The sequence below is a fragment of the Myotis yumanensis genome, unplaced genomic scaffold (genome assembly GCF_028538775.1).
Source record: "Myotis yumanensis isolate MYYU_CA2020_CCGP unplaced genomic scaffold, mMyoYum1.0.hap1 SCAF_10, whole genome shotgun sequence".
Classification (NCBI taxonomy): Eukaryota; Metazoa; Chordata; class Mammalia; order Chiroptera; family Vespertilionidae; genus Myotis; species Myotis yumanensis.
Window position 1 is genome coordinate 46,519,215 of NW_027223761.1, and position 276,290 is coordinate 46,795,504.

Genomic DNA, 276,290 nt, shown 5'->3' on the forward strand with positions numbered 1-276,290 from the left:
TTTCCCCAACACACAAGTCCCTCTGAGCCCCTCCAGGGTTCTGGGTAAGCCCTCCTCCACCCCAGCCTTGGGGATGGAGACGGACATGGAGATGGGCGCTCGCCTCTTGAGTCTTTCTGTGCCAGCCCCCTGCCGTGGTCCTTGCGGGGCTCAGTGTACGAGATGCGAGATGCGTGCCCAGCGCTCGGCGGCCTGGGTGCCTTCTGCGGGGCTGGCACGGAATCCTCGGCCACCTGCCGACCTGGGCTCGGCCCCGGGAGGCTCCCGACGATATTTCACCGCAGACAGAGCGAGGCTGGAAGGGAGGACGACAGAGCGGGGCCCGATCGAGCCCAGAGGGGTGAGGCTGAGCCGCACGGGCCCCCACACCCCTTCCTATTTCCCAGCGGGAGCTCTGCAGCCTCCTCCCAGCGGGTTCGCCCCACAGCGCGGCGCCAGTTCGCATGCGCAGCAGGCAGGGTCCTCCCGCCCCTTTGGAGACCACGCCTCTGTCCCCCGATGGGCGGAGGCCGGGGGGCGGGGCGGGGTGGGCCGCAGGCAGGGAGTCCCAGCTCCAGCCCCGGCGTTTGCCAGCCCCACCTGATCCCCGGCCGGAACCGAAGGCTACTGCCGGGGCCCGTCGAGCCTCCGCTCCGGCGCCCGCATCCCGGAGTCCGGCTCGGCCGGTGGCGGCGCTGCAGGTAGGAGGCGCTGCGCAGAGGGAGGCGTGTGCGAGCGCGCGCGTGTTCCTGTGTGTGCTCCATTGGGGTGTGTGCTTCGGTGCGCGTGCTTCGGGTGCGTGTGCTTCGGGTGCAGTGCTGGCCAGTGCGTGCCCTCTGAGCCCCGGTCGGTGGGGGTGTGCACGTTCCGCGCCGGGGAGAAGGGGGGTGAGCGCTGGCTTCCAGCCCTGAGGACCGCAGCTTGGAGGATCCGACGGGGCCCCCCAGGGTTCGTCCCCACCCAGTCCTCCACCCCGCAGCTAGGGCCCCACCCCCACCCCCACCCCCCGGAGTTCCGGAGCAAGTTTCCTAGTTCTGACGCTCTGGGGTTGAACCGGGGGCTTGACCATCCCTTCCTCACAATTCTCCTTTCAGCCCTCCACCCATCCATGCCACAACCCTCCGGGGTGCCCGCCCTCCCTCCCGCCCTCCCCCTCCCCCCAGTCCTGGGAGCTTGGGAAAGCGGGCAGAGTAGCTTCTCTTCCCGACCCTCCCTCGTTTGTGGAACTGGGGCCTTTTCCCCCCTCCCCCCTCCTCCCTCCCCCCGCTGCTGGGTTTGGGTGTGGTGTGAGGGGCGGGGGAGGGGCGGGGAGGGCTGGGAGAGAGTGGATCGTGGGCTTCTCTGGTCCTGCCTGGGCCCTTCAGGTTTGGGGGTCTGAGGAGACCCGCCTGGGGTCCAGAGATGAAGAAGGGTAGATCGTTAGCAGGTGCCAGGTTCTCTGCAGGCTTCCTTCCATGTGGAGGGATCTCCCCTCCCCCTCCACACACACACCTCACCCCACACGAATGGGGAGAGAGGGCACCGGAGGGGTGAGGTGAGCAGCTCTCAGGGGTGTTGAGCCAGAATTTGAACCGGGGTCGCCTGGCTCTCAAGCCAGAATCTTCTCCCTGCACCTGCCGCGGTGGAGAGAGAAGTGCCCGGAGCAACTCCTCCTGGGATCCTGGGGATGGAGACATCTGAGTGGACTTCCTGGGAGGCGGGGTTGGAGGGTGGGGTTCAGCCTCGCTTGGAGAGTGAGGCCCCCCGGGGAGCTACTATGTTCAGCTGCAAAGATGAACACCCCCACCCCCCACCCCCAGGGTCCTTGGGCCTGGTACTTGCTCCAGTCCCCAAAGTCCTGGGGTGGGGGTGGAGGCCTGGCTGCTGTCCCCGGCAGAGGGACTGGGCGGAGTAGGGTGGACCCAGCTGCTGCTGCTTCAGGCCAGAGCTGGGTGCCAGGACAAAGGTGCTCAGGCGGGGTTATGCCCTGAGGAGCAGCTCTGCTGACGAGTGAGTCAGATGGGGCCACAGATAAGCCCTTGCCCAGAGTTCCATCCTTGCTGGGAGCCGAGGTGGGAGGCCAGCCCCTGCCTGGGTGCTGGGGGAGATTTCCCTTTAGATACCTGGGTGTTGGGTCTCCAGGGATGAAAAGTTCACCAAGCAGAAGAGAGGGCAGGACACTGCAGGCCCAGGGGGCAGATGGGTAAGGGCCTGGAGGTGTGAAACTGAATGGTAGTCTGCAGGGAGGGCATTAGCAGTCAGATGTGTGTCTGAGAAAGGTCATCTTTGGCTGCTGTGGTGGGTGGGTCGCTATGGAGGGCAGAGCTCCCTAACTCCCCACCCCCCACTTCCCACTGGTGGGCATCTGCTACGGGTTCCGGAACGGGTGGGGTGAAGGGGGTCGCTCGGGCGCTGCACCTGTCCCTGGCTTGGGGAGGGGGGTGGGGAGCCCTTTCTGAGATGGAGTAGGCCTGGGAGATGTTGGACACTGTGGTTGTGAGAGGCCTGCGGGCTTTTGGGGGTGACACCCAGACACTGCTCCCAGACCAGTGCTGCTCTGGCTGCTTCTGCCTCTGCTTTTCCCGCGGGCTGTCAGGACAGCCCAGACGCTCTGGTCCCAGAGGGCACAGGGAAGCCCCTTACCTGTGTCTAGGTTACTCCTTGCGGAAACTGGCTCCGTGCATGACCTGGAGGCAGGGGACTTCCCTGTGAGTCCCAGTTTCTTCATGTGCGAAATGGGAATAAATGCTGCGTAGTTGCAGGGGTTCAGGGAATGACGATTAAGTTTAAAAGTGTCACTAGGGCCCAGCCTGCATGGCTCTGGTTGAGCGTCGACAGTTCAATTTACAGTCAGGGCACGTGCCTGGGCTGCTGGCTTGATCCCCAGTGTGGGGTGTGCAGAAGGCAGCTGACCAATGATTCTATCTCCTCATTGATGCTTCTATCTCTTTCTCCCTCTCCCTTCCTCTCTGAAAGTCAATAAAAACATATATTTAAAAAAGTGTCACTGAAGCCCTGGCTGATTTGCTCAGTGGTTAGAGCATCGGCTCATGGACTGAAGGGTCGTGGGTTCGATTCTTGTCAAAGGCACATACCTCAGTTGCGGGTCTGATCCCTGGGCCTGGTTGGGGTGCGTGTAGGGAGGCAGCGAATCGATGTGTCTCTCTCAGGTTTTTCTCTCCCCACCCACCCCCCGCCTTCCACTCTGAAAAATCAATGGAAAAAATATCCTCTAAAAAAAGTGTCCCTGAAGTACTTTACCAGGACATGGTGTTTGGTAGCCATTATAATTAATCGTAAGTAACAATCAGCATCACACAGTCTCTTCTTCCCGGGAGGCGGGGCAGTGCAGAGGAGGAGGGGCCACATTTGGGGGAAGAAGGGTGAAAGGAAATGGGGTCCCCCATTGAAGTGGAAGCCCCTCTTGGTGTCAGTGGGTGTGACCCCCTCAGACCCCTCGAGTGGAAGGTGTCTCTATCTGCCTGACCAAGCGCCTGCGCCTCCCTAAAGCTCCTGACCCCTAAATGTCAACATAAAGCTCAGCAGCAGGCTTGGCTCCCCGGCTGCAGGGGGCAGGTCTGCAAACCTCCCAGCCCCCTTCTGCTCCCCTGCCGTCTGGGGCCTGGGCAGATGGGGAAGTCAGTCTGTTTGTCTGTCTATAGCTGGTCTTCTCACCTGGCCCCCTGCCTTTCGTGCCCCCGTCTCCTCAAGTGTTGTGAGCACCTTTAGGAGCCCCCCCCCCCCTCCCCGCCCCTGAGACCTTTTCCTTTCTCTATGGCTCACCTTCCCTGCTCAAAACATGCCTTGGCTGGCAGTGGTCTCTCCTGCCTCTTCTGCCCCCCCCCCCCCCCCCCCCCACCCGCTTCTCCTCTCTGGCTTGATGTGACACCTGGGCTTGTCTTGCTTCGGTTCTGGCCAAGCTGCCGACTTCCCTTTGGCCTCAGGCCTTGCCTTTCCCTGCTCCCTAAAGGCAGATGGCCACGTCCCTTTGGGGTTCTAGTCCAGGAGGTTTTCAGGAGCCAGCCTCAGGCTTGGGCTGGGGAAGATGTAGAAGGCGAGCATTTGCAGTGACCCGAGTTACTGCTTCCCATTCTGATTGCTCAGGGATGTGTTTCTAGGGTTCGCTTTCCCGGGCAAGGGGTGCGAGGGTGCCCGTGGCTGAGGCTGTGGTGGCCTGTGGGTGTGGCCTATGGTCAGTTGTGGGAAGAGGGGCTGGTGGCCAGAGCAGACAAATCCCAGCATTGGTGCCTGGTGGCCATCCCCGTCGGGCATCAGGGTGTGCCCAGTAATGGCCACAGGACCTTGAGGCCTGGGGGCAACAGGCAGAGGCCTGCTCTGCCTACCCCTACCCCAGTTGCCACCCCCCTCGCCCCGCCCGCTGTGTAACTTCTGCCAGTCAGGTGAGTGGGACCCAACCAGTTTGTTACTAATAATAGCAACTAAGACACTGAACTTTGGGGTGACTTTGTTTTGCACTGGAGCAGTTCCAGGTGTGATAACTTCATCCTCACTCGCTCACCCACTTCCTTGAGCAGGAGGGAGGAGTGAGGCCGCGCTCCCACCCACCCTTCCTCACGGACAGTGGCGTTCTCCGTTGCTGCTCTGACAAATCAACACAGACTGAGTGGTTCTGAAACAACGCACGCACATCCTCTTACAGTCCTGGAGGTCAGAAGTCCAAAATGGGTCTTATGGGGCTAAAATCAAGGTGTCGCAGGCTCTTCCTCCTGGAGGCTCCGGGCAGAGCTGCTCCTCGCCTCTCCCCGCTTCTGGTGGCTGCTGGCAGCCCCGAGACCTCATCCGCCCACTCCCCTACTTCCCTCTTGTGGAGTCAAATCTCCCTGTGCCTCCTTCTGATAAGAATACTTGTGACTACCTTGAGGGCCCACCTGGGTAATCCAGGATTAGCTGCCCATCTCAGAATCCTTAATGACATCTGCAAGGCCCCTTTGGCCATATAAGGTAACACTCGCTGTTCCGGGATTAGGATGTTTATAACTTTGGGGGCCCTTATTGTACCCGCCACAGGACCCAACCGCAGTGTCATTGCAGGCTCCTTCCGCAGGACCCGCAGCTGCTGGCTTCTTCCCCATGAGGTCACTGTCCGTGTCTGTCTCCCCCCAGCCCGGGAGCTACTGTGGGCGGCCTGGGCCTGCTGCACCTCCGGCCCCAGAGCCCAGCCTGAGACTGTGGTAGCCAGAGCTCAGGGATATTCGGACGAGAGGAATGTCTCCATGGGCGGCCCCAGTGACCAGACCCAGCCTCGCATTTGACAGTTAGGCTTTAATGAGCGCAGCCCATTTCATCCATTCATTCTATAAACCTAGTGCTGGACAGGGGAGATCACCCTGTGAGGCTTGACTGGCCGGCCGGCCGGGAGCCCCTTTTTGTAGATCGGAGGCTGATGGAAGCTAAGTTCTGCCTGGGCAGAGGTGTGTGAGGGAGCAAGGTGGGGGGGCGGGGGGGGGGGGGGCAGGCTGCGCAAGTCGAGGGAAGACCTTCATTTTACAGATGAGAAGTCTGAGGCACACGGTTACTGTTCTGCCTCACCCGGGGCCTGTGCCCCCCTCTGGGGGTGAGGATGTGGGTGGGCCATTCTGAAGCTCTGAGCTGCCTGGGCTCGGGGAGGAGGCGGCATTGGCATGAAGGCCACCCCGGGCAGGAGGAGGACGTGACACCGAGCAGGGCCAGCGCCTGGGAGCTCGGCCAGCACACCCTTGCACGAAGACGTGGTTGCCATCCTGGCAGGTGACGAGCCTCCTGGGGTCGCCGAGGAAGAACCTCCAGCCCAACTTGCAAAGAGCCCCTGGCTTGCAAGCAGCAGATCCTGCCGTGTGGGTCTGCATTACCTCCCCACGACCGAGGTGATGCATGGAGCCCTGCCTCTCTCTCAGGGGCCATTTTTACAGCCGGGTCTCTGGGCCTGCGGCCTGGCCTCCTCTCCATCCCACCTTCACGAGGACCGCCCAGTAGCGCAGCAAACACTCCCGCACAGTCCCCAGTCCTTAGCCTGGCTCTCAGGCTGCTGTAACCCGGCTGTGGCAGTGTTTCTGGGGTAGCCCCCTCTCCCTTCTCTCTCCCCTGCCCCCCAGCCTTGCAGAAGTTGTTTCTTCCTTCCGGAATGTTCCGTTCATCTCCTGAAATCGCAGTCCGCCCTTTGAGATCCCGCTTAGATGCCATCTCCTCCATGCAGCCTCCTCTGCCCCATTTGAATGAATCGCTCCCCTCTGAGAGCAGATCGCTCCCTCTACCAGGCTGGCCTCCGGGGCTGAGCCCTGTCCGGCTCCTCACTGCCCTGGAGCAGGCGTGAGTGAAGGAGCAGGACCCCCAGGGGCTCGCTAGTACACGACGGTCTGTGTGAGTGGCGGGCCTGGCAGAGCAGGGGTCTGACATGAGATCGGCTCCTGGCTCTGGCCTTGATGCACCTTTTCCGTCTCTGAGCCGCCGGATCTCATCTGTGCCGTGAGAACAGTACAGCTCCTTTCTGAGGTTGTGCAGGGGCGTGGCCTAGGAATCAAGCCTCAGTTTCCCAGCCTGAGAAATGGGCACCCTTTCGCTAGATTTCCAACCTTGAGACTTAGAGGCAGGTGGTGCCAGGGGCAGAGACTGCCCATGCGGGAAGCAGGAAAAGAGGCTGTCCTGGTGACAACCCCTGCAGATGGGAAAAGAGCTGGACGTGTTCCCTTCCTCTCAGTTCCATGGGGAGAACCTACCGGCCAGAGAGGGTAGGAGGCTGCCTGGAGTCACACAGCACAATGGTGTGACCTGATCAAGTCTCATTGTGTGGGGTTGTTTTCCCTGTGGGAGTAGCAACACCTGCACCTGAAGCTCCATGCTCCGACCACTGCCCGTGAGACTGAGAAAAGCCCCCGCGGGAGGCACTCAGCTGCCCCTGCCCCTCCCTTGGCACATTCTCCGCAGGATGTGGTGGTGGGCTGGGAGCCCTGCGGCAGGCGATCGCTGCCCTGGGTTTCTGTGACACCCGGGTGTGGGGACTTTCAGTGCCCACACCAGCCAGACGGGCTGCTCACCCCACCCTGCGGGGCTGAGCCTTAGCCGCCCCCTGAGCAGGGCAGCCCCAGCCCCCAGGAACACGGCCAAGTTCCCCGCTTTTTCCTGCCTTCACTGGAGCGTGCTTGTGGAGGTCTGTCTCTCAGGTACTCCCCCGCTTCCCCCGCCTCCCCAACACGCTGGGGTGGGACCCGAATCCCAATGAAGAACAGCTGTGGGGCCGAAGCCTAGGGACTCGGCCTGGCCACACAGCAAGCTGAGCTGGAGGCTGGGTTTTCCCTCCAAGCGCTGCCAGGGGGACACCAGTGCCTCAGGACCACTGCCCCCAGCACCAGTGAGGGACCCTGCACCCCCAACCCCTGGCCCACCCTCCAGGCCCTTTGCGTCTCCCAGCAGGGGAGCTGCTGGCCGTTTCTGTTCGAGAAAGTTGACTGCAGCTGGGTGGAGAACGGATTGGATGCAGACAGAAGCGATAAGGGGAGGGGAGGTAGAAGAAAGACAGGATTTCCCAGCCCTGGTGCCAGCCTGCTCCGCGTAGGCTGGACTGACTCACTGGGCCTGGCCCCTAGCTCTGCTGGCGGAGCCCGGAGCCCAGCGCCTGGAACCCGGAATCTGGAACCCGGAACCCGGAACCCGGTGGCCCCAGCCCTGCTCTCCCTCCACCTTCTCCTCCCCAACCCTGCCATCCCTCCCTCCGTACACAGTGAGTGGGGTCCTGGGAGGCCAAAATGTACCCAACCTAGAAGAGAGGTACACATTAAGCTTGTTATTGAAATGGTGGCTTGTGGGACAAGAGGAGGGTGGGATCAAAGAGAATGAGTACATTGACAAAAACACAAACACCCAAATACCCAGGATGTCAGAGAACTCCGGGGTCTGCCCTCTCCAGGCCCCCACCCCTGGCACCTCGCCTTCCCGGCTGTTCCTCAGGGCTCTGCCTCCTCCCCTCCGTCCATTTTGTCCCCTGCCTGCTCCCCCGGGGACCCTGGTGCAGCCTTCAAGCCCGCTCAGGTTTCATCTTCAAGATCACCCCCTCTCCCCGCCGCTCTAACCTGCCTGCCACATGCCTTCCTCCTCGGAGCACTGGCCACTGGTCTGTGTCTGTCACGCTGGGCTCCTCCCCTCCTGGGACTTGACCCTTAAGGACCTGACCCCCTGTCAGCTTGGGGCCGGCCTAGAATGAGTGTCAGTGAAGACGTGCCCCCTGAATCATAAGACACAGCTACTCAGCCCTTCCCTTGTCATGTGGCAAAGAGAGGGGGTCCTGTGCCCTGGAGTGGGGTGCAGTGGAGTGCAGTGGAGTGGATTGCCAGGAATTGGTGTGCGGCATCACCGGCTCCCCCACTGTTGCTGGCTGGTACCCACTCTGCTGGTCCTGTGCTGGACGGCCGGCAGGCACCGCTGTGGGGGTGGGGAACTGCGGTCCAGAGGAGGCAGGCCTTGCTTCCTTCTCCCTTTCATTCCCACAAGGGCAGGCCACAAGCAGGGGCGAGTCTCCCGCGCACAGAGCCCTGGGCCGCGTCCGCTCACCACTCGCACGTGAGCCTCCCAGTGCCAGCTCTACAGCCTTCCTCCTGCCTTCCCGCTCCAGTCTTTCCTTTTCTAGTGCATTCTCCATGTGGCAGCAGGGGCTTCCCAAGTCCCTCCCCTGCTCAGCACCTTCCCACCTCTCCATCCCCTCGGGACCAGGCCCAATTCTTGTGCCCGCACCCCAGGATCTCTGACTGGGACCCTGTGCACCTCCCTACCCCACCTCCACTCTGTCAGCTCAGCTCCTCTCAGGGCTGAGAGTGTCTCTGGAGACGGTCCCTGGGTGGCTGGCACCCCCTCTCAGAGGCAGAGGAACTCTTGGAAGGAGGCAGGTGCCTGGGTGGAGTGAGGGGGCACCCCCTTCACCTGTGGGACCCTCTCTGGGACGTGAGCGCTCCAAGGGTGAAAGCGGCAGTGTTCTGAGAGATGGAGGTGACTTGCAGAAGGTCCCACAGCCTGTGTGAGCCAAGGCCAGGCCAGTGCTCTGACCCAGGCCAGGGCTCCTTCCCTCCGTGTGTAATGTCCGGCCAGAGCTGGTGACGTCGGGTCTCCAGGTTCAGCCAAGCTTTCTGTCCAGGGCCACTGCACGGACTTTTCAAAAACGTTTCATTGAAGCATAAAGAATAGTTCATACACCACACGTGCGCAGCTCAGTGACACGCCCGTGAGGCTACCTCCCAGATCAAGGAGCCGTGGTCCCAGAACCCAGAAGCCCTCTCATCCCCTTTTAGTCGCCGCCCCCAGAGGTGGCTGTTCCCCTGCCTTCTCTTCACCGGAGCTGGGTTCGGCCTGCTTGTCAATTTTGTATAAATGGAATCCTAGTTTAGCTTCTTTTTTAATATTGTGCTCGTGAGATCCATCCATGGAGTTTCATACAATAGTTCGTTTATTTTTGTTGCTGTATAATATTCCATGGTAACAGCATATGTAGCCTTTCTTCTCTTGCACTGTTGGGCTGTTCGCCAATTTCAGGTGTAACAAATGCTACTGTGATAAAATTCTTGTACATGTATTCTGGTGAATACATGCATGCATTTCTGTTCAATATGCACATAGGAGTAGACTCTCTGAACGATAGAGTATGTGTTTGTTCAGCTTTGGTAGATATGGTCAAATGCTTTTGCAAAGTGACTGTACCAACATACACTCTCACCACCAATGTAGATCTGTTTGTGTGTGTGTGTGTGTGTGTGCGCTCTAGGTGGGGGATGTAATGGTATCTTATCGCATTTTTTAAATTTTTATCTTAGAGGATGTTTATTAAAGTTGAGGACAATGAAACAAGGAAGGCTGGGGAAATGAGCCCAGGCTGCTCTGCTTTGGTTCACTAAGAAGTCAGAACAAAGGGGCCTGGGGAACAGGTTCAGGGAGTTTGTCTGGGATGAACTGCTGCTGCTCATTGCTGCCCTGGTTGTAAGCCTGGTCTCTCATTGCATTTTTCATGTGTATTTATTTTCTTGATGATTAGTGAAATCAAACGTGTTTTCATTTATTGGCCATCTGAACATGCTCTTTTTCTTTCTTCAGAAAGCTTCGTTGTTTTACTTTTCAGTTGGATTCACACTCTGTGTGGAGTTGTTTTGTGTATGGTGTGAGGTAGGGGTCAAGGGGCAGCTTTTCCCATATGGATAGCCACTTGACCCAGCACCTTTCATTGAAAAGACCATCTTTCCCCCAATGCCCTGTGGTGTCACCTTTGTCATAAGTCAGGTGTCTGTGTCCTAGTGGCCTCCGTCTGGGCTTTCTGTTCTGTTCCCTACCCTTCGCCAGTTTCACACTGTGTCAATTACCAGAGCTTTGTGGTAGGTCTGGTTAACTGTTAGTGTGAGTCCTCCAGCTGTTCTTCAAATGGTCTTGGCGACTCATGGTGCTCTGTGTGCTGGCTCCATTACCCCACCTCTTAGAGGAGATTCCCAAGGCTCAGAGAGGTCAGGTGACTTTCCCCTGCCACACAGCCCTTACTCCACAGCACCCTGCCCTCTGACGCTTGCTGTAATGCTAAGGTTCCCGCCTACACCACTAGGAACTCAATAGTTTTTTAAAATCAACTTCCTTTTTCCTTATTTCTTAAAGGAAACGGTGTCTACTGTAAATGGAGAGTCAGCGTTACTCTCCAGTACTGGAAGAATCTTAAAAATCAAGTAAAAACAATAGAAAAATCCACCCCTTTCCAGGCAGGTGCCGTGGCTCTGAGTCTGAGGCTGGCTTCTCCCTTGTTGGAGGAGGTGGGCAGGGGCTGTGCAGGGCTAAAGACCTGCTGGGCCACACTGAGCTCTCCTTGAGAGAGAGCTGGCAGAGGAACCACTTTCTGACGCCTTTATTGCCGTGTTCGCCCTAAATGGTAACAGTATTAACGCAGGCCCTGCTTCAGGAAGCTCTGGTGTGATGCGGAGCCTGGAAGTTGGGATCCAGCTAACAAGCCACAGATTTTTTTTTTTTTTATGTGTGCTGATTAAAAGCTTTCATAATAAAATGAGAGTAGAAAATATGGTGTATGGTATAACAAAATGTGTTTTCATAAGATATTATGGGCCAATCATGCATTCAAACACCTCAAGACATTCTGCACAAAGAACTTACAGATCCTATTTATTTAATAACACAACGTCTAGTCCTTTAAGAGCATGCTTTTAAGAACATAACTACAATGAAGTTTTCAAAACCAGAAATTAAAATAATATTTTTTTATTCATTAAAATATTGAACAAATGACTTTATGGGACAGGACGCCATAAACTTGTTTCTGTAACACAGCAGGCAGGTTGTATGCTAGAAACGGAAGAGAGGAAGCTAAGTCAAACAAAATAAGTCCAGGGAGTGGGTAGTCCTACATTTCTGGTTAACTGAGGCTTCATACTGTTAAAGGGGGGTCTTTGAGCATCAGATTTTGTTTATAAAAATAAAAACTTCGCCCTAGCCAGTTTGGCTCAGTGGATAGAGCGTTGGCCTATTGGACTGAAGGGTCCCGGGTTCGATTCCAGTCAAGGGCACATGCCTGGGTTGTGGGCTCGATCCCCAGTAGGGGGCGTGCGGGAGGCAGCCAATCGATTCTCTCTCATCATTGATGTTTCTATCTCTCCCTCTTCCTTCCTCTCTGAAATCAATAAAAATATATTTAAAAACAAAAACTTCCCCAAACATCAGAAGTATGCCTTCCTACCTCAGCAAAGATTTTTCCCCCTTTTTACAATTTAGAATTCTGCTGTTCATTTTTCAAATATATGAACAATACCTGGTTAATTTCTTAAACTACCAGTGTCACCCTTCAGATTATGGTTTTGTTGCATTTCCATATACTCCCCCCGCCCCGCCCCCCCCCCCCCCCCCCCACTCCCCTATCCCCTCGTGATGAATGTAGGGCCGGTGATAGGAAAGTTACTGAAACATGCTTAGATAAAAATTGCTCTCAGAGCCAAACCGGTTTGGCTTGGTGGATAGAGCGTCGGCCTGCGGACTGAAAGGTCCCAGGTTCGATTCCGGTCAAGGGCATGTACCTTGGTTGCGGGCACATCCCCAGTAGGAGGTGTGCTGGAGGCAGCTGGTCGATGTTTCTCTCTCATCGATGTTTCTAACTCTCTATCCCTCTCCCTTCCTCTCTGTAAAAAATCAATAAAATGTATTTTAAAAAAAAATTGCTCCCAGAAATACTTTATTCATAAATAATTCAGCAAGTGTTTTTTGAAAGCCTGCGACATTTCCAGGTCTAGGAAGAGCAGGACAGACTCGAGGCCTGCCCCAGAGAGCTCACCATCTCGAACACGGCAGATCGAGCCCTGGTTCCAAGCCACTCTGAGCCTTCATTACATTTGTAAAGATTTGCATAGATATGGATGTCCTCTGTGAGGGCAAAGAAAGCATCCCTTATGCACATCGTTCTTTAGGTTCTCATGAGGGGAATTTTGAAACCTGCATGTTGAGTGGGGACTTTGCTCCGATTGCCTTGTGCTCCTTCTGACAACGCTGAGCATCCCCTCCGCTCCCCCAGCAGCCTCCGCGAGCTGTCTGGCTGGCTGGCTTTTCCTGTGATACTTTGCTACAGCTTGCTGCTCCCCTTCGCTGTTGTTTTCTGTTTCTTTGCTTCTTACCAGAAGCCTGGTCACCTGGGCTTCCCAGCTTCCCCTCCCTGGCTTCTCATTCACTTGCTAATCTTAACGCTTCCTTAAATGTTGGGCCCTCAGTGAGTGCAGTTCACCGGCAATTCCAATGAGCATTTTCTTGAGCGCTGGTGTGAACGTCCCATCTTCTTTACAATACTCTCTTCCTGAATGCGATTTAGAAATATCATTCTCAAAAAAATAACGTTTCTTGAGAATTCCCGCTTTAAAGGCTGTATTGAAAAGAGACCGGTAAAGGAACGCATAGCTCAGCAAGGGGCGCTTCTACTTCAGCTTCGGTTCTTACCATTGCAAGTATCGGATTCTGCAAGGTCATCGTTAAAGCTCTTTGGTGGGGAATATCAATTTTACACATAAGCACTAAATCTAAAAATTTAATTTGGGGCTCCTTGATACCAAATTAAATTTTATATGAACACACGATGCTTGAAACTTAAAAAAACACACCTATGGGATAAAAAGTTAAGACAGTTAAGTATGCATTGATATGTCTATATCCTGTATCATAAATGAAATATAATTAAGAATTCAACTGTTTTTGAGTCTGCAAGTCAGATGCTGTCAAGCAAACTGTGAAGAATCCACAATCCTGTTACAATTTTAACTTACAGGCAAATAGGGAGATTCAATACATTTTCCAAATGTTCTCAGGATTATCAGAAGCGTCCTCCAGAAATAAAACACAGTTGGATGATCCACTTACTGCCCATGAACTGGCCGTGCGTGCTGTGAGGTAGCAATGAAAGACGGCATCTTCTGGGGACACGGTGCATGCCTTCCATGCATACGGGTTCCCTCTTCACATGAAATGTGGGAAGAACGAGAAGGGACCGACAGTCACCATCCACTACTTCACCAAGTATTGGTGTTTTCATAGTTTTAAATGCCTGGTTTCCGTTTTACAACACCAAGACCAATATTTATTTTGACAGGTAATCCTATCTTCCAAGTAGCAGATATGAACAACTTCCAACACAATCTTTAGGCATGATTTGCCGTCTGAGCCATGCTTTAGGGAAACATGTCCAGCCGTCTCTGGCGGATTTATTCCTTTTCCATCATTGCAGTTGGGGCTGCAGAAACTTTACCTTCTTCTACTGCAGACTTTGAAGACTGCTGTGAAAGGCGTGCACTCAGGAACACCGAGGACTTGGTACACAGCCTCGGGGCGGACGTCAGCGTGATCTTAAAGGAAACCTTCGACATGGTGGAGCTGGTCTGGACAGGGAACACCGACGAGCCGCAGGTTTTGGACACGTTTCTGGACATTCTCATCTACGACACGGGACTAGAACCCTCTCTCCTGTTTCTTCCTGGCTTTGGCGCTGCACTGTCCAGGGGAGGCTCCTGGGAGTCAGCTGCTCAGTGTGGCCTGCTGCAAGATGAGCCCTCTCTCTGCCCCGTTCTCCGTCTGGACACCTCCACAGATCCAGGGGAGAGCAGGCAGGCTGCAGCCTCCTGGGAGCGGGTGCTCCACGTTTCCACGGCGAGGACAGCGACTCCTGTAGGGCAGGCCCGTGGCTGATGCCGCCTTCTTACCCTGCCACTTGAGAAGCTGGAATCAGGCGGGGCTGATAGCAGCTCAGAGGGCTTAGTGACTTGCCCCAGGACACAGCTCTAAGTGGTGTAGGCAGGACTTGAACTCAGGTCTGACTGACCTGCTGGAGGACGGGGTTCTCTGAGCTGCCTGGCAAGCCCTTGTTCTGACCCAGCTCAGTCCACAGGGCCCCACTGTGCTAGCTGTGTCTGAATGGCTTGCACTTTCCTGTGTGAGCCTTCTCTCTCTTCTCCCTTTAAAATATATTTTTATTGATTTCAGAGAGGGAGGGAAAGGGAGAAAGAAATGGAAACATCAATGATGAGAGAGAATCATTGATTGGCTGCCTCCTGCATGCCCCACACTGGGGATGGAGCCTGCAACCTGGGCATGTGCCCCGACCTGGAATTGAACTGTGACCTCCTGGTTCACAAGTCGATGTTCAAACACGGAGCCACGCCAGCCGGGCCTTGAGCCTTCTCCTGAGTTGTTCTCTCCTAAAGGACATCTGACTCCTGGGGCCAGGCCTTTGTGTCCCTCCTGCTGGAACCTCTGAAATGACACATTTTTTCATTTTGCTTGTATTCATGAAGTTCGTCGGCGACGGAAACCCTGAATTGCTGTAACCCTCCTGCCGGAGTCTGGGAACTTTGTAGACGTCCCCAGACATTGATGCTGCCGTCCCCGGGGCGCAGTGCCTTAAAGTGTACAAAGCGCTCTTCCGTGCTGCGCATCTCATTTGATCCTCCCAGAGGCCCTGGCACATTATCTCTTCCTTCCAGACTAGGACCGTGCAGGCCAGCGAGGCCACGTGGCCTGTCCAGGATCCCACAGCTTATGGGGACACGGGGGAACGAAAGCCCCGTCTCCATCAGGAGCTGGAGAGAGGCTGGGCCGCCGCTGCGAGCACCCAGCCATCAGGAGGGGAGGGGAGGAGAGAGAGCGGTCTGGCCCAGGGAGAGGGCGGGCCCTGTCTTCAGGAGGCCTGAGAGCTGGTGCCGCTCGGACATGGAAAGCTGATCCCCCGGCGTCCCTCCACCCTGTGAGCCTGCTTCCCTGTCAGAGAAGGAATTCCTCCTGTAGCACCTGTGCTGGTTCATTCAGGGCAAAGTTACTAAATATGCCCCGAGATGTTGGGCCCTGGGGCACAGGCAGGAGCTGGGCATGGCCCCTGCCTTGCAGGTGCGCAAGCTGGGCTGGAGAGACGAACAAGCCCTACGAAGATGGGGTCCCACATAAGGAGCCTGTCACAGGGGTTCTGGGATGGCAGCAGGGGGGAGCAGTGTCGGAGGCAGGTGGGAGGTAGGTGGCTGCGTCTTTCAGGTGGCGGGTCCTCCAGGCACGCTCGTGTGTGCAGAGGCCCTGAGTGAACAGCACTGGGGGCTGGAAGGAGCTCGCACCGCTGGACGTAGGTGGGGGGTGGCAGAGGGTGGGTGAGATTGGCAGGGCGGAGGGGTGAGGGCGGGCAGGAGGAAGGGCTGCGGGGAAGCTGGGGCTGTCCTGCTAGTGCCTGGCTCACATAGAAGACAGGCCGTGCCGCGGCCCCGGCAGGTCCGGCAGGGGAGGCCTGGCTTTCCTGACTCTGGGTTATCTGTGGCCTTCAGTGCGTATGCCTGGAACTGCAGGGAGAGGGCAAAGTTCAGGGGCTGGTGGCTCAGTGACCCCAGGGGTATTGACTCCGTGGATGGAGTGGGAAATGACCCCGGGGCAAATGCAGGGGCGGGAGGGTAGTCAGCATGAGGTGCAGGCTGTGCAGAGGCCGGGCCAGAAGAGCCTGCATACGTAGGCCAGGGTCAGCCTGGCTGCCAGGGGTGAGGCAGGAGAGGTGGCTGGACTCGGTCAGACTCTCAGCAGCCAGGGGTGGCCCAGGTTCTCCCAGGCCCCGGCCCAGCTGAGCTTTCCCCTTTCCTACCCTCCCCCGCCTCCCCGCTTCCCTTCTGTCCTCCCCAGGAGCAAGCCTTCCCAGCAGTGTTGGCTATGCAGCCTGGAGGGCCGCCAGAACCCCATCCTCCAGCAGCCGGGCTGTGTGACCCCAGCCAGCTCACGCCTGCTCCCTGGGCCCTTTGGGCTCTGAGCACTGGAACTGCGAGGGCTGATATCTGGGCTCCTGCTTTTAGCTTCTTTGATCTAATTCTCGCAGCTTAAATTGCTTCCTGAGAGGCCCTGCAGAAACTGGAAGCCACGTTGCTAATGACTCTCCTGGGTGGCTGTGTGCCAGAGGCCCAGGGACTGGCGCCCCAGGCTCCCCCCTCTCTTTCCTTCAGGCCTCCGAGGCTGGGAGGCTGGGTGGGAGCTGGAAGAGTTATGGGCCTTCCTGGGAGAGGAGTGGCCAGAGAGGTGAGGTGGCCAGCCTGGGGTCACAGCAGTGGAGCAAGCCATCCCAGTAGGATGTGGGGGCAGAAGACGAAGTGGCCGTGGGTCCAGTGCCGAGGACAAACTAGTTCTCAGCCCGAAGCAGGGAAGCAGGGACACAGGCCCTCCGGCTCTCCGTGTTGTCCCTCATGTTCCACGCTCATTGTCCATTCTCACCTCCTTTCCTTCCTGCTTCTCCCTTCCCCATGGATCCCCTTTTCCCTTCCTGGGAGGCTGACGCAGCCAGGGTGTGTGTGGGGTGAGCCCTGCCCTGCCTGGGACTCAGCCCTTCCTGCTGCCTTGTGGGGTCGCCAGGCCAAGGGGGAGGCACCAAAGTCGGAGGATATGGCTTTGAGTCAGACTCTGCCATGGAACGTGGGCAAGTCACCTCCCCTCATGAGCCTCAGTTTTCTTGTCTGAAAAATGGAAACCAGGAAAGGCCTGCCCAGCATTGTTTGCAAATGCCATGCACACACCCCTGGCCCCGCAGTTTGCACATGGGAGGTGCCAGAGGAATGGGGCTCTCTCTCGGAAATGAGAGGTGGCCTGCCCACTTCCCTTCTCCTTCCTCTCCCCCCCTGGCCCACGAAGCAGTCTCCTTGGCCTTTGGTTAATTTTATCTTCCAATTATTGAAGCAATGATTGTTCCCATTGTGAAGATAGTAAGATGGGGACTCAGAGAGGTTGAGGGACTTGTTTAAAGCCATGTAGCACGTGAGTCGTACAATTGGGACTGGCACCCACATCAGTCTTGCTCTCAGAGTTGTGTTTGCCCCCGAAGCCAGCCTTCCTTGCCTCAGTTTCCCTTAGCTGCACTGGACGTTGGAAGCTGTGCCTCCGTGGGGCTGCAGTGTTGCCCTGGGCAGGTCCAGGATGGGTAGACGAGGGGAGCATGGCGCTCTGCCAGCAGCCCAGAGGGAGCCTGAGATTCCGGGACGTACCTGGGCTGTCCGTTCTGTGCCCGGCTCTCTGAGCATCTGTCAGGGTGTCTGATGTGTCGGCCCACCCGCTGGCTGTTGCTCCTCACCCTGCCCTCCCCGCCCGGAGGCCTTGCCATGTCGGTCCGGGCCGTGTCCCTCGTGTTTGGTTGGGACATGGCTACGAGGTCCAGGGTGCTGGGCTGGGTCCCCCTGGACTCTGGGGGCTGAAGGGAGGATGACGTGTGCAGCCACCTCCTGTGCCAGGCTCTGTGCCAGCGGCTGTGCGTGCACGGGGACCAGACCAAGTGCACTCTGCCCTCCGGGGGCGTCCGGTCTCGTGGGTGCTTGTGGGCCTATTCCCTGGGCTGGGGAGTTGGGGCGAGGTGCGGGGAGATGAGAGGAGTTGGGTTTGGGATTGGTACCGGGAAGGGGCCCTTGGCTTTCATAGGGAGTGGGCCAGCCGGGGGCCCAGAAAAGGCGTCCAGCCTGAACACAGGGGTCACTAGCTCGGGAGGCAGGAGTGAGCAGGCAGACCCCTGGGGTCCCTAGTCGGAGAGGAGAGGTCGGAGATGGGGGAGGGGGCCCCGAAGCCCAGGAGGAGGGGCTGCGGAGGAGTGTGAGACACTGAGGTCTGAGAGGCTGTCCTGGGAGGGTCAGACTTTGGGGACTGGAAGATCACGGGATGGGGTGGGGGGCCTCCAGGGGGAATTAGCCATTGGGATGAAGGAGCAATAATAACTGAAGACATTTATTCCAGAAGTGCTGGCGGGAGGGGCAAGAGGGAATGAATGTAAATGATGGCTGGACGGGGCCTGGGTCGAGGTTTCCCCCTCAGGGCAGAATTGTGCCGCCCCAGACCAAGGACGTGAGTCCAGAGGAGGGACTTGGAGACAGTGCTGCTGTTTTCTGAACCAGCCGGGGAGGTCTAGGGAAGGCTGGTGAAACAGGAAGTGGGGTGGGTGAGGCCTGGCAGCCCAGAGCACACGTGGTTGTGCCCTAGGCCTGTTGGCCGGCTGGTCTGGTGTCACCTCTAAGCATCAGAAATCAGTTGGCTCCTCTTCCTGCTCTGTGTGTACTTGCTGTGTGACCCTGGGCAGGTCTCTCTCCCTCTCTGAGCCTTCATTCCTGGCTAATGGGAGTGAGGATGCAGGGAGGGGCAGGTGGGGATCACCTGACTCAGGGCCTCCAGGCCTCAGAAACTAATGATCTTCTCACCTCTGTCCTCCCAGGTGCCCCAGGGGCTGCCCACGCACCCACCACCTACTCAGTCCTCTGCTGGCTTGTCTTGGCCTCCCCGCCCTGGGCAGCGGCCACCATGTTCTCCTGCGTGAAGCCCTACGAAGAACAGAACTACTCAGCCCTGAAGCGGGCCTGTCGGCGCAGGAAGGTGCTCTTTGAAGACCCCAACTTCCCAGCCACCGACGACTCGCTGTACTACAAGGGCACCCCGGGGCCTGGCGTCAGGTGGAAGCGGCCCAAGGTCAGTGTCTGGTCTGCACTGGAGCTGAGGCCAGCAGGCCAGGGCCCACCCAGGGTGCAGGGCACAGGGGGGTGGGGGTGGGGGTCATCCTGAGGCCCCAGGTGGCCGAGAAAGTGGAGGGGCTGATGCTGGGCCCTCCTGCTGTGGGGTTTGATGTGGATGGGGGGGGGTGCCAGGAGAATGGGCCCTACTCCCCACTGCCCTGCCAGGACTCACGCCCTCTCTGGGCCTCAGCTTCCTCTGCCCTGTCACCCTCCCAGGGTCCCTGTTGGGATAAAAATGAGGTGATGTGGCCTTTCTTAGTGAAATTCAAGGGTAAGTGACATTTAAGTCCCATTTAGTGACATTCAAGAGCAAGGCATAAACTTTGCTGATTATGTTCATAATGACTTTGAAATAGTCATTTGCTGTAAGTGGCAAGTACTTATTACGATGATTAATCAATAATAATAACAGTAGTAAAAACTAATAGCCCTTCATAGGGTTGTTGTGAGCAGTAAAAGAGACGGTGCCTGGGAGCCTGGCTCGGAGCCTGGCGCCCAGTCCAGGCGGCTCTTACCCTCACTCTTGGGGATGGCGAGTTATGTGGCATCTGGCCGGCTGCTCCCGGTCCTGGCCTCTAGCTGAGGCTAGAACGTGGTTCGTGGAAGTGCGTGGCCTCCTGGCTTGATTTCATCCTCTTTAACCTCGATTCCTGAGTCTGAGGGTGGGTGCCCTCGGGGCCGAGGTGATGGGGCGGCTGCTGGAGGTCACTGTGAGCGTGGGTCCCACGGGAGGGACCAGTGCAGGAGCCTGAGCCGGGACGAGGGCTTGGGCCGGGAGACTCCCGCTGCCCCATCATCAGAGAAGGCGTTTGCCAGGAAGGGCTGCGCAGGCCGGAGGCACAGTGTGAAGATACAGCTTGGGACCCTCCGGGGCATCTGGGACACGGCGGTGCCTCAGGGCTGCCTTGTGGAAGGCGGTGAGGGGAGGCGGAGGCTGGGGTCCTGGTCCTCAGGGCGGTGTGCTCTGGGGCGGCGGGGCCATCGAAGGTGAGGTGCTCTGCAGGGTGTGCGGGTCAGATTAGCACTAGAAAGTTCCCTCTGAGCACCTGCACGTTAGGGGAAATGAAGTTTAGTTTTCATGTTCCTCTCCTAGACTGTGATCTCCAGTCCATGCTAACTCAAAAAATAAACCTCTGTGTATTTCCTTAGATGGAGTAAGGAAGGGAAACTGAGGCTGGGAGGGGAAGGTGGGTGCCCGGAGTGTCCAGCGAGCCATCAGCAGAGCTGGGCAGGGACCCAGGAGTCCTGCCTTCCGGCCCCCTCCCTTCCCCCCGACAACAGAGAAAGGGTCCGTGCTGCCTTTGACCTCAGCCCCAGGAGCCACACTAGAATCTCCAGAACTCCCAGCAGCCTCCTGGCGCGGCCACAGATTCCTGCCTCTTGGGCCACCGCTCCCACGCCTTTCTCTCTCCTTTGTCCGGTTTTGGGGAAGGAGGCCGGCCTCAAAGGGCCTTTGTGAGGCCTTGGGTGAGAGGAGGAGGGGAGACACCCGAGCTCTCTGCCCTCCTCTCACTCCACCCTTTGCTGCCCCGTCCTGACCCTCTCCTGCCCTCCTGCCGTCACCCGGACATTTTCCGTCCAGGGCTGGTGAGGCCTGGCTGGGGAAGTTTGGGCTCGGTGCCCTGAAAGGAGGAGATGCCAGGCTGTGTGACCCCAGCGGAGTGTCTGCCCTCTCTGGGCCTCTTCCGTCCCTGCCACACCGCCTCCTCTTTCACCACCGTCCTCACTGGGCTTGGTGCCTGGTCCCTTCCAGACACTGGAAGAGGAGGAACAGAGACACCTGGGTGTGCAGGCACGTGGTGGTCCGTGTGGAGAGGGACATGCCTGAGCAGGCCCGGCCTCGGTGGGGGATCAGCTCCAGGCAGGCCTGGCTGAGTGGTGTTGGAGGAGGTGAGACCACAGGGACCAGGGTGTGATGGGCTGTCCCTCCGTGTGTCAGCAGGGCCTGTGTTCCGGGCAGGCTCACCCCACTGGCAGGATGGGGTTTGGTGGAGCAGGAAGTTGGGCCAGGCTTGCCTCGGGCGGGTGGGGTGAGAGGGCCCAGCAGGGTGACCATTAACTCCCTGCTGCTTGGCCCTTGGCCTGAGAGATCATTGCAGCTGCTGCATTTCTGTGGAATCCCACTTCCTGGTCCTGTGACCTGATTGTTTACAAACAGAGCAAACGCCAACTTTCCCAGCAGCCTGGGGAGGCCCTTCTTCACTCTCAGGCACCTCCCGCTCCCCCTCTGCCACCCGCCCCCGGCTTTCTCCCAGAACGGAGTGAAGAGGCTGGTTTTCAGCCAGATGGACTTGGCCTCACGGGAGGTGTCGCCTTGAGCAGTCACTTCCCCTCCCTGGGCCTCAGTTGCCTCATCTGTAAACGGGGAGAGTAATTCTCACTGATGGTGATTTCTGGGGGTTGACATGACTTGTAGCATCTGTAGGGTCTGACACCGGGGGAGGGAGGCAGATGACAAACTGGCTCCCCTCTCCCCCACCTGCCAGTCCTGTGATGGGACCCAGGGCTGGCCCTGCCCGAAAAGGCCCATCTCTAATGGGCTCTACAGGTGGGGCCTGGTCCTTTCAGTCCCCACCCAGGGTGTTCCCACCCAGGGCACCTGCCTTGGGCTCACATCCTCCGCCTCCTCCTCCACCTCCTCCTCCTCCTCCTTCTCCTCCTCCTCCTTCTCCTCCTCCTCCTCCTCTTCCCAGCTTCATTGTTTCTTTGTTCCTTCCAGTTCAGTGAACACCTGCTGGCCTCCCCGAGGGGACGGGCTGGGGAGAGGAGAAGAGGAGGTCAGCTTGTGACTCAGGGGGAATCCCCATGTGAAGGGTGTATGCTTCTTACTCTCAGGCCCAGAGCCTGTAGTAGAGGCCCCTTCTCATCCCTGAGGAGGCAGAGTGCCCCCCACTCTCTAGCCAACACTCTGCCCCCCTATCTCTACAGGGAAGCCTGCAGGCACCTGGGTGGGACCAAGAAGGGCACTGGTAGGGGTTCTACAAGCAGCTATTCGTTTTGAAACCTCCCGGAATTCTCCCAAGGTGGCCTGCTGGGGCCCAGCCCCCTGCCCGGGCTCCTGCCCATCGTACCAGCACCTGGAGAACCCCACTCCCTCGCCGTGCCGAACAGTAGTCCCTTTATGCCACGAAGTAGGCGGTTTGCACCAAGGCCAGCCACCTGGGCCTCTGCCCTGCCCAGGAACGATCTGCTTCATAGCACAGGGGCATGGGATTGCTGTGGGAGCGTGGGGTGGGGAGGCAAGTCTGTTGCAGGGATTGGGGGGGGGGGACAAGCTATAACCCCCCGAGAACACTGCCCTGGTTTCCTGCCCCAGGCAGAGGTCCCGCTTCCTTCCTCAGCCGGTTGCCCACTTGTCGGGTTGATTCCTGCTGTGTTCTCAGATTCTAGGGGGAGGTGACTGGGGAGGTGAATGCATGTGGAAGGGGAGGGAGGGGAGGTGGAGGTGCCCCCGGTCCGCTGCCTGCTGCATTCCTGTGTGCACACCGGGCCTGGAAACCGGATGTTCTTGCTGCGCCGCTGAGGGAGTGGTTATGGGCAGTGACCTGTGTTGGTGGAACTGGTCTAACGTGCTGGGAGGGGCTGAGAGGGAACCGCAGGTGCAGAAGGCGGTGCCCCAGACAGAGCCCGGCTAGCCCAGGGCTCGCAGCAGGTGCCTATCCGGTCCAGTCCTGCTCACCCTCCCTCCAGGGCTCCTGCTGAGTTCCAGTGAGGGAAGGGAACACAGGTGGCCGGGAGCCTGGGGGAAGATGGGGGCAAAGGTGGGGGCTGACTGGAGGCTGTGGCACAATTGTGTTTGGGGGGATTTGGAATCCTCATTCCCCCCGGAGCCTCCCTGCCCACCAGTGCTTTCCGTGCCTGCTCTGCGGGGGTTGCCACCTCCAGGCAGCCTCCTCCGATCTTTCTGTGTTCGGCTGTCACAGCTGTGCTCATGTGGAGGCTGATAGTCGGATTTCTCCTCGTTAAGGGCCCTGCCTGTGGGCTGGGAGCCTCCCTGTCCAGTTCTGTGCCTGTGCCCAGCTGATGACCCAGGACAGGTGGAAGGACAAACACGGGCCTTGGGAAGCCCGGCCCTGTGGTGGTGAGGGGGCAGGTCTGGGCTGCCCTGACCCCTTGGTCTCACTGTTACATAGTGAGACTCCCTAAGCTAGGCTCAGGACATGTGCAGGGGCACCAGTGAAGGAAGGGTGGCGCTGTCACTCGTAAACCCTAGCCTGCCTGCAGGCTCTGGAGCTGACTGCTTGAGTTGGAATCTCAGTTCACCCCTTCCTGTGTGGCTCTGAGCAAGTGACTTAACCTCTCTGTGCCTTGGTTTTCTCATCTGTGAAGTGGGGATGCTAACAATACCCCTCTGGCTGGGTTGTTTTGAGCAGGTTCCCAGTCATTGTGAGCACTTTCTGTGATTGTTCCATTCAGGGTGCCCGAGATGGCCTCTGGGACCCAGGTGCTGCCACCTTCAAGTGGTTTCTCTAGGTTAGAGCTGGCGAACCTGAACTCTCCCAGCAGTGGGAACACTCCCAGACCTCTGCCTCCTCTCTGCTCCCTCCCAGGCTTGTGGATTTGCCCCAGACCCATTTTCTGCTACAGCGAGTCAGGGCAATGCTGGGCCTGGAACCCAGGCCTCCTGACTCCTGAGCTCAGTCTGTCTTTCTGTCTGTCTGTCTGTCTGTCTCTCTCTCCCCGCCCCCCCACCCCTCTCCCTCCAGAAAAGTCTGGAGCCAGAGCCCTGTTCTGAGGTGGCAGGGCCAGGCTTTGTTGCTCTGTGGGGAGGAGAGTGCTGTGTGGGGAGCCCAGCAGACCGAGGTTCTGTCCCATTGGTCCACTTACTTGGCTTGTGACTTGAGCATCATCATCTCCTGGGCCTCAGTGTCCTCCTCTGTGGAATGGGCAGTCGTGTCTCTGTCCAGGGCACTGGCTGGGAGGATCTGACGGGGAGGAGCGGCTGGGAAGTCACCTCTGCTGCAGGCCCTGGAGATGCCAGGCTGCAGTTGTCTCTCCCCGGGTGGGCTGTGGCTGCGGTCATCCAGATAGGAAGCCCCCCCACCCCTGTCCTGCTGGTCCTTCTGGACCCCAGGGAGCAGGGCTCAGAGCGGGCCTGGGAGATAAGATAAGGAGGCAGCGGGAAGGGAGGTGAGACTTCTGATGGCTGCCTCACTGGTTCCTACGACCTGGGGCAGCAGTCCTGCAGTCTGTGCTCTGGGAGAGCCGCCTTGTGGCTGGCCCCTGAACTGGTCACTCTGAGGTCCTATCTGGAGCCGCCCATATCCTCAGAGGAGTGATGGCCCTCGATCTGGCCCGCAAAGCACCGCTCTTCCCAGGCAGAGGTGGCTACAGGGCTCCCCGACACCTTAGTGGGAAGGGATAGCCCTTTGCCCCATGTTCCCTACCTCCTCTGCACAGGGCAGGAAACAGAGGCTCAGAGAGGTTGAGCTACCGGCCCAAAGTTACACAGCCAATAGTAAATAAGTGGGGAGCAAGAATTGGAATTCCAACTTCTTGACTCTGGAACCCTCTGCTGGCTGCTTTCGGTAGGACCTCAGGAGCTCTGTTGTGGTTGAACTAGCTCCAGCATTCACCGGCTGAAGTGGAGGCAGGCCCATGCTGTGTGGTGGGCATTGTTCCACTTCTCTGGGCCTCAGTTTGCTCATCTGTAAAATGAGCACAATCCCTACCTCTAAGGATCATGGGGAGGACTGATTATAGTACCAGCAGGATGCCTGGCGCCAGGAAGGTGTGTCTTAGTGTGTACCTACCCTGCCCCCGCACACTGTAGCCAGCCCTCCTTGGGGAGCATGCACTCCCTTTAAGCCCTGTGGGGGTGAGGATGCTGATGGGTGAGGAGGGTGGGCCTGAGGTGAGCACTCTGGGAGCTCTGTGGGTGTCTGCTCAGCTCTTTGGCCTTTGCTTGCTGTGTGCCCTTGACAAGTCACTGCCCCTCTCTGAGCCTTCATTCCTCATCTATAAAATGGAATGACAGTGTCACACTTCTGAGGCAGAGTGAGGGTCAGATAAGATAGCCTGAGGGTATGCCCACAGGGGGCATGGGGCGTCACATCGCACCCCGCTTCTCCCGCCCTCTGCACTCATCACATGTACGTTTGGTGTGTTCCCCTCTGTGCCCTCACCCGGCTTCATGACTGTGGGCCTGTGAAGGCTGCGGTGCTGGTCAGGGAAGACCCAGGGCAGGAGGAAGGTGGTGGGTGGCCCCGAGTCCAGCCCCCCAAAGTCCTTCCACAGTGTTCATTCATTGGGGAGCCTTTGGCAGTGAAGAGTTCTCCAACCAGGGGAAGGGAGAGGGCCTCCCAGGGAGCACTGGGGGGAGCTGGTTCGGGGAAACCCACTGGCCGTGCAGGGGGCCCAGCCGGCAGGGGAGACAGACGGGCGAATCTTACACTGACACTGAGGCCTCCTCTCGGCTTCCCCGCAGGACATCTGCGAGGACCCCCGCCTCTTTGTGGACGGCATCAGCTCCCACGACCTGCACCAGGGCCAAGTGGGCAACTGCTGGTTTGTGGCAGCCTGCTCGTCGCTCGCCTCCCGAGAGTCCCTGTGGCAGAAGGTGAGCCTGGGGTGGGGGTGAGGGGGGGGTGGCGGCTGGGGAAAGGAGCTCAGCCTGGGTCCTCACTGACCTGAAGTGGGGGGTGCAGCCGGAACATGCAGGTGAGACTTCATGGGGTTTGTTCCTGGGGCTGGGTGGGAGGTGACGCCGGGCTCTCCGGCGTCGGCTGAGTGTTAGACGGCCTTCCCCTCACCTGCCAGCCTAAGGTCCCTGGGCAGCTGCTGGGAATCTGCTCCCACGGGGACTCTGGTGTGTTTCCTCCCACGATGGGCCCGCAGTGTCCCTGGGCCATTTGGCAGAACATGTCCTTGAGAAATGAGCATGGTTCCAAGATGCTGATGCTCCGGACTAGCGTCAGAGGGTTTAGGTTGGAAAACATGGGCGCTGGTCCTTACACTTCGCCCTCTGGTGGCAGCAGTCGGCGGTGCAGCCCTTCAATCCGCCTCCTCTCCAGGGGCGGCCTGGAAGCTGGAGGAGAGGCGGGGCTTGTGCTCTCTAAAGAATGATCAACAGGGATTGCATCCTGGGTTCCCATGCCAGCAAATACAAGTCACTGCCTCTCTCTCATCCCTGCCCTTTCTGCTCTTCCTGTAGGGCATAAGAAAGAGCACTGGGCATCTCAGTCTTACAAGCTCAGGTGTGAGCCTCAGGCTCACCATTTGGCTTTATAAATACCCTCATCTGAAAGTCAGGCTACCAGGCATTTCCCTGTCGGGGAGTCGTGAGGGTGAGAGGAGACGCTGTACTTGGAGGCCTTGTGCAGCGCTCTGTGAACGGTGGCTGCCTTACCCGAGTTAGGACAATTACTGTCCGTAGATGATCTGGGAATTGTTACCCATCCAATCAGGAGCAGAGTGAGTTTGTTCCCATCCCCTGCGATGTCCCTCAGCCATCAGAGGGAGCTGTGCCTGAGGCTGAGGCTGAGGCTGGGACTGGTGGGGCCCTGCTGTCGTATTTCTGAATGGAGTGTGACTTCTCACAGCCACCCCTGCTGGTCCTGTGGGGATAGGCTGGCTTCGGGCTGTAGGGCCCTTGCCAAGGCCACTGGTTCAGCTCACAGACATGGTTACACTTGGGGTGTCAGAGAGCCTCATGTGGGATCGTTGCACTATGGGCCTCAAGGCCTAGAGAGGGTTGGGCCCTGCACTGTTCTCGGGGTGGCACTATCCTCAGGGCTCCAACCACCTTTTCTGATCCCAGAACAAGGCCCCCCAGCCTCTGAGCCCCACCCTCCGCTCAGGCAGACTGGTCTGGGGGTGGAGGTGGCCTATGGGATTCCGATGGTGCTGGCCTCACACTTCCCTCCCTGCCCTGTTGTGTTGGGCCCAGCCACTGGCCTGCAGCCCCACAGTCGTCCTGCTACTGTAGGCATCCTGGGGCCTTCCGTGGGGACGGAGCCCGACCTGCTGTGTCCCCCTTGGGGAGTGGGCTGTGGTCATCTGCAGGGAGGAGCCTCAGCTTGCTCCTGCCCCGGGCTCTGGTGCAGCTGCTCATCTCAGCAGTGGGGAAGGGGCACAGAACCTGCAGGGCGTCCTGTTCTTGATGTTGTGTGACTGTGCAGACCTGTGTTTGTCTCGGGCCAGAGGTCCCTCCTGCAGAGGTTGGGGCACCTGGCCTGGCTGGAGGCACCGAGGGCCGGAGGCTGATGTCCAGGACCACGTGTCCCAGGGCTGTGGCTGGTGGGGTGTTCGGGACTAATTGATCTCTGCCTCCTGGTGCCGTGGGGCCAGCCCTGGGTCTGGGGAGGAGAGGTGAGGCCCTGGGGAGCTCATTACTGTGCCTTCCCTCCTTCCTGTCCCTGCTGACAGGGCCCTGTTTGTTGTCACCCCTCACCTCTGGGCCTGTTGCCCTGCGGAGCCTCCCCTGCCCCACCCTGTTTTCTCTACGGAATGGGTAGGGGCGGCCGCTCAGCCTGACCTGCACCCATGCTTCCCCCACCCACCTCACTCTGGGGATGCTGAGCCTCCGATGCGGGCTTGCCACACCCTTGACGCACATGCCCTTTCTCCAGGATGCTGGTCTGTTACTTCAGTTCTCGATGAAGCCTGAGGCACAATGATTGGAAGCCAGCCAGGCCTGGGTTTCATTCCGGCTGGGTCCCTTGCTAGTCATGTGACCTTGGGCGGGTCGCATTCCTTCTCTTGGCCTCAGTGAAAACCTGATCTTTCCAGTCTTCAGGGTTGTGGGGTGATTAAAGGAGCCTGTGTGTGTGTGTGGGGGGGGGGGGGGGGGGGCGGGGTAGGTCAAGCCCATGGCATAAGGGAGGGGCAATTCGCATGCGTTGAACCCCCTCCCTGTCCCTCCTCTGGGCTCTCGCCTATTTTTCTGTTCTGCGGGACAACTCTTGGTGGCGAGCCTCCCCACTATGGGATCCCTTGTGGGGGCATTATCTCCTCCCACCCTTGACTGTACATTCCTTGGGGCCAGGGCATGGACTCTGGGGGACCACAAGCAGGATGTGACAGTGGGGTGCAGCATGTACCTACCGTCACCTCCCCCAGAGCCTGGCGAAGCCCCGGGCATGAGGGCAGGCCTCGTCCCTGCTCTGAGCCATGGGGTGCCCGGGCCCAGGAGGCAGCTGTGCCCCGGCCATAGGAAGCCGCAGTGAGGGCAGTCCCAGTGCAGTGCCTGATGTCTGAGAGTGGGTGCAGGACCGGGCTGTCTTTGGTTCCATTTAAATGTTTTCCATCCCACCCCTGCCCCTGTTGGATGAGCAGTTCCCCATCAGTAGAAGCTGAACACCTGCCCCCATGCCCTGCAGGTTCAGAGAGGGGTGGGCATTCTTTGCCCTCAGTGCTGCCTCCAGACCAGACCCTCCCCACGGAAACCCCTACAGGCTCATGCTGTTTGCTCTCCCCCCAGCCCGGCCCACCTTACCGCCATCCCCTGCCAACCAGCTACCGTGGCCTCCCGCCCGGGCACCAAGGCCGTGGTACCTCTGATTTCCCAGCCTTCCCCACCCATCCACCCACAGTCCTGCTGTGTCCCCGGGATTACTGTGCCCCTGTGCTGACACCCCACCCTCGTCACCCCAGCCTCAGTTCTTGATAACCTGTCCATCAGCCTTCGCCATCAGCGCCCTTGATCTCCCGTTGCCATGGCGGCCACAGCCTGTGCCTGGACCTGTTCTCCCTGCAGGTCTTCAGCGGAAGGATCCATCTCTCTGGCCTCCCTCTCCAGGCACCCCCCTCACTCCTCCACCCTAGCGAGCGCTCCTGTCCCTAAACCACACTTTTGACCACGTACTCTCTTCCCATCTGTCCATCTCTTTTTTGTTGTCCTTGGTTTGGGGCCCTGTGGTCCATCACAGCAACTGTTCCCTCACCATCCATCCATCCATCCATTCGTTCGTCCATTCATTCAACCAGCACTTTCTGAGGGCCCTGGTCTGGGTGCTGGCCTAGAGTGATGGACAAGACAGACATGTCCCCTGCCCCCTCGGGGCTTATGGTCTAGTGGAGAGACAAAAACTAAGCAAATGTCCAACTAAAAAGCCAAGTGTAGTGCTGGAAAGGAGAAAAACGGAGGAAAGAGTAGCCCCTCCCCCATAGTAACTCCTCAGCCATGTTCCTTCTCTACTCCTCCAGCTGCAAAGTAGGAGGTGCTGTGAGGGTCGGGCTGACTCGAGTCTCCCTTTGGTGGTTCTCTCAGATACTCTTGGGGAATTGCTGCCAGCAACTCCCAGAACAGACCCCAGGGCTGACAGGACCAGGTGCTCTGTCCTCTGCTGTTCAGGTGGCCTGCGATCCCTCGGACTGACTTGGCCTCCGTCTAGCAAGGGAATGTGCTTGTGGTCCCCTAGACCCGTGGTCGGCAAACCGCGGCTCGAGAGCCACATGCGGCTCTTTGGCCCCATGAGTGTGGCTATTCCACAAAATACCACGTGCGGGCGTGCATGTACAGTGCGATTGAAACTTTGTGGCCCATGCGCAGAAGTCGGTATTTTGTGGAAGAGCCGGTATTTTGTGGAAGAGTCACACTCAAGGGGCCAAAGAGCCGCAAATGGCTCGAGAGCCGTGGTTTGCCGAGCCGCAGTTTGCCGACCACTGCTAGACCCTTCGGATCGTCTCCAAGTGTGCCACCTGGGCCCGGGCCTCTGTCCTGTCTTCTCTGTGGCATGTCATGGCAGCAGCTCGCCTCGCCCCACCCCCAGCTACTCGCACATACTCCACTTCTTCCATTTGCCCACATGTCGTGGCCAAGGCCCTGGCTCCACCTCAGGTGCAGGGGGTATGGATGTTGGTCAGATTCTTCCGCTGCCTCAGGCTTCCTGGGGAAACGGAGGATCGATACAGGTGGAACAAGAAGTGAGATTCTAGACGGAGGGAAACCTGGGCATGTGCCTGCCAGGTGGTGCAGGGCTGAGGCAGGGCCCGAGCACAGGTATCGTCTAGGTCAGTGGCTCTCCGAGCACAGGCCCCAACCAGAGGCAGCAGCCGGGAGACGTGCCAACGCCCAGGCCCCAGCAGAGATCTGTTCAATCAGAAACTCGGTCTCATGTCCTACAGTGGTCCTGATGCTCAGTAAAGTCTGAGGGCACAGGTCTCGGTGAGAGACGGTGGCTGGGCCGGGGCCCTGGCAGAGGGTATGGTGGGGGAGGGCTCTCGGGCAATCTGGGAGGCAGAATGGAGAGGCCTTGGTGACTGGGTGTGGAGGGTGAGGGCTATGCTGAGTCCAGGATGGCTCCTAGGTTTGGCTTGGATGACTTCAGATCTCAAATCAGCAGGCCCTCTGGTCCTGTTGCCCCCACCCTCCTGCTGGGGGTCGTCCATGCTTGTCTTGCATGCCTCCAGTGAGCACCTGCTCCCCCTCCGGCCCCCGCCTCCACCTTACTGCCGGGTTTCAGTGCTCCCTTCTTCACAAACAAGCCGCTCCCAGCCCATCCGTGGTAGTCAGGGTGGTTGCCACAGCAGTTGACATCAGCCATCTGGTCCCCGAGGAGCCTGTCACCCTCCCGCCTGCCTGCAGTGCCTCCATTACCGCTTCTTCAAGGAGTGGAGAGGAGGCATTTGGGGACTCCCGCCCTCATACACCCCCCATTTTGAGGACTGGGTGGAGCTGGGAGGGCCCAGTGGCCGAGAGGGGAGAGGAGGAGGGGAGGGAGGAAGGGTAGGCGGGGCCCCTCCTTGGTGGCCTCTTGCCTGGGCGGGGAGGCCCCAGCCCACTCGGCTCCTGGACCGCGGCAGAGGCAGCAGCAGCACCTGGACCATGGCGGAGGACGGGCCGAAGCAGCCGCAGATCAGCATGCCGCTGGTCCTGGATGAGACCCTGACCAAGCAGATGCGGCTGCGCGTGGAGAGCCTGAAGCAGCGCGGGGAGAAGCGCCAGGACGGGGAGAAGCTGCTGCGGCCGGCGGAGTTCGTGTACCGCCTCGACTTCATCCAGCAGCAGAAGCTGCAGTTTGAGCGCTGGGACGTCCTGCTGGACAAGCCGGGCAAGGTCACCATCACGGGCACCTCCCAGAACTGGACGCCCGACCTCACCAACCTCATGACGCGCCAGCTGCTGGAACCCGCGGCCGTCTTCTGGCGCATGGAAGGCTCGGAGGTCGTGGATTGGAACGAGGCCGACGCCCTGGAGTTCGGGGAGCGCCTGTCGGAACTGGCCAAGATCCGCAAGGTCATGTACTTCCTCATCACCTTCGGCGAGGGCATGGAGCCCGCCAACGTCAAGGCCTCCGTGGTCTTTAACCAGCTCTGAGGCAGCTGCCCACTGCTGCCCCCTGCTCTCGCCCATCTGCCCTGCCCCCTGCCCCCCGCCCCCGCCCCCAGGTGTGTATTTGGGGACCTGTTTCTAGTTGCTGTCCTGTGCTCAGCGTGGCCGGGACCCCCAGGCCTGTGTCCTCCCTCCTCTCCTCTCCTGGTGCGGGTGTTCCTGCTCAGGGAGGAAGATGCGAAGGCTCTGTAGTCTAGAAGCTGAACTGGCTGCCGCTGCTTGTGCTGTAGACCCGGAGGCCAGGCCGGGGCTAGTGCGGGAGGATGGAGCGTCCGTGGGCACCTGCCTTCTCTGTGCCTCACTGTCGGGAGAGAGACTGAGGGAGACAGACACAGACACAGACAGACAGGGATCCGAAGAACCAGCCATCGGCTTCCTCTGCAGACGGGGAGACGGAGACGGAACGGCAGAGCGGCTCCTCGGGAATCCAGCAAACAGGCATTTGCTGCCCGTCCGGCCACATCCAGGAAGGTGCTGCCCCTGGCCTGGCCTGGTGTGAGCGCCTCGGGGGCCCTCGGGACATTTGGGCAGTGAGGACTGGCTGGCACGCTGGAGGCTCTTCGGGCCAACCTTCTTGCTCTTCTGAGAATGACTGCAGGAGGGAGCGTGAAGGGGAGCATAAAAGTCATGCAGAGATGACCTGTCTATACATATGCATATACACTGAGAGAGAGCGCGCTGCCTTCACATGGATATATTCTAGAGTCTATGCCTGCCCTGTGGTCAGACCGGACCTGAGATGATCTATGATAGGATTGCCCAGTTGGCTCATGCCTGGCCCGTAGCAGGGGCTTGGTCAGCATGACCTTAGGGAGAGGGGCTTCCTGAGCTGGGAGGCTCTGAGGTTCATACTGTGAAGGGGGAACAGTGTAGTATAGGGGTTTCCCTCTGCCCGGGGGAGCTGGGTGGAGGGGTCCAGAGTCCGGGAGCTGGGACGGTAGGTTCTAGGGCCTTGGATGTCCCCGTTGGGACGTCAGCTTCCCAGCTCACTGGCCGGAGGAGGTGAGTGTGCCGCCTGTGTGCTATCTCTGGCATCTGTGTGGAGCTGAGGGGTGGGGGCGGCCTGCCGGGACAGTTGTGATGGCCGATGGTGGAAGCGGGCTGCAGGGGGCCGCGTGCTGTGATGGGAGGACACCGGCCTCAGGAGTCACTGGGCACAATCCACCCACCGAACAGGGAACCGGAGACACCGTTATCAGCAGACTCAGTTCTGCTCCCCAAGCCTCACGCCCCTGCACAGGCCCAGCAAGCTCCCTTTGAAGGAGGGGCCTGGCCCGCCTGGCATCAGCTGAGGGCACCTCAGGAAGTGGCTTTTGTCAGGGAAGTGCCCTGTCAGGGACGTGCTGTGACATTTCCCTCACAATGCAGAGCCCTCAGGGGGTCGCAGGTCCTGGGAACAGATGCACTGAGAGGTGGAGGTCAGAGCCCTCCCCACTGGCCGGGCTGCTGGCAGGCGGGCCCCCACTTTGGAGGTGTGGGTGGAAGTCTGGATTCCTCAGGTGGGAGACTGGCTGTGGTGTGGCTATGGTCCTTTGTAACACGGCTCTGGCCTGTCCAGGATGTGCTTACAGTCCTGGCATTGCCTGCTTTGCTTCCCCACTGACTATTGGGGGAGGCCAGGCCCCTGGGGCTGGCCCTGCCCCCTGCGTCTTTGCTTGCCCTCTCCCTGCAGCTCTGGGGACCCTCTTTGGCAGACTAACTGCCTGTACCCCCACCCTGCCCTGTGCGTGGCCCCAATAAAGCCAGTGAGCCCCTGCCTCCGTGGTGTGCAGTCTCTCGCCGTGAGCCACCCTCCCCTCAGGAGCTCTGCCTTAGCCCCGTCCCCTCACAGCCCAGAGCACCCCTCCCCAGGCCTCTCCCACACTCCTGACGCCCCTCCTGCTGCTTCCTGGGATGAGGCCCAGCGTGGTCAGGTGACTGGCCCATGGTCAGGCAGCAGGAAGGAGTTTAGAACCAGGTCTCCTGACACCCGCCCGGGAACCAGTGCCCCCGACAGCATTTTCTCCAGTGGCCCCAGACCAGCCTCTGTGTGGGGCCTGCAGAGCTGGGCTGAGGCCATCAGGAGGCACCTTCTAGTTCAGGAGGTGGGGCCCCAGGGGATGGGTGGGATGAACCTGGCAGGCGGGCTTGGTGGATGCAGATAGGACAGGGGCATAGCTAGGGCATGGGGTTAGGCCTGGGCCCCGGTTTCACCCGACCTCCTCACCAATTTGCTGCCTGTCCTCAGCCATCTCCCAGCCTCGGCCTTTCTGGAGGGGGCAAGCTGCTCCTGTGAGTCCTTTCCACCCTGCCCGCTGACCAGATAACACGGATATTTCACATCCCAGTGTCCCATCTGAGTCTTCCTCAGAGCTCTGGCCCTTGCCATCTCTAGCTCACTTCGTTTGGGGGCAGAGACAGAGGCCTAAAGGAGGCAGCAGCCGGCCCCACATCACGGAGGGCGGGGACCGGGCTCTGGGTCTGTGGCCTCTGACTCCATGACATGCCCCCTGGGATGAGCAGAGGCGATGCCTCCACCTACCCGAGGGCCCGGTCTCGGGCGAGGCTAGTTCCTTCCCAGAGGCCACGGTCAGACCCTGCTTCAGAGCCCACACCGCTTCGAAAGGCTCCCCACAGCCAGGTCTCACATGCCTGTTGTCCACCCAGAGCCCTCCGCAGAGCTCGGGCACACACCTGCGAGAGTCCAGGTCAGCCCTGCCCAGCCGGATTTGAGCCCAGCCACTTGGGTTGAGGTGGGAGTCCACAGGGACAATCCTGGGAGCATCCAAGGGCCGGGGACACCATGGGGCGCTGTGGAGCACCCATTAGTGGGGCCCAGAGGTCTCTGAGTGATTCTGCAGTGAGTGCTGGTTCATGGGGTCCCCTGGGTGTGAGGGGGGGGGGCTCCAAATCCCACACAGCTTCTACCTCGCTGCCTGGTGAGGCCAAGGGAGTGCCTCGACCCCTCAGGCCTCCCTTTTCCCATCTGCACAGGGGGCTGTTGGGAGGTTTGCCTTTTTCCTTTGGGGGGGAGGTTGACTGGGTCACCTAGGCTCCCTCCCACCCCCGAGGTTTGTGAATTGTGTGCGTGCACCATGCACTCCGTACACCAACAGGGATGACCCTTCACGCGTGCACAGCCCTCCACAGTTCATGCAGCACCTCCCGGGCCATGATCCGCCTTAGTGCCCACAACAGTCCTGGAGGGAGGGCAGGTAGGTGCGGGCACCAGAAAGGTGGTCCAGTCCAGACTCAGGTCCCTGCCGGGCAGCGCAGCTGGTGCTTGTCCCCGTGTGTCCCGGTCACCGTCAGCCGGGGCCTCGCAGAAGCCTGGGGATTGTCCTCTCAGGAAGACACAGCGGCTGTGGAGCTGGGCCAGGCCCTGCCCGGGTGCTGGGGTCCTGGCAGGAGCTCCCCTCAGGGGGCAGGGAAGGAGGAGGAGCTGCCCGGTGGTGCCCAAGAGGGTGTGAGATCAGGAGGCCCCTGCAAGGTGTGGCTCAGCTATCCCCGAGGGACAGGGAGCAGGGCGGGTGCCTGCAGGAGCCACCCATGCATAGCTGAGGTGGCTAATGCCTCACAGGGTGTGGATTCTGTGGGGCCCCAGGGAGGCAGTGTGCAGGGGTGAGGTTGAGAGTCAGCACAGCCGCCCCTCACAGGCTTTGAATGCCCAGCCAGGGAGCCGGTGTCCCTGGTGATGGGGCATTTCAACCGTAGACAGCCAAGAAGAGAGAGGCAGCCTAATGAGCTGCCCGTACCCATCCCTTCATTTCAACAATTGTCAACTCACGGCCCATCTCTTTTCCTCTGCCCCCCTTCCCCCAGGAGACATCTGTACGTATAAAAGTATAAAAGCCTAAGCAACCGTTATGACCAGACGATTGGCCAGTAGCTATGACATGCACTGACCACCAGGGGGCAGATGCTCAACACAGGAGCTGCCCCCTGGTGGTCAGTGTGCTCCCACAGCCAGCCAACCTCCCTCGGTCCCTACCCCTGGCTGCCCCGATTGGCCCCATCGGCCCCAATCGTCAGCCAGGCCAAGGGACCCACCCGTGCACGAATTCGTGCACCGGGCCTCTAGTATCATTATATTTCTGGATGATAACGACTTGTTTCAAATAAAACAAAGAACCCTCACAGTAATAATATAACACAACTAAATTTTACACTAACTTTTTAATATCATCAAATATCCAGGAAATCTTCTGATGTACAATCTGTGCCATAAACGTGTGTGTTACAGTTTGTTGTTCGAATGAGATCCAGGTCCGTCACCGCACCTGGCTGCTCCCCCTTCACCTTTCAGTGTTTTCCTTGCAGTCTCTTCGCTGAAGAGCCGCCGTCCTGTGCAGTTTCCCGCGGCAGCAGGGCCCCCTTGGCTGCAGTTTTGCTTTCTGCCGTTTCAGTTACCCATGGTCAACCGTGGTCCAAAAACATTAAAAGGAAAATTCCAGAAATAAACAGTTCACCAGTTTTAAATTGAACGTTGTTCTGAGTAGCGTGGTGAGCTCTTGTGCTGTCCCCTCCCTCCCACCTGGACGTGAGTCATCCCTTTGTCCCGTGTATACTCGCGGGGTAAGCGGCCCGTCTGTTAGTCGCTTAGCGGCGGTCTCGGTTTTCAGGTCAACTGTCCTAGCATCAAAGTGCTTGTCTCTTAATGGTGCCTAATGTATAAGTTGAGCTTTATCGTAGGTGTGCATGTATAGGAAAAAATGATACAGGAACAATAGAGTTTACAGTTACTAAGTATAAACTTTTCCTAAATTAATATCTCACTCTGCCTGATTTATAACTTTAGCTTTATCGTAGGTCTGTGTGTACAGGAAAAAACAGAATAGATAGGGTTTGGTACTAGCTGCGGCGTTAGACAGCCACTGGGGTCTTGGAATGTTCCCTGTGAGGAGGCTAAGGCGGGGAGGGGCTCCTCCATCTGGATTTGCTGGCTTTGTTTTCATGGCTTGATCAGGTTCAGACTCAAATTCTCTTTGGCACAACCGCTTCACAGGCGATGGTCGCTCAGGAGGCGCGTTGTGTCTGGTCGTCTCTCTGTTCTGTGATGTTAGAAGCCATGATTTCATGAATCCAGTGGTTGCAAAATAGTGGGCGTCTAAAACTCTCATGTCTTTCTCATTTCTTAGCTGGAATTCATCCCCAGATATAAAGCTCCCTTCGTGTGCTATTGGTCCCCCCGTGGGACAGTTTGTGCGTAAAAGGCGGCACAAACCTCCCATTCTTTCCCTTAATGTTCCAGGCTCACAAACATGAGTTGATTCCCTGCCATCCTCCGGTAGTGACTAATTGTTTGTGTTTCATCATGAGCTCATGGATGTGAATGTATCTGACATGTTTTCATCCATCGAGGTTGTTATCCTTATTGCTGCTCGGATTGGCCGGCCGTTGGAGCCTCTTCAAGTTGGTCCCGAATCCTTTGATGTGGCTCCAGGGGCTTTGGTTTCTCCCTTGATTTCGGGCTTGATCTGATGTTGTTAGGAAGGGAGTGGAGTTTGTGTGCCTGTGAAGTGCTCCTTCTCCCAACAGTCTTATCCCCCTGGCTTGGCACCCCAGCACACAGCGGGGGGCGTGGGGGAGGCTGGAAAGCTGGCCTGGGGCCCACCCCTGCCTGGTCCAATGGCTGTGATGCAGAAGGGGGAAGGAGGCCCAAGGGATCTCTCACTCCAGGTCTCTAGGCCCTGGAGCCTTATTAGAGCTTCTTGAGCCGCAGAGGGCTCAGAGCCAAGCCCTGGCTTTGGCTAATGATCCTCCCGCTGCCCCAGCAGGCCCTCCCTGTGCCCTGTGAGGGCTCTTCTTCCTCCCTCCTCAGCCCCCCTCCCCGTCTCCCCCTTCGTGTCCCCTCCCCCATTCCCATGCAGTCCAGGGCTTTCAGAGCGGGGAGAAGCTGAGCAGCCTGTAGTGGCCACGCCAGTGTTCTCAGCCTTGGACTCCCTGTCGCTCTGTGCCCTTGGGCAGCCCCTTGCTCCTCGGGGGGCCTCAGTCTTCCCGCCTGTGTAGTGGGGATGGCACCCTACCCTGCATGCGCCCTATTTTGTGCACAACTTTCTGTCCTGAGAGTAAAGCAGGAGAGAGTGCTGGGGGTCAGTCTGGAGCTTTTACTTAGAAAGGACACAGAGGGGCTGGAAGGGGAGGAAGGAGGCAGGAGGGATTGGCCCAGCCGGTCTCAGGCCCCGCTGGGTTCCAGACGCTGCGCCAGGCTCCGGAGCCCTGAGTGTGAGTCCTGCCTCCCTCGCCGTGCCCCTGGGCGGCTCTGCCAGCAGTGTCTGCACATTGTCCCAGAAGACAGCAGCGAGGGTCAGGGCGAGGGAGTAAACAGCGGCCCTGCGCCTGGCACCGCAGTCCTGGCACCTCCCGGGCTCCTTCATGACCGTGATGCCTCTCACTGTGCTTAGCATTTTCATTTTTTTGGTCTTGAATGTTCCACTAGGGAGCATGTCTCTTTCCCAACATCCCTGCTGATGGTATGAGGCGTATAAACAAAAACATCTTTAATGAGTGTGGGGGCTGGGGAATGGCTTCTGGCTGAAGTCTCTGTGCTCAGGCCCGCCCGGGCCCTGGGGCTTACAGCCTCCTGACACGTGTCTGGCTCCCCAGCCTGGATTCCTGCGTGTCCGCCCTGATCCTGGGAGTGGTTTTCTTCTAGAAGGAGCTGCATACGGTCCCGATGGTGGTCGGCCCCTCTAGTCTCCTGGTTAGCAGGGCCAGCAGGTCCCCCTGCCTCGGCAGGATAAAGGGTTTGCCCTTTCCTGCCCACCTCCTGATGCCCACGTTGCCACTGTTTGTCCTTGTCTGTGAGGGGACATTCACTGCCAGTTCTCAGGACACGTTCTCAGAAGCTGCTGCTGCCGCGCCCCAGGCTGGGCCCTGCACCCCTTCTCTCCAAGGTCCGAATGCACCCACTGTGCCTGCCTCTCCCACGAGCTTCCTGCGGGCAGGGCCATGTCCGATTCATCTGGGTCCTCGGTGGCAGCATGGGGCCCGGCAAAGAGCAGTCCTCCCTGATGAAGAATACGTATGTTTTCTAGCTGTGTGACCCTGGACAAGTTACTTGCCCTCTCTGAGGCTTGATTTTTTTCATCTGTAAAGTAGGGATGAATAATTGTAATCTACCCACCGGGTTATTGTGGGAGTGAAACTGACATGACTCATGGCACTCACAGGCTTGCTGCCTGACATTTCAAGATGCTCCATAATAAGAATTGTTATTAGAGTCCCCTGTAATGCCCGTGAATTTGTTCATTCAGGCAACACAAGTTTACCAAGCACCCTCTCTGGACCAGGCTCTGGGCTAGGTGCTGGGGGACAGCCTTGACCAAAGACTGGTGTGTCCCTGCCTTCAGAGAGCTGACATTCCAGGGACGGTATCAGACCTGCTCATGCCATCACATACGTGTTTAATGATAACGGGAATAAGTACCTCAGAGGAGAAGTACCTGAAGCCATGACACTGATGGACAGGGGTCCTGGCTTAGTCTGAAGGGTCTGGGAGGGCTTCCTGGAGGAGGAGGGTGGACCCTAAAGGATAAGTGAGAGTCAGCTGGAGGAAGAACAGAGAATGATCCTGGAGCAGGGAGTGAGGTGGGGGTGGGGATCGGGTCGAGAAACCAGCCTGGGAGATGGTGCAGGGGGCGGAGCACCTTAGGTGTTTTTCCAGGGATGTCGTGATCAGAAAGCTCACTCCGCTGCTGTGTGGGGTGAAGGCAGACGTGGCTGCTGATGCTGTTAGTGTCCCGGGCGGGCGAGGAGATGGGAGACTGGACCAGGGGGTGCTGGGGGAAGGACAGGAGGAGACGGGTTTTAGCAGAATGGAGGAGCTAGGATTGGCTTGATTGGATGGACAGGGGGAGGAGGCCAGCGTGGTTGCCAACTCCTGTTGCAGGCTGGGGGTGGGGGAGAGGGTGGGGGTGTGGCATTCACCAGGTAGGGACTGGGGTGGATATATGCTTCTGGGGGCGGGGGGAGGGGAGCAGATGGAGGCACGAGGACTGGAGGGGAAGCTCATAGGATCTTAGAATGACAGAGCTGGAAGGAGACTAAGGGAGCCTCCAACCACTGCAGAGAAAGGGAAGGATTTGCCCAAGTCCCACATTATTCATGGCGGAATGGGCATCGAACCCAGTATTCCTTTCCATCTGGAAGCATGCCCCCCCCCCCATTTCCTCAGGAAGCCAGATGTGACCTCAGTGTGTCCCCATCATGTCTCCCCCCTCCAGGTCATCCCAGACTGGAAGGAGCAGGAGTGGGACCCCGAGAAGCCTGATGCCTACGCGGGCATCTTCCACTTCCATTTCTGGCGCTTTGGGGAGTGGGTGGATGTGGTCATCGACGACCGGCTGCCCACCGTCAACAACCAGCTCATCTACTGCCACTCCAACTCCCCAAACGAGTTCTGGTGTGCCCTGGTGGAGAAGGCCTATGCCAAGTAGGTGCCGGCAGGGGCAGGCAGGCAGGTGGCCAGGCCGGGTGGCACAGCTGCTGGGCTCCACATGGGTTCCTTTAGCCAGGGCTCCCGGCACGGAGAGGGCAGGGGCTGGTGCAGAGTCACACAGCATGCTCAGAGCCCAGGCACCCAGGGCACAGCCAGCTGAGCCTATGCTGGGTGAGGTGGAGGCCTGGACTGAAGGCCCTCTGGGTACCTGGTTGTCAAGTCCCCCAACCACCCCACATCGGGAGGAATAGTTACTCCCACTTACACCTGAGAAGACTGAGGTCCAGGCTGGTTTCCTGCCAGTGGCCGGGGCAGAGCCAGCACCCACATTCCGGTCAGTGGTTCTTCCCCTAAGATCCTCCCTGGAGGCCTTGTTGGGGATGTGGTCTCTGAGTCTGGGCCGGCTGTGGAACCTTCCCTGCTCACTGGCCTCCCTCTTGTCCATCCATCCTTCTACCTGACTGACTGTCCATTCATTCATTCTGTCTTTGCTCCCCTCCTCCTCCTGCTGCTCTGTGCCAGACCCTGGGTCCCCAGCCCGGGCACAAGCAAGGGTTTGCTAAGCTGTTGGGGCATAGTGACCTGCCCAGGCCTCTGCAGGACAATGGTAGGCCTGGGGCAGGAGGGCCACCGCTGTGTCCCTAGCACCTGGTAGGATGCATATAGTAGATGCTCAATCGTTTTTAAATGAATGCACTGAGACATCATCGGAACCCGGCTGCATTTTTTCAAATAGCATTTCCAAGACACAGGAGCTCTTCATAGTCTTTTGTTCAGTGGCTGCTGACTGCTCCAGAGTAGAGGTGCAGTGTTAGTTTTTAAAACCAAATTCCTGTTGTTAGACCATTTGAGTGATTTCTCGTTTTACATTATTACAAATAATGTTACTCATCCAGAATCGATGTGTCAAAAGACACATGAGCTTTTAACGCTTTTGAAAAGAATTGATAGATTTCTGGACAGCTAATTTCTGAAGAGGGGCTGCTAAGTCTAAGGGGCATTGGAGTGATGAGGTGGTGTGGCTCAGTGGGACACATGTTGGCTCTGCTATGGCTGCTGTGTGACCGGAGCAGTTTGGTTGACCTCTCTGAGCCTCAGAATCTCCCCTGTAGTGTGAAGGGTTTCGAGTGGCTGGGTAGCATGAACTGGGAATTCTTTCCACGTTGCTCCCTAGGCTGGCGGGCTGTTACCAGGCCCTGGATGGAGGCAACACGGCGGATGCGCTGGTAGACTTCACAGGTGGCGTTTCTGAGCCCATCGACCTCACGGAGGGTGACTTTGCCAATGATGAGGCCAAGAGGAACGCACTCTTTGAGCGCATGCTGAAGGTGCACAGCCGGGGAGGCCTCATCAGTGCCTCCATCAAGGTGAGAACACCGAGCCGACCCCAGAGGCGGCCCCTCCCCTTTATCGACTCTAATGGGGTGGGAGGTGGCTGTGGTGTCCCAGGCAGAGCCCCTGCCCAGGTAGGTTTATAAATCCAGACCCTCAGCCCCATGGGGGAAGGGAGCAGGTGGCGGGTGCAAGCCCCTCCCCAGTGCTGGGCAGCCCAAGCCGCCTGCCCCCGCCCCCTACACTATGAAATGCCTCTCCCACACTGTTTGACCATCACCCTCTTTCCTGGCCCTCTCAGATTGGGGCGAATGGTGTCTATACATGTGAGGTCCCTCAGTCAGAATTTGGGGCATCACAAACGATGAGGTGACTTGGGGAGGGGAGGGAGCCAGCTGCCTGCTGGCACAGGCCTGGGCGCGTCGTCTCATTCCATTGACTGCTCATGCTTCCTTGGGAAAGCTGGGACTCAGTGAAGGCGGAATTTGAGTCCAGGTTTGGCTGACCCAGGGGTGTGGGGCTGCCATTCTCTCCCCGTTCTGTAGGGGGCGCTGGGACCCTGGCTCCACCTGCAGCCTAACAGGGCGCTGCCTCTCTGAGCCACCTCACCCTCACCCTCCTCTGCAGGCCGTGACAGCGGCAGACATGGAGGTCCGCCTGGCCTGCGGCCTGGTGAAAGGCCACGCCTATGCCATCACCGACGTGCGCAAGGTGCGCCTGGGCCACGGCCTGCTGGCCTTTTTCAAGTCCGAGAAGCTGGACATGATCCGCCTGCGCAACCCCTGGGGCGAGCGAGAGTGGAACGGGCCGTGGAGCGACACGTGAGGCCTGGGGCGGGAGTGCAGGCACGGGCAGACCACGGGCCGACCACGGGCGGTGGTGGGGTGGCTTGGTGTGAGGGCTTGGGCCAGGACAGGTGGGCTTCCTGGAGGAGGCTGGTCCAGGGCTGGGTCTTGAAGGATCTGGGAGTTAGATGGCCTTAGGAGACTACTTCAGAGTGGGCACCTGGGGGTGGATTCAGCATGCGCAAAGGCCTGGGGGTGGGGACGTAGAGACCAATCTGGCCAGTGAGGGGGGAGGAAAGCAGGGAGGGAGGCCACCGGGGGTGAGGGTGGGGGTGACCGCTCTGTGCTTGGTGAACAGAGACCAGGTCCCCAGTAAAGGAGCCCCTCCACTGAGGGTCTTGCCCCCCTGCTCCCCCAGCCTGCAGCTCTGCTCCCTGACCTCCAGGCCCTGCCCACGGTTACCTGTGGAAGCGGGCAGACAGGCATCTTAGAGGGGGGCTGGGCACACCCCAGGTGCCCACCCACACCCACCCTGATGGAGGCCTGGTGCACACATCCCTCGTCCTCCTTGCCCTTGCTGGGGGGCCCTGGTGGGGTCCCTCCGCTTACCCTATCCTGTTCCCTCCCCCTGTGCTCGCACCCCAGCTCAGAGGAGTGGCGGAAGGTGAGCAAGAGCGAGCGGGAGAAGATGGGTGTGACTGTGCAGGATGATGGCGAGTTCTGGTGAGTGTGCTCTTGCCCCGGGTGGAGGTCTGGGCTGAGGGAGGACCTCCTGTGTGCGGGGCAGGGACTCTGAGGGAGGTAGGAGCCAGGGCTGTAGCAAATGCCACACCCTCCACCTGCCGTGGGGCCTTGGACAAGTCACGCCGTCCCTCTGGGCCTGTTTCCTGCTCTGTAAGGTGAGTTGGGCAGCCCTGTCATCTCCTCAGTGCCCTCTGCCACCCCAGGGGCACCAGGCTGCTGGGGCACCAGGCTGAGGCCCTTAGCAACTCGACGAGGAGGCCAGTAGGTGGGGAACCGGCCAGAGGGAAGGGGCATGCTGGCAGCCTGCTTGCCCAGAGCGGACAGGGAAGAAGAGAGGCTCACAGCGAGGGGGCTGCCTCCTAAGCTGAGACTCTGCGAGCTGAGGAGCCGTTGTTGGTCAGGGAGAGAGACCCGTCCCAGAGGCAAGAGTGCACTTAGAGTTTTGGAAGAGTAAGTTTAGGGAGGCACAGGGTTGGGGGAGGGCTGGGAAGATGGCTGCAGCATCACTTAGAGTCCAATGAATCCTGCACTCATTCATCCTGCATCCACCCATCCTGCATCCACCCATCCTGCATCCACCCATCCTGCATCCACCCATCCTGCATCCACCATCCTGCATCCACCCATCCTGTATCCACCCATCCTGCATCCACCCATCCTGCATCCACTCATCCTGCATCCACCATCCTGCATCCACTCATCCTGCATCCATCATCTTGCATCCACTCATCCTCCATCCACCCATCCTGCATCCACCCATCCTGTATCCACCCATCCTGCATCCACCCATCCTGCATCCACTCATCCTGCATCCACCATCCTGCATCCACTCATCCTGCATCCACCCAGCCTGCATCCACTCATCCTGCATCCACCCATCCTGCATCCACCCAGCCTGCATCCACTCATCCTGCATCCACCCAGCCTGCATCCACCATCCTGCATCCACCTATCCTGTATCCACCCATCCTGTATCCACCCAGCCTGCATCCACTCATCCTGCAACCACCATCCTGCATCCACTCATCCTGCATCCATCATCTTGCATCCACTCATCCTCCATCCACCCAACCTGCATCCACCCATCCTGCATCCACCATCCACCCATCCTGCATCCACCATCCTGCATCCACCCATCCTGCATCCACTCATCCTGTATCCATCATCCTGCATCCACCATCCTGCATCCACCCATCCTGCATCCACTCATCCTGCATCCACCCATCCTGCATCCACCCAGCCTGCATCCATCATCCTGCATCCACTCATCCTGTATCCACTCATCCTACATCCATCCATCCTGCATCCACTCATCCTGTATCCACTCATCCTACATCCACCCATCCTGCATCCACTCATCCTGTATCCATCATCCTGCATCCACCATCCTGCATCCACCCATCCTGCATCCACCATCCACCCATCCTGCATCCACCATCCTGCATCCATCATCCTGCATCCATCCATCCTGCATCCATCATCCTGCATCCACTCATCCTGTATCCACCCATCCTGCATCCACCCATCCTGCATCCACCATCCACCCATCCTGCATCCACCATCCTGCATCCACCCATCCTGCATCCACTCATCCTGTATCCATCATCCGGCATCCACCATCCTGCATCCACCCATCCTGCATCCACTCATCCTGCATCCACCCATCCTGCATCCACCCAGCCTGCATCCATCATCCTGCATCCACTCATCCTGTATCCACTCATCCTACATCCATCCATCCTGCATCCACTCATCCTGTATCCACTCATCCTACATCCACCCATCCTGCATCCACTCATCCTGTATCCATCATCCTGCATCCACCATCCTGCATCCACCCATCCTGCATCCACCATCCACCCATCCTGCATCCACCATCCTGCATCCATCATCCTGCATCCATCCATCCTGCATCCATCATCCTGCATCCACTCATCCTGTATCCACCCATCCTGCATCCACCCATCCTGCATCCACCATCCTGCATCCACCATCCTGCATCCACCCATCCTGCATCCACTCATCCTGTATCCATCATCATGTATCCACCATCCTGCATCCACCCATCCTGCATCCACTCATCCTGCATCCACCCATCCTGCATCCACCCATCCTGCATCCACCCATCCTGCATCCACTCATCCTGCATCCATCATCCTGCATCCACCCATTCTGCATCAACCATCCTGCATCCACCCATCCTGCATCCACTCATCCTGTATCCATCATCCTGCATCCACCCATCCTGCATCCACTCATCCTGCATCCACCCATCCTGCATCCACCCATCCTGCATCCACCCAGCCTGCATCCATCATCCTGCATCCATCCATCCTGCATCCACTCATCCTGTATCCACTCATCCTACATCCATCCATTCTGCATCCACTCATCCTGCATCCACTCATCCTGCATCCAACCATCCTGCATCCACCCATCCTGCACCCATCATCCTGCATCCACTCATCCTGCATCCACCCATCCTGCATCCACTCATCCTGCATCCACCCATCCTGCATCCACCATCCTGTATCCACTCATCCTGCATCCACTCATCCTGCATCCACCATCCTGTATCCACCCATCCTGCATCCACCCATCCTGCATCCACCCATCCTACATCCATCCATTCTGCATCCACTCATCCTGCATCCACTCATCCTGCATCCACCATCCTGTATCCACCCTTCCTGCATCCACCCATCCTGCATCCACCCATCCTACATCCATCCATCCTGCATCCACTCATCCTGCATCTATCCATTCAGCATCCACTCATCCTGCATCCACTCATCCTGCATCCACTCATCCTGCATCCACCCATCCTGAATCCATCATCCTGCATCCACCCATCCTGCATCCACACATCCTACATCCACTCATCCTGCATCCACCATCCTGTATCCACCCATCCTGCATCCACTCATCCTGCATCCACCATCCTGTATCCACCCATCCTGCATCCACCCATCCTACATCCATCCATTCTGCATCCACTCATCCTGCATCCACTCATCCTGCATCCACCCATCCTGCATCCACCCATCCTGCATCCACCCATCCTGCATCCACTCATCCTGTATCCATCATCCTGCATCCACCATCCTGCATCCACCCATCCTGCATCCACCATCCACACATCCTGCATCCACCATCCTGCATCCACCCATCCTGCATCCACTCATCCTGTATCCATCATCCTGCATCCACCATCCTGCATCCACCCATCCTGCATCCACCATCCACCCATCCTGCATCCACCATCCTGCATCCATCATCCTGCATCCATCCATCCTGCATCCATCATCCTGCATCCACTCATCCTGTATCCACCCATCCTGCATCCACCCATCCTGCATCCACCATCCTGCATCCACCATCCTGCATCCACCCATCCTGCATCCACTCATCCTGTATCCATCATCCTGTATCCACCATCCTGCATCCACCCATCCTGCATCCACTCATCCTGCATCCACCCATCCTGCATCCACCCATCCTGCATCCACCCATCCTGCATCCACTCATCCTGTATCCATCATCCTGCATCCACCCATCCTGCATCCACCATCCTGCATCCACCCATCCTGCATCCACTCATCCTGTATCCATCATCCTGCATCCACCATCCTGCATCCACCCATCCTGCATCCACTCATCCTGCATCCACCCATCCTGCATCCACCCATCCTGCATCCACCAGCCTGCATCCATCATCCTGCATCCATCCATCCTGCATCCACTCATCCTGTATCCACTCATCCTACATCCATCCATTCTGCATCCACTCATCCTGCATCCACTCATCCTGCATCCACCCATCCTGCATCCACCCATCCTGCATCCATCATCCTGCATCCACTCATCCTGCATCCACCCATCCTGCATCCACTCATCCTGCATCCACCCATCCTGCATCCACCATCCTGTATCCACCCATCCTGCATCCACTCATCCTGCATCCACCATCCTGTATCCACCCATCCTGCATCCACCCATCCTGCATCACCCATCCTACATCCATCCATTCTGCATCCACTCATCCTGCATCCACTCATCCTGCATCCACCATCCTGTATCCACCCTTCCTGCATCCACCCATCCTGCATCCACCCATCCTACATCCATCCATCCTGCATCCACTCATCCTGCATCTATCCATTCAGCATCCACTCATCCTGCATCCACTCATCCTGCATCCACCCATCCTGCATCCATCATCCTGCATCCACCCATCCTGCATCCACACATCCTGCATCCACTCATCCTGCATCCACCATCCTGTATCCACCCATCCTGCATCCACTCATCCTGCATCCACCATCCTGTATCCACCCATCCTGCATCCACCCATCCTACATCCATCCATTCTGCATCCACTCATCCTGCATCCACCCATCCTGCATCCACCCATCCTGCATCCACCCATCCTGCATCCACCATCCACCCATCCTGCATCCACCATCCTGCATCCATCATCCTGCATCCACTCATCCTGCATCCACTCATCCTGCATCCACCCATCCTGCATCCACCATCCTGCATCCACCCATCCTGCATCCACTCATCCTGCATCCACCATCGTGTATCCACCCATCCTGCATCCACCCATTCTGCATCCACCCATCCTACATCCATCCATTCTGCATCCACTCATCCTGCATCCACTCATCCTGCATCCACCATCCTGTATCCACCCATCCTGCATCCACCCATCCTGCATCCACCCATCCTACATCCATCCATCCTGCATCCACTCATCCTGCATCTATCCATTCTGCATCCACTCATCCTGCATCCACTCATCCTGCATCCACACATCCTGCATCCACTCATCCTGCATCCACCATCCTGTATCCACCCATCCTGCATCCACCCATCCTGCATCCACCATCTTGCATTCACCCATCCTGCATCCACCCATCCTGCATCCACCCATCCTGCATCCACTCATCCTGCATCCACCATCCTGTATCCACCCATCCTGCATCCACTCATCCTGCATCCACCATCCTGTATCCACCCATCCTGCATCCACTCATCCTGCATCCACCAATCTGTATCCACCCATCCTGCATCCACCCATCCTACATCCATCCATCCTGCATCCACTCATCCTGCATCTATCCATTCTGCATCCACTCATCCTGCATCCACTCATCCTGCATCCACACATCCTGCATCCACTCATCCTGCATCCACCATCCTGTATCCACCCATCCTGCATCCACTCATCCTGCATCCACCATCCTGTATCCACCCATCCTGCATCCACCCATCCTGCATCCACCCATCCTACATCCATCCATTCTGCATCCACTCATCCTGCATCCACTCATCCTGCATCCACCCATCCTGCATCCACCCATCCTGCATCCACCCATCCTGCATCCACTCATCCTGCATCTATCCATTCTGCATCCACTCATCCTGCATCCACTCATCCTGCATCCACCCATCCTGCATCCACTCATCCTGCATCCACTCATCCTGCATCTATCCATTCTGCATCCACTCATCCTGCATCCACTCATCCTGCATCCACCCATCCTGCATCCACCCATCCTGCATCCACTCATCCTGCATCTATCCATTCTGCATCCACTCATCCTGCATCCACTCATCCTGCATCCACCCATCCTGCATCCACTCATCCTGCATCTATCCATTCTGCATCCACTCATCCTGCATCCACTCATCCTGCATCCATCATCCTGCATCCACCCATCCTGCATCCACCCATCCTGCATCCACTCATCCTGCATCCACCATCCTGTATCCACCCATCCTGCATCCACTCATCCTGCATCCACCATCCTGTATCCACCCATCCTGCATCCACCCATCCTGCATCCACCATCTTGCATTCACCCATCCTGCATCCACCCATCCTGCATCCACCCATCCTGCATCCACTCATCCTGCATCCACCATCCTGTATCCACCCATCCTGCATCCACTCATCCTGCATCCACCATCCTGTATCCACCCATCCTGCATCCACTCATCCTGCATCCACCAATCTGTATCCACCCATCCTGCATCCACCCATCCTACATCCATCCATCCTGCATCCACTCATCCTGCATCTATCCATTCTGCATCCACTCATCCTGCATCCACACATCCTGCATCCACTCATCCTGCATCCACCATCCTGTATCCACCCATCCTGCATCCACTCATCCTGCATCCACCATCCTGTATCCACCCATCCTGCATCCACCCATCCTGCATCCACCCATCCTACATCCATCCATTCTGCATCCACTCATCCTGCATCCACTCATCCTGCATCCACCCATCCTGCATCCACCCATCCTGCATCCACCCATCCTGCATCCACTCATCCTGCATCTATCCATTCTGCATCCACTCATCCTGCATCCACTCATCCTGCATCCACCCATCCTGCATCCACTCATCCTGCATCCACTCATCCTGCATCTATCCATCCTGCATCCATCATCCTGCATCCACCCATCCTGCATCCACCCATCCTGCATCCACTCATCCTGCATCCACCCATCCTGCATCCACTCATCCTGCATCCACTCATCCTGCATCTATCCATTCTGCATCCACTCATCCTGCATCCACTCATCCTGCATCTATCCATTCTGCATCCACTCATCCTGCATCCACTCATCCTGCATCCACCCATCCTGCATCCACCCATCCTGCATCCACTCATCCTGCATCTATCCATTCTGCATCCACTCATCCTGCATCCACTCATCCTGCATCCACCCATCCTGCATCCACTCATCCTGCATCTATCCATTCTGCATCCACTCATCCTGCATCCACTCATCCTGCATCCATCATCCTGCATCCACCCATCCTGCATCCACCCATCCTGCATCCACCATCTTGCATTCACCCATCCTGCATCTACCCATCCTGTATCCACCCATCCTGCATCCACTCATCCTGCATCCACCATCCTGTATCCACCCATCCTGCATCCACTCATCCTGCATCCACCATCCTGTATCCACCCATCCTGCATCCACTCATCCTGCATCCACCATCCTGTATCCACCCATCCTGCATCCACCCATCCTGCATCCACCATCTTGCATTCACCCATCCTGCATCCACCCATCCTGCATCCACCCATCCTACATCCATCCATTCTGCATCCACTCATCCTGCATCCACCCAGCCTGCCTCTACCATCCTGTATCCACCCATCCTGCATCTACCCATCCTGCATCCACCATCCTGCATCCACTCATCCTGCATCCACCCATCCTGCATCTACCCATCCTGCATCTACCCATCCTGCATCTACCCATCCTGCATCTACCATCCTGTATCCACTCATCCTGCATCCACCCATCCTGCATCTACCCATCCTGCATCCACCCATCCTGCATCCACCATCCTGCATCCACCCATCCTGCATCCACCCATCCTGCATCCACCCATCCTGCATCCACCCCGCCTGCATCCACCCATCCTGCATCCACCCATCCTGCATCTACTCATCCTGCATCTACCCATCCTGCATCCATCCATCCTGCATCCACTCATCCTGCATCCACTCATCCTGCATCCACTCATCCTGCATCCACCATCCTGTATCCACTCATCCTGCATCCACTCATCCTGCATCCACTCATCCTGCATCCACCCATCCTGCATCCACCATCTTGCATTCACCCATCCTGCATCCACCCATCCTGCATCCACCCATTCTGCATCCACTCATCCTGCATCCACCATCCTGTATCCACCCATCCTGCATCCACTCATCCTGCATCCACCATCCTGTATCCACCCATCCTGCATCCACCCATCCTGCATCCACCATCTTGCATTCACCCATCCTGCATCTACCCATCCTGTATCCACCCATCCTGCATCCACTCATCCTGCATCCACCATCCTGTATCCACCCATCCTGCATCCACTCATCCTGCATCCACCATCCTGTATCCACCCATCCTGCATCCACCCATCCTGCATCCACCATCTTGCATTCACCCATCCTGCATCCACCCATCCTGCGTCCACCCATCCTACATCCATCCATTCTGCATCCACTCATCCTGCATCCACCCAGCCTGCCTCTACCATCCTGTATCCACCCATCCTGCATCTACCCATCCTGCATCTACCCATCCTGCATCCACCATCCTGCATCCACTCATCCTGCATCCACCCATCCTGCATCTACCCATCCTGCATCTACCCATCCTGCATCTACCATCCTGTATCCACTCATCCTGCATCCACCATCCTGCATCTACCCATCCTGCATCCACCCATCCTGCATCCACCATCCTGCATCCACCCATCCTGCATCCACCCATCCTGCATCCACCCAGCCTGCATCCACCCAGCCTGCATCCACCCATCCTGCATCCACCCATCCTGCATCTACTCATCCTGCATCCACCCATCCTGCTTCTACCCATCCTGCATCTACCCATCCTGCATCCATCCATCCTGCATCCACTCATCCTGCATCCACTCATCCTGCATCCACTCATCCTGCATCCACCATCCTGTATCCACTCATCCTGCATCCACTCATCCTGCATCCACTCATCCTGCATCCACTCATCCTGCATCTATCCATCCTGCATCCACCCAGCCTGCATCCACCCAGCCTGCATCCACCCATCTTGCATCCACCCATCCTGCACTCACTCACCTCTGCATCCTTCAGCCTGGACTTAGTCCTGACTGTGTGCCAGACTCAGCATCACTCTTCAACAGGACCTTTGACTCAGAGACTCGGCCACTTCCTGGAGGGGTCCTGGACACCCTGTCAGTAGTGGAAGCTGTGAGGGCCCCGGCAGGCCCAGAGGCAGATGGAGTGACCGTGGTACCGCAGTGAGGACCCCTCCTGCTGGTGTCAGGGGAGCCCCTGCAGGAGGCTCCCCAGCCCCCTGGTCTGAGCGCCTATGGATGAGATCCACTGTGCCCAGTCTGGCTCAGGGCTCAGTTGAGTTAAAACATGGTAATAGAAACTCCTCATTAGTGTAAGGGGTTTCTTTCTAAGGCCTTTCTCATACATGCTCACATATGGTGCCTACATGTGCATGTTCTCATATGTGCCTACTTGAAGGGGGATGGGCACTTCCCCTCCTGCACCCAGGCTCCTGGAGGTGTGTGCAGCACCCTGTGACCATGGCAACGTCCTGGCCACAGCAGCACGTTTACCAAGGGGTTCCTGCTTCCAGTTTATTCAGGTTCAGGCCCCACAACAGCCGTGGAAGATAATGGATGGGAACATGCTTTATGGACTGTAGAGCGCTGTCCACATTAGCGATTGATCCTATTAATAACTGTGACGGCCAGCCTTTGCAATTGCCTCTGTCTGCCAGGAGTCGTACAACGTGCTTTTGTTGCCTTAGTCAATTCCTACACCAGCTCTGTGAGGTGGCAGCTGGTGTTCGATCCAGTCCCAAGTTACAAATCGGGAAACTGAGGCCAAAAGAGACGTGAAGGGTCTGTGTGATGCCATGTCCATGCTCACTGTTGTGAGAGTCGCGGTTCCGAGCAGGCAGGGCGAGCAGAGGGTGGGCCGGATGGGGGGCCTGCCTGACTCAGCCTCTTGCCATGCCAGGATGACCTTCCAGGACGTGTGCCAATACTTCACCGACATCATCAAGTGCCGCCTGCTCAACACGTCTTACCTGAGCATCCACAAGACCTGGGAGGAGGCCCGGCTGCGCGGGGCCTGGACGCGGCACGAGGACCCGTGGCAGAACCGCAGTGGGGGCTGCATCAACCACAAGGACACCTTCTTCCAGAACCCGCAGGTGAGCAGCTGCCAGGGACGCCTGCATCAGCTCGGTAGTCCCTGCCCCCTGTGGCCTCAGCACACCCATCCCTACAGTGGGGGCTGGATGGAGTGTCTGGGTGGTCGTGTAGACCCCAACCTCACAATCTGACCCACAGCTGGCAGAACCGAGGGAGAGGCTCTGAGGATGAGGGTCTTGTCCAGAGTTACAGGGACACTTAGAGGCTGAACCGGGGCTCAACCCCCTTATTTCCACACACACCGTGGGGGAGCTTGGCCAGGCCGCTCCTCCACAGGCACCTCTCCCCTGCAGCCTCCTCCAACTGCTTAGTCCTCATGCTTGGTGTGTCTTTTGTTTGTTGGTTGGTTGGTTTTTTGGTGCCGAAACCTGGGATCAAAGGTGTGTCTTTATTGAGCACCAACTGCATGCGTCTCCGCGCTGAGCATGTGTGATCTCATCAAGTCCTCCACCCCTCATGCACTGTAGGCATTCTAGGCCCATCTTGCAGGTGAGGGACTGAGGCTCAGAGAGGTGATGTGACTTGCCCACGCTCACACAGCTGAGCCTGGCTGTGGGCTGAGCTTCCGGGAGCCGGCGAGCCCATGACCAGTCTGGCCTCACCGGTGTCTCCCCTCCTCGCCGTGCCCGCAGTACATCTTTGATGTCAAGAAGGCAGAAGATGAAGTGCTGATCTCCATCCAGCAGCGGCCTAAGCAGTCCACCCGTCGGGACGGCAAGGGCGAAAACCTGGCCATCGGCTTCGACATCTACAAGGTGAGGTCAGCTCTGGGTGAGGAGAGTGAGGGAGCTGGCGTCGGGGCCGCCTGCACCAGGGGAAGAGCACCTTGGTCACCGACATCATCCCTGCCACCCTGACCACGTTGGCTGACGCCGGGGGCATGCTGTGGCATCGGCCCTGTTTGCAGGACCCACAGAGGCCCAGCCTGCCTGGGATTGGCTCCCAGGGGGGCACTCAGCCTGATTTCTTCCTGCCCCAGACCCATAGGCCTGAGCTGCTTGGTGGGTGGGGAAAGGGAGGATTTTGGTGGCTGGGGCCAGGCTCTGGGAGCCTCCTGCTGCCCCCTCCCTCAGGGCTCTGGGTCCCGCCGAATTGGAGGCTTTGCTCGGCACAGGGAGGAGGCACCCTGAGCAGAGACAGGCAGGCTCACCAGTGGCCACTCCTCCTGGCCCTGGACCCGGGTACCTTCCACATAACGTGATGCTCAGTGCGTGATGACACTCAGCGTAGAGCCAGACGCCGAGAGCCTAGTGACACCCCGTGGATATGCTGGGCGCGTGCTCTGAGTCGAGTCCCTGGCATTTGACATGCTGGTCATGACACTTTGTTCATGTCATTGTGTTGTCCATTCACTGTGTGCTGATGTGCTGTGACTTTGACGTGACGTGTCTGGCCCTCACTGACGTGACTGTAGCTTATCGATGGCACTTATTCCAGCGATGGCTAGCTTGTCCTACCGGCTGGCGATGTCCCTTCATGGACACCGGCTGTGCCCTGGGCGGATAGTGATGGTCAGAATCCCCACAGACATTGCTATCGGGGATTCCTCTTGCCCCCGACTCACATCCCGTACCATTCGGCCATTGAAAGTGTGCAGTGATGTTGTTGTGTCCATAGAGCTCTGCAACCAGCACCACATCGATTCTAGAACATTTCATCACCCCACACCCTTCAGTCACCTTCAGCCGGTCCCATGCACCCAGCCCTCCCAGCCCCAGGCAAACACTCGTCTGCTCTGTCTCTGTAGATGTGCCTGTTCTGGGCATTCCGTGTGAGTGGTTCTGTTACTCTTTTGCACGGTGGTGAGGGAGAGATGTGAGATGGGGGGTGGGGTGGGGTGGGGTGGGGCCGGGGCTCTGTGTGACCTCCGCTGCCTGCAGGTGGAGGAGAACCGCCAGTACCGCGTGCACAGCCTGCAGCACAGGGCCGCCAGCTCCATCTACATCAACTCACGCAGCGTCTTCCTGCGCACGGACCAGCGGGCGGGGCGCTACGTCATCATCCCCACCACCTTCGAGCCAGGCCACACGGGCGAGTTCCTGCTCCGAGTCTTCACTGACGTGCCCTCCAACTGCCGGTGCGCAGGGCCCGGCTCGGGCCCAGGGTGGTGGGTGGGTGGGTGGGGCCGAGGTCCACAGCAGCCTGGCCCAGAACCTGACCCAAAGATGCTCAGTGTCTGCCCGGCCGTAGAGCCCAGGCCTCCAGCCACCCCAGCGCCTGTCTCCTTCCTCTCCCTTCCCCTGCGACCTTGTTCCAGCCTCTCTCAGCCACATAATGGCACAGCTTCTCATCGGAGCATAGCTCTTCACAGTTTGCAAAGAAGCTTTCACTCGTCCCATCTGCTTCTCTCCAACCCGGACTAGGAGGCCTGACCCCTTCGTTTTATGCATCAGAATTGGGGATTGAGGTTGGGGATGTTTTCCAAGATCTCGCGTCGGGCTGGGTAGACTGCTAAGCCATCCCATCCCTACGGGGGTGCAGACCCTGTGGGCCCCACACTGCCCTCCACCGGAGTAGGCAGCCCAGATTCGGTGCTGCCTGCCCACATCCCACGCCCGGGGGCCAGCTCGTGTGGTGGGCCCAGTGGGCCTCGGTCCTGCCAGCCTGGGCTCCCCCAGCTGGCGGGCAGGTCCCTTCCCTGCTGAGCCTGATGCCTCCCAATCTGTAAAATGGGCATAATAGTCACCTACCTTCCGGGGCTTTGTGGGGATTAGAAATAATTCCTATAACATCCCAGCAGAGGGCTTGGCGCACAGTAGGTGCTCAGTAAATTGCTTTTCCCTTGGGGAAGGATGGGGCACCCTTGGGTGGGGATAGAGCAGCAGGAAGCCCAGGGAGTTTGCCCAGGACAAGCAACGCCTGGACTAAACACTGCTCCTCTCCCCTCCCCTCTTCTTGAACCCCCTTGTCCTCCATCTTCCTGACCCCCCTCCGTGACCTCCCGCCTCTTCTCCTCTGCCCTGTCCCAGGGAGCTGTGCCTGGATGAGCCGCCCCGCTCTTGCTGGAGCTCCCTGTGCGGCTACCCCCAGCTGGTGACCCAGGTGCATGTCCTGGGGGCTGCTGGTCTCAAGGACTCCCCGACAGGTGCGCTGGCTCGAGGAAAGCCCCCCACCCTCCTCCCCTGGGAGGTTGCCCATGTCTCCTCCCCTCCCCCGCTGAAGACGCCCAGCCTCCAGAGCTCCCCTGCCCTCGATCATGAATGAGCAAACGTTTCCTGACGTCCGCTCAGGCCCAGCCCCGGGAGGAAGCTGGGTGCATAGAGAGGGACACTCAGCCTCCTACTCTTGGGAGGCCTCTAGTGAGGGGGGCACTAGGGCTCGGGGACAGGCCGCTGGGAGGAAGGGCTTCCTGAAGGGAGTGGCCTTTCTCCAGGCTGAGGAGGTGTTAAGGTGGGAAGCCTGGTGAAATGGACTAGGGTGGAAGGATGCTCTGGACAGAACAACATGGGTAAAGGCCTGGAGGCCAGAGATGACCGGTGTGTCCCCTCCCGGTCTGCCTCCTCTTGAATACATGAGCCCAGGCTTCTGCTCTGGGGAGAGGACCTCACCCCCAGATATCTGTTCCATCCAGGCCCAGCCCTAGCCCCCCATCCTCACCCCATCACCCCCTCCATCTCTCTAGGGGCCAACTCTTATGTGATCATCAAGTGTGAGGGGCACAAAGTCCACTCAGCCATGCAGAAGGGTACCTCGACGCCTGAGTACGATGTAAAAGGCATCTTCTACCGCAAAAAGCCAGGCCAGCCCATCACTGTCCAGGTGAGCCTGAAGGTCCTGGGGCTCCTCCTGTGCCCCTAGCCTGACACTTCCCCGTTCAGAGAGGCTGAGCCCGGCGTGGCAGAGCCTTTGACGGGACCCAGGAATGCTCGGTGCTGGTTCCCACTCTGTCCCCGGCACAGTATGGCCTTGGGAATTCTCTCGCCTGCCCCTCCTGGTGCCCCAGAGTCCCGTCAGCGGGGTGGGGAGTTAGCTCAGCTGCTGTGATTCTGAGCCCCAGCAGGGTCTGGCCAGAGACAGTGGCCATCTCTGCCAACTTCGCCCCAGAGCCTGGGGACTGGTTCCTTAAACTCCCCTGCAGGGGGGCTCACCTGGAAACGTGGCACTGAAGTGGCACATGGCAGGTCAGAGGGCAGGGTCAGAAAGCCCGGTCCCTGTGCCTGGGCTTCCTTGTCCTCCCAGACCAAGGTGGCCAGTGGATGACCATCCTGAGCTCATTAGCAGGAAGCCCTCTGTCCCCCTGGCCCAGGCCAGCATCTCTGTGGTGAGAAACCATCTGTAAAAATGAACACTTAGGCACTCCCGCAGGGGAGGCACTGCAGGTTTTCTGAATGTTCCTAACCCCGATCCAACACAGACCTACAGATGTTGGGGCAAGAAGGACTGTAGGGGCCACTCATTTTATATATATACTAGAGGCCCAGTGCACAAAAATTTGTGCACTCGGGGAGTGGGGAGAGGGGGTTCCTCAGCCTGGCCTGTGCCCTCTTGCAGTCTGGGACCCCTCGGGAAATAACGACCTGCTGGCTTAGGCCTGCTCCCGGGTGGCAGAGGGCATGCCCAATCCCTAGGTGCAGCCCCTGGTGAGACTCAGAGCAGGGATGATTGGGGAGTTGGGGCACCGCCCCCTGTCATGCACAGAGCAGGGCGGATCGGGAGGTTGCGATGCCACCCCTAATCACGCTCAGGGTAGGGTCGATTGGGGGGTTGGGGCACCGCCCCTTGTCACACTCAAGGCAGGGTCGATGGGGAGGTTGCGGCACCACCCCGTCACGCACAGAGCAGGGCCCATCCGGGGGTTGGGGAGCTTCCCCCTGTAACGCACAGAGCAGGGCTGATCAGTGGATTGAGGAGCTCACCCCTGTCACTCACAGAGTAGGGCCGATAGAGGAGTTGGGGCACCGCCCCCTGTCATGCACAGAGTAGGGCCGATAGGGGAGTTGGGGCACCGCCCCCTGTCACACACAGAGCAGGGTGGATCAGGTAGTTGGGGCACCGCCCTCTATCACCCACAGAGCAGGGCCGATCAGGGGGTTGGGGTGCCGCCACTCTCACACTCAGAGCAGGGCCGATGGGGAAGTTATGGCTCTACCCCGTCACACACAGAGCAGGGCCCGTGGGGGGGGGGGGGGGGTTGGGGTGCCGCACCCTGTCACACACAGAGCCCCGCAGGGCGATCAGGGGGTTTGGGAGCTCCCCCCTATCAGGCACAGAGCAGGGCTGATCAGGGGGTTGGGTCGCCTTCCCCTGTCACGAACAGAGCAGTGCGGATAGGGAGGTTGTGGCCCCGCCCCCTGTCACTCACAGAGCCCCAGGGTGATCAGGGGGTTTGGGCGCTGCCCCGTGTCACGCTGATTCCGGTGCTGGGAGGCCTCATGGCTCCGCTGATCTCGGTGCTGGGAGGCATATTACCCTTTTACTATATAGGATAGAGGCCTGGTGCATGGGTGGGGCTGGCTGGTTTGCCCTGAAGGGTGTCCTGGATCAGGGTGCGGGTCCCCACTGGGGTGCCTGGCCAGCCTGGATGAGGGGATGATGGCTGTTTGCAGCTGGTCACACACCCTTCAGGGTGGGGGTCCCCACTGGGGTGCCTGGCCAGTCTGGGTGAGGGGCTGAGGGCTGTTTTCAGGCTGGTGGGTGACTGAAGCTCCCAACCACTCCTTTTTTTCTTTTTCTTTTTATTCTGGGCCAAGGCCTCTGCTGCTGAAAGCAGGTATCTGGTTTGTTTGGGTTCTATAATCGAAACACTGTATCATCTCCAGCTCTGAGATCCCTGCTGGCTGAAAGCTGGTTTCTGGGGTTTTGTTTAGCTTCTATATTTGTTACGAAGTTTCAAACTGCCAGCTCAGAGGCCGGCAGCGCAGGCGGGGCACGTTGGAGTCCTCCTTCACTGAAGCAAGCAAGCCTCATGTTCGCTTCCAGCTGCCTGGCTGCCGGCCGCCATCTTGGCTGGCAGTTAATTTGCATATCGCCCTGATTAGCCAATGGGAAGGGTAGCGGTCGTAGGCTAATTACCATGTTTCTCTTTTATTAGATAGGATATATAGATTGATTTTTACAGAGAGGAAGGGAGAGGGATAGAGAGTTAGAAACATCAATGAGAGAGAAACATCCATCAGCTGCCTCCTACACACCCCCTACTGGGGATGTGCCCGCAACTAAGGTACATGCCCTTGACTGGAATCGAACCTGGGACCCTTGAGTCTGCAGGCTGACACTCTAGCCACTGAGCCAAACTGGTTAGGGCGGGGCCACTCATTTTAAAGATGGGGCCAACAGGCAGGGGGTGTGTATATCACTCTTCAAGGTCACCCAGTCTCTAAGGTCACACAGAGCTAATAGTAACACCCTTAACATTATATGTGGAAGGGGCTTGGACAGAGGAGGAAGCCGAGGCTCTGGAAAGGGCAGGCTTCGTGGGGAGGCAGAGGCAATGAAGGGCGGGATCGAGGCCCTGCCAGAACTGCCAGCAGCCCCCACAGACCTATCCGTGGAGATGGCCCCCATGTTCCTCTGTCTCCCCCAGATCTGGAACCACCGAGTCCTGAAGGATGAGTTCCTGGGCCAGGTGCAGCTGAAGGCTGACCCCGATGACCTCCAGGCCCTGCACACCCTCCACCTCCGGGACCGAGACAGCCGGCAGCCCAGCGACCTGCCGGGCACCATTGCCGTGCGCATCCTCAGCAGCGCCACCCTCACGGCTGTCTGATGCCTGTCCGCCTACCTGGCCCCCACAGTTCTCACCACCGTCTGCATGTCCCCTGCCAGGGATTAGCCTGGGAGCTAGGACGCCGGGGTCCTTTTCCCAACTTTTCCACTGACTCGCTGTGTGACCGTGGGGGGTCTCTGGCCCTCTCTGGGCCTCAGTGTCCTGAGGACCCCACAGCATTCCTTTCTCACGGAGAAGTCTTCTTGCCTGAGATTTAAATAGCCCGCCCTTCCCCAGCTGTTCCCACTGCGAAGGGACTCTGTCCGTTGAGAATGTTTCCCCAAGGCCCTGCTGTCAGCCCACGGAGTGCCAAGATGCCACTTGTTTACACACAAACTGCCATACCCCCGAGCCCCACTTTCCCCTCCTTTCCTGCAACGGCCCCCGTGCCCCGGACATCGCTTTCTCTGTCACCAGAACTTGACTTTCTGGCCACCTTGAAAGGGCTCGTGGCCTCTGCTGGGCTCCTGCTCCGGCTGGAATTTGGGAACATGCAGGTGACATCTGTTCATTCTCGAATTCCATCCACCTGCCCATCCCTTCATTTCTTCAAGAGATTTGCCAAGTGAGTAAATGACCCCATGAGACCCCGGGGGGAGCTGGGCCCCTGCCCACAGCTCTGGGAGACCTGGCGTTCATGCTGGGCCGCAGATCTGCTCCGAGGTCCTCTCTGGCAAGTGGTTGGTTGCCCAGAGAGCTGCGGCTACCGTCTCACCCCGTGTTGATTACCTCCCCAACCTCTGGTTTAAGGCGCCCCCCCCCCCGCCCCCCGCCCCAGAGGTTTTGTCAGCGATGGAAAGGAAGGCCGTCTTCCTGTCTCCACGGCCCTGGGCCCAGAAGGCGTGTGCCCAGTTTGGTGGCCAGGGCCAGGCGGGTAGGGAGGACATGTGGACGAAAGTTGGGCGGGGGGGCATATTCTCAGGACCCCCTTTACTGCAAGCACTGGGATTTCCTGGGAGAAGGGGCTCTGGTTGTTGGCATCAGGGCTTGGCAGGAGAGAGGGAAACCCATCACCAGACCAGAGGCTCTCCGCCAACATTCCCCCAAATGCAGCCAGGGAGGCCACAGCCCTCTTCTTGCTGCCCGGACCAAAATGTTCCTTTCAGTCCTCAACATTTTATATTCTTTCTGTTTTAAAACTCTCAGTTTTAACCAGGGGTTTTAGAAGCCTGTGCACCCCTTTTCTCTTCTTCAACTCCAGTTCTTGTGGTCCTCTGGTTTTATTTTTATATGTTTTTATTGATTTTTGTGTGTGTGTTTTTTTTTAGATAGACAGGAAGGGAGAGGGATAGAGGGATAGAAACATCGATGAGAGAGAAACATTATCGATCGGCTGCCTCCTGCACGCCCCCTACTGGGGGGATCAAGCCCGCAAACTGGGCATGTGTCCTGACTAGGAATTGAACCAGTGACCTCTTGGTTCCTGGGCTGACGCTCGACCACTGAGCCACACCGGCTCAGCCGATTTTATTTTGATTCCATTTGGGGAGGGATGAGGACAAGCCATACTTTCTCAGAAGGGGTCTGGAGGTGGATGAAGAAGAGGGTGTTTGTACTCATGTTTTGCAAGTCGGCACCAATCGTGTGGGCGCTGTGACCCGCATAGGGTCTCTCTGCAACCCTTCTCGGGCGCCAGACCAGGCAACGTAAATGAAAACGTTCAGCTGGTTCCAGAACAGGAGTTCCTGTGGGCTTGCTGGCTGGGAAGTCCTTTGGAAGCCTGGATTTCCGGCTCCGTGTCCTGGCCCTTTGGTCCAGTGTCCTGGCTGGAGGCGCTGGATTCTTGACTTTGCCTCCTCACCCTGTGGCCAGCTCTGCTCCTGCGTCGGGGCCCTGGGCCACGCGAGGGCCAGGAACTGCACAACTAGGAGGACAAGATTCCTGGGCAAGCGGCGGCTTCCTCTCGAGAGCCTGGCCCGGGGCCAGGACCCTCCCGATGACCAGGAGCAAACCATTCACCCTCCTGTGCCTCGATTGCCCCTCTGCCACGTGGGGCCACTGACTCCTGTTTGCCAGCACGCTCGCTAACAAGTGCTGCATAAGGGCAACACCGTTCTCTGTGTATCTGTACGCGTGCACACTGTACACTCATGTAATCACTTCTCAATGTCTATTTCCAATGAACACTCCTGAGGCAGGGTGGAGAAGCAAGGGCCGGAGGTGCCCAGGTGGGTCTGTTCTCAGCTACATCCACCTGGGCCCTGGGTCGAACCAGGACCAACTGGCAGGCCTGTGGGCTCCAGCCCTGCCCTGCAACAGGACTGGTGCGGCAGCCCTGCCCTTGCTTTCTGCTCCTCGGGTGGGCCAGGCTGGATCCTGGATGTGTGGAGGACCCTGGTTGGGGATGGGGCAGGTGAGGTTGGAGTTCTGGGCTGGGGCTGGAGGGTGGGTGGGGAGTACTGTTGCTCCGTGTGCCTGATGCACCCTCAGTCCACAGGGGCCTGTGCGTTTGCAGATGGGCTGGGCCTCGGGTCCACACCACCCCATCTGGGCTTCACTCCCCGCAGGGCCCACCGTGGGCCAGGGAGACCTGTTCTGTTCTCATAATAAACGTTACCACAATCTCAGACCATCCTGCATCAGTCTGTCCCTCTGGGGGTTAGGGATAATGGAGAGAATATTTCTCAGGCCCTGGTGCCTGTCCTCTGGTCAGAGACAACGTGAGGGAGGACCTGGAGTTCTAGCTGACTCTGGACCCCGCTGCCTGTCCGTTGCATCTCTGAGCTGAGGTCACTGGGGTCATTCAGTTATTCCCTCAGCTGGCCTTGTCCCAAGGCACTAGGGATGCAGGGGACCAGCCACAGCCCCTGCTCTAGTGGGAAGAGCAGTAGAGACACTCTCATCTGGACCAAGGTCCCACAGAGAATTCCCGGTAAGGTGGTGTGGGAGTTGCGGGGGGAAGGAAGGTTAGTTCTGCTCCAATTGTGAGATGGAGGGAGCAGCCGCATAAAGGGCCTCAGACAGAGGAGATGGGCTTATGGGGGTGCAGGTGGATGTGGGCAGACCAGAGCGAGCAGCTTGAGCCAAGAAGCCAGGGGTGGTGGTGGCAGGGAGAAACAGGACAGATTGTGGAGGCAGAGGAGACAGAACTCAGTCCACTGGGCTGGGTTGGGGTGAAGAGTGAGAAACACAAATGTATTAAGGCCAATCCCTAGATTTCCCCCATGGGCCACGGAGAAAAGGACATTATGAATTTTGTGCCCACCTCAGCACAGCCTGGCCCTTAGCTGGTGCTGAATGCATTGTGGCTGTTGCGGCATCTGGAGATCACCCCTCCCCAGCTCCCCACCACGCCTCGCCCACCCCTCACAGCTCGCACCGTGGGCCTTAGGGGGCCCAGTTTTCCCATCTGTGCAGGGCTGACGCACTTGCCTGCCCAGCCTGGCTCAGAGGGGAGGTGATGGAAGCGTGATAGGTCCCGAGTCTAGGAGTGGGGACCGTGTTCCAGAGCAGTTCCTGCGAGGGCTGCCTGGCCAGGCACACTCAGCATCCCGGGGCCTTCGGGGGCCAGGACTGGGGGGTCAGAGGAAGTCCCCGCCTCATGTAGCTTCTCCAGGCAGAGCTGGATGCTCAGCCTGGCTCCCCAGGGGCGCCATGGGCAGCCACGCCTGTGCCCAGCAGGGGGCGCACTTGGACCACTGGATCCTGGCGGATGGGCACCCCAGCTTTGGAGTGTCCCCGCCTGCCCCAAGTACAGCGGCTGGGCATCCAAAGAGCCCTGCCTCCGCCCAGGCCGAGAGCTGCCCCTGAAGAGGCCGCACTGAGGGGGCAGCTGCCGGGTGGCTCCAGGCCAAGGGTGATGGAGAGGAAGTGCCAGGACTCAGCCGGGGTCCCCTGTTACTGTCTTTCCAGTGCTAACAATGAACACTGGGCTCCCCCTTGCTTATCTGTCCCCCCTTTCCCTCCTCTGTCCCCACCACTTTAAAATCACATGGTTCACCTTGCTCTGCATGTGCCCGGCTCATGCTGGGCTGAGGAAGTTTCCTGCGTGATCACAGCCAGCCTCCTGCCTCTCCTCCCCACCAGCTGTGGGGCGTGGTGAGGTGAGGAGCTTGGGGGGGGGGGGGGGGGGTGGGGAGGAGGGGGAAAGGGCTAGAACGTGGGGCTTGCATTCATTTCCTCTCAGAGTCTCAAACAGCCGTTTATGGAGGAGAAAACAGGCTTGGCAGAGGGAGGCGGGGGCCAGGACTCAGCAAATCCTGCCCGTGCTGAGGAAGCAGGTGTTGTTACTGCGAATGATGGGAGGCACCTGAGGCCGGATGAGTGGTCATAGCCCGGGTCCAAGCTGGTCCCAGCACAGCGAGAGAGACCCCTTGCCCTGCCTCCCTCTGGGCAGCCAGCACTCTGCTCAGGGCCCGAGGCGGCACAGCCCGCCCCCCACGCTGATGTCATGGCACCCAGGCCTCCAGGCCCCTCGGACTCCGCCTCCTGGGGGAAGGCTCTGGAGAGGGGAGGAGAGGGCAGCAGTGCGGCTGGACAGCCGACCTGGGCAGGAAAGAGAGGGAGAGGCTGAGAGGGAGAGGGAGTCACATAGTGAAAAACCGAAAGGCCCAGGGAGGCCCCCAGAGCAAGTTTTGGAGCAAGACAGAGGAAGAGGGGACGTGTCTACAGATTGTGCCAGACCTTTGACCCCAGCTTCCCAGGCCCTCCGTGCAGGTGGCAGCTGGGAGCCAGGTAAGCAAGGGCTGCCCCTCTCCTGGGCATCGGGAGGAGGGTTTGCTGGACTTCGGAGGGTGTCCTGGGCTTGGGCCTCCCTGGAGCCCCTGTGACCACAGCCATTTGCTCCCGGTCTGGGCCTCCTGCCACCTTTGGGGGCTAGGCCACAGCAGCCATCGAATGAAACTGCCCGAGCCTGGCGAGATGGAGGCTGGGACCCTGGAATGGGAAGAGCCAGGGGCATGGTGCTCATTGAATTGTCTCTGACCAGGGCTGGGGCCGGGAGCAGCCGTGCTGGGGGTGGGAGAGAAAGAGAGAGAGAGAGCTCTGGCCCGATCTCTGTCTCCTTTGGCCTTTCTGCTACATTTTATCTCTTTCTTTATCTCTCTCCTCAGGTAAGTCACTTCCTTCCTCTGAGCTTCAGAGTCCCCATCTGTGAAATGGGACCATGAAGCCACCAGCCAGGGTTGCTGTGAGGATGAAGTAACCCAGGGACGGCATAGAAATAGTTCTGTGTTCCCTGCTCTCAATCTGCAAAGCAATTACCTTGAACATGGACTAGTTCTTTTTTTTAGAAAAAAAAAAAAAAGTTGATCTTATACATTTTCCTTAAGGGTGGCCCTTAACTTCTATGCCCTCATCCAAGGCCCCGAGTCTTAATGAAAACCTTGGTTCTGCCCCCGGCTCTCAGGGCTCCTGCTGGCTCAGGGTGCTAGCACGCAGCCAGGATTCCTCTTCAGACTAACCCCCGTGGCGGCTGCCTGGTGGCCTTGCTGAATTCCCTTCCCTGCCAGACACCCAGGCCTAGTGCCCGTCTCCGGGAGGACTGTGTGCCCGCTGTGTCCCAGAGCTCCAGGCAGGGGTCAGGGCTCGGGTGTCAGGAGTGTCATGGGCAGAGGATCAAATGCCCCAGTGCCTCTGAATGGGCCTCGTGAAAAATTGATGGCCATCCTGAGGGCAGGTGGGGGGCTGGAGGGCCGCGTGCCAGGGCTGTGGGCTGGGGCTGCCTTGAATCACCACACTCAGTCCCACAAGTCCTTCCTAAGTCCTCTCCGGGCCTGGCCCTGTGCTGTGTGAGGAGATGGCTGAACCCATGCCCTGCCCTAGATCAACTCTCTGACTTTGGGATCAGAGGTAGGGTCAGACCCCAACCAGATAACATAATGCATATAATCAGGGCTGGACAGAGGGAAATATCAGGACTCTCCGCAGCCTGGGGGTGGTCAGGGAAGGCTTCCCAGAGGAGGTAACATCTGAACTGAGCATAGGAATTTACTAGTCAGAATTCCAGGTGGAGGAGCCAGTGTATGCCAAGGCCAGGAGGTATGAACAGGGCTGGTGCATTTCAGGAAGAGTGAGTGTTGAGGAGGGTCCCAGTGCAGGGCCGGGGAAGGAAGAAAACTGATGACTGAGACATCAGCAGGAGCCACATGGTGCTGGGCCTTAAAAGCCAGACTGGGGTCATGGAGCCTCCATCCTGATAGCAGTGGGTGCTCTGGAGGGATTTAGGCAGCTCAGCCCATGACCCTCCCCTTGGGCCAGGCTGCCCCTGTCACTCACACTCGGGGGGCAGCCCTCAGCTGGGAGGTCTGAGACTAAGTCCTCATCCTGGACTTGCCCTGTCCAACTGTGTGAACTTAGGCAAGTCTTGGTCCCTCTCTGGGCCCCTTTGCCCATATGTCCAGGTGAGGGGTGCAGACTTGCTACTTCCTAGGAGCCTTTTGGAATCTCTGAATAACAGCAGCTGCTCTGGACAATAGAGCTGTGATGGTGGCTGAGGCTCAGGTCACACAGCCTGGGCTGCAACGAGAGGGAGAGAGCCAGGGAGGGTTCCCCAGAGGCAGGAGGGGCTGTGGCGTTGGGAGGAGCCCAGGTGACCCCTGCCAGGTGCAAGGCTGACACGGCTGGCTGCTCAGAAGTTTGACATGATCTCTCCCTGCAGAACTGTGTCTGGCCAGGTGGGCAGCAGGCAGGTCTGACAAAGGACAATGGTGATTCTTCAGCAGGTGAGTGCTCTCTGCACCTCATTGGCCTTCATCCCTCTGTGCCAGGAATAACCCTGTTGGGCGGCTCATCTTACCCCATCCCATATTCTCCCGTGCATATGCTTAACTGTGGCACACCCTTCCCAATCCTTGCTTTCAGAAAACTCCTATCTAGGCTTCAAAACCCAGCTATGAAACTTTCCCTGCCTGTCAGGCCCAGTCTAGAATTACTCCTCTGATATGTCTTTTGGGACTTCCCTTTCTCACTGGGTAGAAGTTATTTATTTACATGCATTTCTGAATCGCCAGACATTCCAGGTAGTGGAACAGCATGTGCAAAGGTCCAATATGGGAAAGCCCTTGGGGGAAGGGAAGAGGAACTTAGCAAGTTTACGGATGCCGGACTAGGAAGGACCTTGACCCTGACTGGGGGCCGTGAGTTGAGGATGCCATGGCCGGAGCTGGAGCCCCCGCAGGTAATATGGGGAAGAAGCAGAGGTGCTGTCTCCTCTCCGACTGAGCCCTTCCGTCCTGCTTCCTTCCCAGGGCTCCAGTGGCCCCTGACCCCTCGCTCTTCCCGTGATCGGCCTGAGGCTCTAATGAGCTCCTGGTCTCCAGAGCCAGGAATGTGGGCCCTGAGCCAGGTGGGCCTGGCCCCAGGCCTTAGGGCTGGTGGCGGGCTGTCCTCTGGGACCATCAGAGGCCAGCGGGCAGCCTGTTCTGAGGCTGTGTGCTTTTGTGTGAGCTTGTGGGCTGGGTGTGTGAGAAGCAGGCATCAGGGCAGAACCAGGAGAGACAGTCTTGTGTCCTGGGACTAAAGACCCGCTCTGAAGCCCCTTGGTCCCCTGGCCCGAGAGTCTGTTCACAGGCACATCAGGGACAGCCAGGACCAATGAAAGAAGGAAAGTCACTGTCTCCGAGTGTTTGCTGTGTGCCAGGGCCCGTGCTACAGCTGGGGCTGGGCGGGTGGGGGCACGCGCAGCCCCCAGAGGGAGAGCTTGGGCCACCCACAGCCCTCCAAGGGTGTTTGCCCTCGGAGGGCCTCTGAGGCAGACCTCAGGCTGACTGTCCCCTCTGAGCACTGGCCCACCTCACCGAGCCGGCAGCCTCTGCTGGGAGCAGGTGTCTGCAGGTGAACGCCGGCTTTGCCCACCCCTCACACAGCAAGACAGAAAGTACATTTCTGATACTTATTTGGTCCTAGAAATGGTCCCAACTCTGAGGAGCCGGCCAGCTACACACACAGTGCCACATGCAGAGCCCACACACCTGGGCTCTGTCTTGGGCGGATTTCAGGCATGTTCTTCAGCCTTCCCAAGCCTCAGTTTCCCCATCTGCAAAACAAGGACAAAACCCTCCTTTCCTGGCATGGTTGTTGGGAAGATAACATGCCTGAGGGATTCAATCAAAGCGCTGCTTCTTTCACCTGCCTCTGTGTCCCCTTTTCCTGGCTGACTCCCCTCTGCCCTCCCCGTGCTCATGACTCCCTTTGGGAGCCTTCCCTGCTCTGCTCCTGGTAGTCCTGTCACTCCACCTTCTTCCCCTGCTCATGGGGTGGGAGGGGGCTCCTGCTCCCCACTGTCTCCTCAGCCCGGCCCGGCCACTCACAGATGGAGCTCTGTGCTGAATGAATGAATGTCACTACACCCTCATTTGGTCCAAGGGGCTAGGGCAGACAATGGCACCTACTTTAAAGGGATGTTGAGAGTGAAATGACATAGTGCATACACACCGCTCCACCTGATGCTAGACAGCTCATGAAAGGTTAGCTGCGTGACGCCTGCCAATAAAATCACATTGGTAGTGCTCCTGTGCGTGGGGATTCTCCATCTTTTCTCTCTCACACTTTATTTAGGAGAAAAATCTCAGGAAACCTCAAAGGAGACGATGCTTCTCTCCCAGGTGTAGAGTGTCCCCATGTGGAGACACTCCGTTGCAGAGATCCACTCACCTTTCTGAACCCCACAGGGTACCAGGCACAGGAAACGCTTCCATAATCCAAAACATGGAAGATTCTTTTCATGTGTTGAGAGTTCTAATTCTTCAAAAGTAACACCTGCATTGGTCCATAGGCGCTCTCTACCCAGGATCTATTGTATTGCCATAGGGCTATGAGGTAGGGAGCTGCATGCTTATCACAGGTGAAGAGAATGGTGTCCAGAGCAAGTAATTTAGACATAAGCTGTGTAGGTCCACACAGGCCAGGGAGCCATGATGGTGAGGGGGCAGCTATGCAGGGCACAGGGAGGTGACATAGGAGCAGGCACAGGAAGGGGGTCAGATTGCCCCTGCTAGGTGGCATCTACTGAACATGGGCTCTTTCCTAGGGGCCCTGGGGCAGTCTGGGCAGACCTGTTGTGTTGACAGCTTCAGGCGTGGGGTGGGGGTGCCTGGAGATTTCTATTGTGCCAAAAGCTACCTCCTCCAGCCAAGTTCTCACTCACCCACCCAGCAAAGTGGCACTAGGCCTCTTCTCTGTACCAGGCTGGGCACAAGGGATGCAGAGATAAACTGACTGTTCCCAGTCTTTGAGGAGTTACCAGACTGAAGTGGGAGAAGCACAGTAAGGATGCCTATGAGTGGAACTGTGATAGCAGGAGTCCCAGGGGGTGGAGTGGGTTGGAAGGGTGCCTGGGGGTAGGGGGGGCTTCTGCCCTGCCTGCGGTGGTGATGGGATGTCGGGGAAGGCTCTAAGGCTTTTGTGATAGTCCCTCACATGCAGGTAGGGGACTGAGGTGTCTGGAGGAGGGACTAGTCCCAGGTAGCAAGGTCAGCTGGTGCTTGCAAGAACCCAGAGATCCGTGGTGCACATGACCCCTTTCTTCAGGAACCTCAGTGAGGGCTGCTGTGCCTCAGTGGGATATGAGTTCTGGTTCCATGGTGGGGCCAGCATAGGGACTGGATGTACTTTGCTCGCCATCCTGGGCAAAGGGGATTTTGAAGATAAATTTGTGGGCTGTTGATAACAGTTGGATTGACCCATTTATTAAAATACAATGTCCTTTGTCTCTTGTATCACTTTTGACTTAAAATACATTTGGCCTGATATTAGCATAGCCATCCCAGCTCTTCTTTGGTTATTATTTGATTAGAATATATTTTTTCTACCCTTTCACTTTCAGCACATTTGTGTCTTTGGATGGAAAGTGAGTCTCTTGTAGATAGCATATAAATGGATCTTATTTTTAAACCTATTCTGCTAACCTCAACCTTTTGAGAGTTTAATTCATTTCCATCTATTTCTGCCATTTTGCTATTTTTAATAGGTCATATCATTTCCCCCTCAGTTCCTCTATTACTGCCTTCTTTTGTGTTTAATTGATCTCTCCCACACCAATGTACTGTTTTGATTCTCTTCTCATTTCTTCTTCTGTATATAGACACTTTTTTTTAGTGGTTACCTTAGGCTTTGCAAATAATGTCTTACATTTATAACAATCTAGTGGGACTTAACACCAACTTAGCTTCAATAGTATATAAAAACTTTGCTCCTATACAGCTCCATCCCTCTCTTTGTATTGTTATTATTAGAAATTACATCTCTGTATACTGTGTGCCCATTAACATAGATTTGTAATTGTTGTTTTATGCATTTGTCTTTTAAATCCTATAGGAAAAAATGGGGGAAAGATGATTTACAAACCAAAAATAACAATAATCTGGCTTATAATTACCTATGTGGTTACTTTTACCAAGCTTCTTTATTTTTTGTGGCTTTGAATGACTGTCTAGTGCTCTTTAATTTTAGTTGACTACTTTTAGCATATCTTGTAAGGCAAGTCAACAAATGACAAACACAGCTTTTGTTTGTCTGCAAATGTCTTAGTTTGTCTTTCATTTTTGAAGAATGATTTTTGCCAGATATAGAATTCTTATTTGACAACTTACTAGTATTTTCCTTTCACTACTTTAAATATGTCACCCTACTGCCTTCTGGCTTTCATGGTTTCTGATGAGAAATTGGCTATTAATCATATTGAAGACAAGCCACTTCTCTCTTACTACTTTTAAGATTCTCTCTGTCTTCATAGTTTAATTATAATGAGTTTCAGTGTGGATCTTTTTAAGTTTATCCTACTTTGAATTTATTGAACTTTTTGTATGTATAGATTCATATCTTTCATCAAGTTTGGGCAGTTTTGTGTCAGTAATTCTTCAAATATTCTTTCTGCCTCCCTCCCCCTCTCCTTTTGGGCTCCCATTATGCATGTGTTGGTCCATTTGATGGTGTCCAAAAGGTTTCTTGCTGGGGTCCAACCCCAGCAGGTCCAGGGGTCCCCAAAGGTGTGGACGGAGTCGGCGAAGAAGGAATGACATGGAGACAGCGTTCAGTTGATCAGCAGCCTAGCCAGGATCTCTAGGTTCTCCAGCCAGGTTCAGTCACCAGGTTCTTTAGCCAGGTTCTATCCAGGTTCTTTTGCCATGTTCTGTCTAGGTTCTCCAGTGAAGTTCTGTAGCCAGGTTCTGTCCAGGATCTTTTGCCATGTTCTCTGGCTAGGTTCTGGTTAGGATCTGACGAGGTTCTGATGAGGAGCTGATGAGGAGCTGATGAGGAGCTGATGAGGTTCTGATGAGGTTCTGATGTGGAGCTGATGTGGAGCTGATGTGGATCTGATGATGATCTGATCAGGAGCTGATGAGGAGCTGATGAGGTTCTGATGAGGAGCTGATGAGGAGCTGATGAGGAGCTGATGTGGATCTGATGATTATTGTCTTGTTACATTCGTATTTATACCAGCCGATTTTAATCCTGTCAATTTCTATTACAAAGGTTAGGGCGTTTCTTATCTCCATTCCAGGGAGTAAAGATTATGTAGCTTAACTACCCGCCTGGCACTTAATTAAGGGGTTGTATCCCCTCCCTAACCTCAGGGAAAAATCCCCACCTGGGGAAACAACCTTTCTCGGAGAGGTGACCTTGGTTAAAACACATAGCGCCAAGAAGGTGAGCAAACATATTAAGAACAGTATGCCATATATGCCAGGTCCCTTGAAACAGCAAGGATGGACCGGCTCCCGGCAGTTTCTTAGTCTCTGCTCATTTTCCTTAATATTTTTTTTCTTTCTGCACCTCAGACTGGATAATCTCAATTAACCTATCTTTAAGTTTTCTGATTCTTCATTTTGCCTCTTTATATCTGCGGTTGAACTCCTCTAGTTATTGTACTTTTCAGTTCCAGAATTTCTACTTGGTCCTTTTTATAATTGCTGTCTCTTTATTGACATCCTCTTTATGGTGAGATGTTGTTCTCCTTTCCTTCAATTCTTTGAGCATATTTAAGACAGTTGATTAAAGTTTTTGCCTATTAAGTCCAAAGTCTGGGTGTCCTCAGTGAAAATTTCTATTAAGTTCCTTTTTTCCCCTGTGAATGGGGCATCCTTTCTCTGCATTCCACTTAATTTTTTTTGTGTAAACTGGACGTTTTGAATGTCATAATGTGATAACTCTGGAAGTTAGAATCTCCCCAGGGTTTGTTGTTGCTGCCTGTTGTGAGTTGTAGTTTTGTTTAGTGAGTTTTCTAAACTATTTTTGTGAAGACTGTATTCTTTGTTGTGTGTGGTCACTACAGTCTCTAGCACCCCTGGAGCCAAAACAAAACAAATCAAACCTCCTGGTCTTTGCAGACGGGCTCTCTGTGTGGGTTGGGGCATGCCTCCAATGCTCAGTCAACTCTGCCTTAGCCTTCACTGTCTGCGTAGAATGTGAAGCTCAGCTGGAGGTGAGCGCTTACGATCTTGATCTTTTTCTGAACATTGTCCAACCCTGGGCATGTATGTGGTTTTTCAGATTCCCCAGTAATATGCCAGAGTTTTTTAAAGCCTGTATTCCCTGAAGCAACTCACTCCCTGCTTTTCCTCCAGGCTTCCTAGAGTGGCTCCTGTTTGTTTTAACTTATTATTTTTGTCCCCAAGCAGCAGTAGGTAGTTCATTTGCCTTTGGATATTTTTGACCAGTGCCCTCTATAGCTGCTTGTCTGCCCTGAGGGAGTTCAAGTTAGAAAACGAAAGGCAAGCCCTTTGCATTATTCCTTCAGTGAACCCCTAAACAGGTTAAAATAACCACAATTATTCAATAACAAGGTCTGTTCTGCTCCCTCTGGCCCCAAGAACCCACACCAAGATTGCCAGCAAGGGGGTGGGGGGTGAGTAGGTTAAAACACCACACAGGTCTCCTCCTGGATTTCAGTCACCTATCTCTTCATTAAATGCTCATTTTGTTACGGTAAACTTTTGAATATTTTCTAGAGTTTCAGTAAAGTTGATTCTGGTAGTTTCTGCCATGTTTTTTGTTGTATCTATAAAGAGGTTCTTAGAGTTCCCTACTCTGCCATCTTCACTGACCCTACTTGTTGATGACAGTTGGCACAGTTACTTCCTGAAAGCTTTTGTCCCAACTTACTATACATCCTTGCATAGGTCCTTGAACCTCAGTCTCCCCATCTGTAAAATGGGTGCCAGAATTGGATTGGATGGAGGTATGGGGGGAGGGGGGTGAGGGCAGCACCAGAGGTCTGTGTGAAGCACCAAGGGAGTATAGAAAGGAAGGTACTGGGGAGGGGGTGTGGGGACCAGGGGACACATGACTCAGTGCAGCCTTGGTGGCTTGGTGGGGGCAGGAAGAGGATAGTGGGGTGAAGCATTCCTGGCAGAAAGCTCAGCATAAGCACAGGTGGAAGGCCCTATCCTGGGTGATGAGCCTGGAGCAACAGTGAGCCCTGGTTCTGGCAGAGGATCTGGTGTGATGCCAGAGTAGGTCATGGGGGCATTAGACTTGCCTCCCAGACCTGGTACACAGGCCACCTGCAGGCAAGGGGCCTATTTCCAGGCTTCAGCTCAGGGTGGTCTGGGTGCAGAGGATTGAGGGGCTGAGCAGTGGGTCTGGTCTGGTAGGTGCCAGGCTTTCAGCACTTTGCTGGGTCTCGTCTAGGGGGCCTCTCTCCACCCCCCAGACCGGTTTTTACCATCTCTTCCTTCTTCCTTCTGCTTCTCTGTGCTTTGCTGTTTCCCTCTTCTGATCACCCTATCCCTCATGTCTGCTTAGAAAAATCACAACATCCAGTTGCTACCCCCTAACATGACTTGCTCAGTTAATAACCAACATTTATACAGCACATTTGTCTAGCGGGCACCAATCTGAGTGAGTTCGCACACTCACCTATTTAATCCTGCCATCCCACATACGAGGAAACAAAGGCACATAGAGGTTGAGGAACTTGCTCAAGGCCACACAGCTGACAAGTCGCCTCGCCTGGATTGAACCTAAGCCGTCTGTCTCCAGAGTCCAACCTCTTAGTGGCCGTGCCATCCTGTCTCTCCAGGCTAATTCGTCCCTTATCTGGTGGTGCCATTCTTATCTGTGTCTGGCTCTGCCTACCCCCTCACCTCTGGGCTGGGAGCTCTGAGGGCAGTGGCCCCTCAGCTTTAGTCTGAGCCTAGTTGGTTAAGTGGACAGATGGAAAGATGCCTGAAAGCCCACTACCAGCAGCCCCGTGTCTGAGGGTCTGATTCCTGTTCCCATGGACTCCCCAGGTGGGTACATGTGGACTTGACGGTGAGAAGGAGCCTGCCTGAGAGCAGGGGCCCTGAGAGGGCTCAGGAAGTGGGTGGGGATCACGGTGGTCAGTCTGATTAGTGCTGGGTGGCAAAGCTCCGTGTTCCCAGGGCTGGGACAGGGATTTGGAGTGGAAGGAAGCCTGGGTCCAGCGGGGCAGCTCTGAGCTCTGTGTGGGGAATCACTGTCTCCATCCTGGCTAGTCCCCCTCCCTGCTCCCCATTCCCCCTCCCCCCCCTCCCCCTTCCCCCCTTCCCCACCCACCATGGTTTGCTTATCTGTGGTGGGAGCAGTTGGGCTTCCAGAATTCCAAACAAGGTCAAGGACCAAAAATGGGAACAAGAGGCTTTGAAGAGAGAAGAGAAAGGAGGAAAGAAGGGAGGAAGCTAGAGATAAGTAGGGAGAGGGGAGGAGGTGGGGGTGGATGGAGAGCCATAGGGCCTGGGCATTCCACACCCTCTGGGTGGCACCATGGCCACTACCTCACAGCCCAGCATAGAACCCAGCCAGGTACCCAGTCCTGTGTTGCTGCTAAGATACAGGAGCCCGGCTTGGTACCCATGGTGGGGGAGCTCTGAGCCACTAGAGGTTGCTTGCTGTACTCGGGAACCAGGGGACCCCTGCCCCAGGCCTCAGGGCCTCCTCTGCAGGCTGGAGATCACGGGCTGGTGGCCTCAGAGGCTGGGTGAGGACCAGAGACGGACTCTTCAGGGACTTTCTCCATGTCCCCCAGAGCCCCTGCCCCCCAACAGCCCCGGATTTCTATCTGCCCTCACTTCCCAGAGGCAGCAGTGAGCTAGAAAGATCTTTGATGCATTTTCCCTTGAGCCTTTTTAAAAATATATTTTTATTGATTTCAGAGAGGAAGGGAGAGAAGGATAGAAACACCAACAATGAGAGAGAATCATTGATCAGCAGCCTCTTGCACACCATCCAATGGGGATCGAGCCTGCAGCCTGGGCATGTGCCCTGACGGGGAAAACAACCGTGACCTCCAGGTTCATAGGCCGATGCTCAACCACTAAGCCGGCCACTCCAGCCTCCCTTTAGTCTTAAAAATTCACGAAGTTTATTGTATTCTACTCCGTAACAGTCCCGGGTTTCTTTTCGTAGCAAACATACCGATTTTCTCCAAAACTGCCGTCAAGGTGAGGTTCCAGGTGCCTCATTAGCGCTGAGGAAGGCAGCCCGGTGGCCACCTGCCGCGGTCCCTTCTATGAAGCTGGCTGCGAATCCCCGACGATTTGGGGGTGTTCGGGGTCCCGCCAAGAGGGGAGGGGGCCGGGTCGGCGCGGGCGCCCCCTCCCCGCTCCTGGCCCGCAGGCGTCACCTAAGCCGCCGTTGCCATGGGCCCGCGGCAGATGGCCCGGTTTAGGGTTCCCCGAGGGCTGCGCGCACCGGATTAGGTGAATTAGGGACCTGAGCCGCGCCGCCGCCGGAGCCGCCGCCAGACCCTTCGCGCTATGGAGCCCCCAGCCCGCCCCGAGGACCCCGCGGACGCCGCGGACCCCGCGGACCCTGCCGACCCCTCCGCCTCCGCCGAGGAGCGCGCCCCGCAGCCCGGCAAGTGGGCGCTGGTGCGCAGCCTGAACCAGGCGCTGAAGACCTACGCGGTCATGCCGGTGAGGCCTGGCGGGAGCAGGAGGGTGCGCCCCGGGGCCCTGCCCGGCCTCAGCCTCCCTGTCTGTCAGGCGCCAGGGAGGACCACAGGGTCGCGAAGCCTCGGGTGCACGCAGATGGGGATGGGGGGCTGGTGGTGCTGCGTTTGGTCCCTGCCTCCCAGCGCGAGTTGGCCCCTCCCTGGGGGGAGAGCCTGTGCATTTACCCAGGGGGATGGCTGGGGCGGAGGAGGGTCCCGGCAGGTGCCCCAGGGCCTTGGTAGACATTCGGGGACTGGATGGCCCACTGAGTCTCTATCACCGAGGTTAGCAACTGGACACTTCCTTACACACAGGCACCTGGACACCTCTGTGGGCTCACCTTTCCCACTTGTGAAAACTGGGGCTAATAAAACCTGTGTCCTAGAGCCATTATGAGGTTTGGGGTGGGGGTGGGGGTGGGGGCATGTCCTGAAACAGACTCCTTTTCATTCCACAAACGGGACTGAGCCCCAGGCCCCGCCCCAGAGGAGGGAAGAGGCATAAGGGACTAAGGCCCTTGAAGAGAAATGGGGCTCCTGCCTGGGCAGGAGGTGGGAGACGTCCAGCACAGCTGGCATTTGCGTGACTCTCTCATCTTCACGGCCACTGCCCTCTTCCCATTTTAAGGCTGGTGAACACTGAGGCCCAGAGAGTCTGAAAGACTTACCCAAAGTCACATGGTGTCAGTGGCAGAACTGGGACCTGAACCCACTCTCTTCTGCTTCCCTGAGGGGCCCCACCAGGGTTTTGGGTACCCACTCTGGGGCTGGGAGACCCTCTGCTCCAGCCCCGTATTCATAGCAGAGAAGCTGGAACTTGTCCTGAGTCACACAGCCACACTGGATGTGTCATCCTGCAAGTGGGGTTTTCAGTTCAAGGTGAGGTCCCCAGTGGGGTGCCCTCCTGGGGGGGTGGTAGGAATGGGGCCAGACACGGTCCTGGGGACGCCTGGAGTCTGGCCACGGGGATGGGAGCGTCTGGCGGGGTTAACCTGGAGCTCAGTGTCCCTTCTATTCTGACGCTCCAAGGACCTTCCCTGGGACCATGGGCCTTTCCCCCCTCAGGGTTCTCAGGCCCCAGAATTCTCCCTGAAGCCTCTTAGCTGCCATTTTAGCCTCTTTTCCCAAGTTCAGACCTAAGCAGAGACACTTAAGACACTGTCCTCCTGGTATCAGGCCTTGGTTAGGTGGCTCTAGTCCAGGGGTGGGCAAACTTTTTGACTCGAGGGCCACAATGGGTTCTTAAACTGGACCGGAGGGCCGGAACAAAAGCATGGATGGAGTGTTTGTGTGAACTAATATAAATTCAAAGTAAACATCATTACATAAAACGGTACGGTTTTTTGTTTTTTTAGTTTTATTCATTTCAAACGGGCCGAATCTGGCCGCTGGGCCGTAGTTTGCCCACGGCTGCTCTAGTCCCTTCTCTTTGCTGTGTGGCCCCACGCTCCTTGCTCAGCCTCTCTGAGCCTCCATCTCCTGCCGACACCAGGTCTTTCATTTTGGTTTTCTGTTCCCTGAGGGGAATGCATTTTCTGTGTGTCAGACTCTGAGCTGGGTTGGGGGTACAGATGACTCAGCTAGCCTCGCCCTCTGGCTACCCCCAGCCCAAGCTTCCAGCTGGCCTTTTGGGCCCACAAGTCATCTCCAGGCAGAGACCCTATCAGTGCTCTGCGTTCTGCTCACAGAGCTGGTTCAGGGTTGGGCCCAGGGCATGTCGGGAGAAAGAGCTGGGTTGGAGTTGGTCAGGCTAGGCTTCATTTCTGGCTCTGCCACAAAACGGCCGTGTGAACTGGAGCATGTTTCTTGACGTCCTTGTGGAGGTAATCGGAGATGGAATCTCCTGCTTAAAGGTTATCATAAGGTTCCATGAAATAGGTTGAGGGAAACATTGTGAGGGTCATTGTGAGTCAGCACAGAGCAGTGTCCTGGTGCCACGGCCGGCCTCCAGGAGTCAGTCAGCCTCTCTCTCTCTCTCTCTCTCTCTCTCACACACACACACACAACACACCCTCCTCTCTCACACATGCTCTCTCTTACATACTCACACACACACCCTCTTACTTGTATGCTCATGTGTTCCTCTCTCTCTATTTCTATCTCTCTCTCTCTCTCTCTGAGAGACAAATTTTGCTTTTCTGCGTTTGACCCTGGGAAGTCACAGATGAAGACTCAGACCCAGCCCCGCAGGCCGGCGGGGAATGGACTCCGGTGGTGATGACCCGGCCTGGTGCTGGCTGTACCAAGGGATGCCTTCATTCTCCACAGAGCAGCCAGGGGGAAGCTCTGAACATCACTCTTTTCTCCTGCTTAAAACCTCCCGCTGGCTTCATATTTAAAAGCCCAGCGCCTGTCCATGGCTTTCAGGGCCCGTGGGACCTGGCGCCTGCTCAGGTCCCCTCTGATGGCTCTGGCTCAGGGCTGCCACTGCTGCCCCAGGCACTCTGCCAGGTCACTGCTCTTCCCCAGAGCCTGGACCAGGCCTGGCCCACAGCTGGCTCTCCGCAAATATGTGCTGAATTAATGAATGAACTCTTCAGGAGTTGGGGAGGAAGAGCAGGAGGAGGAAAGTAGGGAGGTGCGGAGGGGCCAAGGAGAGTTGCTATTTGTTCTGGATCTGGACAGACGGGTGGGTGTTGGGCAGGTGAAGGAGAACATCCTGGGCAGGGGGGTGTCAGGTGGCCCCAGGCCTAGCACTCAGGAAGCTCAGCTTGGGCCCTGGACTAAAGCAGACATGGGGGTTGCATGGGGCCGTTTATGGAAGCAGCCATGCAGGCCGGGCACACAGTAGATGCTCAGTAAATACGTAAGTTCCCCTCCCCTCCCAGAGGCTCTCCAATTATGTTGACTTTTTCTGGGAAAAAGCTTGGGTTTGGACTAAGCCTGTCTCTAACATGTGCTAACCTCCCATTAAGCAAAGACCCACAGTGGCAGCTGTGGCTGAAAAATAGTTGTTTCCAGTGCGAATAGGAAGGGGTTGGAACGGTGCTGAGTTGACCTTGGGACTCACTGAGCCCACCTCTCACTGGGACATGTGGAAACCGAGGCTCCGAGTGGTCAGCCACTGGTCCAAGGCCAAGCGGGTCCTACAACCCAGTCTCCTGACTCACAGCCCAGAGCTCTTTCCCCTGGGCCATTCCCATGGGCTATTTCACTGTGAATCAGTTTTTATCAGCTGTTAGGTTTCTCTCCAAGCCTCTGCTTATCATCTGTAAAATCAGGGCAGTGATGGCTGCTACAGAGGGGGGGTGATGACATTGCATAAATGCCCAGCCCAGGGCTGGCACCAAATGGCTTTCAGCAAGTGCAAGTACCCTTTTCTTCCCTCTCCTGTGGTTGGCACAGAAGCCTCTGGTGGGGGTGGGGATGGGGCACAGGGCTGCTTGGAAGGGGTGCCCGAGCCTCATCCCCGCTCACCTGGCCTGGGATGTCTCTCACCCACAGGGGGACTATGTCTGGATGGACCTGAGATCTGGGCAGGAGTTCGATGTGCCCATCGGGGCGGTGGTGAAGCTCTGCGACTCTGGGCAGATCCAGGTGGTGGACGATGAGGGCAATGTGAGTAGCCCCCTACCTCCCCCCATCCCCATGCCCTGGGGAGGACACGGGCTGACAGGTGACCTGAGGTAGGCGCCAAGCAGTGACCCCCCTCAAGGGGGTAGAGGTGGTCCTGTGCCCTCACTGTCACCTCTCACTGCCCCCCCCCCCCACATGGAGTTCTCCTCTCCTGCCCCAGGCTACCTGTTTTATGCCCACAAGCATAGTCCATGCTTCCTACTGTTAGAGATATGTGTCTGCGCGGGCGTGTGCACATGTGCGGTGAGGTGGCGGGTGCCCCAGGCAGGGAGCTCTTCAGACACCAGTATGCTTCGGGGTTGGACAGACTAGGCTCATATTCCATCGCCCACTGACTAACTAGCTGTGCAAGCTTTGCCAAGTCGTTTTTCCTCCTGAGCCTCACTGTTTTCTTCTGTAAAATGGGGATAACAGGAACTATGTCACAGGGTGTTGACCCACCAATGAGATCACACATGGAGAACATCCCAGGAAAGTGAGAGCTTGAAAACACCCTTGGTCTCGCTCTATTGCAGTGGTTCTCAACCTGTGGGTCTCGACCCCTTTGGGGGTCGAATGACCCTTTCACAGGGGTCGCCTAAGACCATCAGAAAACACATATATAATTACATATTGTTTTTGTGATTAATCACTATGCTTTAATTATGTTCAATTTGTAACAATGAAATTGGGGGTCACCACTACATGAGGAACTGTATTAAAGGGTCGCGGCATTAGGAAGGTTGAGAACTACTGCTCTATTGGGTTACGGGCATCCTGTGAATTCATTGTCCACCCGACTTCCCCTGGGAATCAGCCTGACGGGTTAACCCTTTATCTCCCGTGTCTCCTCTATCTCCTGAAGGAGAGGGACACGGGAAGTGTGAGTTGGTAGTGAGACTGGGGCTTTGAGGAGGGAAGGAAAGGTGTGAGGAAGGTGCACGGTCTGGATGAGGGCTCAGAGGGGAAGCCTCTGAACACGTGTGCATGTGTATTGCACGTGTGTATGTGCATGGGGACATGCAGATGCAGTGCAGAGAACAGGGTGGCTGCTTAGCAGGGATGTGAGGGACTCAGAGAGATTCAGTTCCACCATAATTTGGGTTGTACTCATCTCTAGCCCAATAGAGATGAGACTGAGTCCTTGTCTTAGCCTCCTAGTCTGACGGGGGAGGAGGAGGGGACAGCGACGTGGAGCAGAAGGCTCTGCTGGAGAGAGGAGAGGGCTCAGGACGCTGGAGGCCTTGTAGTGGACATGGAGGGAGAGGGCGTCACTGTTACCCCTGCAGCTCCCGGGACATCCCCGTCAGGGTCTGCACAGTTTGACCCTGTTCCTTCTTTGGGTCCTCACAGCATCTGTGACAGGCCAAGTGGGCAGCCCCAGGGACACTGCGCACAGAGAGGGGCCACAGAACTAGCCACACAGCTGCAGGTGACAGTGCTGGGGTGAGGACCCAGGCCCGCTGGCCTCTGTGCATCCCATTCCCCTCCCAACATCTCAGTGGCCACTTGGGGCTCAGGTTCATTGACCACCTTTTGTGCCCTGGGTTTGGGAGCGCCTGCAGGGTCATTCCGGAGGCTCCAGTTCTCAGACGCCCCAGGAAGCCACTGGCTGTAGCCACAGAAGTGGGGCTGGTGGCACAGACAGGCCCAGGAACCTGCCTGCAGCCTTCAGGGTGGGGCCCCGGGACGCTGCCTGCAGGCTTGAGTTTCAGCTGGGTCGTGTTGCATGTCAGATGGTGTCCTGTAACTGTGTCACCAGATCTCAGAGGTCCCCTCCCAGCCGCCCGCACTGAGGCCCTGAGAGCAGGACCTGCATGACTGGCTGACGTGGAGCAGGATGGGGAGGATGGGCTTGCCTCAGTGGAATCGGGTGCCTGGCTCTGGCCTCCTCTTTCACCAGCCTTTCTCACGCTCATGCCCGCCTCACCCCTCCAGGCCCTCTCTTTTATTCCTGTCATCCCACAGACTTCTTCAACTTGAGGGTAGGGACCAGGTGACTCACATCCAGTTCTCCAGAGCTCAACAAAGGGTCTGCCCAGACAACGTTCTCCATAGAGGCGTGCTGAATGAATGAATAAGTGAATGAATGGCAGGTCATGGTTGCAGTCCTCATGGAATCCTAACACTCCGCCTTTGCCCAAGCCCTTCGCATGGCCAGATGCGCCTCCTTCCCTCCCTCTCAGAGCATGTGGCCCTCCTCTCTCCGAGCTCAGTGCCAGGCCAGCTCTTTTTCACATGGGCCACAGTCCCCGCAATTGGCCATGGTCTCTCTCGCTCCCTTCCCCTCTCTCTCGGGGCCAGGCCTTGGTTTCTGCCCTGGTTACACTTTGGTCCGTGTTGTGGGTGGACATTGACCTGGGGGTGCTGCCTCAGCTGGAAAGGGGTGGGGAGAGACTCAGCTCTGCCACTGTACCTCTGGAGCGTGACTCCTCGCTGTAAACCAGCGGCCGGTCGTTCTGTCCCGAGGAAGTATAAAACCCAGCGCTGGCTGAGGAATGCCCAGGCTCCTTTGTAGATCTCGCAGCAGTAAAACAAAGGTCGGCCTTCATTGTATCAATGAATCCTCCCAACATCCCCAAGAAGAAGGAGCTGCCTCCTGCACACCTCCTACTGGGGATGTGCCTGCAACCAACGTACATGCCCTTGACTGGAATCGAACCCAGGACCTCTCAGTCCCCAGGCCGACACTTTATCCACTGAGCCAAACCGGCCAGGGCAAGGGACTCCCACATCTTACAGGGTCTCCTTCTTATCATTCAGGTCTGAGCTTAACTATCATGTTGCTCTAATTCCCATTTCGTAGGTGAGGTCGTGGAGGCTCAGGGAAGCAGTGACGTGCACAGGGTTACAGGGTCACGCAGGGGCTGAGTCGCCTCTTCTCTCTGAGCTGAGCGGTTCGGGAGTAATTATGGGCCCAGAGTTGGGGTCGAGTGGGGAAGGCAGACAGCTTGCCCGGGAGTCCTCTCTCTCTGGCCCACAGCCAGTGAGGGGACCAGGCAGAGGGAATTTTCCACCTGGATCAGCTTTTATGAGGAACAGGGAGCCTGGGGGAGAGGAATGTTCCGCTTGGGACTGGAAAGCCCAGGCGCGTTCTTCGATCTCACTGCCCGGCCCATTCATGCCGCAGGGAGAGCTGCATGAGGGCCTGACCTGGATTGAATTGCTCCTGGCCCAGGAGGTGCCTGGAAATGCCAGGGAAACCGGAGGTGTAGGCTGGCCTGGGCCTGAGCCTCTGAGGGCCTTGTGCAGGCCACCGCCCTGCTCTGGTCCTAGTCCCCCAGGTGAAGTGAGGGGTTGGGATAGGAGATCTCTGGGGTCTCCCCGTGACCAGGACTTCTGCTTCTGATTCAGACCTGGTCGGCTGTGCTCACCAGCGGGCCACCTGACCCATTAGCGAGTTCCTGCCACGGCCCCTGTAGGAGGCACCGCGGAAGGGACACCCCAGCCAGGGAACCTGGCCCCCAGGAGCACCCAGCCTGGGGCAAGTTGGGGGTGGGGGGGTCAGGGACAGAGCTGCACTCAGACAGTGGCAACCCAGGGAGAGAGGAATGTTCGCAGTGGGAGACCCAGGCCGCGTGGGGACCCAGAGGGGGCCCCTGACCCTGCTTGCGGTGGACGTGGGCTGGGGCGCAGGTGGAGCATGTGAGGGTGGGCAGCCGTGTCAATGAAGCTTTGGAAACTGGGGAACATCTGAGCTGAGCCTCAAAGGCTGATGGAAAGAAGGGAGAGGGACAGCACCAGCCAGTCACAGAGGGGTTTGGGGCCATGACCACCAGCCTCCCCTGTCCTGGAAGTACAGAGGTAACTGGAGCACAGGCTGGCGGTCCTGGTGTCAGGCTCACGCTGGCCAGGCTGAAGAGCATGTGTGTGGGGGAGTCAGAGAAGCGCTGAAAGCCCCAGAGTGGTGGGATCAGACTGGTGCCTGAGGAAACGCCAGGGGGTGAGGGGTGGGAGGGGAGGGCTGGAGGGGAGGTGGAGGACAAGCAGGGGGCAGGGACCAGGTGAGAGCTGGTGTTCCGGATCAGCGCAGGGGCTTGGCGAGGAGGGCGCTTTAGAGGATTGAATGGGTAGGAGTGGTGACCAGTTGGATTGGAGGTGAGATGGGATGGCGGGGGGGGGGGGGGGGGGCCGGGGGAGGGGGGGGGCGATGCCAGATTCCTGCTAGCATCTAGCCGCAGGGGCTGGTTCTCCCAGAGAGACCTGGAGGAGAATCATGACTTGTCCATCACACCTGCTCAGCAAGTCGGAGGCTTGAGCTGGGAGGTGGTGGAGGGTCCTCTACACCCGCCTCCCCAAAGTCAGGTTCCTGCCAGGTCCTGAGGCTCCCAGGGTTCTGGCATTTGGGAGGAGGGAACGGGCCCCAGAGGCCTGTGGGGGCTTGACTCAGGCTGTGGCCACACCCCAAAGCACAGGTCAGACTCACTTCCCTGGAGGGCTGGCATTGTGAGGAGAAGGTGCTGGAGGCTAGTGGGAAGGTGAGGGGCAGGGGAGAGCAGGGAGAGGCTTCCAGTGCTGGGAGGAAACCTGGGCTTTGCAAGTTTGTTGAGAGTCAATGCTGTTGGCCAGATGCTCCACCGTCTGCCACCCGGTGGCAGCAGGGAATATTGCAGGGAAGAGGAGGGGAGCCGGAGGGCAACCTGTCCTGTTTCTGCTTCAGCTCAGCAGTGAAAGCGCCCCGGCTCCACGGGCATCAAACCCGTGAAATACACCCCGAATGGGTCCACTTCTCCCCATCTCCACTGCTGCCGCCCTCCTTCACCAGCCTCAGCCTGTGCGTGTGCCGTTCCCTGGACCTGGAATTTCCTCTCGTGGGGACTCCCACATCATTTTTTAAATTTTAATATATTTTATTAGTTTTCCACAGAGAGGAAGGGAGAGGGACAGAGAGTAGAAACATCGATGAGAGAGAAACATCGATCAGCTGCCTCCTGCACATCTCCTACTGGGGATGTGCCCGCAACCAACGTACATGCCCTTGACTAGAATTGAACCCAGGACCTCTCAGTCCCCAGGCCGACGCTTTATCCACAGAGCCAAACCGGCCAGGCCAAGGGACTCCCACATTTTACAGGGTCTCTTTCTTATCATTCCGGTCTGAGCTTAACTATCACCTCCTGGGAGAGGTGGCCCCTGACCACATTGTCTAACGTCGCTCCCAGGTGGCTCTCCATGCTCTGTGCCTGTTGCTTTATCCCTGGAACTCTCTGAAGTTACTTTTTGTGCATTTGTTTACCGGAGTCTAGATTGGAAGCCAAGGCTAACAAGTATTACACTTTCCATCCCATCCCGCAACGTGACTGGGGGACCCTCATCCCCTTTATGACAACCTTATGGGGCCACAGTCCCTGGCCTGCCTGCCTCTTAGGTCTGTCGAGAGAATCCCTAAGAGGAGGAGGAGGAGAGGCCCCTGGGGGTTGGGCCGGGCATAGGCTCAAACCTGTTAGTACGGATGGTGTTTGGATGGCGTTTGGCTGCGGAAGAGACCAGAACCCTTAGCAGGGTCGCACGGACTGGGGGTTCCCTTCTATCCAAGCCCTTCCCCCCATCCTCCCGCAGCCTGGAATCAGGAGCGTACCCTGACATAAGCCCCTGTGCCTCCCGCAGGAACACTGGATCACCCCGCAGAAGGCCACGCACATCAAGCCCATGCACCCCACTTCGGTCCACGGTGTGGAGGACATGATCCGCCTGGGGGACCTCAACGAGGCTGGCATCTTGCGCAACCTGCTCATCCGCTACCGGGACCACCTCATCTATGTGAGTGCCGCCCGCCCGGCTGCCCCGGGCCCCAGTGCCACCCAGGGGCCCAGCCTCCAGAGACTTCCAGGCCTGCTGCTGGCCACCGGCCAGGGACCCCTCTGCCCGTGTCCCTGGGGCTGGCTCATCCTCTCTTTGGGGCCGTGGCCTGTGTGGTCTGTGGCTGGGGAAGGAGGCTGTTTGTACCACAGGTTCATGTGCCTCCGTAGGTCTTGGAACCACAGGGAAACCAGGGCAGAGTTGGTGAGAGACTCAGTGATTTGCCCAGAGACCGGGAGCTGCTGCCCCGCCCACCTGGGTTTGCTGTGGGGTCAGGCCTGCTATTGGGTCCACAAGGTGAAGAGAGGAGGGGCTGGGAGCCATATCCTCAGGCAGGGGATGGAGGAGGGAACGTGCTCCTTGACTCCCCTCCCCCAAACCTCCATATTACACCCCACACTCCACCTGGAAACTCAAGACAAAGACAGTCTCACCCAGACAGGACTGAGCTGATCCCAACAGGAGGAGGGGCCCATGGGCGTTGAGGGTGGGCAGTGCCCATCAGAACAAGAAGGGCCCACAGAGATCATTTAATTAGAGGTTCTCACACATTTTGACCCAGGAACCCTTTATGCTCTTAAAAATAATTGAGGAGACATAGCCGGTTTGGCTCAGTGGATAGAGCGTTGGCCTGCGGACCGAAGGGTCCCAGGTTCGATTCTGGTCAAGGGCACGTACCTTGGTTGCAGGCTCCTCCCCGGCCCAGGCCCTGGTCAGGCCTCGTGCAGGAGGCAGCCAATCAATGTGTTTCTCTCACATCAATGTTTCCCTCTGTCTTCTCTTTCTTCCACTCTCCCTAAAAATCAATGGAAAAATATCCTCGGGTGAGGATTAACAACAACAAAAAATTATTGAGGACCCCAAAGTGTGTTTATATGAGTAATGTCTACTGATATTTACCACATTAGAAATTAAGACCGGGAAGCTTCAAACATTTTATCAATTCATTTAAAAATAACCATGACAATCCATGACAAGGTAACATATTTTTATGAAAAAGAGCTATATTTGCAAAAAAAAGATAATGAGATGCGTGACATTGTTTTACAATTTTTTCAAATATCCTTAATGTCTGGCTTTAATAGAAGACAACTGGATTCTCATATCTGCTCTGCATCCAGGCTGATGTTTTAGTTAGAGCATATGAAGAATATCTGGCCTCACTGATACGCAGGTGGAAAAGAAAGACCTTGTGGACCCTCTAAAAGTGTCTGGGGACCCTCAGAGGTCTTTGGGCCACACTTACAACTGCGGATCTACTCCAACAGTCCCATTTTACAGACAGGAAGACTGACACTTCACGAGATTTAGCCAGGCCCACAGCAGTGTGCAGGGAGAGAGCGGAGGGAGCCCCGGAGGCCAGTCCCCAGGCCCTGGGCAGGCTGGTATAGAGGGCATGCTCAGGGGGCTGTGGGCTGACTAGTGCCTGGGAGAAGTGCAGAGAAGGTTCCGAGGGATTTGCCGGAGGGAGGTGTCACTCCCAGCTCGGGGAGGGTGGTGGGGCTCCTGGAGGTGGGTGAGGCTGGCTGGTAGAGATGGCATTCAGGGAAGGGCACTGCATGCCTAGAGGCGGAGGCAGGACCACGCCTGGTGAGTGAGCGGCTCGGAGTAGGAGTCGCTCTGGTTGTCAGGACCGTGAAGGGGAGCCAGGGGTTGTCCCTGAGGAACCACAGCAAGGTGCTCTCCAGACAAGGGGCCCATCCCCTCAGAAGCCCGGGCACTGTGGCCCCAGAGCTGCTGGGAGGCCCTCTGCCTCCCTCCCCACGCTGGGTGCCTCTGGGCCTTCAGGCTCCCAAGGAGAGGCTGTGTCTGGGCCCTTGGCATCCACCCCTGGCGCAGGCACAGCAAGCGGCTTTCACAGGGAGCCCTTTGCACTGACAGGGGGTGGGGCTAGGATTCGAGTCAAGGCCAGAGATTCCCCTGAGGGCCCACTGGTGTCTGCACCCCAGTGTTGGCAGTCCCCCCGCCTTGCTCCTCCCTGGGTGGCAGGTGGACGCCGCGGGGTCCAGGGCTCTCCGTGGCCACTCCCTCAGGCTGAGTGGAGGCTGGCACTGGGTCTGGATGCGGCAGGGAGGCGCCCACCCGCCTGAGGTCACTGCCAGAGCCACTTCCTGACCCACCCTCCTGCCAGGGAAGAGCTGAGGGAGGTGGGAGGTGGCTCCACCGTGGACCCTGCAGACCGTGTCTGAGAATCACTCTGAGGCCTGGAGGTGGTCATTTTACACACAGTTCAGTGATTTTGCAGACAAACTGGTGGCTCACATGGGAGGCAGTTGGTTCGTAGACTGAATCAAGGGAAAAGGCGAAGACGGGTTCAGAAGGGCTGCGGGTGGGGAACTTAGAGAGTCCCAGGTCAGTGAATCCTGCTTGTGATTGTCTGGCAGCTGGCGGAGAAAGCAGCTGGACATTGTGTCCTTCAGAAGACCTACTAGGGGTCAAAGAAAACCATTCCAGAGTTTGTAGATTCTCCAGAAAATCCTGGGATTTGCACCCTTTGCCTCATCGGAAGAGTCACTAGTAACCTTTCTGACCCCTTTTCTGGGTGAGGGAGAGGGGCAGGGAGGGGAAAGGGGACGGAGTCACCTTCATTCCGAGGCTCTGGTCAGAAAACCAAGCCATGGACCCTGGGAGGCCCCAGCCTTCTCGTCCATGGGGCTCAGATTCTGGGTGTCTGGGAAGTCGTGCTCAAGAGCTGTAGGGTTCAAGGGAGTTTCCTGGACTTGGTGGCTCCACGGTTCTGTGACTGGGTGGGTGATGTGGAGGAGAGCAGGGTCTGAAGAAGCAGCTGGGCCGGGCCGTTGTCCCACTCAGAAACCGTACCTGTCCCTCACCATGGCAACCCTGGTCACTTCATGGCTTGGGTTACCCTGGGCACAGCCTCGCACACCCAGGATTTCCTCAGATTACCGCACCGCTCACAGCCATGAGCGGGGGACACCCTGTCCCCGATTGTCTGCCCTGGGCTTGCCTGCTCCAGCTGGCCCACCCCCAGGAGCCCGAGGGACAGACAGTACCCAGGCCACAAATCGGCCCAGGCACCCCAATAGGAGAGGGCCCTCCAAGGAACCTGGCAATCTCTCACTGGGGACCCAGAGGCCAGGGGCTGTCCCTGGGTTCTGCAGGGAACAGGTGGCAGGGCTGACAGGGACCAGGGCTTCCTGATGTTGAACAGAGGTCTGGGAGGCTTGGACCCAGGTCTTGGCAAGCGGCCTTTGTGGAGTCTCTGCCACTCTGGTCACAGCCTTCCCTCCAGTGCAATGAGGAGATTCTTGGGTGGCACCTCTGTGACTCTGGGGAGGTATGTGTGCCCCAGGATGTGTTTTGGTATTCATGGTCTGCTAAGGTAGAGGCTGCAGGCTGGCAGGCCTGAGGGCTTCCTGGAGGAGGTGGAGCTTGAGGTAAAATGGATTCCTGCCACATCTTCTGGGGGGGGGGGGGGGGTATCTCTGGCCCCAGGGAGGCCCCTGATCTCCCCCTGGGGACCTGGAGGCCCCTAGGGACCTTGTGTGCTGTATTGGGGCTTGGGAATCGTCCTTATCTGTCCTCCAGCTCGGCCCAGGGCCCCACAGGGCAGGTTTTATTACTGGAGACTTGAGCAAGAGGCATGCGCTGGGCAAGTGGGCAGTCACTGTCTGCTGACTGTGGGCTCTCCGAGAGAGAGGCCAGAGGGCTCGGGAAGCAGTGCTGAGAGTCTCGGGGGATGGATGGGCACGAGGCCCAGGGAGGGGCAGGCGGGCCTGGTCTCAAGCTGGCAGTGGCAAGCCTCTTGCTTCTCCTACTCCCCCCACCGCCAGCTCCACAGTCCCGCAGGTGCATCCTGAGATTTGGGGAGGTCCAGGTGGGAGAGCGAGAGCTGGGGCTCTGGGCCCAGGTCCCTTGCTCATCCCACTCCCTGCTTATCTGCTGTGTGATCTCGAAGCCTCTCTCCTTCTTGGAGGCACAGTTCTCCCTTCTGAGAAGGGAACGTGACTGCACTTCTCAGCGGCCTTCTGAGGAGGTGAGGGGCGATGCTGTGGAAGCTGCAGAGTCCTGCGCCCAACGGGGTCCTTCCCGTCAGCTGGAGTGTCCTTGCCCTTCTGCGGGGGAGGGTCCTCTCACCGAAGGAAGAGGCCTTGTTTTTATTATTTATTTTGAAATGGGTATATGTGCTACAGATTAGAACGTTTTCCTTCTGCCACACAGAGAACCACTGCCATTAACTTCCAATCGATCCTCCAGTATACACAGGGGATTGGTTCCAGGACCACCAGTCAATACCCAAATGCATGGATGCTCAAATCCCTTATATAAAAGGGTGTGGAATTTGCATATAACCCATGCACGCCCTCCTGTATACTCTAAATCAGTGGTCGCCAACCGTTCAGACCTCATGGACCACCAGTGGTCCGCAGGCCACCGGTTGGCAGCCACTGCTTTAAATCATCTCTAATGGTACCTGATACAATGTAAATGCTATGTAAATAGTTGTTATTGTTTAGGGAATAATGGCAAGGAAAAAAGTCTATACATGTTCAGTTCAGACCCAACCAACATTGGCCTAACTACATAGTATGTCAGCAACAACGTAACTTTTTCTGAATATTTTTGACTCATGGTTGGTTGAATCAATAGATGGGGAATCTGTGGATATAGAGGGCTGACTGTATATGTGTATCCTATATAATAAAACCCTAATATGCAAATCGACCAAACAGTGAAACGACCAGCGGAATGACTGGTGAACAACCAGTCGCTATGACACGCACTGACCACCAGGGGGCAGACGCTCAATGCAGGAGCTGCCCCCTGGTGGTCAGTGAGCTCCCACAGGTGGAGCACTGCTCAGCCAGAAGCCCAGCGAGCACAGGGGCAGTGGTGGGAGCCTCTCCTGCCTCCACTGCAGGAGGGTGGTAAGGAGCAAGGGGTCCGGGACTGCGAGAGCCCTGGACTGCAGACTGCGAGAGGGACTGGATCTAAGCCAGCAGGCAGACACCCCCCAAGGGGTCCCCCCCCTCCCCAGTGCTCGAATTTTGTGCACTGGGCCTCTAATATATATATATATATATATATATATATATATATACACACACATACATATATAAAATATGTATATATATATACACACACATATATATACGATATGTATATGTATATATATATATATATATATATATATATATATGATATAAAATAATGTGTATACACAATTAAAAATTTTTGTCTATGATGGTAACATTGCCCCCATACTGTTCCATACTTTTCCACTGGCCACATGTCTGGGCCATCCTTCCCGTCAGCGTAGGTAAGGCTGCCTCAGTGTTGCTGACAGGCCTGTCCCCTGAGCTCCCTTCCCTGCTTTTTCCTGGGCAGCAGGGACTTTCCTCACCCATTAATGTAGTCACTCTTTCCATTAGTCAGCACTTGCTGAGGGCCCTGCGTGCTGTGCAGGGTGTAGGGGAGAGCGAACCAGAGCTATAGTGGAGTCAGGTGGGCCGGGGTGAGCTGTGCTGGGAACACCGGAGGGTGCAGCTTCCTGCAGGCCCTCTCAGTTTAGCCTGGAAGATGAGCAGGAGTTCGCTGGGTGAAGAGGCAGGGGATAGAGTGTGGGGCTTTTAACTGAGGTGTTTAATATGGAGGGCGCCTCTGGCTGTGGGCTGGTGAGGGCCAGGCTCGGGGTCTTGTGGGCTGTTGTTTAAAAGCTGACCCTGCTCGCAATGGAAGGTAGATGGGAGTGGACAGGGTGGAACCCGGGAGCCCAGCAGGGAGGTGCTTGGCCAGCAGGGGGGTGGCCATGCTGATGGAGAGAGGTGGGCTGTATGCAGGAGCGAGAGGTGTGGAGGGAGCTCCCAGGCCCTGCTCTGCCTGGGGAAGGGTGGTGGTGGCATGTGGGCAAAGCTGGGAGGCTGAGGAGGAGCCCCTTGGAAGGGAGAGGAGGTCTGGTCTAGACAGGCCGGTGGACGTCAATGGGGACATCCAAGAGGCAGGGGACTGAGGGCCTGGTGCCCAGGAGGGCCCAGTGGAGAGGCCATGGGAACCCTGGTGGGAGGAGGGGGTGGGGCCCAGCCCCAGGAAGGTGCTCCTGGGGTCTCAGCAAGCCCGGGACCTCTGGCACTGCCCCTGCCCCACCCAGTCACGGACCTGGCTCTCAGACCACCTCTGTCTGGCTCCCTGTTGACTGAAATTAGGTCTGAAATACCGTCTCTGCCTGCAGCCTTTGCAGCAGCATCCATCTCCCCGCAACTGCAGGGCGGCCTTTCTCCCAAATGCCATGCCTTTCATGCTCGATTCTCACTGAGAGACCTGCCCCCCTCCTCACCTCCTTGAGCTCCCAGAGCCCCAGGCTTTCCCCCCACGGCCCCCAGGGTTGGGCTGTCAGTGGCCCCACGTGCCTCAGAGAAGGGCTCTTGAATGACTGCATGGAGCCAGCCTCATGCCACGTGGTGATCAGGGGCCAGGCGGGTGAGCAGATGCTTTAAGGGGGTGTAAGGAGGAAGGAAGGGGCACTTAGGGCAGCTGCTCTGCACCAGGCACCTGCAAAGGTTATGCCCTTTGGTCTTTACAACAGCCTGGGAGGTAGACGTTAACCACCCCCCTTTACAGATGAGCAAACGCAGGCTGGAGACTCGAAGTGATCTGCCAGAGATGCTCCTTATGGTCACTCACCCCCCGGGGCCCAGAGTCCAGCTGGTTCCCACCACTGGGCAGGGCTGAGCTGTGGGGGAGGATGGCTGAGGGGGTTCCCGGGCTGCGGGTCAGGTCGGCGGGTTCTACTCTGAGCAGTCAGCCCAGCCCTGGGCTGGTGGGGTTGTTGGTGGAGAAGGACCTTCTCTCCCTGTTCCCCACCTTCCAACTTCAGACCAGCTGTGCGGGCGGGTGAGTGTGGCACGGAGCCGGCCCAGCTCTCCATGCCTGCTTGGCCTGGCCGCTCCTCTCCAGCCTCCTTCCCCGTCTGCGTCCTGCCCCGTCTCTTCCTGCTGGGGCTCCTGCCCATGGTCAGCTGGTCAGTGTGGTGAGGCTCAGCCGCTCTGGCTCGTGCTGCTTGAAGGAAGAGTCTGGAGGGAGAGGAGAGTCCTCTGGGCCCCAGAGAAGGGTGCTGCCAGGCCAGGTCCGTCCAGGGCGGGCAGAGCTGGGACTGGAGCCTGGGTGTCAGGCGCCCAGCCCAGGGCTTCCAGTGGCCACACCTGGCCCCGGGTGGGCGTTCTCCCTGCCAGCAGCAGTGCCTTTCCTGCATGGCCACTCAGGCTGAGGCTGCTGGGGGGACACTGAGGCCTAGGCGGGTGGGGATGGCGGACTGTCACCTCCCTGTGAGGTCACATCTTTCTTCAGCCTGTCCAGGCCCAGATGTCAACACATTTATCACCAATTACAGGCTGGGCCTGGTACTTTCGGGTGGGGTGGGGAGCGGCAGGAGGAGGGAGGAGTAGCCCTGGGTGCTTCACTGTGTCCTGGGGGCTTGCTGTCCCCTGAGTGGCAGGGCCAGGCCCACAGCAGGACATTTTGCACAGGTGGCCGTTCTGTGCACTAAGCGGGGAGCCCACAGACAGAGGCTCTCGGAGGGGCCCCTGGCCCTGAGCCTGCACTGCCCAGATGTCTGGAGGTGCCCCGTCCCCAAGCCCAGGGGCAGTGCTGCAGGGACTGAGGCCCACCCAACCCAGCCACACCCCCTGGCCCCTTCAGCTCCTGTGGCCTGGTTCCCCTCCCTCTGTTCTAGAAAGGTCCGGTTTAGAATTTCACTCTAAAAGTTCGGGCTGTGGGGCTGGGGGGCAAAGGTGGGAGCCAGCATTTGAGGAGTACCTACAGTATGCTAGGAATTTTCTTTCGTTTTCATAAACAGTTGATTTATGCCCATTTTACAGATGAAGATAAAGAAATCAAGGCTCAGAGACCCTTTCTCCCTCTCCCCTCACTTCCTTCCTCCCTTTATCAAATGTCCCTGACACCTCCTCTGAGCCAGGCCCAGTGCTGTCTGAAGACCCGCCCCCAGGTCATAGGGAGGCAGAATTCTGGCACCAGAGCCACGTGGCTCCAAAGCCAGTGCTGTCCCTTCCGGAGGGAGGGAGCAGACAGAACCCGAGAGCTTCTGGGGTCAGAGCCTCCCACGGGGGCCGCGGTGAGCTCCCTGGTCCTTGCTCTCCACAGACGTACACAGGCTCCATCCTGGTGGCTGTGAACCCCTACCAGCTGCTCTCCATCTACTCGCCAGAGCACATCCGCCAGTACACCAACAAGAAGATCGGGGAGATGCCCCCACACATCTTCGCCATTGCCGACAACTGCTACTTCAACATGAAACGAAACAGCCGTGACCAGTGCTGCATCATCAGGTGGGCGGCCCAGCACCAGGGTGGAGGTCCAGGCTTAACCCTGAGAGCGCTAGCTATGTGCTCCTGCTAATGTCTCGTAGTATAGAGAATCACCTCCCCTTTCCCAGGTCTGATATCTCTATTAATGCGACCCAAGCTCATGTTAGCTTTTGAGGCCAACCTTACTAGTATTGACTGCTGGCTCCTATTAAGTTAGGGTCAGTGGAAAGCTCAGGATCCTGTTCTCTCTTGGGCAGAGGGTAAAAGGACAAAGCACGATCCAGCATCTAATACGTGCCATGCTATATGGCAAGTAGGGAGGGAGGGGTGTGCATGTCGGAATGAAGGGGAAGGAAAGTAACCTCTGGTTGTGGCAGAGCAATGAACTCCTCTAGCCTTCCCAGCCCTGGATGGTCTCTATTGTCAGCCCATTACACAGACAGGGGAGGGCTCGTGGGGGAAGCAGCTTGGGCTGAAGCGCTAAGAGGAGGGGGACAACGCAGACTGTGACAGGCCCTGCCTGTGTCTGGGTGTCTGCAGTGGGGAGTCTGGGGCAGGGAAGACAGAGAGCACGAAGCTGATCCTGCAGTTCCTGGCGGCCATCAGTGGGCAGCACTCGTGGATCGAGCAGCAGGTGCTGGAGGCCACCCCCATCCTGGAAGGTAGGGCCAGGGGCCGCAGGGGAGGGCTGGGCGGCTGGGCGGGGGCTGACCTTGCCCGTGACCCTCTACCCACCCTGAAGCCTTCGGGAACGCCAAGACCATTCGCAACGACAACTCAAGCCGCTTCGGGAAGTACATTGACATCCACTTCAACAAGCGGGGTGCCATCGAGGGCGCCAAGATCGAGCAGTACCTGCTGGAGAAGTCGCGCGTCTGTCGCCAGGTGGGCCCAGGCCCGGGGCAGAGCTGTCCCTCACAGAGCCCCGAGCCGCAGTGCTGCGTGGGATTCACACGTCCGAGTAGCCTCAGTCGTCCCTCGGCGGCTGCCTGCTTGCATGCCCGAAACCTACCATGGAACCACCATGGGAGCTTTTTCATAGAAGCCACTTGTTCAAACAGCAAACCGTGTGGCCAGGCTTCCTGATTGGTTCCTGGCGGCCTCCCCCTGTGCTCCTGCCCCCAACACCTGTGCCCCATTTTCAGGCGCCTGACGAGAGGAACTACCACGTGTTCTACTGCATGCTGGAGGGCATGGGCGAGGACCAGAGGAAGAAGCTGGGCCTGGGCCAGGCCTCCGACTACAACTACTTGGCTATGGTGAGGCCCAGGTGGGGCATCCAGGGAGGGGAGAGCCATCCCAGTGAGGCCGGGGTCAGCCCACCCAGCCCCTCCCCAGCCCTAGGCCGGGTGGGTGGGAATTTCCATGTGGGCTTTCTCCCATCCTCTCGCCGGCCCCACCCCCAGCCCACCCTGGGCTTGTGTGTGCCCTAAGGCCTGTTCCCCACGTGGGTACACACCCGCTTGCACACACATCTAGGCAAATTCTCCCCACAGACACGCGTACATGTGTGTAGACGTCCCAGACCCAGGGACATATACACACACACACACACACACACATACATGAGCCCGCCTGTACACATATACTGTATTAGTGTAGTGTAAAGACTTGAAGACTGGGGCCTCTGCCAGGCCCCCAGGAGTGCAGGGTGCAGGACACGGTGGCTTCATACCCGAGGGCTCGCTGATTACAGGGCTCTGGTGCCAGCCTCTTGCTGCTGGCAGGCCACCAAGGAGAAGTGGACCCAGGGCCATTGCTACCACAGCAGGCTGGCTTGTGGGGCACCAGCTTCCTTAGTCCTGGGGAGACCCGATGGCTGGTTGCCTGGAGATGGGCTGAGCTGTGTGGACACAAGGGTGGGCAATGGCACCTGAGGGATGTGGGACAACGAAGGTGCATGTATGTGTGTTGTAGGTGTAACACGTGCACACACACACACACACACACACACACACACGGGTCTACAGGCACACACAATGGGGCAGGCCCTGCCAGTGCTCCTTCACCCCAGGCTGCACGTGGTGAAGGGTTCAAGTCCCTGAGGGTGGGTGTCCCTGGGTGGAGGGGAGCATGGCAGGGCCTTGGTGCTGTGCCTGCAGCAGGGTGATGGACCAGGCCTGTTGTCAATGACCCAGGCCTCTTACTCGTGGGAAATGGGGCATCCAGGGTTTCCAGATGGAGGAGATGTGTTCCTGAGCAGCCCACGTGGGTGCTTGCTAGCCTTCCTGAGAGTCATGGTGCCCGTTAGGTGAGGTCGGTGCCCGGAGCCAGGCTGCTTGGCCGGGCAGTGAGGGCCCCCCCCCATGCCCTCCTTCACCCACTCTCCCCCTCCTGCCCACCAGGGCAACTGCATAACCTGTGAGGGCCGCGAGGACAGCCAGGAGTATGCCAACATCCGCTCCGCCATGAAGGTGCTCATGTTCACTGACACAGAGAACTGGGAGATCTCGAAGCTCCTGGCCTCCATCCTGCACCTCGGCAACCTGCAGTACGAGGGTGAGGGGCCTCCATGCACCCCACTCCCCCAACCTTGTACTGGATCCTAGAGCAGCATGACGCCTAGCCGTCCAGGGGGTGCTGGTGGCTCAGTTCTGTCTCAGTTTCTGTCGCATGTGCCTGTGGGAGATTTGAACAGGTCCCCTAGCCTCAGGTGTGGTTTAACTCAGGTGCTGAAATTCCACCATAGAGATGTATGGATACAGTGTAATGGGGGATGACTATTGGCCCTTTATTTAAAAAAATATTTTTTTTTATTGATTTCAGAGAGGAAGGGAGAGAGAGATAGAAACATCAGTGATGAGAGAGAATCATTGATCAGCTGCCTCCTGCGCACCCCCTCAGGCCCTGCACCCTGGCCTGCTCTGATCTCCAGCCCCTTGGCCTTCATGCTGGGCATATTCTTTGGACATTCTCTCTGCTGTGCTGCTCCTACTGGGGATTGAACCCGCAACCTGGGCATGTGCCCTTGACCGGAATTGAACCCAGGACCCTTCAGTCCATAGGCCAATGCTCTATCCACTGAGCCAAACCAGCTAGGGCACTATTGGCCCTTTAAAACCACTTCCAACTTTGGTTTCATCTTTAAGGTCAGGTGTCTTAGAGAGGGAGTAAATTTTTTAATTAAGTCATACTAAGGTATGAGTGATTAAATATCCATCTTCAGAAAAGGGGAAAGGCTAGAAAAGAGAATATGTTCACTCACCTACTATGTGCCAGGCTGGGAGACGGTCCTCGAAGGCCGGCACCGAGTTCCATTTTGCTCTTGCCCTTGGTACCCAATACAGTCCCACGACTGAGTAAGAGCCTGAGCTTAAGTCGAAACTGACGCTCTTGGAAAGTTTGTTTGGTGAATGGATGGATAATCCCAGCTCTAAGAAGCTCACAGTCTAGTGAGTCTTAAAAGACCAAGAGAATGCATAAATGAATGGGAAAACAAATTGATGTTCCTCTCTCTCAAAATCAATTCTTAAAAAAAAAGACTAAGAGATGAAGAAAGGGTACACCAGGCAGAAGGGAGAGTTCATGCAGAGGCTCTGAGGCCTGAGGAAGCATTGGCGGAAGGACGGGGAGTATCAGGCACTAAGCCGAGCAAGTCACAGGACCTGTCTCGGAGGAGCCACGGGTTGTTCTGGGAGCCTAGAGTGAAGGCTGTGGGAGGGGCAGGCATGATGGCCAGCGTCTGATACCTGGGTGCCAGGCGTAGAGCCAGGTGTTGTCTACACACGGTTTCTAAGCTCCTGGTGCCCATAGTTCATGATGAGAACGTTCATCAAACATACATTGACCAGAGAAGCTTTAAATCAGAGTGTGGTGTCCTCTGTGGACGGGGCGGGCATTCGGTCCCCTTAGACTGCCCCCTTGCCCCCGCCCACTCTCCGCTGCCTGATGCTGTGCCCTCTTGCTGCTGACAGCCAGGACATTTGAAAACCTGGATGCCTGCGAGGTGCTCTTCTCCCCGTCCCTGGCCACAGCCGCATCCTTGCTCGAGGTCAGTGCCCGGTCTTCTATCCCCTCGGCTGTTTTTGTTTCTCTCAGAGGGACAGTTTGGACTTCAGGCCCAGGGGCTGAGCACGTAGGGCCCAAGGAGCTGGGACCTCTGCTTGGGAAAGTTCTAGAAATTCAACACAGGTGCCACAGTGCACAGGATCTGTGCTGGGCACGGGTCCCTAGGAGGAGAACCCAGAGCCTGTCTCCGCCCAGTTGGTCCTGGGAGCAGCAGGGACTTAGGGGACCAAGTGAATCAGTCTGTCAGTCTTTAGCAGACACTAGGCTCGGCCCTGGGTTGGAAAACGGCGATGAGTAAAGCCAGAGTAAGAGCCAGTCCTGGGAAGGGCAGGTGACATAGGGGGAGTAGGGGGGAGCAGGCAGGGGCCATCAGAGAGCAGTTCTCTCCGGCAGCGTTGGGGTGGGTTGGTGTGGGGGAGGATTTGGCTGTAGGGCCTGGGAAGGGCATTCTTATGGTGGGGCTCTGCCCTGCGGGACCGTCTGAGTGGAGGGAACAGTCTGAGTGAGGCCTGGTTGTGAAGAGGGAGGGGTTCTGGGTGTGGTGGGAGTTCTAGGGAGGGACTGGCTGGCAGGTGGCTGGGTGACCACCCGGTGTCGCCCCACCAGGTGAACCCCCCAGACCTGATGAACTGCCTGACCAGCCGCACCATCATCACCCGCGGCGAGACGGTGTCCACCCCGCTCAGCAGGGAGCAGGCGCTGGATGTCCGCGATGCCTTCGTCAAGGTGGGCTTGTGGAGTGGCCCCTGCTCTCCCGCCCTCCGGAGGTTTTGATGGGCAGGAGCTGAGGGGTCCACAGAGCTGGTGGGCCTCTGGGCCATGACCCCCACCTGCCCTTGGACCCAGGCTCCAGCCACTGGCTGCCTTGGGCTGAGTCCCACAAGGGCTGGGAGTTGTGCCCCCAGGGGCCCTGCACCCTGGCCTGCTTTGATCTCCAGCCCCTTGGCCCTCATGTGGGGCATGTTCTTTGGACATTCTCTCTGCTGTGCTGCTCTCAGCCCAGGGGCACCCTCTCTGGTCTCTTCAAAGAAGACAATGAAAAAAGGCTGGGCTGGGTGGGCAGGGTGCCGAATCCTGCCTGTTTCCACAGTCACACACTTGCTGTGCCTGCTCTAGGCCCTGTGCTGGGCTCTGGGACCCTCAAGGCATCCAGGGCTGATGGGGAGACAGAGATGGACAGAGAAATGGGAGTCCCAAGGAGGGCTCCCCACACTCTGAGGTCAGGGAAGGTTTCCTGGGGAGCTTTGAAAAACCAATAGAAATTGTCCGAGCAGAAAAGGGTGCTCCGGGCAGGGGGGACAGCTGGAGCAAAGGCGTGGGATTTCAGAGCTTGCTACCCCACGGAAGGGGCTGGAGCGAGGCCTCCAGGGCCCGGGAGCGTGGCCTGTCTCCCTGGGAGGCTGTGGCTGGGCCGGGGCTGATGCAGCCGCCCTGCCTCTCAGGGCATCTACGGGCGGCTCTTCGTGTGGATCGTAGACAAGATCAACGCCGCGATTTACAAGCCCCCGTCCCAGGACGTGAAGAACTCTCGCCGGTCCATCGGCCTCCTGGACATCTTTGGGTTCGAGAACTTCGCTGTGAACAGGTAGCGGTGGGGCTCTGCCCTGCGGGACTTTTCCTCCACAACACGGACAGGAAGGTCACGTCTCTCCCTTTAGACTACATTCGTCGGCCCCCCACACACCCTGCCAGGCTGCTGGGAAATTTGACTCCAGTCGTCCCCGAGGGCCCTCTCCCCTTCCTCCCCATCCCCTCCAGTCCCCAGTCAGCTGAGGCCCGCCAGGAGGGGGTGGTGGGGGGGAGGCTCTTATATGGTCAAGGACACCCCAGGCCCTGCTGCCCATCGGCCTGTGCCCAGCTGCACGGTGCCTGGAAGCAAGTGAGGCTGGGCCTGAGCCAAGGTTGAGATGGGGGTCTTGGCCACACTTGGAGGCCCACACTCTTGGGGGGCCGTGTGGGCAGACGAATGGAACAGGCCCAGGTGGATCCCAGGTGGCAGGAAGCCGGCCCTGCCCCACTTCCTGGCTGAGTGACCCCTGGCAAGTCGCCTCAGTTCCTGTAATGTCTGGATGTCCCGAAGCCCTCCCCACACCCGCCCACATTGAATTCACAGTGTCACCGGGAGGGCGCTGAGTTGGTGGCTCAGAGATGTCAGCCGTCAAGGCTCTGCTTCCAAGTCTCACCAGCCCCCTCCCCAATCCGTTGACACTTTGGACCGCTCCCCCTGGGGCACCTCCCCAGCCTTGGCTCTGCCTGGGGCTGGAGCCCACCTGCCCGCCCTCCCCAGGGCCTGGTCATGCAGGGGAAGGGTCCTGAGCCCCGGGTCCTGGCTTTAGCTCTCCCTCTGACTCACTGAGTGACTTTGGGGGGATGCTTTGCTCTCGCTGGGCCTTGGTGTCCCCTCCTGCTCATGAGGGGGTTGGATGTGGCAGTCCCATTCCCCCTCAGAGGTGGAGGCAGAGCTGGGCCCCCGAGCGGTGGAGCAGGGCCTGAACGACACCCCCTTGTCCCTGTGTCCCCTGCGCATCCCCCCCCCCCCCCAGCTTCGAGCAGCTCTGCATCAACTTCGCCAACGAGCACCTGCAGCAGTTCTTCGTGCGGCACGTGTTCAAGCTGGAGCAGGAGGAGTACGACCTGGAGAGCATCGACTGGCTGCACATCGAGTTCACCGACAACCAGGACGCCCTGGACATGATCGCCAACAAGCCCATGAACATCATCTCCCTCATCGACGAGGAGAGCAAGTTCCCCAAGGTGGGCCTGCGGGGGGCTGGGTGGGTGTGGTGGGGGGGGGCGCATCCTCCACACCCAGCCTCTGCTTTCCTCACCTGCAAAATGGGGCTAATGGCACCCGCTCTCAGGGTGGCTCTGGGCCAACTCAAGTGCGTTCACCTGGCATTTGGAAATCAGTACAATCCACTGGGTCGTGCACCCAACACTGAAGATCTAAGCATGCAGCTGGCACAGAATAGGTGCTCCACACACGGCCTAGGCCTTGGAGTGGGGAGGGACTGTTCCCAGGGTTTTACTCCCGGGAGTAGATTTTCTAAACTGGAATGTACTATCACAGTGGGGAAATGGAGGCTCAGAGAGCAAAGGGAGAAAAGCTCTTGAGAAAGACAGAAGAGGGGGTGCAAAGACAGGCAGTGGGGCCTGGTGGAGAGTGGGGGGAGCGGAGGTGGGGGGCGTGGGATAGGAGGCCCGACAGCTGCCCTCGGTCCCCATAGGGCACGGACGCCACCATGTTGCATAAGCTGAACTCGCAGCACAAGCTCAACTCCAACTACATTCCTCCCAAGAACAACCACGAGACGCAGTTCGGCATCAACCACTTTGCTGGTGTCGTCTACTATGAGACTCAAGGTACAGGCGGGCTGGCCGGGGCTGTCTCCTTGTCTGGGCCCCTGCCTCCCTCACCCTCTCCAGCCCAGGACAGAGACACCAGGTGGGATCAGTGCTTTTTTTATGGTTTTGTTTTAGAGATTTAAAAGTGTTGTAGTAAGATATGTGATATAAAATTTACTATTTTAACAATTTTTACGTCTATGATTCAGTGGCATTAAGTTGTTCACAATATAGTGCAGCCATCATCAGTATTAGTGTGACCGTCATCACTATCCGTTTCCAGAGCCTATTCGTCACCCCAAATAGGAGCTCTGCACCCCACTGACAATAACTCCCCCTCGCCCTCCCCCCAGCCGCTGGTACCCTCGATCCTGCTTTCTGTCTTACATATTGGACCATTTGAAGTACTTCATGGGAGTGGAATCTACAATATTTGTCCTTTTGTGTTTGGCTCATTTCACGGAGCATTAGGTCCTCAGGTGCATGGCTGTTGGAGCACGTGTCCTCGTTAGCTATCGTTTCATCTGTTGATGGACATTTGTGGCGTCTCCATGTGGTGGCTGTTGCAGATAATGCTGCTGAGAACGTGGTGTACAAGTATCTGAGTCCCTGCTTTCCGCTCTTTGGGGTGGGCTCAGTGCTCATCTGTACAACGGGAAACTGAGGCTCATAAGGGGGGTTCAGGGTCCTTACAAGACGTAGCCCTTTGGGTGCAAACCCAGGCCTAGAGCCAGCCCAGTTACCCACCAAGACTCTTTTAGCAAAAAGACCACGTGTGAGCTTTGAAGGGGACGCTCCTCTTCCCTCCTGGGACATGCAATTGGGCTCATTTTTAAGCTAGACGTCGAGAAGAGGGTCAGAACACAGTCCAGTTTACTCCACTCGGAATTCTTACAGGGTCTGCCATAGGCCTGCAGGTGGTAGCCCGCCCCGTTGTACTGGTAAAGGGCCAGCCTTGACTGGGTCTCAGGGGTGCGATGTGTCTACATGGAGCTCCGGTCATTCAGCCCCAAAGGGTCCCACCCACAGCCCAAGCCTTTGAAATTCAAAACAAATAAGAATAGTCATCGGTTTAGCAGGTCCTTGTTGAGCTGGTCCAGAGGCAGTAGAGTGTGTCATGAGCCATGCTGCAGGGGTGGGCTCTGAAGGCTGCTCAGCCCGCCGTAAAATAGGAAATGTGAGCTCCCACCGGGCTGTCGAGAGAAGGACGCCAACGTCACATGAGAAGGACTCTTGGGCCAACCAATGGGTCTGTTGTTTGGAGCAACAGAGGATTGCAGTTTTCAGTTCAGTGCCACCAACACTCACTGAGCATCTGTTACGTGCCAGGCCTCCTGTGTGGCTGAGGATGCAGAAGTGAAGGCAGAGGGAACTTTACATGAAGCTGTAGAATTATAGAACGTTAGCTCTGGAGGGAACACGAGGGTCATCTACTTGTGTGGATTTGCAAGCTGAGATCCAGAGAGTGAAACGACTTGCCTCAGATCACTGACCAGTTCTGAGCTGCCGTAAGCAATTCTGCCAGCATTTTCTGGTTGGCGAAGTGCTGTTTTAATCCGGCATTTCATTCATGACATGGATGGTGACGGGTGATCTAAAGAGAAGCAACGGCCTTTGAGTACTGTCTTTCCCATCTGACCGACGAGGAAGCTGAGGCCCAGAGGGGACCTTCCCAGGTCACAGCGCCTTCGTTAGAGCCCCACAATCCATCCCAACCCCAGAGCCCACCCCTCCACTGCGAGTGCTCCTGCAGCTCACCCCTCCTCAGATGCCCGAGTCCTGTGGGGAGAGGGTGCTGCCCTCTGTAGTGTCCCTCCTCCTCAGCCCTGGGCACCTGTCTCCTGCCCCCCCAACACCCCCCCCCCATTAACCAGCTCCTAACTCCCCATTAACTGGGAACGGTAGTTGGGGTCTGTGTGGTGTAGAGAAGCCTCCTTGGCCCGCACTGGTGGTCCTGAGTTTGAGTCTTAACTCTGCCTGTGACTTGCTTAGCTTCTCTGAGTTCGATTTACTCCCTTGTGGGACGAGAAGATAATCCCTGCTGGTCCCACACCTCCTGGGCGCCGGGGCAGCTGTGAGGGGACTTTGAAAACATAAAGCAAGCTATTGTGAGTTAATTTTTGTACTATTAGCTGGTACCAGATCAACATGTAGTCTCTCCCAGGTGACACTTACCATTGCGTTTGACTAAGACTGAGGCTGGCATTTTAGGCATTGGGGCTCACTCAGGGAGGTGCCCACTCCGTCCCGGGACACACCTGCTGCCCTCTCTCTGACCAGCCTGAGGAGGGGCTGTGTGGTTGGGGCGGTGGAGCTCCAGCTCAGGCTCTGCCCTCACCCTCTCTGTGACCTTGGGCCAGTGGCTGTCCTCTCCCGGCCTCAGTGTCCCCACTGAAACACGGATGTGGGTGGACTGGGTGAACTTTGAGGATCCTCTGGCCTTGGATTTGGGGAGGGGGCAGGGCTGAGTCTTGTCAGGCGGAGGCAGCCGGAGCCCGCGAGGCGTGACCACTCTTTGCCGCTGCCCAGGCTTCCTGGAGAAGAACCGGGATACCCTGCACGGAGACATCATCCAGCTGGTCCACTCCTCCAGGAACAAGTTCATCAAGCAGATCTTCCAGGCCGACGTCGCCATGGTAACGTGGGGGCAGGGCTTCCATGGGGCGGGAGGGGCCCCCAGGCGCCAGGCCGGTGTCTAGGCACCCTTGCCCAACAGCCTCAGCGCGTCCCTCTGGCCGCAGAGCCGGGACAGAGCTTTCCTAGGCTTCTAGGAGGGGTCGGGGGGCTCCAGGACCCTCCCATCTGGTCCTGTACTGACTGGGGGGGGGGGTGCGGGGGGGAGGGTGGTGTGTGTGTGCAAGGCCCAGAGAAGGGTCACGTGAGAGGTCACAGAGCAGAGCCTGATCAGGACTTGGTTTACCATGGGGTCCCCCCTCCCCCCAGACCTCCTACTGCTAACAGGGAGCAGGCAAAGGGAGCAGGTCCAGCCTCAAGGTCATCGGTAGGTGTGGGCATTCAGAGAAATGGCACAAAGGATAGATGTGCACCAGCCCTGGAGCCCATGGGGTGAAGAATTCCTCACCATCCTTCACTCCTTCGTCCCTCGAGTGGGAGGCTGGTGGGCTTCTCCCTGCAGGATCATATGCCTTTTTCTCATATTTCCTCCTGTCCCCTGGCTTCTTGGAGGGGCACAGAGAGGCTCACAGGGCGGGTAGAGCCGCTGCCCCCTCGGTGCCCATCCAGGTGCCTCAGATGCCCCCAGCCCCACGGAGCCCAGACCTCTGCCCTGCGGGTCCTCCTCTCCCTGGTGGGTTTCGCCCTCTGTTCTGACCCACCCCGTTCTCCTTGCCCCTCCCCCCATCGCGCCTGCACTGCGGTTCCTGCTGTAGTTTCTCTGTGGTTACTCATCGGGCACCCTCCGCCAGTCAGCAGCTTCTGCGAAGGTAAAAGCCCTGAGGCTCCTGGGACGAGGCTGTGTCCTTGGTCCCCATGGCACCAAGGTTTGGGGAAAGGGCTGGCTTTTCTTTATTTTTCTTTCTTTTTTTTTTAGTGTGTTTTTTTGTGGAGTGGTTTGTGGAGTGACTTTGTTTTTGGTTTCTGAGTGTGTGTATTGCAGGCATCTCAGTTTCTTAAAGAAGGAAACTGAGTCTTAGAAAAAGAGGCAAGACTTGCCCAGCTGCCCCGTGAGCCAGGGGCAGAGCAGAGACCAAACCCGAGTCTCCCGTCCTCTGCCCCCCTGAGCCTCTTCGAGGCATCAAGGCAGCTCCTCCCCAGGCCCTGTGCTCGGTCAGGTCCTCGGTGACCTTGTGCAGCAGGAGGGGCAGGTGGTGTTTTCTGCATTTTGGGGATAGAAAGCTCAGAGATGGGTGTGCCCCACCCCAAGTCAGCATCCGGGGGAGCAGGCCCTAGAAGGCCTCACCCAGACCTGCTAGGGCCCAGTGGACGGCAAACTGCGGCTCGCGAGCCACATGCGGCTCTTTGGTCCCTTGAGTGTGGCTCTTCCACAAAATACCGACTTCTGTGCATGGGCCACGAAGTCTCAATCGCACTGTACGTGCGCGCCCGCACGTGGTATTTTGTGGAAGAGCCACACTCAAGGGGCCAAAGAGCCTCATGTGGCTTGAGAGCCGCAGTGTGCCGACCCCTGTGCTAGGTTCTGGAGCAGCACCCCTTCAAGTCGTGGCTCCCAGGCGCATTAGGTGCCAAAGGTGCTGGGGACCCCTTAGCGGCGGCAGAGCTCTGCCATCCCCTTTGCCTCCCTTTTCTCTTCGGAACCCTCAGTTTCCTCTGTCTAATCCTGACATAGCCCCACACGTGGTCTAAATGCTCAGTCCCTCTTCCTTCCTGGGTGTCTGGCGCCCCCTGCCGCCCAGTGCCTCACCGAGTTCTGAAACAATTCGTGAAAGCCACGGCTGCAGAGTGGGGCAGGAGCAGGGCGGCCTCTGTCCTCTGCCCAGGGAGCAGCCCTGGACCCCACCCCCGTTGTGGCTCAGTCAGTTAACAGGGTGAAGGTAGGGCCACCACCAGAACAGGGCCCCAGGCTCCTGAAGCACCAGCTCCGAGCACTCCCACCCCGAATCCACCTGTCACAGGGTCACATTGATGAGGCAGGTGGGCCGCCAGGCTCTCCTGCATTCTTTCCTCTCGTCCTTTCCATTCGTTCCTCTCAGCCCACCTGCCAGGCCCACCCACTCCCTCTGGTCTTCATAGTCCTGGAATACCACTGCACCCCGTCTTCTCCTCCCACCCCCTCTCCTCTCACCCCAAATTATGATTGCCCCATGTGACAGATAAAGAAGCTGCGGCCCAGAGAGGCCTAACTGCTTGCCTGAGCTCACACAGCTTGTGACACACAAGGGTTAGATCCAGGTCTGTCTCGTGGAGGTACAGCGACTTGTCCAAGGTCACATGCAAGGGAGGGCTAGTGAGGCTTTTCAAGCCCCTGCTCTTTCCACTGCACGATGGTGTCTCTGTGAGCGTCCCCCTCGAGAAGAAAAATGCTCTGTACCTGCCGGAAACACCGTGGTTCTGTTAAAGGCACACGGGAACCGGCTGGGTGCACCGTGCAGTCAGTTTATTCCACACAGTGCGCTGGCTGCAGTGCCCTCTCGGGGCGGGAGCCCAGACACCTTGTCCAGCGATCTGAACGCCTGTCCCGTGCGGGCCCCCACCCCTGAGCTCCCAGCCTTGCTTCTTGTGTCTCCTCCCCAGGACGGCCCTGGCAGCCCCACCCCAGCCACTGCTGCTGGGGAGCTCAGCTGAGCCATCAGGACGGTGGCACTGAGCACCCGGATTAATGTCTAACCCCAGTCACATGTTCCCGGGCCCCGAGTCCACGGACGTTCTGTTCACTCTGTGCTGGCGGCTTCCCCTGCCTGCAGCATCCCAGCCCCGCTCCCCTCACACTCAGGTGCCTGCCCCTTCGGTCCCTTCTGTGGAGTCACTTAACATTGACTTTTGGACTTTTCACTCCTGCCTTTACCCTACCAGCCCCGCCCCCCACCTCCCAGATACCATCCCCAAATACCTTCAGGTCATCCCCGAGACAAGGAATATCAGGAAGGGCCACCTTTCTCCCTTCACCAATAAAAGCCGAATCAGAAGCCCAGGTGGCCAGGCAGTGATGGCAGAGCCCGCCGCCCCATGGCCCCATTCACTCCGTGATCCAGTCATAACTGCTGATTGTGCCCATTATATGCCAGACACGGTCCTACGTGTTGACGACATAGTAGTGAACAAGACAGGGGAAAAAATGTCCTGTCTGCATGAAACTTACATTCTGGCAGAAGGGGAAATAGTCAATTGGTAATAAGTAAAGTATATAGCATGTCAGGTGGGGCTATATGACATGGAGAAAGATTAAGGAATGGGGAATGCTGGGGGGCGTGTGCGTTGCAATGTTGAACAGGGGCATCGGGAAAGGCCTATGGAGACGTCGATAAAGGCGGGGGGCGGGGGGGGGGGGGGAGAAGCCCTCCATGTGCATTGTGGGGGAAAAGCACGGCAGGGAGAGGGAACAGCGAGTCCACGCCCTCAGGTGCTCCTCACGCCTACGCCTGCCAGTGCCTTATAGGAAGAGCAGGAGGCGGAGGCGGCTGGCTGGAGGGGTGAGCGGGTGTGGAGAGCGAGCAGTTACTGGGGCCAGGTCCTGCGGCTGCTGTCGGCTGTTGTGTCATGGCAGAGTGGAGGCGGTGTGTGGGGCGACAGAGCAGCTTGGAGGTTCTTGCAGGGATCTGAGAGAGCCGCTGGTGGCTTGGATCGGGCGGGCAGTGAGGAGTGGGAAGGACGCTTTGGAATAGAATCTGGTTTCTATGGCCAGTGTCTGGGTATCAGTCTGAGACGGTCCGCTTCCTGTTTGTTTGCTGTTCGGCCTCCCCACCCCACCCCACCATCTCACCATATTCTGAGAGGGGCTCCACCAGGGCAGGGAGGTGCAGGGGTCCCTGGTGGGCTCCCCAGAGAGACTGGCTGGCAGAGCATAGAGCCGTGGGCCTCGGGCCACACAGTAGGAGGCCAGCTCTGTGCCTTCTTAGGAGGCTGACCCAGACATGCTCGGCCAGGCCAGCTGCTGAACCACTAATCCCACAGGAAGGGGAGGGCACAGGCAGGGGAGGGCCACCCCCAACCCCCCATCCCAGGTTCCCAGGTTCCCAGGTTGCTGTTCACGTCCACTGTGCCCACTCTCATCACAGCCTGTCAGCCTGATAGGGAGGGAGGCTCCTCGCGGTTTAGTGACCTGCTCAGGACCATGGGGGAGGTGGTGGGCCAGGGTTTGAGTTTAGGTCCTCTAACGGTTAGAGTCTAACCCAGGGGTGGGCAAACTTTTTGACTCGAGGGCCACAATGGGTTCTTAAACTGGACCGGAGGGCCGGAACAAAAGCATGGATGGAGTGTTTGTGTGAACTAATATAAATTCAAAGTAAACATCATTACATAAAAGGGTATGGTCTTTTTTTTTTTTTTTTTTTTTTAGTTTTATTCATTTCAAACGGGCCCGGATCCAGCCCTCGGGCCGTAGTTTGCCCACGGCTGGTAACCTGTCTCTAGGAAGGACCCCTCCCCTTACCCGTGCCCTGAGTGAGCGCGTTCGGCCACTCATTTATTCCTGGAGAGGGAGACTGGGGACTCAGAGAGGGGCTGTGCCTTGCCTAGAAGCCTCCAGCACAGCAGGGCTCTTTCTGGCTCAGGTCCCAGGCAGCTCCCTGGAGCGGGCACGCCTGGGTCCAAGCTCCAGCTCAGACCAGACAGGTCACAGGGAAACCCCAAGTCCCGGGCAGCCTGCTTTGCAGGGCTGTCCTCCCTCAGGCCCTGAGCCCGCTGACCTCCCACCGTCCCTTCCCTCCCCTTCCCTTCCCGTCCCTCTCGAGTGCTGGCAGGACACAGGTCAGCCCCTCCCACCGCTGTGGTCCGTCCCCCCAGGGCGCGGAGACCAGGAAGCGCTCGCCCACGCTCAGCAGCCAGTTCAAGCGGTCGCTGGAGCTGCTGATGCGCACCCTGGGTGCCTGCCAGCCCTTCTTCGTGCGCTGCATCAAGCCCAACGAGTTCAAGAAGCCCATGGTGAGTGGAACCAGCCTGGGGGCGGAGGCGATGGAGGGGCCGGGCCATGGGGGGCAGGGTGGGGACTGGGTGAGGGCCCCCACATTCGAGATGTGGGACCGAAGGCTCCAGGAGGTTAAGGGGTTTGCAGCTGCAGAGCCCAAATCCTCACTGGGCGCCCGTCCTCCCAGGGCCCTGGATGTGTTGTTTGCCACATGCTCTTCCTAGAGGCTGGGGCGGGGGTGGGTGGGACAGAAGGTGGGGGGCCAGGGAAAGTGCCTGGAGGGAGAGGAAACAGGTGGCGGAAGGAAGCCAGCCATCTGCACGCGCTGGCCCTGCCCCCTGCTGGACGCATTCCCCGGAGTGCGGAGTGCGCTGACCTGATGGGTCCCCCTGGGGCTCAGGGCCAGGTCTGCAGGGTGTGAGGTTCAAAGGGGCCCCAGCAAGCTCCCCACCTAAAGCAGGAGGGATGAGGCCAGGGCCCTGCCAGGCAGTTGGGTACCATCTTTCCTGCTCTCAGATGCCCAGGGACCCTTCTCTGGGCCCCGACCCCAGCATCTGTGGCCTGGACCTTGACAGCAGGACATCCTCACTGCCCTCCGCCTTCCTGCCCCTGCCTCCCTGTCCAGGCCCCTCCACTGCAGTGAGAGACGGGAGTCAAACGCACCTCTGACCGCTCACTGCCTGCGGCCCCCGTAGCCAGTCCCCCAAGGGCCTTCTCAGCCCTCCAGGAACCCCAGGCTGGCCCTGCCGGCTGCCATCACAAAAACAACTGTGCGACAATTAGACAAATTAAGGCACTTATCTGTCAGCAGCCAGACAGTTGTCTAAATAATGACAAGTCTGCAATGACCGTAGCATGAAGGGCAACCCCTGGGATGTGCCAGGCACCCAGCGCCTGCACAACCACAGTCTTGGCGAGGGTCAGCCTCCTCAGTCCCTGTGAAGTCCCTCGACATGCCCTGCACTTTCAGGCTTCCACACCTTTGCACATGCTCGCCCTGCCCCTCCAGTGTTTTCCAGGGTTAGAGCAAAGGCTGCCTCCTCCAGGCAGCCCCCCCCCAGATGTCCCAAGGGGAATTAAGCCATCTCTCCTCTCTGCCCCCGAGCACCAGCTCACCCCCGTGAGGATCTCATTTCTTCCTGCCATGTGGGTTTGAACTGCAGACCCAGGTTCAGTGCCATCTTTGCTCCTCATCTGCTGTGCGGCCTGGGCCTCTCTGGGCCTATGTCTGGGGCTGGGGACACGCGGTGCAGGGCTGGGCTCCCAGCAGGAGCCGCCAGCACTGATGCGCTTGGCTCTGGGCAGCTGTTCGACCGGCACCTGTGCGTGCGCCAGCTGCGGTACTCGGGGATGATGGAGACCATCCGCATCCGCCGGGCTGGCTACCCCATCCGCTACAGCTTCGTGGAGTTCGTGGAGCGGTACCGAGTGCTGCTGCCCGGCGTGAAGCCGGCCTACAAGCAGGTACAGAGCCGGGGCACGGGGGGGCAGGAGGACCGGTCCCGGCTCTGGGCTGGGCAAGGGCCCATTTCCCCCTTGAGATGGGGTGCCAGGCGTGATGTCCGCTTGCCTCCTGAGGTGCGGCTGGGAAAACTGGGGTCCGGAGGGCAGCGAGGGCTTCGATGGCCATGCTTGCTGGGCGTGGACTTCACCAGTGGGTGTAATGGATGAGACCAGGGCTACCAAGTGGGCTGTGGGTGTTAGATGTGCGAGAGGGGTGTTTTTTTTAAAAAAATAAGTTTTTTAATTGATTTTTTTTTTTTAGAGAGAGAGAAAGGGAGAGGGAGCGAGGGATAGAAACATCAGTGATGAGAAAGAATCATTGATCGACTGCCTCCTGCACACCCCACAGCCCTGGCATGTGCCCTGACCGGGACTCGAACCGGCGACGTCTTGGTTCATGGGTCGATGCTCAACCACTGAGCCTCTCCAGCCGGGCAGACGCGGGAGAGGGTGCTGCAGGCACCCTGCCGAGCTAAGGAGAGAAGGGAGGGTCAGAGAAGGCAGGGCCTGCTTGGGTCACACAGTGTGTTAGGATGGAGCTGGAGCGAGAGCTCTGCCTCCCAGCCATGGGAGGAGCGCAGAGGTGGCCTTTCCCGCTTCCCATTCCCTGGTGCGCCCCTGCCCCCCAGGACGACCTCCGGGGGACCTGCCAGCGCATGGCGGAGGCTGTGCTGGGCACGCACGACGACTGGCAGATTGGCAAAACCAAGATCTTCCTGAAGGTGAGAAAGGCTCCAAGCCCGACTGCCTTGGGGGCTGTGGACTCCTGTCATGGTGGGAACGGGCGCCAGGGGGCCTCTTTGGGGAAGCTGGCGTCAGACGGGGTCAGGGCTGGGCCTGTGCATCCTCCCATCCTGCAATCTGTGATAGGACGAGTGGGCGTGTGGGCGGGAAATGAGGCCTTCTTGGTAGGGGAGGGGCACCTGGTATTGAGCCCAGCTGTGACCTGGGGTTGGGGTCAGAGCACTGACCCTGGGTGAGAAAATAGAAGACTGAAGTGGGCTCATGGGTTCAATGCTGACCGGTGGCTGTCTTCCCTGGGACTCTGGGCAGGCCACTGGCCCTTGCTGAGCCTCATTTCCCCATAAAATGGGATGTGCCTGGTGGGGGATTTCTCGACTGTGGTTTCCTGCCAGGCGGGGCTCACCCCAGGCTCTGGTGGGTGCCACCCCCTCACTCTCTAGTGTCGCTGGTTCCTACCCTTCCTGAGCACAAACCTGGAGCTCTCTGGCTCCCACCGCAGCCTGAGCTGCGAGCAGGAAGCGAGGTCCTGGGGCGCCCTGGCCTTGGAGCAGAGCTTGCTGGCTGTTGGTGGTGGCCGGGCCGCTGCCCCAGGGCCAGTGTGAGCTCCCAGCCTACTGGCTTCCTCATTTCCATTTCCGTCGCGTTCGCTTTCTGGCCATTTGGGGTCACAGGGCAGGGCTCCTTCCTCTGGTACCGGGTGGGGCCTGGGCTGTGCAGGACATCTGGGTGGAGGGAAGGAAGGAGCCAGCCCAGAGCCAGAGGGAGCCCCGGGCTCCAGTGTAATTCCTTCCTGGCTGCGGGGCCACAGGCCAGTCCCTTCATCTCCCCGAGCCTTCATTTCCTCGTTGGAAAAATGTGTGCACCGGGAAAATGTGTGCACCGGGCCTGCATCCCACAACTGCCCAGACTCGGTGGGGCTTTTTGTCCACGATCTTATTTAATCGTCACAGGAGCCAGTGAGGTAGGATCCTTATGCCCATTTCAGAGGTTCAGAGAGAAGAAGTGAGATGCCCGAGGTCAGGCCCTGGGCTTGCAGCCAGGGTTGGTCTGATGCCCGGCCATGTAGGTAAGGGAGGGAGGGCATGCAGGGCAATGGTGCCGAGTGCCGGCAGCTCTGAGGGCCATCACTGTCCCCAGCCTCACCTCTCTGGGCTCTTCAGCAACCGGCAGCAGTTTCCAGTCTCAGTGTCCACTTCCCATTCATTCATGCATTCATTCATTCACTCATTCAGAAAGACATGGCTGAGCAGCTCCTCTGTGCAGAGCTCTCGCCACAGGAGATGTGGTCTATGATTAGCTGGTGGATGTGGCTCCCCACAGAGACTCAGCACGGGGTGGGGAGCGGGGGCCTGTCTGCCTGGCTCCCCGAGGACCCACTCCAGCACCTAGCACGGGGCCGGCAATGGAGACATTCGTTTTAAAGGCATTGAATGAATGATGAGATTTTTGCCTAACCAGAGTGAAGGTCGGGGGTGTGGGGTGAGGAGGGGACAGGCCTAGAGAACTTGGCGGGGCCTGGATCATGGAGGGCCTGAGAGCCAGGGAGACCAGACTTGTCCCCGAGAGTCATGGGCAACACGGTAAGATCACCGGAGAGTTGTTTTAGGAGGGTCCCTGCTTAGGGAGGCCAAGGGGAGTGACAGAGGCCAGGAGACTGGTGAGGAGGCTGCTGCCAAGATCCCAGAGGGTGGCTTGGCCCAGGTCAGAGGCTGATATGACAGAGACATCGGGGAAGGCACGGCGTGGGCGGACAAGGCCATCGGGATAGAGCCGCTGTGTGTGCCCATCGCACGCTCTGACTCCATCCAGTCAGATTGGGCTCCTCCCGCTCCATCTGCCCCACCCAGAGCCCTGGGAACAGCCACAGCACCTCTCTGTCCTGTGGCTGGGAGAGGCTGCCCCCACGGAGCAGAGCAGGGCTGGGAGCCTGTGCGGCCCAGCCAAGCCCCAGGCCTGGAACCCAAGGGAAGGAAGAGAGGGCCTTCACTTGGATTCATGGGGGGGCCGCTGCTCAGGAGCTCTGCCCCCCCCAGGACCACCACGACATGCTGCTGGAGGTGGAGCGGGACAAGGCCATCACCGACAGAGTCATCCTCCTCCAGAAGGTCATCCGGGGATTCAAAGACAGGTACGTGCCGGGACCAGCTCCTCCCCATGGGAGCCCACACACCTCTTTCCTCTAACCGGAGCACTAAAAATACGCATGCACACCCAGGTGCACACCTAGACATGAGCACACACATACACAACTCATGGGTGAACACAGACACATGATTTACAGGCACACACATGTGGATTCAGGAGGCACACACATTTGGACACTCTGTGGTCTCAAATGCCTGATGACATTTCTCAAAGAGGAAATTCGAGATTTTATAAATTACAAATAAGGGACATGTGTATAGCTGTGATAATCCACAAATCATCAGGGCTGACTCTGGAGTGCGATTCAGGCTCCACAAAAAACCCACAGCCTGCCCCGTTTGCAGTTCATCTGGTCACTCCCTCCTCTCCATCCATCCATCCGCCCACCTGTCTGTTCATCTATGAGTCTGCCCACCCATCTACTGTTTCCTTCCACAGTTGCTCACTTGCTCATGTGTGGCTCTAGGCATTGGCCTGCTGGCTCATTCACACGTGGCCGTATTAATTTTTCACTCCTCCTATATGTATTCCCACATGCAGCAGACACCTGCTGTTGGACGTGTGGCCTGTCATGTAGAGTGTGCGGGGGAACAGCATTGCGCTCACTCAGTCAGACAATGTGGGCTCTAGTCCAACCTCATCGAGTCTCAGTGTTCTCATCTATAAAATGGGGAAATCTGATAGTAGTGAGTGAAGTTCACACTGTTCAAATATTTTAATCTTTAAGATTATTTACTTGTTATTCATACATTTATTTATTTATTTATTCAATAAACATGGAAAAATCTCCTTATGGGCTCATGTGACAAGCCGGTGAGCAGGCAGGGCAGGTATCATTCTACCCACTTCACAGATGAGGAAGTTGAGGCAGAGGGGTGATACCCTGTTGCCCCAGGCCATTGATCCGGGAGATGCGGGGCTGGGACTAGCCCTGCTGTCCTGATTCCAAGCCCCGCCTGCACCCTGCTGCCTCTGGGCACCCCGTCTCTGCTTTGAGGATCTCCTGCTCTTTCAGGTCCAACTTCCTGAAGCTGAAGAACGCCGCCACCCTGATCCAGAGGCACTGGCGGGGCCACAACTGCCGGAGGAACTATGGGCTGGTGAGCCTCCCCAGGGGGGCTGCTCCTGCCCCACAAGGCCTTTGAACCTTTCCGGCTGCCGTAGCAGCAGGATGTACCTGTGCCCCAGACCGTGGCCTCCTGCCACTGCCCCATCCTGCCCCGACCATTTCCCCAGCCCCAAGTCCAAGTCTGGTTCTCGTGCCTTTTCCCATCTGGTCAGCGATGTTTAGGCTTTTCTTCTGGAATGTTTGGGTGAGACTGAGCACTAGGTCCTTAGAGACCTCCGAGGGCGCCCGAAGCAGGTGTGTCCCACTGACCTCAGGGGAGCAACTGGGGTTGGGCTTGGGGAGGCAGACAGGAAGGAGAGCAGCTCCTGGTCTGAGGATGGGGAGCCAGGGCCACTCCTGGGAACCTTCCGCCCGAGAGGAGGCAGAGCTTCCCTCCGGGAGCCCCAGTCCAAGGAGTCAGGGTGTTCCTGCGGGTCCCGCAGCGGGAGAGGGGCCAGAGCAGTGCCGCCTGTGACCAGGGCTCTGAGCCAGGCTGTCCTTGCAGATGCGACTGGGCTTCCTGCGGCTGCAGGCCCTGCACCGCTCCCGGAAGCTGCACCAGCAGTACCGCCTGGCCCGCCGGCGCATCATCCAGTTCCAGGCCCGCTGCCGGGCCTACCTGGTGCGCAAGGCCTTCCGCCACCGCCTCTGGGCCGTGCTCACCGTGCAGGCCTACGCCCGGGGCATGATCGCCCGGAGGCTGCACCGGCGCCTCAGGGCCGAGGTGAGCAGTGCCCACCTGTGAGGGGCGAGTTCTCATCGCATGGGGACACATCACCCCACTTGTTGGCTGAGACCTAGGGCTGGGTCTCCCCTGAGGAATGACCACACTGGGACCAGACCTCTCATGCTCATTCTCCCAGCCAAGGACAAATCTCTGGGAGGTGCCGGTGAACCTGGTTTGGTTTGGGGATCAATGGTGTCAAACCTACTCCCCAGCCCCCGAGCCGTGTGACCCGGGGAAGTTCTCAGATGCCTCAGTTTCCCCATTTGCCAAATGATTTGGCAAATCGCTCCCAGGCCCAGAGCTCAGTCAGGTGGGTGGGGCAGAGCTGGAGGAAGCAGGGTGCCAGCTCCACACGGTTCATGCCCATCGGCTCTCCCTTCCCTCCAGTACCGGCGGCGTCTGGAGGCTGAGAAAATGCGGCTGGCGGAGGAGGAGAAGCTGCGGAAGGAGATGAGCGCCAAGAAGGCCAAGGAGGAGGCCGAACGCAAGCATCAGGTGAGCGGGACTGTCCCAGCGCTTCGCTGTCCATCCTCTGGCCGACAGCCTCCCGGACACTGGCTGCCATCCTCCGTCCTCTACTCCCTCCCCTCATGTGTGCCCTGGGTGCCCGTCCTGGCCCAGGACAGAGGCCGGAGGGCTGTGGCTCCAGAGTGCGCGGGTCCGTGCCCTCAGGAGCACCTTTTCTAGTTGGGAAATAGCACCTCCCTAAAAGCCTGAGCCGGGGGCAGAGCACCCAGCATGGGCCACCAGCCACGCATGGTGACTGAGCTTTTGAAATGACAGCACATGCAGCATAAAATACACATGGGCTTTGAAGGCAGAAAAACAGGGCTATAAACCATCTCGGTACTATTTTTAAAATATTAATTACATGTTGAGATGGTAATTTGGAAAGATTGGGTTAAATAAAATATATGATTAAAGTTGGTTTCCCTTACTTTCTGTGACTGTTTGTAGTGTAGCGGCTCCATGCATGGCTCCCACGGTCTTCCTGTGAGAAGTGCTGGTCTACAGCCTTGAGCCACCGCGATGGGGTTTTGGGTGGTGTGGTCCCTCCAGCTGGGGAGGCCTGAGCAGGCTTCCTGGGGGAGGCGTTCCAGCTGAGCCCTGGGGGCAGGTGGCCTTCCTGTCTGGGCATCTGTCTGCATGAGGCTCAGAGGGCTGATGGGAGCCCGAGATCGGTCCCTCCCAGTGGCCAGGAGGCCCAGGGGGAGAGGGGGTCTGTGGCCTGGGGGTTGCAGGGGCCCTGGGGATCCCCAGGGAGGCCTTGTTCTTTGAAACTGTCTCCTCTGCATCACCCCCACCCCCCAGGAGCGCCTGGCCCAGCTGGCCCGCGAGGACGCGGAGCGGGAGCTGAAGGAGAAGGAGGAGGCCCGGCGGAAGAAGGAGCTCCTGGAGCAGATGGAGAGGGCCCGCCACGAGCCTGTCAATCACTCCGACATGGTGGACAAGATGTTCGGCTTCCTGGGGACTTCGGGTGGCCTGCCGGGCCAGGAGGGCCAGGCCCCCAGTGGCTTTGAGGTACGAGGCTGGGAACAGGGCCTGGTGACAGGCCTCAGTGGGGTGACTGCGCCCCCCTGCGTTGAAGACCACCTGGTCGCCTCTCAGCAGAGGGCAGCAGCAATGACCTGGGTCAGGTGCCACAGTGCCCAGGCCCTGTCCAGCCGCCAGCCTGCCCCACCCGGTCAGTCACTGTCCCTCTCCAGGGCCACTCACCAGCTTGTATTCATTAGTGCACTGAGGTCTCCCCATGCCCAGGTTCTAAGTCATGAACAGGACGGCACAGTGCCCCCTGGTGGAGGCAGTGCTGGCCCCACAGGGCAGGTGGGGGCTGCAGCCAGCTGAGTGGCCCCCACAGCAGGGACCCCCTCCTCTCCTCAGGACCTGGAGCGCGGGCGGAGGGAGATGGTGGAGGAGGACCTGGACGCGGCGCTGCCCCTGCCCGACGAGGACGAGGAGGACCTCTCCGAGTACAAGTTCGCCAAGTTCTCTGCCACCTACTTCCAGGGCACGACCACGCACACCTACACCCGGCGGCCACTCAAGCAGCCGCTGCTGTTCCACGACGATGAGGGTGACCAGCTGGTGAGGGCTGGGGCTGTGCTGGGGCTGTGGGTGCTGAGAGCAGGTCCCTGGGGGGCGGGGACCAGGGCTGACTTGGCCCGCCCCCAGCCTGGGGCCAGGCCACCTGGGCAAGATCCTAGGAACACCTGAGTGCCTTCAGCACAGTGGCCTCCTGTGGGCTTCTCCAGCCCCTCCCCGGCCCCTGGGGACGCTGCTGGCTGTAGCGATACCCTGCACCGAGCTCTCTGACTCCCGTGGCTCTGCCCCAGGCGGCCCTGGCCGTGTGGATCACCATCCTCCGGTTCATGGGGGACCTCCCCGAGCCCAAGTACCACACGGCCATGAGTGACGGCAGCGAGAAGATCCCGGTGATGACCAAGATTTACGAGACCCTCGGCAAGAAGACGTACAAGAGGGAGCTGCAGGCGCTGCAGGGCGAGGGCGAGGTGAGGCCCGGGACCCCCCCACCCAGGCCATGTCCCTCCTGGCCAGTGGGCAGGGCTGTCCGGTCTCTCTAGCCTCAGGGTCCTCAGCAGAGGAGGGTCCTAAAATTCGCCTCCGCCTCACCCCCCAGACCCACGCTCTCCTCTGTCTACCCCTGGGAGCAAGTGTCTGAACGTTTTGTAAACTGAGCAGCCGGCCTTCATAGTCAGGCCTGGCGCCATGAAGACTCACCGAGGGTCGCCGGGTGGGGTCGCTACACTTTCCCAGCCCCAGTTTTCCGTCCGGTGGTGGTAGGGGCCGTGTGGGGTGAGGGTGGAGGTGTCATGCGGGGTTTGCCTCCTAAGCATTCGTGTGGAGGTGAGACACTCCTCCAGCCACAGCCCATGGTCAACTGCGCTGGTCATTACTGGGGCCCACTCGCTTACCCTGACCCCTGACCCCTGACCGCCATTGTCCTGCAGGCCCAGCTCCCCGAGGGGCAGAAGAAGAGCAGCATGCGGCACAAGCTGGTGCACTTGACCCTGAAGAAGAAGTCGAAGCTGACAGAGGAGGTCAGTGCAGACCTGGGCTGCCTCAGGGGGCCCTGCTGGGATGGGAGCAGGAGTCCATGCTGCCTGTCCTCGGGGCGCTGGGACGGCAGGCGACAGGACAGCGTAGGGGTGATCGGGGAGACGGGAAGAGGGCAGTGAGGTCAGGCGGGGGTCAGGTCGGGGAGGGCTTCCCGGACGAGGGGACCTGAAGGCTGGGGAGGGCTGGGGAGGGAGGACATGCCCTGCCATAGCATTTATCTCAGGACCTTTCTGTGGGATGAGTGCCACGGGCACCAACACTGTTGATTTGTTTGAGCTCATTGGTTAGTCACCTTGCCTTTTCGGAGAACCACCCCTGCCCTGCGCTCCAGGTTGCTCAGGCTGGGAGGGCAGACGGACACAAACCCAGGCGGTTACAGCGCAGGACTGGCCCCCATGTGCCCCTACATTTGCACACACCAGTGCTTCTCCCTAAATTCCTGCCCCCTCTCCTCTGCCTGGGGGTGGCCTCCTCCAGGAAGCCTCGAGCGACCCCCTCTACAGCCACCAGGCTCCTCCTCGGGGCTTCCACGCTGCCTTTGCCTCTGTCCTTGTCCTGTTCCCCATCCGAGGCTCAAATCCAGTCTCACAGTCGTGTAGCCCGAGATCCAAGTCCCACCTCTGCCGTTGGGTGTCTGAGACACCCCCTCTGTGGGTCCCTGGGGGGCGGCCAGTGTAAGACGACAACTGTGGGTGCTCAGTAGATGTGAGGACCTCCCACACCCCTTCCGTCTGGAGGGCACGTTCTCACTGCTCACCTCTCCCTCTCCCCTCACCTGGGCAGGGTGCAGGGCTGGGGTTGTGGGCTGTGTGAGACCAGGGAGAAGAACCCAGGCTGGGCACTGCTCACACAGAGGGGCCAGGGCATCGGTGACAGGTGATGGTGACGGGGAGTTGGGACTGGGATATGCTCTGGGGGTCAGAGTTGTGTGGGAGCCCTGGAGAGAGAGCGCTCCTGCCAAGAGGTGGAGGAGCAGATCCCTGTCCTGACCGGTAGGGGGTCGGGTGGGGTGTCAGGGAGGCTGCAGAGGAGCCTTAACCTCAGAAGTGGGTGCCAGCAGGCCATGCTCCTGGCCTGTGGGCTGGTCATTGACCCACCATCTGTTCTGCATGGGGTGGGGCTGGACAGGATGGGGGCATGACTGGTGGAGCCAGCTCTTCTGGCCACTCCCAGGATTCTGCTCTTGGGCGGGGGGCGGGGGTGGGGGTGGGGGCAAGGAGGGCAGGCAGACTCAGGCAGGAGGCAGGTCCCTCACTCCTCCCTGTGGCCCAGGTGACCAAGAGGCTGCACGACGGGGAGTCCACGGTGCAGGGCAACAGCATGCTGGAGGACCGGCCCACCTCCAACCTGGAGAAGCTGCACTTCGTCATCGGCAACGGCATCTTGCGGCCAGCGCTCCGGTCAGCGCCCGAGGGAGGGGTGCAGGGAGGGGCGGCTGCTGGGGAGGCAGCGCTGGGTGTGGCCTGGGGAGCCTGCTGGTGGCTGAGCTGTGGCTCTGTCACCTTAGCCAACAGGCCTGCTGGTCATGTGGCCTTGGTAGAGTTCGTTCCTCTCTGTAAGCCTCAGTTTCTTCTTTGTAAAGGGGGGGGCGGTGGTAGTGGTAATAAGTGGACCTGCCTCAGAGGCTTGCGGGCAGATGAATCTCAGGAGGGCTGTAACCTGGGAGGCTTTCAGTAATAGTAGCTGTTGTTATCACGCCCTGACATGCATCTTCTGCTTTAACCGCATCCCTGCCAGCTCATGCCTGGCAGTGCCTCCTTCCCTGCCCAGGTCCCGGGGGGCTCACCTCAGGTCCCTGGGGGTTGGAGGAGGAGAGGGATGATGGAGGCATCCCCAGGAGCAATGAAGGGATCAGCTCAGCTGGGTCAGTGGAGGGGAAACAGGCCTTTTCTGAGAACTCGAAGGACAGTCGGGCGGGAGAGCTGATCCCATGCGCCTGTGTCCGCTGGCTGAGAGGACAGCAGGGTGGGGTGGGGGTGGGAGTGGGGGGTGAGCTCCATTTCACCCGAAGGAAAACTGAGGTCCAGAGAGGGCAGAGACGTTCCCAGGAGTCACTAGCCTCCCAGACCGTCTGCCTTCCCTCCAGGCCTCCTCGGTGCTCCTCCAGGCCATTGAAGAGATGGTCACAGGACCCAGGGCCACCCGCCTCCAGGGAAAAGGGGCAGAATTTGTGGCCCAGTTGTCTCAAGAGTAGACCTACAGCGATTACTTCCAGAGAACACAGTGGCAAGAGCCCCCGGCAAGAGTCGGAGTCTGGGGTATTGACTCCCCGAAGGACCCCAGCTGGTCCTTCCCTTTTCTCGGCCCAGGTGTCCCTGTAGGTCCATAAAGTGATGGGGGTCAAGGACCCCCAGTTGCCGGTGATAAAGTTTTCATTGGTTCCTGACAAGATGGAAAAGATAAGGGGTGTTTCTAAAATGAAATTTGATTTATTTGAAGGCCTGTTCTTTGTTCTGAGACTTCACTTCAGCCTTCCTACTTTTTTTTTTTTTTTCTTTTTTTTTTTTTTTTTTTTTAAATTAAATCTTTATTGTTCAGATTATTACATTTGTTCCTCTTTTTTCCCCCCATAACTCCCCTCCTTCCAGCTCCCACCCCACCCTCCACCCTCACTCCCCACCCACTGTGTTCATCCATAGGTGCATGATTTTTGTCCAGTCACTTCCCGCATCTCCCACACCCCTTTTTCCCCCAAGAATAGTCAGTCCATTCCCTTTCTATGTCCCTGATTCTATTATAATCACCAGTTCATTCTGTACATCAGGTTATTTATTCACTTGATTCTTAGATTCATTTGTTGATAGATGCATGTTTGTTGTTCATAATTTGTATCTTTACCTTTTTCTTCTTCTTCCTCTTCTTAAAGGATACCTTTCAGCATTTCATATAATACTGGTTTGGCGGTGATGAACTCCTTTAGCTTTTCCTTATCTGTGAAGCTCTTTATCTGACCTTCAATTCTGAATGATAGCTTTGCTGGATAAAGTAATCTTGGTTGTAGGTTCTTGGTATTCAGCACTTTGAAAATTTCTTGCCATTCCCTTCTGGCCTGCAAAGTTTCTGTTGAGAAATCAGCTGACAGTCGTATGGGTATTCCCTTGTAGGTAATTGAGCCTCTTTCTCTTGCTGCTTTTAAGATTTTCTCTTTGTCTTTTGCTCTTGGCATTTTAATGATGATGTGTCTTGGTGTGGTCCTCTTTGGATTCCTTTTGTTTGGGGTTCTCTGCGCTTCTTGGACCTGTAAGTCCATTTCTTTCACCAGGTGGGGGAAGTTTTCTGCCATTATTTCTTGAAATACGTTTTCAATATCTTGCTGTCTCTCATCTTCTGGCACTCCAATGACTCTGATATTAGACCGCTTAAAGCTGTCCCAGAGGCTCCTTACACTATCTTCACACTTTCGGATTCTTTTTTCATTTTGCTTTTCCAATTGGGTGTTTTTTGTCGAATCTTTGGTTTGATTATTGTACTCCTCTGGTCTGCTATTGGGTATAATATTCTTTATTTCAGTCCGTGTATGCTTACTTTCTAATTTCTTTATCGTAGCATCGAGGGTCTCATTAGTTTTCGTGAGGTTCTGCACAAATTTATGGCAAGCCCTCAAAATTGCGATTCTTAGCTCCATATCCTCCATTTCTGTCATGTTTTTTTGTCTCCGCATCTTTTATGCTTTCTTGGTGCACCCCCTTGTGGTCTCTGTGCGCAGTCTTGTTCTAGCCAAGCCTTAATTGTTGTAGTTAACACTAGGGGGATTTGACCCTCAGGCCGGCTGGCTATAGGAATCAGCTGTGCGGAAAACTCTGTCTTCTGGGGAGGCGCTAATCCAGCCTTTGCCTGAGGCGATCAGCAAATGGCTGTGCGCAGGCTTTGGGCGGGGCGGGATCAACAGGGCGGGCGGAGGGAGCAGTTATGGCCACGCTCAGTCCCGTTCCCAGAGGCTCTGCTTCTCAGAACCCCGGCAGCCGCTGCAAACTTCGGAGAGAAAGCTGCCCTCAGGTTCCAACTGATGCCGGGTAATCCCGCTTCTCCCGTTTGAGTCTGGGTCCCTAGAGACTCGCCCGGATCTGGAGCCCAGAGTCTGAGACTCAGTCCCGACAGAAAACGACAACCGCGCCCTCAGCCACCAGCCCGCTTTCGCGCGCACCTCGGTACCTTTGTATTTTCCACACTGCGCCGCCTCTGAGCGTCGATTTGCTGTTCTCTTTCCTTCTAGTTGTAGAGTCTCTCTTCAGCCAGCCTTCCTGTGGTTCTGGGTGATGTCCGTTCAGTCTTTTAGTTGTATTTTTGAAATGGTTGTTTGCGGCAGCGGTCTCCGGTGTTTACCTACGCCGCCATCTTGGTCGACTCCTGTCCCTACTTTTTTTTTTAATCTTTAAATTCTTTATTGGTTAAGGAATTACAAATGGGGGGAATGAGGACACATTTGTAATTCCTACTTTTTGAATATGAAAATTACCTTTGTTGTATGAAATAATTGTGATCTAGATAATGGGCAGGTTGTGTGTGTGTGTGGTGTGTTTTAAATGTCCTTATTTGTCATGATGAAGAGTTAGCAACGTCCAGAATTTATTTTGAAGTTGCATTGGTTGGTTAACTCTCAAAATTGGGAGCCACTGAATGAATTAGGTAGTCTCTCCTTTCCACCTAGGCCTGCCTTTCTGAGAGGGAAAAGAGCCTCGGGTGCCCCCTGGTGGTCACATCATCACCGCGGGCTGGCTCTTGGTCCTCAGCAGGCAGGTAGTGTCTTAGCTGCGGCCAGCGTTGAGTGACAGGTGATGGTGACTGAGGGGTTTGTGCTAGGTGCCTTATAAGCCTCGGCTCATTTTCTGCACAGCAATCCTGTAAGGAAGGCACTACTGTTTCCCTTTGAAATGAAAGCAAAAACCCACCTTCATTGCTTTCATCTGATCACAAAAGCAATACACGACCACTTGAATATTCTAACGTTACCGAGATGTATTGAGAGAAGGTCAAAGTTGCTCATTCCACCCCACAGAGTGAGTCCCCAGATGTTTTTGCTGTTTCTGTTCTGCCAGTTGCCATTAGTAAAAATTGCACCTGCTCTCATGACCATGGGCTGGGCTCAGAAAGGTGAACTCTCCTGCCTTGGCCACCCAGCTGGTGAGGGACGAGGCTGAGGCGGGGCCTGCGCACCTCATCAGAGTGGTCACCAGTGGCTGTGGCCGCTGTGCCCCAGAGCAGAATATGTGCCACCCTCAGGATCATGGGGCCTGTCCGTGGGTCTGATTGGCGTTAGGAAGGACTCTGTGCCTGGTGAGCCCGTCTCCAAAGCAGACCCTCTTCCCCACTCTGCCTCTTCTTGGATGGTCTTGGTCAAGTAGCAGAGGAAGGCCTGGGCGTCCCACCTGCTGTGGGACTTTCCTCTGAGCCGTCTCCCTTCCTGCCTCCCCACCTGCCCAGGGATGAGATCTACTGCCAGATCAGCAAGCAGCTCACCCACAACCCCTCCAAGAGCAGCTACGCCCGGGGCTGGATCCTCATGTCTCTCTGTGTGGGCTGCTTCGCCCCCTCTGAGAAGTTCGTGAAGGTAGGGCGGGCGCCTGGACTCCTGGGCGGGAAGGGGAGCTGGGAGAGAGCAGAGGAAGGAGCGCCGAGGGGCTTGGGGATGAGGCCCCGCCTGCGTCATCTCACGGGGCCTCGCAGCGGCTATCAGGCCCATCTTCCTGTCCCCCCTGCCCAGGCACCCAGAACTTCACGCCGTTCTCCCCTCAACCAGTTTTATGTGTGAGGAGGCTGAGTCTGACAGCGTCTCGGGCCCCTCTCCATACTGTGTTCATGCAGGTGCTTTAGTTCCTCCCAGGCCTCTTTCTTGCCTGGTCCTTGGTGCCAGGCCCTGGGTGCTGGGGACACAGACAGAACTGGGGACAGCCTGGCGGCCAGTGCTGTGAAGAGGGAAGCACTCGTCAGGGAGGGGGCCCTGGAGGAGGAGGAGGAGCAGTTAAGCTAGGTGCAGAGGGGGTACAGTGTGTGGGGTGAGGCAAGAGGCATGGCTGGGACTTGACAGGTCTGGGTGGTGGTGGCCCTGTTGCCAACACGACGTATGTGGACTTCATTCTGAGGGCAGCGGGGAGCCATGGGAGGCACGGGAGGACTGGGGGAGACGCGCCTTGGAAAGCAGGTCCTGAGAGTGGGTGGAGGGATTGGAGGCAGGAGACCCAGTGAGGCTGCTCTGATGGCCCGGGCGGGAGGCCAGAGTGGGGCCCTCAGCTGGTCCTCGTCTGCAGTACCTGCGGAACTTCATCCACGGGGGACCGCCTGGCTACGCCCCGTACTGTGAGGAGCGGCTCCGGAGGACCTTCGTCAACGGGACACGGACACAGCCGCCCAGCTGGCTGGAGCTGCAGGTGCACCCCGCCCCACCAGGCGTGTGTGTATGTGTGTGTGTGTGTGTGTGTGTGTGTGTGTGTGTGTACGTGTCTCCGGTGCCCAGAAAAGCCCCTGCTTTGGGATTCTGGGTTCTGCACCCTGAAGTTCTGGAAGCCCAGGCCTATTGGAACAGAACCCCCAGCCGATGATCGACTCATCCGTTGGCTTCACGGTCAAAGTGATTCAGGCAGGCCTTCCCACTGTGCCTCAGTGGCTTCATTGGCCTCAGTGGCTTCATTGGCCGTAACGACACTCGTGTCACAGGGCCCTGTGAGGGTTTGGGACATGAGGGCAGAAGCCCCTGGTGTGTGGCAGTGCCTAACCCCTCCCAGCCCCAGGGACTGGCTCAGGGGCCCTAATGTTGCCATCGAGTTGGGGAGCACAGCAGGGCTCCCTGGGCACCTGTGACCCGGGACATACAATGTCTGGGTGAGATGCTGGGAGCTGGGGGCCTTGGGGGAAACTCCAGCCTCCTAGGCGGCAGGGAGCCAGGAGCCCAGAGGGGCCAGGTGTTCTGAAGTGAAAGGATCCCCACAAACGCTCCTTGGTCACTTCCAGGCCACCAAGTCCAAGAAGCCCATTATGTTGCCTGTGACATTCATGGATGGGACCACCAAGACCCTGCTGACGGACTCGGCCACCACGGCCAAGGAGCTCTGCAACGCGCTGGCCGACAAGATCTCCCTCAAGGACCGCTTCGGGTTCTCCCTCTACATCGCCCTGTTTGATAAGGTAGGGCCGGCCCTGCAGCGGCACCCCCCTGGCTGCCCACAGGTTTCCGGCTCAGTGCTGCCACCTGCTGGCCACCTCGCACAGCTACTTACTTCCAGGGCCCTGGTTTTCTGTTAGCTGGTGGTAACTCTAGCTCCCGCCAATTCTTTAGGATTGCGGAGCCCTCTTAAGCCCCTAAAGAAAAGTCCAACAGAACAGTGTCGAAACCCAGAACTCACTTCAGTCATATGTAGCAAGGCCGCGTCAGTACCCGCTGGTGCCGGAGGCAGGCTGCAGGGTCCTGCAGCCACGCGGCTCTCCGAGATTCATTTTCTCACCTACAAATGCGGATGTAACTCCTCATCAGGTTGCTGTGGTCATTTCTTTTCACTCTTAGTGGCCACCTGTCACATCTAGGCGAGGTGCCTTCTCTGTAGCGCTGGGCCTGGGGGTGGCTGATTTTACCTCCACACCCAGCAACATCGCACCCAGCAGAGGTGCCCCACCCTGCAGGTCCGGGACGGAACCACGTGTCCGACACAATTTATCTGGACTTTTCTGCTGTACAGATGGATACTCTTGTGTTTTCAGGGACCATTTGTGCATCCGAGTTTCCCAAAAGACTTACTCTGGGAAATGGGAGCTCCCGTGGCTGTGCCGGCTCAGAGCCCATGCCTGGGGCCCAGGGGTCCCATGCTGTCCTGCCTCCAGGGTGCCCTGGGCACCTCCCTGCTTCTCTCTGAGCCTCGGTTTGGCATCCGAGAGAAGTTGGCACAGTTGATGGCTCTTTGTAGTCCTTCCTGCTGGCTCACCTTCCCACTGGGCGACCTCTGCCCACAGGTGTCCTCCCTGGGTAGTGGCAGTGACCACGTCATGGATGCCATCTCCCAGTGCGAGCAGTATGCCAAGGAGCAGGGTGCCCAGGAGCGCAATGCCCCGTGGCGGCTCTTCTTCCGCAAAGAGGTCTTCACGCCCTGGCACAACCCCTCAGAAGACAACGTGGCCACCAATCTCATCTACCAGCAGGTGGTGCGAGGCGTCAAGTTCGGGGAGTACAGGTGTGAGAAGGTGAGTGCGCGTGAGTCTTCCGAGTCTCCCGGCTGATCTTGCTTGGCTCACGGCCGCCTGTTTTCTGAATTCGAATTCGGGCTGAGTGTTTACTGTCTGGGACCCGCCACTGGATAATGCGGAGGTTAGCCTGACGGAGGGCGGGCGTGCTCCTTGCTCCTCCCGGAGGTAACGCTGCCCACAGGAGCCAGGGTTTTGAAGCACAGCCCGGACTCTGCCAGTGGGAGGCTCCCGCACCTCTGTGGTGGCTGCTTCACACTTGCTGTACTGAGTTAGTCTAGGAAACTCCGCCCTGAAGGATCAAGAGATCCGCTCATGAGAACAGAGTTTGCACACGTGGAACCTTCTAGCTCCTTCTGCGGACAGGAGCGGTGTGGTTGTTTTGTTTTTGATAATGGTGATGACGGCTCTCACGGTACCTGTGATTCCGTTGGTGATTATGATGGAGGGAGGAGGATGGAGATGATGGAAATGAGGGGGATGGTGGGTGGTGGTGGCGATGGTAGAAGTAGCGATGGTGTAGGTGTAGGTGTGAGGGTAGTGACGATGATGATGGTGTTGCTGATCGTGGTGGTGAGTTGATGCTCAGGCAGGAGGTATCGGGACAGCCGTGTCCACCGCTAAAATCCTGAAATACTTTGAACTAGTTGGGAAATATCCACTGCCTTTGAAGCTCCCAAGAGCCTTTCTTTACTGCCCCTGCTGCCAGAGCCCGGGGAACCCCAGGCAAGCATCACGGGGGCTGCCGTGCACCAACCACGGGCAGCGAAGGGGCAACTGCCCAGTGCCCAGCTGGCTTTCTGGAGCCTCTGCACTGTAGCCTACGGGTTGTTCAATACTCTGACTGTCCTGGGTGTGATGGTGATGGTGATGGTGATGGAGCTGGTAACGGTGACACACTCCCTGCACTCGGAGTCTCCAGCGGTATCAGGTCCCCCACTCTCCAGGGCAGTCCCTGCCTGTTCTGGTGTTTGCCAGCCCCAGTTGTTATCTTCCTGGGTTGAGGATGTAGTGGCTGACCCATGACCAATGGGCTGGCTGGTGTCTCTGGGTCAGCTCGGTACCCCTGGTGCTGAGAGGACCCAGGAGAAGGCAAGAATGTGGCCCTGCCCTCAAGAAGCTCATGGTTCCACCAACCAGACAAGCGCTCCTGGTGCATCGGTGAGAGCTCAGGGTGCAAAGGCCAGGGGCTGAGGGCCCAGGAGGCAGGGGCCCGGGCTTCGGTCATGGGCAAGGGCTTCCCGGAGGGTGTGTGAATGAGGTCTCCGCACACACCCAACCCCACCTCAGGAGGACGACCTGGCCGAGCTGGCCTCCCAGCAGTACTTTGTGGACTACGGCTCCGAGATGATTCTGGAGCGCCTCCTGAACCTCGTGCCCACCTACATCCCCGACCGCGAGATCACGCCCCTGAAGACGCTAGAGAAGTGGGCCCAGCTGGCCATTGCTGCTCACAAGAAGGTAGGAGGGCTGGGGGGCTCTTGGAAGAGGGGGTCTCTGATGGCCGAGGCCAGGAAGGAGCACCTGGGGGATCAAAGACGTCACAGCTCTCACCTGACACCTCCGCCCACAGGCTGCAGGGGACAGGCTGGCACCCTTGGCCTCCTGCTTCCCAGCCGCCTGCCTTCCTCCACCGCTCACATCGGTTCTCTCCTGTCTCTTTCATCCGCTCTGGCCTGGGTTCCAGGGATACAGAAATGGCTCACATCCAGCCCTGTGACCCCATGAGGGAAGCCGGGTGCAGGGCTGGTGGGGGTCCCGTCCTGGCCTTGCATAGGCGCTCTCTAGAGCCGCAGCTCAGTAGTGCTGGTGCGTGTTGGGGAGCTCCCAGGAAGGGCGCCCTCCGTCCTGCCTGCGGGAGCCCTGGCCCACCTTCCTGCCTGGGGAGCTTTAGGGACAGGCCCTGGTTGTATAAGAGCAGAATTACTTTTGCACACAGTTGCCAGAGGGCTTCACAGACCAGCGGTCTCTCAGGCCCTCACCACTTTCCACCCAGCCTCCCCCTGAAGCCCCCTGCACCCCCTCTACATCTAGGCTGGGCTCAGCACTGACGCCCTCCCTCCCCTCCAGGAAAGACAGGTGCTCTCCCTCCATCCCTCCGTCTCTGTCCTTGGCCACCTCCTCTCCATCACCCCTCACCCCCGTCGGCTGCTGGAGCCCGCCCACTTCCTGCACCTGCCCTAGCTGCAGCATGGGGCTTTTCTGTCACTTGGGTGCATTGGGAGCTCCCTGCAGGCGGGACCCACGCTTCCCTAGCAAGTGGCTGGGGCTGAAGGGACGGGTGAGGCCATGATGCCCAGGAGGGCACCGCAGCCCTGAGCCACACCTGGCCTGGGGACAGGGACATGTGAGTAACGGCCAGAGCACACGTGACGTCTTTTGTCCCCTGTCCTGGTCTGTCCCCCTCCAGGGGATTTATGCCCAGAGGAGAACTGATTCCCAGAAGGTCAAGGAGGACGTGGTCAATTACGCCCGCTTCAAGTGGCCCTTGCTCTTCTCCAGGTTTTACGAAGCCTACAAATTCTCAGGTACCCGCAGCCCTCCTGCCTCCATGCCCTCTTCCACCCTCACTGCGGCCACAACAGGGCGAGGCCGGAAACAGGTGCCCCAGTTCGCCAGGCTCCTGCCTGCGGGGCTGCGGGTCTCTCCAGGCCAGTGCGCTGAGTGGGTCCCACCTCCCACAGTAGGTGCTCAGCGGCACACAGTAGGTGCTCAGCGGCACACAGTAGGTGCTCAGCGGCACAGTGGGTTGAACAACTGGATGGGCATGGAGATCATTAGAGCACCTACAGGAGAGGGTGGCCCAGCGCAGGGGCTGGCTGACTCCATGAAGCTGAGAGTGGATGTGGCCAACTGCTCACTTCCATTCGCTCAGCCGTCCTGGGGCTGTCATCTGGGGGCACCTGCTCCATGCCAGGCCTCGGGCTTCACAGAACCACCAGTTGTCAGGCTGGAGGGAGCCTTGGGGCTCAGTGAGTAAAGCCCTACCCACACCCCGCCTCACCGCGGGGCGGGGACTTGTCCGCAGCTGCACGAAGACCCGTGGCACCACTCACTCCCAGAGTCCTGGTCCCAGCACCTCCCCCACCGCACGCGGGGCTTTGGCTCCCAGGGAGGCCGTGCTCTGGGGCTCCGTTTCCATTTCTGTAAAATGGAAAGCAATATACCCGCTGCCCTGGTGGTTGGGAGGATTGGGCAGGGCTGGGCCCAGGAGAGGGGAGGCCCCCTCTCAGAGCCTCGGTCCCTGCCCCAGGCCCCAGCCTCCCCAAAAACGACGTCATCGTGGCCGTCAATTGGACGGGCGTCTACTTCGTGGATGAGCAGGAGCAGGTGCTTCTGGAGCTGTCCTTCCCCGAGATCATGGCCGTGTCCAGCAGCAGGTCAGTCCCACCCCGCACCCCGCTTTCTGCAGAGCAGGGAGTTGTCGAAGCTGCACCAAGACCCGACAGGGTCCTGATTCAGCTCTGACTGAACTGAGGAGGGGCAGAGGGACACACAGACAGACAGATGGGCTCCTGGAATAGACTGGCGTTCTCTGGGCTGTGTCACTGTGGGCAGGGTTGGGCCTGGCCAGCTCTGAGCAGGCACGTGCCAGGCACACAGGATGCAGCGGTGACTGGATAGTCCTCCCCCTTTGAAGCTTCAGTTGAGAGGGGAGATGGATATTGAACAGGTCATGTTAAAGCAGGATGAGGGTCATGAGGGCTGTGGGAGGGCAAGGAAGGCTTCCTGGAGGAAGGGGTATCTGGGCTGAGACTAAAGGCTGAGTAGGAATTAGACAACAAAAGGGACGTGGGCTGGGCTGCTGCAGGCCGGCCACGTCTGACGCAGGCTGAGCTGTGTCGGACCTGGGCGGCGCCTCACCCTGGCTAGGCCAGCCTCTCCCTGGCTGGGCCAAGCCTGACTGCACTGGCCTTGGTCTCCTTCAGGGAGTGCCGCGTCTTGCTCTCGTTGGGCTGCTCTGAACTGGGCTGCGCTTCGTGTCACCCGGGCTGGGCAGGACTGACCCCGGCTGGGCCCTGTTCTCCGTGTTGGTCCTGCAGGGGAGCCAAACTGACAGCCCCCAGCTTCACGCTGGCCACCATCAAGGGGGATGAGTATACCTTCACCTCCAGCAACGCCGAGGACATCCGTGACCTCGTGGTCACCTTTCTGGAGGGGCTCCGGAAGAGGTCTAAGTACGTGGTGGCCCTGCAGGACAACCCCAACCCTGGTGAGTGGCTCCTGGCACGGGCTGCCAGGCACCGGGGTCAGGGGCGTCAGGCAGGTCACCCCCCTTGGCCTTGGCCTGGCCTGTTACCCATCCTTCCCCAGATACTCTTGGCTCTGACTGAACCAAACAGCCGAACTCTGCCTCCCGTCTGCGCTCTGAAGGGACTGTCTCCCTCCCTCCCTCCCTCCCTTCCTGGTCTTGAATACTTACCCTGTCACCTCCTCCAGGGGCGTAGGGGTTCCTCCTCGGTGTCTCCAAATACCCCATCTTCAGATGATGACAGCAGTAGCACCTCACTGAGCATCCCCGAGCCTCCTAGGCCCTGGGCAGAGCAGTGGCAAGACGGAGGGGCAGCAGGCCCTGGCCCCGCCCTCAATGGGGGCAGGGGCAGGGGTAGGAGCAGGGCAGACAGTGCAGTGCCTGTGCAGTGACCAGGGAAGCCAGAGGCTGTGGGAGCCCAGAAGAGCAGCCCCAGGCAGCCTGGGGTGTGGGGAGGAACACGGGTGTGAGTGTTTGAGGCAGAGAGCAGATCACAGGCCAAGCACAGGGGTGGAGAAGGCACGTGTCTGGGAACTGCAGAGTTTGGTTTGGCTGGAATGGGGGAGGGAGAGGAAGGGGCCCGGAGGTGGAAGATGTCAGGAAGGCAGCCTCCAACAGGCCTTACGAGCATGTCAGGGAGTGTGGGCTTTCTGCTAAGGGCAATGGGGAGCCACAGAAGGTGTTGGAGCAGGAGACTGGCCACTCTGATGGCCATGTCTGCGTGGAGGGCAATGGCAAGGTGGAGACGGGGCGGCCAGTGAGCAGACATGACAGGGTCTCAGGTCTTCTGTGTGAGGAGAGGCTTATAGGTCATCAACCCAAAGAAAGATGTTTTAACCCGGAGTCTCCCTCTGCCCACATGCGGCCCCTCTCACCACGGCCTCCCAGCGGGCGAGGAGTCCGGCTTCCTCAGCTTCGCGAAGGGAGACCTCATCATCCTGGACCACGACACGGGAGAGCAGGTCATGAACTCCGGCTGGGCCAACGGCATCAATGAGCGGACCAAGCAACGGGGGGACTTCCCCACCGACTGCGTGTACGTCATGCCCACGGTCACCATGCCGCTGCGGGAGATTGTGGTACGTGGACCGGGTGCCCCTGAACCCCTCCTTGTCTTCTTTCCACGTCTGAGGGAGGGATGACAATAGACACCTGGCCGGCAGCTCCCGTGAAGACGAGCTGGGGGTCCTCTGGGACCACAGACTTAAAGCTGGGGCAGCTGTCACGCCTGGAGAGGGGCCTGAGAGTGCCTCAGTGAGGAAGTGCCCAGGGGCAGGGGGAGGAGGAGGCAGGACGGCACCTGGCTCTGACGGAAGGGCAGTGGGGGCAGAGCTGGGGAGAGAGGCCCTGCTTCTTCGGACTCCCCTTGCGCGCAGCACACAGAACTCAGAGCTCGGCTTCTCCAAGCAGCTCCCTGGGCAGTTATCACTGTTCCCTCCCGCCCTGTCTGGCCTTTCTGACTGACCCGACCTGGTTCAGACCCAGGGCACCGAGGGAAGGGTCCTGAGCCCAGCAGCCTGGAGGCAGCAGCGCTTCAGAGATGCAAGGAGCAGAGGGGCTCCCAGGCTGAGAATGGGCACAGGCCCCCGAGTCCCCGAGTAACAGTCTCCCTGCTACTCAGCGCCCCCCCCTCCCCCCCCCCCCCCCAGCCCCGTGAGAGGGCTCTGGGCTTTGCCGAGTGGATCCCAGGGCCCCAGGTGGAGAGCTGACCTCAGCCCCACCTCTCGGTCTCTAGGCCCTGGTCACCATGACCCCTGACCAGCGGCAGGACGTGATCCGGCTCTTACAGCTGCGAGCACCGGAGCCTGAGGTGCGCGCCAAGCCCTACACACTGGAAGAGTTCTCCTATGACTACTTCAGGTGACGGGCAGGAGAGGGGGGAGAGGGGCCCGGGGCAGGGACAGGGGGAGGGGCCCGGGGCAGGGACAGGGGGAGGGGCCTGGGACAGGGGGAGGGGCTGGGGCAGGGACAGGGGGAGAGGGGGAGGGGCCCGGGGCAGGGACAGGGAGAGGGGAGAGGGGCCCTGGGCAGGGACAGGGACAGGGGGAGGGGCCCAGGGCAGGGACAGGGAGAGGGGAGAGGGGCCCTGGGCAGGGACAGGGACAGGGGGAGGGGCTCTGGGCAGGGACAGGGACGGGGGGGGGGGGGGGGGGGGGGGGCCCTGGGCAGGGACAGGGACAGGGGGAGGGGCCCTGGGCAGGGACAGGGACAGGGGGAGGGGCCCTGGGCAGGGACAGGGACAGGGGGAGGGGCCCTGGGCAGGGACAGGGACAGGGGGAGGGGCCCGGGGCAGGGACAGGGAGAGGGGAGAGGGGCCCTGGGCAGGGACAGGGACAGGGGGAGGGGCCCGGGGCAGGGACAGGGGGAGGGGCAGGAACAGGGGGAGGGGCCCTGGGCAGGGAAAGGGGAAGGGGACTGGCAAGCGGCAGGCTTCTGTGACTCTGGTGGGGGCGTCACAAAGCAACCCCACCTCTGAGCAGGGCCTGGGTCAGAGGGAGCAGGGGACCGTTTTTGTCCTCGAGATGACCCTTCTATGTGTCATCTTATCCTTCCTTCATCTGAGAGAAGGTGGCTGTGCCACCCCAGAGGGATCCTGGGCACTCATGACTCGCAGTCCTGGTGGGGAGATGGGCACACAAGCAGGAGCTGTGACTCTGTGTACCCAGCATGTGGCGGGGCTGCTGGGGCAGAGGCGAGGCTTCCTGGAGGAGGTGGCCTCCCGCTGAGCTGTGTAGGGGTGACTCGGGAAGAGCCCATGCCAGGGCGGAGCAGAGAGGAGAGGAGAGAGGAGGTGGGGAGGGGCAGGGCTGTCTGGGGCACAGATGTCAGAACCTTCGTTTTCCAGCAGAGAAGGCGAGGCCGGGGCTGGAACTGCCCGGCTCACGGGGCCGCAGGGAAGAGCAGGCCCTGTTCTGACCCCTGACCTCCAGCGATGGGGCTGGGTGCGGGTGGGTCTCACAGCGTGGCGCCTGTTAGCGCTGACTGTCCCTGTGCCTGCCAGGCCCCCACCCAAGCACACCCTGAGCCGTGTGATGGTGTCCAAGGCCCGAGGGAAGGACCGGCTGTGGAGCCACACGCGGGAGCCGCTGAAGCAGGCGCTGCTCAAGAAGATCCTGGGCAGCGAGGAGCTCTCGCAAGAGGCCTGCATGGCCTTCATCGGTATCCGCACTGACGGGGTGGGGGCGCGCGGGGAGGGGACCGCAGGGCAGGGTGGGGCCGGGCCTCGGCCTCTAGGGTTTCCATCTAGATGCCTGCTTCCCTCTGGGGTTCAGTTGGGTCCTGGGCAGATGTGGCGGGATGCTGATGGAGCCCCTCCATCCATGTGCCGGCACCTTACAGTGTGCAAGGAGCCACCTCACCATCCTCTCTCCTGCCTGTTATTCAGTTGACAGTACTGTTGCCATGTGCTGGGCCAGGCATCGAGACACAGTGGTGACCAGACCCAGTCCCGGGCCTCAGGGGAGACATGCTGACCGGGATCAGTGCTATGATGGGGTTGGCAGCGCAGTGACCTGACCCAGCCTTGGAGGAGGGCAGGGAGGGCTTCCTGGAGGAAGTCGTTTCTTGGCTGATATCTGAAAACTGAGTAGGACTTACTTAGCCAGTCAAAGGGGAGACAGGTGGGGAGTGTTCCAGACACAGGGAGCAGCCTGCACAAAGGCCCCGAGGCAGAACAGAGCAGGCGTTCCAGGGCACAGCTGGCGGGCAGGTCCAAGAAGGGAATCTGAAGATGTGGGCTGGCTCACGAAGGGTTCCTGTCCTGTGAAGAAGCCTGGACTGTGTCCCGAGGCCATGGGGGCCCCTGGGCAGGGCTGGCACAGATTAGTGAGTTGGACCGTGCCTCCTGGTGCTTCGAGCACTTCAGAGAGAGGATTGGGGGCCTGAGGAGGCAGCCGCGGGAGTTGAGGAGAGAGGGTGGGCGGTGGACAAGGACGGCAGGGTGGGAAAACGATGCCCATTTCCTAAGTGAGTAGTCTGAGGCCCAGGGCCTCCTGCCTCCTGGCCCAGTGCCGCCCCCGCGGCCACAGCCCTTCCTTGACGCGGCCCCCCCCCCCCCCCCCCACAGCCATGCTCAAGTACATGGGCGACTACCCATCCAAGAGGATGCGCTCCGTGAACGAGCTCACCGACCAGATCTTTGAGGGAGCCCTGAAGGCCGAGCCCCTCAAGGACGAGGTATACGTGCAGATCCTGAAGCAGCTGACTGACAACCACATCAGGTGAGCCTGGGGCTGTGGGCAGGTAAGGGGGCAGGCCCATCCCTAGTGCTCCCAGCTGCAGGGAGTCCTGAAGGTCATGCACCCATTGTGATGGGGAGCTCCCTCCCTCCCTCACTCCCTCCCTCCCTCGGGGCAGGGCGCCACCCTCAGGCTCATGTCCTACCTCCGCCTCAGGGGGGTCCAGAACCAAGAGATGTGGCTGTGCCCTCTGAGCCTGTCCTTCCCCAAGTTTAACAGGCCCAGCTCCTCCTAGCTCAGCGGTTCTCAACCTGTGGGTCGCGACCCCTTTGGGGGTCGAACGACCCTTTCACAGGGGTCGCCTAAGACCATTGGAAAACACATATATAATTACATATTGTTTTTGTGATTAATCACTATGCTTTAATTATGTTCAATTTGTAACAATGAAATTGGGGGTCACCACAACATGAGGAACTGTATTAAAGGGTCGCGGCATTAGGAAGGTTGAGAACCACTGTCCTAGCTCCTGCCACTCCCTGCTTCAGCCTCCTCTGGATCCTCCTGCCCAGCCCAGACTCTGCTGTCAGCTGCAGGTTCAGCTCATGAGCAAGTGTCCCATCTCTGGTTCGGGCTGGGCTAGGTGTCCGTTGGAAGCTCTGGCTTAAAACTCTCATGGGCTAAAGGTGTTGGGTCCCAGAGGGTATCACCTTCTTTCCCTGCTGGGCCATCCAACTGCAGGAATGGGCAGTCAGGCACATGTTAGTCTCAGAGCCTGAGAGAAGCCCTACCATCTCCCCTTATGCCCAGACCCCCAACTCCCTCCCCAGCGGTGTCACTCTCTACAACTCTTTCTCAAGAGCCATACATCAGATCTCTTCACACTGACAAACCTCTGTACGTGCCATAATCACAGCCTGGAAAACTTTTCATCTCCTTCGCATATCAGAATTTTTCTCATCCTTCAAAGCCTAGACCCGTGGTCGGCAAACTGTGGCTCGCGAGCCACATGCGGCTCTTTGGCCCGTTGAGTGTGGCTCTTCCTAAGCCTTAGGAGTATCCTAATTAAGTTAATAACAATGTACCTACCTATAGAGTTTAAGTTTAAAAAATTTGGCTCTCAAAAGAAATTTCAATCATTGTACTGTTGATATTTGGCTCTGTTGACTAATGAGTTTGCTGACCACTGGCCTAGACCAAATGCCACCTCCTCCTAGGAGCCCTCCAAGATTCCCCCCCCTGTCAGACACAGGAGCTCAGAATGGTGTCTGAGGGAGCCCGGCGGCTATTCTAACTTAGTGCTATTCAAAGAGGAGGAGAGCTTCTGCCAGAACAAATCACACACTTCTTCCTTCATAGGAAAGTCTTGCTAAAAAAAAAAAATCTTAGTTGAACCAAAGTACTTGGTGACACAGCTGATTTTCATTCTGGCATGAGCAGCTTATCTCCCTGTGGCTATAACTGGCCCCTCATGGTTCAGCTGACTACACTTTGAGTAGCACTAATTGGATCGAGCTGTCAGGGAGGTGGGTCCATTGGTCCTCAGACAGGGGTGGGGGTCAGGCCAGGCGTGTGCTGCTGTGGTGAGGAGCCGAGGGGTGTGCAGCCCGGGTGGTGCTCAGACTCCGTGATGGGGCCGTGGTACCCGGCTGGACACCACCCTCTTCCTGCAGGTACAGCGAGGAGCGGGGCTGGGAGCTGCTCTGGCTGTGCACGGGCCTCTTCCCCCCCAGCAACATCCTCCTGCCCCACGTGCAGCGCTTCCTGCAGTCCCGGAAGCACTGCCCCCTCGCCATCGACTGCCTGCAGCGGCTCCAGAAAGCCTTGAGGTACAGCAGCCCCAGGGGCAGAGGCAATGGCAGGGAGCTGGGGGGCAGGCATTGGGATGGGCTCCCGGCCACACCAGGTTTGTAGGGCGAGCCCCCTTGGGGTGAGGAAATGGGACCATCCCTGGGTACCACAGCGGTCAGCTCGACAAAGGTTGCAGCGCCCAGTGCCCCTTCGGACCCAGTTGAGTCTGGTTGCTCAGAAGGGCTTGGCTCATGCCTTCAAGTCTGTCAGGGAGGCAGACGCCTGACCCACTTCATACCCTGAAAAGCCCACCTGCACCCTTCCCTTCATTCGGCCCCTCCATAGCCCTATGCGGTGGGCGCTGCTATCCCATTGTACAGATGGGCAACTGGAGGCTCTGCGAGGTTAAGTGAGTCACCTGGTAAGACAGGATGGACGGGGATTGAAGTGCGTGTTCCATCTCCAAAAGTTCCCTCGGTTCCTCGCGTCATGCGCCAGCTGGCCCCTGACTGTGTCCCCTCCACCCCCGGCTTTTAGAAATGGGTCCCGGAAGTACCCCCCACACCTGGTGGAGGTGGAGGCCATCCAGCACAAAACCACCCAGATATTCCACAAGGTCTACTTTCCCGACGACACCGACGAGGTGAGGGCCACTGGCTGCTTGGTTCATGGACGGCCCCGAAACACCTTCATGAGTGCCCTCGGGGGCACAGGGAGCAGCCCGAGTCCTCCCCTCCGCCATCCCCACGTTTGCCCCTTCCTCCTGCCCCTCGTGGAGTCAGAGCTCAGTCAGGTGGGCACCGACCCCTGGGTCAGGAGCCTCTGGGTTCCGGTGAGCAGCTTCCTTGAGAAGGTCTCTCCCCCGCCCCCGCCCCTGCCCCCCCTGCTGAGGAGGCCTGGCCTTGGAACAAAGTGCCTTCTCCCTGGAGCTGAGCTCAGTGTGGTGCCCCCTCCCTGGGGCCAGCTCTGTTCCTATCGCCCTGAGCCCACTTTCCTCAGACCTTCCTCCCTCCCTTCCCCCACCCGGCCTGATTGGGGGTCCCCACCACCCTGGTCCCCTTGTCCAAAGGTCCCTTTTGTCCTCTTGTCCCGCCCATTCGGCCAGGCTGCCTCCTGGTGTCCACTCCTGACCCCATCTCAGCACAGCGTCTTGTTCAGATAAATGCGTCCAACATTGAAACTTTCCATCTGAAAAGCAGTTAAAACTTGTCTAGAGACGAGAGACTCAGAAACCCCACGACAGGATGCCGGACACAAGGACAAAACTCTCTAAGACCCTTTTCTGTCCCCTCCAGCGGAAGGTCACATGGAGGCCCCTCTCCCATCACACTCCTCCCTCCGTCTAAACTTCCCCAGACTCTGCAGTCCCTCCCAGCCCACTCTGGGCTGCCTCCCCTCTTTTCTCCTCCCCCCTTTTTCTGAAATTTGCTCTCTTCCTCCTCCTGTCTCTCTCCTTCCAGTCGCCCCACCCCCTGCCCCTGCCCTCTGTGCTCCTCCACCATCACTCAGGCTTGCTCAGCAGGCCCAGGGCCCTGAGGCCAAGGCTGAGTCCTGCTCAGGGGAGGACCATCTGGGAAGACCCAGACAGGAGTTAGCTGCCTTGTTCTTTCCATAAATGCTGTGCCTAGCTCCGGACCCACGGGAGCCCCCGCGGAGGGGGGTGTCTTGCATGGGAGGGGGTCGGTCTCGTTGGAGGCACAGCCAGAGCCAAGTGAGCCCCCCTCCTCCAGGCCTTCGAGGTGGAGTCCAGCACCAAGGCCAAGGACTTCTGCCAGAACATCGCCGGCCGGTTGCTCCTCAAGTCCTCAGAGGGCTTCAGCCTCTTTGTCAAAATTGCAGACAAGGTGGGTGGTGAGTCTTGCCTGCTCTTGGTCTGTTGGTTGGGACATTTGCTGAAGCCTTAGCAACTCATGGGGCAGCAGGGGGAGGAAACGAGGGAGGGAGAGAGGGGAAGAGAGAGGTGCTCCTGTATGTGGCATCCCAGTGTGCCCCCTTACAGGCAGCAGCTGCCCCAAAATCTCTCCTCTGGGGCACTGCACAGCTAGCCTCACACCAGGCCCCTCCCCCCACCCAGCACACATATACTTCCAGATTTGACTTGACCACTCCCTCAGCTGCCTGCAGAGGCCAATTAATCCTTGAACTGACCCTTGACCTGACAGGTCACAAAGCCTGGGCTGAGAAAGGTGAACCTATTTAAGGTCACACAGAAGGGGCTAGATCTAGGTGGGTCTGCCTCCATAGCGGAGGTCCCACATTGCTCCCCACTTCTCTGCGCACGGGGTCAAAGGCCCAGGGTCAAGCCCCTTCCCCTGGGAAGGCTTCCCTGACCAGCTCAGGCAGATAAGTGCTCCCTCCCATTCGCTCCAGCTCCCGGTGCATCCATGTCTGTCTCCTCACTTCATGACTGTCCCTGTGCCTGACACGGGGCGCAGAGGGTCGGTGAGGTCCTGGACCCAGGATCGCTTAGACCAGTGGTTCTCAACCTTCCTAATGCCGCGACCCTTTAATACAGTTCCTCATGTTGTGGTGACCCCCCAACCACAAAATTATTTTCATTGCTACTTCAGAACTGTAATTTTGCTACTGTTATGAATCGTAATGTAAATATCTGATATGCAGGATGTATTTTCATTGTTACAAATTGAACATAATTAAAGCATAGTGATTAATTACAAAACAATATGTAATTATATATGTGTTTTCCGATGGTCTTAGGCGACCCCTGTGAAAGGGTCGTTCGAACCCCAAAGGGGTCGAGACCCACAGGTTGAGAACCCCTGGCTTAGAGCCTGCAGGAGGAGCAGGACGTGGATGCCGCAGAATGTGCAAGGCAGGGACTGGGCCTCGTTCTCAGCCTTTTCCCCGGGGCCCAGAGCAGCGTTCAGCAGATCTTTGCTGAATGACAGAATGGAGTGACTGTCCCTCTGCGCAGGCTGTGTTCTGGAGACACTCAGCAGGCATGGTCGGACAGGGTGGGGCTGGTACACAGACACCCCTTCTGGCTGCCAGAGGGAGTCTGTGGAGAAGGGGCCACCAGGTCCTGGGGTGGGGAAGTCAAAAGACAGTATTGCTCCAGCTAAAATGAGGGGACTAGAATGGCCATGTCCTTAGGTCATCAGCGTGCCCGAGAATGACTTCTTCTTTGACTTTGTCCGACACCTGACAGACTGGATAAAGAAAGCACGGCCCGTCAAGGATGGTAATGTGAGGCTGGGTCCTGGGTGCATCCGAAGCCCAGAGCAGGGGGGGTGGGGGGCTGGCTCAATGTCATACCCAGAGGGTCTCCTCTGGGGCTGGTGCTGGGCATGGGCACATCTTGTACTGGGACCTTTGGGTGACACCCGGCTGCCCTCTGCCGCAGGAATCGTGCCCTCGCTCACCTACCAGGTGTTCTTCATGAAGAAGCTGTGGACCACCACGGTGCCAGGGAAGGACCCCATGGCGGATTCCATCTTCCACTACTACCAGGTGAGCCGCCAGCACCGCTCTGCGGCTGTAGCCTCCACGTGCTGCGTGCGGCCTGTGTGTTTGTGGAAGCGGAGACCTGTGTCCTTGCCGGGGCGGGGCTGTACCTGTACCGGCACAGCCTTGGGGCGAGATTTGTCCTGCTCTCTCTTCTGGGATGCTCTTCTCTCGGGTCTCTTCCTCTTTACCTGCTGAGCTTTTGGATGTGAATTCCATCATCGGATGTGCCTTTTTTTCAATTACACTTAACATTCAATAGTATTTTGTATTAGCTCCAGGTGTACATCATGGTGGGTAGATAGTCATATACTTTACAAAGTGTCCCGTCCAGCATTTTCAGTACCCACCTGGCAGCATGCCTAGTTATTACAATGTTATTAACTATGCTTCCTATGCTGTACTTTAGATCCCCATGACTATTTTGTAACCGCCAATCTGTACTTCTCAGTCCCTTCACCTTTTCCACCCAGTCCTCTAATCTCTCACCCCTCTGGCCACCATCAGTCTGTTCCTTGTATTTATGAGTCTGCTTCTATTGGTTTATTTTGTTCTTTAGATTCCACATGTAAGTGAAATCATATGGTATTTGTCTTTCTCTGACTGCCTTATTTCACTTAGTATAATACCCTCATCCATGCTGTTGCAAACGTGTGTGGTTTTTTTGGGTGAGTAATATTCCATTGTGTATATGTACTACAGCTTTTTTATCCGATTGTCTACTGATGGGCACGTGGGTTGCTTTCATAACTTGCTTATTGTAAATAACACTGCAATGAACATAGGGGTGCATATATTCTTTCAAATTAGTGTTTTGGGTTTCTTTGGATATACTAGACCCAAAAGTAAAATTGCTGGGTCAGAAGGCAGTTCTATTTTTAATTTTTTGAGGAATCTCCATGCTGTTTTCTATGAATCATCTTAAGGGAAGTCTTTCCTGCCCCTGAGACTCTATCAAGTCACTTTGTTCTGTGTTCTCATAGCACTGGGAATATTTCCTTCAAAGATTGGGATTGTACATTGGTTTGATGTGATAATGTCTGTTCTTGCTTTGCCTATAAGTTCAGTGAGAGTAAGGAGGATATATGTTGTTGCTTATAGGGCTCGGCTCATAGTTGATGCTCAATAAGTAGATGTTGGCTTGATGGGTGGGTGAATAGGTGACTCTGTGAATGGATGGGAGAAGGATGGATGGTAAATGAATTTTTGAATTGGATATCGGTGAATGGATGGGTGAATGGGTAAGTGGGTAGGAGGGTTGGTAGGTAGATGGATGAACAAATAGGGAAATGGGTGGAAACAGATGTGTGGGTAGACCCATATGGCTGGGTAGATGGATGGATGAGTGGGTATAGATGAGCAGATAGGTGGTAGCGTGGATGAGTATATGACTGAGTACGTGAAAAGATGGGTGGGTCACCATTGACTTGGGTTTCTGATTTGCCCTGTGTCCTCAGGCAAGCCTCCATTTCCCTACGCTTTAAACAAGAGAGCTTCAAGGCTCCAGGAGCCTGTGGGTGGTGCTGGCCCTTTAGAGGATTCATCTGTGTTTTTGAGTTACCCGTCATGCTCAGTTACTCTGGTTCTGGGTCTGGAAGTTCAAGGTTCGGAATGGGCTGGTGCTGCTGCTGAAACCAGCCAGTCTCAAGGGATCAGTGGAAGGAGGCTGGCTGAGAGGCTTTTCCCACAGAAGGACAGGCCTGGGCAGAGAGGCTTTTCCCACAGAAGGACAGGCCTGGGCGGGCTGGTGAATCGTCTCAGGTTCACCAGCTGATCACTCTGAGTTTCTGCGTTTTTGAAATGGGACTGCTCACCCCGCTGGACTGTTATGAGGGGAAATGACATACTATTCCCACGAAGCTCTGTTTTGAACTGCAACGTGCTGAACCTGTGCGGGCACAATTGCTGCTGTCCTGCCCTGTGCCATTTCCCCTTGAGGAGGCTGGAGAAGCAGGTGGACCCAGCCTCAGGGTGGTAGGGAAGAAGTCCCTGCCTCCCTGTGACCTGTTCTGTCTCTGGCAGGAGTTGCCCAAGTATCTCCGAGGCTACCACAAGTGCACGCGGGAAGAGGTGCTGCAGCTGGGGGCACTGATCTACAGGGTCAAGTTCGAAGAAGACAAGTCCTACTTCCCCAGTATCCCAAAGCTGCTGCGGGAGCTGGTGCCCCAGGACCTCATCCGGCAGGTCTCACCTGACGACTGGAAGCGGGTGAGCATGGGGGAGGCGGTGGGAATAAGGTCCCCCACAATGGGTCTCCGGGCACCCCAGGGGCCAAGGAGCAGCCAACAGCCCAGGGAAGCGTCTCCTGTGGCCCCGCGTGTGATAGGGTCACCCTCCCATTCCCTCTCCACTTGCTGTAGTCTCCAGTCTTTCAGGCAAAGGAGTCAGGCAAAGGCCACTTTGCAATAATGTTCCATCCTGGTTACCGTGGTTACTGTGATGGCTGTGGTGTCCTGGCTTTACTTGATTGCTACTCTTTGGCCTGCTTGCTTGGGGGAGGGAAGGGAGGGCAGCAATCCACTAACTGGGACAAGGAGGCAGCTCCTCATGGCTCCAGGATCCCATCCTTTGCCTGGCCCTCCAAGGCCCATGACAGCTGCTGACAGAGCAGATGGGGGAGGGGCAGGGGAGAAGACTGACCCAGCCTCCCCCTGCAGTCCATCGTCGCCTACTTCAACAAGCACGCGGGGAAGTCCAAGGAGGAGGCCAAGCTGGCCTTCCTGAAGGTCATCTTCAAGTGGCCCACCTTTGGCTCAGCCTTCTTCGAGGTGAAGGTACGCTGTGGGCGGCTTTTCAGAGGAGGGAGGTGGGGGGAGGGGGCTGAGAAGACAGGGACTCCTCCCCAGGACCGTGGGTAGCAGCGGCGGCCTCTGCGCCTGCCCTGGCCTGGAGAGGAGGAGAGCTCAGGACCTGTCTCAGCCGGGTGTCTCGGCTAAGTGCTGAGCCCTGGACTCGGTGCTGGACACAGAGGGACAAGACCTCAGCCTGGAGGGAAGCAGATGTGTAAACAGGCCAGACTCTCAGAGGATAATCTGTGGGAGCTCTTGTCAAGGTGGCATGGCAGGGCTGCCAGCACCCTGCCCCCCTGGCACCGAGTTGGCAGGAGAGGTCAACTTAATCCCAGCTGGAGCGTCTTTATTCTGCCCCAAATGCACACAGCTTTTCCTGCTCTGGGTCCCCACCTGATGATTTTTTACTTTCTTTACTAGCAAACTACGGAGCCAAACTTCCCGGAGATCCTCTTGATTGCCATCAACAAGTATGGGGTCAGCCTCATCGATCCCAGGACCAAGGTGAGCAGAGACAGGGCAGAGCAGGCAGGGGCAGGCTGCTCTGTCTGCACCCCTAATAAAGCCCCTGCCAGCCTCCACCCTCACGTCACCTGCCCTCGTGGCCACACATCTTGAGAGGCTGTGTTTGTTCCGTCTACTTCCTGACCCTCATCAGCTCCATCCAAATGGCTCTGCTAGTTACTCACGCCTTGTTACTAAACCCAGGGAGCTCCTTAGTACTAACCTGTCAGCATCATTGGACGCTACCATCCACTCTGTCCTTCCTACATGCTCTCTGCCTGCTGTGGGCAGCATGGCAGGCTGTGCTGGGGTGACTAATGCTCATATTTATGGGCCAAGCACTCCCACCCAGGGGACCAGGAAGCACAGACCTACCACGTGCACAGGAAGACAGCTGCACTGCGGGCACCAGTGATACCTGTCTTCCTCTTGGCTCCGTGTTTGCCTGGTTTTCCTCTCAGACCCGTCTGTGGGCTTCCTCTCTATCCAGCCCATAACACTGTGTTCCCCAAGGTTCTGTCCTGTCTTTTCTTTTTAATCTTTCTTGTTGAAAGTATTACATATGTCCTCCTTTTCCCCCATTGACCCCTTCTAGCCCCCCCGCCCCCGCTGTCGTCTTCTTGTCTCTTTCCTAGACTTTCCCTGGAGTCTCACCCAGGACCACAGTTTCAGTTCCTTTAGGCCTCCGACATGTCCACTCCCAGTCCCACATCCCAGCAGTCTCCTGACTCCCTTGGGTGTCCCGCCTGCTGGTCCTAACCCAGACGTGGAGCAGGAAGGCCCCTGCCTCCCAGCAGCACTCTGGCAGAGCTAGCCTCTACCCTCCTGCTCGTCTTCCCAGGGCCCCAGTCCCTTCCTATGGGTGGTGTCTGTTGGCTGGAGCTGAAGGGAGTGAGGCCAGAGAGTCCAGGCTGTGCAGCCTCAGACCTTCTGTTCCCCCAGGACATCTTGACTACGCACCCCTTCACCAAGATCTCCAACTGGAGCAGCGGCAACACCTACTTCCACATCACCATTGGGAACCTGGTGCGCGGGAGCAAGCTGCTCTGTGAGACGTCCCTGGTGAGAGCTCCTTTCCAGGCCTGGCAGGCGCCCCTGCCGCACTAAAGCTTCAGCTGCTCTCCAGGCCCTGGAGCAAACATGGGGAGTGCGTGGCTTGGCCTGGGGCCAGGATCTAGTCAGGTTGGGGCCAAGGTCAGGTCATTTTGAGGCTCAGCTTTAGGTCTGGGAGAAGAGGCTTAATCTGGGGCTGAGGAACAGACCCCTCCTGCAGTAACTATTGTTTGAGTGCCTTTAGTACCTGGGGAGTGAGCCTTCAACTCTGAGTTCAACAGTAAAACCATTACCAACGAGGCCTCCTGGACTCAATTTCCAAGGCATAGCTTCACTTGTAGCCTTTAGAGTCATTCTTGGAGGTAGGCTTCCAGGATGTGAGGGACCCGCAAGCTAGGCCTTCATGTGGGGTCATACAGCTTAGACCCGTAGACATCTACCTGGAGGAATCCAGCCCCTCCACTGTGCAGCTGGGGAGACAGAATCCAGAGTGGACGAGAGTTGCCTTGTCCAGGGTGCTGCCTATTGCACTTCTCTGGGAGCTGGGTGTGCGTGGGCTGGGCCTGTCTTTTTTTGCACTGTTTATCATCTTGCCACTGTCTCCAGGGCTACAAGATGGATGACCTCCTGACTTCCTATATCAGCCAGATGCTCACGGCCATGAGCAAACAGCGGGGTTCCCGGAGTGGCAAGTGAACAGTGTGGAGGCGGCACTGGCTCTGTGCCTGCACCTCAGGTGGCAGCTAGGGGAAGACCTTTGCCATCGGGCAGAGAAGCTGGGCCGGCCAGCCACCAGTGACAGCACCAGCTTGGACTCTGGTCCTCCTTCCAGTGAAGTGGCCTTGCTGGGGTGCAGAGCACCCTTCCAACACCCCTAAGGCCCGCAGGTAGGATTTGGTCCTGGCTGTGGCCTTCCCGGTTGTAAGAGCCTGTGCTCCGTGCACGCTTCTCTCATCCCAGACCAGCCCGGCCATGCGAACTCCTTTGGCTTTCTGTGCGCACTGGGACCAGGAATCAAGAGGACACCCTAGTTCTCCATCCTGGGGGCAACCAGACCAAACCAACCTAATCAAGAGTATTCTGACACCTAAGGACTGGACTGGTTGAATTCCCGTACGTCCAGGACCCTCAGCTGGGGTGGAGGAAACGGACTCCTCTCTCTATTGCAGTGTGAGTGCTGAGCCCCTCTTTCCTGACCACCTCAGGTCATAAAGCACGTGTTTCACCTTCTGGCCTGGGAGTGTTTCTAATGGGAGGAGGAGGGAAAGAGTCTGTGGGGACAGGGCCCTGTTGGCTGTGTAACTCTCTCCTTGGTCTATGTGTACTGGGCCAAGCTGGTCTGGGCCTGGGGGTAGGGGTGTCTGAGCCCAAGGTGTGCTTGAAAGAGATTTAAAAGACTGGCTGAGACAAGGGCAGATAGCAGAGAAATGCTGGGCTTCGGCCTGGGAGGTCAAGGAGGGACTGGCTTCTGAGCCTTCACCAGGGCCAGTGGAGCCGGAGTGGCCCCGGAATCCTGCCAGAAACATCTTGGTTCATCAAGAAATCACTGAGAACCCCAGGAACAATGTCTCTTTGGGTTAAATCCCTACATCCAGTGGGTGCCTGTAAAATGCTACTTTGTCACCAGGATGGACAACCAAGTTTGGCCATGACCTGGGCAGGTCTGGAGCTGGGGGCTTCAGAGAGGCAAGGTGTGATTTGGGGCTGTGGCCGGGATGAGTGCCTAGTGAGGTGACAGGGGAGAATCCCCTTGAAGTGGGTGTGTCTGTGATCTGCCTCGGGGTCCCCCTGATACTTCAGCAGAGTCAGGTCCTGCTTGCCCTCACACACTCAGGTGTTTAGCATCTAGGTGCCCAACCGACCCACAGGGAGTACTATTCCTGTTCTCCGCAGCTGCCTGTGGGAGAGGGAGGGGGGGTTGAGGAAACGCAGGCCCCAAACCATAGCCCTGCCTTCTGGGATGGTCGTGTTGCTGTCCTAGACTGTCCTGCCCCTCCCTTCTCCCACGCCCCCCGCCCCCAACCCCGAGTGGTTACTTGCCTCCACAGTCAGTCCAGGATAAGGCTGGGCCTGGGGGAAGGTGCTACAGTGGTCTGCCCCTACACCATCATCGTATAGATGGGGACACTGAGGTCCAGATAAGTGTGAATAGGTGATGGTCACCTAGTGGAACTCAATTCACTGCTTCTACTATTGGGATCCCACACAGAAGGGGCTCCAGCTGCTTGTTCTAAATTGTAGTTTCCCTTCAAGGAATGCGCCCTTCTTTCCATTGGGGAATCAGCCAACAGCAAACTATTAGGAAGCATCATCCCACTTCCCACTAGATCACAAAGAATGCCTGTGGATAAAATCTTTGCCCCTAACATGCCCAGGCCACCTCTCATTTTCTGACCCAGGATGGCATCCCTTTTGCACTCATCCCCTAGTCTTTGTCAGCCTGAGTCATCACAGAAGGGTCCAAAGAATGCATACTCCACTTACCTTCTGTCTTCCTGAAAGGTTGCCTTTATTTACATGCTGAAGTTCACCGCCGCCGCTCCATTAGCAGGGCTACTATGAAGGGTTCGGATGAGAAAAACCTGTATCATCCAGGGAAGAATGCGCTCCAGCTCCAAGACCACAGCAGTTGTTATCCCTCTTGCCTACACCCTGGAGCTGCATCCTTTATAGAAAGGCTAGACCAGACGTTCTCCATCGAGCTTCCAATGCTCTTCTGCACTCCCTTCTTGACCACTCCCCACCATCACCACCCTTAGGCACAGAGAGGAAGAATCAGAAGGGGGCAAGATGTGGCTCATTCTTTGAAGAGAGCCCAAAGGAGAAGGACATATTGGATGTGGTGGAAAACATCATAAAACAGGATTCTTGGGAGTATTCAACAGTGGGAGTCTTTTGGGGTTGTTTTAGGGTGAGGGGTGTCTATGGAGGAAACTGCTGGGTCCTTTGCCTCTGGCACTGCAGTCTGGAGGGTGCCCTCTGTTGGCCTTCTTGGTGAGCGCTGGGATGGATTCAAAGGCCTTCTCAGTGGGCACTGGTTGTCTAAGGTCATCTGTAGCAGGCTCGGTGGCTTCCTGGACTGATTATGGTTCAATGTCTTTTATCCTGGTTAAACCTCAGGAGGGGCTGCTGGAGGCTCCGGGCTTTCCCCAACTTGGGAAGGAGATGGCATGGCTGCAGAGTAATCTTCTCCTTTCTCCCTTTTTCTCCCTTTGTATCTTATACTTCCAGTATCTGTGGGATAGAAAAGACAAACACACGGAGTTCTCAAATGTCACCTCTCCAATCCCTGTTGGTCATGTAGTGAAATCCTCATTATATTTAAAATGTTAGTCCCTCACTTACCATCTCAGGTTCTTTCCCCCTAGTTCTCCCTATCCCAGACTTCGTGCAAACTTTATCATGGTCATGCAATTCGGCATGCCGCTGGAATTGAAGAGTCTATTGTGTCAGGTTCCAACCCCCCAGGGAAGCCCTCAGAAGACAGAAATTAACATTCTCTTAAAGTTCATGCACTTCACAACCATTGCCTTAAAAAATGAACACAAGAAAAAGAGATAAATAATGAACACTCCTCTATTAGAATAGGAGCTTCTTATGGTCAGAGACTTTGTCTTGCTTGCCACTAGATACAGTATTGTCACATAGTAAGTACTCAAAAAATAATTTTTATCTAGCTGACTAATAGAAAAAATAGAAGGTGGAGAGGTCTTCTAGCAATGGAGCTGGGAATTTGACTCTTACCAAAGACAAATTAAAAACTGGATAATATACAAAACCAATAAAATATCTTAAATGATATAAGAATTTACAATAAGGGAGGAACTGTATAACCAAAATCTAGAAGAAAGTGAGAATCCAAAGTGGTAAGCCCAGAAGTCGGTTATTTTTTTTACCCTGAATATAATTTCAATCTTGAAGAAATAGCTGCACACATGAGCTTTATCTTTTGTCAGGAGGAAGGGGATTTTTTTATTGCTCTTAAGTGGAATTTGTAGGTCAACTGAATTTTAGGACAACAAATACCTAGGATATTAGGTTTTCTAATTCATGAATGTGGTGTATTACTCCATTTATTTGGGTCTTCTTTCAGCAAACATTCGTAGTTTTCAGGTTTTATGTTGTTATAAATGGCATTTAGATTTTTAAAATTTTACCAATTATTCATTGGTAATATAAAGTCTTACAATTAATTTCTCTGTATAATGACCTTATATCCTGAGTGACTACTTAACCCACTTATTATTTTCTATAGGTTTGTTTGTTGTTTGATTCCTTAGAGTTTTTTAATTTAAATAATCATATCTGCAAATCAGAAGTTTTATTTATTCCTTTATAGCTGTCATTTATCTTATTAAACTGGCTATGATCTCCAGCACAATGCTGAAAAAAGTTGTGAGAGCATATATCCTTGCCTTATTTCTGATCTTACAGGGAAAATATTCATTGCTTTCCCATTAAAAATGAGATTGGCAGTAGGTTTATTATAAATATATTTTATCAGATTGAGGAAGTTTAATCCCTATTCCTAGTTAGCCCAGACATTTATTATAAAGGGGTGTTGACTTTTGTCAAATATGCTTTTTTTATTTTAATGTGGGAATATATTAGTTTTTATATGAAATATCCATCTTGAATTACTGGTATACACCTTACTTTCTCATGATGTATCATCCTGTTTACATTGATTGATTCAATTTGCTAATATTTTGTTAAGGATTTTTATGTCTAAGTTTGTAGATGATATTGATCTGTAAATTTTGTTCTGTAATGTCTTTGTGAGGTTTTATATGAGGACTTTTCTGGCCTCAAAAATCAGCTGGGAAGTGTTCTTTCCTCTTTTTTTTTTTGAGTTGGTATAATATTAGTATCATTTATTTATTTATTTTTAGTTAATTCTCACCAGAGGATATTTTTCCCCATTGATTTTTAGAGAGTAGAAGGGATGGGGCGGGGGAGAGACAAACATTGATGTGAAAGAGAGACATTGACTGGTTGCTTTCAGCACGAGCCCTGACCAGGACAGGGGATTGAACCTGCAACCAGGTACATAACTCAAGACTGGGAATCAAACCTGTGACCCTTCCATGTGCAGGCTGGCACTCTAACCACTGAACACCACTGGCCAAGGCTATTAGTATTATTTCTTAAATATTTGAATAACCAGTGAAACTCTTTGGGCCCAAACTTTTCTTTCTGGTGAAGTTTTTGATATATGAATTTGATTTTGATAATGGGTTATTACAAATTTCTATTTCTTTTTCTGTCAGGTCTGGTAAAATATATTTTCAGGAACTGTTCCCTTCATTTTGGTTGTCAAATTTAATGACATAAAAATGTTCATAATTTTCCTTTTTATGGCTAGGATCTATGGATATACTCTTTTATTCATCATTAATTATATTGGCAACCTCTTTCTCTCCCTGCTCCCCCCTCACACATCTTGCTAAGAGTTTATCAATGTTATTAAACTTTTCAAAGGACTAACTTTCCACTGTTTTGCATTTCCTTTGTATCTTTCTGTTTTATCGATTGCTGCTATATTTAGTATTTCCTTTCTTTTACTTGGGAAAAATGTACTCTTCTTTTTATAGATTCTTAAGGTAGAAACTTAATCAGTATTAAACCTTTCTTTTACTTAGGAAAAATGTACTCTTCTTTTTATAGATTCTTAAGGTAGAAACTTAATCAGTATTAAACCTTTCTTCCTTCTAACATTTAAATTTTCCTGTAAGTCCTGCTGTTGTATATGCATTATCCTTTACTTAAAAATATACAATATCTAAGTTCCCTTGTGATTTACTCCTAAATCAATGGAATGTTTAAAAATACATTAATTTCCAGTATTTAGAGGCTAATCTAGATATTTTATTAATATTTGTTTTTTAAGTTCGTTGTTGTCACAGAATATACTGTGTAAAGATCCAAATCTTTTGAAATTTATTTATTGAGACTTGTCTTATGGCTTGTCATCTGGTCTATTTTGGTAAATATGCCATGTACATTTGAAAATATGGTATATTCTTCCAGTTGTTGGGAATTTTGTTTTATGTCAATGTGACTGAAATTGTTCAGATTTCTATAACCCTTCTGATTTTATTTGTGTGTGTGTGATTATTTATTTCAAGTACTGAGAGACTAGCTTTGTCTCCAACTATGATTTCTCTTTCATTTTTTGTTTCATATGGTTTGAAGCTCTGCTATTAAGTGCATACACCATTTTATTTATAATGGCTTCCTGATATACTGACCTTTTCATCATTATGAAATCTTTGTTTCCAGTAATGTTCCATGTTTTGAAGTCTATTTTTTCTGATATTATTTCTTACTAGAGGCCCAGTGCCTGAATTTGTGCATGGATGGGGTCCCTCAGCCTGGTTGACAATCAGGGCCAATCGCCCGATCAGGGTTGGCTGGCCCGGGGGAAGGACCCTGATCAGGGAGGGACCACAGGAAGTTAGCCAGCCACGGGAGGTTGGCTGTGGGAGCGCACTGACCACCAGGGGGCAGCTCCTGCGTTGAGCGTCTGCCCCCTGATGGTCAGTGCGCATCAAAGCAACCGGTCGTTTGGTCGACTGGTCGTAAAGGTTGCTTAGGCTCTTATATATATAGATACAGATTGTTTGCATGATATATTGTTTACCCCATCCTTTTACTTTGAATCTATTTGTGGCTTTGTTTTTAAGTATTTCTTTTGTAGACCACATATGGTTGGGACTTTCTTTTTTTCTATTAGACAATCTCTACTTTTGAGTATTTGGTCCATTTATATTTAATGTAATTAATAAAATGGTTGCATTTATGACTACCATGTTTCAACTTATTGTCTATTGTTTTTTTCTGTTATTTTGCTTCCTTTGTTCTCTTTTTTCTGAATACCTCTGCTATGAGATATATTATTGTGCTAGCTTTGAAAAAGTAAGCTGCTATGTTGTGAGAGGGCCATATGACAAGGACCTGAAGGTGAACTCCAGGAGCTCAGAGAAAAACCCTGTCATCAGTGATCAAGAGAACAGGGACAGTTACAGTCCTACAATTCTAAGGAAGTAAATTCTGCCAAAAACCAGTGAGAATGAAAGAGTAATCTTAAGTCTCAGCCAGGCCAATTCCTTTATTTTAGCCTGGTGAGACTCTAAACAGAGTACCCAGCTAACCCATGCCTAAATTCCTGGCCGTAATAAAATTACTGAAAACCAGTAACAAAAGAAACAATCATAAAAAACAGTCAGAAGGGGACATCTCTAATACTTTCAACAATAAAGATAAATGTTTAAAAAGCAGAGAAAAAGGACATATTAGAAGTAGAGGAACAAAGATAAGAAAATGAAAAACCTATTTTTATCTTGGAAGACTTTTCATAAGAAACTATATGAGCCCTAGCCAGTTTGGCTCAGTGGATAGAGTGTTGGCCTATGGACTGAAGGGTCTCAGGTTCAATTTCAGTCAAGGGCATGTACCTCGGCTGCAGACTCCTCCCCAGCCAGGGCCCTAGTCGGGCTCATGCAAGAGGCAACCAATCAATGTGTTTCTCTCACATAGATGTTTCTGTCTCTCCCTCTCTCTTCCATTCTCTCTAAAATCAATGGAAAAATATACTCAGGGGAGGATTTAAAACGAAAAAGAAAAAAGAAACTATATAAGACAGAAAACAAAGGACTGAGTTCTTTAGAGTGCTGAAAAAATCTATCCTAAAGCTAGAAAGGTGCTGAATATCTTCTGATGGCAACAGCCATACATGCCCATCCTGTTGGTGGCTATGGTGTAAGATGTGACACTGTGCTTGTATTGGGGGGCTCTATTCCCCTCAACCTAGACTGAGGTTTTGAGTTCTATCTAGTCTTACTTGTTTCTTCCAGGATTCTAAACTTGGTCTTGAACCTTCTAGGTTTTTCTTGGAAGTACTCAAACAGCCTTTTGATACCTTTTCTTTCTGCTTAGATCAGACAAAATTAGTTTATGCAATAGGCAACTAAAAACTCTTAAACTGAAATACTCAACCTATTTTCTATTCACCTTCTCTCCTTTTCATTTTAACATGAAGGGTGTTGGAAGTTAACTGAGTACTTTTTCTAAGGCATTATAGCCATTAAAGGTATACATATCTTCAAATTTTCTTTCAAAACCTCTCATATCCATGATTTCCTCACCATTTCCATGTTCTTTTCATTTTTTGGCTCTGTTAGTAATGGGCTGAATTGTGTGCCCCCAAATTCACATGTTGAAGCCTTAACCCCAGTGCCTCAAAATCTAAACTATACTTGGCAATAGAGCCTTTAAAGAGTTTATTAAAATAAGGCCATTAGGGTGGGCAATAATCCGATCTGCCTGAAGAAGAGGAAATCTGGAGACAAACAGAGGCACTGAAGATGTGCACGCGCATAGAGGAAAGGCTGTGTGAGGTCAGCAAGACCTTGGCTATCTGCAAGCCAAGGACAAGGGCTCAGAAGAAACCAAACCTGCTGACACACTGATCTTGAACTAGTCTCCATAAGTGTGAGAAAATAAACTTTTGTTGCTTAAGCCACCAGCCTACGATATTTTATTATGGCAGCCTTAGTTTATTCATGCAACTACTAAAAATCATAAGGTATCTGGAATACAGCCCTCAGACTTTTTAACAGCCAGTAGAGTGATCTTAAGATTCATGTAACCAAGAGTTACTTTAGAATTCTCCTCCCCTCAAGAGATTTGGACAATCTTGGTTTGAACCTTCAGTTTCACAGTATAAATGACTTCCATTTAATTTATCCAAATTTCTAAACATTCTTTCAGAGTCCCTGTGGATCCATTCCTGACTCTAAGTATTGTGTTATTCAGTCATCTACCACTGGTGCATAGCATCTCAGGATCTTCACCACCATCCACAAGAAATTAAATTAATTCATGATTTTGTGCTGCTTTACTAAAGGTTCCAGGAACTGTGAAAGAAACAGTATCATGTACTGCAAAGTCCTCTGCCTTCTACTTGGTTTTTCCTTTGACATTGAACTGGCTTCCCAAACCAATAACAATGTGATTATCGCCACAACCTTTTGAAAGTTCAATCTAGCTTACCCTTCCTTTACTGGACCTATCTCCCTTCCCCAGCACCTGAATTTTTCTGCTTAATAATAAAGTATTCTGTTATTCCATCCCCTCTACACAGAAACTGAGCATATCGCTCCCCTGTTTGAAACTCATTTGCCATCTCCTGACTGCTTATATGCAGAGTCCAGACTCTAGTCCAGCACTTCAGGATCTCTGCTGTGTCCCCCGCCACCCCCCCCCCCGACCCTCCAACACACATTGCCCACAGCTATTCTGGATGTGGGTGTCTGGACCACTAATGTCAATAGCTATACTTTTGTCTGCTTCTTCACTGTTCTCTGTGGGCCAACCCTCTGCTCTGTAGAGCCAACCTCCATTTTTTCAATGATCTTCAGTCCCTCGCAGGGTGCTTGGCACAAAGTGAGAACCCAAGAACTGTGTGCTGAATAAAGATATGAAGAAATAAAAAGTAAATACCATGTTCAACATCTTCCTATGGGGTCTCTGCTTAGAGAATGAAGTCCAAAAAGAGCCTGATGTCAAGGGCCCTCCAGAATCTGTGCCCAGCTACACCTCTCACTTTTCTCTGGTCCCCACCCTCCATATCCGACTCCCTCAGCACTTGTCAGTGACATGAAAAGCAGACCCCATGTCCTGGGGTAATGGGTAGCAGTGGGGTAGGCCCCCAAGTTTACCTGTGTAACTGCTGGTGCGTTCGAAGACTTGTTCTCTTAGGTTCTCTCTCCACCTGGAAGGAAGCAGACTATCCGTGAATCTTGGATAAGAATATAATAATCCAAAAATAACAATAATCCAAGGTAGTGGCCAAAAATAACAATAACCCAAGGTAGTAGTAAAAAAAGAACAATAATCCAAGGCAGTAGCCAGAAAAGAAACATTATCCAGTAAAATTCTCACTTAAGCAGAGGGTTTGTAGTTTTCCCTTTAAAGGATAACTCACAGTGAAGAAATGGTGGGCATGATTAGGTCTACACAACCATGGTCTCCTTTAGCTAAAATTCTTCTAGTTGGTGTTTCCTCTCCCACCTGGAAACTTGTAACCATGTAGCATTATCCCTGCACGGATTCTGGCATGTCATTTTCTTGGATAAAGATTATGGCCTAGAAAAGGACAATGATTTTCCTAGGGTCGCCCTGCAACTAAGGGGCAAATCCACGGCTAAAACCCAGGCTTCCAGGTTTGCGAACTTGCTGTTTACACAGCGTCCTGCTATGTCCAGTTTTGTGGAAGGTGGGAAGATGGAGGCACTTGTTCTTGACAACCTTCAGCTCCCATCCTCTCCCAAGTAATCCCCACTGAATCTGTGGTCACTGAGCACCAGTGATAGTCCTTATCCTTAGAATATTGTCTTGTGCAGAGGAGGTGGAAGGGGTGTGACGAGCTGCAGGCAGCATGAAAAGAAATGAAGGGTTCAGATTACTAACCCTGTCTTCCTGAGAACTTGCCATGAGGAATGGATTATAGGGTGTTTAACTGTTTTTTCTCAACTTCTCAAAGGAACCACTTGTACTTTTATTTTGGGAAAAATTCATTTAAAATCACAAACATATGCTTACCAATGAAAATAAAATATGGCGAAAATGAAAGCTGCAGAAATACAATCTAGGAGAACCCACAGGAACACATAGGACTTTGGTGTCTGCAAAGTAGAAAACAAACTACAGTTCATGAACTGTTGGAAGGGATTTTAGATCAGATGGGCCAAGTCCCTTACTCTGCTGCCAGGGCTGGGGATGGAGTGGAGGGGAACAAACCAGGCGGAGGAAGCTGTCGGATGTGGTGATCTCACACACACAGAATACCTGCTGCTCTCCTAACAATCACCCTTCCAAGGGGGGAGGGGCTCTAGAGAGATGAAACTGCACACTCTTCATTTCCCTGGCCGCTCAACACAGAGGCCCGAGGGAGTCCCAGAGAAATCACATGGCAAGTCTGCTCTGGACCCAGGACCACAGCCCAAGTTCTGGAGTCCCAGCTCTGTGTTTCCATGGCTCGGCTTCCAAAGCCTGGCTGGGCATCCAAATCCACCTGCGCAGCTTTCAATAGTACAGGTTCCTGGGTCTCTCTACAGACCTCAGGAATTAGAACTCCTGTATTTTTAACAACTTCCCAGGTGATACTGAAGCACCTCGTCTGTGAGCCAGCAGTTCTATATCATGATGCTTCAAGTAAGTAGGTTGAAATTATTATTCTCCCTTACCTAACATGTCCCCTGCTCTACACTCCTTACTTGAATCACCACATCCCAGAGCTCCAGCTCCTAGTGCCTCTTGTGTGTTTTCTAATTTCCTGGTTTGATCCTCCCTTTCTTCCTCCACTGCTCCCCCTCCAATTTTACTTCATGCTGCTGGGGCTTGCATTTTTATTCTTTCTTAGGCCATTCCCCACCCTATCCCAAGGTCTTTCTTTGGATTGAATAATCCTATATAATAAAGAGGTAATATGCAAATTGACCATCACTCCAACACACAAGATGGCCAGCCCCATGTGGTCAAAGATGGCCACCACAAGAAGGCCAGCAGGGGAGGGAAGTTGTGGGCAATCAGGCCTGCAGGGGAGGGAAGTTAGGGGTGACTGGGCCAGCAGGGGAGGGCAGTTGGGAGCGACCAGGCCAGCAGGGGAGGGCAGTTAGGATAAACAGGCCGGCAGGGGAGGGCAGTTAGGGGCAATAGGGCCAGCAGGGGAGCAGTTAGGCGTCGATCAGGCTGGCAAGGGAGTGGTTAGGTGGTGATCAGGCTGGCAGGCAGAAGCAGTTAGGGGCAGTCAGGCAGGCAGGCGGGCAGTTGGGAGCCAGCAGTTCTGGATTGTGAGAGGGATGTCCGACTGCTTAAATGGCAGTCAGAAATCCCTCGAGGGGTCCCAGATTGGAGAGGGTGCAGGCTGGGCTGAGGGACACACACACATACACCCCTGCCCCCATGCATGAATTTCATGCACCGGTGATATTAATAAAAACACTAATGATCATGATAATAATAAGAACTAACAATTAATGAACACTTACAGGAGCTAAGGAAGTGTTCTAAGCACTTTAAGGGTATTTTCACATCTAATGTTCATAACAGCCCTACTAGACAGGTGTAGTAGGAGCTCTTAACTAACTTCCACTAAACTAGGGCTCTTAATGCCCTCAGGGAACCAGACTGATGGATGCCCACCCCATGAGCATCACCAAGCAAAACCAAGAATAAGTTGTCTTGTGCCTCAAATGGCTTAGAACAGTTGTATTTATTGTTTTAATTGTGCAGTATAATAAAATGTTACTTAAATCTGTAAAATCTGAGTGAAAATAAAAGTATACAATGTGACTTTGCTTTTCCTCCCCAACAAGAGGTGAAGTCTGTTTCTGCCCTCATCCACCTTGAATCTGGACTTGACCATGTGATTTTCTTTGGCCAATAGAACATTTCCAAGTTCACAGTAGGATCTGTGTGATAGAAGGGAGAAAGCCACACCTCCAAAATCATAGATGTCTCTGCTCTTAAGTCACTCCCCAGGCAACTACACAGTGGGCAATATACAGGTGGGGTAGGGGATGTAAAATCCTATTATATCAGCCTTGGAAGAACAATCTGGAACTCAGCTCACCATGGTGTAGTACGGGTAATTTATCTGCCTCAGGAGCACAATGTTGTCTGTGGTCACCGAGTTAATCTTGGAGCACCAGGCCAGTGAGAAGACCCAAGGCTCATTGACGATATATAAGTTGATAATGAAGTTAGCTGCTTTATAATCACTGGAACAAAAACAGAATCCATAGGAGATTTAGATTTAATCTTCCCCTCATCATCTAAAAAGGGAAAAGCTACCAGGTTTGTGAAAGGCTGCTGCTTAAATCACCAGAAGCAGCTGGTTCTGAAACAACTTATGATATGACATGCAGAATGGGTTCCTGTAGGAATGAGATTAAGGGAATAGATTTGATACCTCTACTACTGCACCAACAGTGGCATGTTAGTAAATGGATGGCCTAAGGCAGTGGTCGGCAAACCACGGCTTGCGAGCCACATGTGGCTCTTTGGTCCCTTGAATGTGGCTCTTCCACAAAATACCATGAGCGGGCACGCATGTACAGTGCGATTGAAATTTCATGGCCCATGTGCAAAAGTCGGTTTTCGGCCTGGGCGAGTCTATTTTGAAGAAGTGGCGTTAGAAGAAGTGGGGGGTGTCGGTCGGTGGGTCGGGCGACGGGATACGCAGCGCAGGGGAAGCGCGCGATTCATGCACAAGTTGAGGATGGGAGAGTTGGAAGGGGTCGACCTCAGCGAACGTACCTCAATCAGATTGAGGACATTTTTAGCAAAGGCCAGCTTAGGAGTGCCCTAATTAAGTTAATAATAATGTACCTACCTATATAGTTTAAGTTTTAAAAATTTGGCTCTCAAAAGGAATTTCAATCGTTGTACTGTTGATATTTGGCTCTGTTGACTAATGAGTTTGCCGACCACTGGCCTAAGGGAAAGCAAAGAAAGAAAAAAGTCCTATTTGTAGTATTTGCTAATTTCTATGGTGTAAATACTCCAACCATAGCCAATTTCAAACTACCAATGGTAAAAACAGGTTTACATAGTTTCTGAATATTTAATAATAGGCTCCCAAAAGCTGATATGAGTCAGTTCCAGCACACTATTGGGTACCACCCTTTATTCTACTTGCTCTCTTATGGGTCTTCTTTACTTGAGTGTAAGCAAATTAAAGGCAGAGACAATATCTATTCATCTTTGTATATCCAGGACCTGGCTAGCATAAGACTTGCCTTCATAAATAGTAGTTGAAGGAATGAATAAATGAATTCCAATTTGGTTAATATTTACATTTCAAATATAAAGATTTTTTTATAAACATTGAGTAGAGGGAATGAAACACTATTTTTCCCCAGTAGACTAAATGCCAGTAGATACTTGTGTACAGTCTCCAGTAACAGGAAAAAAATAACTAGAGGAATATCTAGTGATTCTAATCAGGTAGTCATTTTCAGGGATTAAACTTCTCAGAAAATACACCGTGTATAGCATATTGAAAACAACTCCATAGAGCCTGGGTCTGAATCTCACCTCTGTCATATATATCAGCTTGGCAAGTTCTGTAAAATAAAAACAATACCACCACCTTTGCAGGAATGTTGTCAATTATTACCCAATATGTGTCTAAGACAATTCTACATATCACCTAAAGATAAATAAAAAATAGAAGAAAACAGTAGTTAAAAGCTACCTTTTTGTTTCTTTTGAAACTGACACACAAAAACCAATCACATTTTCATTTGGTAATAATGAACAGATAGAAACTAAAATTAAAAACACAGTACCATTAACAATCACTCCAAAGAAAATTAAATAATTAGTTATCTTAACAAAGTAAGTACTGGACCTGTAAGCTGAAAATTACAAAATATTGATGAAAGTAATCAAAGCATATTTAAATAAATGGAGAGACATATGTATTCATGGATTGAAAGACTCAACATCATAAAGATGTCAATTCTCCTCAAATTGATCCACCAGCTTAATGCAATTGCCATCAAAATCCCAACAAGGTTTTTTGTACAATTTGGCCAGCTGGTTCTGAAATTTATATGTAAAGGCACAACCTCCAAGTAGCTAAAACAATCTTGAAAAAGAAGATAATAAATTGAAAGAGAATCACTCTACCCAATATTAAAGGTTACTATACAGCTATAGTAATCAAGACAGTATGGTATTAGAGAAGGGATAAACACATAGTTGAGTGGAACATAATTTAATACCCAGAAATAGACCCACACAAATATGCCCAAATGATTTTTGATAAAGGTGAAAAAGTAATTCAATGAAATAATGAAGGTTTTTTTAAATGGTGCTAGAGCAATTGGACAAGCATAGGCAGAAAAAAAGAAGAACCTTGACCTAACCACACAATTTATATAAAAATAAACTCAAAATGGATCACAGATTTAAATATATAAAAACTAGAGACCTGGTGCATAAAAATTTGTGCACTCGGGGGAGTCCCTCAGCCCAACCTGTGCCCTCTCACAGTCTGGGACTCCTCGGGGGATGTTCACCTGCTGGCTTAGGCCCACTCCCCGGGGGATTGGGCCTAAGCTGGCAGTCAGACATCCCTCTGGCAGCCTGGCAGCCCATGGGGGATGTCCACTTGCCAGTGGGGAGCAGACCTAAGCTGTAGTCGGACATCCTTAGCACTGCTGAGGAGGCAGGAGAGGCTCTTGCCACCACCGCTGTGCTGGTAGCCAACAGCCTGGCTTGTGGCTGAGCAGAGCTCCCCCCGGTAAGAGCACAGTGACCACCAGGGGGCAGCTCCTGCATTGAGTGTCTGCCCCCTGGTGGTCAGTGTGTGTCATAGTGACCAGTCATTCCCAGTCGTTCTGCTGTTAGGGTCAATTTGCATATTACCCTTTTATTATATAGGATAGAGGCCTGGTGTACGGGTGGGGCCGGCTGGTTTGCCCTGAAGGGTGTCCCGGATCAGGGTGGGGGTCCCACTGGGGTGCCTGGTCAGGCTGGCCACACCCCCTTCAGGGTGGGGGTCCCCCACTGGGGTGCCTGGCCAGCCTGGGTGAGGGGCTGATGGCTATTTGCAGGCTGGCCAAGCCCCCCATTGGGGACCCTCACCCCATGGGGTGTGGCCAGCCTGGGTGAGGAGCTGAGGGCCGTTTTCAGGCTGGCCACGCCCCCCCCCACCCCCCCCACCCCCAGCGACCCAAGCTCCCAGCCTCTCCTTTTTTTCTTTTTTTCAGCACCTCCTTGAGTGGAGGCCAGGGCGGGCTGGAAGCTGGTATCTGGGATTTATTTATCTTCTATAATTGAAACTTTATAGCCTTGAGTGGAGCCAAGGGCTGGCCAGGGCAGGCAGGAAGCTTGGCTTCCTCCATCGCTGGGGGCAACCCAAGCCTTCTGCTTGCTCCAGCTCCATGGCCAACACCATCTTAGTTGGGTTAATTTGCATACTTGCTCCTGATTGGCTGGTGGTTTGTAGGTGTAATGGAGTGGCAGAGTGATGGTTAATTTGCATCTTTCTCTTTTATTAGTGTAGCTATAAAACTTTCAGGAAAAATAATAGGAGAAAATCTTTGATATATAAGGGCTAGACAAACAGTTCTCAGACTTGACACTTAAAACATGATCCATAAAAGGGAAAAATGATATTGCACCTCATCAAAATTAAAAATTTTTTGCTCAGTTGAAAATCCTGATGAGAGGATCTCAGAATAGCCATAGACTTGGGCAAAATATTTGCAAACCACATATCCAACAAAGGACTAGTATCTATAATGTATAAGAGAACTCTCAAAGGTAAAAACAAAACAAAAATCAAGCAATCAATTAAAGAAGATATGAAGAGACAGAAGAGAATATACCAGTTGCGAATAGGCACATGGTAAGATGTTTATTAACCATCAGAGAACACAAATTAAACCACGATGAGTACACACATCACTACACACCTCTCAGAGAGGCTACAATAAAAAGTAGTGGTGCCCTAACCGGTTTGGCTCAGTGGATAGAGCGTGGGCCTGCGGACTCAAGTGTCCCAGGTTCGATTCTGGTCAGGGGCATGTACCTTGGTTGTGGGCACACACCCAGTAGGGGGCGTGCAAGAGGCAGCTGATCGATGTTTCTCTCTCATCGATGTTTCTAACTCTCTATCCCTCTCCCCTCCTCTCTGTAAAAAATCAATAAAATATATATTTTTTAAAAAGTAGTGGTAATGCCAAATATTAGCAAGGATGCAGAGACCCAGGAGCATCAGATATTGCTGGTAGGAATGTAAAATGATAGCCCCTTTGAAAAAGTTGAGTTTCTTTTAAAACTAAAGAATTACCATACCCCTGAAATTATATTCTTGCGCATTTATCCATAGAAATAAAAACCTGTGTACACAGGAAGGGATTCTGAGAAGATGGCAGAGAAGGAAGCATAAGGAATCTGTCTCCCCACCTAACAGCTGTGTTGGCAGAATCTGGAACATGTAGTCTATTGAAGGCTTGCATCTTCCAGAGGAAGAGTTGGATGGTAAGTTATCATTAACTTTAATTGAATCACTTAGCACACTGGCAGTTACCCATCCCCCATATCCTAGCCCAGTGGTCGGCAAACTGCGGCTCGTGAGCCACATGCAGCTCTTTGGCCCTTTGAGTGTGGCTCTTCCACAAAATACCGACTTCTGCACATGGGCCACGAAGTTTCAATCGCACTGTACATGTGCGCCTGCATGTGGTATTTTGTGGAAGAGCCACACTCAAGGGGCCAAAGAGCCGCATGTGGCTCGCGAGCCGCAGTTTGCTGACCACGTCCCTAGCCTCATGGCAGACAGCTATGCACAAGTTCCCGCAGCAGCCAAGGTGGGCAGGTCTGTGATATGATCACTGATTGATGCTTCTGATGAGAGAGGTGTGACAAAGAGGAGAGAAGCCCTAGTTGTTGCACCTCCCTCCACTGTTGCAAACCCTTCCCCTTCCAGCTGAGGTGATTTTCAGGGGATTTACAGGACCAGTGATCTTTCTTCCCCCCCTTTCATTTTTCTCTTTTTTTGGTTTTGGACCGCAGATATTAAATACTAGGGCATTGAAAAGCAACTGCATATATAGGGAAAATTAGAAAGTGACTGTGTATGTCCAGAGAAAGGCATTGAAGATACCTGAGAAGACTTTAAGTTTATACCTCAGGCTGATCCTTGGCACAGACAACCGATCAACAAACAAATGTATATATAACAAAAACAGCAAACCCTGAGGAAGGGGGAAAATCTGGAGTTACCAGATTATTAGATTCAAATGTCCTATTTAAAAAAAAATCACAAACATACAAAGAAACAAGAAAGTGTGGTCCAGCCCAGATGGTGTGGCTCAGTGGTTGAGCATCGACCTATGAACCAGAAGGTCCCTGTTCGATTCCTGGTCAGGGCACATGCCTGGGTTGTGGGCTCCATCCCCAGTGTGGGGCATGCAGGAGACAGCCAATCAATGATTCTCTTTCATCATTGATGTTTCTATCTCTCTCCCTCTCCCTTCCTCTCTGAAATCAATAAAAATATATTAAATAAAAAGAAAATAAAGTAGGGAGTAGGGTCTATTCAAGGGGAAAAAAAATCAGTAGAAACTGTCCCTAAAAAGATGTGATGGCAGATATATTGGATAATGACTTTAAAACAACCATCTTAAAGATAATTAAAGAACTAAAGAAGATGTGGATAAAGTAAAAAAAAAAAAAGATAAACAAAATGAAAATATTAATAAAAGGACAAAAAAACCTAAAAAGAAACCAAAAACAAATTCTGGAGCTGAAAATACAGTAATTGAAATAAAAACCTGACTATTAGCATTCAAAGGCAAATATGAGCAGTCAGAATAAAGAATCACTGTATTTTATGACAGGACAATAGAAGTTAATGAGACTGAAAAAAAAGATTAAAGTTAGCAGAGTCTGCAAGATCTGTTGTACACCATTAAACGAACCAATACATGAATTGTTACAATCTCTGAAGGAGAAGAAAGGAGCAGAGAAAATATCTGAAGAAATAATGACTGAAAACTTCCTAAGTTTGATGAAAGACTAAGTTGAATTCAAAGAGACCCACATGGAGACACATTTTAAACAAATTTTCAAAAGACAAAGACAAAGAGAGAATTTTAAAAGCACTAATAGAGAAGTGACCTGTCACATACAAGGGGTCCACAATAAATATCCGATCATAAACTTTGAAGGCCAGAAGGCAGTGTGCCCACATATTCAGTGTTTTAAAAAAACACCTGTCAACCAAGAATCCTATATCCAGTAAAACTGTTCTTCAAAAATGAGGGGAAACTTGATAAATTTCTAGATAGACTAAAGCTGAGAACACTAGATCCTAGTTCATGGACACTAGGTCTGCCCTACAAGAAAAGATCAAGGGAGTCCTACAAGGTGAAATGAAAAAGACAATAGATAGTTATTGCTTTGTATCATTTGCTAAAAAGGGTTACACAAGAGAACTATGAACAATTGTTCCCAACAAATTGGATAACCTAAATGAAATGGACAAAATCCTAGAAACACAAAATCTACCAAGACTGAATCCTGAATAACTGGAAAACGTGAAAACCTATAAGAGACTGAATCATTAACCAAAGTCTTCCCCAAAACAGAAGTCTTTTTTTAAAAAATATTTTATTGATTTTTTACAGAGAGAAAGGGAGAGAGATAGAGAGTTAGATACATCAATGAGAGAGAAACATCGATCAGCTGCCTCCTGCACATCTCCCACTGGGGATGTGCCCGCAACCCAGGTACATGCCCTTGACCGGAATCGAACCTGGGACCTGAAAGGTCCACAGGCCAACGCTCTATCCACTGAGCCAAACTGGTTTCGGCCAAAACAGAAGTCTTAAAACTGATGACTTCACTGGTGAATTCCACCTAACATTTAAAGAGGGACTAGTAATAACCCATTAGGATTGCTACGTCAAAAAAACAAACCAACAAGAATGTGAAGGATGTGGAAAAATTGGAACCCTTGTGCATTGTTGGTACAGCAGTTGTGGGAAACAACATGTCAGTTCCTCAAACAGTTAGAATTACTATATGATCCAGCAAGTCTACTTCTGGGTATACAGGCATATCTTGGAGATACTGTAGGTTCACATCCAAACCGCCACAATTAAGTGAAGATCTCAACAAAGCAAGTTACACGAATATTTGGTTTCCAAGTGCACATAAAAGTTATGTTTACATCATACTGTAGTTTATTAAGAGTGCAACAGCATTATGCCTAAAATAATAATATACACACCTTAATTAAAAAATACTTTACTGCTTAGTCCTAGCTGGTTTGGCTCAGTGAATAGAGTGTCAGCCTGCAGACTGAAGGGTCCTGAGTTTGATTCCAGTCAAGGGCACATGCCCAGGTTGCTAGATCCTCAATAGGGGGCATGCAGGAGGCAGCCTATCAATGATTCTTTCTCATCAATGATGCTTCTCTCTCTTTCTCTCCCTCTCCTTTCCTGTCTGAAATCAATAAAAAATATATTTAAAGATAAATAAATAAATAAATAATTTTTACTGCTTAAAAAACTCTGACCATCATTTAAGCTTTCGCCAGGTTGTAATCTTTCACTTGTGGATGGTCTTGCTTTGATGTTGATGGCTGCTGATTGATCAGGGTGGTGTTTCCTGAAGGTTGGGGTGGCTGGCAATTTCTTAAAATAAGACAACAATGAAGTTAGCCCCACAATTGACTCTTTCTTTCACAAATGATTTCTCTGTAGCATGCAATATTATTTGATAGCATTTTACCCACAGTGAAAGTTCTTTTAAAATTGCAGTCAATTCTCTCAAACTCTGCTACCACTTTATTAACTAAGTTTATGTAATTTTTTTGTTTACTTGTTTATTTGAGCCAAACTGTCGACAACTGCCAGGAAACAAAATCTCAAGGCATTGAGATAATGCTCCCAAGTTTATGTAATTTTATATATCCTTGCTTGTCATTTCAACAATATTCACAGCATGAATATTGCTGAATAGCAGGAATAGATTTCATCTCTAGAAACCACTTTGGTCATCTGTAAGAAATAACTCCTCATCTGTTAAAGTTTTATGAGATTACAGCAATTTAGTCACATATTCAGGCTCCACTTCTAATTATAATTTTCTTTCTATTTCTACCACATCTGCAGTTACTTCTTCCACTGAAGTCTTGAACCCCTCCAAGTCATCTATGAGAATTAGAATCAACATTCCAGTCTCCTGTTAATGTTGATATTTTGACCTCATCCTATGAATCACAGAAGTTCTGAATCTAGAATAGTAGCTCCTTTATAGAAGGTTTTCAATTTACTTTGCTCAAATCCATAAGAGGAATCACTAGTTATGACAGCTAGAGCCTCATGAAATTTATTTCTTACAATAAGACTTAAAGGTCAAAATTACTCCTTGATACATGGACTAAAGAATGGATGTTGTGTTAGCAGCATGAAAACAACATTAATCTCATTGTACATCTCCATCAGAGCTCTTGGGTGACCAGATGCATTGTCAATGAGCAGTAATATTTTGAAAGGGATCTTTTGTGCTGAGCAGATCTTAATAGTAGGCTTAAAATATTCAGTAAACCATAGTGTAAACAGATGTGCTGTTATCCAGCTTTGTTGTTCCATTTATAGGGCACAGGCAGAGTATATTTAGCACAATTCTTAAGGGCCATAGGATTTTCAGAATGGTAAATGAGTATTGGCTTCTACTTAAAGTCACCATGGCATTAGTTCCTAACAAGAGGGTCAGCCTGTCCTCTGAAGCTTTGAGACCAGGCATTGAGTTCTCCTTCCTAGCTTTGAAAATCCTGGATGGCATTTTATTCCAATATAAAGCTGTTTCATCTACACTAAAAATTTAAAAATCTTTTGTTTAGTGTAATCACCTTTATTATCTCAGCTAGATCTTCTGGATAACTTGGTATAGCTTCTACATCAACACTTGCTGCTTCACTTTGCACTTTTATGTTATGGAGATGGTTTCTTTCCTTAAATCTTATGAACCAACCTCTCCTAGCTTCCAACTTTTCTTCTGCTGTCTTCTTATCTTTTTCAGCCTTCAAAGAATTAAACATCGTCCTTGTTCTGGATTAGGCATGGTTTAAAGAACTGTTGTGGCTGAATTGATCTTCTCTCCAGAACACTAAAAATTTCTCCATATCAATAATAAAGGTGTTTTGCTTTCTTATCCTTTGTGTGTTCATTTTTCCTTCAAGAATTTTTCTTTTGCATTTAAACTTAGCTGTTTGGCACAAGAGGCCTATCTTGGCTTTCAACATGTCTTTCTGACTAAGCTTAATCATTTCTAGCTTTTGCTTTAAAGTGAGAGACATATGATTCTTCCTTTCACTTGAACATTTAGAGGCTATGATAGGATTAATAATGGACCAAACATTCCCATTAAAAGGCAGAGATTGATTGACTAAATATAAAAGCAAGAACCAATAACATTCTTTTTACAAGAGATGAATGGACTTTAAAGATGTAAAGCAGTTGAAAGATAAATGACAGTAAAAATAAGTGTAATACAAACACTAATTATAAGAAAGCTAGTGTGGTAACGTTAATAAAAGAAAAAGTAATCTTTAAATAAGAATTATTAGCAGATATAATGGACATTTCATAATGAAAGAATCAATTCACCAAGAAGACCTAACAATTCTAAATGCATATGCACCCTAATAAAAGGGTTTTAAAACATAAGAACAACAGAGCTTAAGAGAGAGATACACAAATCAAAAATCATAGTTGGATACATTAACACTCCTTTCTCAGTAACTGGCAGATGAGGCATAAGTAGTCATTCACTTCTCTCTGACTGGTGAGTTTGCTCCTAAAAGAAAAAAGGCAGAAGACTTGATCTAATCTTCTTGTCAACATAATAGCTACATCTTTTGTAAATATAATAATGACATTTACTAGGAAGAGAAGTATATCTATATATACATATAGATATAAATTTATTTCCGAAAGGAAGGGTGAGGGAGAAAGAGATAGAAACATCAATAATGAGAGAGAATCATCCATTGGTTGCCTCCTGCATAACCCCTACTGGGGATCAATCCCACAACCTGGGCATGTGCCCTGACCAGGAATCGACTGTGACCTTCTGGTTCATAGGTAGACCCTCAACCACTGAGTCCCACCACCTGGGCAGGAAGCAAAGCATTATATATAGAAAATATTAGTTAAAGGATGCTCCTTGTTAAGTATTTCTTTATTATATACTAGAGGCCCAGTGCATGAAATTCATGCACAGAGAGGGTCTCTAGGCCTCACCTGTGATCAGGGCTGATCTTTCCCGGCTGCCAACAGCCAGGCCCGCCCCTACCGCCACTGCCACTGGTAACCCTCTGTGTATGGAGTGACTGGTGGGGTGACTGGGGCCCTGGAGCCACCAGGGTCCACCACCACCCACCCCCAGTTCCCAGTTCCTCATTGGGCGATCAGAGCCTGCCGGCCAGGGGGAAGAGACTGAGAGGTTGGCCAGCAGGCCCCAAGTGATGATCAGGGCCTGTGGGTTGGGAGCAGCTCCTGCATTGGTGGTCAGTGTGTGTTAGCTGACTGGTCATTCCGCCGTCGGGTTGATTTGCATATTACGCTTCTATATATATAGATTTTGTAAGTAAATACAGAATGTAGATTTATGAGGCATGGGTCCCTGGAGGAGGTCACATAAGCTATACCACTTCCTGGGAGTATTAAATGGAGATGTTTTGTAACTCAAATGTGCCTCTTCTATGTGAAATATTCTGTGGACCTTAGGGTATGTATGTATCCAATAAAGGAATACCAGTGGAGCTGGAGTCAATGTCTCTGACTTCTTGTCTGAGCCTCTTCACTGCCCACTTATCTTTGAGATTAATAAGAAAGATTGATAGTAGGCAAGTTCTCTGATATTTGTCAGTTTGATCTGCAACTTAAGCCCTTGTGTTAACATAATAGAAAAAAGAAACAAGGAAAAATTCACTATGAAATGTTTGAAAAGTCTCAACCAACTTAAACTAATTGACATTTATAGAATACTACATCCAGCAACTGAAGAGAGCACATTATTTTAGATAGTCATGAGAAATTCAGCAAGATAAATGATAAAATGGGCCATAAAACAAGTTTAAATACATTAAAAATTACTGAAATTATACAGAGTTATTCTCTTATCACAATAGATTTAAATAAAAATCAAGAGGAACACAAAATTTTTTAAATATATTTTTTATTGATTTTTTACAGAGAAGAAGGAAGAGGGACAGTTAGCAACATCGATGAGAGAGATCAATCAGCTGCCTCCTGCATGCCCCCTACTGGGGATGTGCCCGCAACCAAGGTACATGCCCTTGACCGGAATCGAACCTGGGACCCTTGAGTCCACAGGCCGACACTCTATCCACTGAGCCAAACTAGTTCGGCCACAAAATTTTTTTTTAAAGTTAACACACTTCTAAATAATCTATGAGTAAGATGGAAATTAGGGAGAATTTAAAATATTTTAAATTGAATTATAATAAAGACAATATATCAAAATTATTTGTGGGGTGCTATTAAAGCACTGTTTACAGGGAAATTTATAGCTTTGAGTGAGATCTAAAATCAATCACCTAATTTTTTATGTAGGTAAAGAAGCTACCTAATAAAAGAAAAGCAAATTAAACCTAAAGTAAATCAAAGAGAGACAACAATAAAGGTAAGAGTAGAAATCAATAAACAGGAAAAAAAAACATGCAAGAAAAAACTAACAAAGCCAAAATTTGGTGTTTTGAAATGATAAATAAAATTCATAACCCCCTAGCAAGATTGTCCAGGAAAAAGAGGGAAAGTAAACATTTCCAGTATCAGAATTAGAGGTGATAGTTGCACATACTGTGAATGTGCTAATGTCACTAAACTGTTCACTTTAAAATAGTTACTTTTATGAAATATCACCTTAAGAAATTAGCTTTTAAAATTAAAAAAAATTAAAAAAACACTTAAAAATCCCACATCAGAAAGTAAAACAGAGGGCATCTCTATACATATTAATATACTTTTGGTTATAATAATGTATTTAAACCAATCTGTCAAAATGGCAAGGTCACCATGTCATGTTACAATGGTCTGAGAGACTAGAAAGTGAGCACTGATTATAGAGAATGTATTGAAAATGTGATCATAATCCTAAATATCCTGGTCACAAATATTATACAAATACCAGTAACTGAAAGTACAACCGCTTAATTTCTTAAAATTTAGTGGTTCTTGAGGGGGATGTCTTGAAATAAAGTCCAACTCATGAATTTATTATCATCAGCTTTATATTACAGCTATATAGAAAAAGCCCCTATTTTTCCTACTAGAATATATGCTTTCCTTAAGGCAAAAGATGATGCCTTGCTTATGTTAACTTTTCAGAATAGGAGTCAGTATATGACCCCTCTTAATTCAGATGCCAGTTGAAACTGTACTCATGTAACTATGGCCAATGTATAAATTTAAAGGCACAGTGGTCAAATAATTTGGACTCTGGAATCTGCCAGACCTATATTTACTCGGTTTGGTCCCCTACTGACCAACTGTATGAACTTTTCCTCTTTAGAGGCAAGTTTCCTCACTTGCAAAATGGGGATCAAGATAATTTCCAGGACACAGCATGTAAGGATGGTAAAGATAAAGGTAGAAGCTAACATTAATTGTGTTCTTACATTTGCCCAGCATTTTGCCATGTGCATAATAAGAATTCTCATTTAATAATTTCACAATTCGAACAGGTTACTGTTATTCTCAATTTACAAATGAGAAAACTGACAATTAGAAACTTGTCCAAAGTCCTATGATGAATAGGTTAGGATTTGAAAAAGAGCCTGTGGTTTACCAACCACAGAACATGAACATAATAAATGCTCAATAAATAAAATCTATTAAAATTCTTTCTCAACTACTAAATTAATCTAAATTATGATTAGAAGAAAAGCAAATAATTTTAGAGCCATTTTCTCTTTTAAAAAAGTTAAAATTAGCCCTAGCTGGTTTGGCTCAGTGAATAGAGCGTTGGCCTGTGGGCTGAAGTGTCCTGGGTTTGATTCTGGTCAAGGGCACATGCTCAGGTTGCAGGCTTGATCCCCAATGTGAGGAATGCAGGAGGCAGCCGATCAATGATTATCTCTCATCATTGATGTTTCTATCTCTCTCCCTTCCTCTCTGAAATCAATAAAAATATATTTTTAAAAAAATTAAAATTATAGAAATACATTCAAAATAGAGGAGTAGTTGGGCAAAGAGAAATCTCCTAATTAGGAAATAAAGGTAACAAAACTTCCAATGCTTAAAAAGAGCCATATTTTATGTTAAACTATCCCATGGCCAAGAGGCAGGAAAAGCAGGAGCAGGAACTTAGGTGCATCCCACAGCTTAGTTCATGGTTTGAGATGCAGAAAGTTATCTAGGGGGATTTTTTAAAAAGGGGATTTTGAGTATAGACGATAACATCGCCAAGGAAAACTTTGTCTCTGAAACATTTAGAATTATCTGAAAAACGTATTTTTAAATATAAGAAAAAGGGGATATGGGTTAAATTAATCAGTGATTAATAAAAGTTAAGTTTGAAAAAGTGACCATTTTATCCCAGGTGCTTTTATTTCTTAAAAGTGTCTCTAACCATCTATCCTATCTAATAATAGAGAAACATGTTAATTAACCATAACTTCGCTACCCTTCCCATTGGCTAATCAGGGCGATATGCAAATTAACTGCCAACCAAGATGGCGGCCGGCAGCCAGGCAGCTAAAGCGAACAGGAGGCTTGCTTGCTCCAGTGATGGAGGAAGCCAAAGTTCCCGCCTGCCGCTGCCGGCCTCTGAGCTGCACTCTAAAAAACAATGTTGCAAATATAGAAGCTAAACAAACCCCAGAAACCTGCTTTCAGCCAGCCGGCCTCGGAGCTGGAGCTGTGCTGGGCTGCATATCTGGCGCTTTGGCCAGACGGGTCATGCTGTGCTGTCTGTTCCTAAAATACATAGATAGGAAGGCACTGACATCAGGCCAGGCCTTGAGATATGGTCTCATGGCTCCTTCCCAGCATGCAGGCCTACTTTCTCAGAAGGCCCGGAAGTCTCATTCCAAATTTGGGAGATAAAAGACTGGAGAAAGTATAAATAAAGAGAGTTTCCTCCATATTGGGGGGCCCAGAATTTGAAAGACACATTTTTCTCTGGGCCTCCACAAAATTTAATAATAAAATGTAACTCTTGCAGTCAATGCTGCAGTTCAGCCTCTGTCTCGGCAGGGTGCTGTAACTGTAGTCAGCTGGCCAGCTTAATAAAGTCTCTTAAATTTAAATTCTGAGTCGGTGGTCTATCTCGCTGAGTGAACCCATAACAGACCTGCAACAGTGTTTCAATTATAGAAGCCAAACAAACCCAGATACCTGCTTTCAGCAGCCGAGGTCTCAGAGCTGGAGCCGAGCCTCAGAGCTAAAGCCAGCTCTCAGCTCCAGTGACAGCCATAGAAGGTAAATAAATCCCAGAATAAAAAAAGAAAAAGAAAAAAAGGAGAGGTTGGGAGCTTTAGTCACCCGCCAGCCTGAAAATGGTCCTCAGCCCCTCACCCAGACTGGCCAGGTACCCCAGTGGGGACCCCCACCCTGAAGGGGGTGTGACCAGCTGCAAACAGCCATCATCCCCTCATCCAGGCTGGCCAGGCACCCCAGTGGGGACCCCCACCCTGAAGGGGGTGTGACCAGCTGCAAACAGCCATCATCCCCTTATCCAGGCTGGCCAGGCACCCCAGTGGGGACCCCTACCCTGAAGGGGGTGTGAACAGCTGAAAACAGCTATCAGCCCCTCATCCAGGCTGGCCAGGCACCCAAGCGGGACCCCCACCCTGATCCAGGACACCCTTCAGGGCAAACCAGCGGGCATCCACCCGTGCACCAGGCCTCTATCCTATATAGTAAAAGGGTAATATGCAAACTGACCCTAACAGCAGAAGGACTGGGAATGACTGGTCAATATGACACACACTGACCACCAGGGTGCAGATGCTCAATGCAGGAGCCGTCCTTTGGTGGTCGGTGCACTCTCACATTGGAGGAGCTCTGCTCAGCCACAAGCCAGGCTGATGGCTGCCAGTACAGCGGTGGTGGTGGGAGCCTTTCCCGCCTCCTCAGCAGCGCTAAGGATGTCCGACTGCAGTTTAGGCCTGCTCCCCGCTGGCAAGTGGACATCCCCCGAGGGCTGCCGGGCTGCCAGAGGGATGTCTGATTGCCAGCTTAGGCCCAATCCCCCGGGGAGTGGGCCTAAGCCAGCAGGTGGTCATCCCCTGAGGGGTCCCAGACTTCGAGAGGGCACAGGCTGGGCTGAGGAACCCCCCCTCCCCGCCGAGTGCACAAATTTTTGTGCACCGGGCCTCTAGTATATATATATAAAAGCCTAAGTGACTGAACGACTGAATGACTGAACGACTGGTGGACTGGTTGCTATGACATGCACTGATCACCAGGGGGCAGACGCTCAACACAGGAACTGCCCCCTGGTGGTCAGTGAGCTCCCACAGTGGAAGCATTGCTCAGCTGACATATGGGCGGCAGACGCAGGGCTCACGGCTGGCTGCCGCAACCCAGAGACCGCATCAGACAAGCCTACTGAGCGGCTGCAGCGGCAGGCACAGTGGGGCCAGGATGAGCAGGAGCAGCAGGCAGCATTGGACTGCCAGTTTCGGCAGGATCCCCACAGGCTATGCCAAGGGACCCCACTGGTGCATGAATCTGTGCACTGGGCCTCTGGTATATTTATAAATGTGGTGGTTAATAATTTTAGTTTATTCTCATGCTTGGCTGCTTTAAGTTTTTAAAATAATGATGTAGTAATGTTCTTAATTATGCCTTTTAGAAATCTGGCTATCTGGATAACAAAGCTATTCATGAGATACTGCAATCCTTCTGGTAATGGCTGGAGGAAATAAACACCTCTCGAGTTCTGACTTTTCAACAGTCACCTTATATGAAAACAAAAAATGCCAAGCATACAAAAACGTGTTCACTGATGAGAGATTAAAGCACAAAGAAGAAGAGGCTGAAGACTATGTTCCAGGCATATAATCTATACATGATAAATATTGGTTGGTAGAGGTGGGGAGGAAGAAATGAGGGAAGAGCAAGAAGAGGAGAATATGGGATTCCAAAAAGATAGCCACACACAGAATCCTGAGATGGTAAGGGGAAGCTAAGTAGTTTGGTTAGAATGCAGATTTTGTGCAAGTAAACTTATGTAATACCCTTTGTAATACTTTAAGCGAAAAAAAAAAAAAAAAGTAAAGCAGTGCATGCTTAGAGAGGTGTGGTCAAACACTTACCTCAACCCGTTGTGGAACAACCTCTTGTAATCAACATTTATTATACTGATATTTTCTTTTTTAAGTTCATCAACAGGATCTAACCGGCCCACATGCTGAAAATTAGGAGCTCTCCACCTCACATAGTCCCTATCAAAACCAGGCAACCAATAAACCTGTAAGAAGAAACAGGACATTTTTCAGTGAATCATCAGCTATCTAGGTACAAACAGTTCCCTGTACAATAGATGGAGCCCCATTCCAGCACTGGTGGCAGTCTATAGGGAGCAGAGGGAGATTCTAGCCCTTGGCCTAATATTGTCTGATAAATTCTTACAATGGGGCTTTCACCAGGGTTGTTCTGCAGTTGAGTTTCCTCAGGTAATATAATGGGTCAAGGGTCCATTGTGTCACACTAGCCAAAGTGGATGAGGGCCTGGCAGGTGTTCCCACCATAAACATCTCCTCTGGCTGATGATGCTAAACATCATCCTTGAGAGGGCTCATTATGACTCATCTGTGCAAATAGTTCCATTGGTAAAAAGACCCATTTTCCCCGACTCATAGCACTCTTCTATATTCTGAGAATTTAAGAGATTTGGAATAATTGACTACCCCAATGCAGAGAGTTCCTTCTGAAAAACATGATGAACAAATCTATGCTCAAGTAAGACCCAGCTTATTCATCATTAATTGAAACCAAGTCCTCAATGCATTAGTGTACCCAGGCCCTTTCTAATAGTTCTACTTTGGTGCATGTGGTTGAACATCAATCCATTAATGAAGAGATCCCTGGTTCAATTCCTGGTCAGGTCACATCAGATGGTCATTACACTGCTGATATTTCGTTTGGTTTGGAATAGCAACAAACCTCAATGTTTCCCCCCAGTGAAATAAAAATAAGTGAGTCATTCTTAGGTTGCTTCATGTAATGTATAAGCAATAATTTCCATTTCTAAAGGGAGCAAATTTATTTAAGGATCCCAGAGAAGATCTGTAAGATAGGGTAAGTTCAACTGCTATACTCTTGGGACATGCTACCCACCTCCCAACCTCTACCATAAATACTGAGATAGACATACCAAATGTTGCTCAATTTTAGATTTAAGAATCACATCTACTACACGACGTACATATGTACTTCTGAGAGGATGTTTTGGTGGAGGGCCATTAAGATCAAATATCACGTATTTATTTGTCTTCCGTGCAATATCCAAATAATCACTTAGTTTTGGAATCTTCTGACTTCCTGCTTTTTCTTCATCAGCCTCTGATAAGGGTTTCATATTGTAAAATGGCTTCCTCTAAAAATAAATACATCAGAGAATACATTGGCTCCTATCAAAAGCATTTTCCAATTTTCCTGCTATATGGCCCCACCTCCATGTTGCTCCATTATCATTCAACACCAGGCCCTCTGAAATACTGGTAATGCCAGGAGGAAATAAACAACTGAGATAATAGTTACCAAGGAGAAAAATAAAATATAGACTCCAGCTCAGCTGGTGTGACGCAGTGGTTGAACATCAATCCATTAATGAAGAGGTCCCTGGTTCAATTCCTGGTCAGGGCACATGCCCCAGTTCCAAGCTTGATCGCCGGTTGGGGGCATGCAGGAGGCAGTTGATCGATGATGAATATTTTAAAAATAGAGACTCCGTAGCTAATTATGGTATTTGGAATATTTTTATCTATATCAAAGACCCTGTTGTATTTGCACTGAAAGACCTTCATGTTCCTGTCTTAACCTTCCTTTTCAGACTTTTTTCTATAACTCAAGGTATCCCTTTTCAGTTGCCCTGGCTTCCAACATTTGCTCACACTGTTCTAGAAATAGGCTTTGGGCCCTAGCTGGTTTGGCTCAGTGGATAGAGCTTTGGCCTGCGGACTGAAGGGTCCTGGGTTCTATTCCAGTCAAGGACATGAACCTTGGTTGCTGGCTCAATCACCAGTAGGGGCTTTGCAGGAAGCAGCCAATCGATAATGTTCCTCTCTCATAGATGTTTCTCTCTATATATCCCTCTCCTTTCCTCTCTCTCTCAAAATCAATAAAAACATTTTTTTTAAAAAGAAATAGGCTTTGGCTTCAGACTGAATTGGAGTCAATACCAGTTCTTATTACTCATTTGCCTTCTTTGTCATATTCACCTGTTAAAAATCCTACCCTCAACCTGCAAAGCCCAGTTCAAATGCTACCTCCTTCATGAAGCCTTAAATATTCCTGAACTAAAAAGATTTTAATAGTGTTAAAGTTCAATGGCCCATTTTTGTGCCCCTGTATTTGAATGTCTCATTCTGCCTTCTATAGTTATCTGTGGATATCTTACACCAAATTCAAAACCTGGCTTTATATGCTTCTTGCTGTGTAATTGGTAGAACCATTTAAATTCTCCAAGTCTTCATTGCCCAAACCAGAAAGTAGAGGACGGGGGGGGGGGGGGGGGGGGGGGGGAGGGGGGTGAGGGAGAGGGGGGAGGCCAGGTAAGCTATCTACTTCAAGATTATTCTGAAAATTAAATAGGATAAAATATGTACAGGGTCTAGGAGCATGTTCAGTACATAGAAAAGTGCACAATTCACTTAGTTCCCTTACTCTCTACTGCCTCAACTGAAATGTAACTCCCTCACAGCAGAAACTGTCCATTTTTCTGTGTAATACACAGCATTTCATTCTACACCTCAGTCCATACATGTATTAGCTATTTAAATATAACAGATGGCTGTTTTTATTATCATTTACCAGTTGTAGATTATTTGTGGGTGAAGTCAGTGAAGCAAGCAGTAGCCACCTCACATTTGTGTAACTCAACCTCTTTCTCTCTGCACAACTTTATCTTCATTCTCATTCTCACCTTTTCTATTTCTTTTCCTTTCCTTGACCTTTTTAACAAGCCGCCCTTTCTCACTTTTCTCTCAGGAAATATACAACCACATTTCACAATATCCCCATGCTAGACTGTAAGGCAGATCACAGAAGCTGAATTAAACATAGTCTATATCTGAGCGGAGGTCTACAATGAGGGTTTTCTTCAGTCTCAGAAAAACAGAAATTTGCTTTAGGATTCAAGATTTTGTTTGACTCTACACCCGATCTAGACCAACTGACTCATTTAAATATTAAAATAACAGTAGGCATAGACCAAGGTGGGATTTACATGACTAAACTGTGCATAATTTTTCTTAACTGTGTTTGAATGGGAAAAAGGAATAGGAAATGCACTCTAGAAAGACATTTATGAAACCTTTCCTTTAAGAATAAATTGGATGAAAATTCAAAATAGCAAAAATAATAAAGATTAAGCAACAGGAGAGTTTAAAACTAGATTCCAGTAAGCTTTAAATGTTATTATGGGGTAGAACTAACAGCTGAAGTAAATCAAGTCTCTTTTTTTATACATAAAATAGGCGACTTAGTCAGAAAAAATAAATAGGAATGGGATGATGCCTGTTTAGACTATCTCTAAATTGTGGGTAAACATTTTTAAAAGCTTAGAAAGTAGCAAGATAAAAATGAAAACAAATTTCCAGTTCTCCACATAAAATACCTAGTTCCTCAATTAAAAACAATACTAAAAAGGTCTTTGGTTCTCTAGGCCTATGCTTAGAATAACTGCAAGTAGATGGTCCAGTGGACAATCCAATGTGTCATATTGATTAAAAAGTAGGACAATTATTCAAAATCTGCCAAATGACCCTACTTAAAGGAAAACATTACCATTCAATCAGCAATTTTTTTAGAACTATCTGTAAATATAGATGAATAATAATATATATATTTTCTTGTTGATACATAAGCCACCACCTTTAAAAAAAATTTATTAATCCAGAAAATGAGATTGTTCAGAGCACTAAAACCATTGAAGTAGGAACCAAGATGGTGGCATAGGTAAACACCGGAGACTGCTGCCGCAAACAACCACTTCAAAAATACAACTAAAAGACGGAACAGACATCACCCAGAACCACAGGAAAGCTGGCTGAGGAGAGACTCTTCAACTAGAAGGAAAGAGAACAGCAAACCGAGGCTCAGAGGAGGCGCAGTGTGGAAAATACAAAGGTTTGCAGCAGCTGCCGGGGTTCTGAGAAGCAGAGCCTCTGGGAAGGAACTGAGAGCAGCCATAACTGCTCCCTCCACCCACCCTGTTGATCCCGCCCCGCCAAAGCCCTGCACAGAGCCATTTGCTGGATCGCCTCAGGCAAAGGCTAGATTAGCACCTCCCCAGAGGACAGAAGTTTTCCACACAGCTGATTCTCATAGCCAGTCAGCCTGGTGGTCAAATCCCTCAGTATTAACTAAAAAAATCAAGGCTTAACTAGAACAAGACTGCACACAAAGACCACAAGGGGGTGCACCAAGAAAGCATAAAAAATGCGGAGACAAAAAAACATGACAGAAATGGAGGATATGGAGCTAAAAAACGCAATTTTGAGGGCTTGCAAAAAACTTATGGAGAGCCTCACAAAAACTAATGAGACCCTCGATGCTACGATAAAGAAACTAGAAATTAAGCATACACGGACTGAAATAAAGAATATTATACCCAATAGCAGAACAGAGGAGCGCAAGAATCAAGCCAAAGATTTGAAATTCGAAGAAGCAAAAAACACCCAACAGGAAAAGCAAAATGAAAAAAGAATCCGAAAATACGAAGATAGTGTAAGGAGCCTCTGGGACAGCTTCAAGTGCACTAATGTCAGAATTATTGGGGTGCCAGAAGATGAGAGACAGCAAGATATTGAAAACCTATTTGAAGAAATAATGACAGAAAACTTCCCCCACCTGGTGAAAGAAATGGACTTACAGGTCCAAGAAGCACAGAGAACCCCAAACAAAAGGAATCCAAAGAGGACCACACCAAGACACATCATAATTAAAATGCCAAGAGCAAAAGACAAAGAGAGAATCTTAAAAGGAGCAAGAGAAAGAGACTCAATTACCTACAAGGGAATACCCATAAGACTGTCAGCTGACTTCTCAACAGAAACTTTGCAGGCCAGAAAGGAATGGCAAGAAATATTCAAAGTGCTGAATACCAAGAACCTACAACCAAGAGTACTTTATCCAGCAAAGCTATCATTCAGAATTGAAGGTCAGATAAAGAGCTTCACAGATAAGGAAAAGCTAAAGGAGTTCATCACCACTAAACCAGTATTATATGAAATGCTGAAAGGTATCCTTTAAGAAGAGGAAGAAGAAAAAGGTAAAGATACAAATTGTGAACAACAAACATGCATCTATCAACAAGTGAATCTAAGAATCAAGTGAATAAATAATCTGATGTACAGAATGAACTGGTGATTATAATGAATCAGGGACATAGAAAGGGAATGGACAGACTATTCTTGGGGGGGAAAGGGGAATGGGAGATGCGGGAAGAGACTGGACAAAAATCGTGCACCTATGGATGAGGACAGTGGGTGAGGAGTGAGGGCGGAGGGTGGGGCAGGAACTGGGAGGAGGGGAGTTATGGGGGGGGGGGGGGAAGAGGAACAAATGTAATCTGAACAATAAAGATTTAATAAAAAATAATAAATAAATAAAAATAAAACCATTGAAGTAGTGGGAATGTCTAACAATCCCAAGTCCTTTATATGTCCCAAAATATAACTGTTATTTTGAGGCCACTGTCAGAAACACTCCTTTCTTCTCTATGGCACTTTCCTATAAATTTCATCATTAGAAATCTACTTTGTAAAAAGCACCACCAGAGAATGAAAAAACGGCAGCCAAATAGACAGATGTGTCATGCACCTCGTCCTGGAGACAGACTAAAAATGCAACTAAATCGGAGAACAACCACCCGGCAGTTACAAATTAGACACAGCTGAGGAGACAATTTACAACAAGGAAGGGCAGAGGATGCCTGGAGAGCGGTAGGAATGGGAACATGGGCTTAAGAGGGGAGGCTGGCCAGCTGGCCAAGAGGGTGAGGAGGAAGCTGTGTTGCACCAAAGCCACATCCCTTGGAGACAGGTGTAACATCCAACTGTGAAAAGGAAAAGCCACAGGGCTGCTGTCTGCCGGGGAATCTGGACCCAAGACCACAACCTCAAAAGGCTGCACTGCAAAAGGTGGCCCGAAAGGCAGCCCAAGGTGGGGAGAGAGAAACATGCAGTTTCGTTGTTGTGTTGTCTTTGCTTTTTTTCTCTAAACACAGAACACAGGACTTTTCCATTGCAAGCACTCACCCGAGGCTTCAGGCTTCGGCGCAAGGAGAGAAGCACAGACTTGAGGTGCCTGAGAAGAGGCTGGGGAGGGAAGCGGGGCAGGGAGATGTGACCAGGAGTCCTGCAGTGGGACATTCTTACGGTTCTGAACCAAAGCGGCCATTTCTCCAGAGAAGACTTAGCCCCGCCCAGTAACCCCAAGGCAGGTAATATGGCCTACCATACCCTGCATTCTGAGCTTTACAGAGGAAACAAAGGTAGAGGCCAAGCTTATAGGTCTGAATAGTCCCAAGAGCTCTCAGTGACTGCATTAGAAGAGAGGTTACCTACCCCACTATTCTAGAACCAGACTGATAAAAACTCCAGATTGCCAGTGGTCTCCATATAAGGATCTCTGACCAACCAAGGCCAGAGTAATATTTTGGGCCACTCACAGAATAGTAGCTCTGGGTCAGGAATAAAATATCCATCTTATTCCCTGAAAGTGAAACAGCATCAACCCCACCTAAAGCTCTGTCAGAAACAGATGCTTGAGTGATTGAGACTGACAGCTGGCAGACAGGCAAAGAGGGCAGACTGACCCCGCATGTTTGCAGCCAAGGCCTGTAGAGACAGACATGAGCAGAGGACCTGTGGATCGCTTGGCACTTCAAGCAGGGTGCTAAAAGCCAAAAGACAGTGACTAACTGTGGCCAGCCACCTCAGTACCTAACAGGAAGCCCAGAATTAGCAGAAAGAACAGATAAGTGGAGTCCTAAACCAACTCCTATGGGGCATTAAAACTCAGCTGAAGCAGACACTTCATTTTTTTTTTATTTTTAAAAAATTTTTAATTTAATTTTATCTTATTTTATTTTTGATTTTTTTTTTTTACTTTTTTGCGCCTTTTTCTTCCTCACTTCTACTTTTTCTCCCATTTTTTCTCCTTTCTCTATTTTAGTTTTCCTCTTTCCTTTCTTTTTTCCCCTTTTAAAAAGTGGCTCTTCTTTATCTGCTTTATGGATATTATTCAAGTCTCTGTTGGTTTATTCATATACCCAATTTCCTCTTTCCTCCTCCTACTCCATTTCCCCTTCTCTTCTCTTTTTCTTCACTACTCAATTTTTTATTTTTTCTCTTTTCTTCTCCCAATTTCTTAACCTGCTTCACAACCTAAATTTAGGCTTATCTGCTGTCTCCTCTATTCTTTTCAAAAAATTTTTAAAAATTGTTTCTTCTTGTCTTTTCATTTTTCTCCCTCCTCTATGCTAAACCATGGTTCTACCCCTATTTATCCAATTCCTTAACCTTATTTTCTCTATTTAAGCTTTGCATCTACAGATTCCACCCCCCCCCCCCCCCCCCCCCCCCCCACTTTTTTCTGGCTGTTTTTTGTTTGTACTTTTTGGTTTATTTGTTTTCTTGTGTTTTCTCCCCATATTCTTTCTTTTTTTCCCCTTGCTAACATTCTTGCTCTTTTTTCTATTTCCCAATTCTCTTTTTTCTGGTGGTCAGTTTTATTGGGGCTATGGGTGTCTTGTGTTCTGTTCCTACTGCCTCATGTCTTGTCGTGTTGTATTTTGTGCTGTTTGGTCAGCGCCTCCACAATGGTTGGCACGATGTGGTTGGGAGCGAACCACATAATCAGACACCCTGAGAAGAGACTCCATCCATGAATGGGACAATAACATTCAAGACCCAACTACATTAGGAAAACCCAAATATCTTAAGCAGGGGACCCAGCCCAGGAGACCTGAAAGTGTGCACCATTGAGTCCCAAAAAACATCTACTACATAAGACCAATTCAAAAATCTGGGAGGCGTAGCAGTCTGATCTAATACAGAGAGACAGCAAAAATGGAGAAACAAAGAAATAACCCCCAAATGAAAGAAAAGGAGGAATCACCAGGAAAGAAACTGAAGGAAATGTAGGCAAGCAATTTGTCAAAGAAAGAATTCAGAGTAATGGTTACAAAGATGCTCAAATGTCTAGATGAGAAATTCAACAACATGTGTAAGAATCAAGAGGAAAAGAAGAATCATACAGCTGCAATAAAGAACACAATGGAAAATTTCAACAGTAGACTAGAAGAAGCTAAGGACTGATTCAGCAAGTTAGAAGACAAGGTAGAAAAAAAACACCCAAGCAGAGCAGCAACTGGAAAAAAATGTAAAAGCAGGAGAGTCTAAGGGAACTATGGGACAACATGAAATGAAACATCTGCATAATAGGGGTACCAGAAGGAGAGGAAGCTGAGCAAGGAATAGAAAACCTGTTTGAAGGAATAATGACAGAAAACTTCCATGACTTTGGGAAGAAAAAAGAAGCACAGAGAGTCCAAAACAAGATGAACCTCAAAAGACTGACACCAAGACACATTGTAATTAAACTGGCAAAAGACAAAGTAAGAATCTTAAAGGCTGCCAGAGGGAGAATGAAAGTTATCTACAAGGGATCCCCCATTAGACCATCAGCTGATTTCTCAGGCCAGAAGGAATTGGCATGAAGTATATAAAGTGATGTGAAGCAGTGGACTGAATCCAAGAATACTCTATCCAGCAAGGCTATCATTCAAAATTGAAGGTGAATTCAGAAGCCTCACAGACAAAAAAAAAAAAAAAAAAGGGCTAAGGGAGTTTATTACCGCCAAGCCAGCAATGCAAGAAACGCCAAAGGGATTGTTGTAAAAAGAAGAAATAGAAAGGGAATAAGGAATATATACATCAAAAATAAAAATGGTAATAGGTACCTATCAATAATAACCTTAAATGTAAATGAATTAACTGCTCCAATCAAAAGACATATGGTAGCTGAATGGATAAGAAAACATGATCTATATACATGCTTTCTATAAGAGACCCATTTCAGAACAAAGGACTCACACAGACTGAAAGTGAAGGGATGAAAAAAAAAAATTCAGGCAAATGGAAATGAAAAAAAAAAAAGCTGGGGTAGCAATACTTATACTGACAAAATAGACCTCAAAGTGAAAGCTATAACAAGAGATAAAAAAGGTCATTCATAATACTACAGGGATCTATACAACAAGAGGCTATAACCCTGGTAAACATATATGCACCCAATACAGGAACATCTAAATATATTTTAAAAAGCTTCTGGAGCATATCAAGGGAGAGATCAACAGAAATACAATCACAGTAGAGGACTTTAATACCCTACTGACATCACTGGATAAATCTTCTAGGCAAAAATTCAACAAGGAAACAGCAATCCTAAATGACATTCTAGAACAGATAGAACTAATTGACATCTTCAGAACATTCCACCCCAAAGCTACAGAATACACAATCTTCTCAAGTATATATGGACCATTTTCAAATATAGACTACATGTTAGGACACAAGCTAAGTCTCTACAAATTCAAGAAGATTGAAATCATATCAAGCATCTTCCCGGACCACAATGGCATGAAATTAGAAATCAGCTACAATAAAAATGCTCAAAAAATCAAACACATGGAAACTAAATAGCATGCTATTAAACAATGAATGGGTCACCAAAGAGATCAAAGAAGAAATAAAAAAAATCCTGGAAACAAAGGAAAATGCACACACAACAATCTAAAACCTATGGGACACAGTGAAAGCAGTCCTAAAAGGGAAGGCCTCCCTCAAAAAAACAAGAAAAACTGGCAATGTTTTCTAACACTAAAACTTAAAGAATTAGAAAGAGAACAAGAAGAAAAACCCATAACAAGTAGAAGGAAGGAAATAATAAAGATCAGAACGGAAATAAATGACATAGAGACCAAAAAAACAAAACAAAACAAAACTAAACTAAATAAAACAAACAAAAAAACCCCAACAACAACAACAAAAAAATACAATAAGATCAATAAGACCAAGAGCTGGTTCTTTGAAAGGATAAACAAGACTGATGGACCTTTAGCCAAGCTCACCATAAAACAAAAAGAGAGGACCCAAATAAACAAAATCAGAAACAGAAGAGATGAAGTAACAACTGACCCCACAGAAACACAAAGAATAATCATAAAATACTGTGAATGACTTTATTCCAACAAATGAGACAACATGTATTAAATGGACATATTCCTAGAAAAATACAACCTTTCAAAACTCAATCAGGAAGAATCAGAAACCCTGATTAAGTTGATGACTACTGATGAAATTGAAGCAGTAATAAAAAAAAGACTCCCAGCAAACCAAAGCCCTGGTCCAGATGGATTCTCAGGGGAGTTTTACCAAATATTCAAAGAAGAACTAACACTTCTACTCCTCAAACTATTCCAAAAAATTCAAGAGAAGGAACACTACCACACTCTTTCTATGAGGCTACCATCACTCTAATTCCAAAACCAGATAAAGACACAACAAAGAAAGAGAACTACAGGCCAATATCCCTGATGAACATAGACACTAAAATCCTCAACAAATTTCTAGCAAACCAGATCCAGTAATACATTAAAAAGATCATACATCATGACCAAGTGGGATTTATTCCAGGGATGCTAGGCTGGTACAATATTCGCAAATCAATAAATGTGATACAGCACATAAACAGATTGCAAGACAAAAATCACATGATCATATCAATCGATGCAGAAAAAGCTTTAGATAAAATCCAACACCCTTTTTTGGGAATAGAGGGAACATATCTCAACATAGTAAAGGCCATATATGACAAACCTACAACCAACATCATACTCAATGGGCGAAAACTAAAACCATTTCCCCTAAGAACAAGGACAAGACAAAGATGCCCTCTTTCACCACTCTTGTTCAACATAGTTCTGGAAGTCCTGACCACAGTGATCAGACAAGAAGAAGAAATAAAAGGAATCCAAACTGGAAAGGAGAAAATAAAACTCTCATTATTAGCAGATGACATAATACTGTACATAGAAAACCCTAAAGACTCCATCAAAAAACTACTTGATTTAATAAATGAATTAAGAAACGTAGCAGGATATAAAATTAATACCCCAAAATCCACAGCATTTTTATACACCAACTAGTAGCCCGGTGCACGAAATTCATGCACATTAAAAGGGAATTAATTGCCCTAACCGGTTTTGCTCAGTGGATAGAGCATCGGCCTGCGGACTCAAGAGTCCCAGGTTCGATTCCGGTCAAGGGCATGTACCTTGGTTGTGGGCACATCCCCAGTGGGGAGTGTGCAGGAGGCAGCTGATTGATGTTTCTCTTTCATCAATGTTTCTAACTCTCTATCCCTCTCCCTTCCTCTCTGTAAAAAATCAATAAAATATATATTTTTTTTTAAAAAGGGAATTAATTAGCGGATTTACCCTTTCTCTATAATAGAAGTGTGAGAGATGAAAGGAAATTAGTAAAATATATATGAAAATAATATATAAATTTGTTAATAAATAAACAGTAACAAAAGGATATAACAACAACACAGAGGCATGATATAAAAACGACAAAAACATGATATGAAAACAACAAAAACATGATATGAAAACAACAGAAACATGATATAAAAACAACAGTGATGCAAACAATGACTGATAAAGTGATTAAACTTATTCTAATATCTCCCTGTACACCACATTAAGAGTGAAAACACTTTCAGAGTGCTTGACTAATTTCCCTTGTGATGAAGTATTTAGAACTTGAAGTGTAACGTCACATGCTCTTCAAACTCGAGAGAAAGCAACATAGAACTGACCATGTGCAAAAATGGGTTTAGGTAGGAACATACCTACTTTGTCTAGAGTTTGTCCTTGTGATTTATTAACAGTGATCACAAATGCTGGCATCACGGGAAACCGTCGTCGAATCAATTTAAATGGGAGGCCAGTGTCAGAGGGGGACAAATTAATTCTTGGAATCAGAACAACCTCTCCCTCTGCACATCCTGTTAATACTTCAGCTTTGATAATGTTAGGTCGCAATCTTTTGATAATAAATCTGGTACCATTACAAAGACCCCATTTACTATTGAGATTTCTCAATAGCATGATGATTGCACCCACTTTCAATTTTAATTTATGACACGGCATTCCGAAGGAGTAATACTATTAAGAAATTTGATGGGAAAATTTTTCTTTTCAGCATCATCTGTGGAATCAATGGAATCATCACTCAAATATGTGTGAAAATCTCCATCGAGTATATCCAAATTTTCTTCATTTAATTTTTGAACATGCTCATTTTTTGGACAAAGAATTGCACGTTTAGATATATTTTTAATATTATCTATAGCGGTGGTTCTCAACCTTGGCTGCACATTAGAATCACCTGGGAATCTTTTTTAAAATCCTGATTCCTGGGCCTCTTCCTTCGGAAATTCTTTTTTTGTTATGGGGTAGGGCCACAACATTAGTAACAAAGAAACAGAATTTCTGAAGGATGAGGCCCAGAAATCAGGATTTTAAAAAGATTCACAGGTGATTCTAATGTGCAGCCAAGGTTGAGAACCACTGACCTATAGATACAGTATTTCCAAAGGTAGCTTCAATAATAGATCCATTACAAATCATTTCACTTCCATGCTCCGCCCTGAGGGCTGGTTCCTGCCTCCAGGAAACAGCTGGAGGAGGGCGCAGCCGTTTCCAAGATGACCCTTGCCGGACTGCCTTCCTTCCAGTTGGTTGCGGTTCTGGCCATGATGTTACACCCAGGATTTTTATATAAGTAGATAGTGAACTCTCAGAAAGAAAAACTAAAAAAAAAAAAACCCCAAAATAATCCCATTTACCATTGCAACAAAAAAAATTAAGATACTTAGGAATAAACCTAACAAGGAGGTAAAAGGCCTTGAAAACTATAGGACATTGAAAAAAAAAGATAGAGGAAGATATAAACAAGTAGAAGAATATACCATGTTCATGGATTGGTAGAATCAACATCATTAAAATGCCCATACTACCCAAAGCAATCTATAGATTCAATGCAACCCCTATTAAAATACTAATGACATATTTCACAAACCTAGAACAAACTCTCCAAAAATTTATATGGAACCGAAAAGGACTCTGAATAGTCACAGCAATCTTTAGAAAGAAGAACAAAGTTGGAAGAATCACAATACCAGATATCAAGTATTTATACTACAAAGCCACTGTACTCAAAACAGCCTGGTACTGGCACAAGAACAAGCATATAGATCAATGGAACAGAACAGAGAACCCAGAAATCAACCCAAGCCACTATGCTCAATTAATATTTGACAAAGAAGGCAAGAGCATACATTGGAGCAGAAACAGTCTCTTCAATAAATGGTGTTGGGAAAACTGAACAGGTACATGCAAAAAATGAAACTAGACCACCAACTTACATCATACACAAGAATAAACTGAAAATGGATAAAAGACTTAAATGTAAGATGTGAAACCATAAAAGTACTAGAAGAAACCATAGCCACCAAAATCTCAGGCATCTCTCGTAGCAATATATTTACCCATACATCTCCTAGGACAATGGAAACTAAGACAAAAATAAACAAATGAAACTACATGAAAATAAAAAGCTTCTGCATGGCAAAAGAAACTATCATCAAAATAACAAGAATCCCCCTACAATAGAGAATATATTTGCCAATGATACATCTGATAAGGGTTTAATCTCCAAAATATAAAGGGAACTCATACAACTTAACAAAAGGAAGACAAACAATCCAATTTAAAAATGGGCAAAGGACCTAAATAGACACCTTTCCAAAGTGGACATATAGAAAGCCAAGAGTCATGAAAAAATGCTCAGAGTCATTAATTATCCGAGAGATGCAAATCAAAATGACAATGAGATATCACCTCACACCTGTCAGAAAGGCTATAATCAACAAATCAACCAAGTGTTGGTGAGGTTGGGGAGAAGAGGGAACCCTAGTACACTGCTGCTGGGAATGCAGACTGGTGCAGCCACTGTGGAAAACAGTATGGAGTTTCCTCAAGGAAATAAAAATGGGACTCCCATTTGACCCAGTCATCCCTCTTCTAGGAATATATCCCAAGAAACCAGAAACACCAATCAGAAAGAATATATGAACCCCTATGTTCATAGCAGCACAATTTACAATAGCTAAGACTTGGAAACAGACTAAGTGCCCATCAGCAGATGAGTGGATAAAAAAGCTATGGTACATTTACACAATGGAATACTATGTGGCAATAAAAAAGAAAGAACTCATACCATTTGCAACAGCATGGATGGACCAGGAGAGTATTATGCTGAACAAAATAAGCCAATCAGAGAAAGATTAAGTATCACATGATCTCACTCATATGTGGAATCTAATGAACGAAATAAACTGATGATCAAAAGTAGACCGAGTCATAGAGGCATGAACACTGTTGAACCCTAGCGGGGAGGCAGGGGATGCTGGGTGGGAAGAAATCAATCAATGAACTTGTATGCATATATGCATAACCAGTGGACACAGACAATGGGGTGGTGAGGGCCTGATTGGGGGTGGTGGGATGGTAGCAAGCTGGAAGAGGTTAATGGGGGAAAAAGAAGGACCATTTCCCCCCTAAGAACAGGAACAATACTTGTAATACCTTCAATAGTGAAGAGTTAAAAAATAAAAATAAAAAAGCACCACCAAGAGAAATGTACTACATCTAAATTATTTTCAGGAGTCACAGAAAATTCTGCTGCAGATTATCAAATTATCACTATAAATATTAGTATATTAATTCAAAACATGACAAATTATTAGCCATAGTACCAGAATCTCTGAGGGAAAAAGAGGCAGAATAATTGACATCATATTCTGTTGACACTGTTTCTAGAGAAAAAGCAACAATTTACGTGGGAAGTTATGCTTCAGGAATTTACTGAAGGCACATACTAACTCCTTTTGACTTAAACAGATCTTTATAAAATTTTCATTAAATTTATTGAGTGACGATTAATAAGATTATATAGGTTTCAAGTGTACAAAACTATAATACATAATCTGTATGTTGCACTGTATATTCACCATCCAAAAGTAAAGTCTCCTTCCGTCACCATATATTTGACCCCCTTTAACTTCTTCTACCAACCCTGCTCCTCTTTCCCTCTGGTAACCACAGTACTGTTGTCTGTGTCTATTAGTTTTTTGTCTGTTTGTTACTTTCTGTTTATATCCCACACTAGAAGCCCAGTGCATGAATTCATACACAGGTGGGGTCCAGCCAGCACACCCCAATGGGGGCCAATCCAGAGTGGGGCTGGTGGGGGGCAAGGGCACGCAGGCGGTTAGCTGGCTGGCTCCGCCCCCAATCAGGGTGGGGGAGCCAATTGGGGGTGGGGCCAGCCGGGGGGTAGGGGCCATGGGAGGTTGGGGCGGCAGGAGCCGATCAGGCCCGAATGAAGCCTATTGGCCACCGCAGTGCGCACCATAGCGACCAGTCATTCTGGTCATTCCACCATTCAGTTGCTGAGCAATTACATATATAGACTAGAGGCCCGGTGCACAAAAATTTGTGGACTGGTGGGGGGCGGGGGGTGTCCCTCAGCCCCACTTGTGCCCTCTCACAGTCTGTAACCCCTCAGGAGATAACGACCGGATGGCTTAGGCCTGCTCCCAGGTGGCAGAGGGCAGGCCCAATCCCTAGGTGCGGCCCCTGGTCAGGCTCAGAGCAGGGCCGATTGGGGTGTTGGGGCGCCACACCCTGTCATGCACAGAGCAGGGCGGATTGGGAGGTTGCAATGCCACCCCCAGTCACGCTCAGGGTAGAGCCGATTGGGGGGTTGGGGCACCGCCCCCGTCACACACAGAGCAGGGCGGATCAGGGGGTTGGGGCACCGCCCCATCACCCACAGAGCAGGGCCGATCATGGGGTTGGGGCACTCCCCCCTGTCACACTCAGGGTAGAGCCGATGGGGAGGTTGTGGCTCCACCCCGTCACACACAGAGCAGGGCCCATGGGGGGGGCGGTTGGGGAGCTCCCCCCTATCAGGGCAGATAGGGAGGTTGTGGTCCCGCCCCCTGTCACACACACAGCCATAGGGTGATCAGGGGGTTTGGGCGCTACCCCGTTATGCTGCTCCAGGGGCCAGGAGGCCTCGCAGCTCCACTGATCCCAGTGCTGGGAGGCCTCACTGCTCCGCTGAACCCAGTGCTGGGAGGCCTTGCTGCTCCGCTGATCCCAGTGCTGGGAGGCCTCGCGGCTCCGCTGATCCCGGGTTTGGGAGGCCTTGTGGCTCCGCTGATCCCCATGCTGGGAGGCATATTACCCTTTTACTATATAGGATAGATGCCTGGTGCATGGGTGGGGGCCGGCTGGTTTGCCCTGAGGGGTGTCCTGGATCAGGGTGGGGGTCCCGCTTGGGTGCCTGGCCAGCCTGGATGAGGGGATGATGTCTATTTGCAGCTGGTCACACCCCCTTCAGGGTGTGGGTCCCCACTGGGGTGCCTGGCCAGACTGCGTGAGGGGCTGAGAGCCATTTTCAGGCTGGCGGGTGACTGAAGCGCCCAACCTCTCCTTTTTTTCCTTTTTTTTTTTTTTAATTCTGGGATTTATTTACCTTCTATGGCTGTCACTGGAACTGAGAGCCGGCTTTACCTCTGAGGCTCGGCTCCAGCTCTGAGGCCTCGGCTGCTGAAAGCAGGTATCTGGTTTGTTTGGCTTCTATAATTGAAACACTGTTGCAACTCCAGCTAGGCCGGCTGGCTGAAAGCATGGGGTTTGTTTAGCTTCTATAATTGCAACATTGTTTCTTAGAGTGCAAGCTCAGAGCCCAGCAGCGGCAGGTGGGGAACCTTGGCTTCCTCCTTCACTGGAGCAAGCAAGCCTCCTGTTCACTTCAGCTGCCTGGCTGCCGGCCGCCATCTTGGTTGGCAGCTAATTTGCATATCGCCCTGATTAGCCAATGGGAAGCGTGTCGGGTGTACGGTTAATTACCATGTTTGTCTATTATTAGATAGGATGAGTGAAATCATATGGTTCTTAACTATTTCGTCTGACTTATTTCACTTAGCAGGATGGTCTCAAAATCCATCATGTTGTCACAAATGACACTATTTCATCTTTTCTTATGGCTGAGTAGTATTCCACTGTATATATGTACCACATCTTCTTTATCCAATCATCCATTGAAGGATACTTAGTTTGCTTCCATGTTTTGACCACTGTGAATAACACTGCAATGAACATAGAGATACATACATTTTTATGAATAAACTAGTGGCCCAGTGCACGAAATTCATGCGGGGGGGGGGGGGGGGTGTTATCCCTCAGCCCAGCCTGCACCCTCTCCAATCTGGGATCCTTCGAAGGATGTCGTACTGCCAGTTTACAGGGATCGGGCCTAAACTGGTAGTCAGACATCCCTCTCACAATCCGGGACTGCTGGCTCCTAACCACTCACCTGCCTGCCCGCCTGCCTGCCTGATTGCCCCAACCACTCTGCTTACCACCTGCTTGCCCCCAAATGCCCCCCTCCCGCCATCCTGATCACCCCCAACTGCTCCCCGTGCCAACCTGCTCACCCCCAACTGCCACCCCTGCTGGCCTGCTTGCCCCTACCTTCCCTCCCCACTGGCCTGCTTGCCCCCAACTGCCCCCCTGGCTGACCTGCTCACTCCAAATTGCCCCCCTTCACTGTCCTGATCACCTCCAAATGACCCCTACTGATGGCCTGCTCGCCCCTAACTGGCCCCCCTGCTGGTCTGCTTACCCCCAACAGCCCCGCCCCCCATCAGCCTGATCACCCACAATTGCCGTGCCATCCTGGCCTGATCACCCACAACTGCCCTCCCCTCTTGGCCTCTAACCGCCTCTACCTCAGCCCTGCCACCATGGCTTTGTCCAGAAGAACATCTGGAAGGTATCCTGTAAGGTCTCCCAGTCTAATTAGCATATTACCCTTTTATTAGTATAGATAGAGGCCTGGTGCATGGGTAGGGGCTGGCTGGTTTGCCCTGAAGGGTGTTCCAGATCAGGGTGGGGGTCCCGCTGGGGTGCCTGGCCAGCCTGGGTGAGGGGCTGAGGGCCGTTTTCAGGCTGGCCATGACCCCTGGCGACCCAAGCTCCCAGCTTCTCCTTCTTTTCTTTTTTTTCTTCCAGCACCTCCTTGAGCGGAGGCCAGGGCAGACTGGAAACAGGTATCTGGGATTTATTTATCTTCTATAATTGAAACTTTGTGTAGCCTTGAGTGGAGCCCAGGGCCGGTCAGGGCAGGCGGGAAGCTTGGCTTCCTCCATCACTGGGGGCAACCCAAGCCTCCTGCTCACTCCAGCTCCGTGGCCACCGCCATCTTAGTTGGGTTAATTTGCATACTCACTCCTGATTGGCTGGTGGGTGTGGCGGAGTAGCAGAGTGATGGTTAATTTGCATGTTTCTCTTTTATTAGTGTAGATATTTTCAAAATTTTTAGGTAGATATGCAAAAGAAGAGTCAAGTGGTAGCTCTAGTCTTAAATTTTTGAGGAATCCCATACTATTTTCCATAGTGGCTGTACCAATTTACACTCCCACTAGCAGTATATAACTGTTCTGTTTTTCTCTACCACCTCTGCAACACTTATTTCTTGTCTTGTTGATAATAGCCATCCTAACAGTTGTGATTTTAACTTTCATTTTTCTAATAGCTAGTGAAGATGAGCATCTTTTCATATATCTTTTGGTCATTTGTATGTCTTCCTTGGAGAAGTGTCTGTTCAGGTCCTCTGTCATTTTTTAATTCGATTTTTTGTTGTTGCGTTATATGGGTTTTTTGTATATTTTGGATATTAGGCCCTTATCAAAGGTATTATTTGCAAATATCTTCTTCAATTCGGTTGGTTGCCTTTTTGTTTTGTTGTTGGTTTCTTTTGCTGTGCCACTAGGCCCTATAAAGACTGTGCCATTAGGCCCTATAAACCACATACTACATAAGGCCACTCTACCAAATCTGGGAGATGCAGCAGCTCTACCTAATACATAGAAACAAACATAGGAAGGCAGCCAACATGAGGAGACAAAGAAAAATGACTTAAATTAAAAAGAGCAGGGAAAAAACTCCAGAAAAGAAACTAAATGAAACCGAGGCAAGCAATCTATAGATGTAGAATTCAAAACACTGGTTATAAAGTTGTGTGGGCCAACACTCTAGCCACTGCTCAGCACATTCTTAAACAAGCCTACCTAAAGGTCATTTGACTCTTAGAAAAATGTACCTTTGTTTAAATTATTATTTAGTATTGATTAGGGCCAGAACATAAAATTAGGTGTCAACTTGGAGAAAACTTATAAAAATGGAAATGACTTTTGTCCAGTGGAGATACAAATTATTTTTGTCTAGTAGAGAAGTTAACTCCAAAGGTATGGTTTCATTGTCACACAGCATATTAACCAACTTCATATTCTAGGTTTGTATCTAATTTAGCAATCTAATTTCAACAGTTCTTTGTTGCACTGACTATACTGGTATGTATGTTGGTTTCTCACTTCTCTCTTTTTTTAATTTTTATTTTTTTTTGCTAAAAGTATTACAAAGGGTATTACATATGTGTCCTTTCCCCCCCCCCCCCCCCCGCCCTTGACAATCCCCTACCCTCCCTTACCCCCCAGTGTCTTATGTCCATTAGTTATGCTTATATGCATGCATACAAGTCCTTCGGTTGATCTCTTACTCCCCTCCCTCCTGCCTCCCAACCCTCCCTGGCCTTCCCACTGCAGTTTGACAATCAGTTTGAGGCAGCTCTGCCTCTGTATCTATTATTGTTCAAAAGTTTGTAATGGTCTTTATTATCCATGAATGAGTGAGATCATGTGTATTTTTCCTTCATTGACTGGCTTGTTTCACTTAGCATAATGCTCTCCAGTTCCATCCATGCTGTTGCAAATGGTAAGAGTTCCTTCTTTTTTACAGCAGCATAATATTCCATCGTGTAGATGTACCACAGTTTTCTAATCCATTCATCTACTGATGGGCACTTAGGCTGTTTCCAGATCTTAGCTATGGTGAATTGTCTCACTTCTCTTTTGAGTGGGGATTTAGTCATCCTGCTTGTTCCCTTATCAATGTGTTAAATAAAACTTGGTCTCATGCTCACTATTTGTAGGCATGAGAATTATATTTTCCCAAAAATATTTTAAAAAGCTCCACAGAAATGTTGGTTTTGCTAGAGAAACAGTAACTCTGCTAAACCTCTAGAAACAATGCCCAGAACTTCTGTATCTATTTTTATTTTATTACTGATCAAATAAACTGCTTAATTTTCATAAGTAATGTCAAGAATAATAAATATACTAAAAAATAATTATTAACTTATCACCATCATCAATCCATAAGTATACCTATCCAATGAAGAAGGACAAGAATAATCTTCACAAAACAACAATTTCTTTGTTATGAAAAATTATCCAAACAGCCAAATATTTTAAAATATATGCTCAGATCAGTTCAACCACCTCTGGGCACAGAGTGTGCTAGCAAAGAAATCTCCACAATCAAACCCAAAAATAACGTTTAAATAACCACATTTGGCGCTGGCTGGAATGGCCCAGTTGGCTGGAGCGTCAACCAGTACACCAAAAGGTTGCAGGTTTTCAGGGCACATACCTAGGGTTATGGGCTTGATCCCCAGTGAGGGTGCATACGGGAGGCAACAAACCAATGTTTCTCTCTTTCTCAGTCTCTAAAAATCAACATATCCTTGGGTGAAGGTTAAATAACCATATTGGAACCCCAGGTTTCAGGATAGTCCTCAGTAGCCACAGTAATAGCATAACTAAACACTGCAAGCCTACTGACTAAGTATGCTAAAATAAAGGTATTAATCCTATTTAAAAAAAAAACAAAACACCCAATCTTATTAGAGTAAAATATCCAGCCCTACCGCTTACAATAAGTAATTTTTATGAGCCACACATTATATATCAGATATAACAGCCTTTTCATCTGGAACACACATTTGCCAAAGCATTAACTATGGCTAACCAATCCAACATATACATTCTAATGGAGCATCTCTAGTTTGTATGTGTCTATTTATTCATGTATGATGAAACATATAAGGAGCCTGCATACCACAGACACCTGGAATATCAAAGTGATCCCATTATTTTCACATATGAATCAGCACTTATAGGCCAGGTACTCCTATGAGAACACGTTTTCTGAGGTGATACAATAATTACAAATTTACTTGCAACTATCCATTCATGAAAAGAATGAACCTGAAGTGAGTAAGTCCTTCCTTACATAGTTCTTTACTTTTCACTATTTTTTACATGAAAAAGGATCAAATAAGTCCTCAGGATGAACACCAAATATAAATAAAATTCCATTTCATCCTTAGTGCATAATCAAAAATATCTTAAGATTTATTTTCCCAATTACATAATTACCTGCTAAGAGGACTATTTCCACCGTGGATCCCTAGAGCATGTGCTCTGCTGCCACTGGTGCTAGCGATATACAGCCTGCTGCTGTCTGTCCTGCTCTGAGGTTTATTTTCAAAGTCAAAGTTTCAAGTTAGTGTATCCGATTGCTAAAACCTCAGTCACATGGATTCCCCTGCACATATAATAAGCTGAAAAATGCAAGTTGTTTTGTTTTCTTTAATCTATCTTGAGAAGGCAGTCTTGACTTTTATCAAATGCAAATCTGACCTTTTATTTTACTTACTTTAAATTTTTCCAAAAAAATCTTTAACTTATTATTTAAGCATTGCTATAATTTCCTCTCAACATGTTTTCCCAGATTATTCTCCCAATCTATCTCCCACCTACATCCATACCTTTCTCTCTCGCCTTCCCTCCATTATTCCCTTCCTCTCTTTCTTACACACACACACACACACACACACACACACACACACACACATTTCCTCTGGCTCGAGTATACTACTAATCTCTGAAACACACCACCATCCCTGTCCATAGTAATGATCTTCCCTCAGCTATAATGATATTTTTCCATAAAATATTTTCCATCTATCTCAGGTAGAAACATTCACTCTTACCTCAAAATTACACTACACACAACACATGCTTTATATTTTACCACACTTTTATTAGCCTATACATCTCCTCCTTCCAGAATCCCCAACCCATGCATCAGACTGAGTAAGGAATTGTTCATTGTGCTTCTGAGCAACCTGAAGTTAACTCTAGTTTAGCACTTATCACAATGTATTGTAATGGCCTGTTTCTTATACTGACATGTGAACTCCATTAAGACTATGTGTGTTTATTCACTATTGTATTCCACCTATATAGTACCCAATAGGTGCTCAATAAATATTTGTTGAATAATAAGAAGATGAAATCAAGAATAAACATGTTTCCTAGTCAGCCCCATTTATGAGTATGAGCTACTCAAAATGCCTAGGAAAATGTCATGTACTGTAAAAGTTTATGAAATGCTTGGATAAAAGGAAATTAAATAACAATAGTAAGTTCACAAATTTGTCTTCAGAATTTCCAGAGACTGTAGAAAGTAGTAATTAGATTGACAGCATTACTGGAAAAGCCCAATGCTATAATCCTGCTACCAAATGGAATGAAAGTATGTGTACGCTGACTATCTTCATCTAAAGCCTTTTTGTCCAGGAGCAGCACATGACCTTGTACAGGAGAGGAAATCAATGCAGGATTGTTAAGCTGGGGAATGTCTTACCCATGGATCTACAAACCATTGGCCAGCATTCAGAGTTGACAGGAATTTCCAATAGAAGAAGGATGTTGCTGTATAGGATTCACTTGGCTTGACCTCCCTGATATTGGTTGTTCTTCTCAGGTTATGGTCATGCATGAGAAAAGGCACCTCATCAATACTGCAGGCAGAGGGGGGAAAGAGGGGAAGGGATGGATAGGCTGAACTCAGCCACCTTGGCACATAGAGTTCTCAGAAGCCCATCAAGGTCACAAGTTTCACTAGGGTTCCTTACTCCCTCCCAGATCTCATCAAAGGCTTACGTGCTAGTCATTTACACTTCGATGTCCATATTTTTCAGCCCTAGGGTTCAATCTTTTGTGGTATATCCTATCAGTGATGGTGAAAGAGTAGCTTCCCTATCCAGGTGTTTTCTGGCATCAGGAAAACAGCAGGTACAGTAGTGACTGAGAGTGAATGGGGTGGTGCTAGGGCAAGGCCCTAAGGTCCCAAAATTATGCTAAGCAGGCATCCACACAATCTTCCTGTGTTTTTCTGACCCATTCCCCAGCTAGGCACTTGCCTGAGTATTTCTGGCCTACATCCTTCACATCAGGTAGTATCATTAGAAAAACATCCTGGTTCTCTTATCTGCTATTTGCCTTGAAGAATCTCTGCCTTTATGAAAATCTCTCTTCCTTTCCCATTAAAATACCTATGAAAAGAACCCTGTAATGGCCATGAGGGTGAAACAGGGTTGAGACTTAGCTTCCTGCCCATTAACAACTACAAAATTGGATGAAATGAAGGAAATAACTTGTTCAGCCAATGGAGTACAATATGATGATTTCAGAAAAGACAAATAAATGAAATAAGCTCTACCATTATCCAAGCTTCCTTCTTGCAGGTGAATACAGGATTGTGGAATACAGGACGGGGGAACCTAAAAGGGACCCAGCTATTGTGCTGAAATGAGGAGAAAAAGATCAGATTAAGGAGAGGTCAAGACATCTAGAATTTATGAGCTAGAGTCCTATAAAGCAGGAGTCCTCAAACTACGGCCCGCGGGCCACATGCAAATACAAATATTGTATTTGTTCCCGTTTTGTTTTTTTACTTCAAAATAAGATATGTGCAGTGTGCAAAGGAATTTGTTCACAGTTTTTTTTTTTAAACTAAAGTCTGGCCCTCCAACAGTCTGAGGGACAGTGAACTGGCCCCCTGTTTAAAAAGTTTGAGGACCCCGGCTATAGAGGTTGGAGCTTGAGAAAGACAGAGAGAAGGAGATCTCTTGATTGATCTAGGGCAGTGGTCGGCAAACTGCGGCCCAAAGAGCCACATGCGGCTCTTTGGCCTCTTGAGTGTGGCTCTTCCACAAAATACCACGTGCAGGGGTGCACGTACAGTGCAATTGAAACTTCGTGGCCCATGAGCAGAAGTTGGTTTTCGGCCTGGGCAAGTCTATTTTGAAGAAGTGGCGTTAGAAGTGGGGGTATGTTCGCTGAGGTCAACCCCTCAAATTGAGGACGTTTTTAGCAAAGGCCAGCTTAGGAGTACCCTAATTAAGTTAATAACAATGTACCTACCTATATAGTTTAAGTTTAAAAAATTTGGCTCTCAAAAGAAATTTCAATCATTGTGCTGTTGATATTTGGCTCTGCTGACTAATGAGTTTGCTGACCACTGATCTAGGGAAATATGCAATTCGCAGGAAAAAGCCTGGCTATAAACTGGGGTTAATTTTATTCCATTTCAGCTCTCAGCCCTGTAGCAGCTATCCATCCCCCACTAAGAGCCATATCGAAAGCAACTGTGTACAGGTTCCTGGAATAGCTTGCACAGCAGCTGCTGAGAACCGGGGTAGTAAAAAGGACCCTGTACTGCAACTATGAGGGTTTATGCTCTGGTTGCTGGCTGCTGCTCTTTGTCACTGACGGGCAGACAGAGAGGTGGGCAACCATTGTTGCAGCTCCCCCCACTGTTGCAAAGCCCTCCCACTCTGCTTGAAGTGACTTTCAGAGGATTTAAAAATCCAGCCCCCCTCCCCTGATGGGTTTGGCTCAGTGCATAGAGTGTCGGCCTGCGGACTTGGGGGGGTCCCAGGTTTGATTCCAGTCAAGGGCATGTACCTTAGTTGCGGGCACATCCCCGGTGGGGGGTGTGCAGGAGGCAGCTGATCGATCTTTCTCTCTCATCGATGTTTCTAACTCTCTGTCCCTCTTCCTTCCTCTCTGTAAAAAATCAATAAAATATATTTCAAAAAAATATATTACTTAAAAAGAAAACCCAGCACCCTTTTTACTACTCTTCATTTTTCTCCTTTTGAAAGACAGACATTAAAGACAATCATTTTAAAACAAGTGAATATATGAAAAAATTTACAAAGTGACTGTATAAAACAGCTGCATATATAGGGAAATTAGAATGTGACTGTGTATGCCCAAGAAAGGGATCAGAAAAATCTGAAAATACCTGAAGTTTGCACCTCAGGCTAACCCATGGCACAGAGACATCCTAAACAAATTATAATAAAATTATTTAAATGTAGTAAATCCTTAGGAAGGAGGAGAATCTGATTTCCAGTGTTACTACTTTATTAAATTCAAATGTCCATTTTTCAACCAAAAAAATATCATCAAAAATATCACAAGGCATACAAAGAAACAGGAAAGCAGAGCCTGTTTAAAGGAAAAAAATAAATCAACAAAAACTGTCTCTGAAAAAGAGCTGATGGCAAATATACTAGACAAAGACTTTTAAAAAACTGTCTTCAAGATACTCAAATAAGTAAAGAAACATGTAGATAAAGTCAAGAAAAATTGTATGAATGAAAGAACAATATTAATAAAACAATTATAAACCTAAAAGAAACAAAAAATAATTTTGGAGCCAAAATGTACAATATCTGAAATGAAAAACTGACTAAAGAGATTCAAAGGAAGATTAAAGCAGGCAGAAGAATCAGTGACTTACAAGGTATGACAATAGAAGTTATTGAGTCGAAGGAACAGAAATATAAAAGATCATATAAAACAGTCTAAGGAATACACCGACACCAAAGCCAAACAAACACCCTAAAAGAAAATAAAACTCAGCCCGGCAGTGTTGCTCAGTGGTTGAGTGTTGACCCATGAACCAAGAGGTCACTGGTTTGATTCCTGGTCAGGGGCACATGTCTGCGTTACAGGCTCAAACTCCAGTAGGGGGCATGCAGGAGGCAGTTGATCAGTGATTCTCTCTCATCACTGATGTTTCTATCTCTCTATCCCTCTCCCTTCCTCTCTCTCTAAAATCAACTTTAAAAAAAAATAAAACTATAGAACAACATCCCTTATGAACACTGATGCAAAAATCCTTAACAAAATACTAGAAAGCATAATTCTGCGGTGTATTAAAAAAATTATAAAATATGGCCAAAAACAATTTATTCCTAAAATGAAAGGATGGTTCAACATAACAAAATCCATCAATGCAATACATCATATTAACAGAATGAATGGAAAAAAACACATAATAATTTCAATTGTCACAGAAAAAGCATTTAATAAAATTCAACACCCTTTTATAATACCACTTAATAATGTAGGAATAGAAGAAAACATCCCAACATAACAACAGACATAAGAAAACCTACAGTGAACATCATATTCCAACCGTGAAAAACTGAAAACTTTTCCACTAGGAACAAAGCAAGGCAAGGCAAGAAATAAGGCAAGGTCTACTTTTTCCTCTTTTCACAGCAGTACTAGAAGTTCTAGCCAGAGCAAATAAGCAACACAGAGAAATGGATGGCATAAAAATTAGGAAGAAATAAAATTACCTGTTTTCAGATGATAAAATCATATGTAGAAAACCGTAAATATTCCCATTAAAAAAAACCAGAACTAATAAATGAATTCAGCAAACTAGCAGGATACAAAGTCAAAACACAAATATCAGTTGCATTTCTATACAGTAACTAGAGGCCTGGTGCACAAAATTAGTGCAGGGGGGGTTCTCCTCAACCCAGCCTGCACCCTCTCGCAATCCAGGATCCCTCGAGGGATGTCCAACTGCCTCGGACATTCCTCTCGCAATCCGGGACTGCTGGCTCCTAACCACTGGCCTGCCTGCCTGCCTGCCCACCCCTAACCACTCTTCCTGCCTGCCTCATCACCTCTAACCACTCTGCCTGCCTGCCTGATTGCCCCTAACCATTCTGCCTGCCTGCCTGCCCACCCCTAACCACTCTTCCTGCCTGCCTCATCACCTCTAACCACTCTGCCTGCCTGCCTGCCTGATTGCCCCTCACCACTCTGCCTGCCTGCCTGATATCCCCTAACTGCCTTTGCCTTGGCCCCCACCATTGCGGCTTCATCTGGAAGGACGTCCAGAATGACATCTGGAAGGTCATTCGGCTGTCTGGTCTAATTAGCATATTATGCTTTTATTATTATAGATGATGAACAATCTGAAAGGAAATTGCAAAGATAATTCCATTTACAAAAGCATCAAAAAGAATAATATACTTAGAAAAAAACTTAACCAAGGATGTGCAATTCAAAAAACACTGCTGAGAGAAATTTAAAAATTGGAACTCATCTTGCCCTAACTGGTTTGGCTCAGCAAATAGAACATCAGCCTGTGGACTGAAGGGTCCCAGGTTCAATTCTAGTCAAGGGCACATGCCCGGGGTGCAGGCTCAATCGTCAGTAGGGGACATGCAGGAGGCAGCTAATCAATGATTCTCTCTCATCATTGATGTTTCCATCTCTCTCTCCCTCCCTTCCTCTCTGAAATCAATAAAAATATTTTTTTTTAAAAATTGGAACACATCTCATCTTCATGTATTGGAAGACTTAACATTATTAAGATATTGGTACTACCCAAAGCAGTCTACCAATTCAATGCAATCACTATCAAAATGCCAATGATGTTTCTTTTTAAGAAATAGAACAGTCCCTAACCGGTTTGGCTCAGCAGATAGAGCGTCGGCCTGCGGACTGAAGGGTCCCAGGTTCAATTCCGGTAAAGGGCATGTACCTTGGTTGTAGGCACATCCCCAGTGGGGAGTGTGCAGGAGGCAGCTGATCGATGTTTCTCTCTCATCAATGTTTCTAACTCTCTATCCTTCTCCCTTCCTCTCTGTAAAAAAATCAATAAAATATATTTTTTTAAAAATAAAAAGAAAAGAAATAGAACAAAACCCATTCTGAAATTCATATAGATTCTCAAGGGATCCTGAATATCCAAAACAATCTTTAAAAAGAGAACAAAACTGGAGTACTCACATTTTCTAACTTCAAAACTTACCACAAAGTTACAGTAATCAAAACACTATGGAAGATGATGGCATAGGCAAACGCCTGTACTCGCTGCCTCCCACTACCACATCAATAGGACAACTAAAATACAGAACAACCATCATCCAGAACCGCGAGAAAGCTGGCTGAATGGAAGTCCTACAACTAGAGAAGTAAAGAAGAAAGCGCACTGAGAGTGAGAAGAGGTGTGGAGGTGCAGAATGGGCTGGTCTGGCACCCACCAGTGCCACTTTTTTAGTCAGGAGGGAGATCGTCTTTGCGGAGGGTGCCTGGAGGAGCAAGGGGTCCAGCCCCCTACCAGATGCCCAGCCCAGGGTCACAGAGCTGAGAAAAGAAGTCCCTATGGGCAGTAAGAACTATGGGCTGTAAAAACCAGTGCGGACTGGGGCTTAGTGACACAGAGGCTGCTGGAGACCCAGCTGCTCTTAAAAGGCCAGCACACAAACTGAACTTACAAGCTCCTGCTTCCTCTGAGCTCCAGTGCTGGGCGAAGCTGGGGGAGGAGAGGGTCCAGACACATATGAGGAGAAACTTGACTGTCTGACATTGAGGCAGGAACTTGGGGGCAGCTTTCTCCCAGATGGAGGTGCTTGCAGTAGTCATTGTTCCTATTTTGGGACCTTCCCAGTTGCAGGGCTGACTGGCAGCCATTTCTGTTTGCTCCACCCTGGTGATTCCCTGACACCTCACCCCATCCAATTTACAACCCCATCCAAGCTGCTTGCAGTGGCTTTTGCATATGAATGGCCTGTCCTTGCTCAGGCTAAAACCTGTCAAACAAATTGCAGCTGAGTCAGGGAGCCCCAAACCTATCAACAAAAGTCCCAAGATCCAGCACCAGCACCAGCCTGCCTTGCTTCACAGCTGGGCCTCATTTGGGTGCTGCCAAACCCCATACAAAGAGGAGGAATCTTCAGATCTTTCTAGCTCCTGCTGGGTGGCCCCAGGCAGTGGCTGACTTTATACCTTCCTGGAGACCCAAGAGCCAGTGTATCCAGTGGTCAGTGTCAGACCATATAAGATTACAACTCTACACATCCATAAATGACACACTCAAGGGGCAGACTCATTGAGTACTAAAGCCCTACTGAAGCAAGTCCTGCTCCATAAGGGTATCTCCTGCACAGCAGCTCTCCCACTGTAGTCGCAGCTGGTCCCCACAGCCAATTGGCCTGGAGGTCAATTCCTCCCAGTGACACCAGCAATCAAGCTCAACTACAACAAGACTGCACACAGCCCACAAAGGGTGCACCTAGAGTGTCCACCTCAGGTGACTGGGGAGGCTGAGCCACTGGGCCATATAGGACACCTACTACATAAGGCCACTCTCTCAACTCAAGGAGACTTAGCAGCTCTACCCAATACATAGAAACAAACACAGAGAAGCAGCCAAAATGTGGAGACAAAGAAACATGTCACAAATGAAAGAACAGAAGAAAGCAAACTACTGGATATAGAGTTCAAAACCATGGTTATAAGGTTACTCAAGAACCTTCTAGAAACCTCCAAGGGACTTAGTGAGACTTTCAAGGATCTTAGTGGGAATGCCAAAAAAAAAAAAAAAAAAAAAAAAAAAGGAAAAGGACCAGTCAGAAATTAAGCATACACTGACTGATATAAAGAATAATATACAGGGATTCAACAGTAGACTAGAGGATCCTGAGAATCAAGTCAATGATTTGAAATATGAGGAAGCAAAAAAACACCCAACCAGAATAGCTAAAAGAAAAAAGAATCCAAAAATATGAAGATAGTGTAAGGAGCCTCTGGAAAAATTTCAAGCATACCAACATCTGAATTTTGGGATTTCCGGAAGAAGAGAGAGCGAGCAAGATATTGAAAACCTATTTGAAGAAATAATAACAGAAAACTTCCCCTATCTGTTGAAACAAATAGACTTACAAGTTCAGGAAGCACAGAGAACCCCAAACAAGAGGAACCCAAAGAGGACCACATCAAGACACATCATAATTAAAATGCCAAAGAGCTAAAGACAAAGAGAGAATCTTAAAAGCAGAAAGAGAAAAGCAGTTAGTTACCCATACGACTGTCAGCTAATTTCTCAACTGAAACTATACAGGCCCGAAGGGAGTGGCAAAAAATATTCAAAGTGATGACCAGCAAGGACATACAGTCAAGATTACTGTACCCAGCAAAGCTATGATTTAGAATTGAAGGTCAGATAAAGAGCTTCACAGACAAGAAAAAGCTAAAGAAGTTCATCACCACCAAACCAGTATTATATGAAATGCTGAGGGTATTCTTTAAGAAGAGAAAGAAGAAGAAAAAGAAAACAATAAAAAATGTGAGTAACAAAATAGCAACAAATACATCTATCAACAATTGAATCTAAAAATCAAACAAATAAGAAATCTAATGAACAGAATAAACTGGTGAATAAAACAGAATTGGGGGCATGGAAATGGAACAGACTGACAATTCTCAGAGGGAAGGGGAGGTGAGATGAGAGGAAGAGATTAAACAAAGATCTTATAAGCATGTATGCATTACCTATGTACACAGACAATAGGGTGGTGAAGTCCTGGGGCAGGGCGGGAACTGGGTGGAGGGGAGCTATGAGGGAAAAAAAGAGGGACATCTACACTAATAAAAGAGAAACATGGTAATTGGCATATGACCTCTACCCTTCCCATTGGCTAATCAGTGTATCCTTATGCAAATTAACTGTCAGCCAAGATGGCGTCCGGCAGCCATGCACTGAAGCCAGCAGGGAGGCTTGCTTCCTCCAGGAACTGCAGACTCCAACGTTCCCCGCCTCACTTGCCGGACTCTCAACTGCAACTCCAAGCAACTATTACTATGTTGCAAATAAGAAGCTAAACAAAACTGGCTTTCAGTCAGCCCCGGACCTCAACATTGTATCGATGTTTTCAGCAGCGAGGCCTCAGAGCTAAAGCTGGCCCAGAATAAAAAAAAAAAAAGAAAACAAGGAGCGGTTGGGAGCTTTTAGTCAACTGCCAGCGGGAAAACAGCCCTCAGCCCCTCATCCAGGCTGGCCAAGCACCCCAGTGGGGACCCCCACTCTGATCCAGGACACCCTTCAGGGCAAACCAGCCGGCCCCCACCCGTGCACCAGGCCTCTATCCTATATAGTAAAAGGGTAATATGCCTCCCAGCACTGGGATCAGCGGAGCAGCGAGGCTCCCGGCACCGGGATCAGTGTGACAGGGGGCAGCGCCCAAACCTCCTGATCAGCCCTGCTCTGTGCCTGATAGGGGGGGAGCTCCCCAATCCCCTGATCGCCCTGCGGCTCTGTGTTTGACAGGGTGCAGCGCACCAACCCCCTGATCGGCCCTGCTCTGTGTGTGACAGGGTGCGGTGCCCCAACCCCCCACCCCACGGGCCCTGCTCTGTGTGTGACAGGGTGAGGTGCCCCAACCCCCCGCCCCCACGGGCCCTGCTCTGTGTGTGACAGGGTAGAACCATAACCTCTCCATCGGCCCTGCCCTGAGTGTGACAGTGGTGGCGCCCCAACCCCCTGATCGGCCCTGCTCTGTGGGTGATAGAGGGTGGCGCCCCAATCCCCCTCCACGGGCCTTGCTCTGTGTGTGACAGGGTAGAGCCATAACCTCCCCATTGGCCCTGCCCTGAGTGTGACAGGGTGCAGCGCCCCAACCCCCTGATCCGCCCTGCTCTGTGTGTGACAGGGGGCGGTGTCCCAGCTCCCCTATTGGCCCTACTCTGTGAGTGACAGCGGGGAGCTCCTCAACCCCCTGATGGGCCCTGCTCTGTGACAGGGGGCAGCGCCCCAACCCCCTGATCGGCCCTGCTCTGTGTGTGACAGGGGGTGGCGCCGCAACCTCCCCATTGACCCTGCCTTGAGTGTAACAGGGGGCGGTGCCCCAACCCCCCAATCAGTCTATCCTGAGCATGACTGAGGGTGGCATTGCAACCTCCCGATCCGCCCTGCTCTGTGCATGACAGGGCGGCGCCCCAACTCCCCAATCGGCCCTGCTCTGAGCCTGACCAGGGGCTGCACCTAGGGATTGGGCCTGCCCTCTGCCACCCGGGAGCAGGCCTAAGCCAGCAGGTCGTTATCTCCCGAGGGGTCCCAGACTGTGAGAGGGCACAGGCCGGGCTGGGGAACCCCCCCCCCCCCCCCCCGCACCGAGTGCACAAATTTTTGTGCACCGGGCCTCTAGTCTATAATAATTTCAACAATAAAGATTTTTAAAAAGGATTGATTAACAACAACAGTATGATACAAGCATAAAGACAGAAAAATATACTAGAATAGAATAGAGCAAAAATAAACTGCTGCATGTATGGTCACAATTTTTTATTTTGTAATACTTTTATTGATTTCAGAGAGGAAGAAAGAGATAGAAACATCAATGATGAGGAAGAATCATCAATCGGCTGCCTCCTGCATGCCCCCCATTGGGGACTGAGCATTCAACTGGGGCATGTGCCCCGCACGTATGGTCACAATTTCTGACAAGTGTGTGGAAGACCATTCAACAGAGAAAGGACTATCTTTTCAACATTTTTTAATTGGGTTATCTTTCTGTTGAGTTGTAGGAGTTCTTTATATATTCTAGATATTAAATCCTTATCAGATATATGATTTGCAAATATTTTCTTCCATTCTGTAACTTGTCATTTAAGGCTCTTAATCATGTCTTTTGACACAAAAGTTTTTAATTTTGAAGTCCAGTTTACCTATCTTTTGTTTTTTGCTACACATACTTTTAGTGTCTTATCACAAAATCCACTGCCAAATCCAAGTTCATAAAGATTTACCCTTGGGTTTTATTCTAAGGGTTTTCTGGTATTAGTTCTTATATTTATGTAATTGACTTTATTTTAGTTAATTTTAATATACTAGAGGCCCAGTGCACAAAAATTTGTGTACCTGGGAAAGTCCCTCAGCCTGGCCTGTGCCCTCTCGCAGTCTAGGACCCTTCAGGGGATGTCCACCTGCTGGCTTAGGCCCACTCCCCGGGGGATCGGGCCTAAGCTGGAAGTGAGACATCCCTCTGGCAGTCCAGGAGCCCTTGGGGGATGTCCACTTGCCAGCGGGGAGCAGGCCTAAGCTGTAGTCAGACATCCATAGCACTGCTGAGGAGGCGGGAGAGGCTCCCACCACCACCGCTGTACTGGCAGCCACAGCCTGGCTTGTGGCTGAGCAGAGCTCCCCCTGTGGGAGCGCACTGACCACCAGGGGGCAGCTCCGGCATTGAGTATCTGCCCCCTGGTGGTCAGTGTGTATCATAGTGACCAGTCATTCCTAGTCATTCTGCTGTTAGGGTCAATTTGCACATTACCCTTTCATTATATAGAACAGAGGCCTGGTGCATGGGTGGGGGCCTGCTGGTTTGCCCTGACGGGTGTCCTGGATCAGGGTGGGGGTCCCACTGGGGTGCCTGGCCAGCCTGGGTGAGGGGCTGATGGCTGTTTGCAGGCTGGCCAACCCCCCCCCCCCCCCCAGCGGTGACCTTCACGCCATATGGGTGTAGCCAGCCTGGATGAGGGGCTAAGGGCTGTTTTCAGGCTGGCCACACCACCTTCAGGGTGGATGTCCCTCCTGGGGTGCCTGGCAAGCCTGGGTGAGGGGCTGAGGGTCGTTTTCAGGCTGGCCACACCCCCTGGTGACCCAAGCTCCCAGCCTCTCCTTTTTTTCTTTTTTTTTTTTTCAGTGCCTCCTTAAACGGAAGCCAGGGCAGGCTGGAAGCAGGTATCTGGGATTTATTTATCTACTATAATTGAAACTTTGTAGCCTTGAGCGGAGCCCAGGGCTGGCCAGGGCAGGCGGGAAGCTTGGCTTCCTCCATCGCCGGGGGCAACCCAAGCCTCCTGCTCACTCCAGCTCCGTGGCCCTGCCATCTTAGTTGGGTTAATTTGCATATTTGCTGCTGATTGGCTTGTGGGCGTGGCTTGAGCATAGCGGAGGGGCAGTTAATTTGCATGTTTCTCTTTTATTAAATTGGATGGTATGAGCCATGGGTCATTGAGTTTCTTTGCATCTTTGTCAAAATCATTTGGCATCAAAAAATGAAAAACAGTACACATAAGGGGAAAAAATTTTTGCAAATCACATATCAAATAAAGGAGACCTCTTTCTTTAACTCATGGATTATTTAGAAGTAGATTTGTTTCATTTCCAATTGTTTAGAGATTTTTCTGTTACTTTTGTCACTACTTTCTGATGTGATTCTATTGTGGTCAGAGAATTCACACCCCCTACTGGGGATCGAGCCTGAAAACCAGGCATGTGCCCTGACCAGGAATTGAACTGGTGGTTTCTTGGTGCATGGAATGATGCCCAACCAACTGAGCCACACTGATCAGGACTGTGTATATTTTTAAATCTATGATTCTAGTCTCTCTCTTTGGCTCTATCCACTGAGCCAAACTGGCTACGGTGAGGGTTACCATGTTTAGACCCAGAATACATGTCCTGGCTCATGTTTTGTGGGCTACGATTTAAATGCTAATCTAGTTTTCAAAGTCTTTGCCATGCTTTTCTGGCCATTCTCATTATGTGCTTCCCAGAGGTCAATCTAAAACTAATGGTGCTCCAGATCAATGTTCAGTTATCAGATCTTCTGCTGTTTTGCTTCTGTTTGGTCTCATACATGAGTTATACAAAAGTCTGCCTAATATTTTATATATAAGGTTTAAAAATCAGATGCTCTACCATAGCAGTTTTTCAGAAAATTAAACATAGAATTATCATATGGTCCAGCAACTCCACTTCCTGGTGTATACCCAAAAAGAACTGAAAGCAAAATGTAGAAAAGATTTTTGTATATTGATTTTCATGGCAGCTTTAATAAAAATAGTCAAGAAGTAAAAACAATCAAGATGTCCATTTGTGGATGAATGGATAAGCAAAATGTGGGATATACATATAATGGGATATTAATCAGCCTAAAAAAGGAAATCTTGTCACATGTTAACACATAGATGAAACTTGAAGACATTATGCTAAGTGAAATTAGTCACAAAAACACAGTACAATGGGGCCTTGACTTACGAGTGTCCCGACTAACGAGTTTTTCGAGATACGAGCTGTCTCTCGGCCGATTTTTTGCTTTGAGTTGCGAGCTAAAATTCAGGTTACGAGCCAGCTTCAGATACCCCACTGCTAGTTGGCACAGCGAACGTCACAGTGAACGCCACATTAGCCCAGAATCACGTGTCTCACTCGTTCACAATTGATTTGACATACGAGTAATTTGAGTTACGAGCTCCGTCATGGAATGAATTAAACTCGTAAGTCAAGGCCCCACTATACTATATGATTCCACTTATATAAGGTATCTAAAGTAGACAAATTCACAGAAACGGAAAGAATTGTGCTTACCAGAAGCTGAGGGGAGAAGAAAAGGGGTAGTTGTTTAACAGGTAAAGAGTTTCAGATTTGCGAGATAAAAAAATTATAGAGATCTATTTCACAACAATGTTAATATACTTAACATTACTAAGCTGAACACTGAAAATTGTTAAGATAGTAAATTTCATGTTATGTAATTTTGAACAAAATAAAAAAAGACGGACATTTTGACATATGCTATAATAGAGATGAACCTTGACATTATGCTAGGTAAAATGAGCCACACATAAAGGACATATATTATATGTTTCCACTTGTATGAGTGTAGTCAACTTCATAGAGACAGAAAATAGAACAGCAGCTGCCAGGGCCTCAGGGGAGGAAAGACCAAGGAGTTATCATTTAATATGCACAGAGTTTCAGTTTGAGAAAATGAAAAGTTCTAGAGATGGATGGTGCTGATGGTAACAAAACAAGATCAATGTACTTAATGCCATTGAATTGTAAAACTAAAAATGGTTAAATTGATAAATTTTTATGTTAAGTATATTTTTACCACAATAAAGAGATCACTAGATAAGTTATTAATAATTCTCCTCTCTCTCTAGTTGGGGGAGTGAAGAAAGAGGTACCCCTCTTATTTCAGGGCAGGAATGGAAGACAGGGATCTGCCCATCATCTCTAGGATCAGAGCCCCAGGCAAGGGGGAATGGCTTTACTGTGGTGTTCACCTAAGTAAGGCTGCTATAGTTGACATATTCATATCTTGTTGGTCCACATTCCTCCCAGTTTTTTGCTAGAGAAAAAAACTGGGAGAAGTGGAGGGGGCGATTTTTTTCCATCTGCAGCTGTAGGTGTTTTCTGGGTTTCAGGTCTCTACAGAGCTCATGTAGGAATGTATAAGGAAAAAACAAAACAACAAAAATAGGGAACTCATTACATACTTGGTATTTCCTTTAGCCTTATGAACACTAGCCAGTCCACCTTCATTCCTACACCTTTCAGAGTCTTCTGTCAGTAGCTTTGTGAATTTTGCCAAGTTTTTAATTTATTTCTTGTTTGTATTATTTTTCTTGGAAAGAATATAGTGAAATTCATTTACTACATTTATTTCATCTGGAACAAAACTTCCTGCCACTAGCTACACTTGCTACTTTTATACTGACCGTGTCTGCTTTACCAATTTTAGTAGTTAACCATATTTTACCACGTAGTAATTATTGATATTACATTTTTCCTGTTCAAGTTACTGGTGTGATATCCATGTCCTGACTGATAGGCACTTTTTGGTAATAATGAAGCCTAGGCTATGACCATCCATGTAAATGGAGTATGTGGAGATGGCCACTGGAAATGAAGATGCCATCAAGGAGAGAAACTGAGGAGCTGGAAGGATCATCTGCATCATAGTTGAAGTCACAGAAACAAGAGATGAGAGAAAGACCATGTGCCAGGAGCTCGTTGGCTCAGCACCTTTACCACTTTATGCCATGACCACCAAGCACTTCCACAAATGAACCCAGGAGCTCTGACAGGACATCCTTGTTTCAAAACCCCAATCCGAACATTCTGCATAGAACAGTTGTCATGGTTGGGTAATGTCAGGAAATGTAGTTCCAATCCTGGCTTTATAAGTACTTCCAGCCTTATGACCTTACCAAACATTTCCCTTTATTGAATCCAGGTTCAAACCACATTTCCTCATTTTGAATTAGGATGTTCATTTTTCTGTTTGCCTCACAGAAAGGCTGTGAAGGGAGTTTGCACACACCACTACCCATCTCCGTGAGAAGTCTCCCTCACAGATTGCCAGATGAATTTTTCTAATTCACATCTTTTAAAACAGTAAGAAATCTGCTGGAACCTATGATGCCTTTTTCATTACACATTTAAGAATCTCCATGATTCAGTCCAATGACCTTGCAGCCATACCTCCTCCTCACATGGCCCTCTCCCATCCCCTACCATATCAATTTGCCATCCATACAGGTTAGCTCACTGATCTACAAAGGTGTTGGTTTTTTTTATTTAGATGCCTTTAAATAAGTTGTTGTCTCTGCCTGGAATATACTCTATCACCATATCTTCGTGTAAAACAATATTTATTCTTCAACACTCAACCCAAACACAATTCGGAGTACATAGGTCATTTTTCATATAATAGGAGGTGACCTTTTCCTCCATGTCTGACTTAATCTTCTCGGGAAGGGACACCCCACAAATGGTCTTATACTGTGGGTATTTGTAAACATGCCATGTCTCCTTCATTGGCTGGGAACATCCCTTAGGCAGGAGTACACTGTACTCATTTGCCTCTCCATAGCACTCCAGAAGAAGGCCTGGAATATAGTAGGTGTCCAGGGACTGTCAGGTAAACATATTGCTAGGTAGTATAGTACATGGGGTTAAGTTGTACTTTTTAAGCATGGCTTGTAATGGGGCCAAATTTGAATTATGTGTGGAGTCTCTACATAGTGTGTATGATTTATGACCCTATAATTAAGAATGTAGTGGTACAGATTACAGATATATGCTTGCAAGGGAGAAGTGCCGTGTGTGTGTGTGTGTGTGTGTGTGTGTGTGTGTGTGTGTGTGTATGCGCGCACGCGCGCGCAGTCGCGCTATAGTTCATTGGCATAGGAACACAAGAGAAACTCCCCGAGGCTTATGCTCTTACACTTTGGCCCACGCTGGTCATCTTCCATGGCACTGACCTTATTTCTTCCCCACCCAGCCCCTGCTTTCCTACCTTAAGAATACATCAGTCTCCAGTCCAAAGGCGTCGTTTTCAACAGCTTTCTCAAAGGACATCATGGTGTTCTCAGGCGCCAGCTGTGGAAGAAAAGGACATCAGATCCTTTACCTCAGAGTTTCTCCCCCCAACATTCCTTTTATGGTAGATGAGAAGCCCAACAGTGAGCCCCTCTCTTCCACCCAATAGATCTGGGACTGTGCTCATCTGAGGCAATGTCACTGGGCACAGTAAAGAGAAATGGACTGAGAGTTAGGTGACCTGGTTGGGTTCAAGTCCAACATCTACAATTATCTTTATTCTTTTCATCAAAAGCCCATTCATTTTCCTTTACAGAGATCCCTACGGTTCTGAGGTCCCTATCTCTCACCCATAACCCCATGCACACTGGTACTCACCCACGTTCATCATGCTTAGACCTACCATGGGTGCACCTCTATGTCCAAAGATGGCCGGCTTGGGTCCCAATTTATTCTTATTCTCAACGCAGGGAGAATAAAATCCCCATGGCACCACAAACAGAAATAAAAGGATAAGAAAAAAAGGCAGTCCAATAGCCACTTGTGCAGCTGAAAAAGTTGGAAGGGGGGGGGGGAGAGTGAGAAAAAGAGATAAAAAGGAATGGAGACCCAACCCAAGAAACTAACTATCCCAAAGCAGCAGCCAGTAAACACCCAGTGCATGGGTTTCAGTGCCTCGTGGACTGCCTGATTTACTCTCTATTTCCGCCATATCCCCATTTATTTTTAGTCATTAGAAAGTACAGCACTATCCAAATGTAAGCATTATTATTAAGGCAATGGTATTTGACTGAAAATATCCAGGAAATAAATTGTGCAGGAGGTGGAAGGAAGTGAAGGAGAGGGCATGTTAAGAAATACCTCCTCAGGAGTAGGAGTAGAATGGTTGGTGCTGAGAAAGCCCTGAAGCCAAAATGGCCCTACCTAGTATATATAAGGCAGTGCAGGATAGTGGAAGGGGCACTGGCTAACAGAAGTCTGAGTTCAAAGCCAGACATCGCAGGGGTGGGGAACATGTGACCCAAGGGCCATAAAAGACCCGTGAAATCATTTGGTCTGGCCCTGCCAAGGTTAAATGTTTGACCAAATATAGCGGGCTAATATTTAAGTTGATAATTTTGTATGGCCTGCAAATGATGATATAAATATCCAAAAGGCCTTTGGCAGATAAAAGATTCCCAACCCTGGTCTAATGTGTAGTTAAGGACACACTGCTTAACCTGCGTCTCCATTTTCTTCATTCTGAAAAATGGGGCTATCTTGCTGCTAACCACTCCTTCATAGAGTTGATATGACAGTATTTACCAATAATAGGTACTCAATGAATATTATGCATTTGCTTCTCTCTCTCTCTCTCTCTCTCTCTCTCTCACACACACACACACACACACACACATAGCTCATCCACAATACTTGTTATTACTGGCCAATCCCCATCACTTATAATTGTAGATCTCTGAGGATTTTACCTATTTGTACATATTTAAGCTACTATGTATACTTCAGTCACTTTCAAATCTGTATCTCCAGCTCTAACCTCTCAGCTTTGTGAGTCTAGCACATGTCTTGATTCTTTTTATCCTATGACGTTTACTCTGGTCTCTTCTGAATCTAGCTAAAATTTCAGAAATGAAAAAGAAAAAGAGTTCATTATTGTCGCCTTTAAACTTTTGCCCCAAAACATTTCCTACAATTCACCCTCCACATACAGATACAAACAGGTACAAACACTCGCAATGCCAACACTACCAATCCAGTCATTCTCTTGTCTCTATCCTTGTACAATCAGGGAGCGAACACTCTCTATGTAACCAATAGTAAACAGAGATACATATAAAGAAGATGCTACTGGTTTCTCAGGAAGAGTGCTGAGAGATAACTCCATTCTCAACACGATTTAATGTATAGCTCTGATTCTTTTTTGTTTCTATGATATTAGGGCAAAGGATGGAGAGCAAATCAGAGGCAGAGAGAGATGTTTCTGCTTCTGCTCTAAGCTCCCAGGTATGACAGGGACTCACAGGGGCCTGCTTTGCGTTACTAGAGCATAACCAGGCATATCTGGACCTCGTATAAGTTCATTAGTTGAAACTAGTAACATCTGAATACAATCTAAAGGAACTGTGACTAGTACTATCACTCTGTCAAATATAACTAAAATGGCCTCTACCCTGCCCCAAACCTCTTTCCATTTCCAGACAGTCACTGTGTAACATCATGGAGATCATTCTTACTTTCCCAGGAGAATCCCTCTTTAGAAGAAGGCCTGTTTGATCAGGAAAATGTTCTGACAGGCCACATGGGGTTATGAGTTTTACCACAAGGAGCATGCCTGAGTAATAAGCTAAGTGAATTTCAAAGTCACATAGTGGTGGTTATCTACCACGCTTGTGTTTGACTGAGTAGAGTATGTAAGCTAAAGCCAGGACATACCTTCTTGTTCCAAATGGACCAAGTAGTAGGCCACAGGCCAGGAAAGGAGAACCATCAGAGTTATCATGGTCAGATGCACATGGGGAGCAAACACCTGGGAGAAAGCCAAAAGTCAGGCTGACCACATTGGACAAACAGTATTTGACCTACAGGATGATGCTTACCTTCAGTGAGAGTCCAAACGTCAGCCACCTGTCTTTCCAGTAAATGCATAAAATCGACAGAAAAAAAGTGCATATCAGAATCACTAGCATAACCAGGATCTGCAGAAACAAAACAAAACAAAACAATCTCCTCACTTCCAGGCACTAGGCTTGGGTCAGATCTGTCCTTGGGAGTTGTCTGTGTGTCCCCACAATGGCAGGGGCGTTCTTTCCTCATTATTTTAACCTGACCATCCTGCAGCTCCCTAGTATGGAACTAATCGTTTACCTTCTTTGCTCCCAAGTCTTTGTTGTGTAGCACGGCTGGAAACAAAGCACACAGCTACGTGGTCTGATGCCTTTACTAATTATCACCTCCAACTCAGCTGAGCACACAGCATTGCCTGGCATCTCGCACTCAATCTCAACAATGGCCATTACAGATATTCACTACTTTGTTTTTATTTAACTCAATATAGTCACAAGTAAATAATATTTTGTGATTACCTTTTCTTTGTATGTTTTCCCCAACAGTCTGTAAGCTTCATGAGATCAAGTAAAATATTTATGATTATATCCTCGCTGCCTTGCAGACTGTCTAACACATAGTAAGCTTACAATAAGTACTTCTTGAGCAGATGAAAAGAATCTGCCTGCAAAAACACCATATACCTCATAGAAAATATTAAGACCAAGCTGATATAACTTTAACTTCTTCCCCTTGAAATGTAGTCTTTCTACATTTGTCCTACTTTCTAGAGAGCACTTAGTTCCTTCATTTCTATAATATGTATATCTATTAAAGTAATTGAGACCATAAGTAAACCTCTCACAAAATAACTCCAAACCTTGCCAGCAAAAATGTTTAATTTCGCCAAATATAGGTTTGGGCAAAAGTAGGTTAACAGTTGTGGTATGGGAAACACAGAATGAAGCTACTGTAATAATCATAACCTGCATGTCTTTTTCCCTCGGAACAACTGTAAACTCACTTTTGCCCACCTCTGTACTTAAGGAAGAAACATTTCCAATCTTTAACAAACTCTTCCAGAAAACAGAAAGAGAGCAACACTTTCTAACTTCTCTTTGAAGCCAACAAAGCATTAATACCTAAACTCAACAAGGACATTACAAGAAAATAAAAAGTAGTCATGTGCCACAATAACGCTTTGGTCAATAACAAACCTCATATACAATGGTGGTCCCATCTATAATAATAAAAGCATAATATGCTAATTAGACCAGACGTCCTTCCGGACAAAGCCAGGGCTGCAAGGGAAGCCTGGGTCCCAGGTGCCAGAGGGAAGCCGGGTGCTGGCAGCCGGGGGAAGGAAGGCCTACTCTTGCATGAATTTCATGCATTGGGCCTCTAGTAAGATTATAACAGAGCTGAAAGTTTTCTACTGTCTAATTACATCATAGCCATAGTAATGTTATTGTGCAATGCATTAGTCAAGTACTTGTGTTGATGCCAGTGTAAACAAACCTACTGCACTCCAATGGTAGAAAAACATAGTATCTTTTCTATGTTTAGTTTTGTTTAGATACACTAATATTGCCTACAGTATTCAGTACAGTAACATTCTATACAGGTTTGTAGCCTAAGAGCAATAGGCTATAATATTTAGGATTGACTAGGTACACCCTATGATGTTGCAACATTCACAAAATTGCCAAAGAATGAATTTCTCAGAACGCGTTCCCGTTGTTAAGTGACATACGGATATATAGGCCTATCTCTCCTGTATATATAGATGAAAAAAATCTTAAATAACCTATTAGCAAACCAAATGCATCACAACACAAATATTTAACTGTCAAATCAGACATACATGAGTCTCATGGGATTCTGTGACCTTACTCAATACCAGCCTTAACTAGTGATTTTAAATACAGACAATTATAAAGTATAGATAAAACAGTTTCCCTTCGAGAAATCTGATCCTGCCAAATGCAGATATTCATAAAAAGTTCTTTTCTCTCCTGGACTAGGATACATGCTGGTTTTGAAGTTAACATGTGTGGTGTGTTTTGGGCAAAGTATGTGGAAACACTGCCTCACAGAAGGAGCCTTGGTGGCTTTGGAGCATCCATATCTTATACAACTCCAGCCAGCCATGTCTCCAACCCTACAAACCTAGAAATTCCAGGTTTCTTTACAATAGGGAACCCAGATAGACCAGGTTATATCCTGCTAGATATGTTCATAGATAATGATTCTCATTATCTTTGGCTAATAAACATCTTTATATGTGTTTCCCAGGAGGTTGTGTTATTAGCATGTTTACAAGGAGTTTGGATTGAGGTCATTCATTCTTCTTTGAGCATGAGGTAAAAGGGGAATGGGTTACAGGCCTGATGCTAACCATGTCCTTCCAGATTTATTCTGAGTACACTAAAACTAAAACTTCAACCACAACAAAATCTCCCTTGCCAAGAGAAGCAGTCTCTCCTCCCATGTCTAATAAGTCTAGTCCTCCGTTGGTGTGAAAAACTATTGAAATGAGTACACCTATTAGAGCAGTGGTTCTCAACCTTCTGGCCCTTTAAATACAGTTCCTCATGTTGTGACCCAACCATAAAATTATTTTCATTGCTACTTCATAACTGTAATGTTGCTACTGTTATGAATCATAAATATCTGGTATGCAGGGTGGTCTTAGGCGACCCCTGTGAAAGGGTCGTTCCACTGCCAAAGGGGTCGCGACCCACAGGTTGAGAACCGCTGTACTAGAGCTTCTGAATTCAGTTTATCAGAATCCAGGTATTATGCATCTCAAATTGGTTCTATATCTGAAAACTTGGTTCAACAGTAGCCTATGCTTCATGAAATTGGTGTTATATAAAAGGCAGTATCCAAAAATTTATTGAGAAAAGTTTTCTGTATTTTTTTATTTTCTTTATTAAGGTATTACATATGTGTCCTTATCCCTCCATTGTCGCCCCACCCCCCCCCGACCCCTCCACTCGTGCCCTCACCTCCCTGTTGTCTGTGTCCACTGGTTAGGCTTATATGCATGCATACAAGTCCTTTGGTGGATCTCCCCCCCTGCCCCCCACCCTCCCCTGCCTTCTAAGTTTTGACAGTCTGATTGATGCTTCTCTGTCTCTGGATCTGTTTTTGTTTCATCAGTTTATGTTGTTCATTATATTCCACAAGTGAGTGAGATCATATGATATTTATATTTCTCCAACTGACTTATTTTGCTGAGCATAATGCTCTCCGGGTCCATCCATGCTGTTGCAAATGGTAAAAGTTCCTTCTTTTTTACAGTAGCATAGTATTCCATCGTGTAGATGTACCACTGTTTTTTAATCCATTCATCTGCTGATGGACAATTAGGCTGTTTCCAAATCTTAGCTATGGTAAATTGGGCTGCTATGAACATAGGGGTGCATATATCCTTTCTGATTAGTGTTTCTGATTTCTTGGGATATATTCCTAGAAGTGGGATCACTTGGTCAAATGGGAGTTCCATTTCCAGTTTTTGAGGAAACTCCATACTGTCTTCCATAGTGGCTGCACCAGTCTGCATTCCCACCAGCAGTGCACAAGTGTTCCTTTTTCTCCACATCCTCTCCAGCACTTGTCTGTTGATTTGTTGATGATAGCCATTCTGGCAGGTGTGAGATGGTACCTCATTGTCGTTTTGATTTGCATCTCTAGGATGATTAGTGACTTTGAGCATGTTTTCATGTGTCTCTTGGCTTTCTGAGTGTCCTCTTTCGAAAAGATTCTATTTAGGTCCTTTGTCCATTTTTTGATTGGATTGTTTACTTTCCTTTTGTTGAGTTGTATGAGTTTCCTGTAAATGTTGGATATTAAACCCTTATCGGAGATAACATTGGCAAATATGTTCTCCCATGCAGTGGGCTTTCTTGTTGTTTTGTTGATGGTTTCTTTTGCTGTGCAGAAGCTTTTTATTTTGATGTAGTCCCATTTGTTTATTTTCTCTTTAGTTTCCATTGCCCTAGGAGCTGTATCGGTGAAGATATTCTTTGGCATATGTCTGAAAATACAGCCCAGTGAATGAACAAACACGACCTATAATAACAATTTCTCTTCAATTATGGAATGGGCAACTGTGATCATGGTTAAGTTTATTCCTAAGTATAAACTTGCTTTTTTTGTTGCAATGGTAAATAGAATTATTTGTTTAGTTTCTCTGAGAATTCATTATTGGTGTATAAAAATGCCATAGATTTCTGGGTGTTAATTTTGTATCCTGCTACACTACCAAATTCATTTATTAAATCTAGTAAGTTTTCTAATGGAGTCTTTAAGGTTTTCTATGTACAATATTATGTCATCTGAAAATAATGACAGTTTTACTTCCTCCTTTCCAATTTGAATGCCTTTTATTTCTTCTTCTTGTCTGATCACTGCGGCTAGGACTTCTAGTACTATGTTGAATAAGGGTGGTGAAAGTGGACATCTCTGTCTGTTTCTTGTTTTTAGGGGAAAAGGTTTTAGTTTTTGCCCATTGAGTATGTTGGCTGTAGGTTTGTCATATATGGCCTTAATTATGTTGAGATATGATCCCTCTAATTCCCACTTTGCTGAGAGTTTTTATCAAAAATGGGTGTTGGCCCTAGCAGGTTTGGCTCAGTGGATAGAGCATCAGCCTTCAGACTGAAATGTCCCAGGTTTGATTCTAGTAAAGGGCACATGCCCCGGTGGCAGGCTTGATCCCCAGTAGGGAACGTGCCAGAGGCAGCCGATCAATGATTTTCTCTCATCATTGATGTTTCTATCTCTCTCTACCTCTCCCTTCCACTCTGATCAATAAAAATATATTTTTTAAAAAATGGGTGTTGGATTTTGTGAAATGTTTATTCTGCATCTATTTTATATGATCATGTGATTTTTGTCTTTCAATTTGTTTGTATGATGTATCACGTTTATTGACTTGTGAATATTGTACCAGCCTTGCATCCCTGAATAAATCCCACTTGTTCATGGGATTTATTGCTGGGTCAGATTTGCTAATAGTTTGTTGAGGATTTTAGCATCTATGTTCATCAGGGATATTAGCCGGTAATACTTTCTTTGTAGTGTCTTTATCTGGTTTTGGAATTAGGATAATGCTGGCCTCATAAAAAGAGCTTGGAAATATTCCTTCCTCTTGGATTTTTGGAAATAGTTTGAGAAGTATAGGTATTAGTTCTTTGAATGTTTGGTAAAACTCCCCTGTGAAGCCGCCAGGACTAGGGCTTTTATTTGCTGGGAGTTTTTGTGTGTGTGGGTTTTTGTTTTTTGTGGGGGGTTTTTTACTGCTTCTACAGTGGGGCCTTGACTTACGAGTGTCCTGACTAACGAGTTTTTCGAGATACAAGCCGTCTCTGGGCCGATTTTTTGCTCTGAGTTAAGAGCTAAAATTCGGGTTATGAGCCAGCTTCAGATACCCCACCGCTAGTTGGCGCAGCGAACGTCACAGTGAACACCACAACATCAGCCCAGCATCACGTGTCTCACTCGTTCACTTTATGATTTGATATACTAGTAATTTGAGTTACGAGCTCTGTCACAGAACGAATTAAACTCGTAAGTCAAGGCCTCATTGTATTTCATCAGTTGTTATTTACCCACCTTAGATGTTTCAATGCATGACTCTCTCAGATATATTTGTGCATTGAGCAGGGAACCCTTTGTTGAGATATGGCTGTACAGATTGTTGTAACTTATAGGGAAGACACCAAGGGAATCTCTCATGCCACCATTCCTCGGATATTATTCTCCATTCTAATCACTCTTAAATTTACATTTCCAGTTAATATGTCTCATTAGAGTAATAGTCAATTTAAGAAGACCACTCAGAGATTTTGACATGTTCCTGATTTCAGGAAATGTATCGAACCCATGCCTGAAACAATTTAGAAAAAGCAAAGGCTGTAGATGGAGCTTCTCAAACACATGGCAGAACAAAATAAGGGAGGTTATGTTGGAAATGGAGGGTTGGGAGGAGCAAAGATGCCTGCTTTCTAGGGATCCTTTGAGAGAAGCCATGCTGGTGCCATTTTAAAAACTCCAAATGAAGGGACCTCACTAGACAGATTTCAGGGGATATAGGAAGACAAGCAATGACTCCACCAAAAGAGTTGTAGTCAAGGTTCTCAGCAGAAGGGTCTCTGAAAATACACACAGAAAAAGTCCATGGGGTAAGAGCCAACAACTGTGCATTTACCTGGTTCTGATGGACCAATCCCAGATGATCTTCTTGCCCTTCCTTGTGAGACCGTGTTCTTTTATCCTGTCTACTGTACCCCTGACCCTCCTTTGGTGAAAGAGAGGTAATAGTACCATCATGCTCTCTCCACCAGTGGAGGCTTCTACCACTGGGGAGGGGGTAAGTCTATAAAGTTGGAGTCTGAGACATTACAATGAACTGAATTTTTAATGACTGGCATGAGAATGTTCTTATCACTATATAGGACTAGGAAAGTTATAGAGCTTGCCTAAGATTTTATTGGGATAGAAGAACAGTCACAGGGTGAATTTAATAAGGAGTAATGAGAAAAAATAAAGTTTGGGTTCAGATCCTTTAGTAAAATCAGTCACATCTGTTAGAATTTCATGAGTTCAACGAAAACAGAGTAAGTAAGTCTCTTCTTTCTAAGGAGAACAATGAAGAAAGCACAACTCTGTACTTAATACTGAGTGCCAAAGAAGCACATTCAGTCCTGGTCTAACGTTTCTATGAAGATTCTGATGGCCTACCTTATGACACCAGTATAGGTATAGTTCATACCCTTCCCGAATCAACAAAAATCCAAGTATCTAAAAAAGAAAAGTATAAAAAAGGAGGTTATTTTGAAATCACCAAGTTGGGGCCCACAGCACTGTTCTGTATTCAAATGCCTTTTCACTACATTCACTTCTTGCTATACTTGCACTGTTCAAACCCTGGGAGTTTGCCATGCTGCCCCTCTGCCTGAAAATCTCTCCCTCCCAGGCCACTGACCTTTCAAACCAGTTCACATGCCACCTCCTATTCATAACTCTTACCAGCACCCTCTGGAAGAATTTTTTTCTGGAATTCATAATAAACCACCACACTGATATCCTTCCGAGTTCCCACCAATTTCTTACCCCTGGGACAGACCTTATTCCTGGTATTACTCAGACTCACTTAGGAGAGAACAGAGGTCAGAGGCCAGCCCTTCCCAGCATCATTTAAAAGCTTTCTTGAGCCCTAACTGGTTTGGCTCAGTGGATAGAGCGTCAGCCTGTAGACTCAAGGGCCCCAGGTTCGATTCCGGTCAAGAGCATGTACCTTGGTTGCGGGCACATCCCCAGTAGGGAGTGTGCAGGAGGCAGCTGATCGATGTTTCTCTCTCATTGATGTTTCTTTTTTTTTTTTTTTTTTTTTTTTTTTTTTACATTTTTATTGATTTTAGAGAGGAAGGGAGAGGGATAGAGAGATAGAAACATCAATGATGAGAGAGAATCATTGATTGGCTGCCTCCTGCACACCCCCTACTGGGGATTGAGCCCACAACCCAGGCATGTGCCCTTGGCCAAAATCGAACCTGGGACCTTTGAGTCTGCAGGCTGATGCTCTATCCACTGAGCCAAACTGGCTAGGACATCATTGATGTTTCTAACTCTCTATCCCTCTCCCTTCCTCTCTGTAAAAAAATCAATAAAACATATTTGGAAAAAAACGCTTTCTTGAGGAACCAATGTCACTGTAACAACTTTTAACCACTGTTGTTAACACTGGCATTTAGTCAATAAATCTTAGATTTCAATGTAAATCTAGTCCGTCACAACGTGAGCATAGGGATAGAAACTGAAAACTGGAGACTTCAGATACTTAGGACATTACAAGAGTTGGAATATATATGACACTTACCTTTTTATCAAAATAATTTTATGTATATGATTTCATTTCTTCTTTACCCAGCCCTATAAAATACCATTATATTAAATATTATCATTCTCATTTCAAACAGAAGAAACTGAGTCTCAGAAGTTATATGACTTGACCAAAGTTTCAAAGTAACTAAAACACAGAATTGAAAATAGAACCTAGGGCTCCCTCTTTGTTCACTGTTGTATGCATTGCATGTATCCATAAAAGGTAGGGTGGAGTAGGATTTGTTAAAAAATATTCATTATTCCATAGTAGAACTCATTCCCACCTTAGACGCTAACTACAGCATTTCACATTTATTGTCTATGAAAGCAGTATAATTCAATGGCCAGAGGCTAGCCCAGACCACATCATTCATCTACATTTTCCCATTATAAAGCAAGTATCTAGCCCTGGCTTGTGTGGTAAAATGGTTAGAGCATGACCTTGCATACCAAAGAACCGTGGGTGCAATTCCTGGTCAAAGGCATACACCTGTGTTGCAGGCTCGACTCGCCCTCCCTCCCCACCCCCCCCCCCCCCCCCCCTCCATCTCCAGTTTGGGCACGTGTGGGAAGCAACCAATCAATGTGTCTCTCTTACATTGGTGTTATAATGCTCTGCCTTTGTTACTTTTTTCTATGATTAAGATGCCCTACTAGATTCTAAACTCATTCAATTAAGGGACTATATATAGTAAGGTTACATTTTATACCTATCTCTTTGAAGTGCTCTGTATGAAAACAGAAAATGCTTATGTTTTGTTGACCTCTGTATACTTAGTACTTATCACTCACATCATGATTAATAAATTTTCTTGAGAGAAAAAAATAAATGCAAATGGCATTTTATTTGGGGGTTGAGTTCTTTTATATCAGATAGTAAATCAGTAGTGACAAGAAATCATGAAATCAGAGAAAGACGTAGATGCCCTATGTACAAATGGGCACTGAAAAACTCCAATTTCCTAAACGTGTGAAACAACACACCAATCATATGAATCAGCTTAAAACTAGGTCTGTTCCCTTAATTAAGATTAGTGATTAATGTAATCTTTGAGTCATTTTACAGAGACAGCACTACACCTGTGTCACCCCATCCCTCAAGACTGAGGAATATTTAAAGAAAAGCGAGGACTGAAACAGGCATTAACAAAGTACTTTGTGTCTTACATGGAGACCAAATTAGACTGGACTGAAACCAGACACCGAGAAATTGGACACTAACCAAAGTTTTTAAGTATATTACAGAGAGGAAAAAAAAGAAACACACACACACACACACACACACACACACACACAGGAAGCTCTTCTCCAGTCCCTCTGCCGAGACCAGCAAAAACTGGTGGACACTGGCTGAGACGAGTTGAGCTAACTGGAGTTTGTGCAGGGAACTCTTGAAACGTACCCTTTTCCACCAAACTCCGCCAGATTGGAAATCCTCTCTGCTTTCCTTTGCCGCTCTCATATCCCTTACCATCTATGCCTAAATCTCAAAATTATCCAATTGAACCCTTCCAAGTATAAATGTATGAATATGTATAACCTCCTCTTTCCCTTTGCCCTTAAAACTTGTCTCAGGCCTTTCTTCCAGGAGACTGGTTTGAGCCTTGCCTCCGATCTCCCTTGTGTAGCTGCCTCACAATAAATCCTCTCTCTCTGCAAAAGACCACTGTCTCTGGGTAGGGTTTCTCAGTTGCCTGGCGGGAAACAAACCCACTTACTCTAAGCCAGTGGTTCTCAACCTTGGCTGCACATTAGAATCACCTGGGAATCTTTTTTAAATCCTGATTTCTGGGCCTCATCCTCCGGAAATTCTGTTTCTTTGTTATGGGGTGAGGCCACAACATTAGTAACAAAGAAACAGAATTTCCGGAGGATAAGGCCCAGAAATCAGGATTTTAAAAAGATTCCCAGGTGATTCTAATATGCAGCCAAGGTTGAGAACCACTGCTCTAAGCACTTACAGTTGTCCTCCATAAGCTTCCACTTCCACACCTTTCTCTTGCCTGGCCTGAATTTCTCTCCCTACATGACACTAACTATGTAACAACAGAGGCAGGGTCACTATTGCCAAAAGACTTTTGCTAACATGTAATTTGCATCTGAACTAGCAGACTAGCATTTGCATATTATAACAGGTTTAAAAAACTAGTTAATTTATAAAGCCCCAAAACACTAATTCTCAGGAGATGGGAAATGAAATGAGTTAGTTCAATTCATAAAGGTTAATGTGAAGCTCTGGGTGCCTAAAATAACAATATTGACTGAACCATAAAATGGGCTTATGAAATAGGAGAATAGAAAAAGGATGTTCTGCCACCCTTTCAAAGGGTCAAAGTGATAAGATGCATCCTCTAATAGCCATTTTTCTCCATCAGTCCCTTGTTCCTAAATTTCAAGCAGTTGATGTAAACCTCAACGCTACTTAGACAAGTGATCTTAGGTTCTGAGGACTCCCAGCACCACTGTGCACCATACCATAGACAGGAGCACCTCATGAGGCTACTCAGAAAGGGAGTGGGAGAAATGGGGAAGGTTACTCACCAACAGCAATGAAGTGTAGACAACCAAGATTCCAAATAAACTCAGCAAAAGAATGGACCAGAAGTACCAGTATCCTGTAAGTAGATAAACAACCCTGCAAAAATGTGTTTCAATCCTTAAAATATAGCAGAAAGTAGTAGCATCTAAGACTAAACTAGATGAGGCAATAAGAAAACTGAGGGAGATAAGAAGAGAAGCATTTTGGGAACATATATGTGAAGAGCTTTGGGGATATTCAGTTAGGAGTTTTAACTCTGACCTATAGTACTTTTGGGTATTTTAATGGGGGTCTGCATAAGTGGTATGATGTTTTAATGTTATTTAGAATATATACTTAAAAATTATGTCCTCTTTAGAGAGCAAGAAATAATACAGAAATTCTGAAATGCCAAAAGAGAAAAAATCATCCATAAACCCACCACCTTAATACTTTCCATTTTGGCAGGTTCCTTGTCCATGCGACTACATATTTTTTTTACCTAACTACAATCATAGCCACCACATTAATTGCGTGTAAGAGATTTGAGCTGTTAAAACAATCCTGATGTGTTATTTTCCAAAAGTAGTTTATGAGAAAAACTACTAATGATTTGCTAAGAGAAATAGTGTTATACTTGGTCTAGATATCAAATGTTAAAAAATTTAGAGACTTCATTTCAAGATAACAGAAATTACTTCCTCTCCATGTAACTTGGAGAAGTATATTTTAACAATATAACATATAAACTAGTGAACATATAACCACTTCAAAACAAAGAAGGAAATTCTCTTTGGTCAGGGGTGTAAGACACACCAAGAAGCAAGAAACAGATGAGGAACCATTCTAGCAAAAGCCATTCTAGATCAAGACACTGGTGAGAGTAGTCCATAGATGAGTCTACAACCAGGAATAATAAGATGTATAAGGAATGTGAACAAATGAACTGATTAAAGTAGAGAACTTGCACCCAACTAGATATTATTAATTGAACCATCAGAAAAGAAGCACAGAATAAAAATATCTCAGCTATTCAAAGAAATAAAGGAAGGACTCACATCCACGTAACAGAAATAGGGTGTTTTAACAAATCATGGTGATTATTAAAACCATAAAACAGAGACCTTGAAAAAGACCATGAAAGATGAACTAATAGCAGTGTATATGCAGCCAAAAAAATAATCAAATGGCTTAAGCAAGTAGTGATATTGACTTTGTTTTCCAAGTGATAAGGAAAATAAGGGCTGTCATTTAATAGTGCCTCTACCTTTATAAGCATTTCTCTGGCCACATTAGATTTTTTTTTCACATTTTTCAATCTAAAAGATCTTCTTTTGTATATTCAATCACATGGAAATAGTATTATTAGTTTAGTTCAGATCAAAACTCGCTCACCAAACTCAGGTGAAGTGCTCACCCACCTGCTATGAACTACAGGCAAAGGAAGAACTGTTTTTGTTGTTTTCTCTCTTTTTATCTCCCCTTTTACTACTTCATCTGTACTCATTCTTGGTGGCAGTGGTGGGGTAACAAAAGGGAGTGAGAAGAATGAAAAGGCGTTTAAGTGAATGCATATACATCAGTAGGATTGAAAAAGGGTCTTTCTTAGCTATTCCTTTTTTAAACTGTGAATACACAGCTATTGATGACCGTATAATAGGCTCACTCTACATATGTTCAAGCAGTTTTATCCCTGCTCTGGGCCACTATTTTACCTCCCTCTAGCAGCATGATCACAACCCCTGTTGGATGAAAGCCTTCTCACTCAACCGAGACAGCCTTCTTAGGGCAATCACTTCAACTAAATCTACACTCTCTGCACTTATGTTTAAAGGAATCATATAGGACCTTCTCCCTCTTTCCCACAGCTAAAACATGCAGCTGTCCAGCATCTTCTCCCAATTCATACCCCACATACCACAATGCTCTATATCAGCATCAACTGTTAGCTAACAGAAACGCTGAGAGAGAAAAGATATGTTGTTGTGAGGCATTGGGAACCTTCACATAGCAAGGAATGGGGAGACAAGTCTACTCCACTCACACTTGGGGGGACTAAACAGTCCCCCATGCTGGCACATGGACTTACTTGGACTCAATCCCTCTGAGCTCCAGCTCTTGGCAGCAGCACTGGGGGAACCAGAGACACACGGGGAGGAACTGGACTGTCTGGCATTGGGGCAGGAACTCAGGGGCAGCTTTCTCCCAGATGGAGGTGCTCACAGGGGTCATTGTGCCTGTGCTGGGACCTTCCTGATCCCACAGCTGACTGGCAGCCATATCTGAGTTTCCATCATCCTGGCTCACACTGTTTTCTCCACTCTGGTGATTCCCTGAGACCTGGGCTCATCCAACTTGCAGCCCCACCCAAGCTGTTTGCAGCAGCTTTTCCATATGAATGGCCTGTTCTGGCTCAGGCTTCAGATTGTCCTAAAATCTCTTAAACAAGCAGCAGCTGGTGTCAGCATGCCCCATCCTATCTAATAATAGACAAACATGGTAATTGACCATACCTCCACTACACTTCCCATTGGCTAATCAGCAGGATATGCAAATTAACTGCCAACAAAGATGGCGGCCGGCAGCCACACAGCTGAAGCGAACATGAGGCTTGCTTGCTCCAGTGATGGAGGAAGCCAAGGTTCCCCGCCTGCCGCGGCCCAGCTCTGAGCTCCGGAAGCAACAATGTTTCAATTATAGAAGCTAAACAAACCCCAGATACCTGCTTTCAGCCACCCGGGGTCTCAGAGCTTAGAGCACCAGTGATAGCAACAGAGTTACAATTATAGAAGCTAAACAAACCCAGATACCTGCTTTCAGCCAGCCATGGCCTCAGAGCTGGATCCGGGCCTCAGAGCTGGAGCTGGCTCTCAGCTCCAGTGACAGCTATAGAAGATAAATAAATCCCAGAATAAAAAAAAAAATTTTAAAAAAGAGGCTGGGAGCTTCAGTCGCCCGCCAGCCTGAAAATGGCCCTCAGCCCCTCACCCAGACTGGCCAGGTACCCCAGTGGGGACCCCCACCCTGAAGGGGGTGTGACCAGCTGCAAACAACCATCATCCCCCCATGCAGGCTGGCCAGGCACCCAAGCGGGACCCCCACCCTGATCCGGATCACCCTTCAGGGCAAACCAGCCGGCCCCCACCCGTGCACCAGGCCTCTATCCTATATAGTAAAAGGGTAATATGCAAACTGACCCTAACAGCAGAAAGACTGGGATTGACTGGTCACTATGACACACACTGACCAACAGGGGGCAGACGCTCAATGCAGGAGCTGCCCTCTGGTGGTCAGTGTGCTCTTACAGGGGGGAGCTCTGCTCAGCCACAAGCCAGGCTGATGGCTGCCAGTACAGCAGTGGTGGTGGGAGCCTCTCCTGCCTCCTCAGCAGCGCTAAGAATGTCTGACTGCAGCTTAGGTCTGCTCCCACTGGCAAATGGACATCCCCCGAGGGCTGTGGGGCTGCCAGAGGGATGTCTGATTGCCATCTTAGGCCCAATCCCCTGGGGCACAGGCCTAAGCCAGCAAGTGGTCACCCCTGAGGGGTCCCAGACTGCGAGAGGGCACAGGCCAGGCTGAGGGACCCCCTACCCCCGAGTGCACATATTTTTGTGCACCGGGCCTCTAGTCTATAATAATAAAAATGTAATATGCAATGGCCGAACAGCAGAACGACCTTCCCGATGACCTCTGGACAACCTTCCAGACGAAGCCGCAGCTGAGAGGGCCAAGGCAGTTGCCGGGGCTGTGAAGGCCTTCTCTTGCCTGAATTTTGTGCATCGGGCCTCTAGTATGTACATAAAGGAAAGGAAATCACTATCCTGAAGAGATATCTGTACCTCCAGGATTGTTGCAGCTTTATTTAGAACAGTCAAAAACATAAAAACAACCTAAGTGTTCACTGATGGATGAATGAATTAAAAAATGTAATACATACACACATAGAAATATTAGTCAGTCGTGGAAAGAAGGAAATCTTGCTATTGGCAACAACATGGATGGACCTTGTGGGCAATATGCTAAGTGAAATAGGTCAGGTGAGAAAGATAAATACTGTATGATATCACTTATGTCTATATCTATATCACTTATATGACTTTAAATCTAAAGAAACTGAACTCATAGAAACAGGAAAAATATTAGTGGTTGCCAGAGCCAGGGGTGAGGGGTCAAAGAATTGAGCAAAGGCGGTCAAAAGGTACAACTTCCAGTAATAAGATAAATAAGTTCTAGGGATATAATATACAGCATAATGACTGTAGTTAACAATACTATATTGTATATTTGAATGTTGCTAAAAAAGTAGATCTGAAAAGTCATTATTTACAAGAAAAAACATTTGGAGCTATGTGAGGTGATGTTAACTAAACTCATTGTGGTAATCATTTTGTAATTTATACATATATCAAACCATTATTTTGTATGCCTTAAATTTATAATGTTATATGCCAATTACATCGCAATGAAACTAAAAGCAAACCCTCAGCTAACAGCATACTCAATGGTGAAAAGGTAAATGCTTTACCTATAAGATCATGAACAAGTCAAGTATGCCCACTCTTGTCACTTTTATTCAACATAGTCTTAGAAGTCCTAGCCAGAGCAATTAGGCAAAAAAGCAAAATAAAATGCATCCAAATTAGAAAGGAAGAGGTAAAACTGTCACTACTTGCAAATGACATGATAATATAGAAAATCTTAATAATTCTACCAAAAATTATTAGAACTAAGAAATGAATTCTGCAACATGTTAGAAATCCCAATTCTTGGGTGCCACCCCAGACTTGCTAAATCATGGATCCTGTGTGTGAGGCCAGCAGATTGCACTGTAACAAGCTGTCCAAGGAACTCCAATGCTTGTTCATATTTGAGAACTACTGGCCTGTATTGAACTCCTGTCACTATCTCTGGGACCTTTCTGTGCCTCAGTCTCACATCTGTAGAATGGGGAAAATAATGGTACACCTATTTCAAAGGGTGGTTGTATGTTTTCAAAAGTTGAAAACTGGTACATAGCCACTATTATTATTAACTAGAGGCCCAGTGCACGAATTCATGCATGGGTGGGGTCCAACTGGCCTGCCCCCACACCGGGGCCAATGGGGGAGGAGGGGGGGAGAAGGGACGTGGGTGGTTGGCTGGCCGCCCCCGCCCCCAATTGGGGTGGGAGGAGCTGATAGGGGACGGGGCTGGCCAGATTTGGTCCCACTGAACATAGGTGGACCAGGAAGTATAATAGGAGAGAGTGCTCAGCATCCTTACCCCACCCCAGGGGCAGGTTTCCATCCACCAAGTGTGGAAAGCACAATTTTGCCCACCTTCTCTCTTATGACATTGGATCTTTTCAACCTCAGATAGTATCCAGGTGGCTATTAGACCAAAAAGCCCTTTCACAAATGAAAACACAAAAAGTGAAACTCACCAGTCAAAGCCATGATATTCATTTGAGGTTTCTATCCACACGAACAGCAAAACCACAGACACGCAAAATGCAATTACCAGAAATGGGTAAAATAACTGCTCTACCTGGGAAGAAAAAATGAAAGTCAAATTTAACTCCATTTATCCATGCTACCTCAGCAATATCTGTATACACTTGCCAAAGCTCTGTATAGGTATAGGGCCATGCATTACTCTCCCAGTCTGCAGTGAACACTGTATTACTTTGACCCCTATGGAATTTTGTACAAGCCTATTATAACATTTATTACACTGAAATGAAATTATGTTTGTATTTATTGTGACAGCTTCTACTCTGAGGAACAGGAACTTCTAACATTGCTGTATTGCTAATATCTAGCATAGTTCCTTAAATGCAGCTGGCTCTCAAAAATTATCTGATGAATTTATACAATTCTCTATCTACCTAATTTTTTGATAACTCATTCATTAATTCATTAATTCATTGTTCATCAGTTAATTTAGTCATTTACCTATTCACATTTGAAGAGGGCATAAGCAGCTTAGGAAATAAAGCTTTTCTTGAGTAGCTATTTTGTGTTAGTACAATGCTAGGGGCGTCACAAGCTACTTTCATTGATTTATCTATCAATATAGCCATTTATATTAGGTATTATTGCCCTCATTTTTCAGAAGAAAGAACTAAAGCTCAGCGAGGTAAAGTAACTGACTCAAGATCAAACAGACAAGTAGCAAGGATACTGACCAGATCTGTGAGACCAAAGCCAGGATGGAGGACAGTCAAACTGAGGCTTGAAGGCAATCCCCTACACTGAAAATCATGTTACAAACCAGCCATGTCAGAGGTTGCAAAACCCTTCTTGAGAACATTAGGTTTTGATTGCAGAGCTATAATCCTAACACCTGTATTGCAGAAATAAGAAATCCGTCTCTTAGGGACACTGCTTTTACTGTGTTAAAAATAGATAGACTAATCCCTACCCTGATTAAATCATGGGGTGATTGTGAATAAGAAAAAAAATAAAATGGAAAACATAGAAATGATATTCCAAAAAGATGGAAACATAGCAAGTTTCATAGCATTAAACTGCCACTTCTGAGTATCAGAGGATGGAAAGCACACCACTGTGCTTCACTATCTCTTGGCTTCTGACTACCTTATTCCTCCTAGTCAGGAGTGCCTGCACAATCATTTATATATGTGGAAGATCACTTCCAAAGGCAAGGACTCCAACATATTAATAAAAATAGCTAATAGTTATTGAGTGCTAATTGTGTGCCAAGCCCAATTCTAAGTGTTTTCCACATATTATCTCTTCTATCCTCATGACAAATCCTATTGGTGGGGACTATTGCTATCATTTCCCTTATTCTATTGAGGAATCCTAAGCACCAGAATGTTAATTAATCTGCCCAAGTTCCTGTAGTGGTAAAGCTCCAATTTGGTGGTAGTCAGTGATGAAGTCATAAATTGAATCCAGGCCATCTTTCCCAGACCCAAGATCTTAGCTCTTATGCTCTATGCTCGACTCCTTCCCCTGAGTAGAAATGGGGCCGTGAGAATTACCTACTTCAATTCATATAACCAGCCCAAGGGCAAAGCTGGAATTAGGACACAAACATACCCCAGGCTCTGGTCCAGGGATTTTTCAACTATGCCACATTGCCTTAAATGTCATCATTCCCACAGAGCCTGCCTTTATCTTTCTCTCTATGCCAGCGGTTCTCAACCTGTGGGTAGTGACCCCTTTGGCGGTCGAACGACCCTTTCACAGGGGTCGCCTAAGACCATCCTGCATATCAGATATTTACATTATGATTCATAACAGTAGCAACATTACAGTTATGAAGTAGCAACGAAAATGATTTTATGGTTGGGGGTCACAACATGAGGAACTGTGTTTAAATGGCCATAAGGATGAGAACCACTGCTCTATGCCCTTCTTTATAGCTCTCGTGTGACAACTTCATCTCCACATAATAAATATCTTTTTAATCAATTCACTCTTTTCCATCTTTACTATCACTTCTTGAGTCCAGGCCACCAACATCTTACCTTGAATACTGCCATGGGGTGAGGGTAGGCCACATGCCACCACTCAGGCTTATCAGAGTTCTTCTTTAGGGAAAATCAGGCATTAGCCTGACCAATAATAAAAGAATACCTTGCCCTGGCCAGTGTGGCTTAACTGGCTGAGCGTCATCCCATGCACTGAAAGGTCACCAGTACGATTCCCGATCAGGGTACATGCTCATGTTGTAGGCTCAATCCCCCATCTGGGTGCATGCAGGAGGCAGCCAATTGATGTTTCTCTCTCATATCAATATTTCTCTCTCTCCCTTCCTCTCTCTCTTTCTCTTAAAAAAATACATGAAAAAAACATTTAAAAAGAATAAAAATAAATAAAAGAGCACTTTGTTTCCCACTTGCTTTTTTTCTTTCTTACTCATAAGCAGAGCTCGTTTGGGAAACTCACAATGAAGAGAAAATTAAATATTCAGACATTCCTGTAATCCCCTAGACAAAAACATCTAAATGTACTTAAACTTCACTTTTTCTTCAAGGTTCAACTGAGTGAATAAAAGCAAAAGTGAGTGAATGAATAAATGAATGATAAAAGAGGTAGCAAGGAAAAGGAGAAGTGAAGACTAACAGTGAAAGAACACAAGCACATGTTTCAGTAAGGGTAACTTTGGTTCCAGAATTGCGGTAGACCTTTCATGGGAGAACTAGAGCCCAAGCATGCCCAGTTCGGGAGATAATGAGCCCTCATGGTGGCAGGGACCAGCCCACATTCCCCACATCTCAGGAAGTGTGGTCTATATTTCCACATCTCTCTATACCAAAGAGCAGCAGCAGAATCGACGTCCAGATTGCTTCTCTAGTTTGCCTTCCCACTGACAGCTGTATAAGCCAGTAATGTAGGTGACATAGCACTCGTGATTGCAATTGTCTTCTATGCATGAAGAACACCTTTTCGATATTCTTGTCTCTTGCTTTTTCTCCTCTTCCATGGTTCACCCTTTTGCTGCAATGACAAATAAAACAATCAGGATCTAGTACTCCCTTAAATGTTACCATTCTACAGAAAATTTCATAAAAAATTATTTCTTTTTAAATACATAATCTAGGACACTGTACTTAATTCAGCACAGAAGATTAGAGCTTCATGCCACCTTCCCACTAACTTGAGTGTTTATCTCGGTCATTGCACCACTCACTATTGTTTTCTCAGCTGTAAAACAGGACCATATTCTCTACACTAGCCAACTAATAGATGCTGAAAGCATCACATTAGATAATATATACAGACGATGTATCTTTTAAAGTAGAATATGCTATTGAAATAACTTGAGAACTTAGAGGTATGGACGAGATATATGAAAAATACAATCCTTGACTAATAGGTGACTCACACATACAGTACCTGCCCCTTTCCTTTCTATCCTCTCCCATATGGAATCGGTGAGGGGTAGCCTCAATTTAGAATGGAATATTCAAAAGAGCAATGCCTGAAATAAAACAAATTTATTGTTTCTTTTGCCAACAAAAAATTTCAAAGGTAGAAAGAACAAATGATGTGGTATGTGGCTTCACAATGTCACTAAGAACCCAGACATTATCCACCTTGCTGTTCCTCTGCAGCAAAGGGCTGCTTTCTCAGGGTCCAATGTGGCAGCTCAAGCTACATCCATTACTTCAGATTCCAGCTAACAGGAAGGAGGAAGGAATAAAGAAGGATACTTCCCTTTATTTTAAGGACATTTACAGAAACTGAACATGGTATTTCAGTGACAGGGTTTTCTTACTCGTTAAAAAAAGGAAAAACAGATATTGGGGGACATATAGCTGTCACTACGGCATTTTCTCACCCCACTGTGATAGGAGAATGTTGTTCTCATACTCAGGAACTTTCAGAGAATGTGTGGAATTTTGGGGAAAAAGAACAATGTATTTAAAAACAAACAAGAACAGTCTTAAAGGACTTGATCCCAGGCAATGGTCTCTACCCCTGAAAACTTTGTTATGCCCCAATTTGTTCTTTTGTGAAAAGGACTCCAGTGTTGTAGTTAACAGTACAGAGTCTGAGTGGCCACTTTTGGCCAAAATAGAGTAACAGGGACTACAGTAAATCTCTCACTTTAAGTGACTAAAAATCTGGAGAAAAATATGAAGCCACAGTTTTCAGACAGTAGACAAGAGGCCGAGAAGGACAGCAATCCATCAAAGAAAGGAAGTAAAGGAAGTGAGTACAGGCATATCTTGGAGACATTGCAGGTTTGGTACCAGACCATCACAACACAGTGAATATTGCAATAAAGCAAGACAGGTGAATTTTTTTTCGGATTCCTGTGCAAATAAAAGTTATGTTTATACTCTACTGTAGTGTATTAAATATGCAAAAGCATTATGCCTAATAAACAATGTACACACCTTAATTAAAAATATTTTATTGCTAAAATAATGCTAACCACCAATGAGCCATCAGCAAGTCATAATCTTTTCTCTGGTCTTGCCTCGATGTTGAAGGATATTCTTTAAGAAGAGGAAGAGGAAGGAGAAGGATCAAAAAATATGGATAAAATCGCAGTAAATAAGTATCTATCAACAATTGAATCTAAAAATCAAAATAAATGAACAAGGAATCTGATGAACAAAATAAACTGATGAATAAAATAGAACCAGAGTCATGGACACATGGAACAGACTGATGAATCTCAGAGGGAAGGGGAGATGGGGGGTAGAAATAGATTAACCAAAGAACTTATATGCAGCCGAAACCGGTTTGGCTCAGTGGATAGAGCGTCGGCCTGTGGACTGAAGGGTCCCAGGTTCGATTCCGGTCAAGGGCATGTACCTGGGTTGCGGGCACATCCCCAGTAGGAGATGTGCAGGAGGCAGCTGATCGATGTTTCTCTCTCATCGATGTTTCTAACTCTCTATCTCTCTCCCTTCCTCTGTGTAAAAAATCAATAAAATATATTTAAAAAAAAAAAAAAAGAACTTATATGCATATATGTATTCCCTGTGGACACAGACTATAGGGTGGTGAAGGCCTGGGGTGGGGTAGGAACAAGGTGGAGGGGAGCAATGGGGGGAGGGGGGAGGAGAGAAAGGGAGACATCTGTAATACTCTCAACAATGAAGATTTAATTTAAACAATGTCTGATTTAAACCTAAATACAGGGTGGGGCAAAAGTAAGTTTACAGTTGTTTGTATGAAAAAAGACATGCAGATTATGATTATTACAACAGCTTTACTAACTCTACTTTTTGAGTACTCACAACTGCAAACCTACTTCTGGCCCACCCTTTATATATCTATTAGAGGCCCAAGGCACAAAGATTCATGCAAGAATGGGCCTTCCTTCCCCTGGTTCCATATTTCCACCTTTGCTCAGCCTGCAGTCATCTTTCTGCCTTCCCACACTGGCTGCCCAGAGGCCTGGAGTGGCTGGGGTGGTGTGGAAAGCCTGCGATGACACAAGCATCCTGGCCACTCAGCGCCTGTGTATGCAAATTAGCCTGCTATCTTTGTTGGGTTAATTTGCATACCCACTCCAGATTGGCTGGTGGGCATCATGATGGTACAGTAAATTTGCATCTTTCTCTTTTTTAGTGTAGACAATTCCTTTTAATGTAAGTGGACTTAATGCTCCAATTTAAAAAACACAAAAATTGTCTAGATTAAAGTATCAAAACCCACCATATGCTCCTTATAAGAAGTTGACTTGTTGAGGTAGAAGGAAAAAGATATAGTACCTGTGTGTGTGTGTATATATATATATATATATATACACACATATATCACTATTTCATACCAGGATATGGCATGTACCAACCAAAGACAAAACCCCTGTAACAAAAACATAAGCATTTACTACACACACATCTGAGCTGACTGACTACCTGTTCTGCAGCTCTAGACTGTCCTCAGCTAGGATGACTGGGGTGACCTAACTCTGCTCCATGTGTCACTCAACCAGGTTAGCCTGAGGATGGTCTCATGGTGATGGAAAATGTCCAAGAAAGAGAGTTCCACTGGGCAAGCCCATTTCAAGCCTCTGCTTCAAAGGATGTCTTGAGGTCAAAGTCAAAAGCAGAGCAGGTCAACTCATGGTAGGCAGGCATTATCAAGTTACATAGCAAACAGTGTGAACGTAAAAGGTGTAACTAATGTAAGGGTGAGAATTAGGGCCAAACAATACAATCTACTTACTAGCAGATCAAAAAACCCTGAAGCAACTAGAGTTAATAAAAAACAAAAAGGGACATTCCATAATGATAAAAATGATTTTTTAAAGAGAACTTTCAATTTATAGGCACCCAACCACATATCCTCTATAGGAGCAAAAGACAAGCCCACAAATAGGGCGAAAGATTTACCACATCTCTCTCAATAATGGACACAATAAACAGATTTTTTAAAGTCTGTAAGGATATAGAAGATTTTAACAATTGATTAACAAACTAGTCTAACATTTATAAAACACTGTTTTCAATGACGGCAGAATGTACATTCTTTTCTAATGGAAATGGAACATTTATGAAAAGTGATCATGTATTGAGTACACAACTGGTTGTAATAAACTTGTAAGAATTGACAGCTTAAGAGCACATTTTCTGACCACATTGCAATTAAGCCAGAAATCAGTAAGAAAAAGTTAACTATCTCCAACTGCATGCAAGAGCAACCTGGAGAGACTTTGACAGCTCAGGTCAGCATAATACCTGCAGCTGCCACTCGCCTTTCCTATATCTCAGGACCTGGGCTTGGGAGCCTTCCACCTGGGTTCATGCAGGTGGATGTACTGAGTCAACTTTTTGGTTTAGAGCTTTCACCCTTTTTTTCCTGTAGGTTGCCTCCATGTTTCCTGGCAGTGTCTGATAATGACATAGCTGCGGATACCAGCTTGTTGCTGCCCGTTTTAGAATAAGGTAAAGTTAGATGTTGTAAACAACCTGACCCTCCAGTTCCCTTTCCCATCAGATCTGAACACCGATCTTGGTGGTCGTAGAGAGGAAAAGTAATAGTGAAGCTGGCCTCACAGTGCTTGTAGTCTGTGGGCTAGTTTCAAACAAGGTTTAAAAAAAAAAAGATAACTAGAAAATGGCACACTTGGTAATGTATACACTGTGTGGTTATATGTGGTTTTAAACACTGTGTGTATAAAACCACATATAAAAATATTTTAAACACTGTGTATAAAACCACATGGATCCAAGGAAAATAGTCACAATGAAAAACGAGAAAAAAAAGCTTGAACTAGTTGATGATGAAACCAGAAGGAAAAACTACACGAACCTGGTGCCTATGTTGCACATATTGAATTATCGAAGAAAGGCAGTTCGAACAAACATCCCTGAGAGGATGGTAACGGCTGGGATGAACAGCTGGACGAAAGGCAGCACTTTAACCATAACCCCTTCCCACGCGTCTGCATGGCTTTTACCTTGGCGTCTACCAGCCCGGCAGCCAAGTCCACAGTGAAATGTCCGTAACGTTCAGGAGGCGGGAAGAGGGCCGGGCATCAATCATCAATTCCCCCTCCAGACCTTCTCGGATTCCCAACCCAGCGGTTCTCAACCTGTGGGTCGCGATCCCTTTGGTGGTGGAACGACCTTTCACAGGGGTTGCCTAAGACCATCCTGCATATCAGATATTTACATGACGATTCATAACAGTAGCAACATTACAGTTATGAAGTAGCAACGAAAATAATTTTATGGTTGGGGTCACAACATGAGGAACTGTATTTAAAGGGCCAGGAGGTTGAGAACCACTGCGACCGCCGGTTGAATTTCCACTTGCAATCCTCACAGGTCGCTCCGAGGTCATGTCCAAAACCGAATCCTTGGTTTCCCTCCAAGGCCCATTCCTTCCATCTCAGGAAAGGGCACCACTGTTCACCCAGTTGCTGGAGTCAAAACCCAGGGCGCGCCTGCCAGGATGGAGGACCTAGAAAAGACAGCCTCCCGCCATAAGCCAGGAACCTGGACAGAGCTCCTTACACACGATGCTCAGACGCTGGGAACGCGCAGCTGGGCTGTGACCCCCAGACAAAGGCGCCGGGCCCTCCACACCTGCGGGGACTTCCCGATAGGCCCACCCACAGGCCGGCCGGGGGCCTGCGGTCCCTCCGAGAGGTGGCCCCCAGGAGCCCGCACAGGTGGAAGCCCTTGGGCCTCAGCTGCCCCACCAGCCCCGCAGGTAATGGCAGCCCCAGGTCCAACCGACCCTGGGAGCCGACTGAGCCCACGGGCCGCGGGTCTGACTGCCAACCTGATCAGGAACGTAGCTCCTGTTTCGGAAGATGTTAGTGGGAAGCGGGGAGCTGGACACTTGACTTACCGTGACTTCACAGCCCAAGCTCAGGCCTGGGCTTCGCACTGACCAGACCAGCGTCTCTCAAGATGGAGGCCGGGCTGAGGACGCGCCTGCGGGCCGGGGGCGTGGCTGGGGGCGTGGCCGGGGGCGTGGCCTCCAAGGCCTCCTCAGCTTCCGGGAGGCTGCAGTGAAAGCCCAAGCCCAACCTTAGCTTGCAGCAGCACATCTGAATGTGCCTTTTAGGCTGTACAGTACTCCCTGCTTGATTCTGCTTTGGTTCTTATAAAAATAGTAAGGATAGCCCAGCAGGGGTGCTCAGTGGTTGAGCGTCCACCAGGAGGTCACCGTTCCATTTCAGTCAGGGCAACAGGCCCAGGCTTTGGGCTCGATCCCCAGTAGGGGGCGTGCAGGAGGCAGCCAATCCATGATTCTCTCTCATCATTGATGTTTCTCGCTCTCTCTCCCTCTTCCTTCCTCTCTGAAATCAATAAAAATATTTTATTTTTTTAAATATATTTTATTGATTTTTTACAGAGAGGAAGGGAGAGGGATAGAGAGCCAGAAACATCGATGAGAGAGAAACATCGATCAGCTGCCTCCTACACACTCCCCACTGGGGATGTGCCCGCAACCAAGGTACATGCCCCCGATCAGAATCGAACCTGGGACCCCTGAGTCCGCAGGCCGATGCTCTATCCACTGAGCCAAACCGGTTAGGGCTAAAAATATTTTAAAAATAAAATAATTAGAGAAAGCACATTCTAACCTGGATGAGAGTTGTACACCCTGGGACATGGGAGCTAACATCAGAATGCAGTCCATCCTCCTTTCCTGAGAATTGCCTATCATTAAGGAAAAATTTACAATCTCGTGGCTGAAACAATCTAGTCCCTGGAGGTACCCACTCTCTATGACCCCACTCCCACCCTCCAGCCCGCATTGCCTTTAACCATTATACCTTGCCTACTTTCCCATGCCTTTAATTCTTGCTTTCTTTGTCCTTCTATGTGATATGAACAGCTGGCTTATGGAGAGGGGTAGAGCAGATTTTCGTGAGTGACCTGCTCCTCTCTCCCATACTGGTGGCATTATTGGAATAAATGCTCATATATGATTCAACCCTGTCTCTGCTTAATTGGCTCAAGTAGTGACAAGCAGCCCAGACCCATTCGTTGTCTGGTTACACTTCTACTGCTTCCCTACACCATTATGTATCTTTATTTATATTACCCTACTGCCAAGCTTACCTACTTCCCACCCCCAACTTTCACCTGGCTAAATTCTTTTGTTGGTGTAAGACGTGGTCCAGGAGGCCTTTTATGGTCATCACCACCTTTTCCTTACCACTAGACTGGATTAAGTATTTCCTCCTCTGGTTTTATATGTTCCTTCAAATAAACCTGTTACTACTATACTAGGGGCCCAGTGGGTGAACTCATGCACCTTGAAAGGAACTGTGGGCCTTGAGGCTGTGGTGGGCACAGGGGTGGGTCTCAGCCCATCCTCCACGCCCCTGCCCAGCCCCTTCAGCCACGGCCCCTGGTCCCTTGTCTGCTGGCAGCTCTGTTCCCACCACTACCACTCCCACACGCTGATGGCTCTGGCCCCACTTGCACCCGCTGATGGCGGGGAGTGATTGGGGCCAGTGCCAGCAGTGGGTGGGAGTGGGGCATCACCATCGGGGGTGTGAGTGGCGGCTACTGCCCTGATCGCCCCTAAGGAGCAGAGGGAGGTGGAGAAGCCCTGAGGGGCGATCTAGGCCAGCAGCCACAACTCACACCTGCTGACGGCGCCAGCAGCAGGTGAAAGCGCTGGGCGGGACCACAGCACACAGGAGCAAAGAACTTTCAGTAACCACCAGAGGCTAGCCCAATGACAGCAACCAGCGCCCCACCTTGGTCTGGCGCCCCCGTTCACCTGCTCCACCATCCTGCTGCGGCCGACGCCCGCCCCCTGGTGGTCAGAGCGACCGGTTGTTCAGTTGTTCCATCAGTCAGTCTATTTGCATATTAGCATTTTATTATATAGGATTAGCCACATTGATTTTAATGACCTATTTTGTTTTGTAGAGTTTTTAATTTCTGCTTCCCCCATCTAGTTGTAATATACTTGAGGATGAGGCCACATCTAACTCTTGCTCCTGGTTGTCTTGCTTACTACAATGCTTGGCACAATTGGTTGGTTGGTTAAATAAATAGTCAGAAGCTACAGACCCATCAACTCTTAATAAGGCAGTTGGCTGCATTTTTTTTTCTGACCCCGCTGAATTACCTGGAATGTACCTCCCACTCATCAGTTGATAGTACTTAACACAAATCTTGAAGGTGGCTTGGACCAGGATGTGATAGTGTAGGTCAGTGGTCGGCAAACTCATTAGTCAACAGAGCCAAATATCAACAGCACAACGATTGAAATTTTTTTTGAGAGCCAAATTTTTTAAACTTAAACTATATAGGTAGGTACATTGTTATAACTTGATTAGGGTACTCCTAAGGCGTAGGAAGAGCCACACTCAAGGGGCCAAACAGCCGCATGTGGCTCACGAGCCTCAGTTTGCCAACCATGGGTGTAGGCTGATCCTTGAGAAGTTTACCCTCCTCCTCCTAACTTCCATCTGGGACCCTATTTTGATCCTTGATATAGCTGTACTAAACTGGTTGGCACCCACTGGTAGAATTCACTAGTGAAGCCATTTGGTCCTGAACTTGTACTTTTTGGGAGTTTTTAAATGGTTGTTTCAATTTTCTCACTGTTGATCAGTCTACTTTGATTTTCCAGGTCTTCGTAATTTAGTCTAGGAGGGTTATATATTTCTAAGAACTTGCCCATTTTTTTCTAGGTTATTGAATTTGGTGGCATTTAGTCTTTCGTAGTATTCTTTTTTTTTAATTGACTTTTTAAATATGTGCCCTGACTGGGAATCAAACCTGAAAACTTGGGGTGCACAGGATGACACTCAACCAACTGAATTACTCTTTAGTTCTTTAAGATGTAATTTTAGGTTGTTCATTTGGTTCAACATACACAAATCAATCAATATGATACACCACATAAACAAAATACAGGATACAAATCATATGATCATTATCAATAGATATTTTTAAAAAGCATTTGACAAGATATCCATTTATGATTAAAACATAATAAAATGGGTATAGAAGGAAAGTAACTCAACATAATAAAGGTCATATATGACAAACCCTCAGCTAATACCATACTCAATGGTGAAGAACTGAAAGTTTTTACTCTACAATCAGGAACAAGACAAGGATGCCACCTCTTGCCACTGTTATTCAATATTGTGCTGGAAGTCCTAGCCAGAGCAATAAGGCAAGAGAAAGAAGTAAAAAGCATCCAAACTGATAATAAAGAAGTAAAATTGTCACTCTTTGCAGATGACATGATCTTTATATAAAAACCCTAAAGACTACCAAAAACTATTAGAAATAATAAACAAATACAGTACAGTTTTAGGATACAAAATCAATGTATAAAAATCCATCCCATTCCTATATACTAAATGAAATTTCAGAAAAAGAAATAAGAAAAAAAAATTTCTTTTGCAATTGCTACAAAAAGAATAAAATACCACGGAATAAATTTAACAAAGAATGTGAAAGACCTATTCATTGAAAACTACAAAACATTGTTTAAAGAAATTGAAAAAGACCTAAAGAAATGGGAAAAGAGCTCTAACCGGTTTGGCTCAGTGGATAGAGCGTCGGCCTGCGGACTCAAGGGTCCCAGGTTCGATTCCGGTCAAGGGCATGTACCTTGGTTGTGGGCACATCCCCAGTAGGGGGTGTGCAGGAGGCAGCAGATCCACGTTTCTCTCTCACTGATGTTTCTCTCTATTCCTCTCCCTTCCTCTCTGTAAAAAATCAATAAAATATATTTTTTAAAAAAAGAAATGGGAAAAGATATTCCATGTCTATATATTGGAAGAATCAACATATTTAAAATGGCCATATTACCCAAAGCAATATACAGATTTAATACCCATCACAATTTCTTTTAACAAGAAAAAGAAGAAGAAAATCATCAAATTTGTATGGAACCATAGAAGACCCCATATAACCTAAGCAATCCTGAGCAAAAAGAACAAAGCCAGAAGTATCATACTCCCTGACTTCAGAAAAACATGATAGTGGCAGAAAAACAGATACACAGACCAATGGAACAGAATTGAGAGCCCAGAAATAAACCACATGTATATAGGCAAATAATTTTCAACAAGGAGCCAAAAATATACAAAGGAAAAAAGAAAGCCTCTTCCATAAATGGTGCTGGGAAAATAGGAAAGCCACATGCAAAAGAATTAAACTAGACTGCTATTTGTCACCATGCACAAAAATGAACTCAAAATGGGTCAAAGACCTAGATATAAGACCTGAAACAATAAGATAGATAAACTTATAGAGGATTTTATGAATTTGACCTCAAAGGCAAAGAAAGTAAAAGCAAACATAAATGCATGGGACTATATCAAACTAAAGAGTTTCTGTACAGCAAAAGAAACCATCAACAAAACAAAAAGGCAACCAAACAAATGGGAGAAGATATTATATGCAACACCTCTGATAAAGGTCTCATATCTAAAATATATAAAGAAGTCAATTCAAAAATAAAAAGCATAAACAATCCAATTTTTAAAAAAAATGGCAGAGGATCTGAACAGATACTTATCCCAAGAAGACCTAAGAATGGCCAGCAGGTATATAAAAAGATGCTCAAGTTCACTAGCTATTATTAGGGAAATGAAAATCAAAACTACGAGATTATAGCCTCACACCTGTTAGAATGACTATTATCAACAAGTAATAATAACTGTTGAGGAGGTTGTAGAGAAAAAGGAGGTTGTAGAGAAAAGCATTGAGTGGGCTCAATGCTGGTGGGAATATAAACTGGTACAAACAGTATGGAGGCTCCTTGAAAAATTAAGAATAGAGTTGTCATATGACCCAGCAACACTCCTTCTGAGTATCTACCCCAAAAATGTGAACACATTTATTCTTAAAGATATATGCAACCCTATGTTCATTGCAAAATTCATCACAATGGCCAAGACATGGAAACAACCGAAGTGTCCAAGTGAGTGGATAAAGATATGTACATATATACAATAGAATACTACTCAACCATAAGAAAATATGAAATACTTCCATTTGCAACAACATGGATGGATCTTGAGAATATCATGCTAAACAAAATAAGTCAGATGGAAAAAGTCAAGAACCATATGATTGCACTCATATATAGGATATAAAATTGAAAGCAATAGGTGAACAAACAAGATAAACAAACAAAACCACATATACACAGGCACAGTATGGTGGTTACCAGAGGAAAGGGGTTGAGGACAGTATTAAAGGGTAAAGGAGGTAAACTATATGATGACAGAGGATTTGACTTTGGGTGGTAAATACACAATGCAATATGCAGATGGTGCATTATAGAATTCTACTTGAAAACGATATTAATTTTATTAACCTATGTCACCCCACTATTTTATTAAAAGAAAATTTTCTTGCAGAAATTCTTAAATCATTTGTTGGAAAGGGTGAGGTATAAATATAAATAAATGATAATCAAGGCACATGTGCTTTGTAATCTAAAGAGCTTTACAAACATGACTTATTATATAAGTAGTGTCAGAGTAAGATTTCTCAGCCCACTCATTAAGAAAGAGAATCTGTGCCTGAGGAGAAAGCAGAATAATCCTGATCTCATTAACTAGAGATCACAGGTATGAGGACATAACGTGAGTAAGCAAGCTTACAACCTTACACATCCTAACTTCAACTGTATCTGTGGCCTAGTCCATTCGGCTTTCTGATAACATGGGAAATGAGGCTGACACTGCAAAACCCCATGTTGCTGTACAGCCATCCAAGTTTCAGCACAAGTCATTGGCCTAATTTTTTAGTATTTATTTTGAAGAAGCACCTCTCATCGGTTCAGCTGAGCTAATCTGAGCTCAGTGCAATATAACACTCCAAACTTGTAGCAATAAAACACTGACATAGTCCAGTTTTAAATTTTACTTTGCTAAACTCTCCAAGTTTGGAGAATTACACTTTGGTTGTGAAAATGCAGCCACAAAAAAAATTCCAAACAGAAGGTTGCAGGACTTCCTGGAATAAACCGAAGGCTCCAGGCCCTGACCACAGGAACCAGGCTCTCCCACATGGAATTCTGCAGCTCAGCACCATTACAGGCCCTCAGTGACAGCTTCTTCCAATCACTTATGCATTCCCCCACGCACACACTGAAGCCATGCTGAAGGTCAGCATTAGGTAATGCCCACAGACATTCTCCCCACTGCCAATTCCCATCTCAGTCACCACCACAGCCCACAAAGAACTCCATTCCCAGATCTCCTTAGAATCGGGGAATTTTGGCTCCAAAAGTCTGGGTGAAACACAGGCATCTGTATTTTTTAAGAGTGACTCAGATGTGTAATCTGGGTTGAGAACAACTGACAGATGTTATGCTAGGATGTAACACATACTTAGGAAGACTTAGTTCTGCACTCATCCCTGCCACTTCCCAGCTGTGAGACCTTGAACAATTTACTTTCCTCAGCCTCCCCAACAGAAAATGAGTTGCTGTGGGTATCAGATAAAACAAAAAATGAGGTTTCTAGTTAAAAAAAAAAAAAAAAAAAGGAAGGAAGGAAAGAGAAGAAAAGAAAGAACACTTCACATTTGTACGCTGTTTTACTGTTTAGAAAATAGTTTTACACCCACTGTGTCAAATGACAAAAGCCTACTATGGGGTGAATGGATATTATAATTTTTACCATTTTACAGATGAGGATACTGGGATAGAGGGAAAAATGTCACAGAGTTAGTAAATGTCAGAGGTAGGACTCAATCTAGGATATCTAAGTTCAATTATAGACCATTTCTCTTTGCAGCCAGTATAAATTCTCAAATACTTTTTTCTTTTTCTTAGATTCTCTTTATTTTATTGTATTTTTTCATCACCATTTATCCCCTCTATAAGGGCACACCACTTTAAAGACTGCTATGACTAAGTGAAGCACAAAGCAGCAGGTCAACAAAAGTTGATTGGTTGAATGGCAATAATAACAAGTACAAAGGCAAGATGTGGCTAATTCTTCTCTGAAGACAGCCCAAAAGAGGTGGAAACACTGGACATGGTGAGAAACATCGTAAGAGAGGATTCTCAGGAGGATTCAATAGTGGAGGTCCTTTTGGGTTGTGTTTCAGGATGAAAGACCTCTATGGAGGAAACTGTTGGTTCATTCACTTTCAAGGCAAGCAATGCAGTTTGGAGGGTGGCCTTTCTGTTGGCCTCCCAGGTGGGTGTTTGGATGGGATTAAAGGCCTTGGAGGGTATCAGTTGTCTAATATCATCCTTGCAGGCATGAGTGGTTTCATGGTTTCCTTGATGGGCTCTGCTGTGTTTCTTCTTGGGGACTACTGAGAACTGGCAAGAGCCTAGGAACTTCTTTATACTGGTGGTTAAAAGAGGTATTTGAGTTCAGGGTATTTTTGAAACTTGAAAGGGTGGCTCTGTGGATAAATTTCAAGCTTCTTACTTTTTCTCTCTTGGAGGCTTATACTCTCAATATCTGTGGGATAGAAAAGACAAGAACACAGATGCCTCACGTGTCACTTCTCCAATCTTTGCTGGTCATGTGGTGAAACCTTAGTCATCTTTAAAATGTTAGTCCCTCACTCACCATCTCAGGTTCTTTCCCCCTAGTTCTTGCCCTACCCCAGACTTTGAACAGATTTCATGATGGTCCTCCAATTCAGCATGGTGCTAATGTTTAAAAGTCTATTAAGTGAGGTTCTAGCTCCCCAGGGAAGCCCTCAGAAGAAAAAAATTGACATTTGCTTAAAGTTCATGCATTGCATAACCATTGTTTCCAAATATGCTTGAATAGAAAAATAAATATTTCCTCTATTAGAATGAGAACTTTCTATGTTCAAAGACTTTGTCTTGCTTGTCACTACATACACAGTGCCTAGAAGTGCCTGTCACAAAGTAAGTACTCAAAATAATTTTTATCTAACTGACTGATAGGAAAAATAGAAGGTGGAGACATCTTATAGAAACGGAACTAAAAAATTGACTCTTACCAATAATAAATTAAAAATTGGATAATATACAAAACCAAGAAAACATCTTAAATTATGTAAGAATATACAATCAGGGGAGGAACTATGGGGGCAAAATCTAAAAGAAAGTGAGAATGCAAAGAGGTAAGCCTAAAACTGTTATTTTTTACCCTACAGTAAATGTAATTTCAATTTTAAAGAAACAGCTGCACACATGAGCTTCATCTTTTGTCAGTTCACAGGAGGAAGGGGATCTTTTATTGCTCTTGGGTTGAATTTGTAGGTCAATTCCATGACAACTAATACCTATGATAGTTTTTCTAATTCATGAATGTGGTATACTGTTCTATTTATTTGATTCACTCAGTAAATCTTTGTAGTTTTGAGTGAATCATCATGTATCTTCTTTGCAAGAGCTTGCAAATTTTCCCTTAAATTTATTTCTATTTTATGTTTTTACACTGTTGAAAATTGTGCTATTTAAACATTTTTTAAGTTTCCAATTATTCATTGCTAATATAAAGACATACAATTATTGCCCAGCCAGCATGGCTCAGTGGTTGAGCATCGGCTTATGAACCAGGAGGTCGTGGTTCAATTCCCAGTCAGGGCACATGCCCCGGTTGTGGGCTCAATTTGCAGTCAGGGATGTGCAGAAGACAGCCAATCAATGATTCTCTCTCATCACTGATGTTTCTCTCCCTCTCTCTCTCTCTCTCTCTCTCTCTCTCCCTCCCTTTCCCTCTCCCTCTCCCTCTCCCTCTCCCTTCCTCTCTAAAATCAATAAAATTATATATATTAAAAGACATACAATTGATTTTTCTGTATCCTGAGATATTGTTTAACTCACTTATCAGTTCCAGTAGGTTTGTTTGTTGTTTGATTCCTTAGAATTTTTAAAATGTAACTAATTATATCTGCAAATCAGGAGTTTTATCTCTTCATTCATGCCTGTCATTTATCTTATTAAACTGGTTATGATCTCCAGCATAATGCTGAATAGAAGTTGTGAGAGCAGATATCCTTGCCTTATTTCTCAACTTCCAGAGAAATATTCATTGCTTCATCACTAAAAATGATATTGGCTTTTTAGTAAATATATTTTTAAATATCTTTGATCAGAATGAGGAAGTTTTATGCCTATTCCTAGTTCATCCGGACCTTTTATCATAAATGGGTGCTGGCTTTTGTCAAATGTGCTTTTTCTACTTTATTTTGTTAATATGTTGAATTATATTGAGTAATTTTGAAATGATATATCCATTTTGCATTACTGGTCTGAACCCCACTTGCTCATGATGTATTAGCCTGTTTAAACTGATGGATTCATACATTTTGATAAAGATTTTTATGTCTAAGTTCTGAATGAGATCTATCTGTAAGTTTATTTCTTGTAAGGTCTTTGTCAGGCTTTATATGAGGGTATTGCTAGCCTCAAAAATCAGCTAGGAAGTCCTCTTCCCTTTTTCTGAGTTTTCATAAGATTAGTATTATCTCATATATTTGATTAGTGAGTGAAACTCTTTGGGCAATGGACTTTTCTTGTGGTAAGGTTTTGTATATACAAACTAGAGGCCCACTGCATGAAATTTGTGCATGGGTAGAGTCCCTAGCAGCTGCCGGCTGTCAGCCGGGCCTCCCTTCCCTGCCTGCCAGCTGCCGACTGGGGCCTTCCTTCATTCTACCCTGCCTCCTGGTGGTCAGTGCACATCATAGCGAGTGAGCGAACTCCCAGTCAAACTCCTGAGGAGACGCCTTGCATATTAGGCTTTTATATATATAGATTGATTGTAGTAGTGGATTATTAAAATTTTATATTTCTTCTCTCAGTTCTGGTAAGTTATGTATTTCAAGGAATTTGTCTACTTCATCTAATTTGTCAAATTTAATGGCATAAAAATGTTCATAATATTTCTTTTTATATTTAGGATCTAAAGAGACATTCCCGTTTCATTCACCATTCATATTGGCGATTTCTCGTTCTCTCTCTTCCCTCCCTTCCTCCATCTCCCTACCTCCCTCTCTCTCTCTCATCTTGCTAAGAATATATCAATTTTATTTTTTTCAAATAAATAAGTTTTAATTTTCTCATTTTTCTCTATTGTTTGTATCATTTTTATTTATATCATTGATTCCTACTGTCTTTAGTAGTTCCTTCCTCATCGTTAGGGAAAAAATTGCTATTTCTAGAATCTTAAGGTAGAAACTTAATCAGTATTAAACTTTTCTTTCTTCTAACATTTAAAGTTATAAAATTCCTTCTAAGTTCTGCTTTAGCTGTATTTCACAAATATTGTTGTATATGCATTATCCTTTAGTTTAAAATATTTTCTAATTTCCCTTGTGATTTATCCCTTAATCAATGGAATGTTTAGAAACACATTGATTTCCAGCATTTAGAGGCTTAGCTAGATATTTTATTAATGTTCATTTCTTGTTCAATTTAGTTGTGGTCACAGAACATAATCTGTAAGATTTCAGTCTTTTGAAATATATTTATTGAGACTATTTTATGGGTTGTCATGTGGTCTATCTTTGCAAATGCGCCATGCCATATACATTTGAAAATATTGTTTATTCTGCAGTTTTGGGGTATACTATTTTATGTCATTTAGGCCAAGGTGACTGAAAGTGTTGTTCAGACATCTGCATCCTTTCTGATTATATTTTTGGGTGTTCAGTTGCTCTTCCAGGTACTGAGAGAGGAGTGAAATCTCTGACTATAAATCTCTTTCATTTAGTTTTTGTTTCGTGTATTTTGAAGCTATGTTATTAAGTGCATACACAGTTATAATTATAATACTTTCCTAATATATTGACCTTTTCATCCTTATGAAACCTTTGTTTCCAGGAATGCTCCATGCTTTCATATGTATTTTTTCAGATATTTCCTATGCTGAGGTGATTGTGGTGGAAGATGTACTTAGTGTTGGCGGCTCTATTCCCCTCAACCTGAATGGATCTGGACTCAGGTTCTGGCTTCTGTCCAGTCTTCCCTCTTCCCTTCAGGATTTTAAACTTAGTCCTACACCTTCTAGGTGTTTCCTCGAGGTACTCAGAAAGCCTTTCAATACATTCTCTTTTTGCTTAGAACAGCCAAAACTGGTTTATGTAACAGCAAACTAAAAAACTCTTAAGAACAGGAAAACAGATTAATGTATTTTCTACTCTCCTTATTTTCTTATCATTTCACCATGGTGAAGTATTGAGGTCAAGCTAATGAAGTACTTTTTCTAAGGCATTATAGCCACTTCTCATCCAGGATTTCTTCACCATTTTCATGTTCTTATCAATTCTTGTTTGGATTACTGTTATGGGCGGAATTGTGTTCTCCTCAAATTCACATGTTGAAGCACTAACCCCCAGGACCTCAAAATCTGACTACACTTGGAGAGAGGGCATTTAAAGAAGTAACTAAAGAGGGCCATTAAAGTGGACCCTAATCCAATCTGACTGGAGAAGGGAAAATTTGGACACATAGAGACAGTGAGGATGTGTATGCGCACAGAGGAAAGGCTGTGCGAGGTCACAGGAAGAGGGTGCTATCTGCAAGCCAAGGACAGGGGGCTCAGAAGAAACCAAACCTGCTGATGCACTGGTCTTGAATTTCTAGCTTCTGTACTGTGAGAAAATAAATTCTGTTGTTTAACCTGCCCCGCCTAAGATATTTTGTTATGGCAGCCTTAGTTTACTCATGCAACTACTGAAAATCATAAGGTATCTGGAATACAGCCTTCAGACCTCTTAACAGCCAGTAGAGTGATCTTAAAATCCATATTTTATTTTTCACTTATGCACTCTTTTTTCTTTTTGACTTTAGATTCACATGAATTTATTATCAATTCAAATATTATCAATCTAAGTATTCAAATGAAAAGTGTTTTTTAACAAAGTTTTATTTAATATATCCAAAGGGACAACTTTGAGACATTACTGATTAGGGGATAGGATTATGGAGGAGTGCATTGCTTTCTAATTTATGCATTTTCTAATTATTGAATTTTATATAAAGAGCAAGTTTCCTTTGTAATCAATTTTAAAAATAAAAATGTTAAAAATATATACAGTACACACATGAAGGGGAATTATGTAAGGACAGGCAGGTAGAGAGGTTTCACTTTTGCCAAGGTACCGCCATCCAAGGTTTCCTTGAGCTGCTCAAGCCACCTGAAGGGGTCAGCTATTTTATGATGCCACCAGAGGGCCTCAGTGCACTGTGGCCCTTGATCCTGATCTTCTCTCCCCGGGTCCTGATCCTGAACAGGTCAGAAAAGTAGGCTTGTGAGGCTGGTCTATGGAGAAGATAATCTGAAATATTTAGGCTTCTCAGCCTAAAGCTTTAACTTCCAAGGCAGTTTGGAATTTAGGTTATTACTCTGCAGTGGAAACTTTTGATTCTGAATTGAGGCTTTTTTGGTGTACTAAAGTGGACCTTTAAAAATTATCTAAGTGAGGGCGAGGGCAGGATTGGGGGGATGAGGGGACATTGGGGGGATAAGGACACATTTGTAATATCTTATTCAATAAAGGGGAAAAAAATTATCTAAGCGTGACTAGAAAAGCTATGGAACCTGAGTATGATTTCATTCAGGGGCAGGGAAAGGCCTAGCTTACAGAGCAGTTTAAAGTGTCAATAAGAGAAATTGAGCTGTTTCCTGGTACATTACTGTGTCCCATTCAGGCAACCTACTCTACACAGATAAGAAAAACAGTCTGCAGCAGTAAACTGGTTAGCTGGGGCTCCCTTAAGTGATGAGATTTAGCGAGGATTGTAACCCAGGTCTTCAGGTCCCTAAGCCTCTGGTAATGAGCTGTGGAAGGGGAAATCAAACTAGGTAACTGGCCACAGGCTCTCTTTTTCAAATAAGCACACAGTATCACTTGGAAGTGAAGTACGTTTGTTTTTCTCCCTCCACCCTATGCCACTGTCATTGCTGCCATGCCTCTAGGAAGGTGGGCTGCAGTAGCAAAATTCTAGACTCAGACCTCATTCTATCTTGCATCATGCAACATTGTGCAAGAATCTTCATATCTTCAAGCTTCAGTTTCCTTATGGGGATATTAACAGGGGTTAATTCAGAGGGCTAAATTACATAATGCATGAAAAGAACACTGTTAGGATTCAATAAACGGCAGTTGTTAAAATGATACTAATTTCTCCCTGAAAATCACAGAAGGATCTGGGTGAGGAAAGGGAGTATGCTGCATTTACAATAGAATGAAGTCTCTGCTCCCAGGCAACTACACAGTGGGCAATGTACAGGTGGGGTAGGGGACATGAAATCCTTTTATACTAGACTTGGAAGAACAATCTGGAAGTCAGCGCACCATGGAGTAGTCCGGGTAATTTATCTGCCTCGGGAGCTGAATGTTGTCTGTGGTCACCAAGTTAATCCTGGAGCACCAGGCCAGTGAGAGGCCCAAGGCTCATTGACGACATATAAGTTGATGGTGAAGTTAGCTGCTTTATAATTACTGGGACAAAAACAGAACCCACAGGGGATTTAGACTTTGTCTGACTCTCATCATCAAAAAGGGAAACAGCCACGAGGTTTGTGAAAGGCTAATGCTTAAATCACCAGCTGGTCCTGAAACAACTATGATATGACATGCAGAATAGGCTCATGTTGCAATGAGATAAAGGACTGGATTTTTACCTCCTGTACTAACAGTGGCATTTTAGTGAACTGGATGTCCTGGGGTAAAAAGTGGAAAGAGAAAAGGAAAAGAAAGGGAAGGGAAGGGAAGAAAAAAAGGGAATGAAAGAAAAGAAAAGGAAATCCCTATTTGTAGTATTTGCTCATTTCCATGGTGTAAATACTCCTACCATAGCCAATTTCAAGCTGGAAAAACAGATTTTCAAAGTTTCTGATCATTGGCTCCCAAAAGCCAGTATGAACAAGCTTCAGCACTTTATTGGGTAGCAGCGATACTTCCATCACAACACTTTATGTGCTTTCTTATGGTACTTGAGTGTAAATTAAAAGCAAAGACAGAGTCTTATTCATCTTTGTATATCCAGTACCTAGCATAATACCTGCCTTCTTAAACAGGAATTGAAGGAATAAATAAATAAATACCAATCTGTTGAAAATTTGAATTTCAAATATAAAGAATTTTTACAAGCACCAAATTCTTCCCAATGCACTAAACATCAGTAGATACTTCTGTACTGACCAGAGAAACAGGAAGAAGATAAATAGAAAAATATTTAGTAATTCAAGTTGTCATTTTCAGGGATTAAATTTCTCAGAAAAGACACTATGTAAGTGCCTTCAAAATTTTTTTTGAAAATTGAGTTGGTATAGCATATTGGAAACAGCTCTGTACAAGCCTGGGTTTCAATCCCAGCTCTGTCATATAATGGCAAGGCAAGTTCTTACACTCAGAATATAAACTAAGATAAAAGCATTAATAACACCTTTGCAGGAGTGTTGTTGATTAGTCATCCAATGTCTCTAAGACAATTCTAGATTACCCAAAGCTACATAAAAAATAGAAATAAGAGTCAGCATGGATCTGTGGTTAGAGCATTGGCACCAAAGAGTCTCGAGTTTGATTCCTAGTCAAGGGCACATACCTGAGTTGCAGGTTTGATCCCCGGCCCCAGTCAGACAAAAAACAGCTTTATATCAAAAAACAGCTTTATATCAAAAAAAGATTATGAGAGACAAAGAAAAACATTATACATTGATTTTAAAAAATTAATGCATCAAGAAGATATCTATAATAATAAAAGCATAATATGCTAATTAGACCAGATGTCCTTCTGGACGACCTTCCGGACGAAGCCGCAGCAGCAGGGGCATCAGGCCTCTGGTAACAATTATAAACACTTACATAATGACAGATGAGCCAAATTTATAAAGCAGAAACTGGCAGAATTGAAGAAAAAAATAGACAGCTATACAATAAAAGTTGGAGACTTCAATATCCCATCCTCAGTAATGGATAGAACAAGCAGACAGAAATTAAGTAAGGAAATAGAGGATTTAATCAACACAAGAAATTAACTATACCTAACAGACATATATAGATCATTAAACCCTAAAACAATAGCATTCATATTCATTTTAAGTGCATAGGGGATATTTTTCAGACTAGATCATATATTAGATCACAAATTAAATGTCAATAGATGTAAAAAGATAGATATCAGACTAAGTATCTTCTTTAATCATAACAAGAAAGTAGAAGTCAATAACAAAAAGAAAACTGGAAAATTCACATATTTGTGGAAATTAAACAACACATTTTTAAATAACCAAAGGATCAACAAAGAAATCACAAGGGAATTTAAAAAATACATAGATAAATGAAAATGAAAACGCAACATACTAAAACTCATGGGATGCAGCAAAATTGGTTCTAGGGGAGAATCAATGTTTACATTTAAAAAAACAACAACAAGATTTCAAATCAACAACCTAATTTTACAAAAACTAGAATAAGAGAAAACTGACCCAGTAGAGCAAGGGGAAGAAAATAATAAAAATTAGTGCAGACATAAACAAAATAGAGAACAGAAAATCAACAGAGAAAACCAATGAAACCAACAGTAAGTTCTTTTAAAAGACTGACAAAAAATAATAAACCTTTAGCTAGATGGACTAATAAGAACAAAAGAGAATATACTCAAATTACTTAAATCAGAAATAAAGTGAGCACATTACTACCAGTTTTACAGAAATAAAAAGGATTAGAAGAGAGTACTATGAACAACTGTTCCCCAACAAACTGGATAATCTAGATTAAATGGATAAATTTCTAGAAACACAAAATCTACCAAGGCTGAATCATGAAGAATTTAAAAATGTGAAGACTTAAATGAGTAAAGCGGTTGACTCATTAACCAAAAATCTCCTGAAAAAGAAAAGTTCTGCACCCGATGATTTCACTGGTGAATTCCCCAAACATTTAAAGGGGAACTAATACCAACCCATTAAAATGGCTACATCAAACAGAAATAACAAGGATGTGGAGGAAGTGGAAAAATTTGAACTGTGTGCACTGTTGGTACAGCTGCTATGGAAAACAGTATGGTAGTTCCTCCAAAAATTAAAAATAGAATTACTATATGATCCAGTAATACTATTTCTGGTGCATTAGGCACATCTTAAAGACATTGTGGATTTGGTTCCACAACACTGCAATAAAACAAATATCGCAACAAAGGCAGTCACAAAATTTTTTTTGGTTTTCCAGTCCATATAGAATTTGTTTATACTATACTGCAGTTTATTAAGTGTGCAATAGCATTATATCTAAAAACAACAGCAACAACAATGCACCTGCCTTAATTTAAAAAATACTTTATTACTAAAAAATGCTAACTATAGCCTTGGTCAGGTGGCTTATTTGGTTGGAGCATCATCCCATACACCACAGAGTTGTGGGTTTGATTCCCGATCAGGGCACATACCTAGGTTGTAGGTTCAATTCCTGGTCGGGGTAAGTATGGGAGGCAACTGATTAATGTTTCTCTCTCTCATCTCGATGTTTCTTCCTCTCTTTCTCCCTTCCTCTTTCTCTAAAAATCAATAAAACATATTCTCAGGTGAGTATTAAAAATAAAATTTTTAAAATGCTAACCATCATCTGAGCATTCATCTTGCCTCATTGTTGATGGCTGCTGACTGATTAGGGTGCTGTTGCTGAAGGATCATGTTGCTGGGCAATTTTGTAAGACGACAATGAATCATGAAGAATTTGCTCCATCAATTGATGCTTCCTTTCACAAATAATTTCTCTACAGAACTTCTTTTAAAATTAGAGTCAGACCTCTCAAATCATCCATTAGGGTTAGAATCAACTTCTTCCCATTTCCTGTTAATGTTGATATTTGACCTCTTCCTATGAATCACAAATGTTCTTAATCTAGAACAGGGAATCCTTTAAAGAAGATTTTCAATTTACTTTGTCCAGATCCATCAGAGGAATCACTATTTATAACAGCTAGAGCCTCATGAAATGTATTTCTTACATATTAAGACTTGAAGGTTGAAATTACTCCTTGATCCATGGGCTGTAGAATGGATGTTGTTAGCAGCATGAAAACAACATTAATCTCATTGTACATCTCCGTCAGAGCTCTTGGGTGACCAGATGCATTGTCAATGAGCAGTGGTATTTTGAAAGGGACCTTTTTTTTTTTCCTGAGCAGTGATTCTAAACAGTGGGTTTAAATATTCAGTAAACCACATTGTAATGAGATGTGCTGTCATCCAGTCTTCGTTGTTTCATTTTATAGGCCACAGGCAGAATATAATTAGCATCATTCTTAAGGGCCCTAGGACTTTTGGACTGATAAATGAGCATTAAAGTCAGCAGCTGCAATAGGCCCTAACAGGAGAATCAGCCTGTCCTTTGAAGCCAGGCATTGACTTCTCCTCTCTAGCTGTGAAAGTCCTAGATGGCATCTTTTCAACATGCCTTCCTCACTCACTACTGTTTCACCTACATTGAAAACCTGCTATTTAGGGTAGCCACCTTCGTTCATTATCTCAACTAGATCTTCTGGATAACTTGCTGTAGCTTCTACATCAGCGCTTGCTGCTTCACCTTGCACTTTTATATTATGAAAACAGTTTCTTAAAAAGGACACATATGTAATACCCTTTGTAGTACTTTAAGCAATTAAAAAAAAAAGAAAACAGTTTCTTTCCTTAAACCTCACAAACCTCTACTAGCTTCAAACTTCTGAAGCTTTCTCAACTCTCTTGGTCTTCATAGGATTGAAGAGAGTTAAGGTTTTGTTCTGGATTAAGCTTTTCCTTAAGGAAATGTTGTGGCTGGCTTGATCTTTTATCCAGACCACTAAAAGTTTCTCCATATCACCCTAGCCGCTTTGGCTCAGTAGATACAGCATTGGCCTGTGGACTGGAGGGTCCCGGGTTCAGTTTCGGTCAAGAGCATGTTTCTTGGTTGCGGGCACGTCCCCAGTCAGGGGTGTACAGGAGGTGGCTGATCAATGTTTCTCTCTCATCGATGTTTCTAACTCTCTATCCCTCTCCCTTCCTCTCTGTAAAAAATCAATAATATATCTATTTTAAAATAATAATTAAAAAATACAGTATTTTTTTTAAAAAGTTTCTCCATATCAGCAATAATGCTGGTTTGCTTCCTTACCATTCAATGTGTTCACTGAAGTAGCACTTTTAATGTCCTCCAAAAACTTTTCCTTTGCATTCACAACTTCACTAACTGTTTGGTGCAACAGGACTACCTCTTAAGCAGTCTTGGTTTTTGACATGCCTTCCTAACTACTAATTATTTCTAGGTTTTGATTTAAAGTGAGAGATGTGTGGCCCTTCCTTTCACTTGAATACTTAGAGGCCATTGTAGTGTTAAAAATTGGCCTAATTTCAATGTTGTTGTGTCTCAGGGAACAGGGAGGCCCTAGATGAGGGAGAGAGATGAGGGAGCAACAGGCTGGTGGAGCAATCAGAACCACATTTATCAATTAAGTTTGTCATTTTATATGGGCACACTTTGTGGCACTCCAATTACAATAGTAACATCAAAGACCACTGATCACAGCCCACTATAACAAATATAGTAATAACAAAAAAGTTTGAAATATGAAAATTACAAAATTTGACACAAAGACATAAACTGATCAAATACTTGCTCAATGCAGAGTTGCCACAAACCTTCAATTTGTAAAAAATGCAGTATCTGAAAAGTGCAATAAAGCAAAGCACAATAAAACAAGGTATGTCTGTATACTCAAAAGTATTAAAAGCAGGGTTTTGAAGAGATGATTGTACACCATCTTGATAGCATTATTCATAATAGCTAAAATGCATCTAATAAATATATAAGCAAACTGTAGAATATATATATAATAAATATTATTTGGCCTTAAAAATGAAGTAAATTCTGGAATGTTGAATTTAACACAAATGAATCTTGAGGACCTTATGCTAAGTGAAAGAAGCCAGTCTCAAAAAGATAAATACTATATAATTCTACATATATGAGTCAAAATCATAGTGACAGAAAGTAGAATGATAGTTACCAGGGCCTGGGGGTGGGTGTGGGGGAATGCAGGGTTATTATTTAATGAATATAGAATTTGAGTTTATAAAAATGAAAAGAGTTATTAGGTAGATGGATGGTGTGATTGCAAAATTTTATAAATGTATATTAAAACCACTGAACTACACATTTAAAAATGATTAAAATAGTAAATTTCATGTTATATGTATTTTATCAAAATTTAAAAAATTAAAAGAAGGAAATTGGAGTAAACTATAGACTTTTAGTTTAAAAAATTATGTTCACATGAAAATCTGTACACAAATGTTCATAACATCTATATATATAAAAGCCTAAGCAACCAAATGACTGAACAACCAACCAACCAACCAACCAAATGGTCAGTTGCTATGATGGACACTGACCACCAGAGGACAGACGCTCATTGCGCTAGATCGGGCTCCCTCCTGTCTGGATCGGGCCTGCGGGGACCAGGCCCAAACCAGCTATCCGACATCCCCCGAGGGATCCTGGATTGCAAGAGGGCACAGGCCAGGCTGAGGGACCCCACCGATGCATGAATCCGTGCACTGGGCCTCTAGTTTATTTATAATAGCTCATAAATGGAAAGAATCATATATGCGTAAGCTGGTGAATTATTAAAGAAACTTTAGTACATTCATACAATGGACTACTACTCAGCAACAAAAAAGAACACACCATTATCACATGCCACAACTGGATGGATCTCAAGAGAATTATCTGTAAAAATTACAATCACAACAGGTTACATACTACATAATCCTATTTATGTAAAATTCTGGAAATGACAAAATTATAGAAATGGAGAACAGGTTGGTCATTGCAAGGAGTTGGGATCTGAGGAGAGGGGAAGTGGATGAAGATAATTTCCAGGGCACCGCATGTAAAAATGGTGATGATAAAAGCAGCAGCTAATGATTATATTCTTAATTTGCCCAGTATGTTGCTATGTGTATACAAACAGTCCTCAGGTTACGTCGGACTCGACATATGTCGTTTTGTGGTTACGTCAGCATCTCCCATTTATTTATTAAAAAAAAAAGTTCCATCATTTAGACATATGTACATATGTGCTTTATGTTTTTTATTATTTACTTACCACAAGTAAAGGTCAGGAATTGTTATCTTTCTTTTAAATTTTTTTTTACTGTTTCACTTCATTACTGCTGTGTATGTGCTCCATGTGGGTGACGTAGGTGTTTATGTAGGTGGGTTCCAACTTACGGCGAAAATCGCATTATGTCGCGCCATAGGAACGGATCTCCGACATAACATGAGGACCTACTATAATATGAATTATCTGATTTAATCTTTTAATCATTCTACGATGTTGCTGTTGTTAATTTACAAATGAGAACACTGACAATGAGAAACTGTCCAAGTCTTATGTGTAGCTGATGAATAGGCCAGGATTTGAAAAAGAGACCTGTGGTCTACCAACCACATAACATGAACATAATAAATGCCCAATAAATAGAAGCTATTAAAATTCTTTCTCAACTACTAGATTAATATAAATTATGACTGGAAGAAAAGGAAAACATTTTACAGCAATTTTCTATCTGGAAAAAAAAGTAAAAGGAAATAGCAATACAATCACAATAGAGGCATAGTTGGGAAAAAATGAATCTTCTGATTGGAAAATAGAGGTAAGACATACATAATAATTCAATGCAACAAGAAAAAATATATATTTTGTGATCACCCACGACCATGGTCAAAAAGGCAGGAAGAGTAGAAACAGAAACAGAGGTGCATCCAATGGCCTCATTCATGGTTTGAGATGCTAAAAGGTCTCTACAAATATTTTTACTAAGCCCAAGGAGATTTTGAATATATATATTTCCAAGGAAGATTTTTTTCTCTGAAACATTTAAATTATCTGAAGAAATTTTCTTTAAATATAAAAGGGGGATATGGATTAAATTAAGCAGTGATTAATAACAGTTAAGTTTGAAAAAGTGATCATTTTATTCCAGGTGCTTTGAATTCTTAAAATTGTCTCTAACCATATATTTATAAATGTGGTAGTTAATAATTTTAGTTTCTTCTCATGCTTGGCTGCTTTAAGTTTTTTAAATAATGATATAGTAATGTTCTTAATTATGCCTTTTAGAAACCTGGCTATCTGAATAACAAAGCTATTCATGAGATACTGCAAGGAGTTGGGTAATGGCTGGAGGAAATAAACACCTCTCTGAGTTCTGACTTTTCAACAGTCACCTTATATAAAAACAAAAAATGCCAAGCAAAAAAACGTGTGTTCACTGATGAGAGATTGAAGCACAAAGAAGAAGAGGCTGAAGACTATGTTCCAGGCATATAATCTATACATGATAAATATTGGTTGGTAGAGGCAGGGAGGAAGAAATGAGGGAAGAGCAAAAAGAGGAAAATATGGGATTCCAAAAAGATAGCCACACACAAAGAATCCTGAGATGGGAAGGGGAAGCTCAGTAGTTTGGTTAGAATACAGATTTTGTGCAAGTAAAGCTGTACATGCCTAGAAAAGTGTAGTCAAACACTACCTCAACCTGTTGTGGAACAACCTCTGTAGTCAACCTTTATTATACTGAGTAGGGGCCCAGTGTGCAAATTTGTGCACCTTGAAAGGAACTGTGGGCCTCGAGGCTGCAGTGTGCACAGGGGTGGGTCTCGGCCCCTCCTGTCATGGCTCCGGTCCCCACTCCTGCCGCTGCCACTCCCACACACTCACAGCGCCAGCCCTGCTCGCACCCCTCACAGTGCAGAGCAATTGGGGCCAGTGCTGTCAGCGGGTGCGAGCTGTGGCTGCTGCCCCAATTGCCCTTCAGGAGCAGGGGGAGATGGAGAAGCCCTGAGGGGCGATCGGGGCCAGCAGCTGCCACTTGCACCCGCTGACGGCGCTGAGTGATCGGGGCCGGCAGCAGGTGCAAGCAGGGCTGGCGCCAGCAGCAGATGCAAGCACCTGGCGGTATCGCGGCACACGGGAGCAAAGAATTTTCAGTATCCCCTGGAGGCTTACCCCAATGACAGCGACCAGCGCCCTGCCTTGGTCTGGCATCCCCACTCACCTGCTCCACCATCCCGCTGCAGCCAACGCCCACCATGTTCCGCACTCTGCTGCCTGCTGCTGCCCACCATATTCCGCGTGCACCCCCTGGTGGTCAGCGCACATCATAACGACCAGTTGTTTGGTCGGTTGGTTGTTCTGGCATTTGGTCTATTTGCATATTAGGGATTTATATAGAGAGATATTTTCTTTTGTAAGTTTTTTAACAGACCTTAACCAGCCCACATGCTGAAAACCAGGAGTCTTCCACTTGACATACTTCCTAGCAATACATGGCAACCAATAAATCTGTAAAAAGAAACAGGAAATCTTCCAGTGGGCAACCAGCTGTTTAAGTACAAACAGTCCCCTAGACAATAGATGGAGCACCATTCCAGCACTGGTGGCAGTCTACAGGGAGCAGAGGGAGATTCTAGCCTTTGGCCTGATATAGTCTGATAAATTCTTACAATGGGGCTTTCACCAGGGCTGTTCTGCAGTTGAGTTTCCTCAGGTAATATAATGGGTCAAGGGCCCATTGTGTCACACTAGCCAAAGTGGATGAGGGGCTGGCAGGTGTGGATGAAGGGTGGGAACCATAAACATCTCCTCTGGCTGATGATGCTAAACATCATCCTTGAGAGGGCTCATTATGACTCATCTGTGCAAATAGTTCCATTGGTAAAAAGACCCATTCTTTTTCACTCATAGCACTTTTCCCCTAGTCAAGGAATTTGAGAGATTTGGAATGATTGACTATCCCAAAACAAAGAGTTGCTTCTGAAAAACATGAATAAATTTCTGCTCAAATAGTCCTTACACACATTCGTTTTTAACAGAGTGCTGGTATTTCATTGGTTTGGGCTTTCCCTCCTGAGATAAATTTAGGTGGGTTATTCCTAGGTTGCCACAGATAGCTGAATAAGAAACAATCTCCAGCCCTCGCTAGATATCTCAGTTGGTTACAACACTGTCCCGAAACACCAAGGTTGCAGGTTTGATTTCCAATCAAGGCACAGACAAAAAGCAACTAATGAATGCACAAATAAGTGGAACAACAAATTGACGTTTCTCTCTCCCTCCCCCTCTCATTCTAAAATGAATTTTTACTTTTAAAAAAAATGAAAGAAACGATCTCAATTTTTATAGGGAACAAAATGACTTAAGGATGCCAGGGAAGAGCTACAACAAGCATGACAAACTCAAAGGCTAACACGGGCCAAATAAACAAGTGTTTATATGGGCCGCAAAAAAACAAAAGCTTCAATTTTCATAGAAACATAGGTGTATTTCAATAGCGACATGCTGAATACAAAGGGCTGGAATAAATGAATAATTGTTAACATAAAATAATAGAACATTTTAATAAAAATTAATATTTTTCTTGAACATTAACTTACCAGACACTGAGTAACTGCACAAATTAATAAGCATAACGCAAATAAACCTATTTTTCTTGTTCTCCAAAAGCGAAATATTTCCTGTTGTGCACACTAAACAAGTCAGTCCAAGACTAATGGTGTGGAAATCGGCTGCTAAAATATTTGCTGCTAGTATTAGTGGAGGAAATAGTGCGCCTGCACGTAAGGCGTGTAAGGGAAATGAATGCAACACGATTATAGTAATCAGTCATTAGTGAACGTTGTAGTTGTTATTAATAATTATGTATAACAGGATATTGTAAAAATTAAGTTACGAAATTTTTATTAAAACATTTTTACATAACATTATATTGGCTGGGCCGCAAAAATATTCATTGTGGGCCATATGCGGCCCATGGGCCGCGAGTTTGACATGCTTGATCTACAAGGTTGGTCAGGTTCAACTGCTATGCTCCAGGGACATACTACCCACCTCCCAGCCTCTACCATAAATACTGAGATAGACATAACAGATGTTGCTCAATTTTAGAGTCAAGAATCACACGTACAACATGATGGATAAACATTTTTCTGAAGGGATGTTTTGGTGGAGGGACATTAAGATCAAACGTCAAAAATTTATTTGTCTTCTGTGCAAGTTCCAATAAATCACTTAGTTTTGGAATCTGATTTCTTGCTTTTTCTCTATCAGCCTCTGATAAGGGTTTTATATTGTAAAATGGTTTGAGCTAAAAAATAGACAAATACAAAAGAGAATGCATTGGTTTCCATTAGAAGCATTTACAATGCTCCTGCTACTAGTATATAGCTCCACTTCCAGCCCTACTATGTGTTGCTCCATTACCATTCAACCCATCAGGACCTCTGAAATACTGTCCTGAGCCAAGGAGAGAAATTAAATGTAATCTCCATGGGTAATTAAATGTAATCTCCATACATAATTTGGAATGATTGAGTTTATATCAAAGAACCTGTTGTATTTCCACTGAAAGACTTTCATGTTCCTGTCTTGACCTTCCTTTCAGCCTGTATTCTATAACTCAAGGTAATACAATCCCTTTTCAGTTGCATTGGCTTCCAACATTTGCCCTCACTGTTCTAGAAATAGGCTTTGGCTTAAGACTGAACTGGAGTCAATCCCAGCTCTATCACTCACTTGCCTTCTTTGCCATTACCACCTGTTAAAAATCCTACCCTTAAACTGCAAAGCCCAGTCCAAATGCTACTTCTTTCATGAAGACTTAAGTATTCCTGAACTAAAGAGACTTTGATGGTGTTAAACTCCAATGGCCCATTTTTGTGCCTCTGTATTTGTATGTCTCATTCTGTCCTCTATAGTTATCTGTGGATATCTTAGACCAGATTCAAATCCTGGCTTCATATGCTTCTTGCTGTGTAATTGATAGAACCATTTAAATCCTCCAAGTCTTCATTGCCCAAACCAGAAAGTAGAGGACAGGAGGGGGGGAGGGGGTTAAGCTATCTACTTCTCAAGATTATTCTGAAGATTAAATATGATAAAACTAGGGGCCCAGTGCACGAATTCGTGCACCTTGAAAGGAACTGTGGGCTTCGAGGCTGCAGTGGGCACAGGGGCAGGTCTTGGCCCATCCTCCACACCCCCATCCAGCCCCTCCCACCACGGCCCCCAGTCCCCTGTCTGCTGGCACCCTCACTCCCAATGCCGCTGCTCCCACTCACTGACGGTCCTGGCCCTGTTTGCGCCCGCTGATGGCACAAAGCGATTGGGGCCAGCGCCAGCAGTGGGTGCGAGCGGCGGCTGTTGCCCCGATTGCCCCTCAGGATCAGGGGGAGGTGGAGAAGCCCTGAGGGGTGATTGGGACTGGCAGCTGCTGCTTGTACCACTGATGGCGCTGAGCAATTGATCAGGGACAGTGCTGGGCGCCAGCAGTGGGTGTGAGTGGTGGCTCCAGTGCCAACAGCAGGTGCGAGCAGGGCCAGCACCGGCAGCAGGTGTGAGTGCTGGGCGGGACTGCGGTGTGCAGAAGCAAAGAATTTTCAGTAACCACCAGAGGCTCGCCCTGATGACAGCGACCAGCGTCCCGCCTTGGTCTGGCACCCTTGCTCACCTGCTCCACCATCCCGCCACAGCCAATGCCCTCCATGTTCCACACTCTGCTGCCTGCTGCTGATGCCCGCCATGTTGCGTGCATGCCCCCTGGTGGTCAGCGCACATCATAGCGACTGGTTGTTTGGTTGTTCCGCCGTTCGGTCTACTTGCATATTAAGGTTTTCTATATATAGATATGTGCAGGATCTAGGTCATATACAGTACATAGAAAAGTGCACAATTCACTTAGTTCCCTTACTCTCTACTGCCTCAACTGGAATGTAACTCCCTCACAGCAGAAACTGTCCATTTTTCTTTGCAATACACAGCATTTCATCCTACACCTCAGTCCATACTTGTATTAGCTATTTTAAATGTAACAGATGGCTGCTTTTATTATCATTTACCAGTTGTAGATTATTTGTGGGTGAAGTCAGTGAAGCAAGCAGTAGCCACCTCACATTAGCGTAACTCAATCTCTTTCTCTCTGCACAACTTTATTTCATTCTCACTCTCACCCTTTCCATTTCTTCTCCTTCCTTTGACCTCTTTAACAAGCTGCCATTTCTCACCTTTTTCTCAGGATATATATACAATCACATTTCACAATATCCCCATGCTAGACTGTAAGGCAGATCACAGAAGCTGAATTAAACATAATCTATATCTGAGCGGAGGTCTATCGCAGTGGTTCTCAACCTTCCTAATGCTGCGACCCTTTAGTACAGTTCCTCATGTTGTGGTGACCCCCAATTTCATTGTTACAAATTGAACATAATTAAAGCATAGTGATTAATCACAAAAACAATATGTAATTATATATGTGTTTTCCGATGGTCTTAGGCAACCCCTGTGAAAGGGTCATTCGATCCCCAAAGGGGTCGCGACCCACAGGTTGAGAACCGCTGGTCTATCGTGAGGGTTTTTTTCATCCTCAAGAAAATAGAAATTTGCTTCAGGATTCACGATTTTGTTTGATTCTATACCAGATCTAGACCAACTGATTAATTTGTTAGGCCTTTATGTGGGGGAAATTGTTAAAAGAACAAGATGGGTAAGACCAAGACAGAATTTAATGACTAAGCTATGCATAATTTTGTAAGTGTCCCTGAATGGGCAAAAGGAATAGGAAATGCACACTAGGAAAACATTTATGAAGCCTTTCCTTTAAGGATAAATGTCATGAAAAATTCAAAATAGTAAAAACAAGAAAGATTAATCAACAACAGAGTTTAAAACTAGAGTCCGATAAGGTGTAAGTGGTATTATGGGGTAGATCTAACAGCTGAAGTAAATCAAGTCTTTTTTTTTTTTTTTGTATATGAAATAGGGGACTTAGTCAGAAAAATAAAATGGAATAGGACAGTGGTTCTCAACCTTCTGGCCCTTTAAATACAGTCCTCATGTTGTGACCCAACCATAAATTATTTTCATTGCTACTTCATAACTGTAATGTTGCTATTGTTATGAATTGTAATGTAAATATCTGATATGCAGGATGGTCTTAGGTGACCCCTGTGAAAGGGTCATTCGACCGCCAAAGGGGTCACGACCCAAAGGTTGAGAACCGTTGGAATAGGACAAGACAGTTTATACTACCTCCAATATGTGGCTGAACATTTCAAAAGTCCTAGGAAGTAACAATATAGTAATAATAACAAAATAGTTCTCCACATAAAACACCTGGTTCCTCAATTAAAAACAATGCTAAAAGGTCCTCGTTTCTCTATGCCAGTGATGGCGAACCTTTTGAGCTCGGCGTGTCAGCATTTTGAAAAACCCTAACTTAACTCTGGTGCTGTGTCACATACAGAAATTTTTTGATATTTGCAACGATAGTAAAACAAAGACTTATATTTTTGATATTTATTTTATATATTTAAATGCCATTTAACAAAGAAAAATCAACCAAAAATATGAGTTCGCATGTCACCTCTGACACACGTGTCATAGGTTCGCCATCACTGCTCTATGCCTATGTTTAGAGAAATTACAACAGAAAGGACATTGGATGATTCAATGTATCAGACTGTTTAAGAAAGCAAACAGTTATCTAAATCTGCCCAATAATGCCACTTAAAGGAAACCACTCAACAATCTGAGATGTATCTGTAAATGTAGATGAACAATACAGTTTTTGTTGATAAAGGTGTCACCACCTTTACTATTTATATCAGAGAAAATCAGATCACTCTGAGTAGCATAAAGTAGTGGTACTTTCTAACAATCCCAAGTTCTTTCTCTTATCCCAACCTATAACTATGTTGAGGCTATTGTCAGACACACTCCTTTCTTCTTTATGGCACTTTCCTATAAACTTCATTATTAGGAACATGCTTTGTAAAAAGAACCTCCAGAATAAATGTACTGAGGACAAATTATTTTTAGGAGTCACAGAAAATTCTACTGCACATTATCAAATTACTAGAGGCCCAGTGCACAAATTTGTGCACCAGTGGAGGTCCCTCAGTCTGGCCTGCGCCCTCTCACAATCTGGACTCCCCGGGGGATGTTGGACTGCTGGTTTTGGCCCAATCCCCAAGGGATGTAGTAGTGCATGAAGCGGCAGGTGGCCGGGGAGGAGCCCGAGCCCAGGCCTGGCAAGGTGCCACTCCCACTCATCCTGGCCCCACTGTGCCTGCTGCTGCCTGTTGGTAGCGCTGCCGCCTCTCAGTAGCACTGCCATGGAGGCGGAAGAGGCTCACGCCACCACAGCTATACTCACCAGCCGTGAGCCCAGTATCTGGCGCCTGTTGGTCAGCTGAGCGGAGCTCCCGCTGTGAGAGTGCACTGACCACCAGGGGGCAGCTCCTGCATTGAGCGTCTGCCCCCTGGTGGTCAGTGTGTGTCATAGCAACCGGCTGCTTAGGGTTTTATATATATACTAGAGGCCTGGTGCACAATATTCGTGCACTGGGGGCGGGGGGATGTCCCTCAGCCCAGCCTGCACCCTCTCCAATCTGGGACCCCATGGGGATGAGGCCTAAACCGGCAGTCACACATCCCTCTCACAATCCAGGACTGCTGGCTCCCAACCGCTTGCCTGCCTGCCTGATTGCCCCTAACCACTTCTGCCTGCCAGCCTGATCACCCCCTAACCACTCCCCTGCCGGCCCGATCAACGCCTAACTGCTCCCCTGCCAGCCCAGTTGCCCCCAACTACCCTCCCCTGCCAGCCTGGTCGCCCCCAACTGCCCTTCCCTGCCGGCCATCTTGTGGCTATGGGCCCCACTATCTTTGAGGGTAGGGCAGTCAATTAGCATATTCCCTTCTTATTGGTTGTGGGTGCCACCATCTTTGAGGGTGGGGCAATCAATTAGCATATTCCCTCCTTATTGGCTGTGGGTGCCGTGAGAATTACCTACTTCAAATCACATAACCAGCCCAAGGGCAGAGTTGGAATTAGGACCCAAACATACCCCCAGGCTCTGGTCCAGGGATTTTTCAACTACGCCACATTGCCTCACTGTCATGATTCCCACGCAGCCTCCCTTTATCTTCCTCCCTATATCCTTCTTTATAGCTCTCGTGTGACTTACAACCTCATCCCACATAATAAATATCTGTTGAATCAATTCGCTCTTCTCCATTTTCACCATCACTTCTTGAATCCAAGCCACCAACATCTCTTACCTTGAGCCACATGCCACCACTCAGGCTTATCAAAGTTCTTCATTCAGAAAAAGCAGGCATCAGCCTGACCAATAATAAAGGAGCACTTTGTTTCCCATGGGCTAGTTTCTTTTTCTCATAAGCATAGCTCCTTTGAAGGCATAGATGTCGCCCTGTATTAGTTGTGTCCCTTCCAATGCATCCTCCATATAATCAAATAATCATTCCAAAACATAGTTCAGACAACATCTCTAACTTGGTATCTTCAGGGGCAGTTTATTCCTTACAGATAGATGTCAAATTCTAAAAACCACACATCTGCCCCATCTTCCACTCTGGCCTCATTTCCCATCACTTCTCCATTTACATCCCTGCCCCACCTAAAATAACCAATGCCCTTGACTCCTCCTCCAATGCCATTTCTTTTTCCATCCCCTGCTCTTTACCTGTATAAATCTTAATCAACTTTCCCCTTCTAAATAAAGTTATTTTCAACCATTCCACTGACATATGGGTGCATATTAGCATGCAGGCACGCATGTGCACACACACCCACACACTCAAAATTATAGCACTTCTCTCACCGTACTGACATCGTGTGTGTACTTGTCTTTTCCTCCAATACTCTGTGAATTCCTTGAGAGTGGTAACCATGCCTGACGCACTTCTGTTATCCCCAGTCACTAGCATAGAAGCCAAATATTTGGGCAGAAAAGATACAGGGGACAGAACACTCTGCCTAATCCAGGAAAGCTTCCTATTTCCACCCCTTTCCTTGTGCTCCCTGTTTCAGGCATAAAAAGTTAGTTATCCAATTGGTCAGAATCTCAGACCCTAGCTGGACCAGGTTTGCAAGCAAGTGAAGGTACACAATATGGCCACCCTCTTCTCACTTCAGTATGCTCATCATTTCATCTCTTACATCGTATCGCCCACCAGGGGGTCCCAACATATGGCTTAGAGCAAGAAACGGGCCCTCAATGAGGCTAGGCCACATGCCACCACTCAGCCTTACGAGTTCTTCTTTAGGGAAAATCAGGCATTAGCCTGATCAATAAAAGAGCACCTTGCCCTGGCTGGTGTGGCTCAGTTGGTTAAGTCATTCCATGCACCAAAAAGTCACTGGTTTGATTCCTGATCAGGGCACATGCCCAGGCTGCAGGCTCAATCCCCCGTCAGAGTACATGCAGGAGGCAGCCAATCAATGTTTCTCTCTCTCCCTTCCTCTCTCTCTAAACAATAAATGAAAATAAAACACATTAAAAAATAATAAAAATAAATAAAAGAACACCTTGTTTCCCAGTTGCCGTTTTTTTTTCTTTCTCATAAGCAGAGCTACGTTAGGAAACTCACAATGAAGAGAAAATTAAATATTCAGACATTCCTGTAATCCCCTAGACAAAAACATCTAAATGTACTTAAACTACTTTTTCTTCAAGGTTCACTGAGTGAATAAAAGCAAAAGTGAGTGAATGAATAAATGAATGATAAAAGAGGTAGCATGGAAAAGGAGAAGTGAAGACTAACAGTGAAAGAACACAAGCACATGTTTCAGTAAGGTTAACTTTGGTTCCAGGATTGTGGCAGACCTTTCATGGGAGAACTAGAGCTCAAGCATGCCCAGTTCTGGAGATAATGAGCCCTCATGGTGGCAGGGACCAGCCCACATTCCCCACATCTCAGGGAGTGTGGTCCAGCTCCTTTCCATCTCTCCGTACCCAAGAGCAGCAGCAGGGTCCACATCTAGACCTTTTTCTCCAGCTTGGTTTTCCAATAGCAGCTGTAGCAACCAGTAATGTAGGAGGCATAGCATTCGTGGTTGAAGATGTGTATAATCCATGGCTTATGCCTTTTCTGTCTTTTCTTCTGGCTCTGTACCTCAACCTTCTTGACATTCTTAAGTATGGTACATCCTTTTGCTGGAATGACAAATAAAACAATAAGGATCTAATAGCTCCTTTAAATGTTTCCTACCCCACCATTCTACAGAAAATTCCATTAAAAAATAAATGAATTTTAAAAATTATAATCTAAGATAATGCACTGAATTCAGTGCAGAAGATTAGAGCTTCATCCAACCTTTCCCAATAACTTAAGTGTTTATTGCAGTCATTGCACCATTTAGTTTTCTCACCTCTAAAATGGAACCATATTCTCTGCACCAGCCAATTAATAGATGCTGAAAGCATTATATTAGATAATATATATGAATATGCTTTTTTAACTGTTACATGCTCTTGGAATAACTTGAGAACTTAGAGGCATGGGTGAGGTATATGAAAAATACAATCTTTGACTAATAAGTGACTCTCACACACACAGTTGCCTGCCCCTTCCCTTTCTCTCCTCTCCCATATGGAATTGGTGAGAGTCCACCTCAATTAAGAATTATGAAATATTCAAAATAGCAATGGCTGAATTAAATTCATACAACTCAGTATCAAAAAACAATGTGATTAAGAAATAGATGACCTGACCATAGCTGGTTTGGCTCAATAGATAGAGCATCGGCCTGGGGACTGAAGGATCCTGGGTTCGATTCCAGTCAAGGGCACATCCACGGGTTGCGGGCTCAATCCCAGGTTGGGGTGCAGGAGGCAGCCAGTCAATGATTCTCTCTCATCATTGATGTTTCTGTTTTTCTCTCTCTCCCTTCCTCTCTGAAATCAATAAAAATATATTAAAAAAAAGAAAGAGATGACCTAAATAGACATTTTACAATTGTAAAAGTAAAATGTATGACAACAATATTCAAAGGCCAGGAGCAGGGAAATGCTTCTAGATGCGTGGGAATCATTTCTAAACTTAGGAGGCATTACTTTGTATTATGATGAAATATAATTTAATATTTCATATACCTTGTATATGCTATTTATTAGTATTCCATTATCAGGATAATGCCACGTACCAATCAAAGAAAAAATCTCAGTCACATATAAAAATAAGCATTTATGATTCACACATCTGAGCTGAACAGTTATCTGTTCTGCTGCTCTAGAATGGCGTTGGCTTGAATGGCTGGGGTGACCCAGTGCTGCTCCATGTGTCACTCAACCAGGCTAGCCTAAGCATATTGTCACGGAGATGGAAAATGTCCAAGAAAGCAAGTTCCCATATGCAAGTTCCCATTTACAGCCTGTGCTTCAAGGGATGTTGTGTGGTCTAAGGCAAAAGCAGACCTGGTCAACTCATGGTAGGAGAGCACCATAGAGTTACTTGGCAAAGGGTGTGAACACAAAAGGTGTAACTAAAGGAAGGGCGAGAACTGGGGTCATATCTCACTATGTTACTAACAGATTTGAAAACCTAGAGGGAAAAAGCATTAGTAGAGACAAAGAGGGATATTTCATAATGATTTTTTAAAAGAATTTTCAATTTATAGGCACCTAATCACATAGTCTCTCTATGGAGAAAGACAAATCCACTATCATGGTGGGAGATCTGTCAATAAAGGACATATTAAGCAGACAAAAAATGTCTGTAAGAATATGAGATTCTAACTACTTGTTTAACAAACTAACCTAACAATTATCAAACACTATACTCAATGACTGCAGAATGTGCATTCTTTTCAAGTGGAAGTAGGACATTTATCAAAATGATCTATTAAGCCACATAACTGGTTTTAATAAACTTCTAAACATTGAAATCTTAAGAGTGTGTTTTCTACTCCATTGCAATTATACCAGAAGCCCATAAGAAGAAAATGATAACTGGAAAATTCCACATTTGGAGATTAAAAACCATTATTTTAAATTTTTTAATTTTTCTTTTACAGTTTACATTCAATATTACATTAGTTTCAAGTGTACAGCATAGAGCTTAAACATTTCTATAATTTATGCAGTGATCCCACCTATAATTCTAGTACTCACCTGGCAGCATACATAGTTATTACAATACTATTGACTATATTCCCCGTGCTGTACTTTACATCCCTGGGACTATTCTGTAACTGCCAATTTGTGCTTCTTAATTCCTTCACCTTTCCCACCCAGCTCCCCAATCCTCTCCCATCAGGCAACCATCAGTTTGTTCTTTGCATCTATGAATCTATTTTGTTTGTTCTTTATGTTTTAGATTGCACACATAAATGAAAACCTATGCTATGTGTCTTTCTCTGTCTGACTTATTTCACTTATCATGATACCCTCTTGCTCCATTGTTTAGTGTAAATGATAACATCGCATTCTTTTTTTGGCCAACTAATATTGCATTGTATATAGAGGGTGACCCAAAAAACTGTATACACACTTTGAATGATTATAAAGTCAGTGTTTATTAACATACAGTTCATTTTCAAAATTTAAAAGAATCTACAGAAATGAATACTTTTTTTGGTCAATGCCTGTTTTCAAATTGATGACCTTTCTGGTCCAAACACTACTGATAACACAAAGTAATGGAATTGCAAACATCAAGAATCATTTTTTTTTTTTTTGGTATTAGTACACCTTCAATTCATCAACCATTGCCGGTTTTGTATGGTAAACTTTCTCTTTTATGTGTCCTCATAAAAAAATCTAGCGGATAAATTTTCTTTGTTCAAAGACTAGTCTGGCTCCACCCATTATTTCAAATCTGTTAAACCTGAAAAGGAGTGAAAATTATGTGAGTTATCAGCTGTTAAAGTGTGTATACATTTTTTGGGGACACCTTGTATGTACCACATCTTCTTTATCAATTGTCTATCAATGGGCTTGGGTTGCTCGCATATCTTGGGTATTGTAAGTAATGCTGCTTTGAACATAATAGGAATGCATATACCTTTTTGAATTCGTGTTTTGGATTTCTTCTGATAAATACCCACAAGAAGGATTGCTGAATTATATGGTAGTTGTATATTTTTTTAATTTTTTAGGTTGAAATATATATTTATTTTTAATTCACATAGATACTACTAAATTATAAAAATGTTTTCCAAAAATAACTGACCCCAGTTTACATATCCAACAAAGTTTATGAAAAGTACTGAGTATTTTGTCTTTTATAATTTTTGCCAAATTGATGAAGGTAAAATACATATATATACTAGAGGCCTAGTGCATGAATTCGTGCACCAGTGAGGTCCCTCGGCCTGGCCTGCAGGATTGGGCCAAAACTGGCTCTCCGACATCCCTCAAGGGTCCCGGATATTGAGAGGTGCAGGCCAGGCCGAGGGAACCCACTGGAGCATGATCAGGGCTGGGGAGAGACGCAGGAGGTTGGCCAGCAGGGGAGGGACCACGGGAGGGCTCCAGGGCGTGTCTGGCCCTTCTCGCTCAGTCCTGATCTGCCTGACCCCAGCAGCAAGCTAACCTATTGGTCAGAACATCTGCCCCCTGGTGGTCAGTGCACATCATAGCGAGCAGTTGAGTGGCCTTAGCATATCATTAGCATATTATGCTTTGATTGGTTGAACGGCCGACTGGTTGACCAGACACTTAGCATATTAGGCTTTTATTATATAGGATTTTTTTTTAATTTTAATTTTTTTTAAATTTTATTTTATTGTTTAAAGAATTACAAATAGTAGTACATATGTCTCCTTTTTCCCCATTGACCTCGCCCCAGCCTCCCCTACCCCCTGCACATGCTCTCACCCCCCACACCCAGTGTCTTGGGTCCATTGGTTACGCTTATATGCATGCATACAAGTCCTCTGGTTGATCTCTTAACCGCCACCCCCCCCACCCCCGCCCCCCCAAAAAAAACCCTCCCCTGCCTTCCCTCTGTAGTTTGACAATCCGTTCGATGCTTCTTTGCCTCTGTATCTATTTTTGTTCATCACTTTATTATGTTCTTTTTTTTTTTTTAATATATTTTATTGATTTTTTACAGAGAGGAAGGGAGAGAGATAGATAGTTAGAAACATCGATGGGAGAGAAACATCGATCAGCTGCCTCCTGCACATCGCCCACTGGGGATGTGCCCGCAACCCAGGTACATGCCCTTGACCGGAATCGAACCTGGGACCTTTTAGTCCGCAGGCCAACACTCTATCCACTGAGCCAAACCAGTTTCGGCTATTATGTTCTTTATATTCACTGCATGGGAGAACATATGTGCCAATGTTATCTCCGATAAGGGTTCAATCTCCAACATTACAGGAGACTCATACAACTTAACAAAAGGAAGATAAACAATCCAATCAAAAAATGGGCAAAAGACCTAAATAGACACTTTTTGAAAGAGGACATACAGAAGGCCAGGAGACATGAAAACATGCTCAAAGTCACTAATCATCCAAAAGATGCAAATCAAAATGACAATGAGGTACCATCTCACACCCGTCAGAATGGCTATCATCAACAAATCAACAAACAACAAGTGCTGGCGAGGATGTGGAGAAAAAGGAACCCTCATGCACTGCTGGTGGGAACGTAGAATGATGCAGCCACTGTGGAGAACAGTATGGAGTTTCCTCAAAAAAATAAAAATGGAACTCCCATTTGACCCAGTGATCCCACTTCTAGGAATATATCCCAAGAAACTAGAAACACCAATCAGAAAGGATATATGCACCCCTATGTTCATAGTAGCATAATTCACCATAGCTAAGATCTGGAAACAGAATAAGTGCCCATCAGCAGATGAGTGAATTAAGAAACAGTGGTACATCTACACAATGGAATACTATGCTGTGGTAAAAAAGAAGGAACTCTTACCATTTGCAACAGCATGGATGGAACTGGAGAGCATTATGCTAAGTGAAATAAGCCAGTCAGAGAAAGATAAATACCACATGATCTCACTCATTTGTGGAATATAGAGAACAACATAGACTGATGAACAGGGACAGATCCAAAGACGGAGAAACAGCAATCAGACTATCAATCCCCAGAGGAAAAGTAGGGGAGGGTAAGGGGAAGAGATCAACTAAAGGAACTCTTACCATTCCCAACAGCATGGATGGACGTGAAGAGCATTATGCTAAGTGAAATAAGCCAGTCAGAGGAAGATAAATACCACACGATCTCACTCATTTGTGGAATGTATATTTTATTTTTTTGAGGAACCTGCATAATTACACACCATATTTTTTTTAAAATCCATGGTCAAAGGAAAAAAAAATCACAATGGAAATAAGAAAAAAAGTCTGAACTAGCTGATGATGAAACTACACAAACTTGGTGTCTTTGTTGCAAATATCGAATTATCCAAGAAAAATGTTTTGAAGAAACAACTTTGACTAAGAGGATGGTAAACGGTTTGAATCCTGGATAAAAGGCAGCATTTTCACCAGAATAATTAGCACACCATTTCCCACATATCTGCATGCCCTTTGTATTTGAGTCTACCAGCCCGGTAGCCAAGTCCACACTGAAATTTCAATAACGTGCTTTTTTTTTCGGGGGGCAGGGAGCCACGATCAATAAATACTGCTTCCCTCCCAGAGCTCTTCTGGTTTCCAATCCCATACGTCCGACATATTGACATGTCCACTTGCATTTCTCACGTGTCTCTCAAATGTAATATTCCAAAACCAAACACCTGATTTTCCCTACAGGATCCATTTCTCCCCAAGTTCCTCCCATCTCAGGAGAGGCCACCACTGTTCATCCAGGTGCTGGTGTCCAAAACCGAGCGGGGGAGGGGGGGGGAGCGTGGTGCCTGGTGAGTGTGGCTCAGCGGTTGACCCCAGACCGAAGAACCAAGAGGTCCCGGGTTGATTCCCCGGCAGGGCACACGCCAGGGTGTCCGCTGGGTCCCCAGCAGGGGGCGCGCAGGAGGCAGCCAATGGGTGATGCTTCTCTCTCATCCATGTTTCTCTCTCTATTCCTCTCTTTTCCTCTCTCTTTAAAAATCAGTTTTAAAAAACCCCACATATTTTTTAAAACCCAGGGCGCACCTGCCAGGATGGAGGACCTAGAAAAGACAGCCTCCCGCCATAAGCCAGGAACCTGGACAGAGCTCCTTACACACGATGCTCAGACGCTGGGAACGCGCAGCTGGGCTGTGACCCCCAGACAAAGGCGCCGGGCCCTCCACACCTGCGGGGACTTCCCGATAGGCCCACCCACAGGCCGGCCGGGGGCCTGCGGTCCCTCCGAGAGGTGGCCCCCAGGAGCCCGCACAGGTGGAAGCCCTTGGGCCTCAGCTGCCCCACCAGCCCCGCAGGTAATGGCAGCCCCAGGTCCAACCGACCCGGGGAGCTGACTGAGCCCACGGGCCGCGGGTCTGACTGCCAACCTGATCAGGAACGTAGCTCCTGTTTCGGAAGATGTTAGTGGGAAGCGGGGAGCTGGACACTTGACTTACCGTGACTTCACAGCCCAAGCTCAGGCCTGGGCTTCGCACTGACCAGACCAGCGTCTCTCAAGATGGAGGCCGGGCTGAGGACGCGCCTGCGGGCCGGGGGCGTGGCCGGGGGCGTGGCCTCCAAGGCCTCCTCAGCTTCCGGGAGGCTGTAGTGAAAGCCCAAGCCCAACCTTAGCTTGCAGCAGCACATCTGAATGTGCCTTTTAGGCTGTACAGTACTCCCTGCTTGATTCTGCTTTGGTTCTTATAAAAATAACAAGTATAAACTTGGTTCTTGTTAATCATTCAGTGTAGGCATTAAATATTTTTTGCAGCCTGGTTATTTGTTGTTGTTTTCCTAACCTGCTTAAAACTAGCCTGTTCTAGTTTTGTTTAATCTTTGATTCCTCTATTTCTCTAGCTTTGACCTGAGTTCTGAGCACTAAACCCAGCTGCCTGGGTCCTCGATAGATGACTGAGAGCAGATAGAACCTTGGAGGATGTTCTGGGCAGAATCCTTAGATGGCACATTGATTCAAGCCTAAAATCCTGAGCAGAAAATCCAGCCGTGCTGTGTCCAGAGTTCTGACTTATAGAAAAATTTGTGCTATTTTAAGCCACAATGTTTGTGGTAATTTATTATGTAGCAATAGAAAATTAACACAGAGGAGACAGATATGTTCAGTGCCGATATAAAATTAGACAAGTAGCAATTGTCTGTGAGTTTCAGAGTTCTCTTGTCTCCATCACTCTGCAGACATAATTTTTTTAAAAGGCATGAAAATATGCTGTTAAGCTGCCTAAGCATGAAGAATATTTCATTATCTGAGTGGAGGCTAGATATCCCAGCAGTAAACAGTCATCCCTATAATGGAAGGGTCATAGGACAGTCAATGCTTCTGTTTTGACATCCAACTAATCAGACAACTTTGAGTGTAGAGGGGCAATCGGTTAATAATTCCTCAGGCCTCATCAGACTAACCAGTTTACCATTGCAATCTCAAAGTGAACAGGTAGTCTGGGTTCTCATCACTCCCATACCATCATCTAACATTCCTTCTCTCTTACACATAAGCAATCCAATTTCAGTAACTGCATGGAGGATCTCCTGTGCCTTTATTTTCTTACACAAAACAATATTGGGGGGTCACCAATCTTACTACATTGACCCCTTGATCTAAAAGCCATAAGCTGACAGCATCTTTTGCCTGAAGGTGGGGCTAGGGAGGATGATGGTTGACTTCATGTGCCAACTTGACTGGGCCATAAGATGCCCAGTATAGTATCTGGTTAAACATTATTTCTGGGTGTATTTGCAGGGTGTTTCCACAAGAGATTAGCATTTGAATTGAAGGGCTGAGTAAAGTAGGTGGCCCTCCCCAGTGTTAGTGAGCATCATCCAATTAGTTGAGGGGCTAAATAGAAAACGGTGGAGGAAGGTTGCTTTCTGCTCGACTACTGAGCTGGGACATTGATCTTCTGCCCTTGGTGCTCCTGGTTCTGACATCAGACTTTGACTGAAATCTACACCATTGGCTCTCTGACTGTCAGACTTTTAAACGACTAGTTTTTCTTGTTCTCCAACTTCCAGACACAGATCATGAAACTTCTCAGACTCCATAACTGCTTGAGCCAATCTATACTAATAAAAGGGTAATATGCTAATTAGACCAGATAGATTGGACAAATTCTGGACATCTTTCCTGACAAAGCTGGGGCCCGGGTGCCTGCGGCCGGTCAGAGGGAGGGAAGCCTGGGTCCTGGTTGCTTGTGGCCAGCCGGAAGAGGGAAGCCTAGGTCACGGGTGCGGGGGCCGAGGGAGAGGTGGTTAGGGGTGATAAGGCAGGCAGGCGAGCAGTTAGGAGCCAGCAGTCCCAGATTGCGAGAGGAATGTGCAACTGTCAGTTGCAGGATCAGGCCTAAACCAGCAGTCGGACATCTCACGAGGGATGTGAGAGGGTACAGGCCGGGCTGAGGGACACCCTCCCCCCATGCATAAATTTTGTGCACCGGGCCTCTAGTCTATATATATAAAACACTAATATGCAAATAGACAGAAAGGCAGAACAACCAAACAACCGGTTGCTATGACATGCAATGACCACCAGGGGTGCAGGCAGAACATGGCAGGCGTCAGCAGCAGGTGGCAGAGCGCGGAACATGATGGGCGTTGGCTGTGGCGGGATAGTGGAGCAGGTGAGTGGGGATGCCAGACTAAGGCAGGGCACCAGTTGCTGCCATGGGGGTGAGCCTCTGGTGGTTACTGAAAATTCTTTGCTCCCACGTGCCACGGTCCCACTGGGTGCTCGCACCTGCTGCCGGCGCCAGAGCTGCTGCTTGCACCCACTTCCAGCGCCCTGTGCTGGCCCTGATCAGTTGGCGCCGTCAGCGGGTGCGAGTGGCAG

At 49.9% G+C, this 276,290-nt stretch overlaps 4 protein-coding genes, 1 non-coding gene and 2 pseudogenes across 5 annotated transcripts; 5 read left to right on the top strand and 2 right to left on the bottom strand.

Moving 5' to 3' along the window:
• The first annotated feature begins 527 nt into the window (after positions 1 to 527).
• Positions 528 to 61,549, top strand: CAPN5 (calpain 5). The gene is made up of 13 exons (XM_070425673.1): positions 528 to 680; positions 18,653 to 18,903; positions 25,375 to 25,506; positions 39,426 to 39,634; positions 40,815 to 41,007; positions 41,600 to 41,793; positions 42,403 to 42,480; positions 52,085 to 52,280; positions 52,914 to 53,036; positions 54,162 to 54,358; positions 55,251 to 55,366; positions 55,904 to 56,040; positions 58,805 to 61,549. The coding sequence occupies exons 2-13, from the start codon at positions 18,739 to 18,741 to the stop codon at positions 58,985 to 58,987; spliced, it is 1,923 nt and encodes a 640-aa protein (XP_070281774.1). The 5' UTR covers positions 528 to 680; positions 18,653 to 18,738; the 3' UTR covers positions 58,988 to 61,549.
• Positions 13,553 to 13,820, bottom strand: LOC139018445 (ubiquitin-fold modifier 1 pseudogene; annotated as a pseudogene).
• On the top strand, positions 30,715 to 31,206 carry OMP (olfactory marker protein). Its single transcript, XM_070425675.1, has one exon. The coding sequence runs from the start codon at positions 30,715 to 30,717 to the stop codon at positions 31,204 to 31,206; it is 492 nt and encodes a 163-aa protein (XP_070281776.1).
• A 4,493-nt stretch (positions 61,550 to 66,042) lies between the features above and the next one.
• MYO7A (myosin VIIA) lies at positions 66,043 to 144,527 on the top strand. Its single transcript, XM_070426867.1, has 48 exons — positions 66,043 to 66,104; positions 78,264 to 78,377; positions 83,982 to 84,134; positions 92,292 to 92,476; positions 92,996 to 93,117; positions 93,198 to 93,340; positions 93,601 to 93,714; positions 94,801 to 94,954; positions 96,370 to 96,446; positions 97,070 to 97,189; positions 97,906 to 98,048; positions 99,007 to 99,217; positions 99,691 to 99,826; positions 102,338 to 102,444; positions 107,228 to 107,365; positions 108,654 to 108,812; positions 109,481 to 109,573; positions 111,629 to 111,723; positions 112,756 to 112,840; positions 113,354 to 113,572; positions 113,963 to 114,070; positions 114,887 to 115,096; positions 115,457 to 115,660; positions 115,909 to 116,085; positions 116,545 to 116,634; positions 117,926 to 118,053; positions 122,075 to 122,201; positions 122,899 to 123,018; positions 123,599 to 123,772; positions 124,592 to 124,819; positions 126,110 to 126,280; positions 127,230 to 127,347; positions 128,073 to 128,199; positions 128,863 to 129,032; positions 129,960 to 130,150; positions 130,807 to 130,931; positions 132,073 to 132,230; positions 133,138 to 133,291; positions 134,923 to 135,078; positions 135,578 to 135,683; positions 136,771 to 136,884; positions 138,155 to 138,242; positions 138,405 to 138,511; positions 140,528 to 140,713; positions 141,163 to 141,279; positions 141,715 to 141,798; positions 142,741 to 142,860; positions 143,458 to 144,527. The coding sequence occupies exons 1-48, from the start codon at positions 66,075 to 66,077 to the stop codon at positions 143,545 to 143,547; spliced, it is 6,546 nt and encodes a 2,181-aa protein (XP_070282968.1). The 5' UTR covers positions 66,043 to 66,074; the 3' UTR covers positions 143,548 to 144,527.
• An 837-nt stretch (positions 144,528 to 145,364) lies between these two features.
• On the bottom strand, positions 145,365 to 231,139 carry GDPD4 (glycerophosphodiester phosphodiesterase domain containing 4). Its single transcript, XM_070427045.1, has 15 exons — positions 230,969 to 231,139; positions 228,126 to 228,229; positions 222,727 to 222,820; positions 219,043 to 219,102; positions 212,346 to 212,444; positions 212,182 to 212,275; positions 210,152 to 210,297; positions 209,726 to 209,808; positions 194,398 to 194,554; positions 172,792 to 173,013; positions 171,731 to 171,885; positions 155,489 to 155,636; positions 153,457 to 153,539; positions 152,574 to 152,626; positions 145,365 to 146,085 (listed from the first exon to the last, which is right to left on the bottom strand). The coding sequence occupies exons 1-15, from the start codon at positions 231,137 to 231,139 to the stop codon at positions 145,961 to 145,963; spliced, it is 1,794 nt and encodes a 597-aa protein (XP_070283146.1). The 3' UTR covers positions 145,365 to 145,960.
• A 3,631-nt stretch (positions 231,140 to 234,770) lies between these two features.
• LOC139019121 (small nucleolar RNA SNORA44) lies at positions 234,771 to 234,887 on the top strand (annotated as a pseudogene).
• A 204-nt stretch (positions 234,888 to 235,091) lies between these two features.
• Positions 235,092 to 235,210, top strand: LOC139019130 (small nucleolar RNA SNORA61). The gene has a single exon (XR_011473026.1). It is a non-coding gene; the product is annotated as a small nucleolar RNA SNORA61 (small nucleolar RNA).
• The last annotated feature ends 41,080 nt before the right edge of the window (positions 235,211 to 276,290 follow it).

Bases quoted from the DNA above. Each gene is read 5' to 3' on its own strand.
- CAPN5 (XM_070425673.1), top strand. From the start codon at position 18,739: ATGTTCTCCTGCGTGAAGCCCTACGAAGAACAGAACTACTCAGCCCTG. The intron at 54,359-55,250 runs GTGCGCAGGGCC...GCCCTGTCCCAG, and splicing joins GACGTGCCCTCCAACTGCCG to GGAGCTGTGCCTGGATGAGC. The intron at 56,041-58,804 runs GTGAGCCTGAAG...TGTCTCCCCCAG, and splicing joins GCCAGCCCATCACTGTCCAG to ATCTGGAACCACCGAGTCCT.
- OMP (XM_070425675.1), top strand. From the start codon at position 30,715: ATGGCGGAGGACGGGCCGAAGCAGCCGCAGATCAGCATGCCGCTGGTC.
- MYO7A (XM_070426867.1), top strand. From the start codon at position 66,075: ATGCCATGGCCGGAGCTGGAGCCCCCGCAG. The intron at 84,135-92,291 runs GTGAGTGCCGCC...TGCTCTCCACAG, and splicing joins ACCGGGACCACCTCATCTAT to ACGTACACAGGCTCCATCCT. The intron at 130,151-130,806 runs GTACGTGGACCG...CTCGGTCTCTAG, and splicing joins TGCCGCTGCGGGAGATTGTG to GCCCTGGTCACCATGACCCC.
- GDPD4 (XM_070427045.1), bottom strand. From the start codon at position 231,139: ATGGAAGAGGAGAAAAAGCAAGAGACAAGAATATCGAAAAGGTGTTCT. The intron at 152,627-153,456 runs GTAAGCATATGT...GCTTCCTTCCAG, and splicing joins GCCATATTTTATTTTCATTG to GTGGAGAGAGAACCTAAGAG. The intron at 146,086-152,573 runs GTAAACTTGGGG...TCTATCCCACAG, and splicing joins ACGCACCAGCAGTTACACAG to ATACTGGAAGTATAAGATAC.